Consider the following 243,793-nt stretch of genomic DNA (forward strand, 5'->3'; position numbering starts at 1 on the left):
TGGTTGCAGCTTTGGAGAGGGTGCCATGCTGGAGCCTGAAGCCACCTTGGCTGCCCAACAGGGCAAAAACCAAGGAAAACAATACTCTTCCCACTTCTTCTGCCCTCCCAGGGCTTACAAGTGCTTTCCAGTGTTATTTTATAGTGTAGGGTGTTTAGGAAAGTGGCCTTGGGACAATGCCATCTCTGAAGAGACATAGAGGAAAGTGCATAGAGGGCAGAATCCAGGCACAAAGTGGGTGGAGAAGAGAGGACAGGGGCCTTGGAGGGCAGTGCCAACCCCAGTAGAGTGGCCCCCATAACATGTCAACCCAGGGCCAGTTTCACAAATGAAGCAGACCAGCCACTTTAATGTCCATGGAGTGGCTGATAGAATAGCAACAATAGGCACAGGCCATGGAGTTGAATGCCTGCCACTTCCTCGCCTGGTAGCCTTGGACAAGTTATTTAACCTCTCTGTGCCTTAGTTTTTTATCTATGAAATAGAGATAAGGCTATCTACTCACAGGGTTGTCATGAGAATTAAATGAGTGTATCATTGAACAAAATCAAGCTCATGACACTCCAGGTGGGAAGAATCAATGTGCCCCAGGAACCACATGTTAGGGGGAGACAGACACACCTGCCCTCATAATACAAGGTGAGGTGAACAATCCACCTGCAAGGACTCAGCAGGAAGGGCTAACTCTACCCCTGGTGGGGGGATTCCATAGGGGGTTGCAGAGGAAGAGCCTTGAGCAAGTTGTTGCAGAAGAGTTGATTTTCAGAAGCTTCTTTTTCTTAATAGAGCCAGAACTCATGTCCAGTGCACATCAGTTGACAGTTTCAGACCTTTAAAGATGAAAGTCCAACTGGGGATTAGAAAAGATTAGAGGATTTGTAGATGGTCAGAGAACAAGAATCACTGGCCTTGAAATTGGAGCATGACTAAGCAGTGCAGCAAGAATCCAGTAGGTGGCATAAACAGGCCATTCATTTGGAGGAACTTCCATTCATCATTGTCTTTGAGATCTGGAGGATTCTATTCTCTCCTTACACTCTCCTTATTTAACTACGGAACCAGGAAAATCCTTATCAGAAGACCTACTGAACAATTCAAATTTGTTATTTTTTCCTTATCCCTTGTCCCTCAAAATTTTCTGGTCAAAATTCATGATTCCAAACATTTCCATATGGACATATCATCCATTTTATCATATAGTGATTAGTAGAAGTTTTATATGATCTTTATTTTAAAATGTTAGATTTTTTTTAAAAAATCAAGGCAAGCTACTTACAACTGATGAAATAACTATGCATTTGCCAGAAAGTTGAATGCAAGTATGAGCCTATTAGTGTATACAGAAAGGTTGATTTATGTTGAGGTGAACTTTCTAAACCAAATTTTCATTTTAGAGTTTTCTAGAAGAAAGATATAAATGTTCTTGAGTGATTTAATGCAATCAAGTTCTCTGTGAGTTAGCGCTAAAGTTTCCATGATTGTTTTAGACAACAATTTTATCGGAGAGCTTACTTTGTGACTGCAGAAAACATGATTTTTAGCAATCATCTACCTGAGTATTTGACCTTATGAGAGAGCTGACCCCCATTTTCGGAAGTGACCTGTGCATTTGTTATTAGCTTTGGTTTAGTTGTTATTCCTGACCATTTTCATCCCAGGGCTTCTATGCCAAAGGGCCCAGGGGAGCTAGTCAAAGGGCCCATCAGGGGAGCCAAAATTCTTTGCACTCTTAGGGTCACTCACTGAAAAATTGTGTGCAAAAGCAGGTCTGCTTGCCTTAGCAGCTGCATAACATTTATTTTAGATTTTTTGAATATGTCTTTATTATCTGACTTAAGCCCGCACTAAGAGTATATTTTGAATTTTATTATTAATACAAATTATAAATCCTCCTCTGTGCTGTTTGAGCTTGGATTTCTAATATTGGAAAATGACTTTAGAGCTTATCCCACACTACTCATTTTTATAGATAAGGAAGCAGAATGCAAAAAGATTAAAAGATTCACCCAAGGTCACTTAGCTGGTTAGTATTTAGAGGTTTTGTTTTTTTAAATAAATGCAGCATTATTTTTCTTTACTTATAAATCAGCTTTGTATTGAACAAAGGCCAGTTTCATAATGGTAGATTTCAGTGAGCCACTTAGCTGATTTTCCCTCAAACAAAGCAAAGATATCTGCTATGAGTTGAATTATATCCCTCAGGAATTCATGTGTTAACAAAAACAGAAATATATATCAATGGAACAAGATAGAGAGCCCATAAATAAACCCCCACACCTATAGTTAATTACTCTACGTCAAAGGAGACAAGAATGTACAATGGAGAAAAGACAGTCTTCTCAATAAGTGGTGCAGGGAAAACTGGACAACTACATGTAAAAGAATGAAATTAGAACATTCTCGTAACACTATACACAAAAATAAACTCAAAAAGGATTAAAGACCTAAAAGAAAAACCCGATACTATAAAATCCCTAGAGGAAAATATAGGCAGGATACTCTTGACATAAATAACAACAATTTCTTTTTGGATCCGTCTCCTTGTGTAATGGAAATTAAAAGCAAAAGTAAATAGGAGTTCCCGTCGTGACACAGCAGAAATGAATCCAACTAGGAACCATGGAGTTTTGGTTTTGATCCCTGGCCTCACTCAGTGGGTTAAGGATCCGGCGTTGCCGTGAGCTGTGGTGAAGGTCGCAGACATGGCTCGGATCTGGTGTTGCTGTGGCTATCTGTGGCTGGCAGCTACAGCTCTGATTAGACCCCTAGCCTAGGAACCCCATATGCCTCGAGTGCGGCCCTAAAAAGCCAAAAAAAATAAATAAATAAAGTAAACAAATGGGACCTAATTAAACTTAAAAGCTTTTGCACAGCCAAGGAGCCCACAAAAAAATGGAAAGATAACCTACAGAATGGGAAAAAATATTTGTAAACCATACAACTTCCAAGGAATTAATCTCCAAAATATACAAACAGAACAGACTTGTGGTTGCCAAGGGGGAGGGGAAGGGGTGGGATGGACTGGGAATCTGGGGTTAATAGATGCAAACTATTGCCTTTAGAATGGATAAGCAATGAGATCCTGCTATACAGCCCTGGGAACTATATCTAGTCACTTATGATGGAGCATGATAATGTGAGAAAAGGAAAGTATTTATGTATGTGACTGGGTCACCTTGCTGTACAGTAGAAAATTGACAGAATACTGTAAATGAGCTATAACAGAAAAAAATAAAAATCATTAAAATAAAAAAATATATATATATACAAATAGCTTGCGTAGCTCAATATCAAAAACAAACAAACAACCCAATCAAAAAATGGGCATTAGATCTAAATAGACACTTCTCCAAATAAAACACATTAATGGGCAAAAGGCACAGGAAAAGAGTCTCAGCACCACTAATTATTAAAGAAATGAAAACCAAAAAAACTGCAGAGAAGTATTACCTCATACTGGTCAGAATGGCCATTATCAAAAAGTCTGTAAATAACAAATGCTTACAAGGGTGTGGAGAAAAAGGAACCCTCCTCTGACGGTGGGAATGTATATTGATACCGTCACTATGGAGAACAAATGAAGTTTCCTTTAAAAACTAAACATAGGAGTTTCCGTCGTGGTTCAGTGGTTGACAAATCCAACTAGGAACCATGAGGTTGCAGGTTCCATCCCTGGCCTCGCTCAGTGGGTTAAGGATCCGGCATTGCTGTGAGCTGTGGCATAGGTCTCAGATGCGGCTCGGATCCCATGTTGCTGTGGCTCTGGCGTAGGCCGGCAGCTACAGCTCCGATTAGACCCCTAGCCTGGGAACCTCCATATGCCATGGGAGCGGCCCAAGAAAATGGCAAAAAGACAAAAAAAAAAAACTAAACATAGAACTACCATATGATCCTGCAATCCCTTCCTGGGCATATATCTGGAAAAGATGAAAACTCTAATTCGAAAAAATAATGCACCCCGATGTTTATAGTAGCACCATTCACAATAGCCAAGACATGGAAAAAATGTAAATGTTTATTGACGGATGAATGGATAAGGAAGATGTGGTACATATATACAATGGAATATTATTCAGTCATAAAAAAGAATGAAATAATGCCATTTGCAGTGTCATGGTTGGACCTAGAGATTATCATACTAAGTGAAGTCAGAAAGAGAAAGAGAAATATATGATATTGCTTATATGTGGAATCCAAAAAAAGAAAAAGATACATGGAGTTTCCATCGTGGCACAGTGGTTAATGAATCTGACTAGGAACCATGAGGTTGCAGGTTTGATCCCTGGCCTCACTCAGTGGGTTAAGGATCCGGCGTTGCCATGGCTGTGGTGTAGGTCGCAGACCCCGCTCGGATCCTGCATTGCTGTGGCTGTGGTGTAGGCCAGCAGCAACAGCTCCGATTAGACCCTTAGCCTGGGAACCTCCATATGCCACAGTTGCGGCCTAGAAAAAACAAAAAAAGAATTTGGGATTAACATATCAATAATATTATATATGAAATAGATAACCAACAGAGACCCACTGTATAGCACAGGGAACTATACTCAATATTTTGTAGTAAGATTACAAAAATAAGGGAAAAGATTATACATTATATATATATATTTATATATATTATATATATTCTTTATTTTGTTTTTATTTTTTGTCTTTTAGGGCCACACCTGCGGCATATGGAGGTTCCCAGGCTAGGGGTCTAATCGGAACTGTTGCTGCCAGCCTACGCCACAGCCACAGCAATTCGGAATCCGAGCCACATTTGTGACCTGCACCACAGCTCACGGCAACACCAGATCCTTAAGCCACTTGCGTCCTCTCGATACCAGTCAGAGTAGTTTCTGCTGAGCCATGACGGGAACTCCCGGCCTGTTCAGTTTTAAATCTTTCCCTCCTAGTTGCCATTTCCTTCAGTTGTCTCTAACCAGTCCCTGCATAAGTGTGTGCAGTGACGTTACAGGGGGAGACGAGAGGAGGACAGCGAGGAGGACATTCATCTCCCTCTGGTCCACTCATATCTGATGGAGGAAGACATGGCTTAAAGGAGCAGATCTAACCACTCTTCTCTTCCCAAGAGCACTGCAAGGAGGTGACCCTTAAGGGAGACTGATGCTTGGTTTATATGACAAAACCTCTCCGAGGACTCGACATGAAAGTACAAAGTCTCAGCACAAAATCAAGTACAGTATATAACCTTTCAAAGCCTTTGTCCTATTAAAGACTCTTTACCTGAGTTGGCAGGTAAAATTATGGCCTGGAGATGAAAACATGGAGGGCAGCAAAAGAAAGAATTAGAGCACAGTTAAAATTAGATTTGTCATTCAAGCAGGGAAGCCACTGCCTGTTGGGGCTGTTGAGGGCACCTTCAGAGGTCTCCAGCCAAGGACGCCGATTTGGCCAGAAAAAAGGGAATGCTTTGTGCATTTCGGCAAGGACCTCTTCTGGCACCCCCTCCACCTCCCGCTCTGGAAATAGTTCAGGAAGAGGTGGATTCACGGTGAGCACTGCCTCTAAAGTCCCATGCCTACTTCCTCGCCTTGGTTTTGGGGGTTTGGGGGTTTTGTTTTGTTTTTTCCTTGTTTGTTTGGCTCTGAAAGTGATTCTGGTTATCAGACTCCCTCAGGTTTTGGCCCTTGGAATGCATCTGCTTTTCAAAAAGCAAGGAAATTACCAAGAATTACAAAAAGGCAAGTTAGAATATTGGCATTTAGAAAACAACCATACTACTCTGCCATGAATGGCCTTTGGAGGGAGAAAAATAATTGAATCGGGGACTTTGAATACTGAGCCATTTGCATGACTCATTAAACTGCCATTTTCCACACTTTTGCCTCATGCTGTAAGAATGATAGAATCCTATAACAATATATAGATTTAAATTCTTTTATATCTGAAAAGCCTTGTGGTACAAGTGCCTTTCAGATGTGAGCACAAACATCAATTGAAATACAAGACAGTCATAATAGAGCTAAATTTGATAAGCCACTCAAGCATGACCCAGGCGGCCCAGCCTCTTAAATCAGGATGCACAATTAATTGCTACTCTTTTATTTATTATCTTTAATCCCTCATTGGATACAGTTGACTTGCTACTTCCTGGGATGAGGCCACAGCATAGGAGGGAATGAATAATTTTTAAATTATGAAGCATTGTCTTTGTTACAAACCTGAGCTCAGACAATGTATATTCTAATCATTTCTTTTTCCCAGTACAGCACCCTCTGAACTTGGAAGGGCATTCATTTTCCTTCCTTCTGCCCATGGTGGACCAGAAAGTCAGGCATATCTAGTTCTCGGAGGTCACTGGTGTTTTTCTTGCTGCTACTAAGGAGTGGCATAATCCCTTGGGACTCCTTCCTGATACCCTAAAGACTCATTAAAGACCATTATTGTATTTAAAATATTAAAACTCTCCCCAGGGTGAATTAGCCCTTTCTACAGCCTCTACACTGCCTCCAATTTAGTTCATCCATTTCTGCTCATTTGATCAAGGTCTGTACCTCTCAGGAGATTAGGATTTTTCACTTTGAACTGTGGTTTTGAGCTGAGCCAGCCTAATGAATCAACAGGATTTGATTTTAGGGGCATCAGGAAACTATTTTCCTTCCTGCTTATTCAATAGCTTCCTCCATTATCTTGAAGTTGCCTAAAATTCCACTGTTAGGGATTTCATCCCTTGTCTTTGTTCCCTGGTAAAACATGTTCTCATGGTAAGCACAACACTTTAAGCATTAATAGTCTTTTAGAGGTGAGCCTGAGTAAGTACAGAGAATCCCATCTTGAGAGGAAGCTCTGTAAGGGGGAGAGGAGGTGGGGTGAGAAGATTGAGGGCAGCAGTGGCGAGGGGAGGGCTGAACACACCAGGGAGATTAGAGAGCAAACACTTAGCCTTCCAGTTTGATTACTGTACTTTGAAATATATCTTAGTATTATATAGTTCAAACTGTATTAATATCACATGTGTATATATATGCGTGTGTGTGTATATATATCCCAAGATGCTTTTTATTACCGAAAACCTATTCCTAATCAAAAGCCATTAATATGAAAACAAAATGCTCATAATCTTACAGTCCTGACATAATCTTTGGCTGTACTTTTATGTAAATGATTAAAGAATACCTGAATATAAAGTTATTCTTCATTTTGTCTTTCTCAATTAACATTATACTGTGTGCATTTTCCCACAGTGATTTTTAAGGCTACATAGTATTCCCTTATTTATTTAACCAGTTCCCCATAAATCTTTGTTGTTACGAATGATAATAGTCAACACTTAGAAAGATTTCTAGATCTTTTTTCCTTTTATGGCTGCACTCACAGTATGCACAAGAGTTCCCAGGCCAGGGATTGAACCTGTGCCACAGCTGTAACCAGAGCCAAACAGAGACAACATGGGGTTCTTAACCCACTGAGCCATGAGGAAACTCCTCTAGTCCTTTTCTATATGGTTTATGTTGGTTAATTCACTTCCTCTTCACAAGAGCCCACTGAGGAGATATAGGTATTACCTGCATGTTAAGAATGACAGAATAGGGATTGAGAGGTAGTAACAGTAGATCCAGGATTCAAACCCCAGGGTTTTGCCCCAAGGGTCTAGGCTCTTAGTATTTCTGTATAAATCCGATCCTTTTCTTAGGCTAGGTTCCCAGGGGTAACATCTCTAGGTCAAAGTTTCAAGAGACTTTTTTTTTTCCTTTTCGGCTGCACCCATGGTACAGATAAATTCCTGGGAGTCAAGTGTGCACTGGGATGCTGGCATGGAGAGGGCCCTGAAGAGGCAGCCCAGGCTAGGAAGCCCAGACATTCATTTGGTTAATTTCTGTGGTTTTGTTTTTGATAGAAAAGGCTTTTAGGTGTTTCATAGGAGACTGGTTACCTCAAATATGGAATATCCATTCAATTATGTATTATGAATAAATGAGATCAGTATGTACTGATGTGGAAAGATGCCCAGAGCTTTCTGTTAAGCAGAAAAATAAAAGAACAAATTACAGAACTGTATCCATTATATAATCTTATTGCAGAATATGTGGAGAAAAAGGTTTCCATTTTTTATCTTTTGCATGTTTATATTATTCTTTGAAAATTTTAGTGAACATCTCTTACTCTTAAAATTAACATAAAACACTGACTTTATAGAAAAGTAAACTACTTAGAGTATAAAATTTTAAAATATACAAACAGGGAGTTCCTGATGTGGCTCACTGGTAATGAACCTTACTATTATCCATGAGGATGTGGATTAACCCCTGTCTTTGCTCAGTGGGCTAAGGATCTGGCATTGCTGTGAGCTGTGATATAGGCCAGCAGCTGCAGCTCCAATTTGACACCTAGCCAGGGAACTTCCATATGCCAAAGGTTAGGTCTTAAAAGCAAAAAAAAAAAAAAAAAAAAGTAAAATATACAAACATATAAATTCATATTTACAAGTAGGAAAAATATAGAAAACAGGATGTAAGGGAATCTAGTACAATACAATTAGTACAAAAGTGTTACTTGAACTGGTATTTGGAGAATAGAAATATATTTTCCCCTTGTGTTTTCTAAATGTTTTCTAATATAATTGTATAAGTATTGCATACTATTTATACTTTATTTTTTTATGGCATTTTATTATTTTCTTATAAATATTTACATACTTTAAAGGTAGATGTAATGAAAGACAGCATGAAATCATATTAAAAGTGAACCAAAAAGGCAACTCTGAAAGAAAGGAGAAAATGCGGAGTAGCATTAAGAGTGAAACCTAGGATCCAGGGACCTTGCTTCTCCCCTAGGCTTACTGTGTGATCTTGGGCAAGTCACTTGTGCTCTCTGGGCTTCAGATTCTTTTATACAGCCCAGAGGTTCTCAACCCTGACTGCACATCAGATTCACCTGGGGAACGTGTAGAACACTGTGTGTTCAGGCCTCTCTAGGATGGGGGCTGGCCAGGCTCCTGGGTGATTCTGGTGAGCAGACAATGTAAGAACACTGAGCCAGCCTAAGCCTAGGGAGGGTCCATTCACTCTTACTGGGAAGTCTCTCCATCCAGGCCCAGAAGTAAGTAAGTAGGTGTTTCTGTAGCTGTTGGAGAAGAAAAGTTTAAAACACACCACTTGTCTGGACCACCTCGTGGTTTGAAAAGTGGTTGCTCTTTGCTCATAATAACCACTTTCCTTCGGGATTTTTGCTCGGCATTTGAGTGTAAAGAGTATGCATTTTTAAAGCTGTCCAAATGCCTATTTATGCAGCAGACCATAACTCCTCTTTGGATAGGCTGCTATGCTTTATCAAATAAATGATACACATTTAAAAAACTGTCTGAAGGGGCATTTACCTGAGGGACTGTTATTGTGTGTGTGTGTGTGTGTGTGTGTGTGTTTGTGTGTGTGTGTTTCCTCTTAGCCCTTATGGTTCACTGGGTAAATAATATCTTTTAACCAATTTTTAAATAGATGTGTCTAGCAAGATGCCATTTTATCAATCTTATCCATTCTCATACCCTTCAAAGAAGGCTCTTTTATGTTTTTATTTTAAATTTCACATTTAGATACCATATCCCCCCAAAAATGATGAAATATTTAAAAACTGAATAGGAAGCAGACATCTGCCATCTGGCTTTTTTTTTCCTCTGATGGATAAAAAGATTTTCTTATAATATTACTTTTCTTCTCTGGGGCTATTTTAGTGCTAAATTCAAGGCATTTTTTTGCTTTTGAAGCAACAGACCCTAACCCTGCTCTTCAGTGAACATTTCTGCATTTCTGGTTTGATTTTTTTTTCTTTTTACAGCTGCACTTGAGGCTTTTTTTTTTTTTCCTCTTTACGGTGGTTTATTTTTGGAGAAGGTAGAAGATGGGGGACATAGTAGAACCAGGGGGAGTTATTAGATATGACTATGAAATGGAAGAACATCTGGTAGAACAGGGCTTGTGTCAGCATGACTCATATGACTCCCATAAGAAACAGAGCCAAGGGATCGAGAACTGACGTGGAGATCCCAACTGAGGAGAGGGGAGGATTTATAGAAAATGACAAGAATGGGAGTTCCCGTCGTGGCGCAGTGGTTAACGAATCCGACTAGGAACCATGAGGTTGCGGGTTCGGTCCCTGCCCTTGCTCAGTGGGTTAACGATCCGGCGTTGCCGTGAGCTGTGGTGTAGGTTGCAGACGCGGCTCGGATCCCGCGTTGCTGTGGCTCTGGCGTAGGCTGGTGGCTACAGCTCCGATTCAACCCCTAGCCTGGGAACCTCCATATGCCGCGGGAGCAGCCCAAGAAATAGCAACAACAACAACAACAACACAACAACAAAAAAGACAAAAAAAAAAAAAGAAAATGACAAGAATGTTTACAGCATTGGTAGGTAAGAGCAAGGACCTTATGTGGACCAGTGTTCTTCTTGCAGGCAACAGAGTCCACTCAAGCTAGATTACACACAAAGGGGTTTACAAAAGGGTGTTAATTGAGTTACAGAATCTCCTGGAAGGCCACATACACTTGGAGGTTATACTCTGGTCCAATGCAGCCAGGAGAAATGAGGAATCAGATCTTAAAGGAGTGCTTCACAATATGTGTTCCCAGACCAGTAGCCTCAGCATCACTTGGATATTTGGTAGAAATACAAATTCTCAGACCTCTTCCCAGACCCACTGAAGAAAAGACTGGGGATGAGGCCCAGCAATTGAAGTTTTAACAAGTTTTCCAGGTGATTCTGCTCTACAGTGAAGTTTGAAAATCACTGGCTTAGTACAGTTCCAAACAGAAGCACACGTTGGCTGCTTCCCATTCTTTGGCATTTGTGAAATTAGGAACCAGATTCTGAAATTGCCATAGCAGCTCCAGAAAAACCAGATGCACCTGTCAGTGTGTCTGGCAGAAGATCTCATCTCTTTACACATGGCTGCTGCCTCACATTGCTCACTTCATTCTCAAGGACTCCTGTAAGTCATACTCTAGGTAGAAACAGAACCATATTACAATCTAGCACCCTAGCTGCAAAGACACCAAGACATGTAATTTAGATTTTCAGACTACAGGTAGCACAGGAGTAAGCTAGAAGTGATCGGAATGGAGCTGGGAGAGCCAACCTTTGTATTTCCCATCAACCCATGTCCCCTTATGGATGCCCAATGACTCTACACATTAGCCAGCCTTTTACAGTAGAGGAGGTAGGCAATGAAAACTCTTGAGGCTAATCACTCAGTCCTACCCTGACACAGGATAAACAATACCTCACAGGAACCCCAGCTCTGAGAATTCCACCCCAGCCAATAACTGGAATCCAGATTTTAACTGGGTTCAGGGAGCCTTAACTTGGATGTAGCCTGGGCTCACTGTAACTGTTACAGAAGGACGGCAGAAATAACCTTTGGTTTAAAGAAAATAATTTGCTTTCTAGCTCCCAATATTTAATTATAAATTGAAGTAGAAGTTGCTCCAAAAGGAAACAATTCCATTGTCTTGATGGAGTGCATTGCCTCTGGATAATAAATAGTTGGCAAAATTATATCCAACTATTTGCACACGTTTGTTAATAATCAAAGCAAGATCTTTGCAAATAGTTATATTTCATTTACACCTGTCCTATTAAATGACACTGCTACAGTAGCACTGATTGAAAGGTGTATCAGGGCCCTGAACACCAACAGCAGAAGTTTGCTTTCTTGGCGGGATCTGTTCGACCCCAGGGCCTAGGTTTGCCAGTGGAATGGATGAATTCAGTTTCATGTTTCTCCAGCATGCCTCAGCCTGACAAAGGCTTACCTTTTCCTAATTCAGCTCAGTTCAAACACCATCTCCTTAAAGAGGCTCTCCTTGAGTTCCGCAAACCCATGGTGCCCACCCAGAAGTCACTGCCCATCACCTCACACCATGTCACTGTCTTCTCAGTACTTCTCAGTCTCTGAAGTGAGCTCATTGATCTGTTTCTGGGACACACTCCCAACTCCCAGACAGAAAGATTCGTTGTTTTCCTGGGGTGACTAGTAGCCCCACCCTACCCCCAATTCATGTTCATCCCAAACTTCAGATGTGACCTTATTTGGAAATAGGGTCTTTGTGGATGTAATTAATTAAGTTATGGTGAGGTCATACTGGGTAAGGGAAGGTCCTAATTCAATGATTGATATCCTTATAAGAAGAGGGAAATGTGGATGCAGACATACAGAGAGAATGCCTGGTGATGATACAGACACAGAAGGAAGATGGCTTGTGAAGACAGAGGCAGAGGTGGGAGTTACGTGTCTAAAAACCAAGGAGCGCAAGGGACAGGTGCCAACCACCAAAGCTAGAAGAGTGGAGGCAGGATCCTCCCCTAAAGCTTTCAGAGAGAGCATGACCTTGCCAACACCTTGACTTTGGTCTTTCAGCCTTCAGAACAGTGAAAGAATAAATTTCTTTTGTTCTAAGCCATCCAGTTAGAGGTCCTTTGTGAAGGCCACCCAAGTAAACTAATAAAGACACTTTGCAGAGACCACACTGCATTAGGTAAGACTTACTCCCTGCCTTCAGCAAAACCCTCCTGCCTCTTTGGAAATTTTAGCTTAAGTGAAATTAAGAAAACAAGACATGAGAGTTTTGAAAAACTGTCTGCAGCTGATACTTTATCAGGTTACTAGGCATGAGAGCAAATGAAGGACAATAGAAAATGCATCAATCACTCTCAAACTCCAAAATCTCTTTTGGCAGCTGCCACAGCACCAGCAGTTGCTTTTCCTGCGACTCACAGGCACCAGAGAAGCACTGTGTGGTGAGTTCGTCAACCTTGCAAAGTGCCCACCAACAGAAGCTCTATGAAAAGCCAGCACGCCCTGGTGTGGCACCGAGGGCCAGCTACATCTACCCTCCATTAGGTCCTGGGCCCAGGCCTGCAGTGTATATATGCCTTGGCCATGCTAACCCACAGATGACTTTCTTGGTATGCATGTGCCCATGAAAACAAAAGGCAAAGGAATGAATTAGTCTCTCTGTCTCTTCCAACTACAAAATGGGCAGGAAGTGCCACCTTATTGTGTCCCCAGTGTAGGAAAGAACCCAAATACTTGGTGGCCATCATTAAAGACTACGACAGTCCCCCATCTGGTAACCTGGTATTCAGCTCACCTGCCTCTGTATCTAAAACATACTTATCCCTCTCTCAAGTCCCCTAGAGCCCCGAAGTCCCATCCAGTTTCAGTATCCAGCTCAAAGTTTGGGAGCGCATGACAATTTCTACTATAATGAATGAGATGCAGGCTCACTGATCTGGAGTATGGCTCCTCTTGATGTGGAACCCAGTGAGCTAGAAAGATGAGCTATTTGTATCCCCTCTCTACCCCCATCCCCCTGCCCCCACCGAATATGAAAGGCTAAGCACTCCTGTAGGAAAAGAGAGAAATAGGAAATACATGACAGTCACTGGTCCATAGCAATTCTGAAATAGACCAGAGGTAGGCAGACACTCTAAGAGACCTTCACTCTCCACTCCTGTGGGGAGTACATATCATTTCTTGAATTGGCCCTGATTCAGCTTTCTGGAGGGAGTTAGTTCCCTGTCCGTGTTCTCCACCGCTGCTGGCTCTATCTGGCTTTTTCATCACCTTCCTTAGTTATTACCTGAATAGGACATTAGTAAATGACCTCCTTCCTTGAGGACAAACAGCTTTCTCAGCTTGCTTGCTGCCAAAGGTACCTGAGGACACCAAGGATCATTTAAAATCTCAAGAAGTCACAGACACTTTTAGGCCAGGCTAGTGGTTCCTATAAAAAACATGGTCAACTTCTTATCTATTTGAGTCTACTCAGTTTCCTGTGCTAGAAACCATATTCATTTTTTTTTTCTAGAAAAGTTCTTGATTTACATTAGTTTTTGGCTTTCTTGCCCCATGTCTCTGACCTCCTGTGACTGTGGGCACCTTGAGTTTATTAGGTTTGAGTGGGAAGACTCATCCTTAGTCTCTTTCCCTAGCTATGGAAACAAGCCGTGTTCCAGAGGTCATTGCTCCATCAGCTGAATCCAAAGGGAGAACAATATTAATACAGAGTAGAGCCCTCAGTAACCCTTGATGAAAATGTAGTGGAGTGAGAAATAAATTGTTGTGGTTTAAGCCACTTAATTTTTTTTAGTTAAAAATTTTTGAATTGTGGTACCTGGTTTTCTTTTTTGCTTTTTATTTATTTATTTATTTATTTATTTGCTTTTTTAAGGCTGCATCTGTGGTATATGGAAGTTCCCAGGCTAGGGGTTGAATCAGAGCTGAGGCTGCCAGCCTATGCCACAGCCACAGCAACACAGGATCCAAACTGCATCTGTGACCTACACCACAACTCACGGCAATGCCAGATCCTTAACCCAATGAGTGAGGCCAGGAATTGAACCTCCTTCCTCATGGATACTAGTCAGGTTCATAACCCGCTGAGCCACAATGGGAACTCCTTAGCCATTTCTAAGTGTACAGTTCACGGTAGTGTTAAGTATATTCACAGTATTATGAGATCAATCTCCAGAGCTCTTTCATCTTATAAAATGGAAACGTTATACATGTGAAATAATAACATGCCCTCCCCGCAACAACCACCACTTAATTTTATGCATATATGCATTTGACTACTCTAGAATCTCATAAAAGTGGAATCACAAAATTCGTCTTTTCGTGAATGGCTTATTTTACTTAGTATAATATCTTTTAGGCTAATCCATGTTGTAGCATGTGACAGGATTTTCTTCCTTGTTAAAGCTGAATAATATCTATATGCCATATTTTGTTTAACTATTTATCTACTGATAGACACTTGGGTTGCTTCTTTATTTAGCAATTGTGAGTAATGCTATTAGCACAGGTATACAAATACCTCTGTAAGGAGTTCTGGTTGTGGCTCAGCACATTAAAAATCCACCATAGTGTCCATGAGGATTCAGGTTCAATCTCTGGGTTAAGGATCTGGCGTTGCCTCAAGCTGTAGCATAGGTCATAGATGTGGCTCACATCTGGCTTTGCTATGGGTGTGGCATAGGCTGGGAGCTGCAGCTCTGATTTGACCCCTAGCCCCTAGCCCGGGAACTTCCATATGCCATAGATGCAGCTGTAAAAAGAATAAAAAGAAAAAAGAAGAGCAATGTCTTTCAATAGCAGTGACCTAGATATAGTTTCAAATACCTCTGTGAGAATCTGCTTTGAATTCCTTTGTGTACATACCCAGAAGACGCCTCTGACATTTTTGTGTTGTTTGTGTAATATAACTGATTCTATCCTGACAGATATTGCTATTAACAAGCTAAGTGTGTAGGATCTGGCAAAACTCACTTTACCTTGATACCCACAGATAGTTGAAGACGGACTGCACTTGTACTGCTATTTAAAAAAAAAACAAACAAAAAACAAAAAGGTGGGTTAAATATTCTCCTTGAGCTACCAATACTTTGAGGCACCAGACTCAGTCCTCAAAGAGGAGGTTTTAAGCCCTGCAAACATGTACTCTCCCGTTAATCAGACGTGCCTGTCTCAGAAAAGTTTTCTTCCTTCATCTCTAATTTATCCTTCATGCTCTCCTTCCAGCCAAATGGTTATTAACATTTATGTTTATATCTCTAGTGCCTGACAATCCGGTTGAAATATAACTATAATTTCTCCCCTAGTATCAAGGATTTTCCTGGGCACTAGGGATGTAAATCTTTTTTTTTTTTTTTTTGTCTTTTTGCCTTTTCTAGGTCCACTCCCGCAGCATTGGAGGTTCCCAGGCTAGGGGTCTAATCGGAGCTGTAGCCGCCTGATAGGCATGACCCTCCTGATAAAGAAATTCTTTGTGGGTCTGAATAAACTTTTCCTAAGGCATTAAAAAACATGGTAAAGACACACTGGGGCTAGTGTGGATGAAGCCACAGTGGTCAGATATTCGGTTGAAGATGGACCTTTCAGCAATTTACCCCCTTCTATGAAGCTGTTCTCAGAATCTTAAATGTTAATAAAGAGCATGCATGCCCAGGTCTAACCATAATACTGGTATTTCTTAGAGGTAGAGGGAACTAGAAAAGAAAAAGTAGGCTTGACCTGTTTGAAACTTTGTTTTAAAATAAATGTTTTCCATGCAAATCAAAACTACTACAAGATACCACCTTACACCAGCCAGAATGGCCATCATCAAAAAGTCTACAAACAGTAAATGCTGGAGAGGGTGTGGAGAAAAAGGGACCCCTACACTGTTGGTAGGAATGTAAATTGGTGCAACCACTATGGAAAACAGCATGGAGAGTCCACCAAAAAAACTAAAAATAAAAGTACCATATGATCCAGAAATCCCACTACTGGGTATCTATCCAGAGAAAACCATAATTTGAAAAGATACATGCACCCCAATGTTCACTGCAGCACTACTTACAATAGCCAAAACATAGAAGCAAGCTAAAGGTCCATCAACAGAAGAATGGATAAAGAAGATGTGGTACATATACACAATGGAATATTACTCAGCCATAAAAAAGAATGAAATAATGCCATTTGCAGCAACATGGATGGACCTAGAAATGATCATACTAAGTGAAGTTAGTCAGACCATGAAAGACAAACATCATATGATATCACTTATATTCTGGAATCTAAAAAAGTGATACAAATGAACTAATTTGCAGGACAGAAGCAGACTCAGAGATTTTGAAGAACTTAATGGTTACCAAAGGGGACAGGTGTGTGAGGGAGATGGACTGAGGGTTTGGAGTGATTGGCCAACGGGACCTGCTATGTAGCACAGAGAACTCTACCCAGTATTCTGTGATAATCTATGTGGGAAAAGAATCTGAAAGAGAAAAAATAAATGTTTCACCCCTTTTCCCCTTTGTATTCTCCAATAACCATTTATTGGACTTTGCTCCTTCTTTGATCATTCCTAAATCATCCAGCAGGGGTGAAGGTATGGTAGGAGAGGGAAGGGCTGCTATTTTTATTCCATATTGGACGGGAGCCATTGGAGGGTTCTGAGCAGAGGGGTGACGTGACCTGACTCAAGTTTTTTTTTTTTTTTTGTCATTTTGCCATTTCTTGGGCTGTTCCTGCTGCATATGGAGGTTCCCAGGCTAGGGGTCTAATTGGAGCTGTAGCTGCCAGCCTACGCCAGAGCCACAGCAACACAGGATCTGAGCCACATCTGCAACCTACACCACAGCTCATGGCAATGCTGGATCGTTAACCCACTGAGCAAGGGCAGGGATTGAACCCACAACCTCATGGTTCCTAGTCTGATTCATTAACCACTGTGCCACGACGGGAACTCCCCTGACTCAAGTTTTAATAGAGCTGCTCTGGCTGTGATGTGGGGGCAAGAAGGAGGCCGCTTAGGACAGGAGAAGAGCCAGAGGATATGGTAGCTTGGCCTATGGATATAGTGGTGAGAAAATGACAAGCAATTAGGCATGCCTGGGTTATATTCAGAGATGGAAACAATGGAATTTACTGCTGTCTCAGATGTGGAGTAAGGGAAAAAGAAAACAACTGGCACAGAATAACGAAATAATCCCAGACCTTTTTTTTTTTAACTGTGCATGTGCATTTCCATTTAAAAATATGTAAAACATACATCTGCAAAGTGTATTCTATATATGTACATCACATATGTGCATTTTTATTACATATAAATATATCATATATAATTCTATGGATACTGAAGGCGAGAGAGAGAGAAACACAAAGTTAACAGCAGTTTTCCCAGGGAAGCTGGGGAGGGACAAAGTAAAAACAGAGAGGAGGGACTTTCCTTTTCTGACCTATTTGCTCCTGTTTAATTATGATTTTTCAATGAAAATGTATGAGACTTTACTCAGGAAAATATACATTTGGATATATTTGGATAGTTCTGGATAATAAGAATGCATTTTTTTTCCATATTTGTACTAACAGCTGTATTAGTTATCTGTTGCTGTATAACAAGATCACCACAAACCTAGTGGCCTAAAACAACACACATCTATTATCTCACAGTTTCTGTAGGTCAGGAGTCCAGGAGCAGCTTAGCTGTGTCTGCTGCAAGGCTGCAATCAAGATGAAGACTGGGGCTATGGTCTCATCTGGGCATGAGCGGGCAAAGAAGCACCTCCTTGCTCACATATTGGGAGTATTCAGTTTCTGTAGGTTGTCAGACAGAAGACTTCATTTTCTTGGGGGTGGTGAGCCTGAGACCACCCTCAGCTCCCTGCCCTGTGGGTCTTCCTCAAAGCTAACAAGGAAGTAGGTCTCTATGCAAGACAGGCATTGCAATCTTAGGTACCATGATTACAGATGTGACATCCTGTCACCTCTGCCCAACTGCATGGATGGAGCAAGTCACAGATGCCAGCCATGTTCAAGGGAAGGGACATCACAAGGGCATGAACATCAGGAGGCTGAGAAGACAGGGTCAGCCATGGAGGCAGTCTAGAAATGATCTACACTGCACACAGAGCTTTGCGAACAATGTAGTACTGAGAAAATATTGTATTGACTTTCAAGACTTTGAAAAGCAACAGAAAAAAAAGGATTATTTATAAAGACTAAAAGGCAGTAATTTCCTTGTGAAAAGACATTCTTGAGCTAGGTTTTGTTCGGATTGTTTCCTACAGCTGAAATGTCTTCAATACAGCTAATAGGAAAGATAAATCAGAAATATTTTCAAAAAGACCCCCGAACCCTTACGTCAAATAGGGAAGGGTCAAAGAGCAGAGATATACACACTCACTCTTTCTGTGGGCCATGTCTAGAACATGATGCCTCCTGTCCAGCTGGTCAAGTCTTCCTGGGCATTGCTCTTCTTAGAAAAATCAAGTTCCTCTAGAACCTGTTCTTTGCCTGGGGCCACAGTGCTGTGGTAGGAGAAGACCTCAGCCAGAACCTAGAGAACTTGGATTCCAGCTTAGAGCAAACAGTTTCTGCAATATTAAACAATAAATCCAACCTCTCGGGTTTCAATATTTGTATATTTGAAGTGGGAATAAAAAAGATACTTGCGGAGTTCCTGTCGTGGCTCAGTGGTTAATGACTCAGACTAGGAATCATGAGGTTTCGGGTTCAAACCCTGGCCTCGCTCAGTGGGTTAAGGATCCGGTGTTGCCATGACCTGTGGTGTAGGTTGCAGATGTGGCTTGGATCCCGTGTTGCTGTGGCTCTGGTGTAGGCAGGCTGGCGGCTACAGCTCCGATTAGACCCCTAGCCTGGGAATCTCCATGTGCCATGGGTACAGCCCTAGAAAAGGCAAAAAGACAAAAACAAAAAAAACAAAAACCCAAAAACAAAAAAGATACTTGCATCATTTGATTCTTCAGAGGCAGATGGATTTGACAAATCCATCTACAATTATCTGGCTTTCTAGAAGTTCGATTGTATAGAGTCTAACCAGATGGGCTTTATTAACCCTCAGAGTGGTTCATTTCTTTTCTTTCTCTTTTTTTTTTTTTTCATTTTTAGTCACCCTGCAACATATGTAGTTCCCAACCAAGGATCAGATCTGAGCCACAGTCGCCACTTATGCCACAGTGGCAGCAACACCAGATCCTTTAACCCACTATGCTGGGCCAGGGACTAAACTTGCATCCTTGTGCTGTAGAGAGGCTGCTGATCCTGTTGTTCCACAGCGGGAACTCCGTGGCTCATTTCTAAGACTTAACTCTGGGTCTCAGAAGGAATTTCCCCATCAATATTCTGTTGCTACTGTTACTGGCCTCACACTCTCATGTGGTTTAGTAAACACTCCAGAATGTCAATCCACCTCACAAGAACCCACCCCTTCCTGGTCTCTGTTAACTAACATAGCAGATTCTTGGCCAGCTGCCTGGACCAGGGGCAGGCTCCCAACCCAGCCAGGCTAATTAGTTCCTTGTCTTTAGAAATTTGGAAGGTGCTCCTTCAAGAGCAACTGTTGGAAAGACAGCCTCACCCTTAGCCACCACCATCCTTATGCCTCATCTTCCTGGGGCTCCTCAGAAGAAGGGACTTAAGCGTTGAGAAGGAATTTGGACTGACGGCCCAAGCTTCTTCCCAAGTCTGTTCAATTAGCTACTTACTCGTTCTTTCATTTGTTCCAGAAGTATTCACTGGTCAATGATCTGTAGGCACTTATGATTTTTCATTTAATCTTTACAACATTACATCAGTTTGGTTTCCTAGAAGTTCAGTGGTCACAGGTCAGGAGGCAGGTGTTTATTATTATCTACAGTCCATAGATTTCTTAGAAGAAACTAAGTCTAGGAGTTCCCATCGTGGCTCAGGTTGCAGGTTCAATCCCTGGCCTTGCTCAGTGGGTTAGGGATCCGGCCTTGCTATGAGCTGTAGTGTAGCTTGCAGACGCAGCTTGGATCCTGCGTTGCTGTGGCCCTGGCGTAGGCTGGCAGCTACAGCTCCAATTAGACCCCTAGCCTGGGAACCTCCATATGCTGTGGGAGCGGCCCTAGAAAAGGCAACAAGACAAAAAAAAAAAAAGAAGAGACTAAGTCTAAACAAGGTGGAGTAACTTGCGCACAGTCTCAGCAGTAAGGAGAAAGCAGGAGTCTAAGTGAGGTTGGCAGGCAGAACTGCATTTTCCTCCTGGAACATGGAGCACTTATTCTTCCATCCCACAGGACGGGGTTGGTCTGGGGATGGCTGTATGGTGATGGTGGTGGCTACACGTCAGAAGTGGGTAGGACTCCTTCCTTCTCAGACAACACTGAGGATAGTGCAGTACCCAGACGTAGACACAAGGTGGCAGAGGGCCACAGGACACCCAGCTCCCCAGGGCTGGGCTGGGTGTGGCTATTGCTTCCTGTGTTCTCTTAAATTAAGAAAGGATATGTACAACCATAAATCCTGCATCCTTCCACATCAGGAAAAGGATATGTACAGCTATTAAATATATATCCAAACTATAAAGGCTTCATAACTTACTACAGAAAATAGAAGAATTGAAGGATGAAAAACAAATGTGGAGCGAGAACAGTGACATATGTCAGCACTGCAAAAGGCCAAGATTCACTTAAAGGTTTTTAAATTTTTTTTAATTTTATTGTTTTTTTTAGGGCCGCACCTGCGGATATGGAGGTTCCCAAGCTAAGGGTCAAATCAGAGCTGTAGCCACAGCTGTAGCCTGTGACCTACACCACAGCTCATGGCAATGCTTGATCCTTAACCCACTGAGAAAGGCCAGGGATTGAACAACCATTCTCATGGATGTGAGTCATTTTCATTTCCACTGAGCCACAACAGGAATTCCAAGATTTTTTTTGGTGAGCTGACCTTTTTTCAGATAATAGAGTTGTAGCGTCTTTTGCTTCTGGTGTCTGCCCCTCTTGTGGCTGAAGTTGGTATGGGGGTTTGCTGTAGGCTTCCATATGGGAGGGACTGATGTCTCCCCACTGGTAGGTGGAGATGATTCCTATCCCTCTGGTGGGTGGGGTGTTGTCTCTGGGTGAGATTAGAGGCGGCTGTGTGCCTGGGGGGGTTCTTTAAGCAGCCTGTTTGCTGTTGGGCGGGGCTGTGAACCCCCCTGGGTTGTTGTTTGCCCTGCAGCTTCTCAGCGTGCTGACGGGTGGGGCCAGATTTTCCCAAAATGGCCACCTCCGGAGAAAGGCAGGCTGATGAATATTCCTAAGAGCTTTCCTTCCAATGTTGTTCCCCCACAACAAGCCACAGTCACCCCTGTTTTCCCAGGAGGTCCTCCAAGAACTGCAGTCAGGTTTGACCCAGATTCCTATGGAGACTTTGCTTTGCCCTGGGACCCACGTGAAAGTCTGTGTGCGCCTTTTAAGAATGGGGTCTCTGGAGTTCCCGTCGTGGTGCAGTGGTTAACGAATCCGACTAGGAACCATGAGGTTGCGGGTTCGGTCCCTGCCCTTGCTCAGTGGGTTAACGATCCGGCATTGCCATGAGCTGTGGTGTCAGATCCTGCGTTGCTGTGGCTCTGGCGTAGACTGGCGGCCACAGCTCTGATTGGACCCCTAGCCTGGGAACCTCCATATGCTGCAGGAGCGGCCCAAGAAATAGCAAAAAGACAAAAAAAAAAAAAAAAAGAATGGGGTCTCCATTTCCCCCAGTCCCACGGAGCTCCTGCACACAAGCGCCACTGGCCTTCAAAGCCAGATGCTCTGGGGACTCTTCCTCCCAGTACCAGATCCTCACACGTGGGACTTTTATGTGTGGCTCAGAACTCTCACTCCTGTAGGTGAGTTTCTGTGAACCAGTTACTTTTCAGGGCTTCCCACCTGGGAGGTATGGGGTTGTTTATATAGTGAAATCGCCCCTCCTACCTCTCGATGTGGCCTCCTCTTTACCTTCTGGAGTAGGGCATCTTTTTGAAAGTTTCCAGTCCATTTGGTTAAAGATTGCTCAGTATTTGGTTGTAAATTTTGTTGTTTTTAGGAGAGAAGTTGAGTTCCAGTCCTTCTATTCTGCCATCTTCTAGAAGTGTATTCCAAGTGTATTCCATTTTTTTTAAGGGCATTGTCATTTAAATGAAATGTGCAAGAGTTTACTATTAAGCGGTATTTTAATTCCCACTTAGTCTTTTTTAAAAAAATTAGACCACTTTAAATTTTCTTTTCCTTATTTTTACTGGAGAGAAAAATATCTTTCTAATTGTGGAACAGGAGTTCCCTTGTGGTGCAGCAGGTTAAGGATCCAGCATTGTCGCTGCAGTGGCTCAGGTTGCTGCTGAGGCGTGGGTTCAATCCCTGGTCCAAGAACTTCCACAGGCACAGCCAAAAGAAAAAAACAACTAATTTTGAAGCAGGAGGGTATATGATCACATTTTATAGGAAAGAACTTTACTGTGATGATGTTTAATTCTAGTTTTATAGTATTTTAGAATGTTAGTAAAAAGACAAAATTTTGTGTTTTTACAGCTAGAGACAAAAATAGGCTCATCTCCTGGTATCATCCTCAGAGTGAGTGAGGTTAAGGTGAGAACCAGATCTAGTTTAGTTGGCCCAGGGACCCCTCTTGGGGCCCTCACCTTACTTGATATAAAGTATGGTATGTCCAGTAACCTGTAAGACAAAACAACTGTCTTTTTCCAAAGTAGTGTAGCACATGCTTTCACAGATGGGGCATCTCCCTCATTTGAACCACAGTGAAATCTGAAACCTTCTACTTTTTTTTGGGGGGGGGTTGCTTTTTAGGGCCATACCCGAGGCATATGGAGGTTCCCAGGCTGGGGTGGAACTGGAACTGTAGCTGCCTGCCTATATCACAGCCACAGCAATGCCAGATCCAAGCCGCGTCTTCGACCTACACCACAGCTCGTGGCAATGCCAGATCCTTAACCCACTGAACAAGGCCAGGGATCGAACCTGCATCCTCACAGTTCCTATTCAGATTCGTTTCCACTGAGCCATGACAGGAACTCCTGAAGCCTTCTACTTTGTGCCCTGCCAACACTGTTGGTCATTGGAAGAAACACTCAGCAAAGCAGGAGTCATGTTTCTGATCTAGTGAGAATTGAAGGAACTGAAGTTGTCAGCCGCAGGATGGAAAACAGAGGAGCTGGGGCAGTGATACACCTCTTGCCCCATGATGCAGAGCCATTAAGGGAGACCGTGTTGTCTGTGTTTAATCCCCTACTAAGCCGGATTTCGTCTCCATGCTGACTACCTACTTTCTGTCCAGAGGAGTGGATATTTTAGGAGTGTTTTGTCCAGAGGAGGACGAGGTCAGCCGTAATAACCCTCACTGGGGCCATGCTCTCTGCATCATGCAAACACATTTCCTTGGCAAAGAGACCAGCTCTGGATATTCAGAAGCAAGAGAACTCAAGGAGCCTCAACTCTTTGTTGAACATGCTGGGGAAAAGTTATGAGTAATAAAGTGGGTGGCACGAGGGCTTAAGCTTAGGAACTCCTGTGGCAGTTTGGTTTGGCTCAGTTGGACAGTGTGGGAAGAATGTGATGGGGCTGAACCCAAATTATGGAGGAACTTTCATCAAGCCAGACCAAGGAGCAAGTGAGGGAGCCATAAAGTGGCTTTAAACAGGGCTTTAAATATGACCACACAAAAGAGGGACAAGGCTTGGCCGGGGAGAACAATTCAGACACCCTCATGGCAATTCAGGAGTGGTGGTGCTCTGAACTAAGGGATGAGCAGTGGGAGAAGGGAAGGGACACCTCCGGTGAGGGAGGTGGAATGGGTGGGCTTGGTGACCACCTGGCTAATGGGATTTGATGAAGTGATGCATATGAAGCACTTAGCAAGGGTATCAGACCCACAGGAAGGAACTGACCAACACCAGCTGTTATTATGTGGTTGCCCAGGAGAGGGAGCTGTAACAGAGGAGGGGAGCAGGAAATACACAGGAATGAGCCCTGCACGTTTTACAGGGTAGCCCAGAGGAGGGATGGAATCAGTCTTGCATGGAGAAGAGCAGGGAAGTTAAGGAAGCCCTGGGGCTGCCTGCCACACAGCATGTCCTAATTCTGAGAGGACCCCCTTCCTTCTCACACCCCACAAAGACAGGCTCCAGACTCCTCAGAAAACCTTCTTACTTTCCCCCTTCAGAGCAGCCAGCCTAGGTTCAGTGCTGCAGTAGACAATCAGATCTGAACATGGACCTCTGCAGTGTGATGGGTTCCCACCTGCTCAGCTCTCGTCCATGCTCCTGGGGTAACCCAGAGGATGTTGCTTTGGTATGAGTTGCTCTGTGCTCAGGGAGTGAAATTTGGAATGATGAAAACCCCCCTGAAGAAAAAGTTCTCTTAACCCTTAGCAAAAAGGCTAAGGCTTCTAGAGTGCCCATGCAAGTTTACAGAAAGCTTTCACAAGCCTGATCTCATGTGATTTCCTCATCATTTGCTGCTCCAAGGAGAAGAGGCTTGGAGAAAGCAGCTGTGGATTCTCTTTGGCTTCTGTTCTCAGACTTTCCTCCTGTTCAACAGGCCACATGACCTAACTGTCACAAGGGTGGGGTGGGGTTGGCTGCTTATGACTCGTCGGGGTCTGCACATTACTAGCAGCGTGCTGCAGCCTGCAGGTTTCCCTGGTTTCCTGCTGCCATAGATTCTTTCTTGCCACAGCTCTGGACAGAGTCTTTGGCTTCATTAGAACTCAAGGGTGCAGAGTTCTGGGAAAGAGGTGGGTACCACAGAACTTATTCACAGAGCCAGGGCTAGAAGGTGGTTATTATTATTATTATTATTTATTTTTTGGCTTTTCACGGCCCACCCACAGCATACGGAAGTTCCCAGGCTAGGTGTCGTAGGAGCTGTAGCTGACTGCCTGCACCATAGCCATAGCAATCCCAGATCGGAGCTGTATCTGAGACCTACACCACAGCCCAGGGCAACTCTGGATCCTCAACCCACTGAGCGAGGCCAGGGATCGAAACTGCATCCTCATGGATCCTAGTCAGATTCGTTTCCGCTGAGCCACAATGGGAACTCCTGGAAGTGTTTTATCAAGATCTGGAGAGCTGGTCTGGAACTGTAGCCTTCAATGTACAAGTGGCAGGAAAAACAGCTGACTGAGTATCACCCTGATTCCTGTGGCACCTGACTTCTAATGTAGGAATTGGCTGATACTGTGGGTGGGTAGGACTGAAGAGAAAAATTTCAAAACGGCTGGACACATAAAATAGCAAGGCACTTATGGCCTTTCTTGCTGTTTCAGGCATCTGTAGCTTCCCAAAGGAAATGGCAGAAGTCAGCAACTGGTCACCCTGGAAAGGTACCTTGACAGTCTCACCAAACCTACAGCCCCATGTGCTGTGGCAGGTCAAGTTATGTGTTTGTTGACCCAGCAGCTGAAGCCCTTTGACTTCCTGGCTGAAACCACAACCCAGAGAACTCAGACAGCCACACTGCAAGGACACAAAGTCCCTCGGGGCTGGGACTTTCTAATAATACATTTTCTCAGCAGTGCCTGGAAATTAAGCGCCCATGTTTGTTTTACTGGAGACAGTGGGTCTCCCTTCAATTTTCTTCCTCTTTACGATGGGAGTGATTTCTTCATCACTTGTTGATCTAAGTATAAGAGGCTTAAAGAAAGCAGCTGTGGATTCTCTTTGGTTTTCTTTCTAGAAGTTGACACCTTCCCAGTCAACAAGTCACATGACCTGCATATACCGGGGGCAAGATTGTTGGGTGCTTGTGTGACTCTTCTGGGGTCTGCAGATTGCTGGCCTGAGCCTAACTATAGCGGCTGCTGTAGGCTGGAGCGTGAGACTCAGAGGCACGTGGAAAACTAATTGCAGTTTCAGCAGCCCGAGCACCCCCAGAATCAGACTTCTGTATCTTTAATTGAGCAGAGTCTACAATCTTTTAGGAAACTAAGTCTGGACCTGAAGGATTTTCCTTTGTGCTATGGTTCCTAGGTCATCTTGGTCAAGGAAGGAGACTCTGTCCCCAGAGACCCAAGCAGATTGGGGCCATGGATGTTTGTGTAAAAGATGATGTAATTCAACTTGCAGTCTTTTTTCTCAGATGAACTTTCTTCCTGAGTTAATCTCTGATAAAGGGCACCTTGACTGATTTCCTCTCTGGAATTGAGTCTCTAACACTGGAAATATAATCCCACTCAGATGTGTTCCTTTGGTGAAGAATTCTTTTCTCTCTACAAGGAGGTTGTGTGGTAGAGCCATTAAGTGCAGGGACTCTGAACCTGTGTTTTTGTACTGGCTTTGTCACTTAATAGCTGTGTGACATTGGGCGAGTTACTTAACCTCTCTCTGCTTGTTTCCTCATCTACAGAGAGGGAAAACTCATGGGGTACAGCTGTGTCCCAGGTAGGTCTATGGTGAGGAGAAAATGAGTTAAGATGCATAAAGCACAGAGAACAGTGTCTGGCATGTAGTTAAGTGCTATATAAGGGTTTGTCATTTTTCACTATTTGAAGCCAGAGCAGAATGTGAAGTAAAAGGGTGCCATGCTCAGTAGCCTGGAGTAGTGATAAATAGTCTTGGCCTGGGAGGCAAGAGACCTGGTCTTTCTGACAAGGCTTTCCGCTAAGAATGGGGTAACCCTGAGCCACTCAGAGCTTCAGTGCCTTCACTGAAAATGAAGCGGTAACAACCCAAATGTCCATCTACAGATGAATGGATAAATAAAATGTCACATACTCATACAACGGACTATTATTCAGCCATAAATGGGAACAAAGTTTCGACACAGGCTACAACATGGATGAAACTTGAAGAAATTAAGTGAAATGAACCAGACAGAAAAAGACAAATATTACATGATTTCACTTATGTGGGATATCTAGAAAGGCAAATTCAGAGACAGAAAGCAGAACTGAAGTGACCAGGGGCAGGGGCAAATAGGAAATGAGCAGTTATTGTTCAATAGTTACAGTTTTTGCTTCAGGTGATGACAAGTTCTAGAAATGGATGGTGGGATTGATAATTCAGCATCATGAATGTACTTAATGCCTCTGAATTGTACATTTATAGTTAAAATGGCAAAGCTTGTTATCTATCTTATCACAATAAAAAAAAGTGTAATAAGAAGTCAAAAAAGAGGAGAAATAAGCTGACCTTGAGAGACAGACAGGTGCTATAAACTTTGAAACTGTTATAGTCCAGGAGGCTATAAATATCGCTACCAGAAAAAAAATGAGGTGGTGATGACATTAGCCCCAAAAGACCCTGCCAGTTCCAGCCTGCTAAGGTGTAAACATCACTTTCCCTCTAGCACATTCATGCCCTTTGTTTCCTTCATGATACAGCTCTGGATAAATCTTCCAAGCCTTCCTACCTTCCCTTGGCTCTACCTTCGGGTGTCCTTTTTCAGGTGCCTGTTGCACTGTAACTCGCTTTAAAAAAAAAAATGTGTGTAGCTGTTTGTTACCTATATTGTTACCTTTCTGACAAGGAAGGACTGTACCCTCTCCAGCTTTTGTGCTACCCTTTCCCCACCTCCAAGTCCCTAACTCAGAATGAGTCGAAATGGGTGAATGAAGATGATTCCTCCCAGGATTCCTTGCCTTGAGGAACCACGACTATGGGGACTCATTTGCATGATGTCTGGACTTGGTTTTGCAAACGTTTAAAACTTCTACTCTATTACAAACACATATTACCTTGTGAGCCAGCACCTCCCCTACAAATATATATGTAAAATTCATGAAATTATAGGTACTATTACTATTCATGGTACAATCTGAGATTTCTGACTTTTTTTTTTTTTTTTGCATTTTAGGGCCTCACTTCCATAGGGCATATGGAAGTTTCTAATTAGGGATCAAATCAGAGCTACAGCTGCCAACCTACACCACAGTTCATGGCAACACTGGATCTTTAACCCACTGAGTAGGGCCATGGATTGAACTCACGTCCTTAAGCATACTAGCCGGGTTTGTTTCCGCTGAGCCACCAAGGGAACTCCTGATTTATCTGATTTTAAAAGTGCTTATTATTGCGCTGATTTTACAACCCCTGACTGGTCTAAAAAACATTATGAGGGGTTTTTTAGTGGCTTATGCTTGGGTGTCCACTAGAGGGCGCTGATAGGCCAGGTTGCACAGAGCAAGTAAGCTTGGTGGGCTCAGACCAAGTGGAGGGATCAGTCTTGGCCTTGCTGGGGACCTCAGGATGCCTCCACAAGCTCTCACACTCCTTAACAAGGCCCCTCATAGAGGGACTAACAGTGCTCATTCAAGTTTCATTTAATTGAACAAACATCTACTTTGTTGATTTAGCTGCATGAACTTTTCCTTGTTCCCTCTCTCTGGGGTGTGTCATTTAAACGTGCTGCATGCTGGTTGTCAGATTTCTGGCTTGGCACTCAGATCTCCTTCCTCCTGGAGCAGCACAGAGCTTCTCTCTTCCCTTTTTGCACAGCTGCCCTTCAGATATGTCACTATCTTGAGACTTGCTGTGAACACCCTGTCTCACTGTGCGGGTTCTAAACCACACCCTGTGCCAGACACCCTCCCCTCACTCAGCACATGAGACTGGTTCTGCTCACCATTTTGGTTGTAGGGAAAGTGGAGTCCCTAGAAGGAAACTAAAAGTGCTGGTGATCCTAGAACCCACACACAGAGAAAATCTCTCTGGTACCTGAGGACACCCAGCCTTGCTTGGGCTCCCTCCCTGATACAGATGTAAGAAGATGTCCATTTTGCTCCAGCACAGCTTCCGTGTCTGTCTGCAGCATCTGGTCTGAAGCCATGGGCCAGCAAGGGTTCAGCCTTCCTCTGGGAGCATCAGGAGGGTCAAGCCTCAGGCAGGTTAACAGCATCATCTCCAGTACTTCTCACAGTGTTTGATAGTTAACATGGTTCCTATTCTTGTTCTTCTTATTAGGATGTGTCTCATGCTTGACTGGTGATGGCAGCAGTCTGCTTCACCTTCTCAGTGGCACCAGGAATGAATGCCTCAGTATTTTGAGAAGACTCAGAAGACCGCTTATATCCAGAGCAAGCCAGAAGGGTTAAAATCCAGTTAAGCAATAAGGAATTCCTTTCACTTCATTAGCAACTGGTAAAGCTCTGCTCTGCCAACTGGCTCATCCCCAACCTCACTATTCACCCCCTGGGTGGCACAACCCGTGTCCATGCTCCATGTGACATGTCAGGCTATGGTCAGCTATCAAAGAGTATGGGGGATGCCTGTGAGTGCTCAGAGACTGGGCCAGATTTACTTGGTAAGGCTGCTTCAGAGCAATTTCATGGACAAGAATTCAGAAATGATTATGGCGCCTTTCCCCATTAGCCATAGGAAGAAGTCGTGGCCTGGGGTGAGAACAACGCTTGCCAGCGAAGCGCTGAAGGGAACTCCAATGTGACCGGTGCCAATCCCCTCTCAGATTCTGCCAGGAGGAAATCAAAGGCTGTGGAGATCAAATCCTCTCCTGCTTTCTGATGCTCGCTCCTCAGTAAGAACAATCTAGTTGCTCCCTTAATTGTTTCACCCTGATTCTTTTCAAAAATATTTACCCCTAGCTCCTAAGACTCTTTTCTGACAACACTCTTTCCTTCCAGCTGCTTTTGGGCTGCCCCTCCCACACCAACATGCTACAATTATCTGTCCCCTGCTCAAGTTCACAGTCGCTGGATGCTAAGTGGCAGATAACTCTAGTTACTGCTCCCCTGTGGCAACAATCTGGGTAGTGATGATGATATGCTGAACACTGACATACGGCCTCCACCATGAAAAGTTTCTGCAAATATCAGCCACAAAAAAAGACCTGATTTACTATCTCACCCCTTTACCTCAGGTATTTAAGGAGGGTAACAGAAGTATGTCTCTTAGGCAACCCCCAAATCCTGTCCACAAATATTACCGGGGGAGGATCTCGCCTTGAAAGATTTATTGCATTTTATGGCTCCAAAGCCAAACACGCGTGGCTTTTTGCTTCTTCTCACAAAAGAGGCAGGAATTGTTTTTCAATCTCCTTGAATCTGGGCTGGTGTTGTGACTTTCTTGGGCTGAAAGAATGCCATGGAAATGATGACATGTCAATTCTGACCCTAAGCTTCAAGCTTCAAGAAGGCTGGTCTACTTATTCTTGAATCTTTGTTGCAGCCTTTAGACCATGCTTGGGCAATCCACCTGGAAGTTCAGAGGCATGTAGAACAGACCTTAATTGTTTCAGTTGTCCTGCCAAAGCCAGCCTTGATCATCTGACAGCAGGGGGTCAAGGTCGGCAGAACCACCTCAGTGACTGCTTGGACATGTGAGCAGGAACTAACTGATTATCGTTTAGGCCACTGATGCTCTAAGGGCTGTGTGTTACAAAGCATTTTCACAGCCATAGATAACTAATTCATCCACTTAGAAATTACAATGATGGATTCCTTGAAGAATTAGTAGAAGCAACTTTCACCTCCAAATAAAATGGATTCCTGTAGATCGCTTCTTTATTTGCACTGATTGCCCAGAGGTGAATATCTTTTATTGGTTGTCAACTTTAGATGAATTTACTATATTGGTGGAAGCCAGAGAATGAACACAAGCAGTAAAAAAGTCATCCTTTATTAGGCATCAAATAAGCAGAGGTGGAGAAGCAAAGAGTGACACCTTTCTATATTTCCTTAGACTTCAGACAACATGGGATCTCCTTACCCAAATGGGGTGGAATGTTTATAGCAGTTAGTAATTCTCATGTTGACATCTACATGCTAAGGTCAGCGTATGTACAGATCACTGAAAAGTAATCTTTGTAAGCCATTGGTGGGTAGTGACTGTGCTTAGCTTCTAATTTCAGGGTGGATTAGAAGCACGTATAAGAATCTGACCAAACATTCATGAATCCAAGTCTGCTGTGCTCTAGCAAATTGTAGGCTTACTGGCCTCCTGAGCTGGGGTCCCAACACTCTGGCACATGAAGATAAATAGAAGTACTCTGTCCAACCTTTCTAAATATCACACAGACCAGAACATATAGCAGGGTTTTTAAGATAGACACCAAGCTTCTGGCTATTTGATCATACTTTTGGTCATATATTCTGACAATGATGGAGTGAGGCATATGGAGGAACTTCATTAATATTCTTTGGTCATTCAAGGCCTGCATCAGTCATTGTCACAAGTGTACTTTCTGAGAGTGAGTCTTGTCTCTCAAGATTAATTTATAGATGGGGAGGATATAAACAAGTTGCCCCCAGTTTCTCAATGAAACACTGATTTCTCCTCCCTCTTCTTACTCATCCTCAGTCTATGACCCCGAGCTATGAACAGGCACTGTGTGCGTTTAGGCAGGGAGATCCCTCAAGTAGGTTCCTGGTACCATGGCCCTTGTGGTCGTCCCTCACAGATGCCTCTGTCTCTCGGACCTTGGTGTGAATGTCTAGGCCACTGTCCGGGCTCTGTAAAGGGAATCCGTTGTATGTCTCTGCCCAGTGGCATAATCAGAACAGAGATGGAATTCAGAGGCAGCAGCTGACAGAGGGCAACGCAGCACACTAGCTCCTCCATGCCTGGCTGAGGTTTTGGGAGGAGACGACGGTTTTTCAATGAGCATTCATGAGGGAGTGAGCCAACACAAGAGACACTCAGTGGCATTAGCATAAATAAAGATTTCTTTCTAAGCATAATGTGTGGGTCATTTTTCTTACAAGACTGCTGGGATTCAAGTCAAGTCCTCTGACTAAATTCTAAAACCCAATTCTGGATGAATACAGGGTTTGTAAACACTTGATATTATGACACAAGCTGAAGAAACAAAAAGTTGCCATTAGACCATCACAGGTTTATAGAATTCAGTTTTTAAATTGGGGAGCAAAGGTTCCACAGGGAACAGGCTAACTTGTAAGGCTTAGTCACTGGAAATGGCAAACAAAGAAAAACCCACAAAGATTAAAGAGCACAGACACTTAGAATTCCCATCCAGGAGGTATTGTGGCTGAGACAAGGCAAAGTACACTCATAATACTCCTTCCCTGAGCAGTGTTTTCAAAGTGTGGTCTCCGACCAGCAGCATCAGCACCACTCAGGAACCTGGAAATGCCAATTTGGGGGCCACTATAAGACAACTGTATCAGAAACTCTGGGTGAGGCCCAGCAATCCGTGTGGTCACAATCCCGCCTGGGGATTCTGATGTGTGCTCAAGTTTAAGAACAAGTTTATAAAATACAATCTGTCTCACAAGATACATAAGAAAGGGCTTTCCTGCCCAAAGAGGTTGAGCCCTTAACACCTGAAGGTACTAAGCAGTGGATTACCTTCTCTCCCATGCATCTAGGGTGGTATTGGTTGGTACTTACCATCCTTGAGGAAACTAAGAATCACTCAAATAATTTTCTGTGTTCTGCGGCTGATCTCCAATGACAGTGTCCTGGCTGTCCATACATCAGCTACTAAGCCACTGGGCTAGAGCAGCTCCCACTTCCTGGAACCAATTTATCAATAAAGAAAACCTAAGTCATGCTGTGGTAACAAATCACAATCAAACTTCCCTATCTTAGTGTAATAAAGGTTTATTTCTTGCTCATAATACACCTGTAACACAGGTGGACAACAGAATCTACCCCACAGTCCCTTGGGGACCCAGGCCGACTTCCATTTCAGCATTTGATTCCACGATCAGCATGGACTAGGGGTGGGTGGGGGACATGGTGCATTGCACACTGTTTATTTTTTGCTTTCCAGGGCCACAGGTGTGGCATATGTAAGTTCCCAGGCTAGGGGTGGAATTGAGCTGCAGCTGCTGGGCTACACCACAGCCATAGCCACTCGGGATCTGAGCTGCTTCTGTGACCTACACCACAGCTCACGGCAATGCTGGATCCCTGACCCACTGAGCAAGGCCAGGGATTGAACCTGCATCCTCATGGATACTAGTCAGATTCGTTTCCACTGAGCCATGGTAGGAACTCCCTGCGCACTGGCTGTTAAAGCTCCCATCTAGAATGGATATATGTCCTGTCACTTCCACTGATGCTTCAGAGACAAAGTAAGTCACATGGTCAAGCCTAACTTTCAAAGTGGGCAGGTACGCAGAAGAAGAATCACGAGGATCTGAAAACTCCTATCCCAAGTTATGTTTTGGCCACAATACCCATTGTGTGCAAAGCTGTATATTAACACCAAAGAACTGGTAGGGCTTAAAGTTCCCAATTTTCCCTTCACTATCTCTTTGTTCCTACTGACCTTCAAATCAACAAAGTCTACACATTTTTCCAAGCTTCCCCCCCCTTTTCTTTTTTAGCTGCCCATGGCCTATGGAGTGCCCAGATGAAGGATCAGATCCAAGCCACAGTTACAACCTACACTGTAGCTGTGGCAATGCTGGGCCAGGACCAAACCTACATCTCAGTACTGCAGAGACACTGTCGATCCAGTTGTGCCACAGTGGGAACTCTCCCAAGAAGATCTTCTTTCATCAAATGTTTTCAATTTTTAATGAAAAAATACTGAAGTTAGTATACCCAGGGCAAGTGACCCAATCATGAGTATACAAAGTCTGACAAATGACCACAAAATGAACATAACAGTGCAGCTTCCTCAAGGCTAGGAGAGAGACAGGGTGTAGTGAGATGGGTCAGGGGTGAACTCTCTGAACTCTCAGGGACTCACCCTAATTAACGAATATTGCTTTTTAGTACCTGTTTATTTAAGCACACTCAGTATTTCATAACAGAGTGGATGGAATCAGAGCCAGAATCTCCTTGTTGCCTGACACAGGAGAAGTAAGTGGCTCGCCCAGCTGGCATGGGTCTGCGACGGTCAACCTTCACAATGCTGAGCTGCCTGACACCACGTGTGGCTCAGGTGTGTTTTTCCTCTTACAGCCTCACCCTGCCAAGTGGTGCTGGGGCTGGGTTAACTGGATCTTTCTGGGTTGGGGAATGGGGAACAAATGTAAAAGCTTCTCCCAGATACCACACTGGCAATTGGTCTTAAGAATACTTGTTTTTTTGTTTGTTTTTCATTTTTGGCTGCTCCACGACATATGGAACTCCTGAGCCAGGGATCAGATCCGAGCCACACTTTCAACCCAAGCTGCAACTGCAGCAACACTGGATCCTTAATCCACTGTGCCGGGCCAGAGATCAAACCTGTACCCCAGTGCTCCCAAGATGCTGCCAATCCTGCTGCGCCACAGTGGGAGCTCCAAAAATATTTCTTTTGCAGCTTCCATTATCTGAAAATCAGGGATAAGGGTCTCATTTGCTCGCCTATGAAATAATCAATGGTTTTAATGGAGAAGCAGTGGGCAACTGGTTTCCTAAAATGTCAGTGCTTCCCCAAACGACCTCAAAATTAGACATATCAAGCATGCGCCCATAAAATGTGGTATTTTGCTTTCCAGTTTCTCTGGAAAACTCTCACCAGAACTCAGTCCAGACATTTTAGGGACACCATTCAAGGGCTGGCTAACTCCATCTTTCACACTCACAGAGCTGACTGTGATGTCCCCACTCCTCCCCACAGAATACGGCCATGACTTCATGGGGAGGACAGGCACGTGTGTTCAGCTCTGGACACTATGACCAGCTGTTCAGCTGTATATCCCTGGTGGTAATCATCTTCATCAAAATGTACTTTAAACATATTTTTATGATCCACCTTCTTCTAAATTACAGTCATGCTGTATAAGAACAGAGTAAACACATGATCAGTAATTTCCTTATGGCAGAAAGTAGCACCAAATTGTTGCTGGCTAAGGCCCAGGGCTTTAGAAGAGTTGTGCTTTTAGCAAAAAAGAAAACAGAAAACGGTCTTTATTCCAAAGCCAAAGCAACAGGTCATGACCTTCTTCTTCCTGTGCAGTCATAGTCTTGCTTCATGAGGAAGTGGGGAAGGAAAAGATTAACTTAGGAAAACACTCCAAGAGCTGCCTGCTCAACCGCTGCCACTTACCTTTGGAGCCACCCCTCCTCCATCCCCTAAACACAGAAATTATCCAGGGTGGCCATGGTCCCTTGCCTTCCGGAAATGACTACTCCAGGAGATGCAGAACTGTCACCAAACATGGAAAACTGCCACACAGGGGATATATACACCAGAGATAAAAGATTCAATGCAGTGTTCTTGTATTGCTATAGCTCTCCCCACGCCACCTGACTTGTCTGGAAAAGAACAGAGGGGTTGCATCTCATTATTCATAATCCAGGAATAATAACATTCTCAGTGTGAACCAAAGGCCACATTAAGAAATATCTGGGATGCGGAGTTCCCGTCTTGGCGCAGTGGTTAACGAATCCGACTAGGAACCATGAGGTTGCGGGTTCGATCCCTGGCCTTGCTCAGTGGGTTAAGGATCTGGTGTCACCGTGATCTGTGGTGTAGGTCGCAGATGTGGCTTGGATCCCACGCTGCTGTGGCTCTGGCGTAGGTCGGCGGCTACAGCTCTGATTGGACCCCTAGCCTGGGAACCTCCATATGCCGAGGGTGCGGCCCTAGAAAAGGCCAAAAAAAAAAAAAAAAAAAAAAAGAAAATAAATCTATATATATAAAAAAAGAAATATCTGGGATGCTTGTTAACAATGCAGATTCCCACACCTAAGGAATCAGAATCCTCAGGGTGGGGCCCAGAATTTGCATTTTTCACCAGCTCCCTCAGGAAATTCTTTTGCACACTATGAAGGGGAAAGCTCACACACACAAAAAATTATCTCTATGTTCAGCAGGCTCCCCCCACCCCAAAAGGACCCATTAGGATTTAAAGAAATGTTGTGCTACTTTCTCTGAGGGAAAAATAGCAGTTGTCTTATTTGACTCTATTTGCAAGGCTGTTACATATCTGCAGTATTTCATGGTCACAAAAGTCTGGGGTAAAATTGTTCTCATTAGTGTATCGGTATCTTACAGTAAGAGGCCCAATACTTCATGTATCTGGGGACCAGTGTTAGAAACAAGGTCCCCTCCCTCATAGTAAGTACAGGATTTAGTCCACTTAGTCATAACGGTGGCAGGACAAGTCATTTTTTTTTTCTAAGCCCTTGAAATTTTATTATTATTTTTAATAGTTATTTCCCCAATAAAATTTTTTTTCCTACTGTACAGCATGGTGACCTGGTTACCCCTACAAGTACACACTCTATTTTCTCACATTATCATGCTCCATCATAAATGACTAGACATAGTTCCCAGTGCTACACAGCAGGATCTCATTGCTAATCAATTCCAAAGGCAGTAGTTTGTATCTATTAACCCCAAGCTCCCCAACCACCCCCACTCCCTCCCCGTTGGCAACCACAAGTCTCTTCCCCAAGTCCACGATTTTCTTTCTGTGGAAAGGTTCATTTGTGCCTTATATTAGATTCCAGATATAAGTGATATCATATGGTATTTGTCTTTGTCTTTCTGACTCATTTCACTCAGTGCGAGATCTCTAGTTCCATCCATGTTGCTGCAAATGGCATTCTTTCTTTCTTTTTTTATGGCTGAGTAGTATTCCTGTGTGTGTGTGTGTGTGTGTGTGTGTGTGTGTACACACACACATCTTCCTAATCCAGTCGTCTGTTAATGGACATTTGGGTTGTTTCCATGTCTTGGCTATTATGAATAGAGCTGCAATGAACATGCGGGTGCATGTATCTTTTTAAAGGAAAGTTTTGTCTGGATATATGCCCAAGAGTGGGATTGCTGGGTCATACGGTAGTTGTATATATAGTTTTCTGAGGTACCTCCATACTGATCTCCATAGTGGTTGTACTAGCTTACATTCCCTTTTCTCCACACCCCCTCCAGCATTTGTTATTTGTGGACTTATTAATGATGGCCATTCTGACTGGTGTGAGGTGGTATCTCGTGGTAGTTTTGATTTGCATTTCTCTAATAATCAGGGACGCTAAGCAATTTTTCATGTGCTTGTTGGCCATCTGCGCATCTTCCTTGGAAAAATGTCTATGCAGGTCTTTTGCCTATTTTTGCATTGGGTTGTTGGCTTTTTTGCTGTTGAGTTGTGTAAGTTGCTTGTATATTCTAGAGATTAAGCCCTTGTCAGTTGCATCATTTAAAACTATCTTCTCCCATTCTGTAAGTTGTCTTTTTGTTTTCTTTTTGGTTTCCTTTGCTGTGCAAAAGTTTTACTTTCAAAGTTAAGTCTCAAAATTCCCATTGTTCTATTCCTCTTGTCTTGGGGTAAATTCTGGCCTTTAAGTTCTAAACTTTCAGGACAAGGATGTGTGGGAAATTGGCTCTCTTTCAGGTAAAGGTTTAGGTTTCTCCTCACTTAAGCTGGAAGATAAACTTAGGAGTCTCCAGTCCCATGCTGGCCTCACTTGGGGACCTTGCCCAAGCGTCCTGCCACAAATCCCTTTATGGACTGGTGCCTCAATAAATCGCAGCTGTACCAATGGGGAGAGTCAGGCTGGTTTATATAGTGTGCCAAGATCCCAAGATAAAAAGCATTCTAAGTGCCCAGAGTTAGCAGAGCAAACAGGGCACAAGCCAGCATATGTTACCCAGGAGTTCGCTCCTTCAATATCTCATTCCACAATAAAATAAGCACTCATATATCTTTTGCAAAACTTAGTACAAGAAATCTGAAATGCAGCCCACAGATGTAGAAATTCCTTTCTTCCTGCATGGACAATATGAATGCCTTCCTTTCTCAAATGGAACAATGAAAATTCCCAGGACTGCAAGCCACCTAGGATACAGCCCTCCCTGCTCAAAAGGCATGTCATGCCATTAAGGTGCAGAAAACTCACAGCCCACTTTTCTTCAAACACAAACTCTTCTACTTGAATTTATTGTGCTATTTCTCTGAAGGAACTTGGGTTTGAATAACTACGAGAAATGAAATTTAGCTCAAATCCCAGAGCTAGCAGACTTGTCCTGGGAGGGAAAGAGACACTCATGAGACCAGGAAGGTATAACCTCACTTTGACGGTTCAAGGAAGAACACAGCCCCTCTGCCCCAGAGACCTCTCTACCCCAGAGGCCCCGACACAGTACTGGGGGAACATCTGTTACTGCCCCAGGGGGGCCTGAATTACAGCACTCTTTCCTCAGTTTCTGTGAGTTCTCTAATACGCAAAGCTCTAAGCCCATGACACAGGGGTTCCTGTGCCAACATTGTGATGACTGTTGGGAAAATCTATTCTCTGGCCTTTTTCTTGAGTTCCATAATGAATGAATAAATGAAAGAAGGAAGGAGAGGAAAAAAGAAAGAAAGGCTTACAAAAAGCATCAGTGACATTTCTCCAATGCACCCAGCTTTCACAAACAGCCTGGTTAAAATTCACCACCAGCAACCATGCCAAAACAACCAGTTTGCATTTTGACTGCCATGCTTCTTCATTTTATGAGATGGACTCAATCGAAAACAGGTGCTGTTGGTCCAACACCATGCTGAAATACAGTCTGTCCAGCTTCATCTTTCCTTTCTCATCACTGTAGGTTTCAACCAGTCATCCAGAAGCTGTCCCCGCCCCGAACCCCCATTTAAACCCAAAGACCACACCTTAGAAGAGTCAGCTCATTGGAGCTAACTTGGAGGTTACCTGTCTGATGAACTGTTTGCCTAATGAGGTCTTAAATTTCAGGCTCACGATGTGCAACCTAAGTAATGAGCAGAGCTGGAAACAGAGTAGTGCTTTCAGAAGTAAGTCTCCTCTTGCTGGAACCCAAGATTATCGGACCAGGCACCCACACTCCCTGCATGCTCCATCCATCAGCTTTTGCTGCCCCTGCTCTAAGGCAATAGGATTGGGGCAGACAGCCGTCAGAGGGGAAGCAGGGACAAGCAAAAGTGCTTAATGAAATTTTATTTTGAAAATATGGCAAGAGTCTAAGGCACTTCAAACATTTAAATACATATAAGACCAAAGCAAATGTGACGTGGGATAAAGGAGTCCATAAATATGTGGAGAACTATACTATGTTTCTCTAGAGGCAAATATGTAGCCAATTCCTCTAACACAATTCAACCTTTATCATTAGATACACAGTTGTGCAATTATTAATAAAAATATGGTAATGTTACAGGTCATTCTTCATGTATTTAATTATTATGGAATATAAAAGTTGAAAATACTGTGTCAATTTTATATAGATACCCTTTATATAAAAAGTCATATAATACACCCACCTAGATAAAACCAACTGAAAAGACTTCCTTTTGTAAGTTTTATACTGTCTGAGAGTTCCATCTTTTATTTTTAAACCAGAAACCTACCAGCCCAGGCCCAATTCACTGATGATCAAAGTCATCTCCACTTCCTTACTTGAAAATAATAAAGACAAAAGAGAAAGCAACAAAACCATCCTGGAATGGAATTTTCAAAGAGTTTTCCAATGGTTCCACATTTAGTAAATATAAATATTTGTGAGAACATTTAAAAACACCATGTCAATGAGAACCTGACACTTCTCAGCAGCGGTGGGGGTGCGGGGTGGAGAGGAGAGAAGGAATAGAAGTTGCCCACTCAGGTCAGGTTACAACTTCCTACAACTGTACATAACGGAGCAGGAGAAGAGACTTGACAGCAAGTGTGCTCTACACAGAGGGAAGATGGCCAGAAGGGAGGTGGTGTGTGCCCAGCCAGCAATCTCCTGCTGGCTCAGCTTCCACTGTGACAGCTCTAGCCTTCAGCCCTTGGCTTTATGTGTTGTTTGCTGGTAAGCTCAGGCACGATATACATTCAGTATCTGTCACCCCAACAGGAACAATTAGCAGCTAAACGGTGGTGGCATATAAATGGACGGCTATTTGCACACAATCAATCAAATGAACCTCGGTGGGTGGGACCAGGAGATGTCTTCCTTCCAAGCCTTGGGGTGCCCTAGAGACCAGGAAAGGAAAAAAATGGGGTTAATGACTGACCTCAGGCAGATATGTCCTCTGTGATGAAGGAACTCCATCTACCATAGCTGATTTCCACCCTGAGCCAGAGCAAGGGGAGCCAGAATGCAGAACCTAGGTCCACAAGTGGGAGTAGCCCTGGAGCCAGCTGGACTCTGAGGGCCACGTCCAGCTGGCCTGGGAGGCTGACTTGGGCTAAGAGTGGACTCTGGGACCACAGGCTGCTGCTCACTATCGGAGGAAAAATGCCAGGAGGCGATGTGTATTCAAAGGCTCAGGATGTGCCATTTGGATAATTCTGTCCAGAATAAATCCTTCATGTGAGGATGTGAGGCCCAGCAGGCATCCTGCCTCTGCTATGCTAACCTTAGCACTCCTGTTCTTCTGGGTGGGGCAAAAGTGAAGAACCCTTAAGTTCTAGGCCAAAACTCTGTTCAGAATGATCACAAAAACCTGCACCTCCTTCAACTCCCTGAGGAAGGGGGTTTCACTAATCTGGTGGCTTTGGGTCTGTTTACAAATGCCAGGTGCACCGCACTGACCGGAGACTGGGCTTTCGCGAAGTTGACGTGGGCGTACAGCAGAACGGCAATGTCCTTGTGTCCTGCTTCCAGGGCTATTGAGAGCGCGGTGCTGCCATCCTTAGGAGGAGATGAAAAGAACAAGCCAGATTGGGTTTCTCCAACTTCCAGGCAGACAAAAGGTAACAACACAATACCCTCCAGTAGCTGATAAGATTCTACAATCTAGCCGTTTGTTCAGTCCTTTAGGACCCTATTTTGGACCTCGAGGTGCTAAGCCTGAAGGACACAAGGATGTCAGAGGGCCAGCCCCAGCCTGCCCTGGGTCAAGAGGAGAATCACCCCATTGTCTTTGTTGCTGCCTCACTATGCTTGGTGTGAGCCTATGCACTGAGGAGCCACAAAAACAGGCTGTGCTTGAAGATGCTCATGCTACCATCCTGCCCACCAGCAGGGGGCAGCAGGCGACAGTGGGGGTAGAAACACTTTTTTTTCCTTATAATTACAAATGAGCAGTCATGTAGCCTGGTGTATGTTTTGACGACCTGCAATTTGCCAAGGATCTTGACCTTCCTCTTGGGGAGGGAACTGATACTTCCGCCTTGACCACCCTTGAAGAATGTTAGGCGTCACATCTATCCATAAAGCACTGAATGAATCCTGCTGCCTTGCAGAAAAGTATCTTATGGAAATATGAGGGGAAATGCTAAATATGGGAAAAAAACTTTTTCAGATAAATGCTTGGTTTCCAATAAAATGCAAGAATTTACATGGATATAAAGATCCATCAAGACAAAAAATAGCATGTTGTGCATCCACTATATCTCAATCAAAAGTAATAATATTTTTTAAAAGAGACAAAATCCCAAGAACAATGTATTCTGTCTAGTTTTAGAATAAGGGTTTCCTTCTAGTCACCAGCAGCAGGAAACAATCTGTGTGTGGTTTGAACCTGATGGTCTTCCCTCCCACTCTGAACTCTGGGAGTTACCTTTCTTCCGGAAGCCAGTTGGATGCCCTCCTGCTCCTTTACAGATAAGGAAGTGGACAATAGGCCAAGGGGACCAGATTTCTGGAAGTGACTGTGGCTCAATGGCCTCTTACTGCTAGATCTACAAGCTGTTCTTTGCTGAGAGCAGAAGTAAAAGCAAACAAACAAACACATGGCACAGGAAACCCAGACTGTTCTTAAGCAAAGACAGGTTGGAAGCTGGCCCTCTGCCACAGCAGAAGAGAAGGGAATATGGTACAACCACAGCTCCCAGGCTACTAAGGGTGGGGATGGAGTCACTGCAACTGCAGAAGCCAGTCAGTCCTTCATGCCAGTAAATACCTGTACTGATTTGCTCTTCCTGCTGGCGTGGGCCCACTGGGATCTGAAGTTTAGTGCAAAGGAGGATGCTTCCCCTCTAACCTTTTAGTGTTTTGGAATGATGGAAGCTGCTCTGGTCCAAACCTATGCCCTACAGAGATAAATTTTCAAAAGCAGAACCAACCCAGCCAGACCTCTGGGACCTTTGGATCTTGAACCACGTCACTACCCAAAGGTTAGTTCCTGTGCCCTGGCTTATCAAGACCCATCCCCTTTGGTTTGGAGATAGCCAGAGCAGCAGCTTTCCTTAGAGTGTTGTCTAGTCAAGGGGTTATCTGGGGCTGGGACAGCCTGGGAAGTGGAAGAGGAAGGAGATTAGAGTGATGATGGGCACAGCCCGAGAAGCAATGGGATGATGTGCCTAAAAGAAGCCAAGATAGTCCAGACGCCCTAGCTGATGAAATGTCACAGATTATTCTGATGGGCCCACATGAAGGGTTTCCAAAGGGAACAGGGGCCTCACCCTTTCTCCCTAATTATTGTACCCAGAAGTTGCTGACACTGAATTTCACTGTCTTGTAAATCTGTTTATCCCCTTCAGTACCTGTTCTCATACATGGCATCACCTTCTTCCTTTTATGATTTTAGGATGAGACCTATTTATTTCCCACCCTTCACTCTAGTTCATGGGAGTATTATTTGGCACACAGTAAATGCTGTCAAGCTGGGCTGTGAAGGGAAGTGGCCTGGATGGCAGTGCAAATTCTTGAGGAAAATAAAGAAGGATCTGCTCTCTCCCTGTCAAGCGGCACTCACAGAAACCACCCCCTCCAACCCTGGGCTCCTGCAGGCCCCGAGCACAGAGGCCCAACAGAGACAGCTTACGTTGTCCTCCAGGTGGCCATTGCAGCCCGGCTGGGCCAGCAGCAGCTTGACAATCTCCACGTGGCCATGCTCACTAGCACACATCAGGGCGGTGGAACCCTCGTCGTCCTGGATGTTGACGTCAGCCCCACAGGCCAGCAGGCCCTTCACCATATCTATCCGCCCATGACTGACTGCCAGCATGAGGGCTGTCTGTCCTGCCTGTGGGAAGAAACACCAGAGGACTTCAAAAGCACGTGCTGGGCTGGCAGGGTGACCTGCAGTGGGGGCTGGGCCAGGGGAAGGGAGGAAGGAGAGTAATGACAGAAGAAAACGTGGGCAGGGAACTACTTGGGGCTGGGTGATGGCAGGCATTGAGAAATGAGTTTCTCATGAGCAGGCCTAACCAGCAAGACAGCAAAGTAATGAGTCAATTTTTCCCTTTAGCTTGGAGGATCTGGAACATATGGAGCTGGAAAGTTCAGAAAATGGTCACAACGGTGAACACATCTGGATGAGGGGCACTGTGCCTGGTATGAAGATACAACACACAGAGGCAGACCAGGAAGACGGGGGCGGGGGTGTTCCCTGTCACTTATAGGCATGCTTCCCTATGGTATACACTCCTCCAAACAGAGGCAAGACAAGGAGAAGGAGGGAGACACTGCCAATGTGAAGTTAAGCCACTGTTCCACTGGTGTGTCTGGTCACCCAGGACCACGGGCAGCTGCTTATGATGGCAGCGTGGCGGGGGTACCTGTGTAGGTCAGAGCCAAGTTGGCCAACACATGCCCTGCAAGCACGCACACTCACCTGGCTGGCTTTGGCATTCACGTCCCCACAGCCAAAGAGTTCTTCCACAACTTGCATGTCCTTCTCTGCTTCCACGGCGGCGAGGGCTGCCAGCATAATGGGGGTGTACCCTGCCTTGTTCTGGTGATCCACGTTACACACATCTGCAAAGACACGCGTCTCTTTAGGGAGGTGCCATCTCCTCACAGCATCAGGTGTGTCCGTGAACTACAGGGATGGGGTGAGGAAAAGCCCTGTGAAATGGTCTCAGGTTGTCAAAGTCCCAGAAGGGAATGGAGGGGTGTTTTCATACCAAACCAAAGAAAATATTTTTTTCTACTTCATGAGAAATGAGAGCAAGGTTTTACAGCACCTCTTCTTTGCGACTGGTGGTTGAATCACAACAGCTTGGAGGTCCGGGGCGGGGGGGCTGTTCTAAGTAATAGTTGCTTTGAAGAATAAACAATAATGTGGGATCGAGACATTAATCTGTGTCTAGAAAATCACCGTTTTGAAATGAAGGAGGTGGTGAGAGCTACAAAGGAAAGGAGGATTTGTAAAGAGTTATGCAGGGAACACTGAAGATGGCGTTTCCCACTCATAAACCACTGCTCACTCTGAGACCCTGAGTCTGCTGCTCTGACTCGTCTGGGGCCCTTGGGAGTAGAATGCCAGTCACACGACACCCAGTTCCAGGAACTGGTCTGAGAGCAACTGCAGTTCCGTCCCTCAGAAACTGCCAGGGACTCCCAGACCCAATAAACCAGCCCTTTTCTAGTCCTAAAATTCTTCAGCAGTCTTCAGGGCCTAAATTATCCTCTAGGCATTCAAAAATTCCTCCAGAACTTTCTAATAAAATGAAAGGAATGGAGACTGCAGGAAAGAAGCTTTTTATGTGTAAGCAGATAGGATTAAAATGCTTATACCGTTTCCATCCTCAGGGGTGAGAAGAGAAGGCACTGTGGAAACTGCTCCTGAGTGCTAAAACAGCTGCACACTAGGGGTACAATGGCATTTACAACAGTGCCTATTGTTTGATGTACAAAAGGAAAAAAAAAGCTGTCTGGTGGAGAAGCAGGTGAGCAGATATGCTCTTTGAGGCTTCTAGGTTATCTTTGGCATTCAGTTCTTTGCCGAGGCTGCTAATATCCTAGATTCATAAACTTGCTTCATGCAGCTATAATCTCAGTCTATAATGGGGAGCAGTAGCAAGTGAAGTAAATCCAGAAATGTAATTAACCAAAGGCATCCAACAATCATTTGATCACTAAAATCATTCAGTTTACTAAAATAGCTTGTCCATGCCAATTTTCCAAGGATAGATGAAAACTGTTACTTTCAGGATCAGTCCTGAAATCTTGTCCTTAGCTTTCCTGGACAGTATCCACTTCTCTGTTTAAACAGTAACTCAGGCTGACGGTATCACCAGCTCTGTTTATAGTCTGTAAAGTCTGAAGGGAAGGAGGCTTGGAATTCCTTTCTTTAAGATGGAAACAGTTTTATCCTAACATGGCCTCTAACTGGGAGTAAGCAAACTTCGGGAAAAAAAAGTATGTTTGCTTTCTCTGCATTAACCCAACACTCCCAAAACAGAGCAGAGAAAAACTGGACAGTTGGGTCAAGAAGCGGTATGGAAAAACTGGACAATTTTTTGCATTTTCTAAATCAGATGTTTACATTGTGTTCTCGTTAATTAGACCAGAGTACTATGAATTCTGTACCAGTCTCATAAAGTAAAAATATGTATTTCAAAATAAATAAAAGTGATTTAGGGACTAAGTGTATCACTGGCGGTTCCATCTGAACAAAAAGCTAAAAGCTCACTATTTCTCAAGGAGGCCCTTCTATGTACCAGCCCCTCGCTCCGTGTTTAATGCATTCATTGACTATATACTGGACTGGCAAGTTTCAATTATAACCAAGGATGGGAGTTCCCGTCGTGGCGCAGTGGTTAACGAATCCGACTAGGAACCATGAGGTTGCGGGTTCGGTCCCTGCCCTTGCTCAGTGGGTTAACGATCTGGTGTTGCCGTGAGCTGTGGTGTAGGTCGCAGACGCGGCTCGGATCCCGCGTTGCTGTGGCTCTGGCGTAGGCCGGTGGCTACAGCTCCGATTCAACCCCTAGCCTGGGAACCTCCATATGCCGCGGGAGCGGCCCAAGAAATAGCAACAACAACAACAACAGACAAAAAGACAAAAGACAAAAAAAAAAAAAAAAAAAAAAAAAAAAAAAAAAACCAAGGATGTTCACTGTTCTCATAACTATGGTTCAGATGTAGGAACAACACTTTTTCTGTTTCTTTATGCTGACTCCCCAGGAACAGGGTAAATTTGGGTGGGAATAGTGGTGACTCTACCACAGTGTTACAGTGGCTTTGCCTGGTCCTCATATGGACCAACTGTGCAGCTCTGCAAGGCAGCTGGTGGAGGGGACTTGGTGCAAGGACAAACAAAGCAGACCACAAACACTAGAGCTACACCTCTGGTCCAAGAGGTAGAATTCCGCCTGAACCCACCAAGCCTGCACGATTCAGCTCCGGAGGGAATGTGCGCCACCGTTTGTTACCAGGGATACACCTCACTTGAACGCAGTTGAATCACAGCCAAGACTATCCTCAACACCTCCTTGCAAGACAGATCTGGAAACGGTGTCACTCAGTTCTGTTTAAATGTCAAGCCTCCTATGAGTGACTCAAGAACACAACTGCTGCCACATCATGGGGACAAGCAATGAGAAGGAGTTTAGAAGGGTCCCAGAACTGAGGAGTGGGCCAACCAGCTCCCTGAAGATGAGTCACAGCCTCGAGCGCCGTGAGAGTGGAGACCGGGACCACCAACGCACCAGCATCCAAGAGCAGCTTGACGATCTCAAAGTTGGAGTGGGACACGCTGTAGTGGAGGGCGGTGTTGCCATTGCCATCTGCCATGTTGATGATGTGGCGGAGAACATCTGGGGAGATGGCCTCGAAGGCGGCGATGTAGTCCCCCACCATGGCCGGGATGGCTGACTTCTGACTGGACACGCGGAACCACTCATGCTGGAGAGTGTTCAGACAGAACCTCTGCCAAAACACCAAGCAATCAGCCATGAGTTCTTCTATTTATAGACCCTTCTGAGGCCTCGTTGAAGGCCCAGGAAACCAGGCCTTTTATAGTCAAAGTGCATGCAGTTAGAATTCACTCTTAAAAAACAACTAATGAAACCCAGAGCCCTCAGAGAAGCCTCAAACTCCACACTGAAATATCCCTCCTGATTTTAAAACACTCGTGTATTCTAACTTCTATAAAAAGGACATATAGCACTGTGCAAGAGTCATACCACTGCCAGAGGTTTCAATTCTGGCTCTGCTAATGATGAGCTGTACAATGCTCTGGAAGATACTTATTCTGTACCCCAGTTTCCTCATCTGCAAAATGGGGATAATGAAAATACCCTCCCTTTACAGTGTTTGTGATGAAGACAAATTAGGCAATACATGTGCACCACGTAGGCCAGGATCCCTTTATTACTGAATTATTATTATGTAGGTATGCTAGCCTTTAAGTGATTTTCACAGTACTCAGGACATGAGAAATTACTTAACACACTTAATTGTGCTGCTTCCTTCCTATCCAGACAAACCTCAACTTCTTCAACATTTCCACAGCACTAGGTTGGGAGACATACCCATGTAGGCAACCCAATTTCTACTCCAAGTTCGGGTTAAACCTAGTGGGAAATATTAACACTGCAATGACCTTTCCCGGTTTTACTATTGTGACCAAGGCATAGACAGGCACTCAGTCTATACTGATGGAGTTCAATATGTAGTTTCATGTCCCTCCAGGCCAGGGATTTCATTTAGTATTTTCTTCTGTAAACATCACGGTCATGCTCCTTTTTCAGCACAGTATTTGAATGTCAAGACTCAGCTGACTCTGATAAATTTGTTCCTATAGCCATATAAACAAATATGAGAAGACAGCATAATTTTAAAAAAAGAAGCTATGTAATAAGGTAATATGATTTATCCAGGATAAACAAAACATGGACCAGTATTTAAGGTAAGTAAATTCTAATTCCAGCACTAACTAGTAGTTGACACTCCAGACAAGACTTATAATCTTTAGGGCCTCAGTTAAAACAGGAGGGACCAGAATAGACTGGCTTCATGGACACACGCCCCCACACTCCTCATGCTGATGACAACCACCACCAATTACTCCTCAGACTGTGTTTGCTGTATGAGGAAAACTACTTGCCTTTCCAGCATTAAATAATTCCATAAGTCCCTTCTAGTCCTAACATTTTGGTGATATAACATTGTAATCTTGTGAGACCTATGAATGAACTTTCTCACTAGCTGTGGAATTAAGTTATTCAGCATAAAACTAGAAATCAGCAGAACCTGTAAACCAACTGTAATGGAAAAAAATAAAAAAATCATTAAAAAAGAAAAAAAACTTCATAGTAAATCTATTGCTAACATGCAAAGATGTGAATGTACATTAATATCTAAAATAACATGGGATGCTACACTTTCTTAATGCACTGAAGAGAGCTGTCAATGAGAAGATCTGTCAGACCTGGGAAAGAAGCCACCTATCTAAATGTCACCAATAAATGGAATAGTGAAAGACTTGGTGATGACATCAGATTCACCATGGCCATGGAAACATTTAACGGTCCTATGTTGTGCTATTCATGTCACCTAAGGCAACTACAACTTCTTTGCTGTTTGCTCTGAATCTCTCAAACTGTGAGAAGATGACAAGTGCAGTTATTTCTAGGTTTAAAAATAGTGACTGCCTGCATTCCACATCAGAACATAATATGTAGTTTCATAACTGAAAGGAATGCTGACCTCAGCCCAGATAGGTTTCTTTTTAAAAACATAGGCTAACTTAAAAAACAAAAAATTCCCGGATTCTGCTCCCTGGATCACAAAGTTCTGCAAGCAGCAGAAGATGTAGAAAGATAATGAATGATTGAAATTAGCCCTCCTTTCCACAGGCAAGTAGGTGCCTTGCAGATGCTCAACCCCTAAGGAAGTACAGGGTGGATAAAGGGTGTCTGAAGTCGGATCCAGGGAAGCATTCATGGTGTGGTCCAGCGAGCAGGACAGAGGAGGTTCTCTCTGCCCACACACGCTAGGAATAGTTTGGGGGAAAGCATGCAGACAACAATAGCTCAAGCACAGGCTAGAGATGCCTTAACAATGGTGTCCACTCAGGCACTCTGTACAGGGACAGTGTAGGTCAGACTTACCATATCCTTGCTGGTCAAAGCTCTGGGGTCATTTATATTATTTTTCAGTAAGTTGCATGCAGACAACATCTTTTCACTTAATTCATATCTAAAAGGGGGGGAAAAAAAAAGAAAGAAAGCTCACGACTGGCCACAAAGGGAAAGGCATGTTTACCTCAAACTCTGTCATCCTTTACAAGCCAAGAGGCTCTAAGTCAGCCTCGGCAGGTGGTGGTGGTGCTAGGCAGCTGAGGATTGATGCTACCATATAGAGTCAAGGCCTCCAGCCAGAACTCAGGTCTATTCATAAGAGGAGATTTTGGCTCTACCACTTTGGCCCATGTGACCACCTCATGGAATAACATGTGGATATTTTCCACTCTTTTTGTTCTAAGTTTTTTTTTTTTTTTTGCTTTTTTTTAAAGGCTGCACCTGTGGCACATGGAGGTTCCCAGGCTATGGGTCGAATTGGAGCTGTAGCTGGTGGCCTACACCACAGCTGCAGGAACACCAGATCCAAGCTGTGTCTGTGACCTACACCACAACTCATGGCAACACTGGATCCCCCAACCCACTGAGTGAGGCCAGGGATCAAATCTGCATCCTCATAAATACTAGTCAGGTTTGTTGTCACTGAGCCACAAAGGGAACTCCCTGTTCTAAGTTCTTAAAAATATTTGTACTGTTGAGGGGTTGAGGAGGTCAGAATTACCCCATACCTGCTATGCTGACTATTAAAACCACATCTGAAATCACATTTGGTGACTCAGGAAGTGTTTGTTTAACTGACATGAAAATATAAGCTTAAAAGTCAGATGACATATAGCAGATAAATTATACTTCAATAAAGCTGTTAAAAAACCAACAGATGTCAAGATATTAAACCATTTGAAAATACTTGGAAATATAAACTAAAGACACTTACCTTGTGCTAATGCAGTTAAACATTCATTTGCCAAATTAAATAGAGATGACTTTTCTGAAATGTTTTATTTATACTTCATATGGTGAAAAACTATACTGAAATTCCATCTGTTCTACTCTCTCCTGTTTTATAAGCATTGACTCCATATTTGCTAAGTCTTTAAGACTGACTACATTTTTAGGTACGTCATTCAGCCAACCAAAGTGTTTATTTGATATTTCAGCTGCTGTTTATGATGGTCCCAAATCCACTCTTGTGGTGTTTCTAGTCACTCAATGAGCAACAAAATATGGGCACATGACTGATTACATCATTCTTACAGTTAAACGTGGTCTTCAGTTGAGGCCAAAAACAGTTCCTCTCATACACAATGATCCTATAATAACAGTACTGACACCTGTAGGAGGATAAATGGCTAATGGTAAAATCTAAAACTTTAAAATGTGAAATGTGCTATTCACAAAAACTTCTAACAGGCCTTTAAGTTCAAACAATGGCAACTTTTGTGGTGCTTAATAGTTATGCAGATGGTGACTCCACGTAAAAAATTAGATTGCAAATCGTTAAAGAAACAAACGTGAACAGATAGCAAGCCCTTCTTTTTGCTACCCATAAGAGATCTAGTTCCGCACTAGCACTTCTTAGCATCATGACAAGATATACATACCTCTGAGGAACAGGTAAAGTTTAGCTCTCCTTTGGAAATCGGAAAAGACCAAACTAAGATACAAGTGTACAATCTCCTAACCAGTCAATTCTACTGCCAAAGTACATCAAACGTGGGAAGGGGGAGGGAAGGGGGGGTGTACCACACCTCTCTCTGATTTCCACCTTCTCAGGTTCACATTCTGGAACCTGCATTTCATCTTCCACCCTGGTGGACTTGAAACCTTCCACATTAACTGCACGCTGCCCTTCCGCCATTCCCCGAGTGACTCCGTCCTCCTCTTCCTCCTCCTCTTCCTCAGGAGGACAGTCAGGGACATCACACTCGTCATCTGACTCGGAAGAAGAGCTTTCCTCTGAGCTGGAATCATCACTTGAAGTTGTTTCATACCTAGGTGGCAATTGGGAGTTCAGGAGATGCGAGGTGTGCCCATAAAGACCCAGGGACAGAAATTGTTATGAAGGGAAAGCTGTTAACTGACTATAGAAATTTCACCAGTGGTTTTAACCCTATACTTAGAAGTTTGTTGTAAGATCTATAGAGAAGTCTGGTTGTTTGAATGGGTCTCACTTAAAAAGGATAACCTAGGTTGTCAATTGGTAACCTTGTAGAAAAAAAAATATGTATGTAGGTACATAGAACCTCTGGCTTAGTATAAATCAAAGGAAACTTATATTATGGAAACCAGGTCTGCAGTTGTTCATTTTTCCTATTCCTTTTCTTCCCCCTTTTCATTCTTCCTATTTTGATCTATTAACTCTCCTAGGGTCAAGACAAACAGATTATGTAAGTAACCAACAGTTCCTCTGATACATAGCCTCCAAAATGTGGGACACATTATCCAATAAAATTTTAAAGATTTGGTAAACAGGCACCACTGAGTTAAATCATCATGGTATACTTTACTATAGATATTACCTCAACTAACTGCTCTATAGCCTTCTTGGCGAGGCCAGGTGTCAATTAATAGATTTACTGCTTTGATTCAACTGTAGGAGGATGAACAGGCTTAACCATTTACCTGGGCCAATTAAAAGAGAAGGAATACACATTCTATTTAGAAAGTAAAGAACTGATGGCATGGTGAGGTTACTCTTCAGGTAAAAGACCTTACTATTTGGTTTGTCAACATGGAGAGCTAAGCAAAAACAACCCATTGTGAAGGAATGGATGGCTACCCCTGGCCCATAGAATGATGCTCTCAGTCTCTTTGTGGCTGAGGTCTGACACAGCTTAAGGACCAGCTGTCCAACAGTGCAGGGAACCTGCCGTCTGCTGCTTTTGTTGAAGGCCATTTGTTTCAGATCAGAGGTGAGAAGATGTAAACTACTCAGCTTCATCAGGTATCCTTTCAAGAGAGAAATATCCTCAAAGACAGCAAGAAGAGAGGAGAGAAGCCCAAATGCACCTTTCTGAGGAGGCAATCTTCGGTTACCCAGATGCGGCAGCAACCCAGACTAGGCATCTTTAAATATGACTTGAGTAGGCAGGAAGCAAAGGAAACAGACCATGTATAAACACGAGTACCACCATCTGTCCTTACCCTCCATTAATGCCAACAAACTGAAGATTCTTCTTCGCTCCATTTGAATCTTTGTTGGCATCTTTCTTCTTCATGATGGACTTCAGTGTACTTTCGTTATTTGTACATACTGTGGAAAAGTGAATCACGGTGGTCAAAATTAATATAACTCATACCCATAGAAGTGAACAGATACTCTTTCTTAATGTACATTTTTTTACTCATGTAAATATAAATCCTGGAGTGTATATATGAGAAATTTTCTCAAAATCCATTGGAAAGTTGTATGTATGCAAAAAAAAAATAATTCAAAGTTCTATTAATAATGTCTGTTAAATGGAAAAAAAAAATCCATTAGTCCTTCCAGACACAACAAAAGCAGTGACAACTACCATCTATAATCAGGCTTTACTGTTTATAAAGTAATGTCATGTCTCACTTGTTCCTCAAAAACCATCTAGGCACTACAATAGCGATTATCATTAATCTTTTTTTCTTTTCCATTGAGATAACCTGGAAAAAATTTATGCTTGCCAGACTGTGAAAAAGTGAAATGCTGTTCAAAATATTTTATAATTTGCAACATCAGGTGAGTTTTCTTAAGGGGACTGCATGGCTTTCTTTGATAATCAAAGTTATTACAGGCCTACCTTCCTAACAACCGTGTAATCATTCTTCCAGGACAATTTATAAGGCACACTGGTATTAGACTGGAAGGTATTAGAATGGAAGGCTGACAACTCTGGTCCTAGAATCCTGATGCTGAGAAAGGCTGTGAGTGGAGAAAATTACCATAGAGGCCAGCGGCTATCTGGTCATCTGTCAGGTTCACTGCAGACAATGTGGTTTCCTGAGGGGGGAAGGTATCCTGGCCGCTGATGGGCTTCCCTTCCGTGGTCCCCACCTCTTGCTCATGCTGGGATGTCTGGGGGTTTAATGGTCCTCTTGACTGAAGGCTTCCACACTTACAGGTATATTCCAAATTACTGCCTATCAGGAAGGAGAAGGGTGTAGAATATATATGATGCTAGAACCAAATAAAATGGACTAAACGGTTTAAAAAAAAAAAAAAAAAGCTGCCTGCAACTCATTTTCTCAAGTGCTTTTCTGGTGTTTTCTTTTTGAATACGTGGCACTACTATCCAAAGCCATCCAAAATCAAACCCACAAGGCCTTCTTGACTCTAGTCCCTTCCCTTTATGACCCCATCTGAAGGGGTCATTCTAACTCCACAGTGCCTCTCTTCCCTCTGTTCTGGTGCCACCACCGAGCTTGGTCTGGGCCACCAGCGTAGCATCCTGTCTGCCTCTTTCCCTTCACCATTTTACCCTCTCCCACGGTGCTGCAGAACAGAACACCCACTCAGCTCAAATCCCATCCTTAACTCCAGCTAAAACAAAACCTCAAAAACCTAAAAAGTTCCCCACCACTCTGGCAACGTAGCCTATGCCGCTCAGCCAGATATGCTACACCACCTGCCATGTGGCACCAACTTATCTCCCCAAGTTTATCTGCCACTACACCTGTGGTCCTTTTTGGGGTGGGGACTGCATCCAGTATGTGGAACCCACAGTGTAGAAAGTGGGGTCTCCTCTTCTAATAGCATGTCCGCCCTGCTTACCCTCCTCACCCTCCCACCACTCCTCTTCTGAGCCTTCCCTCATCTCCCTACCTGAAATCCACTCTCCTTTCTTTGAAAGCTCACAGCCCATCTTTAAGACTCTCTTACAAGATCTATAGTACAAAGTGCTAGCTGATTTTTGTGATTCTCTTAGATTCCTTTCTTGTCCATAAACATTTTGAGGGCACCACACATTTCTAATCGACTTTGTTTCTCTCACATCTTAGATATGCTTTTGCATACATTAGGTACTTAATAGGTCCTCACTGATAAGGCAGAAAAATTCGATTAAGTATTATGTGATAATGCACATAACAGAATTTTCAATGTGGTTGATATGGAAAGACCTTTATACTCTATGGTTAAATGAGAAAAACATAAAATTCTATGTATGGTATGATTCTATATGTACATATACATATATACATACATTACATATATGCTATCTGGAAGCTATGGTAATTTAAACTATTCTCTGTATTTGCCATTTTTTTCCTATAGCGAATATTAACTCTTCAAAATCGCTTAAAAGGAATTAAAAAATTCTTTGACTTAGCAATTTGCTTTCTAGAAGTTTTACCTTAAGGATGCACAAAAAGATATAAAAGGAGGTTCACTGTTTTCATGTGTAAAAAAAGAGGCAAATACCACAGAGTGCCAACAAGAAACTGGTGAAATAAGCTCTGGTACACTTACACAAAATAATTTAATTTGGCCATTAGAAATGTTGATATAGGTTATAATTACATATATATATATAATGTGAGTATTCTATTTATTAACATTGAAAAATGAGCATAATGTGTTGTGAGTTTTTAAAATAGGAAGAAAATAAACCTATTTTTTAAAATAATTATAGTGCTAAGTTTACGTATCTGTAAGGATATAAAATAAAGCTGTTTAACAATGTTTTCCTAAAGCTAGAGAATTACAGGTTGTTACATTTTTTCTTGTGTATCTATTATTTCCTAAATTATGTATTATAAACATAATAATACAAATAAAAAATTTATATCTACCCACAATGCCATGTGATAAGAATTTGATCACAACTTTCTTTTAAAGTAAAGTTTTGAAATCCATTATATTTTGAGAAGAAAATGAATTCAAGTACTGATTGTATTTTGAGGCAATCAGAAGTAAAAGATGATAAACTCAAAAACTGTTCTCTTCTCCTGCTGAATAGCACTGAGAACTTTGTCTAGATACTCATATTGCAACAGAAGAAAGGGTGGGGGAAAAATGTAATTGTAATGTATACATGTAAGGATAACCTGACCCCCTTGCTGTACAGTGGGAAAAAAAAAAAACAAAACTGTTCTCTTCAAGTCCATTGTTTATAAGCATCGCCTGGGATGTTTGCTAAAATGCAGATTTCCAGGCACTTGCTGCCAGAAAATCATTTTGAGGGTCTGGGTTGGGGGCCCAGTGATGTGCATTTCTGACACCCTCACTGACTCCCGCATACACGACTCTGGTGCAGGTGACCCACTTTGGAAACTACCGGTTTAAAATAACGAAATAACTACTAGTTTAAAAAAGGACTTTTCTTGTGGCTCACAGCATAACTACTTGGCATTGCTTCTAGAGTGGCTGTGGCTTGACCCTAGCTTGAGAACTTCCATATACCACAGAAAAAGAATTAAAAAAAAAAAAATCACACACACACACACACCCAGACAAAAGGTGAATGGAGGCAAAAAGTTCAAAGTGAGGCATCAGACATCATTTAAATTTTAATGTATTTCCAAGCTAAGGCTTTTGAAGGCTAAGGACATGCCTGAGGTCACAAAGCTGGACTGGAACATACCTTTCCTAATTCCGTGAATGGTACTTTGTCCACTAATCAACAGCACAGCACTCCCTCCTCTGGATCTTTAGCCACCGGAACTGCTGGGTGATTCCTTCACAAAACCACTGCCCTCCTCAGCACACACAGAAAGTACTGAATGCAGCCCTCCAAATAACCTTCAATGCCCCCATGACCTGATGTGTCCCCTAATAGCAAATAGGAAGCATCTCAAGTGCCTTGGCCTTACTTTAAGTAAACAAAGCAGGGCATTTGTCTTCATTCCTTCTTCTCTAGCTCCATTCATCATTATGTTGAAATTACTGCAGTAACCTCCAAAGAGTCTCAATAGTTAATCACTCCAAGTGCCAGAACACTTCCTAGAAAACACTTTCCCTAAGCACTTTCCATTCAAGAACCAATTGTGATTTTTTAAAATGCAAATATAGTAATAGTTTTTATTGTTACTGAACAGTTAAACATCCACAAAAGTAGATGAGTATAATAAATCCCTCTGTTCCCATCACTGGCTTTTCAATAATGATCACCAATCTGGTTTCACCTATACTTTCTTCACCCACTCACACTGGATTAGTTTGAAGCAAAAGCTAGAGATACTATCATTTCATCCATAAATATTTTAGTGTATATTCTTAAAACAAAGAACTCTTAAAAATAATTACAAATTGGAGTTCCCATCGTGGTGCAGTGGTTAACAAATCTGACTAGGAACTATGAGGTTTCGGGTTCGATCCCGGCCTCACCCAGTGGGTTAAGGATCTGGCGTTACTGTGAGCTGTGGTGTAGGTTGCAGACAAGGCTCGGATCCCACGTTGCTGTGGATCTGGCTTAGGCCAGCGGCTACAGCTCTGATTAGACCCCTAGCCTGGGAACCTCCATGTGCCGCGGGAGTGGCCCTAGAAAAGGCAAGACAAAAAAAAAAAAAAAAGTTACAAATCTAACACTATCGAAGTTTAAAAAAGATAATTTAAAATTATTGCTTATCTGGTCAGTATTCAAATTTCTCCAACTATCTCTTAAGAATTTTTAAGAGTGTTTGAATCAGAACCCTAATCTTATGTTTCCATTTGTTGCTACTGTTTTAAGTTATTTATTTATTTATTTGTTTTTTAGGGCCGATCCCATGGCATATAGAGTTCCCAGGCTAGGGGCTGAAGAGGAGCTACAACTGCCGGCCTACGCCACAGCCACAGCTGTGTCTGCGATGCACACCACAGCTCATGGCAACGCTGGATCCTTAACTCACTGAGCGGGGCTAGGGATTGAACTCCCATCCTCATATATACTAGTTGGATTCATTTCCGCTGAACCATGACAGATTTACTCTAGGTTTTATGTCTTAATCCAAAGGTTCTCTTTCCTTATAAAAAGAGCTTTAAAAGATAATTTTAAATTGAAACATAATTTATAAAGAATAAAATGAATAGACTTTAAGTGCAGAATTTGATGAAATTTGGTAAATGTACACATCTGTTAGCACCTCCTAATTCAGATAAAGTATTTCTAATGACCCAGTAAATCCACACTCTCCACCTCCTGCCCTTTTCTTTCTTTCTTTAGGTTTTTATTTTTTTATTATAGTTTATTTACATTGTTCTGTCAATTTCTGTGTACCTTTTCTTTTTCTTTTTTTGGCTTTTTAGGGCCGCACCCATGGCATATGGAGGTGCCCAGCCTAGGGGTTGAATCAGAGCTGTAGCTGCAGGCCTATGCGACAGCCACAGCAACATGGGATCTGAGCCACATCTGCAATCTACACCAAAGCTCATGGCAACGTCAGATCCCTGACCCACTGAACAAGGCCAGGGATCGAACCCACATCCACATGGATGCTAGTTGGATTCATTTCCACTGCGCCACAACAGGAACTCCCCTCCTGCCCTTCTTAAGATAATCTCCCCACCAGAGGCAATCATTCTTCTTCCCCAAAACTTAGTTTTATAAATTAGGGCTTTTTAAAGCTTCTCTCACCAAGGTCTACTCTCTCAAGCAGGCATGTGAGGGTCCTTCATAGGGACAGGATTGCTTCTTCTTGCCTTGGGTAGTGCTCAAATACTTCTACTCTCTACTGACTCAGAGTGGGCTGGTGACTTAATTGCTCTCACCACTATGCCTGTCTTACGAGACTGTCCTATAGGCCTAGAATTCCAGCTTCCTTTATAACAGTAGAATTCTACCCATTCTCAAGGCGTGGCACCATTTCTATTTACTCTGTGGTATTTTTATATGATACCAATTCCCCCTCACTGTTCCGCAGCACTCACTGAACAGGCCAGAATATACTCTCCCCTCCACTGGGTCTCATGTGTGTCCCCTCTGTGAGGATATAAGCTCTTGGACCCTCTGTGCTACGTTCTTTTTTCTTTTTTTTTTTAAGGGCCACACTTGAGGCACATGGACATTCCCTTCCCAGGCTAGGGGTCAAATTAGAGCTACAGCTGCCAGCCACGGCCACAGCAACACAGGATCTGAGCCCATGCCTGCAATCTACACCACAGCTCATGGCAACGACGGATCCTGACCCACTGAGTGAGGCCAGGGATCAGGCCCCACATCCTCATGGATCCTAGTCGGGTTCGATTCCGCTGTGTCACAAAGGGAACTCCCCCATGCTACAGTTTTATCTGGAGTCATTCTCAGTGCTCTGATCAGTGTTAGACAGTGAAAAGCCTTCAGTAAGTGCCTGTGTAACTCCATAGAAAGTCACAGGGATTCTGTCAAGACTAACCAGCAAGGCAAAGAACAATTCCAAATGTTAGGCTCATTCTCATTCAATGCATCAGAGGGAATTTGTCACCTTTATTGCCAGAAAATGTCTTTTGGATGGTGGTGAAATTTTGACTGCTCTTGAGTGACCCAGAAACAACTGCCTGAACTTGATAAAGACCCACTATGGTTAGAGGGCACACATAAGATGACACATGCACCAGCCTAAGCCTCTGACAAGTGACAGCTGTGTTCAAGGAAAACACAGGCAAAGTGCAGTCAAGAAAGCCAGAAATAAAATGACCAACAAGGGAGTTCCTCTTATGGTGCAGCAGAAATGAATCTGACTAGTAACCATGAGGTTTTGGGTTCGATCCCTGGCCATGCTCAGAGGGCGAAGGATCCAACATTGCCATGAGCTGCGGTGTACGTCGCAGACACAGATCCCACATTGCTATGGCACAGACCAGCAGCTGTAGCTCCAATTAGACCCCTATCCTGGGAACCTTCATATGCCTAAAAACAAAACAAAACAAAAATGGCCAACACAATTCAAAAGTCTCAATCCTGGCTGCCCTTTACAGCGACCTGAGTTGGGGGGTGATGCTTTCAAATACAGATACAATAAACAATCCGCAGGTGGGACCAAGTATTAGTAGTTTTTAAAAGCTCTGCAAGTGATTCTAATGTGCTGGGATGAAGAACCAGTGAATTAAATTAACCCATCAAAAATTTGCTGAAAACAATGTAAAACTTGACTGCTATAAAAAAGAGTTTAGACTTCCCTCTGATTTCACTCCATCAACTGGCACCATGTGAATTAATTATTAGGAATTTACTGGTAGTTTGGTTAGCAGCCCTAGACCACTAATGGCAGAAATCCTTAACAAACAGTAAATGCTCCACAAACAATAAGCATAAAAACAAGAATAATCACCAAACACCTTCAGGATTCTGGCACTCTGGCCGCACTGCTCAAAACTCCCACCTGGGGGGGGCAATGGTTTCTGAAGGCACCACTGGGGAGAGAGTAATGGGGGAGTGGGCAACTGTGCAGTCTTCCAACATTAATTCAAACTTACAATGACCATAAATGCCAATAAAGCATGAGCTTTGTTTTACGACTTGACCAGATTAGTGATACTAAAAGACAGCAAATGATAGAAATCTCAGTGTTCTGGAAAATAAGAGCACCCTTGAAGTATTACTTCTAATTCTAAAGTACATTGAGCATTTAATATATGGATAATTATACTGCTAGCTAAGGCAAACTATAATGAAAAATAACTTAAAAGGAAAATCTCATGTGTTTGACTTTAGAAATGTTAAAGGAAAAACATGATAAAGCAAACTAGTTTATATTAAAAAAAAAAAAAATCAGGCAGATCCCATCATGGCACAGGCGAAATGAATCCGACTAGGAACCATGAGGTTGCGGGTTTGATCCCTGGCCTTGCTCAGCGGGTTAAGGATCCGGCATTGCTGTGAGCTGTGGTGTAGGTTGCAGACGTGGCTTGGATCTGGCTTTGCTGTGGCTCTGGCCTAGGCCAGCGGCTACAACTCCGATTAGACCCCTAGCCTGGGAACCTCCATATGCCATGGATGCGGCCCTAAAAAGACAAAAAAGACCAAAAAAAAAAAAAAAAAAAAAGTCAATGAAAAATAGAGCTGGAGTTTTCAAAGAGATCACCTTCTCCAGTTTCCTCCGTGATACTTATCCATCCAGAATGGGTATTAGTTGTTGGTATATAGCGATGTGTTTCTAAATTTGTCAGAAAATAGACTTTTAAAAAATTTATTAAAATGGATTTTAAAAGTTGTTCTGTTTATGTACCACAAATCTTGTGGTATGTTAACTCATATTTTTTATATATAATGCCAGTGCTTTCTGAAAACACAGTGATGAACAGTGTGGCCAGCTAATTAACTATGTTGTGACAAATTTTCAGTTAAACATTCTGACTTTTATCTTGAAAGAACATCTAGCTTACTTGTCAAAAAAAGGTAGGACTGAAATTTCTGAGTCATAATGGAGACCATTCAATCATTTAGGCATTTTCCAAAAGTATATAAAACTACTTCTAGTTTTTCCATAAGGAAAAGGGCTTGAGCATAAGTTCACCCCTTTCAGCCCACATGCTGGTTTGGGGAACAGATAGTAGAGATTTTCATAAAGGATCATCTTCTTTATTTGTATATATTACTTTTAGGGGGAAAGTATACAGCTTTGATGGAGGAGAGAGGACAATCCCTGTCTGTTTGTAGGCTCACCTCTCAGAACCCTGCCTGAATATCAGTGCATGTGGCCACCAACATCAAGTCACTAAATGGTAAGAGCCACAGTGTAGTAATTTCTAGGGCCATTTTACTATTTCCCTGGGAACATACCAGACAGCTGTCCTGAATGTATCTAAAGTGTACTTAGAAATTAAAATGCTAGTGTGGATTAAGAATCAGATTCTCCCTCACCCAAACCCCACCCACATTTAATTATACACCATCCCAGGACTTGACCCAGAAAACCCACACTGACAGGCTGCATAAACTCAACTTGGGTTAAGCAGATATGCTCTGCGTTCTTCCAGATAAAGCTAAGGTCGTCCTCTCCACGCTGAGCTCATCTCCTCCCTAAATGTAAGAAAGCTTAGACTGCAGCTGAATTCTTCAAGCACTTTTATTTTCATATTATTTAGTGGCTAATATATACCCTCATAGGTTACCATTCATACTTCTCGTATATGTGTCTTGGCTTCCCAACTGGACTGCAAATTTTTCAGGGCTTATACCATTTTATACCTCTGTTTCGCACCCACACTTTGCATATAGTTGACAATGAATGCATAGCTACTAAGGGACCTGAAGAGAGATGGGGAAAGAGCAGACTTTAAATGTCTTTACTGAGGTATGAACGACTTGCTGACTGTAGGAAAAACAGTTGTAACCATCTTTCGATACCAACAATTCCCTTTATTGTTTATGACTGGACATCCAGAAACTGAAAGCCATTTCTGTCCTCAAAAACCACCCATCTCCATGCCTTCGCCAGAAATACTTTAGAGATTCATTCAAAGTGTCAAAGTAAACTTGCATCTTTCCCCAAAGTGCAGACATTTACTTTACAATACTCATTTAAAATGATAAAGCATTGGTTTAAAAAGGAAGATTTTCAAACAAGATTTTCATTCAACTGAAGGGCTCGCAAAGGTGGTGGACAGATTTTAAATCTTTGTAAAAGATGTTCCTCAGGGCTGAAGTGTTTTCCCCCAAGGTCTGTAATCAGTCTCTGAGGATCAACTATATTTTTTGAGAATCCTATAAAAAATGTGCACTTCCTTCACAAAAATTCCAAACAGAAAATGGTCCATGAAGCTGTGGAGCCCAGGTGAATAAGACTTGTTTCGGAGTTCCCGTCGTGGCGCAGTGGTTAACGAATCCGACTAGGAACCATGAGGTTGCAGGTTCGGTCCCTGCCCTTGCTCAGTGGGTTGATGATCCGGCGTTGTCGTGAGCTGTGGTGTAGGTTGCAGACGCGGCTCGGATCCCGCGTTGCTGTGGCTCTGGCGTAGGCCAGTGGCTACAGCTCCGATTGGACCCCTAGCCTGGGAACCTCCATATGCCGCGGAAGCGGCCCAAGAAATAGCAACAACAACAACAACAACAAAAGACTTGTTTCGAGGCTGTTTATTCCAACACTATTTCCTTGAAACAGGGCCTGAGAGTGCCTGTTAAGTGGTTGGTGGTAGCAGTGGGTGGCAGCAGAAAACCCATGACTTGTGGAAAAAAGTTTCCCAGATGAATCTGATGGGCAGCCTGGTTAAGAGTTACTTTTATAGAATAATTCTGCTGAAAGGACCCTAAGCAAGACAAATCTAATCCTACCCTCTCATGACACAGGAGGACACAGCAGCTCAAACTCCCCTAAAGTGTTACAGCAAGTTCCTGGGCAGCCAGTACGGGAAGTCAGCATTTCTAACCTCCTGGTCAACAGACTTTCAATGACTTCATGCCATCATATACTCTAGGGTTCCACAAACATTTGGTTTGGATTATTCGATGCTCTTATAGCACTTATTGAAAGAAAAATTTTGAATTTAATAAAAGGTACTAGGACAAGTAAACAGTATATGATTTGAACTAAGAAAACAAACTAGAAATGGTATTTTGTAGCAAGGACTCTTTTCCCTGCTTTTGCTTTGACTCGGACCTCTGTCTACAAAATTGCTTTCACAGTCATGGGAATGACTTCAAGTTCATAAATTTTTTTAAGCAAACCCAAGACAACTAAGAGTGCAAATATGGAAGCTGATTTAAAAAGCAGTTCTTTTATTTGAGTATGAGTGATGAGTTTTATATAAATCATGTGGCAGGCAGTTAAGTTCCACTGTTACAGATAGTTTTGTTTGTTATTTGCTCAGAGACAGTTAAATATTTTTAGAGTGTTTGTAACGGCAAATCATTTGTCTAGAATTTTCTCTCTCCTCTGCCCTCTTTCCAGAGGGGAAAAGGAAAAGAAAAAAAGAAATATTGATCCACTCCTCAAACCAAAACAATCCAACTGATTTACAGAAAGAATAAACATTTCTATCCCCGAGGTTTCTGTGAGGACAGAAACTTACTTTCTCTTAATTTTTTAAGTCAATGAAGAAAATATTAAATACATGAAATTACCAGGAATTAAAAAGTACTTGACAGATCACCTTTGGTCTCCACCAAACTCCAGCTGCATCACAACTCTGACATTATCTCTTTTTTTTTTTCTTTTTGTCTTTTTTTTGCCATTTCTTGGGCCGCTCCTGCGGCATATGGAGGTTCCCAGGCTAGGGGTCGATTCGCAGCTATAGCCGCTGGCCTACGCCAGAGCCACAGCAACGCAGGATCCGAGCCACGTCTGCAACCTACACCACAGCTCACAGCAACGCTGGATCCTGAGCGAGGCCAGGGATCGAACCTGCAACCTCACGGTTCCCAGTCAGATTCGTTAACCACTGCGCTACCACGGGAACTCCGTGACATTATCTCTTACGTTCTGAAAAAATGTTGGTGATGTTTCACGGGAAAAAAACATAGGAGAATAAGTATGATTCAAAATATTGTCCAAAAAGAATGTCTCTGAAATATAGCCCCTCACACTCATACATACCAAACACACAGGAGTCACACCATGAGCACGTGAGGGGGGCTCTCAGAATTTTATGTTCTTATGAACTATTAATTTGTTATGAGAGCGTGTATTCCAGTTACAACAACAAGAAACTGAAAAGAGGTGTTAGGTATTATTATTATGCTGCTAAAAATAATGCTCTTTTGCATACTAAAAAGTGATACCCTCAAATCTTCAACCCTAGGAAGAGTGACGAGAATTCTCTGGGTTGAGTACTAACACACACCTAATTTAATTTGAGGTGTGGTTTTCAGCTTTGACACAGATTCCCAAAGAATCTGAATTGAAAATTTATTCTACTCCTTTTGTGCTTTCCCATTTTTATCTTTGTATTTCTTTACCTTGATAAAACTGTTAGCTAGGGAGGTGTAATAATTAGGGGGTGGGGGAAGCCAGAGTCATGAAGATAAAAATTTGCATTAAAAACACAAAACTGGAGTTCCCGCTGTGGCTCAGTGAGTTAAGAACTTGACTAGTAAATCCCTGAGGATGTGGGTTAGATCCCTGGCGTTGCTGTGAGCTGTGGTGTAGGTTGCAGACGTGGCTCAGATTCTGTGTGGCTGTGGTGGCAGCTGCAGCTGTAATTCAACCCCTAGCCTGGGAACTTCCATATGCCCTGGGTGTGGCACTAAAAAGCAAAAAAAAAAAAAAAAAAAAAAAAAAAGCAAACACACACAACTCTCTGTGGCATTTTTGTCTGGCAATTTGCTCTAGATCTACAGCTCCATTTCTTGCAGTATGAGAAACAGTTAACAGCAATGACAGCCAGCATTTTTTGAGCATTTATACTCTGTGCTGCAGATTACTCCAAATGCTTTACTCACATTAACTCACAAAATCTTCCTTTCAACCCTGTGAGGGAACAAAGACAACCTGTCCTAGTGCCAGAGAAGGAATTCGAACCCAGAATACCGACCTAGTCTGGTGCCCAAACTTAAATTTTTAAACTAAAATACTAGGTTCACATAAGGGATCATGTATATGCTCTTTTTGGTGACGTCGAATTCACATTTCCTACCATTTGATTTGGGGAAGAAAGTCTGAAATGAATACCTTCCCAGACTGCACTTCCTTTCGGCACACACACAAGTGTATTCTAGATTGTATGTGAGCACTCTTCCTCACTCTTACTGCACAGCGTGCGCAGTAAGCCAGAGTGCCTTCTGACACATCTTCACCCCTCACAGCCCACAGAGGTTGACAGTCTTTACTGTATGAAGCTACTTTCCTTTCCAGCCCATAGAAAAGACACCAGATCACACAAGTTCAATGCCCTGGGTTGAGTTCCTAACCTAATTCCTTCACTAGAACTTTAAAGCAAAATACAAATATGATGAGAATTACAGAGATACATTAAAGTTGTTCTTGCAAGCCCTGAGAGGGAGCTGCCACTATGATCAAATAAGTGCTACAAAAAATATTTATACTTTTGTCCATGAATACCGTAGGTCTTGTTCATTTTAGCTGATGAATTAGGTGTTCATTTGTAGGGTCAGATCTAAACAGTGATGTCTGGAATGTCAGTGTGACTGGAAATAGACCAAAAAACACTGTAACACAGCCAGGCAAAACCTCATCCCTGGTCTTGATGCTCAGGGTGTCAGGCAGAATTACTCCAAGGGCACAGCTGAATATTTTTGGCAAGAATGTGAAATAGAAACCCTGGTTTGGGGAGGAGGGAGGAAGGCTGGCAGGAAAATGCTCTTACAACGGATGATCCACAGGACCATCTGTGTCTGGAGGTATTTAAGACTTTCGTTTTGACTTCAACATCTGACATCATGATGTTTAACAAGGAAGTGGAAAGACATATTATTAGTTACTTAAGACCCTGCGTCAGTCCATACAACCTTTTAATCCTCTTTACTCCAAAATGACTCCCCTGCACATTTATTAGACTCCTTTGATTCCAAAAGGCAAAAATCTGTCACACATCAGCTGTCACTCTCATGTTCATTTTTTTCTTCCACAATAAGCCATCTGTTCCACAGCACAGTTACTAAAAACTAACACTAATTCAGGTTTGCAGGTGAAACTGTGGAATATATAAAAATAATCTATTTGTCTTTTTTTTTTTTTAAACCATTGCCCTTTTGGCTATCTGTAAAGGGAAACAAAGTAGTTGAAATTTTTGTTTGTTCACGTAAAGCCTCTATGGTATGTTTTCAGATGAAATTAAATTTAATGCATACTATACCAATCATGTGAAACATTTTAATTCATCTTAGGTGTAGCATTTGGTCAGAGTAGAGAGTTTTTATTAGCTTTCCAAACCTCATAGTTCCTTACATCAACAAAAGAAACGGCACTGGACATGCTAGAAGCACCACCTCAAGGATGACAAAAGCCACTCTGCTCACTGCAGGTTAAGGATGAACACACTGACAACCTGACAGGATGAACATCCTCTGAATGCCCATTTCACAATGAAGTATAAAGAAAGGTGACCTTCCTTCCTCAGGTGGAAAGCCAGGAATGGAATCCAATTGTAGGATAATATGCTCAATTAGAACCACATGCAACTGATAACAAGGGAACTCATTTTAGTGAGGCTCTTGGGAAACGGCACGTGTCACCAAATTTTCTACGTTAATTTTTCCATTATTCGTCTCAATTTCAAGAAAAGCAGGGGTGAACAGGAATCCCAATGAATAAGGGAAAATAGACAAAAATTTAAAATGTAAGCACCTAACAAAATGAACAGTGGGAAAGAGCTCCCTTCCCTCAGAGCTCTGGCTCAGGGACCCTAATCAGAGAGGCCTTCCTGGACCACACCATCTCCAACAGGCCCCACCTTTCCACCACCACCCACTGTTCCTCGCAGCATACATCACCTCCTGACATTTTAGGTACACTGTTTACTGTCTGTGCCCCAACTGGAATGTAAGCACCATGAGAACAGGCACCTATACTTATGCTTGAAACGGAGCAGGAATTTAATCATTAGTTGCTGAGCTAACCGATTAGAAACACTCCTACCAGTATTCTGATTGATAATATACTGGTCATTGTGGTTACAAACAGTGCAGCAATTTTTTTTGCAGGCCTTCCTGTAAAAAATGAGCAGGTAAATAACTGAAAGAATCTACTGAAGCAGCAGCCCCAGAAAACAGTTCCAACACTAGTTTCTTCTACGAGCCTTAGTCCCTAGCCAGCACCAATGAAACTATCAGACAATGAGAATCAGGCAAACTACTTATGGATTTAGAGTCTTAGTTTTCGCCTACCAATTACCATTCTAGAGCTTTCTCCAGGGCTCCAGAAAAATGGCTCCAGGGGTTTGAAAACAATCTCTACCTCCTAGATTTCCACTGGGCCCATCCTTCCTCACCCTCAGGAGTGCCACCTACCTGTGACCTTACCCAGGCTGGTTTTCAGGAAGTCAGGGGGCCTGAGCTCTTCAGCGCTTGCAGATTTCATGACAGAGTTGATGGATGACAGGGTGCTGATGAGCTGGGAGTTGAGGGAGCCAATCTGCGAGTGAGGTTCCCCAAAAGCCTCTGCCAATTCACTATAGTTCTCAGCCAGCAACGCCTGCTGTTCTGCCAGCAACTTCTGGACACGTTCGATGTAATGATCCAAGCCTGTCACCGTTCCCGGCAGAGCTTGGGGCTGGAAGCTCTCCACCAACTCTCCTACAGGTTCATCCCCAACACCTACACTCCTCCGGCTGCCTGTCAGCCGCACCGTCAACTGGGGAGGACCACAAGCTATGGTCCTCATTTTGAGACCAACTAGGTAGTTGTCGTTAATACTGATCTGCCCCACGCCAGACTCTTTGGTCTTTACAGCTGACGGTCTGTCAAACCCAGCATTGCCAGACAGCACCGTTCCAACTCCGATGGACCGTGTCTTGGCGGAGCTGACGTCCTTGACGCGGCCTTCTCCGATGGCCACCGTCCGCATCTCCACAGTCCAGGTGCTGGTCTGCTTGTCTGAGGTGCTGAGGGAAGTGTTGGTGCAGGAATCTATAAGGGTGGCCGTCTCAGTGTTGGTGAACTGGTTCACCTGTTCTAGAGCTGTACTGGTGTGCTGGCTCATAGTACGAGGCACTGCCATGACAGCAGCCTCCACCTGGCTGACAGCCTCCGTGTTCACACTCCGGGAGGCGCACTCCTTTGGAGAGGAGACAGTCACATCGACGGAACAGTCTCCACAGCCGATGGAGCGCACTTCTTTGAGATTCAGGTTGGTCTTGAGGAGTGCCAGGTCGTTCACGGACTCCTCTGTGTTGCTGCCTGTTTCACAGACACTGATGTCCACACCCACGCTCTTGTCGCACATCTCCACAGACCGCCCAGAACATCGGTCCTGCGTTTCCACCCTTTCCTTAACAATCCACCAATTCATGGGCAGCTCAGGCCCCACCACTTTATCCTCACAATCGGGCTGGCAGGAGATGCCCAAGCTATTTGTCTGTACGCAGGTCCCCACACATGTGTCAACCACGTCCACGTGACTGCCAGTCATCTGGTCTCTCGTCAGTACCACCGCCTCCACCATCTTGCTGAAAACAAGTGGCTGGGCCATCACGGCTTTGTCAACTTTTTTCCTCGATCCAGCAGCTTGCAGCTCTTGCTTGAGTTTAGTCATCTCCCGGTCATGGGTGGTTTCTTTCAGCTGCACTTCCAGGCGGTAGATCTTTTCCTTTAAGGCTTCTATGGTTTGCTGCTGTAGCTCAATTTCCTTGTCAGCTTCAGTGGTCACTCCAAGCATGGCCTCTGTCACGCTGACCCCAGAATTCCTTGTCTCAGTGACTGTCCCTACAGAGGCATCCTTACAAGACCTGGCACCCCTGTGATACACGACAATGTCGTCCATGTTCTCGTTGGCGCCCACAGCCACAGACCGGCATTCTCGAGGTCGACACTCCCCGTTCTCCCTGACCTCTGAGGAAGCCTCATAGCTGCTATCCTGGATCTTCTGCTCCAGGGCTTGCATGTCTGCTGTGAGCTGCCGGAACTCCTTTATCCTCTGTGTGCTCTGCTCCACACTCTCCATCTCTTCCTCCTCATAGTCAATGTATAACTCCCCACCACTTCTCCTGGTCCTGGAGAGCTGTTCTAGCTGGGATGCGTTCCCAGCACTGTAGGAACGCTTTCTCACACCACAGACATCATTCTGGGATGCAGCTCTTTGGTTTTTCAGCTGTGAAGCCAACTGCCTTTTCTCCTCTTGCAAGACAGAGATCTTTACCTGGAGCACAGGGATGGTTCGCACCTGCTCTTCTAGCTCCTTCAGGCGTTTCAGAGCAATGGCCATCTGCTCACGGATGTGCTGCAGGTGCATGGGGCTCACGTTGGTCACTGGAGTGGAGATCCCTGAGCTCAGAGGGCTGTGGCGGATGGAGCTCCCCATGGAGGAAGTGGTGGCAGGAGCTGGGGCATAGCCACCATAATCCCCGTTGCCTTGGTATCCGTTCTGAAGCTGGTACATGTTGTTATTGTGGTTTCCAGAACCCATAAAGGAGGAGAGGGAGCTCGTGGAGCCCATGCCTCCGAAACTGGCCAGCCTGGGCCTTCGGAACTCACTAGGTGCTATCTGCATGGTGACTCTCTCCTGTTCAAGTCTTCTCCGGGTCTCCATCAGAGTCTTGGTGACATGAAGGTTGTGCTTTGGGAGTTGTGGCGAGGGTGGTGGCAGTTGTCGACTTTCTGGGATGGTAAGAAAAGTGGGTGAGGTTTCCAGAGGGGCAAGTGGCCTTGGGACTGGAGTTGATGTAACTTGGCTTCTGGCTAGGAGGAAGCTGGGGCACTGCTTGTTGTCATCACTGTTGGACGATGAGAGGGATTCCGTGGAAGTCCATACACCTTGCTGACTAGGTGTGGCCCTGATTTCTGGGCATGGCACTGATGGCTTTCGTCTCTTCTGGATGTTCACTTTCCTGATGGTGTTTCCTTTCTGTATGTCATCTACGTATTTGAGGAAATCTAAGTCTAGTTGATAACCATAGGGAGTCTCCACAAAATAAGGATCTTTCTGTTCCCTGTCATGATCTCCATTCAGAACGTCATCTGCTTTTCCTAAGAGAGAGAGAAGAAAATATTAACATCATCTGTTTTTCCTAAGAAATAGAGTATTATAATGTCACACATAATGGTAAAAACTAATATTTGTGTATGTTGCAGTGTGATGAGCAGATTTATGACATACAAGTTTACCACCTATGTTCTAATCCTGAATCTACAACTTAGCAACTGTGTGGGAGAGTTAATACACTTCTAGGAACTTCAGTTTCCCCTGAGTAAAAATGGAAATACAAGTATTTAAATCAAAAGGTTGTTAGATGAATGCAAAGAGAAAATGATTTTTAAGAGACAGACATATAATAATTCCATACTAAATACTTCATTTTTTAAAAGAATGCATGAAAAAGACTTGAAAGCATTTTCAAATAGATAATTTCTTTTGTTGTCTACAGTCCCTTGAAGTGTAGATAACAGTCATTAGGATTCTTTTTTCATAAAGTGTACTCTGAGGCACAAAAAGCAAAAAGTTTTAAAATAACACACCAAGTCAGCGCAGGTCCAGGAAGCCTGGACAGGAGTTCTCCCACCTACTGCTCATTGGCAGACCACCCAGCCTCTTCTTTTGGCCACCTCGAGACATATGGAGTTCCTGGACCAGGGATCAGATCTGAGTCACAGTTGTGACCTATATCACGGTTGTGGCAACACCAGATCCTTAAGCCACTGTGCCAGCCTGGGATTGATCTGTGTCCCAGCACTCTGGAGACGCCACCGATCCCCTTGTGCCTCAGTGGGAACGCCCACCCAGGCTTTCTAAATGGTGGCCATTTCTAATGGGGGGGGGGGAGACACCAGCTGGAAGACAGACTTCAACTATACTTTGTGTCCCCCCTCTCCTTTTTTTTTTTTTTTTGGCTTTTTTAGGGCTGCACCCATGGGATATGGAGGTTCCTAGGCTAGGGGTTAAATTGAAGCTACGGCTGCTGGCCTATGCCACAGCCATAGCAACGGCAGATCTGAGCTGCATATGCGACCCACACCACAGCTCACGGCAACGCCAGATCCTTAACCCACTGAGCAAGGCCAGGGATGGAACCTGTAACCTCACAGTTCCTAGTCAGATTCTTTTCTGCTGCGCCACAACGGGAACTCGTGTGTCTTCCCTTTTAAAAACAAAACCAAACTATCCCACCAGAGGAAAACTGTTCCCCTCTTTGACTTCTGGACAAAACATTCACTATTCCAAGAATACCATTTTGCATCTCTGATGGATCCAAACAGATGCAAAGGAGAATGAAAATAAAGTCAAACCTATCCTCCAAATACTGGATCATGTGGCATTCAGTAAATGCTACTTTTGACTAAACCAAACATTTAGAAAAGGAAACAAGAACCTTTTAAGGCACAGATCTTGCTGCTGACCTGAGTTGTGCATTTCAATTTGAAAACCAAGGTCATTTTTGTTTGTTTAAATTGTAGGATTAAGTAATGTGTTTTCCTAGAGTCATAATAACAAGATCTGCATTTGGGAGCTATGCTAAGAACCCCTAAGTAATAAGGGAAAATGCAAGCTATCTGTACCCCTGCCACTATCCTAGGTATAAAAACCCACCTGACTGCTGTCAAGGTCCAGGTCCTTCCAACAATTTTGGCTGCTGGCTTGTGCTTCCCACCCTCAACAGTGCTAAATGCAACACGTGATAGTGTGAACACTGAGTAAATCTTTCGCCTCCATCCCCCCTCTTCCCTCCGAAATGTTGGAAAGAAAAGTACAAAAAAAAAAAAAAAAAAAAAAGCCAAGTAGAGGAATAAAAAGGTTATGTATTCATCATGTCCTCATTTAAAACATTAAATCATTCTAGCTGTTAGAATTTGGGCACTAGATTTCAATTCTAAACCACGTGGGAAAAGAATTCTATTTCAAAGAGGTGCTCAGCACCACTCATTTTCTAGTCTAAGGGCGAGCCGATGAGCGCTGCGCAAAAACTTGTGCTCATGGTAACAGAACGTGTCCTCCCTTCTTTCCTTTTAACTCCACATGGACAACACACTCACTCAAAATATGCGGCCAGACCTGTTTCCAGTGCTGTCTGAAATTCCACAAGCAAAGGAAAACTGCAGCTTTCACCCGTGCGGGTTGATTCTATGCTGGGTCGGTCAAATCCTCCCGGCCACTGCTCCAGCCGCCTGCCTGCTGGCGCACGCCTCGGGGATCAGTCCTGCCCGAGGCCCCCGCCACCCGCCCGCCACCCTCCACCCCCGGCCGAACACCTACCTTGCGCCCGCAGTATACCCTTCGGCCCTCCCCGTTGCCTGCACTCCAGCTCCCGGGCCCAGGCTCTCTACCTCCGCAGGGAAGGAGGTTGGACATTCGGGGAAACTTGGCCGGCAGCCACGCACACATGCCATAGGCTGGGTCCTCACCAATGAGGTCTCCGCCACGCTGACCCCACCCCCGCACACTCAGGCGCTAGGCATCCCCTGCTTTCTGCCTGCAAACAGGAAGCCGGGAGCTTTTGAAAATGTGCGTTCTTCTTGCCAGTTTTGCCAGGAGTCAAAATAAAGCCAGCAGTTTAAGCGTCTCCACAGAGAGGCTCTGTGTTTGCTGCACCAGTCCCTTCTTCATGAAAGAGTGTGTGTTCTCGTGTGGAAACTAAGCGGCCTCAGCCCCTAGTCACCTGAGGAAGTCGGAGGCACAATCCACCCCTCTGTTCCCCGCAGGTTCTCACAGCCCTGCCGCATGGGTTCCAGAGCAGGCAGGAAACTTTCCCAGTTCGGCTCAAAACCAGCAACGAGCTGTCCTTTAATAGGAATCTCAGCCGAGCCTCTGCCATTAATGACGATTTCTTTAAAAAAATTTTGTTGAAAAGCACCTTTTTCCAGTTACAAAAGTAGTACATGCGTGTTAAAAATCACTATGCTGCACACCTGAAACTAATATACTATAAAGCAACTACAAATTTTAAGAAAGAATGTTATGTACAGATCATTTAAAGAAAAAAAATATACTCCCATCTCACCATCTAGTGGCAATTGTTAATATTTTGGTGTAGCTCTTAGGTTTTTCTGCGTATTTTCCCGCTTAGGCATTTTCAGTGGGAAAGGTTAATTTTAGTTTATTTATCTTCAAAAACTTTTTAAAGAATGCATTAACAACAGGATTTAAAACGCAAATAAAACACATCACATTTTTCAGTGAAACTCCACTGGCCCATCTTTAGTTATTTCTAAAGTTCACAAAAGGCACAGGTCATGCTGAATTATTCTAAAGTGAACTCTGGACTTTTAAATCTGGGAATCTGGAGAGGTTAGAATTTAACTATGGTAAGCTTGATTATTTCCTAATATCACTTGAATCACACTGTCCTAAGAACTTCTAACTGAAATTTCATTCTAACTAAAAAAGCAAGATACTTTCTCAATGTGTCATTTTTACAATTATCCACAGCACAAATTATTCTACAGCTAAATTAGTGTCATAATTATTTTATCTTTGGTTTCTAGGGTACCTTTATATACACTGACACAAATAAGGCACTTATAGGGCCCTGACTTTTATACGTTTGTCTTTCCTCTTTATACTAGACTGTATCTTGAGAGCAACTAATTTAATTTTCAAAAGTCCCTTCTTTGCTCTCCCTCCCAAACACACACGAGTTAACAAGATGCTGTGAACAAAGATGTTTTAAAATGTTTACTAAAGGAATAACAATACACAGTATGTACATAAAACTTTGAAAAATATCTAGGAGTTCCTGTTGTGGCTTATAAGGTTAAGGATCCAACACTGTCTCTGTGAGGATGCGGGTTCAATCCCTGGCCTTGTCTAGTAGGTTAAGGATCCAGTGTTGCCACAAGCTGTGATGAAGACCACAGCTGCAGCTCTAATTCGACCCCACCCAGGAACTTCCATGTGCCACAGGTGTGGCCATACAAAGGAAAAAAAAAAAAGAAAAAAAAAATATATAAAGAAAAACATCTAAATATTCTGTAGACTGAAGTTGCTTATTCTATATTAGCATTTCTTACATAATGCTATTTCAGTGATTATCTTTATATTACATAATAGGTGATTTTAATGTTCTTCACATTTTTATAAATTTTACAATATGTAGACATTCATCTTTAAAAAATAGGATTACAGGAAGTCACTGTTTTGCAAGAAAAAAGAATGTACTGAAATAAACTCCAAGAAAGCTTATTTGACAGGGAGATGGATGAGGCAGCCATAACAACTATATGTTCCTCAGTATATGTTACCATGTTCCTCCACACGCATAGAACTCCCTATATTTAACTTGGCAAATATAAACACCATATCTTCCCAGCCTACTTTGCTTTTGTATAGCCATAAGCAGATATGTCATGCAGCAACCCCCTCCCTTAAAAGACAGGAATAGTTGTTTGACATCCTTTCTTGCTTGTTCCTTCCTCCATCCTGCTGCCTGGAATACAGATGTGATGACTGGAACACGAGCTGCTATCTTGGACTGTGGAATCACACTTAAGGATGGAGGAACAGATATTAGAAGGAACCTGGAACTCTAACAGCTTTGTGGATCAGAGAATTACACTATTCCTGGAAAGCCTACTTCTACATATCTGTGTAAATAAGAGAGAAACTTCTGTTTTGCTTAGCTAATGTTTATTTTGGGTCTCTGTTACTTGGAGCTCAACTGAATTCTAATAGATACACCACTCTTTTCCCAGTGTCGTCTTCTCCCCAACAAAAAATATTACGACCAGATCTTGCAAAGAAAAATGTTTAATGATAACAAGGACATGTTACATTAAAACCTTTTTATTACAAAAAAAGTTGATAAATTCGAGAATACTTAAGGAAGCATAAAAACAATAGTTAAAAAAATCTTTAAGTGTCTTATAAAGGAGACTCTTAACTGCCTAAAAGGCCTTTTTGGACTAAAGAGCTATGCCTGCTTATACAAAGCCAAAATCCACTGGTTATATCTGCAACTGGAATCTGGAAAGTAACAGCTCTCAATGAAATAGTCTGGAATCAGAGGGCTGTCCCTGGTGTTTACAAGAATTTTCTGAATGTCTGGAAATCCAGTGGTAGAGATTGTTCCTGGCACCACCTCTACCTTCATTATATAGCATTTATTGAAAGCTTAATTGGGTGCAGAAAATGGTCCTAGTCAGTGGAAAGAGTAGGAGGAAGAATTTATAAGAAATAAAATGAGGTACAGTCTAGCTATGAAATAAATGCCAAACACCCTAATCGTAACACTAATTTGGGTCAGCTACAAAAGCATATTATTGACAAGAATAATCTGATGGTATATGAATAAATGATCAAAAAAGGATGGAGTTAACCAGGAGATGAAGTTTGAAGACAAGGTAAGTGATCACAGAGTGAAATGGAAAGAGAGGTAGATGGTGGAGAAGAGTGAGGGCAGAGCCTGCTGGTGCAGCTCAAGGAAAGACAAGGTTAGGAGAAGGAGGATGACTGGGGACAGAAGAGGGCACCAGACTGGGTCCTGGAACAGAAGAATCTCGTCCACTTAGTCACTGACAGACTGCATGCAGGTCCTGTGCTTGTGGCTAAGAGGCTCAACAAGGATCATCTTGACAGCTGTGTGCAGATTAGACCGAGGTAGAGAAAGAGAGTAAATTTAAGGGGACAAGTTAAAATGTAATAAAACCCAAGTGTGACGTGAAGACCAAATTAAAAAATTATTCCTATATTTAATGTATATTTATAATCAATACTGATTTTTGAAAAACAATCTTATGGGAGTTCCCACTGTGGTTCAGCAGTAACAAACCCAAATAATATCCATGAGGTTGTGGGTTCAACCCCTGGCCCTGCTCAGTGGGTTAAGGCGCAGGCGTTGGCGTGAAGTGTGTGTGGTGATCACAGACACGGATCAGATCTGGCATTGCTGTGGCATAGGCCCGCAGGTGTAGTTTTGATTTGACCCACAGCCTGGGAACTTCCATATGCCATGGGTGTGGCCCAAAAAATAAAAATAAAAAACAATCTTACTAATACCTTCTCTTCCTCCCTGACCCCCTTTACTTACTATTTTCTAGATACCATACTAGGAGCTGGAGACGCATTGTGAACAAAGGAGACAAAGCTGCTGTTCCCACAACACTCACAGTCTATGGGGACAGGGGTGGGGAGTGAGTTGTGCATGGAACAATAAATAAAACGCAAGGCAGAAGTGAAGCAAAGAGGTAGAACTCCCAGAATTTATACCAGTGTTCAAGCTGAGGGGACAAGCTTCTAACAGTGGTCCACATGGCTTCACAGGTTGCTATCATCTCTGGGCCAACCTACTTCCTGAACATCAGGGGTCAGAGTCCCTCTTCCCTCTCCTCTTCTGCAACCAGGTTTGTACAGTTTGCAATTTGGGGTAACCAAACACCAAATGTGACAGCACTACTAGAGATAACCCAAGCCCAGACCAAATTCCCATGGGTTTGGGGAAAAGCTGAAATCAACAAAGTGACAGTGATTCTACTCTTTATTTGTATATTTGCAACATATAAAACAAGTGCTCTGTGGAGTTCCTGTGGTGGCTCAGTGGTAATTAACCCAACTAGGATCCATGAGAATGCAGGTTTGATTCCTGGCCTCTCTCCGTGGGCTAAGGATCCGGCATTGTCGTGAGCTGTGGTATAGGTCACAGACTCAGCTAGGATCCCAGGTTGCTGTGGCTATGCCTGTGGTGTAGGCCAGCAGCTACAGCTCTGGCTTGACCCTTAGCCTGGAAATTTCCATATGCTGTGGGTGCAGCCCTAAAAGGCAAAACGAAACAAAAAACAAATGCTCTGTGACAATGCTAGTGAACAATCTGAAATTTTCCTTATAATTTTGCTGCATTAACAAAGTGAAATGGAGATGTGGATATTTCAAAGACCATTTCATTTAGATTTATAAAATATTATATGGTTTTTAACTTTTCAAGGAAACAACTTGATGTCCCAATAATATTTGGTTTGGAGAAATAAAAAAAATTAATGTACTGGCCAGGAGATAGAAGATTAGATAGTAAGAAACTAGTCTGGGAATACTAACCTGCTAGTGTTGCTTCTCACCTGAGGGTGATTTTGCCCTCAGGGGATATTTGGCAAAGTCTGGGGACATTTTTGGTTATCATGACTAGAAGAAGGGGTGCTACTGGCATCTAGTGGGCAGAGGCCAGGGATGCTGCTCGGCATCCTACAATGCACACAGCACGGTCTCAGCTTCCCCAACAAAGAATTATCCAGTCTGAAATGTCAATACAGCTGGCCCTCTGTATCTGCAGACGCAGAACCCACAGATACAGAGGGTCAACTGTACTTATGTCATTTTATATAAGGGACTTGAGTATCCACGGATTTTGATATCCCTGGGGGTCCTGGAAGCAATGCCCCGTGGATACTGACGGCAGACTGTGGTATTCAGGTAGAGGCTACCTATGCTAAAGACAGTGAGCTAAGTAAAGCTACAGATATAACAACTGAGAATTTGGCCATGTAAGCTGTGGTCTTCAAGTCTTCTGATTCTCAGTAGGACCACAGCATCATGCATAAGTAACAGGTGATAAACATGCCACTTTTGAGTCAGAAAACACTAAATACCTTTCTACAACCCCTACCAGAGTGAGGCATTCTTTAATATGAGCAAAAAACACTGCAAGTTTCTGAAATAATGTGTCCTGGTGGACTTTTAAGTGGGCAAAATTTTGATATTATTACCCTATTAATTAGGATACAATGACCTCTTTGTTCTGGTTTTACTACTGCATACTCTAGGCCAATTACTGACTAATGGCGCCATGAAAAATAACTGTGCTCATGTGCCACGACTTCTACACATACTTCATGTGTTTCTCTTCACCAGATAGTCTACCTGACTATTGAAACTGAGAAACTCTGATTCCCATTACTGCACTGTCCCCTCTCATATGAAGCACGAAGATTTTGCTGGAAGAACTGAGGCAGACCCCAAGAAACACATAATTAAACACAGATTCCCATATTTAAAAGCGGCAGAGCACAAGAAGCATCCTGCTGTTAGAAGCAGTTTAAAAGAGTCAACATCAGCCATGGCTGACAGGCAGGGAAGAAAAGCAGTAGGATCAACTCAGAGATGAACTTCAGGAGAGATTAGTTCTCATGAAGTTAATTACTCAGAGTATGAAAGTGAGTTAGCAAATCAACTTTTCCCGGCATGGAGCAGGGGATGAAGAAGACAATCAAGTGGAACAGGTCCTTCTGAACAGGTTTGACAGGAAAGTTCTCCTGAAGACACTATGCATTAAGACTGAGACCCAAGGAGTGCCTATACCAAATCTACATGGGAAACCCATGTGTTAGAGAACACACCATCAAAAGGATAACTGTGTGTTTTCCAAGAATGTATAGGAGATGAGACTTTTCTCTCGCTCTTTCATTTACCAAAGAGTTATTTTTAAACCTGCTCTTTCCCCCTCCCAGCTAAGAAATCCATCCAATCATTCATTCAAAAGATGAGCAGCTCTGAGATGTTAAGGCCTGTTCTACAAGGCCTGGTTTGTGGAGTTTATACTACCCATCCAATTTCACCTAGACTTCTTTTCAGGTTGCAGCTGTTTTAAATAGCTACCCAAATACTTTGTGCAAATAAAATGACAACATGAAAGAAAGCAAAAGTCCATGCCAGAGGTTCATGGGAAATACCAGGACAACTGACACGTCATATGAAGCATAACTCAATTTTATAGGCTTGGTTTGTTTATGTGGCTAAGTTACAATACGGTGTTTCTCATATCCGAAACTCTTCGTAACACCTTTTGGCTTCTCTCCCTAAATCTTCAGATTTCCTCTCACAGCTGATTTTATCTCTGCTTTTTTAACGTCCCCAAAGACATCAGTCTACACACCACCCCTCTGCCTCCCACTGTCTCCCATCACTGATGCTTTTCATACTGGCCCCACATTCTAGGTCTTTCTGTTCCCACTCCCCAGAGAGGAAATGGTGACCTAGGGAAGGTGCAATTGTCAGACTGAAAGATGGATTTATTCTTTCATTCAGTAAGTATTTATTAGCAACATACCATGTGGCAAAAACTGCTGGGAGCAAAGCAAAATGGAAAGAGATCCTACCTGGGTAAAAACACTTGTGAACTACAGGAGACAAAGGAGGCATAAATAAATGACAACTGTGCTAAGTGCTGTGCGAATAAAATACAGGAGGTATACTAGGACAGAGCAGGGACCCCAGTTCGTAGGGCATGTCCTCGCAGGGTTCTGCATTTGAGGAGTCTAGTGGGACAGGTGTGTGTGTGTGTCTATGTGTATAGAGGAGGGTGTTTGGTGGGGAGACTGGGATGGGAGAAATTCTAGGCAGAAAAAAACAGGATAGGCAAAACCTGTCACTTTTAGGAGCTGAAAAGAACTTTAAGTGATAAAGAAAACCTAAAGTGAGGCAGAGAGGGGTCCAAGCCCCAGTCACACAAGCCCTGGGAATCAGGTTTGTGGTTCTCAAATGCATCAGCAAGCAGCTATTCAGGAGTTTAAACACGGGAGTGAAATGGTGAGATTTGCATCTCAGCAAGACTGTTCTGGCTGGATACCGGAGCATGTATTAACATTCTCTTCAGCGTCCTCCATTACGTTTTCCATGCATTGTTCTAGCCCCCCTCAAATTTTTCTTGTGGTACTGCACATTCCTTTGCATCGTGTGAGTTTTATTACCTCAGCTAGACAATAAGCACCAAAACAGTGCTAAAACCACCAGAACTTAGAGCCTGCTTGCATTTGGGGGCTGCCTGTGGCCTACATCTTCCCCTTAAACTGATCAGGAGGAAACTGAGAAGGCCACATCTCAGCTCCTCTGGGCTGAGGTAGAGACTGGGGGTTTTTGTACTCATCCTCTGGGGCTCTATCCATGACCTCATTCTGCAAAAAAAAAAAAAAAAAGAAAAGAAAAGAAAAGAAAAAAAAGGGAAAAAAAAAGGAAAATATTTTTCTTTAAACCAATGGATGACTCACTGCAGAGAAAAATGAAGGGATTTCCTTTGCAGAAGGTCATTAAAGTATGATAAATCTAATCTGGGAGGGACAGGTGTGGCATGAGTGAGGACAGGAAGAAAGAAGAGAGGAGATTTTAGAAGAGTGCCGATTCTGGTTTAGCAAGTTGAGACGCAGAGTGCAAACATGCTCCCTACTTGAAACTAGAATGGATATGGCAGGGACTGAAAATGTCTGTGAAACAAGGACAATGTTGACCCTGGCAGCTCAGCAAGTATCTGTGGACAAGAGAGGGAAAGACGGGTGGCGTGCCATTGCCAACCCTTAGTGCTCCCAGCCCCTATTTCTCTGCCCATGCTGACCAGGGCTGAGTCACCCAAGGGAAGACTAAATAAGGCAGGGATATGGTCTGGGAGAACATAAGCAACACACTCTGGAAATTCAAGACTTTGACCCATTACATGGTCTCTGACAAGCTGAATTTCAGATGGGCATGCCTCTCGTCACCTGAGTGTTTCTGTCCGTCTGCCTGACAAAAATCTTGCTCAGGTGACCCCTATTGCCTAAGGTGCATACAACATCTAGAACTCAGATACTAGGTACTACCTACAAGTTATTCACCTAAGTTGTCAGCACATATTAGATTAGCTATTTAAGAACAGGGTGAGGGGTCTATGTGGCTCAAAAACTCTCTTCTGGGTTCCACTGTCCAAACCTAGGATAACTTAGGGCATCAAAATAATATGATTAATGTTACTAGCAGATTAAAATCTACTGAATAAAATCAGGTATTTGTGAGTCTACAATGCTATAAGAAATATACAGGAGAATGGATATATGTATATGTATAACATTTACTTTTCTGTACACCTGAAACTAACACAATTTTGTAAGTAAAGTATACTCCAATAAAATTAAAAAAAAAGAAATACAGGAGAGTATCAATTTTTATTTCAATAAAGAAAGAAAGAATTATGGATCTAGAAAATCATCATTTAACAACTATCATAACAGTAGTTGATTCAGGCAGGAATCATCAATGGATGCTAAGCCTAGTGTGCAGAGACTTCCTACTAAAGAACAGGAAGAGTGTTCTTTAGTAGGTGTGTCATCAGAATACCTCCCACCAAATACTTATCAGTCACAAAGATAAAAATGGTGATGCTGCAGTGCAGAAAGCTGACCAAGAACTGTGGGGACCAGGTGGTCAAGGCTACCATCAAATGCCCCTGAGGTCATGCCCTGAGAAGAGCACGGAATTATCTATGTGGGGTTTCTGCCTAGAAGGCTTGGCCTGAATCTGAGAATGTCAATTGATCCTACCTGAAAGATATCCTACAGAATGATGGGTCCCTCTTTTTAAAACTATTAATGTAATCAAAGAAAGGAAAGGCTGAGAACTGTTCCAGATTGAAGGAGACCAAAGACACATGACAAATGCGTGTCTCCACACACACACACACGCACACACTCATGCAGAAAGAGACAGAGCAACTATGGTAAAATATTAACCCCTGGGGAATCTAAAGCAGGAATGAAAGTTCTTTTGTAAATTATTCTACATTTAAAATTACTGGGATTCCCGTCATGGCTCAGTGGTTAACGAATCCATCTAGGAACCATGACGTTGTGAGAGTTCAATCCCTGGCCTTGCTCAGTGGGTTAAGGATCCGGCATTGCCGTGAACTATGGTGTAGGTCACAGATGTGGCTCAGATCCTGCGGTGCTGTGGCTCTGGCATAGGCTAGCGGCTAGAGCTCCGATTAGACCCCTAGCCTGGGAACCTCCATATGTTGCGAGTACGGCCCTGAAAAAAAGACAAAAAGACAAAAATAAAAAAATAAAAAATAAAACAAATTAAAAAATAAGGTTATTTCAAAATACATTATATAGATATAGATGATAATAACACTCCTTTACATGAGCCACCAGTGTCTCTGGGGTATATGAGAGCAGTCAGCCAGTCACCAGGGAGCACAGCCAACACTCCACTGTTGCTCCTATGCAAATAAAGTGGCCTGCTTTTTATCAGGGGTAATGTCTCTGCTCTCCAATATGACATATTCTTTGAGGAATTTTACATTTGTTTGAAGTATCCCTGGAAACCTGTAGAACTTCTCAGTTATTAATCTTGCATGTTGGTTGCCAGGAGCCCCATTATAGAAAATAAAGTCCAGAAGTTCCTTTCTGTGGCATTAAAAGTCTTCAACAATTTTAGGCGTTCCTGTCATGGCTCAGTGGTTGACAAACCCAACTAGTATCCATGAGGATGTGGGTTTGATCCCTGGCCTTGCTCAGTGGGTTAAGGATCTGGCGTTGCTGTGACTGTGGTGTAGGCTGGCAGCTACAGCTCCGAATGGACTCCTAGCCTGGGAACCTCCATATGCCATGCCTCGGGTTTGGCCCTAAAGAATGACACAAGAAAAAAAAAATCAAACTTAAGTTTGCTAAATTCTTGAGATTTTGGCATCTGCTGGATGAGGATGATGCTGGCCAGGCTGGCAAGGGACATACAGGGGTATGTGTGTGTACCCTGGGGCTCAGGTGAGTCGAGTACAGGTGCTGGTTCTGTGTACAAGAAGCCCTAGTCCGGTATCAGTTATGCATAGGAAGGAGGTAAAATAGAACAAAAGCAAAAGCAGAGAGACATCCCCAATCTTTAAAAGTATATTACGACCAAGTTAAAATATATCCTTCTCACAATGAGAGGACAAAGGTGGGCACTGATCAGTCTGAACAATCTCATCCTTCTACCTCTACTGAAGTGCATGAGTGGAGCTTTCTTTTTTTCTTTTTATGGCTGCACCTGCAGCATATGACAGTTCCCAGGCTATGGATCGAGTCAAAGCTACAGCTGCAGGCCTATGCCACGGTCACAGCAACGTGGGATCCAAGCCATGTCTCTGACCTACACCACTGCTCACGACAACAGCGGATCCTTAACCCACAGAGCCAGGGCAGGGATCAAACCCACATCCTCATGAATATTAGTCAGGTTTGTAACCCGCTGAACAACAACAGAATTCCCAAGAGTGGAGCTTTCTTTAACATACTGTGCAGAGACGTGTGCTTTAGAGCCACTGAATGCATTTCCATGCAGCCATCCAGAATGGTTTGCCTAAACTGGGGGGACAGTGTAACTTTCTCTAAAACAAGTACAGCAACCATAAATATTTCCTACTTCACAGTCATGCAACAGGCAGCAAGGGTCTAGAATCACACACCCAGAGACAAGGTTTGTACACATAAAATGAGGGGGTTGGTGGCACTCGATGATTTCCAAAGAGTGTATCCAGACTATGACTCTTCCACTACATTTCACACAAAATTTCATAACATCACATGCTATGTGATCAGTGAAGAAACAAATTAATTGGAGGAGCTGTCAGATCAGATGAGCTCCAGCAGACAGAACCTGGGCCTTGCTTTCTCTGCCCACTCCATGTGGCAGCACGTTCCAGCTTCATCATAACAAATGGCACAAACGAACATCCCCAAATGCAGCCTCCCTCTACGATACATCAGTCCCACCCTGGGCAGGTCTTAGGTGTCCGGAAGCCAAGCTTCGGGAGAGCGGTGAGAGAGGAGGCAGTGGAAAGGGCTGCAGTTCCTGGGAGTGGAATGGGCGATGTCTTAATAAAGGCCACACTGTAGTAAGGAGACATGTGACATTACAGAGGCCCGGGGATCACACAGTGACCCTCTTCTCCAGCCCTCAGTGTCAACTGTAAGATGCAGCGACTCTACCCGAAATCTGTCTTATAACAGTCAAGACCCCACGGGCAGTTCAGCACTGGCTCTCACCAACCTCGGTGTTGCCGCTTTCTAATGTCCCGTCTAATTTTTTTTGTTTGTTTTTTTGTTTTTGTCTTTTTGCTATTTCTTTGGGCCGCTCCCGCGGCATATGGAGGTTCCCAGGCTAGGGGTCGAATCGGAGCTGTAGCCACCGGCCTACACCAGAGCCACAGCAACGCGGGATCCGAGCCTCGTCTGCAACCTACACCACAGCTCACGGCAACGCCGGATCGTTAACCCACTGAGCAAGGGCAACCTCATGGTTCCTAGTCGGATTCGTTAACCACTGCACCACGATGGGAACTCCCCCTGTCCCGTCTAATTTAAAGACTGAATGCTGAACGAGAGCCTAAATGTGTCAGGCATGCACAGAAGGGAACTAGCTCGGGGACTAAATGCTGTTTTCCAAACCTTCCTCAAAAAATAACAGTTGCTCTAAGTGTGCATAGGAAATATGCCAGTTCAAAGGGTTATTTTGTGAAAAGCAGAGAAGTAGCATAAGCTAGGACTTTGGGACAGAAAGGGCTCTTCTAACAAAACATTACAGGATTTTTTTCTTTTGGGTGAGGGTGGGGGGCTATAGTAATCGTATGAATCCCAGGCCTGATTTTGCTTTACAGTATTTACTTAAGAAAAAGAAACTGGCTTTTAGGCACACTGAGCAGCTCCCCAGTTAGAAAAACAGAGCTGCAAACAAATGACCAAAAATGGATTTACCAACAAGAAAGGAGATTCTGGGATTTAAGAGAGCCATAAACTCGAAAACTCAAACTTTAGCATATACATACAACCTCTCGCTCCCTCGACAATGACGTCTTTATGCTAGAGTCACAACTAAAGCTGAAACTGTCACTGAACCAAAAATCCAGGACTGAGTTATTCTTTCCAGCCTGTAAGAAAAGCAAATATTTTTCATAACATACAGAGCTTGAGTTTATATTTCGCCACCCCCACCCAAACGTCACACTCTCATCTATTTTTCTTTTTTTGGGCTTTCTTACTTACCCACCCAGAAACAAAATAACTGTGATTTTCAGCGAGCAGGAAGCCAAGTCTCGGCCCGCTTCCCGCAGCATTAAAGGGCCTGCACACATTCGCAGGCAAAGAGCCCAGGAGCTGCTGCAGAGCATTTATTTATACCCATTTGGAATTTCCTGACCAACTAACGGCCTGCTGGCCACAGGAGTTTAATTCCAGGACTCTTGGCGGGGTCAATGAGACAGCAAAAACTACGGAGAATGAAACTGCTAGAAAGGATCTTAACACGGAGGTGAAGACAGACCTCCCCTAGACCCAGTTTCTCAAACAATCTATGCCCAGATTTCTTAGACACATGAAATGCTAACCTAGAAATGCAGCTGTAAACCTGCTAATTCTAGGAAGAACACAGAGAGGGAGCAAATGTTTCCTTATTCTTCCTGCTGACTTCTTTGCTCCCCCAAACCCTCCACTGCTGGCTGAGAAAAGCTCCCTGTTACACTCTGAGCCATAGCACAGGGATGACCTACGAAGGAAATGATTCAGTGTTATGCTGGGCCAGAGGCGAGTGATTCCTTTTCTTGGTTTCTTCTTATTTACTGCAACATGTAATTTGAAGGCTAAAAACACTCCCATTTGTAAACCACAGACCCAAACCTTTTTTTTTTTCCTTCTTCCCAGAGTTCCTTAAACATTTTATCCCAAGTAGATCATGTGACTTTCAAAAACACAGAATTAGCTCCCAAACAAGTGCATTCTGTTTTAGAGGGATAACATCTTTGAGCAACTTTATGCTTCTATTTTAAAAATTTAGTAACAATGATATGTCCCTCTAATGGTTTTAATTTTTCACCTAAAACAAGAGGAGGAAAAAAAGGTTCTGTAAAACCTGTTCTTCTCCTGTGGGGAATATATTGGGTAGATGTGACTGACTCCAGTGGAACAAGATTTATTGAATTCTTATCTACAGGGCAAACAAGCAAAGCCAGTTTTAAACAGTAAAATGGAGATTAACAAAGATTAGGGATAACTTTAAATGGCCTGCTTTGTAAAATTTCAAACAAGGGACAGCTACATGGAAAGCAGCAGCGTTTCCTAAGAATCCCCTGGTTTTGTAGAGTCTGACTAGTTCGCCTTAGTGCTGGCATATGCCCTGCCTCGCTCCACTTACCTTTTCATTTTGTCCTCTACTCTACACCGCTGAATGCTTTAGAAGGAACTATCTTTGAAACAGACATTTTCCTATGTGAAGCTACATGATTAAATTGTCAAGACAATGTGGAATTCTTTGGGGCTTGTTTTATACCAAAGAAATAAACTGCTTTTTTTTTTTTTTTTTTTTTTTTTTTTAGGGCTGCACCCACGGCATATGGAAATTCCCAGGCTAGGGGTCTAACTGGAGCTATAGCTGCTGGCCTACACCACAGCCACAGCAATGTGGGATCTGAGCTGCATCTTTGACCTAAGCTACAGCTCACAGAAACACTGGATCCCAGGGATTGAACCTGCAACTTCATGGTTCCTAGTCAGATTCATTTCTGCTGTACCACAAAGGGAACTCCATAAATAAACTGATTCAAAGGGAAGTAACAAACTAATCTGAAGTGCCAAAAACTTCACTTTCTCAAGTGAGATACAGAGTTTGAAAAATTCCAAATAATTTACTCACTACCACCTACATTAGATAAGAGATCTGAGTTAGAATGTTTTTTCCCTTGTTTGGGGATTAAAAAAAAAACCTTTATGGAGATATTTAGGTACCATAAAATATACTCATTTTAAGTGTACAGTTTTAATGTCTACAGCTGTGCATCCACAATCCACTTTTAGAAAACATCCATCATTCTAAAAATTCCATTGAGCTTCTTTTATCATTTGCTTTCAAGGGAGAAATTCTTTTCTCTGTATATTCAAAAAAATTCTGGTTATTATTTAGCCCTATTATGATATTGCGAACCAAATATCAATATCAAAAGACTTGTTCTTAATGATTAAAGTGAGGAAAGCATATGAATGTAGTGTTCCTTAATCCTGATAAAAAGTACAACAAATATATTTTATAAAATTGTGTTCTGGTAAGACTATATAGCTTATTCTGTAAAGCAGTTGAAGGTATTTTTTTTTTTTTTTTTTTGATTTTTAGGGCCGTACCCGCAGCATATGGAGGATCCCAGGCTAGGAGTCAAATTGGAGCTACAACTGCCAGCCTATGCCACAGCCACAGCAACGCAGGATCCGAGCCATGTCTGCAACTTACAACACAGGTCACAGCAACGCCAGATCCTTAACCCACTGAGCAAGGCCAGGGATTGAACCTGCAACCTCACAGTTCCTAGTCGGATTCGTTTCTGCTGTGACACGACGGGAACTCCGGTAATTCTTTTTTACGTGTGCTTCTATGAAGGCAAGATCTTAAAGGAAAAATCATTTACTCAAATAAATTTCTAGTCCTTTATCAAGGATGACAAGGGTTGGGATGAGAGAAGAAGTAAAAACAGGAGCTCCTTCTGCCTGTAAAGTGTCAGTCACAAAGGTTCCCACTGGGAGGAGAAAGACACCTGTCTGCCTTTACTCTTCATTAATTTATATCAAAATCTACTGCCAAATGAGATCTGGGAGGATGAAGATGTACTCAAGGCTTTTCCTCTGATAGGTGGGGAGTAGATAGGAAAGGTGACTCCCCATGAGAAGAGAAATGGTCTGGAAACAAAGGCTTCTGTGACACCAGGCTGGTGGACAGTGCATCATGGTCCTTCTCTCTAGGACAGGGGCTGCAGGACTTTGAGACTGCAACCAAGCTATCTGAACCCACAATTCTCCTGATGCTTACGCAACAGGGTAACTCCATCAAGACGCTTTCCTCAGCTGGCCTAAACCCTAGTCTAGAAATTAAAGTTTTATAAAGTGGTTAAATGATGTAGTGAGTGGTAACAGTGAATTACATTATGGACTTCTTAAGGTGCATATTTCCTGACATACCCTGAATTTACCTTCCTTTCCCAGTGTGCCCCTCTTCTCCTTGTACCAATTTCTTTACACCCTTCCAGTCTCAAAGATACAGCACAGTCACATCTGAGTTATCAGTCTCACAATGGCCTCCTTGCCTCCATCTCTCCCTACTATCCACTGCACACCATTCTTTGGGACTGTCCTGTTCCGAGCGCTTCATGCATTTAATCTTCAAAACAACCCTGTGAGGTACATATGATTACTGGACTTTAGGGATGAAGCTTATGTCATCTATGCTGCTGCTGCTCTACTGCTATTGCTTTCAACAGCTATGTTAATACTACACAGCAATGGAAAACTGCTCACCAGGTATATTCTTCCAGGTAGCCCTTAAAGCTCAAAGAAAGGTGGGGAGGGGAAGGGAGCTGACATTTCTCAACGATGGGGAGGAGAAAGAGCATGCTACTTCAGTGCTTTTGCTTCCACCATTTCTTCTCCTCTGGTGCCCCCGCTCAACCTTTGCAGACAAAATTGTTCCAGTCTGCAAGGACCAGATAAAATAACAGTTCTGTCGGAAGCTGCCCCTTATCCTTCCTCTGGGCACCTCTTCCATCCAGGCTCTCAGTGCAGCGTGTCTCCCCTCTGTCTGATTTTTGCACATATCTAACATCCCTACAAACTTAGAGGAGCCCTGTCCTCTTCACCTCAACTAGCCCTGTGCCCCTAGCCCCACAGGTGCTCAGGGCCCATTCACTCATTGTGATTCCCTCCAGAGGAGCCACACTCCAAGTGTTTGTTTCCCTTTCAAGAGCTTTATGAAAATGTCAAGGACTCTGAGCCCATGCCCTCATTTTACAGCTGAGGCAGGACTGGACCAGAGGGGTGGTGGTGCTACCATCACCTTTGCCATTCAAGGGGAAGATGCCAAGGCTGGGACCTGCCAGATCAGCATCCCCATGCCACAACGTCCCCACCCTGCTGCACAATCACACCACCTAGGGCTCTTTCCGAAAATGCTGAGTCACCCCCCTCCATTCCAACCCCAGTGAGTCAGAATCTCCTGGGGTGGGGACAGGGACATCAGCATTTTTCAAAGCTTCTCAGGTGAGTTTATGCCACATCCAGGGATGAGAACCTCAGCTCCAAACCAAGCAAAATCTGCAACTCTAAGGGTGTTCTTCATTTTGGTTTAAAGGAAACTGACAGCCAAACTGGGGAAGCCCCTTAGGCAGTTCAAGAGCGGCCTCAAGGTGTTGATCTTAAGTTCAAAAACCTTTAGAGTTCAGGTTAATAATGGAAAAGAAGGGGTTCAGAGGGATTTTGGGGAGACCAGAAGGCACTTGTCCTCTCCAGCTGATCCAGATCCCCAGTGATCCAGATCTTCTGACTTTCTGAGAGAAGCTGAAGAAATTAGTATTTTCTGTATGAAATTACCTAATGTAAAAAGCTCGGCAATTAATTCAAATTAAAACAAAACCTTGGGTGGTTGGTCAGTCAAAGAAAACTGACACACTCTCAAGACTCAGTATGACACCAAGCTAGGACTTCATGGTATTTGGGATCCAGTTTCTTTCCTGTTTCTATCCTTTTCCCATTTTCCAGGTGGCTAACTCCCCCCCTCCCCATTTAAAATTGCTAGAATCCTTGTTGAAACAAATTGAAGACAAAGACAACAGCCAAAACAATAGCCTAGGATCCCTACTGCCATTTCTCTCACAGGTAATCTTAATGTGCAAAAACCCTACCAGTATGTCTTCATCTTAAAAAGAGACAGGTGGAGGAGTTCCCACGGTGTCTCAGCGATGAGGAACCTGACTGGGATCTATGAGGATGTGGGTTTGATCCCTGGCCTCATTCAGTGGGTTACACCACAGCTCACAGAGTTGCCATGAGCTGTGGTGCAGGTGGCAGACACGGCTCAGATCTTGCACTGCTATGTCTGTGGCATAGGCCCACAGCTGCAGCTCCAATTCAACCCCTAGGCTGGGAATTTCCATATGCCTGGTGTGGCCCCTTAAAAAAGAGAGAGAGAGAGAGACAGGTTGAAAGCAGGTTGGTCTGCTCATGGAGGGTATGCTCTATTCTGCTGTGTTTTGAGACTTCCCCTCAACCCCTAAAGGATTCAAATACCTCTTCATGCTAGGTTACCAATCCTTTCCTCTCAGACTTGTGATGGAAGGTGACACCAAAAGCTGGGTGTCTAAGAACTGCAGGGAGAGAGAAAAATGGGTGCAATTCCTGTGCTCACCACCAGGGCTCCTTCTCCATCCACCTCCCTCACAGTCCTAAGGGATGACAGGACTGGAAGGGGATTACAAGGACAGGACAGGTTGGGCAAGGGCTTACAGCTCTTTCTCATCATGTTAGGTGTGGACAGCATTGGGTGCTGGAAGGTGACTCCACCTTTACCTCCTTGGATTAGGAAGATCTGCACCTAAAACTTAATACTAGGGGAGACTGTCCAAGGAGAGGCCACAACATGAAATTTCAGGGCGTGCCTCAGCGGGGGTGTGAGATTCCAGTTGGGAGCATGAAATTAGGAAGAGGAGGCTAATGAAGGATGAGCCTAAGTTAAAAGGCCAGAAAGAACCCTCTTTCTTTGTTAAATCTTACTCAACAAAGTGCATTTCCCCAAACACATTTAAGGCTCCCTCCCATTAAGGAGTCACAGTGAATTTCTACACATCGGGCTTTCCTTATGGTCTGGGTTTTCTCACGATTATTACACTAGAGACTTTCTCACAATATATTTTCATCTGACATTTGAAATCAACACTTTAAAAAGCCAAATGACAGAATGAATTGCGGCAGGAAACAAAGGGAATTAAAACTTTAAATGAGATTACCACTGAGACCATAAAGGCTGTATGTGATGACACAAGAAAGAGTTTATTTTCTCCCATCTGAAAGGGGTGACAGATCTGTAGAGACATCCCCCCAAAAAAACTGTGGGAGAGAGGGAAGGTAGACCAACAACCATGCTCCTGCATTGGAGGGCATCAGCTTGGGTTCTCATCCAGTTTCCACCAGTTCACCAAACCAGATAAAAAGCATGGGACCTGATTGGAGCTCCACCTCCTCTCTCTGCTTGGGTTGTTAATAAGCAGAGAAGTGAGCAAAGAGGCCATGGGAGCTAGAAAGTACTTTCCAAAAGGCTTCTGACAATACTTCTCCCTGGCTAACCACAATGTACCTGGTCTCCTCTCTCCAGAACCTAGGACGTTTAACAGACAATACCATTTTAAGCCTACCTTAAAGACAGAGAAAAAACAGATACTACAACTTGGTTGTGAGATAAGAGGAAAAAGAAAGCAAGTGAGTGTGTGTGACAGAGTGAAAGCTACCTCTTCATGTAGGGAAAATATCCAGGTGAACAGGCTGGGAAAAAAATTGCCAAGGGTATGACAACTTAAGATTAGCCCCTGGCAGGGCTCAATTCAACCCCACAGATTCCTAAGCAGGTACTGTCCCAGTATCTTGCTCTGTATCAGATGCCCGACGTTCTGGTAGCACCAAGGAGATGTGCTATAAACATTTGTTCATTGAACAGTGAGTCTGTTGGTTATGCTGGATACTACACAAGCCACGATGGGCATACCAAGATGAAGATGACATGAATCCTGTCTCTTTACACCTCAGAGCTTAACAGATTAGTGTGACACACAGCCACAACTCTTACATGAAAGCAAGTGAGAGCAACTATTTAACAGAATACAAAGCTCTCTGGAAGAAGGGGCAAATTCCCATTGGCAGTACCTAAGAACACTGGTTGAAAGACATAAGAGAGGAAGCAGGACTTGCTGCATAAGAAGGGCTCATATAAACAGATATGGGAAAGACATCAGGTCAAGAGAACAGTACTTTGGGCAGAGCCACTAAGAGGGGATGGGGCGGGTAGAACTAGGGAGCAGGAGCTGGGGTGGTGGAGAAGCCCCCCAATTCTTTCACAACTCTTGGGACAGAGCTGATCTCTTACTACCTGGAGCCACGGAGGGCTGGCAAGGCCAACTATGATTTTAGCAAGCATCACAACTGAAAAAATAGAAATAGATTGTGATTTCTGTCAAAATAAGGCCAAAAACAAAAGCTCAGAGTAAAAAGCAGAAAATAGAGATTAAAGTTAGTGAAAGCTAAAATGTTTGGAGAGACAGAAAACATAACAAAAGTACAGAAAGCTCAATGATCTTTAATCTGGCCAGCCTTCCTCAGCAAAACAAAAATTACCAAGTAATGACAATAAGGCAAAAACAGACCAAATTCAACAGAACCTCAGGTTTAGTCCTTACATAAAGAAGGGAAACAGCTGCCCTGCTACCAAATAAATTTTTATTTTGCCCTTTAAAAGTGAGGTACTGAATGAATGAACTCACTGAATTGCATTATTCCCGAATTTTGTATGGTTCCTTCTGATAGTCTGAAAGCCACACCCTGATTTAAATTCACCACTATTTGGAAAGCCTACTTTTTTTTTTTTTTTTTTAATCATCAAAGTGTCCAGAGGAGAGAAAACCAAATGAAAATGCCCCGGAAGAAAAGCCCCCAGCTCTAAACCCCCTTTACCTTTCTGGAAGCTTTCCTGTCTTAGGGTTCTTCATTTAAAACTGGTATCTTGAGGAGGTATTAGTTTCATCAGCTGTTTTCTAGAGCCCACATAACGTCCCAGCACCCCCTTCAGAAAATCCACAGGTCCTTGGATGTGTGTGTGAGACGCATGGGCGTGTAGAAGGCAAAGCTCGGGGTCTGCTGGGATTCCTTACAGGACAGGCTGACAGGTAACCAACCACACAGCTTCTGCTATGATTTGACCATTTCCCCTCACACCGCCAAACAGCTGTCCCCGCGGCAGATCTGAAAGCCGTGTAAAGCGTGGTGCTAATGGAAAAATTGGGTGGCAAAGGGCTTCAGTGTTTTGCAATTTTTTCCTGTAAGCTGCATTGTTAGAATGGTTTAACATGCAAACCATTCCCTCCCTCCCCTTCTGGCCTCCAGACTTCCAGGTCTCCACCCTGCTGTGCTATAAAAATCAGTACATCATCGGGCTGACTCACCACCTGAAGAGGTGGAGTACTAGCTAGGGGACTTGCAGCATTAAGCCAGCAGGTACTTCTGCCTCCTCTGCCAGGACATGGGAAGAAAAATAAGTTTTTGTCCTCCCAGTTGGAGGGAACATGCCAAATGGGCTGCCTCAGAAAACATCTCCTGCTTTGAATAAAGCAAGCCAGTCCATCAATGTGAAATACTATGGAAAAGGTAATAAACCAGCCATCCCTTGATGGGTATAGTGACTTAGATGAGGGGGAATACTGGGAACAGAGGAAGAGTGAACTTTTTTCTGTTCTTTTTTTTTTTTTTTTTTTTTTTTAGTTAGAAGAAAGTAGGAAATGATGTACATGACGAATGTTTTAAAGCTATTACACAGTTGAGCTTATGAATTATTAGAAATATCATCTCTCTCTCCATCTTTTCTATTTCTTTTTTTTTTTTTTTCCTTCTTCTTAGGTCCATACTCATGGCACACGGAGGTTCCCAGGCTAGGGGTCAAATCAGAGCTACAGCTGCCGGCCTACACCACAACCACAGCAATACAGAATTCAAGCAGCATCTGCAACCTACTCTGCAGCTCACAGCAATGATGGATCCTTAACCACTGATCGAGACCAGGTATCGAACCTGCAACCTCATGGTTACTAGTTGGTTTCCACTGCACCACAACGAGAACTCCCTCCATCTTTTCTATTTCTAATCTGGAACTATTCTCCCCTCGTCTTGTAGGAGATTCTTAAATGTGCTTGCTGAACAGAAACACTTGAAATGCCTTGGCCTAACAGCTGGTTCAAGAAAAAGGCTACTCACAAAGTGGGAAGGGAAAGGAAATTAGGCAGGATAAGCTGAATCAATGTTTTCACAAAATTATTTGCAAAGCTGATGGAATTCATCAACTAAGCTAAATATTGAGACTAAATTCAGAAAATCCCATGCCTTTCACTTGAGTCTATCTAACAAAGATCATGTCCAAAATGCAAAAGATGCCTCCAAGAAAGAACTGTGCCAAATCATTAAAATCACAAAAAAGGAGCCAAGATAAACTTGGTACTTGTGACAATTAATAGCAAATTGCTTCCATAAACTATTACTCTAGTACCGGTCCTTTAAATAAAGGTTTATATGGTAGAATGTAGCCATGTCCACAACCTCTGATCCCGCTGAGAGAAATGTCATGGACGAGTCATGAAATCTGGCTTGTCACAAACGAGACAAAGTAAGAGTACAAAGATTTAACTTTCAGGCTAAAAACAAATCCCATGAATACAACAATGTGCCTCTTGGCCCAGTTCTCTCTCATGTCGATAGTTTGGCTATTCATTCTGTCACGTAGAAAGGCCTGGTGAATGTTATAGACTATTATTTAATCTGAATTTTCAGCTATGGCTTTCTCTAAGACCTACTAGAATTAGAAATCTGGTCACTGTAAAAAAATTCCTTAAAATAGCTACATGCTTATTTTTAAGTTGTGAGATCACTTGTCCATATGGAACTACCAGCTGAGATCACTAATGCTATATATACACATGGGCTGCATATTTTAAACACTTCTCTTGTTTTCAGACTTCACAATGAACTTCAGCCCAAAAGCGGAACCAGGCTTATCCTAAAACATGAACATACTTTTCCAAAAGTATATGGAAATGAGTAAATCAGTTACAGCACACTCCAGAAATATCTAACAGGGCAGCCAAGACAGGAAAGAGAGAATCATTATTTTATTATCATTATTATTTTTTGACTTAGAACTTCTACAACTGTTTGAATGAATCTTATCAAGTCTGATTTCCTGGTTGGACTTTCTTTGAGGTTTTCAGACTTTTAGAAAAATCCACTCAAGGCCATTTTTAAATATGTTGCCAGAAAAGAGCAAGGATGTATTATCTTTGTGAGTTTGAGAACTATGGTAATTATTTTCCATGCCAGATCAAATCAAACAGCCTTTTATAGAAAAGGTTCCCAAAGCAGAGACTGTGAGTTTTAGTCACTCATTTTCCTCCAAGCCCATTCAAACTTTTCTCAGAAATTACACAGAGGAGATGAACAGGAATTATCCGGGACACAGGAAGAAGGAAGCTAATGGGCTCTATTAGCCCACCCAAAGTTTTTCCAGAAAGAGGGGAAGTGCATAATCAGAAACAAATGCCAATACTCACGATGGAAGTCTGCGGCTGAGCAGGGCACAGACTGTTCAGACCCTTGCAGGAAGGGCTGTTATAGTCCTTTGCCTCACCATGCAGTCTCAGAAGGATGGCAACAGTTTAAGTCCCTAACATAGCAAATCTTCCTGTTCAGTTTTTATTTTGTGCTTTTTCTTTTTTGTTGGCACCCACAGAGTATTTGGGCAGAAATGGACAAGTGAAGGGTATTTTTGCCCAGCATCCGGGACACGCGGGAACCCGGATTCTATCCTCCCTCCACCCAAGTAGGCTGGTACTCCTTGGGAGACAAGTCATCCTTCCCGGGCTTAGCTAGAGAGCTAATCGCCTGTCTGAAATCTGATGCTTAACCCATTAGGACTTGCTCAGGGTTTGAAGCAAAAAGCTTACAAGGCGAAGCTGGCTACAGGTTAAAACCAAAGCCTTGAAAGTTTGTAAAACAGGCAAGCCCTGACAAGGGAGCCACTCTTCAGAACCTCTTGGGGGCTGGATGAATTCTGGGGTTCTGATTAACCAGACAAGCAAGACTCCAAAACCCAGGGTCTCCTGTTTGTGGGTGGTCTTGGCATTTTAACAGTTATGAAATTCAAATGTAAATATTTCTTACTTAAAAAATATCTTCTCAAACACCATCACTGCAAGAAAATAAACTATTTCATTTATAAACTTCAGTGTGAAATTAGCCTTCAATAAACCAGCTTCATTTAAAGTTGAAATGCATAATCTAATTAAATCTAGTTATTAAACACATCAAATAATAGGATAAAACTGCATGATATACTAAAAATACATTATATATTCATAAATATGTATACACACACACACACATACATGGAATTAGAATATATTTGTTAATTTGGCTCTGTGAAACAATTCACACCAAGAAAAAAAAATAACCCTGTTGAGATGGTCATGTTATTTGTAATCATTCTACTTTTGGGTCTTATGCAGTTTTCTGAAATATTTACTTTCTTCTTGATCTGTTTAATTACAACATTTCTGAATTTTAATGGCAACAGAATGCCTTGAACAAAGGAAAAAGACTCAATATTCGACCTCAGGCTTAGCCTTGATGGCAAGTTGTATTCTGCCATCCGCAAGTAAGGAAGGGAGGTTGAACAGGAGAAATTCAAAAAGACCCTTGCTAGCTCTTACCTACATTTTTATGTTAGCCAACTAACACAGCACTTATGGGAAAATGCAAAGCACAAATAGGAACACACATTTAATCCTCTTGCAGAATGCATCAGGAGACCCTGGAAGGTCACAGCGGGTACCATGAATTAAAGCAGCCCCAGTTTCTAATCAGCTCACCCTCTGCCTTTGCAGTAATGCAAATGCAGAGGTCAGGTCTAAGACTCACCATCATGAACATACCACCTCTGCCATGCTCCGTGACCCTCTTTGCAGATGGTCTCAGAAAACACCAGGCTGGCTCCAGCCAGACCAGTCAGTGCAAACTGGTCTTGTACTTGACAAACAGCACGTAATTCCTGCTGTCAGGCTAACCGCAGTGGGCTCAGAGTTCTGTTTGAGAAATGCTCCTGCCCAGAAAAAATATTTACACAACAGAGAGTGGGCTGCACTGCACTGCAGCCTTCTACCTGCTTGCCACGAGTCTTTGGCTCTGTCTGATTGACCAGGTCTTATCAGTGGCCTTTGTACCTCATTTAAGATCAGCATGGAGACAAAACCTGTAGCCAAATAACTGACAAGGGTAACAAGATTTTATGAAAGTTATTATATGAATTTAAAATGACAGCCAAATATTTAATGTAGTTCAATAAGTATATTAAATGAGTAAAGATGTATTTGTCTGGAAAAATATATGTATATTTAGGCTATGAAAAAGAATAGCCAGAGAGGGAAAAACTACAATGAACTGCAAAGGCAAGTATTAGAAATAAAATAGTGATGGCAAGCATAAAAAGTCACTCCCTAATGCTCATATATCTATTTCATTTAACTGTCAGACACGAGGCAGTAATTCAATTCTTTTCCCAACATCACAGCATCCAACAGAGCCTGGCACAAAACACCTGAGCAGGTGTTTATTAGGTCATGATAGAGACAGCAGAACAAGAAGGATGGTGATTTCCCCTGATATCTGACCAGCACTTTCAGTCTTAAAAAGCATTTTTACAGTTATTGTTTTATATTTTCTTCACAACAATCCTGTGAAGAAGGTAGGACAGGTATTATTATCTCCATCTGACATATAACCACTTGTTAATTTGGCTTCTAAAGAAACTCTAAGCTCTAATTAAAGTTTCACAACATTAATTAGTGTTTACAGAGGTATCAATCAGTGCACCCAGTTTACAACATGATGCAGAAACTTGGGAAAAAGCAAACTATCCCTATCCCTAAATTCTGCAGAAATACAGCAATTTTCCTAACCAGTGACCCCAATTTATTTCCTACATAGCTATATAAAAAAAAAGAGAACAGTGAGTTATGAGCAATTTATGATGCTTGCTACATTAACAAATGACATTAGGGCACTCTTATTTAGTAAGACCATAATAAAATGTTTTAAATTAATGAAAACAAAACTGGACGAGTTAACAGAAGCAGGATGAAGGATCTGTGAAAAAGATAAAACGGTGACAAACAATGGATAATGAGGGGATGGGCAAAAAGAAGGAAGATTCAATCTGGAAGGAGTTCAAAGGGAAGGCTGCCAGATTTAGCAAATAAAAATAGGGGACATCCAATTAAACTTGAATTTCAAATAAACAAAGAATACTTTTATGGTATAAGAATGACCTCTATTTTATCTAGATACTCTGTTCACAAGACTTTGACTTCACTAGAATGTAAGATCCTTGAAAGCAGGGATTTTTGTCTGTGTTGTTCACTGCTCTATTCCCAACGTGCTTGGCATGTTGCAGGTGCTCAGTAATATCTGCCCTGTACTAGTAAAGTTTATTTCTTAAGCTTAGATGGCATGTACATGGGTGCTTATACTATAACCTTTATATATTTTGTATGTCTGAAATGTATAGTAACAAATTTTACAAATTACAGCATTAACTAACTGTTCTTATTTTAAAATCAGTACCTTTTACCCAAGCTAGCTGAAGGACTTAATGGGGAAGTCGGAGTGTAAAAGGACTTGCGAATGCTCCTTTACCCAGTTTAAATTCTAAACAGGGATGTGAATATGTGGTGATTAGTCTTCAGATATGTTTTGCAGCCAAGAGCACAGTTTAATTAGGCGGTGCTTTTCTTGCCTATTTTCTTTGGCATCTGCTTATTCCTAAAACCATGAAAAATGTTTCTTGTGCCAGGGCCCTGACTCTACCATCAGGTATGATTGCTTTTCAGGTTCAATGGAGCCCAAAGCAGTGATTTTTCAGGGAGTGAGGGAGGGTAGGGAGACCCCTTTTGGGCATAATACATCTAGGGGAAGTATAGTTTAAAAAAGCATATTTAACATTATACTTTATTTTTGGAAAATTAAAAAAACCCATATAATTTACTCCACATTTAAAACTTTAGTTGCTAAACTATCCAAATAATGTAGCTTTTTCTCATGGGAAAGATCAGTAATTAGCCTTCGTTAGCTGCCATAAAGCCTTCTTTATCCCATCTTAAGCCGTGCCTGTAAATGCTTCCTGTTAATTACATTTCAAAAAGTATATTTATAACTTGCACACTTTTGCACTGAGATTGGCTTTTTTGTTTTAAACAATGGGCAACTATTTGTTTTATAATACAGAATGACAAAAAAATATATAAAATGAATATTTGTATAATTTCAACCACATGAAATATATAAAATTTAAAGGCTATATATGGAAAATTAGCAAAACACTTATTTTTGGGTGGTTGGAGTACCAGTAATTCTTTATTTTTTGGAAAATACTAAACTTCTATATTACAAAATTTTCTCTAATAAGTATCTTACATATGTATATATATTATATAATGTATATATTTATGTCTGTATATATACACATGTATTTATACACATATATGTATATATAAAATTAAAGTAATTCTACATGACTGAGCCTCTAATCAGATTTACTTACAGACTTACAGAGGTCACGGTGACTAGAGTAAACAAAAACCTTCCTTTTCCTGGTCCAGACACCTGTCTGCAATAACAATTCATACTCTGACACCCCAGAAGTCACAAATCAGAGGGCTTTTCTTTTGCTTTCAGACTCCGTGCTCAGACCTGTTAGGCAAGACACCAGGTGAGGAAGAAAGGTTCTAACTGTATCATCAGACTTTAGGAACAAAGAGAAAGATGATACTTGAGGAGAAGTCAAGTTGGAAAAGGAATGAGGGGCACTTGGGGTATCTAAACCCTTGCAGAGCCACGGAAGGGTTCCAAGGCACCAAGGACTTCAAGCCCCCTTCCTGTGGGTGTGGGTAGGAATTGAGGGCAGGAAAGGGAAGGGAGATCATAGCATCAGAGGAGATTGAAACCTGCCACAACACTCAAGAAATTTCTCCATGTTTCAGTCTCTCCCCTTATCAAATATTTGATATTATCAAATATTACAAGCAAGTAATAATCCTGACTTCCTCCTTCACTGAGGAAAGTTAGTGAGCCATCATATAGGGATGAAAGTGGTGGTGATAATCGTATGATACTTTCATAGGATTACTGTGATGACTAAGTATGACGATGCAGGAAGGCATCTTGGTAATAGTAAGTGTTCATTAAATGTCAGATACTGTCATTCATATTCTATTCCTGACAGCAGACCTGAGCAGAATATATAAATGTCCAGAGAAGCTGAACAGGAGAAAGGACAGGAAAAAGAAGGAAGAGAGTAAGTAAGGTCAGTTGTCCCAGAATAAACTACTGGGTTTATCTGGTTTGGTCTGAGGGAGGCTATAGCATCTTGCTAGAGATGATGTCTGCAGCTGGGATTGCTGAAAATGGAAAAAGTCATGCATGGATGGGTGAGCCCACGACAGAGGTTTGTTTTCAGCTGCTGTTGTTATACAGTTTACGCAGCACATGTATGCATGTTTCTGGTGCTCTCATTGGTTCTAATCCTGCAGGTGGGTGTATTTACTGATATTTTACACATGGAAGAATAGTCCTGACCCATAATTCATGGTTAGTGCTGGAGCTGGGACTCTAATTCAGGTCTCCTGACTTCAATCCCACATTCTCTCCATTATCCAGTGCTCAGAGCCAGCAGAGCAAGGACTTTGGAATCAAGGGCTCCATGAGAATTCCCACACACAATTACTGCTTACAAACATCCTATTCAGCAGGTAACTCAAAAGAGTAATGAACACTTGGAGTACAGTTTTGGACAGGTTGTCATTTCCTATCATATACTGTCTCAGATTTTCTCTGCATTTGTTCTACAAGTGTCTCCAAAATCTTAATAAGCAATATTAGAATAGATATGCATACTATATAGGTCTCTAACATAACCAAAGTAGGAATTAGAATACAAGTCTTGGAAGTTCCCATGTGAAATAGGGGGTTAAGAATCCAAATTGGAAAGGAAGTAGTAAAACTATCACTATTTGCAGATGACATGACACTATACCTAGAGAATCCTAAAGACTCTACCAGAAAACTGTAAGAGCTCATCAATGAATTTGGCAAAGTCGCAGGATACAAAGTTAATATACAAAAATGGACTGCATTTCTATATACTAACAATGAAAGATGAGAAAGAGAAGTTAGGGAAGCAATCTCATTTACCACTGCATCCAAAACAATGAAATACTTAGGAGTAAACCTACTAAAGAAACAAAAGACCTGTACTCAGAAAATTATAAGACACCGATGAAAGAAATCAAAGATAACACAAATAGATGGAAAGACATAACATGCTCTTGGATTAGAAGAATCAATCTTATCAAAATGACTATACTACCCAAGGCAATCTACAGATTCAATGCAATCCCTATCATTACCAAGGACATTTTTGACAGAATTCAAACAAAATATTTTAAAGTTTGTTTGGAAGCACAAAAGACCCAGAATAGCCAAAGAGACATCCTTAAAAAGAAAAATGGAGCTGGAGGAATCAGGCTCCTGGACTTCAGACTATACTACAAAGAAACAGTCATCAAAACCGTATGGTACTGGCACAAAGACAGATATATAGATCAGCGGAACAGGAGAGAAATCACAGAATTAAACCCACGCACCTATAGCCAACTAATCTATGACAAAAGAGGCAAGAATATACAATGGAGAAAAGACAGCCTGTTCAATAAGTGGTGCTGGGAAAACTGGACAGCCACATGGAAAAGAATGACATTAGAACACTCCCTAACACCATACACAAAAATAAACTCAAATGGATTAAAGACCTAGACATAAGACTCTTAGAGGAAAACATAGGCCAAACAGTCTCCAACATAAACGACAGCAACATCTTCTCAGATCCACCTCTTAGAGTAATGACAGTAACAAAAATAAACAAATGGGATTTAACTAAACTTAAAAGTTTCTGCACAGCAAAGGAAACCCTAAACAAAACGAAAAGACAACCCACAGAATGGGAGAAAATATTTGCAAATGAATCGACTGACAAGGGACTAATCACCAAAATTTATAAACACCTTCTGCAGCTCAATACCAAAAAAACAAACAACCCCATCAAAAAAATGGGCAAAAGATCTCAACAGACAATTCTCCAAAGAGGACATACAGATGGCCAAAAAACACATGAAAAGATGTTCAGCGTCACTCCTTATTAGAGAAATGCAAATCAAAACCACTCTGAGGTACCACCTTACACCAGCCAAATGGCCATCATCAAAAAGTCTACAAACAATAAGTGCTGAGAGGGTGTGGAGAAAAAGGAACCCTAGTACACTGTTGGTGCAACCACTGTGGAAAACAGTATGGCGATTCCTCAGAAAACTAAAAATAGAACTACCATTGGATCCAGCAATCCCACGTCTGGACATCTATCCAGAGAAAACCATGACTCACAAAGACACATGTACTCCGATGTTCACTGCAGCACTATTTGCAATAGCCAAGACATGGAAACAACCTAAATGCCCATTGACAGAGGAGTGGATCAAGAAGATGTGGTACATATACACAATGGAATATTACTCCACCATTAAAAGGAAAGAAATACCGGCATTTTTAGCAACATGGATGGACCTAGAAATTATCATGCTGAGTGAAATCAGTCAGACAATGAGACACCAACATCAAATGCTTTCACTGACATGTGGAATCTGAAAAAAGGACACAATGAACTTCTTTGCAGAACAGATACTAACTCACAGACTTTGAAAAACTTATTGTTCCAAAGGAGACAGTTTGGGGGGGTGGGAGGATGTGCTGGGGGTGTGGGATGGAAATCCTATAAAATTGGATTGTGATGATCATTGTACAACTATAAATGTAATAAATTGAGTAATAATAATAAAAAAAAGAATCCAGTGTTGCTGCAGCTGCAGCACAGGTTGCAACTGCAGTGTAGGTTCAACCTCTGTCCTAGGAACATCTACATGGTACAGGTGCGGCAAAAAAAAAAAAAAAAAAATACGTCTTTATGATTCACAATATGGCTTGTTGCATATTCTTTTCTCTGAGAAAGTTACTTTAGTGAATATACCTTCTCTTCCCTCTCTTTCCCACTGTTGAGCAAAGTTAAAAGCTGCTTGGGAGTGGATACCAGGAATTGATTTTAAGCATTCAAACTCATTTCCTTTCTCATGGTTCAATCCCTCATAAAGAAGTGCAAGAGGAGTATATATTACATCTGCATAAGCATTCAGGATTTTACATTTATCTTTTAACACTCCAATAAAATTGACTTAGGTAATAATTTACCTAACTGATTTTTGTACATAAAGACTATGAAGATTAAAAACAACAACAACAAAAAAGAGGACTCTAAAGATTAAAGCAAATTTTCTAAGAGATTAAAACAAAACTTCAATGGACAGAAAAATGCTTTGAAATCCTGGTTATCTAGAGGCAACTTGCTATTATTTATCCATTATTAAAAAAGAAACAAATGACTTTGAGCAAAGACAAACAGATAGACACATACACACACACATTCCAGAGCATGGAGTTACCTGAGGCACAGCCGTTAACCTTTGTGGTGTGAGCCATGTTGGCTTGAATCCAATGACAGATCCAGAAAGGAGTGAGGAGTCATGCAAATTTTATGCATCAAGTTCCCAAACGCATTCAACCTGAAACAATAAAGAGAGCCCCATCAAAATGGGTCATTTAAAAATATGTACAACATTAAATCTTAGGCCTCTGTTTACAAAAACGACTGCTAACAGAGAGAGCAAATTGGAAGTGGGGGGAGACAGCCTGTGGATTTAGGGGGTGACTACCTTGGACCTGGCCACTTGGTGTTAAGAGAGGGACATGCCCCCAGATGGTACACCTGTGGACAGGCGTTGAAAGCAGGGCTCCAGGAACAATACTCCTATGGGAACAGAACTGCTCCAGAAACGTGACTTGTTAAGGAAGGTGGCCTTCAAAGACAAATGTGTATCAGTCTGTAGCATTTCATAAAGTATTCTGAGTTTTTAAATTTATCCTTCTTTCCAGATATTGGTTCAAAAGTTTCATTTACTCAACTACAATTTCAAAGCAGTTGTTGCACCAAATGTTCATGTTTTTTATTTTTTAATTAAAAATTTTTTTTGCTTTTTAGGGCTGCAACTGCGGCATATGCAAGTTCTCAGGCTAGGGGTTGAATTGGAGCTACAGCTGCTGTCCTACACCACAGCCACAGCAATACAGGATCTGAGCTGTGTTTGGGACCTACACCACAGCTCACGGCAACACCGGATCTTTAACCCACTGAGTGAGGCCAGGGATCAAACCTGAATCCTTATGGATCCTAGTCAGGTTCATTACCCCTGAGCCAAGACAGAACTCCTGTTCATATTTTTTAAAAGACTGACTTCATGTGAATTATTTTGCAATATCTCAAGTTTTTCACTGAACAGTCTTAAAACATAAATCTGATCCAGACAGCCCCCTCTTTTATTTTATTTAATTTATGTATTTATTTATCTTTTTAGGGCTGCACATGCAGTATAAGGAAATTCTCAGGCTAGGGGCTGAATTGAAGCTGTAGCTGCTGGCCTAGGCCACAGCAGCCAGATCCGAGCTCTATCTGTGACCTCCATCACAGCTGATGGCAATGTCAGATGCTTAACTCACTGAGTGGAGCCAGGGATCAAACCAGAGTCCTCCTGGACACTAGTCAGGTTTATCACCACTGAACCACAACAGGAATTCCCAAACAGTCCCTTTCTTTAAAAAAAATCTTCACTATCTCCCATTTTTCTGTTGGACAAACTTCAAATGACATAGCATGACATATGGTTTTGAAAGATTAGGGGTTTCATTAGGTAACATATTTCTTACTTTATATTGATTCTCTAATTAAAAATTAACTGAGATTACTACAAGATGACATTCCACCATCACAAAATTTAAAGTAAAAAAACAAGAAAAAAGGCAAAAAAACCCCACTGCTCCAAACTTTGCTTCTTCAAAATGCCTTTTGAAAAATGCTGACAAGGAAAGCAAACAATAGTACAGACAGAAATATTCCATTTTTCCAATGTGTCTAAATTCTCACTCTACACCAACAAAATCCAAAGAAATAGAGCTTAACAAATTCCAAGATGAGAAATAGTGTTAATTCAGAAAACCACATGAGTTCCCACCAAGAGGAAGATGCTAACATAGTAACATATCCATTTACCCTGGATTCTAATGCTGCCATTGACATGATTTAAAAGCTTTTAATAATACAGTAAAATTCTCAAAGTACATTAATACAAAAATTGTATTCTGCCATAACCTAACCTTGTTAAAAATATGTATGTACATATTTACACATCTGGTCAAAAAATGAGAACTAAATACACCAAAATGTTCATTGTGGTTGTCCTTCAGTGATGCAGTTATGGATGTTTTTAGCTCCTTCATTACTTTCATAATAATAATTATTAGAAAAAGAAACATTATATATTTCCTGTCAACTTTGGTTTTATTTGCTTTAAAACGCACTGGAGAAAGAAAAAATATTTTAAAAATTCTCTGTAAAAGGAAACTATCAGGCCACGGTCATGGAGATTATAAGTCAGAAATATAAGCAAATAAAAAAGGAAGGAAGAGGAACCGGCTGATTGCTTTGATCACAACAGAGTAAGAATTTCTTGCTGCTTAGCGAGGGAAATTTTCTTCAGTGTTTGAACGGGTTTGCACTATGGTTCAAAGCTAACTACTGCAGCTCAGTGCAGATTCTAAAGGACCGGTTTTCCACAGGCTGCTTCTGAAAGGCGTGCTCCTTTGCATGGCTTTTCCAGCTACAGTGACTACTGCTCAGCTTACCCACAGAGACCTGATTCTCAACCTCCCTCAGAAGGCCTCCCAGCTCCCTACTGGTCCCCAGTTTCTGTTTGGCAGCATACCAGGAGGACGGGATGGCTCTAATTTCTCTGACTCCGTGGCAATCACCTGACATTTTGTTGGAAACAGACACTGTTTCAGGTCCATAGCACTGAACTTAGAAAGAGCTAGCCGAATCAAAAGGCAGGCTTTAGGGATATAGTGAGCGTTATGTCTGACAGATGTAACTTTGTTAAGAAAAAAAGCTGGGGACTGGGAAAACTGAAGAAGAAGGAGAGAGGTGACGAGGGGGCAAAAGAAAGAAGCCCAGCTTCTAGAATTATTTAACTAATTATACGTTTAAAATCCAACAACAATAAAACCTAAGCAAAAACTGTTTACTGGCCCCCATCTAGCACTATATGTTTGTATTCTTGCTTCATAATGGCTTGTAAATACCGTCATTTAAACCCCTGAGGGCAAACAGAAGACAAGAAGAAACAAGCTGCTTGTGTTATGGGTGAATGAAGTATGTGTCAAGGTATTTGGATGGAGATGTGCCCAGAATCTTCCTAGTCAAGCTTCATAAACTGCAGTCCAAGGTCCTCATCTATTGTTGAACCTCTTTTACTTGGCAGAAGATCTTTACCTGAGATCCAAATTGGTATCTCCTACCCTCCCCCAAACTGAATAATAAAATCAAAATGAGGAGGAAGCCTAAAATTAGGAAGCACAGGCATATCACTGGTAAAATACCAAGACATGCCTGTCACTGGGTGTGGATTCTGGCAGTATCTGTGCAAAAACAACAGTTTTATATTGTGTATCGATTTTTCCCAGTTATTGTTCATGCCTGACAGGTGGCCTCAAACTGTGAGGACTCAGTCTTCTTGATGATATGCAGATTCTTATGTCATTGCATTGTATAAAACAGAAAAGGTCTGGTGGTGATCCATTCTCTATTGCAAATCAATAAACTGCTTCTTTTCCCTGTCAGAGAAGATTGCAAACTAGTAAATCTTAAGTGTACAATGGTGGCTTAGTTTTGCTTGCTAAGAAAAAGCACTTCTTTGAAAGGATTTCGGAAAATACATTAATAGAGAAAATAAGAATTTATCTTCTTGTCTATTTCAAGAGACTGATCTGCATGGAAGAACATTTTAGCAGCTCCCAAATATAGTGCAGAGAATAATATAGACACTGCATGAATTAATCCCATAGATACATCAGCTTAATACAAAACAGCTATGAAAAAGAGCTCATTGGGTCTTTTCTCAGAACACATTGATGAAAACAAATAACTGAAACTAAAATCTGACGTGCACTCTAGGCCATCACTGCCAAGCAATCAAAAGCCTCTGCCTTGATTGGAACCAAGATAATAATGGTGACAATACGGATGGGATGACAATGTTGGTGATAGCCAGTGTTTATAGAGCACTCAACTGCTATTAGTTATTGAAATCTAAAATGTCACCTACTCTAAGATGCACTGTTATTTTAGGTATCACTGATTTTAAAAAAGATGTTAATTAAATAGCAATAAAGTGCTTCTTAAAATTACATTGTACGATACATTCTCACTTCAGAAGTGTTAAAATGTGCATCTTGGAATTGGCAAAATTATGTCACCTTCAAGGCACTTTTAAAACCACTTAATTCAACCTCACAAGAACTCTGTGAAGTACTAAAATTCTCTCTTCCCATTTTACAGATAGGAAACTGAGGGACTGGGAGATTGAGAATTTGCTGAGGTCATACACTGATGAGGGAAAGAGCTACATTTAAAGCTAAGAATTCAGCTCTCTAGCTTATGTTCCAGGTCCTGCAATTAGTGATTTAGAATGAGGACACTATTGTTTAATAAATAAGAACTCACAGGCATAAGTGAGCGAGGTCCCTTTCAAAGGGTCTAAGGGATGTATATGCTTATTGCAAGGGTTCTTTGCTCAAATCCATTTTAGGTAGAAAGTTATGTTTCAGAATTTCATGTAATATTGGGTTTAAAGCAATTGTTCTTCCCACTTTCTTCCTTGAGATGACATTTTTAGAGCTTGAGGAGGTGCTCATACAAGACACGGGGAGAATCTTGGCACTTATCCATCACACTCTCTTCCCAACTCCACAGGATATTAGTCAGCTTGATTATCAACCTTGCTCCTTAGACTTTGTCATGAATGTCACCTGACTCTTTCAAAAAATTTAGTACTGAAAACTTTTTCTGCCACTGAGGACAGGTGGAGACTCTGAATGGAACTGAAGCAGTCTCAAAAATGGACAGCAATAGGACAGTGTAACTGGAACAAGAACACTGCGGCTCAAAATGACAATTATGAAAAGGGAAACAAAATTCTGATGCGCAAGTTCTGGAATGTCTTTTATAACATACAGTATTTCCTCTTTGCTTAATTAAAATTTAAAAAGCAGTATAAAGAACTTGACTTAAAATGTGAAAAAGACAAAACGTGCACAAAATTATCATGTACTATCTCATAATCCTAATATTGTCACTGTTTACCACCTGAGGCTATTTCTTTTCAATACAATGCCTATATGTATATTTTAGTTACCTTAACAAGTTTTAAAAACCTACAACATCCTAGGATTGGTACCATCTACTATTTTGTTTCTCTTTTACAGACATAAGATAAAGTATTAGGCTATTCCCAGAAGCTTACACACCAGTCTGGAAGCAGACAGAGACACAGTTACAGGAGAAAGCACTAGAACAGCAGTATATGCACTGCTTCACTCCAATCCACAGTAAGGTAGTTTTACTTTGCTCCAAACGGGTGAGAGTAGCTGAAAATGCATTGACAAGAAGCCAGATGATCTGAGTCTTAAAGGATGAATGTTTTTCAGGGAAAGAAAGGTGGAAGGGCATTCTGCACGTGTAGAGGCAGGAGACAAGAAAGCACTTGGCAAGTAGCACTGAGGCTAGGGTTTATAGGAAGGCATAGTTGTAAATGAAGGGAACTGCCTGAGAGAAGAATGACACAAGGAGACCAGGAAGTAAAGAGAAATCTAAAGGAAGCAGATTCTACCAAAACCAAACTGAAAAACATACATGACACGGACACAGAAATATCTTTCCCTATAAAAAAATGTGAAGCTCATTTCTTTCTTTAAATAAGTCAGTCTTTCAGTCATCCAAAAATCTGTTTATTGTATACCATCTATGATTGCCCACATAGTTCTGTCAAGAATTTAATTAAAAGTAACTTAATTAAAAGTATGTTTGAGTGCAAACCCTGGCCACAGTCCATCATGAGATTATCTTCCAGTGATTTCTAATATTGGATCCTACCACAGGATTGTGGGGTAATGTTTACTGGGCCTTGGTTATTTTGCAACCAAATTACCCAATTATGACCTAACCTTAGCTGGCCTCCCCAAATATAGGTGATAATTTTCCTGGTATGAGTGGGTCTATAGGTGGAAGGACATCTCAATTATCAATCAAGAATTAAATTAGAATCTTACCTGAATTTATAATATAGAAAAAAGGTTGGGATTTTCCCATTAGAAAAATTTTACCTATATTTATTCAGTTATATTTGCAAACTTATTCCATGGGGTAACATATTTAAGAGGCTGTGGGAGGTACTTCTATCATGGGAACAAATTAAAATGCAGAAAATAAAGAGAAAACATGGAAAAACAAACAATAAATTCATTCATTCAACCAATGAGTATCTGTGATTTGCCAGGCACTGTTTTTGGCACTAAAGATGCAGCAATGAACACAGCAGACACTTTCCACTCCCACATGCTCCCCAAATAATCTAACTAGAGATCTGTGCTTTGGGCCTAAAAATAATTTAGGTTCATAAGGTTTCTTAATAGATTAGCTGTTCTAAATGACAATTCCTTATCTTTTGTGCCTTATTTGAAAAGAGTTCCTATGGGTACCCAAGTGGGTGTGGATACCTCCAGCCCTCTCAAAGACCCTCCCCGCCCACCCACATCCACTCTACATCATGGAAGTACATCGGTGTCTTTCCAAGAGTGTGCATCAGGCAATGCCACCATGAACAGGTTAAAACCATCTTGGAATCTGCAAACGCTTTCAGAACCCTGCATGGCTCTGCTCCATCTGGGTTGCTAGGAACCACCCAGCTTCCTCAACACTTACAAAAGAACTAATGCTGGCAAATTTTATTTCTAGGAAATTTTCTGTGATGAAAGTTAATCAGATCGTAAACTAGGCTGAAACCAGGTAATCTTCTGCAAAAAAAAGAGGTAAAAGACAGTCTGCAAAATAGCAGATTAATGAAAATTAGAATTACTAAAGTTTTTTAGGTTTACCACTTTTACATTTTATGTTGACTTTGGAAGAAAGTAATGTTATGATGCAGCATAGGCACATGAAATAGTATTTCCTGACTTGCATTGGTTTGCCTCTAATGGGTTTAGGGAAAACAGGCCACAGCAGAAACCTGAAACTTGATTTTACAACTATGTCTGTAGTAGACAAGTCTTGCTCTTACTTAGCATGCATCTCTCCTGGTCATAGTTTATGAGATAAAATATCAGTGATTTTGCCTATTCAAATATAAAGGAACCAAATCAGCCACAGATGTGAGCGAATTCGTTTGGTATAGTTTGAAAGGCTTTTTGTTCCATTTCCTGTTGAAACTACTTTAAATGTACAGTTCTCATTTATTTAGTGCTGTAGAGACATTTTCCCTTTAGTTCCTCCATGACTGGATTCTTGCGATAGTCTCTGTGATTACTCTTAAACTGATCAATACTGTTAATAACAAGTTCAAGGGTGCCTGGGCCAAGTAAAGGCGGATCTTAACACTTCTTAGGTTCTTAACCTCCAAAGAATGGGTCTCAAACTGTTGTTTGCAGACCAGCAGTATCAGCAGATCTTCAGGGAACTTCTCAGAAATGCAAAATATCAGGCCACCCTAGCCCTACTGAATCAGGAACTCTGGGGGTGGTCCCCAGCAGTTTGGTTTTTAACAAGCCTTCAAGATGACGCCAGTGCAGGCCAAAGGTTCTCAAAATCACTGCCTTAAAAGATGGGATAATGGGGGGAAAATTATGTCCCTAAGGCTGCAAAAGCCAGGAATGTCCTCTGATTTTAAGAAAAATTATTACCCAGTGATTTAGAAGACATCCCTCATAATGCCTGACCATTTTCCATTCACTTATTCAAAAAAAGACTGTGAGGGAGTTCCTGTGGTGGCTCAATGGAAATGAATCTGACTAGCATCCATGAGGACGCAGGTTTGATCCCTGGCCTCGCTCAGTGGGTTAACGATCCAGTGTTGCCATGAGCTGGGGTGTAGGTCGCAGACTTGGCTGAGATACAGCATTGCTGTGGCTGTGGTGAAGGCTGGCAGCTGTAGCTCCAGTGAGACCCCGAGTCTGGAAACCTCCATATGTCACGTGTGCCACCCTAAAAAGAAAAAAAAAAAAAAAAAAAAGATAAAGGGACTTTCATCAAAATTCGAAGTGTTTTTTTTCCTTACTTTTATTAATTAAAAGAATGTCCCAAAGGCTTTGGGGCAGGAAAATTTTTATCTGTTGAGTTTATTAAGAGAGGGAAAAAGCAAACTGGGCTGAGAGGAAGAGTGAGCAAAGGCTAGATTATGAGATTTGCTGGGCCTTGTTGGTCATGGTAAAGAAAATGAGCTTTATTCTAAGTGCAGAGTAAAGTCATGAGGATTTTAAAGCCAACGAGTAACATAAATAATCTTATTTTAAGTGGTTTGCTTAGGCTTTTAATCATCTTTAAGGAAAGGAAGGTTGGGGCTTCTTTAGTTATATTATTATGGGGAAAGGACACTGGACCTCCCAGAAATGGTTTATTCAGATAAGCCCTTTGATTTTACTTTTTGAAAAAATTTACTTTCTACTCTTTAGCACAGAAAGGCTCAGCTGTGCCAACCAAACAGAAACTTGCCAGATGTGCTCATGTTTTCCCCAGAAGACACACGTTCTTAAAGAGAAACTTAAAAGAGGTCAAGTGCCTAGCTCAGGAGGTACTTTATAATTTGCTGCCTGATAGAAATTCCCAAAACGTTAAACTCTGTTTTCAATATAGCATATGTATGTCAAATGAAAATGGTTATAGGAAAAGCTATAACCAGAATCCAAATCCAGCAATTTAAAAAAGAACGTTCCACTGTACCCCAGCCATATTCAAGTTCAAGCTGCCCTTAACATGTCATACAAGCTATTCCAGTCCTGAATGCTGCTTTCCTCAGTTAAAACAAATCTTGTTTATGCTTTTATCTTTTTAATACGGACTCAGAACATTCTCTGCTATTTTACTGTCTTGGGCTTTCCAGCTGGGACATGCACACTGCTTTCATGACAGTGCAAAAATCCAGCTAATATTCCTCTACCCACACTAGGGGCCAAACACTAGGAAAGGGGGTGGTGGCATTGGCTTCTGCCTTGGAGATTTTGTGTTAAGATGGGTAATGACTGAGAACACTCGTTTCCTGCTGGCATCCCACTCCACTGAGGGATACTTTGGATAAGAGCAATATGGTGACAACTAGGTCACGCCCAGGAGGGAAATTTGACCCCTGGTCAGCATGGGAACGGAGGACCCCTAGGGTCATTCCCACCAATTTCAAATGGGCAAAGTCCACAGAAGTGTCCTCTGAGGGCCATCAATCAGCCAACACTGCTGCCATGTTCAGCTGGGAAATCCAACAGGCCGAGGGAAGCTGCTGTTGCAGCTTGAACTGAAATCCCTCCCTCCTCACTCAAGGTGCCTATTCCTTGCCCCACTTTTTCCTTCTCCTTCTAAAAATCTCTGACAGTAATGTTTCAACTCTACTACGCTAGGAAAAGTGCCAGAGCATGGAACATGTCAGAGAGAAGGCTCTACCCCTCACCCAGGACAGAAAGGTTGAGCTCAAGCCAAAACAGAGGCTGAAGCCATGTCCCAAGAGCACTGGCTCACAGAGCACACAGTCTGGAAGCACTATGGAGCCAAATGCCATCAGCTCCTGAAGTGAAGGCCTCGGGGCATTACTGAACATCCAGGCTGGGCAGTAATGACTAGTGGACAGGGTCTGAGGCGATGAGGAAGCTACAGGGCAAGATCCCCCTTCAGAAAGACAGCAAAGACTGAGATCCAGACATAAGGGGAAAAAGGCCTGTTAGTACAAGTCCATGATACTAAGGCAAAACTAACTTACCAACATTTATTTGAAACTATAGTGGAGGTATGGAGAAGCAAAAGTAAAAATTTCTAGCCATCAAGGGAAGATAAATGTTCATTAACGGCAAAATATCTACTATTTCTGGTTTAAAATGTCTGACTGACATCTATGCTTTTATTCATTCCATAATTTAAAAAAAAATAAAATTTTCATGGCTGGGCATTTACAACTGTTGGTTAAGCCCCTTGCTCCTCCAAGTGTGGTACCCAGGTCAATAGCGGCATCTGTAAGACTTAAGAAAGTAGAATCTTGGGCCCGACTATAGACACACTGAATCACAATCTGCATCCCAAGAAGAAGCCCAGGTGATGAGTACACAGGTTGAAGTGGGAGAGGCACTGGCTTAGTCTTGTTTTCCCCATCAGGCCTTATGCTTCTCAACAGGTTATCTTCTATCCTGAGGGACCCATAGCAGTGGTTTACAACCTCGGTGGATCACTGGAATTACTGGCCAGGTCCAAGCACAGACCAATTAAATTACTCTCTGGGGTTGGGACCCAGGCAGAAGTTTGTTTTGGCCTCATCTACAGCATGTGGAAGTTCCCAAGCAGGGATCAAACCCATGCCACAACAGCGACCCAAGCTGCTGTAGTGACAATGCCAGATCTTTAACCTTCTGTGCCACAGGAGAACTCCAGAAGTATTTTTTAAGGCTCCATTAGAAGATTCCAATGGCTATGTTTGAGTCATTGGTCTATTCCAGGGGTTCTCAGAGTGTGATCCCTGGATAAACCACATTTCCACGGAACTTGACAGAAATACATTTCTTTCTTCCTTCCCCACTTCCCTCCTTTCAGCCTTCTCTCCCTGCCCCTACCCCCACCCCACCCCACACCACACACACACACCACACACACACGCACGCACACACCCAGACTGAGACTATGCTTATAAAAAGAGAAATTGGTAAAACCTCAAAAGTTCTCAGAAGGCAAACCTTCTGGTACCTCTTTAACACAATTTATTTAGCACCTAAAATAAAAATATTTATATTTTATAAATAAGGCCTAAAACTCATTTTGCAATGAAAATGAAAGCCTGGTAGAGACATGCCTAGGGACTAAGGGAGTCATAGGGTCAAAGCGTGCATGGGTGAGGAGACTGTGAGTCAGAGTGGTAGGTAAATTCTACTGTTCCATGGTGATTGCAGGGTTTACCTGATAGCAATAGCGTTTCCCCAAATCTGATAATGCAGCATCCCAAGACTCTCCCCAGAGATTCTGAGTCAGTGAGTCTGGCACGGAGTTGGAATTTATATTTTTTCACAGTTATCTCCAAGTGATTCTTGTTATCAGAAAAGTTTGGAAAACACACTGCCTTATAGGACCTCTACTCCCTAGGTCACTGGTTCTCAAAGTGTGGCCCTGGACCAGTTGTGCCAGGATCACCTGGGAACTAGAAATGCATATTCCTGGGCCCCACCCTGAACCAATGAATCAGAAACCCCTCAGGTGGGCCCAGTGGTCAGTGTGTTCATAAGTCCTCCAGCCAATTTGAAAACCAGGGCACTAGATTATTTCCAAAACTCACATACATTTTAAGTGGAAATGACCTGCTCTTATTCAAACATCTAGTTTTGGTGAGAAGTATAAAGAAATCCTGGCCTCATCCTGGGCCTCACCTGGTCTTTCTTATGGAAGGAACTGTCCTCTTGCAAAGAACAGTGTGAAAGAACACACTAAAGACAGTCTTTGGTTGTAATCATAAATTACTTGCATGGATGGAACAGAGTAGAGCACACTGCCAAGATGAAAGCAGTTGCACCAGTATGGTAGGAATTTTATTTAGAAATATCATAAACTTTTACTTTTATTGAGAAGTTAATCTAACAGCAATAGGAAACAAAGACAACATTAATGTGATGTCTAATGTGATGAGGTGTCTGGATCTTCCCAGTTCCTGTCCTTTCTCTCTCCCCATAGTACTGTTTTGTCAAGAAATCTTTACCACAATGGTATGAAAATCAGTGCATAGTTTCAGTCTGTCCAAATGCAACAGAATTACTTGAAACACAAGGAATACAAGACAAAGAACATTCACAACAGTGACAGGTTTCAGAGGGTTCCTGAACCCTCCCCCAATAAAATGCAAAGTTTTGTGGCTTCTAGCAAACCCATATTGTTAAGGAGAGATTTTTCTGCTTTATGAGGTATCCCAAAGAGGCCAGGACCCAAGCAAAGTCAGGAACCTCAGAATTTTCCCATATTTCACAGGACACAGATCCGGAAAAAGGCCTAACAATTTAATGTTTTAACTTGATAGAGAAAACCCAGTCCCTTATCTGGAGATCTCTTCTTCTCTGGTGTTTAAGGCCGCTTGTGAGAACTGTCATCCATAACAGTAGAACTCAGTGAAAAGCAAAAGAGCCGCCCAAGACTAGGAGTCTGGGAACTGCATTTTCATTGCAACTTGGCCTGGAACTACCTCCAGGGCTCTGAGAAAGTTCCTTAAACACTCTGGGCCTCTAATTCTTCATAGCTGGACTAGGACAGCCCTAATGACACCACCAGGCCTGACAGACATTCAGCAAGTCTGTTCTTCTAAATCCTGGGTTCAAGGGGCAGATGAGGCCCTGGTGCTGATGTGGCCCAATAGAGGAAGACCATAAGGGACCTTGTGTAAGGTCAGCAGGACAGAGATGGTGCCTCACAAGTCCCAAAAGCACCTCCTGGCACAGCACTGACCAGTCAGAGAGTTCCCACCACTCACATCAAAGACACACTGAAAGAGCCGGGCTCTTGCTTCTCCTCCAACTCAGCTCCCAGAGTGGCTGCTTTTTTGCTGAACCTTCCAAATTATCTTTCCCCTCTCCGTATAACAGTACTAAATTTTCAACAATAAAAGAAGTGTAAAGAGAGAAAGTGAAAAGTCAGCTATAATTCCGCTAATGCTGACACTTTTGTAGGCAGCTTCCCAAATCTTCCCCGTGCTTATATACACGTGTACCCATATAAATATCTTCCAAATGTTATTTTATTTAACATTTATTATAGTCATTGTTTTAATACCTACATCTGTTCTTTTAATGTGTGCATAGTGTTCCCTTTCATATTTGTGCTAATTTCATTTGACCTCTATTTATTATTGAATATTTAGATTCTTTCCAATGTTTTCATATTACAAACTCTTTGAGAAACATACTTTTACATAAAGCTTTGTGTACTTGTCCAATAATTTGCTGTGGATGAATTACAAAAAGTGGATTTATGAGATGAAAAGACAGAGTTTGATTGCAAATCAACTATACTTCAACTAAAAAAAAAAGATAGAGTATGCACATTCTGATGGATACTGTCAGGTTGCCCCGCAGAAAGGTGCCAATTTAAACTCTCCCCAAAACCCCATGGGAGCGCCAATGAAACTGGACTCCTGTGCCTTTCATTGTTTTTACTATAGCAAACACGCCCTCAAAACAATGTATCTCTTTGAACATAATTAATATGTTTTCACTAAATTTGAACTTAATAATAGCAATTTTAGCTGCTCAACATGGGATTCTATGTTCGTTCCTTCATCTTTGGCTCAGAGTAATTTATATTGCATAAAACTCAACTCCTGGAAGGACAAATACCATGTGGTATCATTTATATGTGGAATCTAAAACATGGCACAAATGAACCTATCTACAAAAGAGAAACAGACTCATAGACATGGGGAACAGACTTATGGTTACCAAGGGGAAGGGAGGATGGAGTGGGGTGGACTGGGAGCTTGGGGTTAGTAGATGTAAACTATGACAATTACAATGGATAAGCAATGAGGCCCTACTGTATAGCATGGTATCCAATTTCCTGAGATAGACTATGATGGAAAATAATATTTAAAAAAGAATGTGTATATATATATATATATATATATATATATATACACACACATACATATATATACATCCATACACACACAGACATATATATGACTAAGTCACTTTGCTGTACAGCAGAAATTGGCACAACATTATAAATCAACTATACTTTAATTTTAAAATATATATTTAGGAGTTCCCATCGTGGCTCAGCGGTTAACAAACCCGACTAGCATCCATGAGGACACAAGTTTGATTCCTGGCCTCGCTCAGTGGGTTAAGGATCCGGTGTTGCTGTGAGCTGTGGTGTAGGTCTCAGACACGGCTAGGATCTGGCATTGCTGTGGCTGTGGTGTAGGCCAGCAGCTACAGCTCTGATTGGACCCCTAGCCTGGGAACCTCCATATGCCGCAGGTGCAGCCCTAGAAAGACAAAAATAAATAAATAAAAATAAATAAATAAATAAAATACATATTTAAAAAACCTCAACTCCTATATAAAACATTGTTTCTGGTTAAGTTTATAGAAAAAAATCACTTCTCTTTTGCAAAAGTCTGAGGATGAGTAACCCCTGACTGACTCAGAGTACTTCTTGACCTACTACATGACAGGAGGCTTGATGTGTCAGAACAGAGACATGAATAAAATTCCAGACTTCTGTTCTAAGATGAAGGGGTGATGGGGTTGAGAGAACACTTAGTGGAGTACTCACAGCTGGATCCAAAGTACCTTCTGGAACAAGCACTCCCTCATCCTCTCAGAAGTGGTATCTAATGCAAGCCCCCCCAACCCCCGCCGCCAAAAAAAAAAAAAAAAAAAAACCCAAGCACATGCTTAAGGAGAATGCTGCAAATTACTGAAGAAAGTTCTGTGAGGCCAGAGCCCTTAAATTAGTATTAGAGAAGCAGAAATCAAAAAATTTTTTGAAGCCATGGAAAAAAGTAATTTTTTTAGAAGAAAGAGAACCAAGAACAAATTCATATATTCTAACAATACTTATTTGGGAGGCGCCCTTAGAGAAATAAAACCATACTCTTAAAGACATGTTTTAGAACTGAAAAGGGCCCTGAAAACCACCTAAGTCCAAATTCTTCTTTTATAGATGAAGGATATTTTGTAAAACAACAGAGGTTAAATAGCCAGAGAATAGTCACACAAAGTAGTTAGTAGTAGTCTCTGTCTTTATTTAGAACTATGACGAGAGGAAGGCACATCACAGCTTTTTTCCTAGGATGGAAGCAGGCAGGAATGGAACTTCTGAACTTCCTCTAACTTCCTATTTATTTTCTTAATATTTTGCTCCTGACTCCTTCCCTCATAACCCTTGGTAGATGGAAAAGGAGCCACTTACTGGAACTCCAAGTCCATGAACTGTATATTTCTTTTTCCTTCTCATTAGTAGGAACTTGGGCCTCTGTAGGGGACACCTTAAGGTTTTTAAGGGAAACAGTATTTAAGCCCTAAGTGTGCCTCATTCTCATCTCTCACTAAGATAAAGCAACTCCTGAGAGCAAAGGGTCTCTTCTGCCTGTGTCACTGTGACTTGCCTGCGGTGCAAGAGTGACATCCAGAGTCAAAACCTATCAAAGCACTCATTTGCTGACAACTTCCTAGATAGGCAGTGGCCTGAGGTCCAGCAGCAACCAGCATCCCCTGGAGCTGGTCACAAATGTAGAATCTTAGGCCCTCAGCCCAGAACCTACTGTCCCAGAATCTGCACTTCAACAAGAGCTCCACATTAAAGTGTGAGAAGCACTGTTTTAAGGGAGATCTTTACACCACTTTTGCCTTTCTATTAGGTAAAATGGGGATAGCAGTAAAATGACCCATTCCACTGATTTTTCCTTATTTTGCAATGAACTTTTTTTCAAACTGCTGTACTCTGAAAATACTGGGAGACTGCATATGCTAAGATATTAAGGTATCCTCTTGATTTTTTTTTTTTAATTGAAGTATAGCTGATTTGCAATGTTGAGTTAGTTTCAGATGTATGGCAAAGTGAGTACAGGTGATTATAAGATTACAAGATATTGAATATAGTTCCCTGTGCTATTCAGTAAGTCTATGTTGTCTACCTTCTCTTGACCTTTATAAAATATTTCATATTAATGCTGGCAGGAAAGAAAATTTTCATTCCATTATATTAGGGATTGTGAGCAGACACACAAAGCAGCACCTTCCTCCTGGCAGAATTCTCTCTCTTTTTTGGAACTTTCACTTCTGCCTTCTCATTCCAAAAGGGGGAAGAGGCTGTGGGAGAGGTGCTGCAATGCAGGCCTGTCCCTCTAAGCTGCATCTTACTCATCCCCTTTCGTCATATCATGGGAGCTACACAGGTGGGAAGGGGCGATAGATGTGTTTTACAACCCCCTTGGTTGGCTGCCATAGGTGAATGATGGCCAAAAACAGGATCAATACCATTTGTAATGCATATGCTCACACTGAATGAAAACCTGGAGGGGCCCTTAGAAGGAATGTCAGCCTTCAAGCTCCAGCAAACCATGCCCCAGTGAGAACCTTTCAAGGGCCAAAGCTATTGTTCTGAGTCAGGGTGAACAAACATACGCTCTAGTCTTAACAGCTCATTAGAACCCTGCTGTGATGTGAACTGATAATCAGACACAATACACTGACTTAAATCTCTAAATTGCATTTCCTGATATTACTGGACCAAATCCATACTCTGTAAGTCAGTTCAGTAGCTGAAGTCAGTTACCATAGATCTTTAAAATTTCTCTAATTTGTTGGCTCCTCATTTCCTTTTATGTTGACCTGGGATGGCCATACAACTCAGGGTCCGGACTGGGACATTTTTGAGAATGCTAAAATGCTAAGTAGATGGGATGTTGGGACAACAGATATAAACTAGGACTGTCCCAGGCAAACTGGGACATATAATCTCTCTACCTTTAAAGAATTAAAACAAAAAAGGAAAGAGAGGGGAATTTATTAATAATAAATAGAAACATTAGGAGATTGCTATAAAGACACTCTAGAAACTAACCATAAAACAGGCATCTTATGTATATCCCAATGCCACGAGGCTCAATTCTTTCTTATTAAGGAGATCCAGTAAAAATGTACTGTGTGCACGAACGAAGACTGAAGTAATGTGTGATGTCAAAGTAAGTTGTGCTCTTCCCAGCATCATCACCACTCAGCATAAATGCCAATAAAACAATTCCTAGAATGCGAGGCTTCTAACAATACAACACTAACATTCTCTTGGAAACTGCATTTGACACTGACATGTGTTAGTCCCCCCCTTTACCCAGAGTCTCATAACTGGGTTATCTAAATGGCTTCAGGATTAAAATTCTCCCAGCTTCTATTTTAAACCAAACATGACAACTGACATGTCCTCGGCTTTACAATTTTACAATGTTTTCACTGCATTATCTTAACAAAGTTTCCAAATAGCTTCCTGAGATAGTGTCTCCCCTTCCCCTGTGACAGATAAGGAGATTAAGGTTCAGAGAAGTGTGCTGTGTGCATGACTCTGCAACATCACTTTCTGGGCTGCTCTTCCAAACGGGGCTTTAAGCTTTGCAAGTGCAACAAGTATGTCACTCTATTCTCCTGAGTACCCAGCCTTCAGTGCCTAAGACAGCCAGTGCTCACAATTATTTTTAATTAATTAAAACTATTTTGTGAGTGATTGAAAAAATTCCACAAGAAGAGGAATTGGTACATTTCTATCCCTGTGTCTATGATTTCACTTTATGAGCTAAAGAAAGCAAATCTTGTGCATATATGGAATTTAAAAAAGAATAATGAAATGATCCTACTAAATACACAGATGAAAGAAACAAGTAATTCACCACTGTGCAGCTAAGGCAGTTTAAAGGAGAAGGAACGTGCAGAAATAGTGATCTCTAATAGGTAGTAGATTAGCTGGCTGAGGTGTGTATGAAAGCAGAAGGTTAAAATGTACTAAATCCACTATATCCTTTAGTTTCACCCTGACTTCCTTGGACTTCAGTATCAGCTCTGTGGACACTTTCCCCAAACTACCCACTGAAGGCCTTGGATTGGGGCTGGTGTTACATGTCTCCTCTATTTATAAGTATGGGCCCAAAGAAGTGAGGTGGCTCAGTGTCGCCTTTAGTATTTGTTCTTCTGAGTCAACAAGGAGAAGGTAACTTGGAACACTTCATGAGACCCTGGCAAGAACTTTTGCTCCTGATACTTCCCGTTCAGGGCTTCTCCTCACGTGACACCGCAGGTACACACAACTCTATTGAGTTTTCTCCTCAAGACCATTCCCTTAAAGCAAGCTGGAATGATTTTTTCTTTTTATTAAAGAGTGAATTAAATACACATTTAATGGGGAAAGAGTATAGACACCAAAACATTACACCTTTTTTTGGTGGTTTTCACTAGTGTGAGACCTGGTCAGTGCCAAAGATAAACAATGTTAAGAGTGATTAAGTTTCATGGAAAGGCAGAGAAAAAAAACAAAGAAGTATAAAGTGGTAGTCTTTTTAAATGTAAGCTTCTCTAATTGCTTATTTGTCATATTTCATAAACGTAACAAAAGTATAGTACAGCATACTTATTTATAATGCCAGGAATTATCATAAAATATCATTATGTGATAATGACATAGTTTTCTAGCCGCTCTGTTTGGAAAACTGAGAACGGAAAATAACCCAACAGATAAACTTAAAAAAAAAAAAAAATCTGTAAACTTAGCTCATGCAGAAATCCCAAACCCATGGCCAATTTACTCTTTTTCCTCAAATGGTTCAATTAAATTTGGTTGTTTGGGGTACCCTCCCACCATAGCCCTGGACAGACTATGGTCATGGGGATTGCTTGAGAAAGTCAAAGTAACTCAAAGGCAACTTCCTATAGTAAGGGAAGAGATTTTAAAATGATGCTTAAAAAGCAGAAGTGCTACAGTACATAGCCCTATAAGCTGTAGGTTTCCTGGCAACACTGTTGTTATTACAGGCACAGACCTAACTTTCTACAAGAACCTTAGATAGTGCTGAAAATATTATTTAAGAAAGTTTGTAAGAAATGCTATAAGTTCTATGGCTAGGTTTTTCCATTTAAAAAATTAAGGTATAATTCATATGCAATAAAATTCATTCTAAATTTTTAGTATACAGATTTGTAAATTTGGACAAACATGCAGTCAAAACCTCTACCACAATCAAGATGTAGGATAGTCCTCCCCCAACAAATTCCTCTGTACCCCTCCCTCCTTTGTTCAGAAACCTTCCTTCTACCCCTGTTCTCCAGCAACAACTGATCTGTTTTTAAGTTCCTACAGTTTTGGCTTCTCTAGAATGTCATATAAACGGAATTGTGCATTATTTTTTTAAAAAAAATCTGTAAGGATATCATCAATTTCAGAATATTTTCAAACCAAAATGGTTCAAGTGAGAAAGGGACAGAGAAGCCATAACTCGAGGGATAACTCCTGTGCACTTGGAAAGCTCAGCTATCCAGAATAGCACATTAGCTGATGGAGAAATAACAACTGATATTTTTACTACCATTTATTTTTAAATATTTTTAAAGTGTTTTTAAATGATGACTGGTGATATTTATATTTTTCCAAAGGTCTGTGTGACTGTCAAATAGGTATCCTAAACAAACTTAGGAAAAGATAAAAGTAAAACAAAGGATCAAGCAATGACTGTATTTGATGCTGCCCTGTCCTGAAGTGTGAGCTCCAGGGACCTATTACCATGCTTTGGTCTTCTTGTTACTGTTGCACATAGCCTAGTCTAGTGCTGAGCACATGGTAAACATTCAATAAATGCTTGTTGAAAAAAATTTCATTTTGTGGCTGGGCCAGATCATTAAGGCCAAAAATGCAATTCGTGGTCAAATCACAAAATAATTTAATACCTGACCTTGTTTTGTTGCATAGACCAATGTGTATATGATTAGACACTATATTATTTAGACATCAGAGATTTCATTTCTTAAAAGTGTGACATCTTCTATTTCACCGACTATTAACTTAAGGCCTAATTCTTAAACTCCTAACAATTTCAGAGTAGTCCTTTTTACCCAAGTTAATGGTAATGCTTCTTCTCAAAATAGCAGTACATACACAAAAATCATAGGTACTTGCCATCATGACTAAAGCCACATGATGATAAAAATTGGAGGCTTTAACTACTTTCCCAGAAGATAACATACAGCTTAGTCTCCAGACCTACCAAGCCAGAACCTGCCACACTTCTGTTACAGAGCCTAGTTCTTTCTGTGGCACAGTGGGTTAAGAATCTAGCTGCAGCGGCTCCAGGTTGCTGAGGAGGCATGGCCCGTTACAGTGGGTTAAAGGATCCAGTATTGCCACAGCTGAGGTGTAGGTTGAAGCTGCAGCTCCAATCCAATCTCTGGCATAGCCAGTTCAGGCATTTACAAAAAAACAAACAAACAAACAAAAAAAAACAAAAACACTTTCTGTTACAGAGGTTAAAAAGACTGACCTGGAGTTCCTGCTAAGGCACAGTGGGTTAAGAATCTGACTGAGGCAGCTCGGGTCTCTGCAAAGGTGTAGGTTTTATCCCCAGCACTCCAGGGTGGGTGAAAAGATCTGGTGTTGCTGTAGCCATGGCTCATATTCAATCCCTGGCCCAGAAACTTCTGTATGCTGTAGGTGCAGCCATAAAATTAAAAAAAAAAAAAAAAAAAAAAAAAAAAGGACTGGCCTTACCACAGACACCAAATGGAGAAGAACCAGTGCAATCATGGTGAAGAATGATGCATGCTTTATGTAATGACATACCACAGACTGACTAAAATACACAATTTCACACATGCAAAACAAATCAAAGCTAAGCCTACTTCACTTACGTTAAAATACTTTGCTTTAAAGCCAAATTCACATGGGAGAAGCCCCCTAGAATTTGAACCCAAATTCTGAGTGGCCAATAAACTAAACAAACAAAAAAAATGTATTGCAAAAAGGATCTTATGGTACAATACTGAGAAATAGAGAAGTTAAGTAATATTGAGAATTATATTAAAGAATACCAAGAATTGTTTTTAAAGAGAAAAGAGCAGATCTTAAAACAGCTGCAATAAAAGTTAGTTTTCAAATAGAAATTTGAAGGCAATGGCTTTGAAGTCTGTAAAAGTTACAGATCTTTTCACCAGAAAATGCAGGTATATACACACATATAGGCACATAAATCTAAAAAAGTTTTCAAAAAGAGATAGAAGTAGAGGACTGTCACCCCACCCTCAACAGATTCATGGTTCATAACTTTTAAAGTATCTTTCCAAATTGGGATCTAACCAGATACTTAAAAATGACCTTCAATTTGGTATTTTTATATATTTCCAAACAGACTTTCCTCTTTTTTTTGTTTATAAAAAGGTTCCTCTTTTTTGTTTTGTTTATAAAAAGGTTCATAACATATTAAGTATGGAGCTATAAAAGAGGAAGAAAATGATAAATTTATTCAGTTGTAAATGTGCATTGAAAAAATCTAGAACACCAGGGATATTAACCCTCATCATTACTCCAACACCAGCTTACGAGAGAGATAGGCTGCCAAGGAAAGGCACAAAAAATAAAACTCTCAGTATACCAAAAGGAGCACTAACTCTTCCATCTATAGCAGAAGCTCATCAGATGGAGGAGGAAAAAAAAAGGGTAGCAAGTACCTATGTACTGTGAAGGACATTAAGAGAAATTAATTTGCCTTTAGAAATTCAAATACATCTCAAAGAAGAACTACCTGCCACATAAGTTCTTATCTAGCTTAAATTTTTCTCCCCCTCAAAGACGGCAAATTCTATCAGTTGGTCATTCATGGAGATGCAAACCATCTCTCAATTCTGGTGGCTGAATGTGCCTATGAGTTAGGAATTTCAGTTAGGAAATTTATAAAAGTAAGCTCAAGCACTGCTGAGATTAGAAAAACCAAATACTTGCTCAAAACCAGAATTGCCACTAAATTCCACTCTCCTTTCCAATCCCCAGTTTGCTGAAACGTATATCAATCCAGAGAAGTGACTGTAAAAATAATGCCTATTTTTTAAGGTTAGAGGCTAAGCAATGTTACCGGCAGAGAAAGGTTGTTCTCTCCCATTATTTTTGTAAAGCACAAATGCAGTAGCTTGAGGAAGTCTCCTTCCTGTGCCCCAATGTTCACTACAGCACAATTTACAACACCCAAGACATGGAAGCAGCCTAGATGTTCATCAACAGGGGAATGGACAAAGAAGATACGGTATATGTGTACAGTAGAATATTACTGAGCCATTAAAAAAATGCCATTTGCAGCAACATGGATGGACCTAGAGATTACCATACCAAATATCATAAGAGATCACCTCTAAGTGGAATCTAATTTTAAAAATGACACAAAAAAACCTTAGTTGTGAAACAGAAACAAAGATTTCAAAACCAAACTTATGACTACCAAAGGGGAAATGTTGGGGGAAGGATAAATTAGGAGGTTGGAAATATCATATACAAACTAGTATATATAAAACAGTTAAGTTACAAGGACCTACTGTATAGCACAAGGAGGTCTACTCAATACTCTATAATAACCTTTTATGGGAAAGGAATCTGAGAAAGAATGGACATATGTATACGCACAACAGATTCACTTTGCTGGACACCTGAAATTAACACAACATTGTAAGTCAACTATACTCCAAACAGATCTTTAAAAAATATATTTTTTTAAAGGATGTCTCCTTCCAGGTTCCTTAACTGCCAGGTCATTTGCCATAAAATTATTTGGAATCCCAAATGCTTAGAACACCCTCAAAAAAGTCCCAAACAAAATCTTTCACGTCATCATTGTACAGTGATAATACACAACAAGGATATCTGGTGGTGTCTGAAGGAAAAGGAAGACCTGGGAACAGCAGGCCTGAGAAAAAAACAGGGTGGAGAAAAGGAGAGCTATTCCAGTTCACCGGTTAAGTTCTTTTCTGATGAGAGTGAAATTAAGGAGTTGCTGGAGAAGTGGGGTAAGGTAGAAATTCTCCAAAAGGGGCGCATAACTAGATGAAATAAGGTACTAGATAAAATATTCCTGAAAGATGTAAATTTTTTGGCCAGGGTACTTGAGGAGGGCTGGGGATGTCTGAAGTGACTTGGTAAAGAGAGAGAGCAGCTTTCTGGTTCTAAAGGGAGGTGGACATTCCATCAGGGCTTACAAAAGAGGAAGAGGCTGATGAGCAACACTCAGGATTTGGGCAAAACCCTCTTGATGGAAAATGACTGAGCTCCACGACATCCTCACTACCGCCCTGAATACTGTGGAGCAGACAGGAAATGAGAAAATGCTTATGATCCAGGTGGGTATGGGCAAGAGGGAAGGCAGATGCTAGACACAAAGAAATAAGCACCTACCCTGCATGTTAGACATGCAAATGATGAGAAACAAGAAAACATGGCAGCAAACTGGACAAGAACCCTGAAAAGGTTGAAATTATTCTGATAATTCTCACCAAGAACAGTTTGGCATATGGATATCTAAGAGCAGAGTCCTTACTGGCTCCTGAGCAACTTTTAGATACCATTTTATGAAAACAGATTGGGCCCTACTTCAGACCATTTGACACTAAACATGACGTTTGGATATGCATATTTTTTAAAAGCTCCTTCAATAATTGTGGTGTACTCTGAGGACTGAAAGCATTATAAAAATAATCAAACGAAGAACATCTGAAGCCTATAAGTACCATGCAAAAACTGAGTTTGATTCCTTATAAAAAGGGATTGGAGGAATGAAAGGAGAATATTAATAGATTGTGAGCTCCATTTTTACTTTTTCTTGTTCAACTAATATGGACTTAGGACGTTTCTAATCACAGAAGGGATGGGTATTCTATTTTAAGGACTTGCTCTAGTCTCAAAGGGACTTACTATAAATAAGATGTAAGAACATTTCCTTCTGTGAGTTATACTGGTGCTAACATTTTGGGGAAAGGGTTTGCACAAATAAAGTCAGATCTATGGTTCTCTGAAAAGTACACCAGGGAATAGACAGAAGCACAGACATGCCCAAGGACCTCTGAAACACACCAGAGAGATGTGACCTTCACACAAGTGCTAAATGAACAGAACAGAGGGTGAGCAAGGACAGTTCCACGGAGCAGAGGGAATCTGGGTGGGGATTTATGAGAATGGGGTACCTAGGATCTGGAGCGACACAGAGGAGTTTTGGTGACAGGCTTTGTAAGGGCCACCATGGGGGGGGGGGGGGGCAAGGATAGCTGGGGTGGGAGAGGGGAGGAGGGACATACAGTGAGAAAGAGGGAAGGCCTATAGTCCTGATGGCTGACTCTCTATCTCTGTTCTACCTAGGTTGATTACCTACCACAGTAACCTCATTCCCCCTCAGCAGTGATTGGTGTAGGAAAGGACATGTGACTCTGTTCTGGTCTGTGAGATGTAAGAAGACACTCTCTAGGTCACTTCTGGAAGAAGTTTCCTCAGTCTTAAAAGAGATACACACTGCCTAGTCTGGATGTGATGCTTGGCACTTCTGCAAGCCATTATGCCACCATGCACAGGATGCACCAGCCGATGGTGACTAGCAGAGCGAAGTGACAGTAATAACCTGGGTTTGGGGAGAGCTCTCTCTGTGGCGCAATAGAAAGGAATCCAACTAGTATCCATGAAGATGCGGGTTCAATCCTTTGCCTCACTCAGTGGGTCAGGGACTCAAGTGTTGCCGTGAGCTGTGGTGTAGGTCGCAGACTTGGCTTGGCTCCCATGTTGCTGTGGCTGTGGTACAGGCCAGCAGCTGCAGCTCCCATTAGACCCCTAGCCTGGGAACTTCCATATGCCACAGGTGAGCCCTAAAAAAAAAAAAAAAAAAGTAGTAATAACATGGGCTTTTGATACAACGGGGGCATTGAACCAAACTTAAAAGCTGCTCTCTGGATTTAAGTTATGAAAAAGATTATTATTATTTTTTTGTGTAAGGTGATCTGATTTGGGGTTTTCTTGGGTTTTTATTTGCACCTGAAACATATTCAAATATTTACAACAGAAAGATGAGTTGGAATAATTCCTGAGGGCTCTTAGACCAGGTTCAGCCAATATGGATTTTGCATTATGGGTAAAGAGAATTCATTAATTAGGAGTCTCATAAGAGTGGAATTATTGGTAGTAACCTGAATGGCAGGAAAAATAGCATTATAACTCTTATTACTTATTACTATCCATGAAATCTTTCATTCCCTAATTTTTCTTATGGGTCATGAGAAATTAATATTTTTTAACTTTCTTAGAGAAGTTAAAATTGGGCAGAAAATGGTATAGAAGCTCATAATATGTGGAGGGAAAAGCCCATTTTGCCTCAGCCTGTTTGCTTTGGCAGCTACAGAATTATTAAAAGCCCCATCCAAAATGGAAGGATTTGTGAGTTCCCTTTGTGGCTCAGCAGTTAACAAACCCAACAAGGATCCTTGAGCATGCGGGTTCAATCCCTGCCCTCGCTCAGTGGGTTGAGGATCTGGCATTGCCGTGAGTTGTGGTATAGGTCGCAGATGTGGCTTGGATCCCACATTGCTGTGGCTGTGGTGTAGGCTGACAGCTGTAGCTCTGATTCGATCCCTAGCCTGGGAACTTCCATATGCCATGGGTGTGGCCCTAAAAAGGAAAAAAAAAAAAAAAAAAAAAAAAAAGGAAGGATTTGTTTTGTGCCCTAAAGGTTGCCAAACCTGCATGTGAAAATAAAAGTTGTAAAACAACAACAAAAACCCAAGCTGCTTTATTTTACATGAAACCCCATCTGTACCAGTTATAGTACATGTAGCAAGTAATTATCTTCTCCATGATCCCAATAATTATCTTCTCTAACCAGTTTTAAAATATTTCCCATTCAACTTTCCTTTTGAGATTAACAATACAATTGCCAAACCACTGATTCCTTTAACCACTGATTCTCTTAGAACCCCCAGGGAAGGCATGGTTATCCAGACAAATAATTACATGCTGTGAGTGTATCTTCCCAGAGATCAAAGTCTTGGACTATGGAATTTCAGTAATATTTTTGGCCAAGAAAATCTAGAAAAGCTGGCTGCTATCTGATGTTAAAGGGAAACATGACTTCAACAGAAGTTCAATGCTACTTGCTAAGGCTGGACCAATGACTAACTAGTCATCCTAAATTGAGGGCCGCATGTCCCCTCCTTTTCATTTAAATCTTTATCAAGTGACTATTAAGGTACTGGTCCTAGGGAGACAGGGATCAATGACATAGCCTTTGAACACATAAAACTTTCTTTGATGGAGGAAAGTTAGTAACACACTCTAATTTAACTGTGTATTAAAGACTTATCCTATTATGTGAGCTGAGAGGCACGGAAACATAAAGGAACAGCAGATAACCCAAAATGGGATATAGGCAAGGGTTTTCAGAGGACATCACTCTTGAGGTGTTTTACAGATGAGTGAGTAAGTTGGCCCTGAAGGGGAGGTGGGGTAGTCTTCCAAGAAGACATACAGCAGATACAAGAGCAAGAAGATGCCACAGGATGGGGTGTGTTTGAGGGAGTTGCAGGAAAGCAAATATGCAAGGGCTGGATGATTAAGGGCTTTGTATGTTAAGCTAAGGAGTTTGGATTTTATTTTGAAAGCAGTGAGAGTCACTGAAGTCACCTGAGCTCCAAAGCCACAGAATAGGGTTAGTTCCTGGGAATTACTATTCTGGCTGATGGGAGGAAAATGACTTGGTGAGTGCAGGGGGAATGTGAGAGCAAGGAGACATCTTGGGAATCTTTGCATCATGTAAGTGTATTAGCAGTGAGGGACCAGAAGGGACAGATACAGAGCCTAGCATCGTGGGACGGCTGAGCTCAAAGGTACAGGTGAAGGTCCTCTGAGGGATAGCAAAGGATCTTGAATCTGGGGGTGGACCACCTTGGGAACCATGGGACTGTCACGGTAAGACTACTCAGGGGAAAGCCCCATAAATTCTGGGGTGCTAAAGAGGCCATAAAGCATCGCGTAGGCTGCATAACTTTCATAGATATTTCTGTTTGCTAAGCAGAGACTGAACTGTATATTTAACCAGTTTTAAACTCAACTTGTGAATTCAAGCCCTTTGTCTCAAGAGTAAAGTTAGAAAATATTTGCGGTGTGTAGGTGATGTTAACCCTGAACAGAAACTAGCAATAACAGTTATATATCCTCCTTGAACCGCTTATACCAAGACTTCTTTTCCACCAGCCAGTCATACTGTGACCCTGCCTTTTTGTTCAGAAATCCTCCTCTTTCACGTCACTTATTCATCTTCCACCTAAACCTCATCTATGCTTTTGATTAATTACCTTTTTTCCTATCAATATCCCCACTGTTCTTAAAATAGACACTAGTATTCCACTGAGAGATGAGCTACTATACTGTTTAGCACAGGGTCTGAGATATTGAGGGCAGGAAGTAAGTTATTATTATTGTCTGCAGTTTACTGCACTTTCCTCTCCCTCAGCATAGGCCTTGTGAATCCCTTAGCCCAGTTCCCTCCACTCTGTTACACCCATTCTCTCTATATAGGAATAGAAGGTATGGTGTATTCAACACATTTGCACTATAGATTGCAGCTCTGAAACACTGTAGCTGAGTGAGAATAGAGTAGTACTGTACCCAACCTTCACTAGGAGAAGGGAAAAGAATCGGGTAGCATTTGTTATTTATATTTCCTTCACAGACCAATGCATTTCCTCTCAGACTATGTGTTTGGATGTTTATAATTTGTTTGTGTATGATGTGCCTTATAGAAGGCACAAGGATAGTTAAGTTACTGAATCAGAAAATGTCATTGCTTTTCCTAGCAACTCATCTAAGCAAATGGTCACTGACTTTTTACAGCTTGTTTCTCTATTACATGTAGAAATATTTATTAACATTGTATTGCTGTTGCATGCGTGCAACCAAATTTGGCAGTTGTCAGGAAGGGTGGGGAAAGGGAAAGCAACTGGTGATACACTGTGGCTATTATTTTTTAATAGGTGAGCAAGCAACACCCACTCATTCCTTGGAAGTCAGAAAATAAGGCAATACCAACAGCCATCCAAAGCTACTCTCACCACATAAGGCCACATTTCATCAAATCTGAGATGTCACCATCACAGGATGGACAATATTTTACGTCACCCACTATGAAATCAAAAGTACTAAAGTGAGAAGGTGAAAAGAGGAGCCCACCATGAAGCTGAGGCACCAAAAAGCCACAGAGATGAGGCTGCCACACAGAAAGAGATGGCAATGAGATGCTGGAAGTGGGTGGAGCCAAGAAGGCCACTCCTGAGGATATGAACCACAGGCCAGAACTTGGGTGGGTTGCATCTTGAATTCCCACCACCAGTGTGGTCTAAACGCCTTCAGGCAGGGACTCATGCTTGGTCTCAGCTTGGTAGTGCCCCCGTGACTGGCAGAGGCAAACTCTCAGAAAGAAGTGACTCTCAAAGGCAACTGCATCCCAATTTAAAATATGTTAGTGCATAAAAATATGAGCACTGGGGAACAGAAATACAAGAACCCTCAGCTACTGTGAAGCCCATCCCAGGAATTACTAAGTCTGGAGCTGAGAATAAAAAAACCCAGGAAGAGGGCAGGATAGAAACCAAAGTTCAAAAAGCCATACAGGGATCCAGCAGGTAACCAACTGCAGGGAATGAAAGCACATGGAGACACAGGGAGGGCATCCAGGATTCTGAAGCCAGGAGCAGGTCTGGACCAGTGGGCTGGGCCTGGGGCTAAGTCTCTCTGCACCTGTTTTTCTGGCTTCAAGAGCCAGGACAGAACCTTTCTCAGCTTCAATTTCTTATTGACAAAATGCAGAAAATGGTTTCTCTAGAATTATTCAGGAAGTAGAACAAGAAACTGTATTTTAAAAGTGTTTCATATACTATTAAAAAACAACAACTAGGAGTTCCCGTTGTGGTTTAGAGGAAAAGAATCTGACTAGTATCCATAAGAATGCAGGTTCAATCCCTGGCCTCGCTCAGCAGGTTAAGTGGGTTACCAAGAGCAGAGGTAGCAAAGAGATGGTGTTGCTATGGCTGTGGCTGCTGTGGCTGCGGTGTAGGCCAGTGGTTGTAGCTCCAATTTGATCCCTAGCCTGGGAACCTCCATATACCACAGGTGCAGCCCTAAAAGCCAAACCCTCCCCCCAAAAAAAACCAAAAAATACCTGTGCCAGTAAAAATTATACTTATTACCTCCCCCCCCCTTTTTTTTTTTTTTGCTTTTTAGGGCTGCACCTGCAGCATATGGAAGTTTCCAGGCTAGGAGTCAAATCAGAGCTGCAACTGCCAGCTTACGCCACAGCCACAGCAACGCCAGGTCTGAGCCGTATCTGTGACCCACACCACTGCTCATGGCAATGCTAGATCCTTAACCCACTGAGCTAGGCCAGGGATTGAACCTGTGCCCTCATGGATACTAGTCAGGTTCATTACCACTGAGACACAATGGGAACTCCACACTTACTATACTTGACATAAATATTCTAAATGCTCCGTTAGTCAGATCTTGTGATTTTTATTTTTAATATAATTTTCATTTAGCAGAGAGATGTGCTTAAGTCAAGCACATGATAAATCCTTATTAAGTAAATAAAAACCTCTAACTTTGGCCCCAATCCTACTCAGCCCTAAATTCCTGAGGGCTGCCACCAAAAGCTAAAAACAGAAAGGGGAGAAAAGACAAATTCCTCCTCTAGTCCATAATGTGCTTATGCTTAAACAAGTAGACAGGTCCCATACAACCACCCTTGGTCTCCTTAAATCGCACCTACAACAAAACCAAGATACTAGCTGAAATGACATGTTTTTACAGCAACAGATTGAAGGAAGATTATAGGGGGCAACTTCACAAGGGATTCAAACAGGACAGAATAGGGGAACTTCAAAATGGGAAGGTTATTCCTAAATGTCCATTGACAGATGAATGGATTAAGATGTGGTACATATACACAATGGAAAATTAGTCATGAAAAAGAATGAAAGGCAGCAGCACAGATACAACTAGGGATTCTCATACTAAGTGAAGTACATCAGAAAGAGAAAGACAATCACTATACAATATCACTTATATAAGAACTCTAAAATATGGCACAAATGAACCTATCTTCAAAACAGAAATAGACTCACAGACATAGAGAATAGATATGTGGTTGCCAAGGGGGAGTTGGGGGAGGGGACAGGGATGGACTGGAAGCTTGGGGTTGGCAGATGCAAACTATTACATTTAGAATGGATAAACAAAACATCCTACTGAATAATACAGGGAAATATATCCCATCTCCTGGGATAGATCATAATGGAAAATAATATGAAAAAAAGAATGCTATATATTTACATAGCACATATACATATATATGACTGAGTCACTTTGCTGTATAGCAGAAATTGGCACAACATTGTAAATCTACTCTAACAAAGAAAAAAAAAGGAAGAAAAAAAATGGGAGTGTTCATTACTGGCAAAAAGAACTTGGCCATCACGAAAGAGCATCTTTGGCAGAGAGACCAATGTCTAGATCTCTTGCAATATCCTGGCATCTGCCTGTCAAGCTTATTAACAGAGATCAATAGGCAGTGCTTCCCAGGGCACACATTAGAACAGGGAGAGGAGAGAAGGTATCAGGCTAGGAGTAAGAATTTGGGGGTCAGAGATGAAGGCTTCCATTTCCAACCTGTGTGGTCCTGGGTATTCTAAAGGGACAATGTGGAGGAGGGGAAACAAGAGGGAAGGGAGACTTGAGTTTATCCAGGCTCTGTCCTCATTGATCATGTGATTCTGGACTTGCCCATAATATGAGGAGCAGGATAGGATGATTTGAGGCACAATCTGTCTCTCACATTTCATGATTTTAGATATTTAAGGATGGCAGTGGTTAATGATTCTCTATTGCCCACCCCACATTTTGGCTGGGAATAAGGAATGGACTCTAAAGAGAGAATAAATCAAATAAGTAAGAATGAATAAAGACAAAGATGGCTACATTGAACAGAAGGAATATGTTGGAAAGAGAAGGCACTGGGAAACAATACATAGAAAGCATAGGTGTACACATAGAGAACACAAGAAACCAAAGGGGTGGTCCAGAAAGTTGAATGAGATGTAGGGAAGTTTCTAAAGTAATTTAAGGATAAGCCTAAGAGGCCTGAGATGAAAATAATAATTTGGGGCAATTGAACTGAGTGATGGGAGAGAGGAGCAGTCGAGAAAGAGGGCCAAACTCTTGAGTCTCCAAATATACAGTGTCCCCCAAGCCAACCACCACAGGAGACTGATCTTTTATCTTCTTCTTTTCGGGGCTGCACCTATGGCACAGGGAAGTTCCCAGGCCAGGGGTCTATGCCACAGCCACAGCAACACCGGATCTGAGCCCATATCAATGACCTATGCCTAATGTGCCAGATTCTTCATCCACTGAGAGAGGCCAGGGATCTAATCTGCATTTTCACAGAGACAATGTCGGGTCCTAAATCCACTGAGCTGCAATGGGAACTCTGAGACTGATCATTTTAAAGTTTTGGTCCATGTTTGACAGAATAGGCCTGAAACTTACCATCCTTTTTATTCCACATACTTGTTTGAGTAACTCTATTTCACTCTATTTCAGAATATTTCTACAGGAGCTATTTTGGTTAACAAATCAGGGAAAGGTAGAGACCTGTCTAAAATATTCATTTTTTAAAAGTGATTAAACAATTTTGAGTTTTAATCTTTTGTCCACATTCTGTACAGAAGCAGGTATATAGGAATATAGAACATTTAACAATGGGTAACTAATCAGAAGACTGAACACATGTTTCCTGCGGATGAAAAGAGAAAAGATAAACAAAAACATGGAGGCCTGAGATTTTCCCCAAAATAAACATTTTTTTTTCTGGGAAACTTGGATATAAGGTTTATTTTACCTCAGTCAGGCTGTCAGCCAGCATTTTTGTTGGACTCAGGTTCTTAAAGATTTAAATGTTTCCTATTCTCAACCTTTGGCTTACAGCTAAATACTTACTGGTTCTTATCTGGGGGCCCTACTTGATAAAAACTTGGGAAAATGTACTAAAAATATGTCTTAACAAATCTTTCTCACACAGTAGTGGTCTAGTTCCTTCTTGAGGAAATCTGCCTCTAATTACTAATCTGTAGGAATTTGTTACTGAAGAAGAAACACCCCTGTAGGCTTATGGGGTCTGTCCTAGTATTAACAGTCCTAATTGCTGAATACACTTTGAAGTACCTTTTAGACCACAGATTATCTTACAAATGCCAATTTCTTTGACATTTATGGTAGGTTGCATTGCTATTTTATAATTTATAATTAAGGAACAAAATAGTTAAATAGCTGGCTAAAGGACATAAAGAAAGTCCATGTCAAGACATAAGCTTTAAACTAAAGTCTATCTGGGTCACCTTCTACATAGAGACAGGTTCTCTTTGGTGGTTTAGTGAGAAAGTTTTGTGTTGTTCTTTTAAGCTGCATTTTTACAAGAGATACTAGTTCATTGTTGAGTGCACTTTTTAGGATACTTCTATGCAGCTCTCCAAGTATGCAGCTTTCTCAATTCATTTGAAATTTAAGTAATCATTTATGCATTTATCATTTGCTCCCACTGGATTTTAAGCTTCTTCTGGGGCAGGACCCAAGCCTTACTTATCCTTGAAGCCTTTCACCATACCTACAGTGGTGCCCCATCATAGAGCTGGAGAGGGGCATGAAGTGATGAGGTACACAGCTTTTTTTTTTTTGCTCAAAGGGAACTCTTTCATAGAAACTGAAAACACAAGTCATCAATTCCAAATTAACTTCATCAGATTTCTCGAACTTGTCTATTGACCCATATCAGACTACTCCCTTATTCCCTTCTTCTTTCCATCCCTTGTAAAGTGCCAAGACACAAAAGCTCTAGAAGCAAACTGTGTCATAAAAAATATGCTCGGAGTTCCCATCGTGGCTCAGTGGTTAACGATCTGACTAGGAACCATGAGGTTGCAGATTTGATCCCTGCCCTTGCTCAGTGGGTTAAGGATCTGGCGTTGCCGTGAGGTGTGGTGTAGGTTGCAGACATGACTCGGATCCTGCATTGCTGTGGCTCTGGCGTAGGCCAGCAGCTACAGCTCCAATTTGACCCCTAGCCTGGAAACATCCACATGCTGTGAGAGTGGCCCAAGAAATGGCAAAAAGACAAAAAAAAAAAAAAAAAAAAAAAAAAGCTCAATCTGTAAGCTTAAGGAAGGGATGAAAATGATTTTAATGAAAAACACTTCATACATATTTTTAAAAAGGAAAACGAGAAAATTTCAATTTTGAATATCATGATTCAGCATTTCTCTGAACATCATGCAGGATTTGCATTCTCTCTCTCCCTTTCCTAATAAGCAGCTTATGTACAGGCCACCAAGGACGTAGAGCAGTACAGAAGCCCAAAGACGCCCGTTACACAGTCTGAGCTCTGTCAACAAGAATCTATGAATAAATAAGCATTTGTACTTGGGCAAACCACTTAGCTTTTTATAAAAATATATTTTTTTTCTTAAGTCAAAGAACTATTAAGGAAATCAGTACTTCAATCTACATGATGATTCAAAACATGAAATTTTATATAGAATTGTATAGCTGCATAATGAGGATGAGTACGAGGAGAGGTTTTTACCACTAAGATGTTACTGTCCAAAACTAACTATTCAAAAAAACTCAAACTAGGAACTTACTTCTCATACTAAGTGAAGTAAGTCAGAAAGAAAAAGACAAATAGCGTATGATATCACTTATATCTGGAAACTAATATATGGCACAAATGAACGATATATTAAAAAAAACAACAATAAAAAAAAACCTCGAGGACATGGAGAACAGACTTGTGGTTGCCAAGGGGGAGGGCGAGGGCTAGGGAGAGGGATGGGCTGGGAGTTTGGGGTGGGTAGATGCAAACAACTGCATTTGGAGTGGATAAGCAATGAGATTCTGCTGTATAGGACAAGGAACTGTATCTAGCCACTTGTGGTGGAACATGATGGAGGATAATGTGAGAAAAAGAAAGTGTGACTGGGTCACTTTGCTGTTCTGAAATTGACAGAACATTGTAAATCAACAGTAATAATTTTTTTTTTAATTGGGGGAAATGGGTTTTGGACAAATAATTTCATGACAGTAAAAAAAAAAAAAAAAAAAAAAAGGCTGATAGACTCCATGGGAACATGGATTTACACTTGGTTTGCTCAAATGTGTAAGTGACAGAGCTTAAGAAATCATGAAGAGCCCCTGGGGTCTGCTAAACTCTCAGACACAGGGCTTTGAGGCTAGGAGTCCTGAGTTTAATTCTCAGCTCCAGCACTAATTGGTGTGGGACTTTGGTCAGCTAATTTAATCTCCCCGAGGTTTCCTTATCTGCAAGAGAGACTACAAAACACACCATGCAAGTTGATGCTATAACGTGAACTCGTACACACAGCACCAAGCACACAGGGGATGTTAGTAGAGACTTGCACACAAGCAGAAGCATTTATAACACCATGTGGTAAATGGATGTCTACCCCTCTGCATTCTGGGCTATGTATAAGCTCCTGGATAGCAAGCATCTGGGGACCTAGTCTAGCTCCCCATTCAGGAGACTGTGATTCTATAGGTCTGGGGTAAGACCCAGTCAAGTGTATTTAAAAAACAAACATTAGAAGATTCTAATGATGTACAGCCAAGGTTTAGACACACTAACCTAATCCAATATGGTAATCCCTGTGCTCCTTAGAACTAAAGAGGCAAGTTGTTAACAAGTCTGTTCACGTTTCCCTTCTGGTGAGGGGGAACAATCAATAAATTAGGCTACTTTTTACTGGGTACAGCATTGTGCAAAGCCCTGTTACATGTGCTAAGATGATTCCATGGATGCTATGCATGACTGGGAAAAGATAAAACCACCTGGAAAACCTCTTCCAGAAATCTTTCTAATCTTCTCTTGCAGACTCTCCCTCCAAACAGTTAAGAAGCTCCAACACTGGCTGCAGGAGCTTTGGAATGTTCAAAAAGCAAATGAACCCAACAGTTTTTAGCTGTAATTTGCCTGTCTTATCCGAGAGAGCTTGTCATTTATTCTCATCATAGGTTTCCTAAGGCATTTTTGGGAATTTGTTCTCGTATTCTTGTTCTCTATCTCTTTCCACAAGAGGCTTAAGCAACACCAGAGGTCCCCAGACAAGTCAAAGAGATCTGCACAGCATTTGGGTTCCTTCATCCCTCCACCTGAGCTGTATCCTCTCTGCTGCCAAGGGTACAGCCTGCATGTTAGGGTCAACAGCAAGACGCCACAATAGGTCGGAGAGTGAGCAGGCAGGTCTGGAAAGCGGGATTTGAGCTATACTTGTGTTAGTCTCTGCTAACACGGAGAAGGCAACCCATGCTCGTAAAGAAAGAAATGTAAAGAGGAAATCAACACTGGCTGGAGGATGTCAGTGGGAAAGGAAGCAATAGATTATCATGGAGTTCCAGATTTTCATCCCAGGTTCCGTGAAGATTTAAGAATAGCATAGATTCACCAGCATGAACTGATTTGGGCTTAAGGCTTTGAGACTTCTCTCTCTCTCTTTTTTTTTTCCCCAATAATGGACCACATGCCTAAAAAAGCCCCTGTGTGGACTGAGATTCTTTTTTGATGTGTTGGCTTAAGAATCTCCATACTTATCAGGTCAGTATGGCACTCAACCCTGACTCAAGCACACATGAGGGCTTTTCTCAATACTGGTTTGACTACAGTCACTACTTCATAAAACTCACATATAATGATCTGATTTTGGCAGAGCTAATATAAATGGTTCAAAATTATTAATTTACCTTTGATCACACTTAATATCCATTCAGCCTGCTAACATATTACCTGGTAGCCATCAACTGTTCAATTACTCTTACCAGGTAAGGCCCCAAAGTAAAATTCTTAGCTAAATACATCAGTTTCCCCAAAGGGTAAACATGGATTTTAGATAAGGAGCCTGAAAACCAAGGAAAGGCAATTAAATAACTTTGATTTCTGGTAGTGAGCATTCTGAAAACATTTCAGTCCTTAAATGAAAATTTAGATAGGCCCAAAGGAAGAAAACAAATCAGAGAATTTGACCTAAGAATATTAACCCTGATAAATCAAACGATTACCACTTTCCAATTTGGAATAAGATCAATTCAATCAACAAACTGGTACCTTATATTCAGGTCAAGAGTAAAATTGTCAACTGAAGTCAACTTTAGGCAACTGAAGCTGTCTGAAGTCACTGAAAATGGAAATACCACTTTTTATTCCTTCAAACTTTATATTGCTGATTGTACTCTATCCCAACATTTTCAAAATTAAAATTTTTTCCCCTTTTCTTACAAAGTATTACCAATTTCTCATATTGACCTATGAAATTAGGTTTTAGGTGATGGGTTGTTAAAGCGTTAATGTCCCATTCCAAGGAAGGGTGGGAAAGAAAAGGATGTGGTTAATTACACTGAGTAACATGGAATAAGAGCATTTCAGAAGATACCAGTGGCTGAACAAAGTCTTGTGGCTTGCCTCGACCTGAACTAGACAACTGAGAATGTAACAAAAGAATTTAAACTAGTTAAATAAACTTGAAGCAACACTTCCACCTGAGGAAAATCTAGATTTTAAAGTATTTTTAAATCGCAGAAAATTACTAATATTTTAATTAACTTTAACATTTTTATATGGGAATATATTATATATAACCCCCCTGAAAATTACAGTAATGCTAACTTGAGGAAATCTGTGTTCTGTAATCTGTATGCACCTAACAATTTGAAGGCAAAATTACATGTGGATCACCAAATATCTTTATTTACTCTATCCCTAGCTGAATGCTAGAAAGATATTATGATTATAGAGCTAGAAAGCTTTTATGATTATATATCATGCAATTCTAAAAAGAATAGCATATTTAGCTCTTCTGATCTTATGTCAGGTTTTCTCTGTGTAAATATTTACACATTTTCAAAGGTTAAAGCAACTGGACCAACCCAAATCTGATGCTATGCAAAGGGTAAATTACCTATAGCATCTATCCGGAGGAAGAAGTTGCTAGGATACCAGTTCACTTTGAAGCCACAGCTTTGATTTCATTCTACCTGTTCTTTCCTGCCTCACTTTCCACTCAACTAGGTAAAGATTAAACATTGAGATATCTCTAAGTACTGTACAGCTTGAAAAGTAACACATTCTTGAGCCTACAAGATACCTACCCCAAGCCCTGCAATCTCTCTTACTCCTTTAAGACAAGTATGGTTTCTGAAGAAAGAACAGAAGATTCTGCCCTATGAGGGGGCTTTTAAATAACCTATGTGCTTCATTTTTTTTAGTTTTTTTGTCTTTTGTCTTTTTAGGGCCGCACCAGCAGCATATGGAGGTTCCCAGGCTAGGGGTCAAAATGGAGCTGTAGCTGCCGACCTATACCACAGCCACAGCAACGCAGGATCTGAGCTGAGTCTTAGACCTACACCACAGCTCACAGCAAAGCCGGATCCTTAACCCACTGAGAGAGGCCAGGGATCGAATCCGCAACCTCATAGTTCCTAGTCAGATTTGTTTCCACTGCGCCACGACAGGAACTCCTATCCTGTGCTTCTTTAAAAAGAGTGGTTTTTACTAGAGTTGGTGCAGAATTAGACAAATAGGTCAACGGTTGAGAGGAGATAGATGAAAACAGATTTATATACATATGGAAATATATAAGATGAAAAAGTAACCTTTAAAATCAGTAAGTAGGGAGTTCCCATGGTGGCTCAGTGGTTAACAAACCCAACTAGTATCCATGAGGACACAGGTTCCAACCCTGGCCTTGCTCAGTGGTGGGTTAAAGATCCAGCGTTGCTGTGAGCTATGGTGTAGATTGTAGACTTGGCTCAGGATCCCCAGTTGCTGTGGCTGTGGCATAGGCCAGCAGCTATAGCTCCAATTGGACCCCTAGCTTGGGAACCTCCACATGCCATGGGTGCAGCCCTAAAATGACAAAAAAAAAAAAAAAAATTAAAATCAGTAAGTAAAACAAAGACTTCAACAAGTTTTGCTATCATAATTGGCCATATATTTAGAAAAAAATATATCTAACAAAGAAATCCATATGGATTTAAAAAGAAAAAAACAAAACAAAACAAAACAAAAAACAGAGTGGCTTGTGCTTAGTTTCAGCATGTAGTGTTTTCTCCTAAGGGTGCTGTGGATTTTCATCAACAGATAGAATATAAGTTTAGAAAATGTTAAATCTCCATTTAAAAACATTTTCTTAATCCTCAAGGTATCCAAATAAGCAAAGTTTAGCCATTAATTCCCTACTTTTCTCTTCCAGCAAGTTAATCCTGTTTTAAGGTTGCAGGTAAGTTTGTTCAAACTACTAGAAGCAGCAGATTGCACTTGGGATAATAGGGTGGAGCCAGTTTTGCCTTGGGACAGGCAGGAGATATTAGGAGCCAGAAGAGAAAAGTTCCTCCCCACCCAGCATGCACAAGCTTTGCTATGGAATCAAAGCATCTCTTCCCAGGTGACAAATGTGAGTGTTATGGTTGGAGATTTTTTAAAAATTGAGCAAACTCTCTTACTCATTTAAAAAATTATTTCATGGATGTGAATAAGTCAATTAGGTATCTAAGAGTGAACATGTTTTTTAAAAACTGCAGTATTTGCTTTAAAATTATGTACTTTGTGAATCAATTATGATAAAAGATTTTTTAAATTATGTCCTCATAAATATTCTGACAATGAGACAATATTCCTTTCTTGCATTAAAAATGTAATTTGGAACTGCGAACACTCTATCTTTGTCAATGAATGCCAGCTTTTCACCACATGGGGTCTAGATCTAATTTATTCTTGGAAATATTGTTCTTAATCCAAAGGAAGCTAAACTCTACCGGTAGTATTAGCAGCAATAAACTTCAGGATGAAGTCTTGTCTGCAGGGTGGATAAAGGAAGCAGGTGGACCAAAGGTATTTCTTTGGTAACTGCCCACCATCCAGAGGGTGGTTCCACAAATGTGTTGACTGACAACAACCAAGGATTCATTTCTTCCTCCAGTCTGCCCACACCCTCTTTCTGTAAGATAGTTCGGTCTATAAATATGCGTTTTCTTTTTGACAAAAGTGATAAGCCTTAAGTGGAGCCTACTCTTGAGAGAAACCTGAGCAGGAAAGAGGAAAACAAAACAAGAAATTCAAAGTGGGTATAGGTGTGTGTCAGGAACTGGCCCACTGATCTGGGTTTCTGCCAAAGAAGATAGGTGCGGAGCGTCACCCTATCTGCCTAAATTGACGGTGGGAAAAATTCAGCCCGGAAAGCAATTTCTCCTACCAGCCCATTTTGCAAATGCCTCCTCCCACAGCCAGATAAAAGAAGAGTAGCTGGCTCCTTATCACCATCAAGTAGCTGTAAAGGTGATACTACTGGGCTCTTCCTGCCAGGCGGGCTTCCGGCCAAGAGCAAAAGTCAGAGATATACCCGGGTAAGGAAGAGCTGCTGTTTTTAAAAAAAAGTCAGTAAGAAAGGAAAACCAGAATATTAGACATTTGCAATCCTTCATTCCTTTTTCTTTTCCTCCAACTGATCCCATTTTCCTTTTGAAAACAAAAGACATGTCTGGTTTTGAAATATAAATGTTTAGCACAAGGCCAACAAGTGGCAGTTGTTGAATACACATTGTTAAATAAAGCCAGTGAAAATGATGTTGGGCCACAGTAAAATAACTTTAAATATAGCTCAAAGATATCATCAACTCTTTATCATACTTTATTAGTCATTATAGTATATTCTGCACAAGAATGAAAAAAAAAAAAAACAACACCCGACTGACCCACTATTCATTTATAATACTATATTTTGAAAAAGTACAAAAGAACTACTCTCCCTCAGAATATTAAGATCTTCTAAGGTAGGAACTGTATTTTTAGGCAGGTGGTAGATTATATTACTGCTTACCAAAATTTCCCTCCCTTTCCTAAGCGGGAGTTACAGACCACGTCCCATGCTGAACTCAAGTGTGGCCATAGAATTTGGTTTGGGCAATGACAACATATCACTTCCAGAAGGAAGACTGAAGAGCTAGCACAGAATTTTACCTTTCTCTCTTATCCTCTTTTGCTCTGAGAAGTAGCAATGATGCAGACAGGCTGTTGCATTAAAAGGTGAAGGTCAACACAGAGCAGAGCTACAGCTGACCTACAAGGGACATGTAGAACAACTGAGAAATCAATCCTTGTTTTGAAAGCCACTGAGATTTGGGGTCCTGTAGTATAAATGCTATCTTAAGTGATAGAGTATCTTACCTAGGGACCTAATAAAGCTTGAGTGGATGTTTGGATAGATGAATGATGATAGGAAGTATTCAGAAATTCACTGGTGAAATTTAGCAGGTATCAACTGAATATAATAAATATTTCTTTAGAGGGTATGGAGCCAAGCAACTTTTAGGTTAAATGACAGTTCAGAGAAATAGCAAGCAAAATAAAGGTTTTGTACATTAAAATAAAGACCTGAGTTACACAATCTGATAGCAACTTAATCAGGTTCTCAAATGTCTACTCTTAACAACCAGCACAAAACCTGCCATCTTCAATCCAGTTGCTCCAGACTATAACTAGCCTCTGAGGAGTCACTGAAGTGATTGCCAAAATAGCTTCTCTGTAGGCCTTATGGATACACATCTTATAACAAAGTAGTTCTAGGTATTAGACCAAAGTTAAAATCCTAGTAACCCAAATAAGTTCTCAAGATTACCTAAAAGTTAAAATTCCATCTTGTTGATTGATATCCTTTATCATTAAATAGCATTTCTTAATTGAGCTTCAGTAAGGGGTATGTTTCCAGGCTGATGCTGGACGGGTGCAGAAAAGTCCCAGCTGGTCCTTAATAGGGGAGACTTCCTTTAGGCTTTTGTGGCTTAAGAGACTTGTCTGGGTGGGCAAATGCCACTGACTCAGGTGCAGAGCATATGTCATCAGGTGGCATAACCTCTGGACTTTGGCACACAAGGACCAGAAGTAGTCCAGCATCCTTCCACCTGGATTCAGCACCTGTTGTCCCTCTTCTATCTTTCATCACCCATGAATCTTTTGTTGGATCAGATGCCACTTGGGATCCCCTCTTCTATCTTTAGACATCAAAGGGAAGACATAACATATGCTCCTAATGTCTTAGACATACTTCATGGTGACCCAACCTATATACAGAAGCTGATGTTAATTGTACTGATGCAGAGACCAACCAGGGAAAGTAAACTGGGAACACAACACTAACCAAATCTTTACCAAGAGGATACACTATGGACTGGCCCTGTGCTCCATACCAAGAGGACAAACAGGAATCCTAGAGTCTATAACTTAAGATCAAGTGGATTTCTTAGTGTAGTTGACGAAAAAAAGAAAAAGAGAAAGAAACAAAATGACTCCTTTTCTTCTCACCTAGCACAATTTAGAAATGAATTGCAGGAGTTCCAGTCGTGGCTCAGTGGTTAACGAACCAGACTAGCATCCATGAGGATGCAGGTTCGATCCCTGGCCCCACTCAGTGGGTTAAGGAGCTGTGAGCTGCAGTATAGATCGAAGACCTGGCGGCTGGGATCTGGCATTGCTGTGGCTGTGGCGCAGGCCAGCAGCTGCAGTTCTGATTTGAACCCAAGCCTGGGAAACTTCCATATGCCATGGTTGTGGTGCTAAAAAGACAGACAGACAGACAGACAGAAAAATGAATAGCATGTGGGTCCACAAATCATAACTCAGGGGCGGGTAGAATCAGTAAAGGTTAGAGAACATAGGCTCCTCCCACCCAATGAAATGGTTAAGGGAGGGAAAAAGGGAAGTCTAGCAAAAAGGAAGAAAATATGATGCCAGAAGGACTAAAATGGCAAAGCATACAATTCATCCCCAAACTACTTGTATATTAACAGTTTCACTTAAAATGCAAACAAAAGGCTCTTTATAGTTTTCAAGAAAATGACACTAAAAGTCACACATGTAAAAAAACTATTGCAACTTTAAAAGGGGGAGGGGGAAGCAGGGTGGAGGAGAATGAACTATCTGTATGATGTGTAGGTTAAACAGAAAGACAGTTAAGGAGTCCAGGAAAAAGTATAGGATGAGGCTATACAAAAAGTATACCATAAAATTACATATGTACAATTTTACACTATGTAAAACTTACGTTTATGTAGAATTAATCAGAATCACAACCCATGAATAAATGCAAATAATTAAAAGTTTAAAGTAACAGGGTTGTGATTTTTTTAAAATATGAAGTTATTAATACACATTTATTTAAAAGATTATGCCCAATACATTCCACAAGTTCCTTTACTTACACCAAAACCTCTAATCCAGCAGTTCTCAACTCAGGGTAATACCTACCTCCCCTCCTTGGCCGCCTTAAGGAGGCACATAGGAATTTGTGTCACAATGACTGAGGGTCATTTTTTGTGTTTCGTGGACAAAGGCCAGGGATGCACACAGGAAAGCTGCATGCAATGAAGAGCTGCCCTACTCACAACACCAGCAGCACTGCCGTCAATAAAATGCCAGTAGGAATAGGACAAAGATCCATTTTTTAAAGATCTCTCAAGTGCTACCCAAGACATATCATAAAAATCCTAAAATTCAACCATTAAGATTTTAAAATAAATCTAATTTTCTCACTAAAAAAACAAACAAAAAAACTCTCAAAAAGAATGTAGTCTCTCTTCAAAGATGGAAATAGGCAAAAAATTTTACATAAATAGGAAAAAATTAAATCACCTTTTTTCCCGAGAGAGATTACATTGCTTTGATGCTAGAAATGATAACTGAGCAAATACTGAAGGTCTAAAAATTATCCCCACTTATTAAACACATTTTTGTACCTTATCAGTTCACTATTACCCCTCAGCTGGTCCAGGACCACTGTTAGTCACTACTGTCCACTTGTTTCTTGTGAAAAGTGCCTGTTCAGTGCCACCCAGACATACGTGCAGCTACTAAGGACAGTGCCTTCTCTCTGGTCCCAAAGAAAAGGAGAGGAGGAAATGGAAAAGCCACTCTTTCATGTGAGATATAGAAATACAATCCTGCATGTTCAATTAAATGGTTTTCCTACTTTTCTGCATGTTCAGTACTTAAAAGACATGAGCTCACATTTAACTTTCCAAAAGGCTGCTGATACTGCCATCTAGTGAATGCAGTCCTTTTTATACCAGAATGACGAAAAATATAAGTGGTCATGGGCCTATCATTTCTAAGGTAGAGTTCAGGGAATATTTGTCCTGTTATAATCTCACTGGTAGTATCACTTATTTCACATTTTAGAAAGAGAGAAAAAGATACTAAAATAAAGTTCATGGTCTATGTATTATTCTTTGCATCATCAGCACAGCAGGGGCATACAAGCAAACTCTACTTGCCTGTCTAGCATGGAAGCCCTGCTCTGCTTCCAGCAATGACGGTTAGGGCTGTACTTGGAATCAGCATGTTGTTGACAGCACAGCCCTTTGTCCCTGTGTGGTGAGTACTTATGCTTTCCCTGAGTGACTAGCTTATTGAATCTTAAAGACCTTGTGAACTGTGGATCTGGTCACAATTCTCTCTTTGCCTTGGCTACTAGAGAGCATGAAGCTAAATCAGTGGCTTATTTCCAGTGTCTTTACAAGCCCTGACACCATACATGCTCTATCTTCACTTCTCATTTCCTCTTCTGGCTCTCTCCCCCTCTCCCAATATCCTCACCCACTGATTATTAATTTTACTCTGCATACCCATTTAAGCCATCATAAATGTTTTTCTGAAAGACTGGGTACCTACAAGCAAAACCCATTCCTATCATTTGCTGTGTGTATGATGCCACTACTGGGGCCCTGATCACATAACCATAAGCATATGGAAGGCAAGTGTCACAGGCCATGGCGATTCCTGCCTTGTATGACTCTTGGGTTCCCCTTTCCACTCATTAACTCATGCGAAGCATAGCTGATGGTCAAAAGTAGGGTTCAGAAATATTTCTCACTTATAATCACTGTCTTCTTCACATTCTAGTATGGCCTTATAAGATGTCATGAAGGTTAAATTCATCCTTAGGATATCATGTTAAAGTCCTGCAGCTTCTTCAACTGAAGATCCTGGTTTTTCATTTTCAAGCTGACAAATCCACTGGGTCTTGTTGGCCACAGGTCTTATGGCCTGTCCCATTTCTAAATAAGTGGTCCATGTAGTCCAAATTATAAAAATTTTTCATATAACAGGTTTTCTTTAAAAAAATAAAGTCTTATTCAAAGGCAGAATAGAAACTCTTACAGCAACAGGCATGAAGACAACAATACTGAAATCCCAAAGGCTTTCCCTTTTCCCTCCAGAAACACATGGGCCAATGCTGGATACCTCCTCACCACTTTAGCACACATCATGCTTATCTGATAAGTCCTGCCTACATTGAACTGAATTCAGTCAGTGCCGCTGAGACAATGACGCCAACAGAGAGTTCATCACTGGGACACCTCAGACTTCGTATCAAAATTCCCTTTCTTATCTCTAGTAATTAGCTATTTTTTTTTAAATATAGACTATAAAAATTATATTCTCTGAGTTCCCTGGTAGCCTAACAAGTTAAGGATCTGGCATTGCCTACTGCTATGGTTCGGGTTGTGGCTAGGGCGGGAATTCAATCTCTGGCCCGGGAACTTCCACATGCTGCAGACATGGCCAAAAAAAAAAAAAAAATTATATTCTCAATCCTATTCCTACGAGTCACGATATCTAGTTCTATATTTTCTCCAAAACTTCCAAAAGTACGAAATAACTAATATTTTCCAATTAGCAAAAGAGAGGGTAGAAAGTGTGGGTGGGTGGTGTGGGAGGCATTACAGAGAATATGTTTATGATTATGCAAATAAAAGCTGATTTTATTTTAAAACATTGCATTTTATATGCAATGCACAGGCATGTGCATACAAAATTTGATGGTCAAGGTGATGAAGATAACTGAAAAATAAATTATCAAAAAATGCCTGGGACAATAAACAATGGTATCATCTAATCTAAAGATCAGAGAATTAGTACTCAAGGTTCTGAATTTCAGACACACTCCTATCTAATGAGATAGACACTCTTTTATTAAAAAGTGAAGGGAAGCACAATTCCCCGGTAGCTTCTTTGGAATTCGGCTTCTTTGTAGGGAGCAAATACTAAGATGTGGCTGACAGACAGAGGAAATAGGCCTCATAATTTTTATTTAAATTTCAGTCATCACTTGAGGCCTCCACCTCTCCCCACCTATGTCTGAGGCAGAATCCTGGAGATAAATCTAGACATCCAGTTTTACAAACAGAGTCAGTGAGGAACCTGGCCCAGAAAGCAGGACTCTCCATTCAGTGAGACAACTATCTGTGACTTACTAAAAGATTACTTCATTTGCCAATTGTTTTTACAGGTAAGAAGCTTAGATTGGGCACAATACTAGCAAATGGAATGCTGGGAACTGACACCTAGCATCACCAAAGGCCAAAAACCACGTGCACATCAGGCCAAACTCTTCTATGGGAGTGAGGATGGAGACAGGACTGGGAGGCAGAGTGATATGGTAACCTAATTATACTCAGGCCAGAGAAGCAAAGTGAGCACATACAGGACACCAAAGACATCTTTCAGGGAAAAATAATTCAAATTAATTTAAGGAAACAACCAAATGGGAGAATACCACTGCATTATTCTTTTACGGGTTCATGGGAGAAATTAATAGTTCTGCAAAGACTGGTCTTATGTATTAGCTAATTTCCCTTTGCTCAGCCAAAATTCCCAGAAAAGTGGGAAAGACCACCAACCTGACTTCTGCTTAGGGTCTAGAAGATGAAATCCAATAGATACTCAGGTCACAGACATGCAGCCAAAAGCCCTTCCTTTAGCACCCCTGAACTGTCTCCACTGGCCTTCCTGGCTTTCTGAGCCTAGTCAACACTCTAGGGCCTGGAGTACACAAGTCCTCTTTTATCTACAAGGATTCCTCAATGACCCTTAAACTCAGGAAAGCTGGGGCCTGCTGGTTCCAGTCCCTTCTTGATCAGAGTCAAGGGGGCATGGATATCACTTAACATGACCTGATACAGGAGACTGCACTTTGCCACACCAGCTGCTCCAGCAAACCAACACTGAATACCTCCTCTACATCTTGTCCAAAGAAGGAAATGCTTGTATTCCAGTTTTCACATCATACAACTAAACCAGTACTTTATTTTTTTAAACTACACAGTACACCATCACCAATTCTATATCATTCCACTCATTACAATTATCCTTCCTCGTTCTATACCACCTCGGCTTAAGGGCCCATGTGGAGAGGACAGGTGCCACAGAGAATTTGTATTTAATATACTTCTATATCACCCTTATTAAGATGATCATGTATTATTTTTAAAATCTAAAAAGTCTTTGATAAATACAAACTCTTTCACCAAATCAAAACATGTTTATTATTATTGTGAATTTATTCCAATATTTTGACCTCATTATTTTTGTGAATTTATCCCAAAGAAATAACTTATTATTTCGATTATTTAGAAGATTTCACTGCAATGATGTCCAGAGTAGCAAAGAATTACACACAATCTTCATTTCTTAACTTTAGCAAGATGGTTTATAGATCATGGTACATTAATGTGATTAAATATTATTTATCATTATAATTATAAAGCCTTTGTAAATAAACGGAAACTGTAACAACTTAATCAAAAGTAGTATCTCTAATAAATTACATAACTAAAATGCCAACTAAAATATGTAGGAAAGATGAAAATGTGTTATGTTAGAGTGGTAGAATTTACATGCAGTTGTTTTTTTGTTGTTGTTGTTGTTTTTAATTTTTTTATTTTCCCACTGTACAGCAAGGGGGTCAGGTTATCCTTACAAGTATACATTACAATTACATCAGTTGTTTATTTTTTAACAAATAAATATAATATACTTACTAACGAGTGGTTGAAGGAAAATTAATTTTGCCACATTTCCAAACTAAGATTCTGACCTACCTCTCCTTTACTTAGAGTTAACTTTATTGGAATTTATAAATGTTCCTGTATTTTACTGATGTTCATTAAAGGAGACGAAAGGAGTATCAATGGGTTAAAAGGTAAAATATGGTAGCAGGATCAAGGTCTACTGGATCTGTTTTAAAAGGACTTAAGGTAGCAAGCAAAAGGTTAAGGAATTCCTCAAGAATTTACAATGACCCTTAAACCCAGGAAAGCTGCGGCCTGCTGGTTCCAGCCCCATCTTGATCAGAGTCAAGGGGGCATGGACATCACTTAACATGACCTGACACAGGAGACTGCATTTTGTCCATGTAACATATAAGCCATAAACCTATCAAAGTACTTTCTAAATTACCAAATTACTTGTGGCATCACAGTGACGTCAAATGATCAGTTTAACATGGTAAATTCTTTCTAGTTCAAGCCAATTGCTATATGTGTGGACAGTCTTAAAATTTTTTTATTGTATCAACCAACTTTTCAAAGGATTAGGGGTCAAGTTTTCTTCTCTTTGGGTTCTCAGAACATAAAGATTCCCAACGATCTTTCGAAAGCTCAAGTCCCAATGGATAGCTGGGCAAGAAAGGACAGTAGGAGGCCAGCGGTGACTCAGAAAGCTAACAAGAAGTCTGAGTGCATGCTCTTGTGTTAGTTCCCATGCTTCCATCCAAGAAAATGCTGTATCAAAACGACGTGTATGAATGCATCCATTATGCATTATCACCACTGGCTTCTCCCACTCAAGTCTCTCTACAGGCTTAGCTCACCTCCCTTGGAGACAATCTGGACCATCAATTGGGGTGGAGGCTCTTAAGTAACTTTATGAGTTGGCTTCATCTAGGTAGCTTCTCAGGTGTAGTTCAACTACCACACCCTAAAAACTGACAACCTTTTGTGAACAATTTGTCAAGTCTGTTTATCCCCTCGGCTTGAAGACAGACTGACCAAATCAGCCTGGGTGATGACCACACTATCCCTGAAGTAGAGACTGTAGATAAAGACCACCCTTGTAAACTTCAACTCTCTCTATAGTTTCCACATACAAATACCCTCAAGTTAACCATCCTCATCTCATATGCTCTCAAACAGCAACATTTTTTCCCTCCCATCCTTCTCTTCCCTTTCCTTCTGCTTCTCCCCCTTCCCTCCCTCCCTTCTTTCCTTTCTTCCTTCCACACCACAGCATATACACTTTTATTTTTCTTTCCACTTTTTAGAACTGCACCCATGGCATATGGAAGTTCTCAGGCTAGGGGTCGAATCAGCTACAGCTACCAGCCACAGCAATGAGGGATCCAAGCTGCACCTGCAACCTACACCACAGCTCACGGCAATGTCGGATCCCTGACCCACTGAGCAAGGAACCCACATCCTCAGAGATATTAGTCAGATTCATTTCTGCTGCACCACAATGGGAACTCCTCACACTGCAGCATATAGAAGATCCCAGGCCAGGGGTCAAATTCGAGCTGCACTTGTGATATACTCCACACCTGAAGCAATGCCAGATCCTTAATCCACTGCACAGGCTGGGGATCCAATCTATGCTTCAGCAGTGACCTGAGCTGCTGCAGAGATACCAACACATACTTAACCCACTATGCCACAGTGGGACCTCCACATTTTTCTAATATTGGTCAATAGATATTTTTTAAAAGCAAAAATATTTCTTTTAGGTCTTTAGGAGAATACACAAATTATTAATAAAGGAGAACTGGTCTACTGTCACACTGAGTATGATACACAACAAATGAAATCATTAACGTTACAATTCTGAAAGTTTTACACCTTTTCCTTCAAAGATCCCACAGTAATAAAAACATCTCTCCCTCCCTCCCTCTCTCTCTCTCTTTCTCTCTCTCTCTCTCTCTCACACACACACACACACACACACACACACACAGATTTTTCAAAAGGAAAAACAAATGATATACACCATAGACCAGTAGGTTAGGGTAGCAGAGACATGAAAGAGGGTTGCTATGGTGCTTCCTCTTAGGGATCAGCATAAATTCAACACCATGTCCATTCCAATGTTTTTTCTTTGCCTAAAAATCCTTGCCACCTTACCATGATTTTCACTCCCAGCACAGTAAGTTGGGAGAACAAAAAAAGGGAGAATAAGTTACAGAGGTTCTTAGAGCTCTGAAGGTAAATGTTTCTAGAACTCTACTTCTAGGTTGAGTGAAGAAAACAAGGCTGCCCTCCTGGACTGGGGTGTGGCAAGTATGTGCAGCTGATCCTAGAACTGGGTGGAATCTGGAATCTGCACAAGAACCAACAAGCTCACAGGAGAAGCACTGACTGAACCTGTGTTTAGCAGCCTTAACCATCTGTTTTCAAGTGGATTATGATTTGCAAAACTGAGCCTTAGTGCCATCCTGAATGACCCAACAGCAGCAATGGAATTGAGGAAGGTGAAAGAGGGTGTCATTTACAATGACCAGTCTAAGAGCCAGTTTTAAAGAATGACCCATGAAAACTCATAAATTGGAATTTAAGCCCAGGCCCCTAAGTTTCCCCAAAGTGTTTGGATAAAACACTTAAAAATAAAACTCTGAATAGACGACTACACTTCTCCAGTTTCTTCTTAGTTCTTTAAAAACAACCCAAATTGCCTGTATTATCTCATCCAAATCCACTAAAATATAAACACCACGAGAACAGGGACTTTGTGTTCTTTGCTGTGTACGTAGTAGTGAGAACAGTGCCTGGTACACAGCAGGGGCTCAAGATATATCTGTAGAGAGGATAAATACACTTTAAAGAGCTCACTAGCTCTGGTCCTCCTTTTCAGGTCCTCTGGGAGCAGTGGTCCTATGGGAGCAGTGCCTTATATTGCATATTATTATTATTTTTAAAGTATAGTTGATTTATGATGTTTCCTCAAGTTCTATTGTACAGCAAAGTGACCCAATTACACACATCTCCCTGTGCTGTACAGTAAGGCCCCATGGCCCATCCATTCAAAATGTAACAGTCTGTATCCAAAAAACCCAACCATCCCACTCCCTCTCCTTCCCCCCACCCCGCCCCGGGGAATCCCAAGTCTGCTCTCCTTGGGCATGATCTGTTTCTGCATGTTTTATTTTAAAATTTAAAAAATGCTATCTATATTATATATATAAATCATATATAATTTACATTGCAATCAATACTATATCAAGTCTGCTCTCCTTGGGCATGATCTGTTTCTGCATGTTTTATTTTAAAATTTAAAAAATGCTATCTATATTATATATATAAATCATATATAATTTACACTGCAATCAATACTATATGTAGTAGGAGATGGCTCCATGGGTTTTTCTCCCACTATGGTCTTTTAAAGAAGAAAACATGCTCATCTTAATTGATGAAATAGGTTGCATGGTGAAATCCAGCCCCAGAACACAGTGTGTGGCTGAGCTTGTCTAACCACCACCCACTAAGGGAAAGGAATCGGGACAAAGGGCCAGCATTCAACACAGACCTGGCGCTCCCCCACATGCCATCAAAAATATGGAAACAAGTTCATCCTGGAACCATTCTCTTTCCCATCTTGGTCACTGCCTAACCCATGCTAAAATCATTCTCAACAGGTACTCACCCACTTAGAGAAGCACACTGCACACCATTCTGGGTACAACGGCTTCCCTGCATATGCTGTTCATTTCATCATATTTCAAAAACACTAAGGAAGATTGAGTCACCAGGGAGGTCTCCTTTCCTAGCCCCTTCTTTGCCCTGTAGCTATGCTCAACATCACTAGCCTGGACCAATCTATTCACTCCTGGGTAAATGTGATAATGCAAAACAAAACAAAACAAAACAAACCAACCAGAATATTTTTATGGCATGTCATTTTTTGGTTTCCCCACCTCTTCAGCTGCAGGGAAGGTGTGTAGGGGTAGGAGTGTGTGTGTGTGTTTATTTATTCAATTTATTTATTTATGGTCTTTAACTTCTTTCTGCCTTTACCCAGACTGATCACCCTGCGTACCAGAGGAGGGCTTCTTTTGTTCTGTTCCACCTCTTTAAAACCCAGTGTAAACAAACAAACAAGCAAACAAAAAAACCAGTGTAGACATTTCCTCCTCCAGAAAGCTTTCTTCGATTCCCCCCACCAGTGATAAATGCGCCTTCCCTGTGCCTTCATAGTGCCCTATGCACAACTTCAAGGAGCACAGGGCACTATGTCGAGGTTTTATTTTTATTGTTGTCATTGTTTTGGTTCTTTCTTCAATTACTCCATTAGTTTCTTTGGAGTATGGAGTCTTCTATTTCTTTATTCCAGCATTAACCCATCTAGCACTTAATAATTACCTAAAAATCCTTGATCCATGCATGGATGAGCTAGAGTTTGCTTCTACATATGATGTTGACAAATATCCTATATTTTAGGAAAAACAGCCATACTTAAATGCCTCCCTTTCATCATTGGGAAATCAGATATTATCTCCCTCTTAAGATTGTCTAAGAGTTCCCATTGTGGCTCAGTGGGTTAAGAACTAGACACAGTGTCCATGAGGATGTGGGTTCAAATCCTGGCCTCACTCAGTGGGTTAAGGATCCAGCCAGCATTGTTGCAGCCTGCAGTGTAGGTTGCAGTGCGGCATGGATCCACTGCTGCTATGGCTCAGGCATAAGCTGGTAGCCGCACCTCTGATTAGACCCCTAGCCCAGGAACTTCCATATGTCACATGTGTGGCCCTAAAAATAAAAAAAAAAAAAAGATTGGTCTATAGAATCAGTGTTAGGGAAGATCAAAGATGACTGGCAAATAGGAGGAGTTAAGCCTCTAGCTGCATACTTCCTATATCTAGCATCTCTTTGAAAACATTTTTACCATACACTTGTAGTACATATGCTATTTTATGCATATTTAAGACACATTTCAACAACAAGATATCTTGTGGTAAAATGTATTTTAAGTTCTAGCAGATAGGCCTGATGTGCTCCAGCCACAAGATTCTGAAATTGCTTACTTCACTGCTTGGAGTTCAATGTTCCCAACTTTGCCATTCTTAACTGCTACTTATTCTTCAAGACCCCAAATCAAATGTCACTCCCCAGGCAGCTTTCCTTGATCACTCTAGACCCAAAGCATCCCTCATTCCTTCCATCTCCTTTAACACTTTCTTCCTCCTTCATCTCATTCACCACTGCATCTGATGTCACACATGGCTGTGAGTATATACGCAGATGAGCAATAACTACCACAAGAATGGCCCTTTCTAGATAGCCCTTGGTATTATAATAGAGACAAACTAGAAACAGACTGAATATCCAACATCAGGAGGACAGCTCAGCAAGAACCATGGCACATCAACACAATAGGATACTATGTTCCTAATAAAAAAGTAACCATTATATGACACCTGTCCATTCATGAAAACATTCATATGAAACAATGCTGTGTGGCCCAATTTTTTGAAAATTTCTGAATGCACATTTACAAGACAATTTTAAAGTTAATAAGCCTGATAATAATTCACTTTTTTTTTTTGGCTTACATTCATAGTATATCACATGACACCCATCTTAAATTCTCCCGCATTTAATACATAGCTAGAGTAGCCTCACTTCCTTAGAAATCATCAAAAAGCATCCCCAGTGACCAATGACTAGGAATCCTCTCTTTTTTTTTTTTTTTTTTTTTGTCTTTTTAGGGCCATACCTGTGGCATATGGAAGTTTCCAGGCCAGGGGTCAAATCAGAGCTGCAGCTGCTGGGCTATACCACAGGCACAGCAACATTGGATCCAAGCCGCATCTGCAACCAATGCTACAGCTCACGGCAATACCATATCCTTAACCCACCGAGTGAGGCTAGGGATCAAACCCGCATCCTCATGGATAACAGTTGGGTTCATAACCCACTGAGCTGCAACGGGAACTTCAGAATCCTCTTAAATGTTTTAACATTGCTTCAAGGCCAACTTTTCAACAATTTAGAAAAGCTTTATATGCCATTCCATACCTGTTGTGAAACCTATCTGAAACCATCAAATCAAATCACACAAAAAAGCTACCCCAAACCTGACCTCTGTACCTCTGGGTGTGTCAGAGCAAGGGATTCAGTGAGTAGGAGTGTTAGGCCAAACCCCAGAGAACAAACAAAACAAATGGGGAAGGATGAGAACCCAGAGGGTTGGGGGAGGGTTATCTGGAGCCCTTCCCTCCCAGGGCCAACAAGCAGCAAGGAGGGCAGGTCTCATTCTCCTTCACATAGCCCTGAACTCTTCACTGCACTGGGTCACTGAGTCCGAAGGTTCTAAAATAAGGGAATTCTAATTACCAGAGATGTCCCATGTCATAATGTATTTGACTTCAGTGAGTCAAACTCCAATGTGTTCTTGTGCCAATTCTTCCCAATTTTTAAGAAGGCTCTGCAAATGGCACATACTCAATTATCACAATCTTTTTCCTGCTATTTCATTTTCTAGTCTCTTCCTTAAGTGTCACTTATGATACAAGGTGGCAATAAGGTACTTCTTATGACCAATAAAAAACATACCAGGACTAGCTGCTTCTTACCAACATGGCAGTGTCTTCAACAGTTTGTTACTACAATGACAAGAACTTTCTCTGAAAGATTATGTGTCAGTGGGTGGTTCTGTTATCCACCTCAGGTGCAGGTACAGTAAACACAAAATGCTCTGACAATTAGTTTTCCATCTCTCAGTATACGTATCACTTACATGAAAGTCACATGATTGTTTTATACACAAACCCAACAGCTAGAGAGAGTCTTTTAGTGTGTAAGTTACTTGTGATTGCTGTGTTCACAACATCCTCCAATTCTTTTCTTAGCCTACGAAGGGACTACATAAGCTGGATAACTCCTTTACATCCCAAATCACCCACCCCAGCAAAACCCTTTTATATCTTAAGCCCAACACCTATGACCCCACTTGTCCAGAACCTATAAGGAGGGTTATTAATTATGAAAATCCATCCTCCTCCTTTGCTCAAGACTACCTTCTTCCAAAGGAAGATCTCATCAGAGCCCAGTATCAGATGCTCACATCTTAGCCATTTAGGAAAGGTAAATGTAAGCGGGGCTGGAGTTAGGGCTTTTGATTTATCCCAGATAAGTTCCCAACTGCATCACTCTGCCGGGCTTCCTGAATTCAAACTCCATACAACACTGCTGGGTGCAGGGTGAAGCCAGGGGCATTCGTACTAAAAGTCAAGACGGTCATAAATGATTCATGTTTACAGTCTACACACAGTCATGCTGAGTGCTTCATCTTCTCTGCCTTGCAGCCAACACTTTTCCAGTCTGAAGTCTGAAGTTTCCACTCATAGGAAAGCAAGAAAGCCTAAGAGAAAAGTTATATCCAGTTTCAAGAAAAGATGTGATGGTACCATCTGGGAGCAATATACCTTTCCTCATATCTAATATTTTATGTTTAGAAACCAAAGGCCTGATAATATCTAAACTAAAATAACAACAACAAAATACCACTAACATTAAAAAATCATTTAAAAACACTCTGAAGTATTTTAAATTTAAAAATACTTCCACAGAAAGGCAATCTCAAAGGCATTCTCATCTCTACCAACATGAGGATAGCCACAGTACATACTATGTGGAATGAGCAATTAACTCAAAATTCAGACAGTTCTCTGGTTATTAGCCATGCAAGCTTGAATAGGTCAATTAACCTGCCAAATACTGGGTTCTGTTTCTAAAAACTTAGGAGGTTTCTATTAGGATTAAATGATATGGAATCTGCAAACTGCCCAACACCATGTCCTGCACATAGTGCCCGTTCAGTGAATGATTACTACTAACTTCATTGTCATTATTTACTATGTCTCCAAGAAAGGGATGGAATAAAGAACTCAATCAGGAGTTCCTATTGTGGTGCAGTGGAAACAAATCCGACTAGGAACCACAAGGTTGTGGGTTCGATCCCTACCTTTGCTCAGTGGGTTAAGGATCCAGCATTGCCATGAGCTGTGGTGTAGGTCACAGACGCAGCTTGGATCTGGCATTGCTGTGGCTCTGGTGTAGGCCAGCAGCTACAGCTCGGATTGGACCCCTTAGCCTGGGAACCTCCATATGCTGCAGGTGCAGCCCTAGAAAAGACAAAAAAAAAAAAAAAAAAAAGCTACTTCAAGCTCTTCAAGATCACTTATCGCTGCAAAGATAATTTACACATTTAAATGTCAGAGTCAGCCAGGTGTATCCTCAAAACATTACAACACAAGGCTTTATTTATCAGCTAGGAATTATACCATACTATACCTAACCCCACTCCAAACTACCAGAAGTAGGAAGAATATGAAAATTTCTCACAAAATGCCCAAGTTAAGAGGAAAATATCTCTAAAAATACTCATCTTTTAAAATTCTGACATAAAGTTGCTTCTTACTGAAAAAGGAACAAGAGACCCTTTCTCCATATAAAAGAAACAGCTGGTAAACCACAAGAATGAGTTTTGAAATAAAGCAAAATACTTGGAAAGATCATTATTACTGTAGATGTTACAATTTGTAACCATTATAATTCCAGCCATCGCACACAAAACATGCCTTGAATTCATGCTTTGTTTGCACAGAAACTGTTGGGCAAAAGAGTTGAGATATATTAACAGAAACATAAAACATTTCAGAGGAAAAGGGGAGACACACTGGAATCTCATCTAGGCAAGATTTATTTTGCAGGAATTAAAAGCAGCAGTCCAAAGAAATGACACTGGATCTATACGGAAAAGAGGCCCTCAATGCTCATAGCTAATAAAAATATGTTATCAATGTCCTCTGTAAGACTTCATAAATAAAGTTATAAGGAAATAAATGATTTATCAAAAATTCTGTGCCCTGCAATAATCTAAACAAAAAATGAAATTATTTTATTATAGGATGATCAATCTAGACTTATACTGAGTAAAAATGCTCTAAAAGGAATACTTCAGGTAATAGTTATCTTCTGTAACTAACAGAGGACCAAAAGTTATTCTGATTACTATAAAACATGGAATGGGCTAAAAATGAGTCAAAAATCTGTGAAAGGTTATTAAAAGAATGTTAGGGATATCTGGATGCTAACACTAGCCTTTGAATGTGAAAGTATTTTTCCACAAAAAAGTTAACCCATTCCATTTATAATCAAAATACCTACTTGTCTATAAGTCTATGTGCACTGATTTCAACAACCCACCATTAAGTGGCCCTATCAAAATGTTTTTGCATTAAAATGGTTTACAACTCAGCAGTATCAAAAGTTGCAGGCCTGCTACACCCATACTCAGAGAGAAGAGTCCACATTAAAAAAACATACTTATATGTGGTTTTCAAGTTTTGAGTTTTTAAAATTTTTATTTTACAGTTTGGCCAAACTCATAGCATGTGCAAGTTCCTAGGCCAGGAATCAAATCTATGTCATAGCCTCGACCCAAGCTGCTGCTGTCATGATGCTAGATCCTTAACCTGCTGCACCACAAGAGAACTCCAAGCCAATTTTAAAACACCCCAGTTGCAATGTGCACACCTAATGCAGATACTGATTTCCAAACATCATTCCCCTATAAAAGGACCTAGGCTTCTTCAAGAAGTGATTGATTCCAGAGCTAGGAAAATATAAGATAAGCCTGGAATACCTGGAAATGTCACAAAGTAAAGAAGTGCTTGAAAAAGGTTAGGAACATGTGAAAAGAACATTAGAGCCAATCTGAAGGAAGACCCAATAGCCAAAGGTGGAACAATGTGAGCAGCAAAATGACAGTATTGGATTAGAACCCACAGAACAAAGTAACTGTTCATGAGTCCATACTGAGACACACATACACACACACACACACACACTTCCTTAAGTAAGAATTCCAGTCAATAAATAAGCATATAAGTAATAAATGAGACAAAAATCACTCGTAGGCAAATAGTATAATAATAATTATTGCAGGCAAGATCTACCGAGGGATGCTAAAATCAGTGAGTGAAAGTTTGTGGAGAAATAGGATATTTGCATAGTCTCAAAGTATTTCCCCCCAAGATATTTATTTATAAATCACAAAGGGAATAACAGTCACTTTATATTGACAAGAAATACTACCTGAATCAAATGATTAAGATTAGCATCATCAGTAATAGGATAAACCAGTTGTAAGAGAAATCATGTAACCACTCACTAAAAAACTGCATCACCACTCTAGTCATATTCCTCCCCAAAATGCATGTATAACCTCAAAGTAAATATCAGAAAACCACAAATTCAGTCACTGAACAAAATAACTGACCAGTATTGTTCAAAAGTAGCAAGGTCATAAAAGACAAGAAAAGACTGAAGAATTGTCACAATGTGTAGAACTCTAAACAGACAAAACAACTAAATGCAACGTGGATCCTGGAACAGGAAAAGGACAGTAGTGGAGAACTGAATAGAAACCTAATAAGATCTGTAGTTGAGCTAAAAGTATCATATAATTTATATTTCCTGATACTGATAAGAACAGTATGGTTACATAAGATGTTAAGATCAGGGGAATCTGGCTGAAGGGTATATATGAACTCTGTACTATCTTTTGCAACTTTTCTTCAAGTTTACAATTATTTCAAAATAAAAAGTTTAGAAAAATGGTTGGATAAAGAAAGCAATTGTGGATATCCTTATTCCTCACTTTCAGCTGGTGTTCTGTTCTTTGAGTATTTTATGAAAACACCTTTCTCTGCTTTATTTAGTTAACCAAGGACGAACATAGAAAGGTATGAGATGACACTCAGACACAAAGAATATCATAGTGACCACCCCCCTAAATGAATGTGGCCTGCTTTCTGGAGTTTAGGTAAACTTTCCAGTTAGTCCTGAACAAAACAAAGTCTTTAACTTTAGAACATGTTACCAAATACCCAAACCGGTCTTTCTTGGATGGTGCTAAACAAAAGAACACTGGGTGTTTACAGAATCTATCAACAAGCAAAAGATCTTTTGGCATAAAATCCAAAGCTATTTAAGAATGACTGGCAGCAGTGGGTGGGTGGGTGGGGGATAATGAAAGATCTCTTAGAGGTAGGATATACAAAGACAAGAGAGAGAAAAGTCCAAGAGGTGCCTGTGTGCTACTACTTGCTTCCTCAACCAACAACAGTAAGTGGAACCAATGAAGCATTTTGAAACACATTGTTTACATAGCTCACAAACATACCCAAAAGAATTTTATTACTTATATTCTATTTAGAGTAATACATTTGTTACTACCTTTCATAGAGATAAAAAGAGTTAGTCACACCCTTCTTTTCTCCTTTTTTCCCAAGCATTTTACTACTCATTGAGATGTTCTAAGATAATAGCGGGTATCACCTATGACCATTGTAAGCAGGAACATAAAAAGATCTCCTACTACCCACCAAAAGATAATAGGTGCACATTTTTTGCCTAAGCAATTTTACTTTCAAGATTTTAAAGACATGCTGATACAAGCATACATTGATGAAGGTACAGGATCATTAACTGTTGCAATGTTTATAACAGAAAAAAACTGAAGGTATACTAAATGCTCAATAAAAGAAAACTGTTAAAATAATACATTTGTAAAAAAGGGTACTCTGCAGAATTTAAGAGGAATAAGCTAAGATGAATAATTAAATAAAAATAAGCAATCTGTAATTATATAAATTATATAATCTATAATTAAATAAAAATAAGTTAAAATGCAGACAAAGTAAATGTTGAGTCTACCCAAAGGAAGAAAGTATATTTGTACATATATGTATAGAAAATAGATGGAAGGAAAAAAAAAAAAAAAGAAGTTCTCATGGTGGCTCAGTGGTTAACGACTCCAACTAGGTACCATGAGGTTGCAAGTTCAATCCCTGGCCTTGCTCAGTGGGTTGGGGATCCGGAGTTGCCATGAGCTGTGGTGTAGGTTGCAGATGCGGCTTGGATCCCACATTGCTATGGCTCTGGCGTAGGCCGGTGGCTGTAGCTCCAATTAGACCCCTAGCCTGGGAACCTCCAAATGACACAGGTGTGGCCCTAGGAAAAAAAAAAAAAAAAGACAAAAATATGTGGAAGGATATATGTCAGACTTAAGAGGAGCCATTCTAGGAAATATCTGGAGAGACAGTGGGGTTCTTAACTAATTTTAAAAAACCAGTAGAGATTTTTTTTAACTTTAAATTAAAAAAATAATAAAAATAATATATAAGCAGGTGTGTTTCTATACACCAAAAATGAATAATCTGAAAAAAAATCAAGAAATCAATTTGATTTATAACTGTATCCAAAGAATAAAATACCTAAGAATAAATTTAATGAAGACAAGACTTGTTGAAAACTACAAAACTTTGCTGAAAGAAATTACATAAGACCTAAATAAATGGAAAGACTACCATGTTCATGAATTAGACGACTTAACATTAAGATGCCAATACTACCCCAAATCAGCTATAGATTCAATGCAATCCCTACCAAAATTCCAACAGTTTTTATTTTGCAGAAATGGAAAAGCTGCTGCTTAAATTCATATGGAAATACAAGGGGGCACTAAACTATGAAGAAGGATACTGAAAAAACAAAGTTGGAAGACACATTTCCCAATGTCAAAACTTACTAAAAAGCTACAGCAATCAAAACAGTGTAGTACTAGCAAAGAGTAGACATAGAGATCAATAGAATAGAACTAAGGGTGCAGAAATAAATGCTCACATACATGATCAATTAACTATTAAAAAGAGTGCAAAGACCAGTGAGAGACAATCTCTTCAATAAATGGTGCTAGTACAACCAGATAGCCACATGTAAAGAATGCAATTGGACCCCAACCTTATACCATATGAAAAGTTAACTCAAGATGGATTAATGTACTAAATATAGAGACAAGAGCATAAAGTCCTTAGAAGAAAAGATAAGGGAAAATCTTCCTGTCTTTGGATTAGGAAGCAATGGATTCTTAGATGTGACACTAAAAGCATGTGCAACAAAAGCAAAAAGATCACTCAAACTTCATCAAAATCAAAATCAAAAACTTCTGTGGAAAGTACATTATCAAGAAGGTACCTAAAGAATAGGAAAAATATTTGCAAATCATAATCTGAAAAGGGTCTAATATCCAGAATATATAAAGGACTCTTACAACTCAACAACAACAAAAAAAGGTAAACAACACAATTTTAACTGGGCAAAAGACTTGACTAGATATTCCTCAAAAAAAATATGCAAATGGCCAATAAGCACATGAACAGATGGCCAACATCATTAGTTATTAGGGAAATGCAAATCAAAACCATGAAGAGGAGTTCCCGTCGTGGCGCAGTGGTTAACGAATCCGACTAGGAACCATGAGGTTGAGGGTTCGGTTCCTGCCCTTGCTCAGTGGGTTAACGATCCGGCGTTGCCATGAGCTGTGGTGTAGTTTGCAGACACGGCTCTGATCCCTTGTTGCTGTGGCTCTGGCGTAGGCCAGAGGCTACAGCTCCGATTGGACCCCTAGCCTGGGAACCTCCATATGCCGCGGGAGCAGCCCTAGAAATGGCAAAAAGACAAAAAAAAAAAAAAAAAAACCATGAAGAGATACCACTTCATACTCAGAAAAAGAAATACTCGCTTTTTTTTTTTTTAGGGAGAAAAGTGTTGGCAAAGATGTGGAAAAATCGGAAATGTTATGCATCGTTGGTGGGAATGTAAATGGTTCAGATGCTATGGAAAACAGTTTAGCAGTTTCTCAAAAAAGAATTACCATGTGATCCAGCATTCTATCTCTAGGTATATACCCAAACAATTGAAAACAGGGACTTAAGTACTTGTGCATCCATATCGACAGGAATTTTGTTCACAATAACCAAAAGGTGGGAAAAAATGTCTATCAGTGAATGAACAGACAAACAAATTGTGGCATATCCGTACAATAGTATGTTACTCAGCCATAAGATGGTATAATATGGATGAATCTCAAAAATATGCTAAGTGAAAAAAACCCAGACACACAAGATCACGTATTATTTGATTCCATTTATATGATATATCCAGAATCAGTGAATTAATAGAGACAGAAAGTATGTAAGTGGTTGCCAGGGGCAGTGAAAGGAAGGAATAGGGAGTTACCACATAATGTGTACAGAGTTTTCTGAAATGTTTTGGAACTAGAAAAGGTGGCTACTGCACAACACCACGAATGTAATAAATGCCACTGAATTGCTCATTTTTATTTTATTTTTTGCTTCTTAGGGCTGCACCTGCGGCATATGGAAGTTCCCAGGCTAGGGGTCCAATCAGAGCTGCAGCTGCCAGCCTACACCACAGCTCACAGCAATGCCAGATCCCTGATCCACTTTGTGAGGCCAGGGATCAAGCCTGTATTCTCATGGATACTAGTCAGATTCGTTTCCACCGTGCCACAGCGGGAACTCCTGAATTGCTCATTTTTAAATTATTCATTTTTTTGTTGTGGGAGTTTCATCTCATTAACAATAAAACAATTGAAAAAATAATATAGGTTAAGACTAAAACACTAATCACCATGAGTTACTTTATCATAGAATAGTAAGGACATAGAAAAGTGAAAACTGTGAGTGGATGGGCATGTTCTGCATCCAGATGCCTCTGTGTAGAAGATGGTAGATAGAAGACTGTTACCAGGGGAAAAGAAAACACACTAAAAACCAGAGACTGTAAGTAAGCACTGTCCCAGGGGCAGCAAAATGATCCTCTGCTGAGACACAGGCTGGTTCAGATTAGGATAAGGGCTCAGAGAACCAAAGGCCCCTCCTGCCTTTAGTCTCCTTTGTCTCCAATCTATCTTCTGTGATGGACATCTAAGGAAGCTTCACACCCTCCTGTACAGGTGAGGACACTTGAACCATGGCTCATACATAGGACCCTGGGTAGGAATCTGGAAAAGACTGACTGGTTTGGTATAAAAGCTGCTTGTCAGAAAAAAAAAAAAAAAAAAAGAGTTCCTATCATAGCTCAGTGGAAACGAACCTGAGTAGCATCCATGAGGATGCAGGTTTGATCCCTGGCCTCGCTTGATGGGTTAAGGATCCAGAGTTGCTGTGAGCTGTGGTGTAGGTGGCAGACTCGGCTCAGATCTGGTGTTGCTGTGGCTGGCAGCTACAGCTCCGATTTGACCCCTAGCTTGGGAATCTCCATAGCTGAGAGTGCAGCCCTAAAAAGCCAAAAACAAAAACAAAACAAAACAAAACTAAAAAAAGCTTCTTGTTACCATTTTAACAAGCTTTAAAAATTAGCATTTCTCCTATCCTCTCAGCACAATTTTTCTCCTTTAATCTATTTGGAAGCATTCCCTAAGCAGCAGTACAATCACTTAGCAGTTGATTCTTTGGTTTCTGTTCCTTTTTTTTTTTTTTTTTTTTTTTGGCCATGCCCACAGTTGGGGATTGACCCTGCGCCACAGCAGTGACAATGCCAGGTGCTTAAATGCTAGGCCACCAGGGAACTCCCTGGTTCTTATTCTTTTTTTTTAATGAGAAGTTGGGGATTAGGGATGCTCCTGAAAAGGCATGAAGGTATCTCTTTCAGAGTGCTTTCAGGGCAATAGACATTCATATCAGAAAAAGCATTATTCTTTTAGCTACTTGTTTTCTGGGTCACATAAATTAACTCTTAGTTAATCTTTCTCAATAGGCACCAACAATTGCATTTTACTTTAAGCTATTCCTTTGTCCATTTCATTGTTATGATTGGGAAACAAGAGAACCTCAAATCAAACGCAGCTTTCCAAAACTCTTAAAATTAAACTATTTCTATAACAAGAAAGAGTGATATGAAGAACTTTATATCTTTATTTGTTAATTCTCTTGATTGGAATAAACAGATCATCATCCATACAAAGTTGCTAAATCAAAAGAATTTCTTTTATATGTTAGAGGAGGCTGGAATAAGAGTGACAGGGAATCCTAATTCTCCAGATTTTTATGTTCGCTTCTTTCAAAATTTTCCTCATTTTAAATGTCAATATTAACATCGCTGATGGCATTTTTAAAGTTCTAGAAACTAAAAGTTAAAATCCCATTCAATATATTTGAATATTCAAAAATATCTACACTTGTAGATTTGACTTAATGCTCTACTTCATTTCACTGAATCTTAAGATCTTTTATAAAATATACACAATTCCAAGCTTATTAACAATTTAAGATTTTAAAGTGATTCTGCTTCTCTTGAATCCTTGGCAGGGCTAGTCCTATCATTTCATCAAGAGTTCTTGAAATGAGAACTCTATCTTAGGGTGGAGGATTTAGAGACTTACAAAGTCAAAAAGAAATCATAACTCCTACATTTTTAATCATCCATCCTCCTGGGGTATGATTTACCCCAATAATTCCCACAAGAAAATGAAGAAAGTTTTGAAGAACGAGTTATTCTCAATGTAAATCTCCAGTCAGCCTCTGTCAATCATTTTAGCCTTTCCCCCTGGTTAGCCTTTCTCCAACTCCTGCCAGAAAACTACACTACGATTTAATTGCTTTGTGACTTCACATTTTATTAAGAGGCAGAAAAACATAAAGAGCTAAAACAAGGAGATAAGCCCATTGCCATAAATTGTCCCCTTAAGCAATGAAACTTGCCTCTCTAGTGTAATAAGGTGGGCACTGCAGAAAAACCCCGATGGGTGCAATTCTGCATAAGTCCAGAGCCCCCATCACTTTCAGAAACCCTTACAGTTCTCTGGATTGCAGTGCCATAGATCAGAACCTGGGGCAGTGAATGGCATGCTCTCGAATGCCAGTGTGAAGGGCAGAACCTGGTGAGTCACTCTGCTTTGCACCTTAGTCCACCCCACATTTCAAATTTATCTTCTATTCTCATGGACCAAAAAAAAAAAAAAGGCAAAAGAGAATGACAGGAGACAGAGAGAAAGTTGCAAAAAATTCTGTAACCTGATAGTACCCCATCTACCACCCTGTTTCCCTGGAAATCAAACTAATTGTTATATATAACCCAGTGAAACACTTCACTAAAATGTTCACCCTCATGAACTTGGAAGGATTTTCTCCTTTCCTACTCTGATGCTTCCCTTATAAGTTCCCATTCTTTCTTCTGTAGTGAGATGGAAATCATTATTCCTGAATGTGCCCAAGCCCCTGCCCTCTGGAAGATTACATTAAGTGATTCCCACAAACTAAGCAGGGCTTGATGTTCAAAGTCCTGGGAAAATATCAACCAGTAACTTCTCTAAGATGCTGCCAGCCAGAAAACAAAGGCTTCAAGTGTTCTTTAAAGCCCACTGATGGGTATAAGCAAGTGAGTTTAAAACACCATTTGGAAAAAGCATTCAAATATTTGAGTGTGTTGGGAGGGTGGGGCAAAAAAGGCTAATATAATTATTAAACATAAAGAAATTTGAAAGGATATACAATAAAGTCAATGGTGGTTGTTTTAAGGTATAGGATCAGAAGAGTGGGATGCAAGAGTCAATCTTTTCTGTATACATGTTTCATGACATGAATATGTGAAAATGGATGTATTATTTTTGTAATTAATTTAAAAGCTAAAATATGGAGAAGAATGATGATTAATTTTCCCAAACCAAAAATCAGAATACATGTTATACAAAGCATTTTCAGCCCTCATTAAATGCAAGAGGGAGTTATGGAAAAGTAATTTAGTCATTGAAAAGTTGAAGTTTTCAGATTTCAATAGTTCCCCCCACCCGTAAAGGCAGACACAATATCTAAAGCATCATTGACAAAATTGCTAGCAGGTTTCCTAACATTAGCTATTGAATAAATAGAACAAGTCCCTGAATTGCCCCACATGTATGTATGTGTGTTCATGCATACACACACACACGTGTGTGTGAACAAGCCCATGTTCCAAGCAAAGAAACAAAACTCATCATGTCTTCCTTCCTCCTGGAAGCTCAGCCAGCTGTGGTAGGTGATCCCAGGAACATCTTCCCCGGTACTGCACCAGCACCATCATGAGGAATGTGGCTCAATCAGTGAACAGTTTCTGCATTTATGTTTTGCAAAAGAACTACCCAAGGAGAGAACAACAAACAAAAGAAACTGAAACAACCGCAGAGTCCCTAAGGGACTGTAATTTGGGTTGGAGCTCTCTTTAAAAGAATTACAAAAAGTGTAACTGACTACTCATTTGGGAAAAAAATTTTCATTCATATCTCAAATCATACTTGCAACTATGTCTCATACAGATGAAGTATTCTAAAATGTGAAACAAAGCTATAAAACTACCATAAGAAAATAAAGGTAGATTTCTATGCAATCTTGTTAGAGATGTTGCTATTCATTCTACAAACACTGCGCGAAGTGTTAGCGACCTAGCTATAGACCACACAGGCATAATCCCTGTCCCTACAAGGTAGAGAAGGAAACAGGGAAAAAAAAAAAAATAATTGCATATTCATACATGCTCAAAGGGGAAAAAAACCCTAGGATTATGAGATAGACACTAATAGAGGGAAAAAAACCAATGTTGGACAGGAAGGCACTCTGAGATGAAATCTAAGGTAAAGCTGAAGGGTTAGGACCATGATAACAGCTCACCACTCACATGTACTCTCTGAATAGCATAGCACTCCAAGAACTATGCATGAACAACAATCCTCTCAACAACCCGAATTAGGTATTGTTATAATGTTGGTTTCCATGTTACAGGTGAAGAAGTGAAGTAACTTGCCCAAGGACACACAACTAGTGAAGAAGGAAGCCAGGTGGACACAAGCAGCTCGCTCAGAGCTCTCTCTAGGGAACTGGCTCTCTGAATAAGGAGTCCACTTATAAGAAGGGCATATGAGCATATGTGTGCGTGTGTGTGAGCAAGCACATGTTCAAGCAAAGGAACAAGCACCTGCAGAATCCTGGGAGCAGGAAAGAAGTTGACATGTTCCATGAATTGAAAGGTAGCCAGTGAGGCTGGAACATAGTGTTCTGTGGAACAGAGGTGAGGCTGGAGAGTAGGCAAAGCCGGACTGTGCTGGGCCTTGCATGCCGTGGTAAGGAAGATGCCATGACTGGCTTAGGCAAAGGTGTGCCAACTTGTGATTATACTTCAAAGAGATCACTCTGCTATGTAAAGAAGAGACTTTGGGGAAATAATACCAAGGCATTCCTGCTTCCTAGTTAGTCCATGTGGAACAACAGAATAAAGATTCGACCACCTAAAATTAAATACTTACTTACTTTTAAAAATACTCTACAAAATTCAAAGGAAAGGGACATAAATATCTATAATATTTTTATAACACAAGATAGTTTATAGCAAAAACACTCTTGCAAATCAGTAACAAAAGCAAATGTCCCTTTGGAGAAATGGGGAAAGAATATGAACAGAATATTCACAAAGGAAGATAAACAAATGGCTTATAAACATATGATAAATGTTCATTTGTGCATAAAACTGAACAGCCTTTTTTAATTCTATGCTCTAATGTCAAGAGTGTGGGAAAAGAAAACATTTGCATACTGTCAGGGGGACTGTAAATTGGTTGTTTTTCAAGTAATACAGATTGAAAACCTCTTTCTGATTTTTATATTAAGAATAATTAAGAGTAGCCCCAAAATAATAGTTAAGAGGATATGCATGGACATACATGTCTAGAGGGAGATTTGTTAAGTACATACATTGCTAAACTAGACTCACTATCTACCTTTAATCATTATGCAGCAATGACACACAAGGAGAGGTTTACAATGTATCAACTGAAAAAAGTAGATTATATTTAAAAATCTTATTTAAGCATATAAACATAGGAAAACCTCCGGAAGAATATTAGCAGTGATGTGTAAAGGAGGTCATAGATAGGAGATCAGCGTAGACTGGATTTGAAAAAGAACAGTTTGGTAGGAGTTCCCATCATGTCTCAGTGGTTAATGAATCTGACTAGCATCCAGGAGAACACAGGTTCAATCCCTGGCCTTGCTCAGTGGGTTAAGGATCCAGTGTTGCTGGGAGCTGTGGTGTAGGAAACAGATGCAACTTGGATTCAGCGTTGCTGTGGCTGTGGCATGCACCGGCAGCTACAGCTCTGATTCGACCCATAGCCTGGGAACCTCCATATGCCGTAGGTATGATCCTAAAGCAAAAAAAAAAAAAAAAAAAAAAAGAAGAAAAAAAGAAAATGGCTTGATAGAAAGTGACTACTTGGGAGACATCTATCTCATCTAACTCCTCATTTCACACATTAAGAAACCATCGAATCTCCCTACTTCACCTACCTGATTTGATGGTGAGCACAGTCCTTAACAAAGGTTTCTAGAACCAAAAACTGAACTAGTGCTTCTTGTTTCTCCGCCGATTAACACACCTGACACCACCAACAAGTGTGTATACATGTTATCACTGTGGCCTTAACTTCTGAGCAAGGGTAACCCAGGACTAGAGCACAGCCTGGCAGCCACTGTGGTATTTGGAAACAAGATGATTATTGTAGAGTGTGATTTCTTCTCATTCCACAGGCAACATAGGGATTTCCCTTTCCTAATGTTACCCTTAACTTCCTTTCCTCCTCTCCCCTCGATGCAAAGATGGAGCACCCTCTCTCCATCTCCTCAGCCAGCCCTATGGGTTCTACAGTCCTGGACCCTTCAGTTGCCCCTCTCTTTCTGATCTCACTCCCTCTTCCCTTCTAGCCACCTCCCCACTGGGTCCCTGCCTTCCTGTCAATATGTCCAAGTTCTTATCCCAACTCTGCTGCCTTCTCCCAGACAGAACCCTCTTTGCTCCTACCTGTACCTTCCTTTCCACACCTGGGTATCTATACCTGTGCCTATCATTATGTCATGAAGCATCAAGAGCAAGGATTTGTACTCAGAAGGTCTAGACTACACAGCTCTCCACTGACCAGGTCCACGACTTTCAGGGAACAAGTCACTTCATTCCAAGTGAATTTCCTCCTCCATGAAACGAGGTTAATAATATCTGCTCCACCTCCCTCATAGCTCTACTGTTAGGATCAAGTGAGATAATGTGTGTGAGAGTGCTCTGTGAGGCTACGAAATACTTTAACATTCTAATTATTCCTGTTTCTACTCTCCCCTCAGTATCCTGACCTCACAGCACCAAATGAGGCGGGGAAGGTTGTTCATGACATTCAGGCTGTTAACATGTCAGATCACAATGTCAGCACCAGTAGTTTCTTCTGTGAGTTACTAATTTGGAATTAATCAGATTTAATTTATAAGTACAGTTGACCCTTGAACTCTGGGGAAGTGAGGGGTACCAACCTTCTATGCAGTTGAAAATCTATAGTTGGCCAGTATCCAGGGTTCTGTGTCCACAGATTGAACCAGCCACAGGTGGTGTAGAAATGTACTATTTACTATTGAAAACAATCTGTGTATAAGTGGACTGGTGCAGTTCAAACCCATGTTGTTCAAGGCTCAACTGCATATAACCTAAGGTTTTTTAATTATATGAGCATGGACTTCTGGAAGACAATAGAAGTAGCCAATAATTATTAAGCACATCATGCATTTGTTCTAAAATACGTTACATCAACTATCACCTAGCACCATCTACAGGAAAGGCTTTATTATTATTTCCATTTTAATGATGGGGAAACTGAGGCAGAGCAGCACTGCCATAATTGAACACAGGCATCTAGCTCAAGAGCCCATGCTCTTACCCACTGTCCTGCAATTCCTTTAGTGACAAAGTGATGTCTACAGTGGAGAGAGAGAAACCGGTCAGAGGCTGTGGCTCTAAGGATTAGAGGCAAGAAGATGGACGTGATAAAGGACACCTGGAATTTTTTAAAAGACCAAAAAAAGTATCCATTTGCCAACTCCTAACACTGAAGGCTTAAGGTCATCAGGCATTTCTATATATTGCTAGTGGGAATATCAACTGGCACAACCTTTTGAGAAGGCAATTAGCAGAGTGCATCAAAAACTTGAAGGAGACATTCCCCTACTGTGGCTGACTCAGCATTGCCACATGCAGCAAACCACCCTAGGGAGATAATCACAGGTGTGCACGAAAGATGTTATTACAATGTTGTTTCTAAAACTAAAATAAAAACCGATAAATGCCCAACAAAATAAAGAGACAGTGTAGAGAAACCACTGTATACCCATATAAATGAATACCACGCATTTATTATAAATGATGCTGCAGTAAAAAAGGAGTAAGTGCTTTGTCAAGGAAAAGATGTATGTTAAAAAGCCTACTGGGAGTTCCCGCGTGGCTCAACAGGTTAAGGATCTGTTGTTGTGACGGCTGTGGCTCAGGTTCACCCCTGGTCCAGGAATTTCCTCAGGCCGAGGGTGCGGCCAAAAAAAACTTATTGGTATGGGCTTTGGCATGGGACTGGTTCAAGTTTTGAGTGGGTTTACCAGCTGATGAGCCTGGGTGAGATATTTAATTTTTCTGAGCTTCAATTTTCTTATGTACAGATGGGGATAAGAAAAGCACCAACCTCACAGGACTGTGAGAATTAGTAAATTAGTGTATGTAAAGTGCTTGGTACAGAGTCTGGCGAAGAACAAGCACATCATAAATGTTTCTTGTTTGCAAAAATCTAGCAAGTTAACACAAACAACACATGCACACCCCATTACAAATATCTGTAAAACAAATATTACAATTATATAGCAAAATTTTAATACTGGTTATCTCTGAAAGTGGAATAACAGATTTTTTCTTTCAAATTTTCTTTATTTTCTAAATTTTCTTTATTTGAATAAAGCCAGCAATATATTAAAATTTAAGTATCTTCATTTTTTCAAGTAGCTTTAATAATAAATACTCCTTTCAACCTATTAAGTTTCTCTACTATAATCCAGTCTGTGCATATTGTGTTTAAGGAAATGGGGTACTTTTATTGATTTAATCTGAAGAGTAATGCATTTTCCCCTTTATTCTTCAAGAGTCAAACAGCTTGCTCATATTTCATGACCTAAGAGTCTTTCCTGCACTCATATATTTTCAGATTAAGAGCACTCTGAAGGGATTATTAGAGCATCAAAGGTAGAGGAAAAGAGTAGATTAATGTCTCTTAAAAAGCAAAGTTAAAGAAGACAGACATGATAACTTCATGATAGTTGTATGGGGGGAAAAGTATACCTTACCTCAAGTATGTAAGGTCAGAAATTACTGTAATAAATATTTCAACTCCTTGGATGATTTCCTAGTGTGGTTAAAAGATGGAAGTAATTCAATAGTTCAGCAGTCCATCCAGTATAGTGACAATCATTCTGAAAGAAAAAAAGAGTCTCATGAGGGAAATGTGATGGGGCAATACTCCTTTCCAGCAGGAGAGGGGAATCAATTATTAGAGACAGCTAAACAGTTTGAAATCAAAGTATGGTTAAGGGGTGGAAGGGGCAGGCCCGAATAAAAAAGAACCTAGGATATCATGCAAATATGAGTCTCCTCTGCTTTGGTAACAGCTAGTGGTTAACATATGGAGTATCTCACCATCAGCTGAAAGAAAAGGACTAGTTTCCTCACAGCCCTTCCTTCCCCTCCACTTCCATCACTGCTCATTATGTTTCTGTCATTATGTACACAGCTCAGCTCATGAAGACCATCAATTTTTATATTTTGATATCATTTTCATTTCAGAATCAGACCTGCCCACAAGAAATACATGGCCTTTCTCTTTAACTCCACTGAGGGTTTTCTCTGTGAATGGCACTTCTTCTGGATTAAAACTTTGGGACTGTTTGCACCTCCTCCCTCTTCATCACTAACAATATCAAGATCAGTCCACCACCATTTGCCCTGAATGTCCTACTGCTCTCAACCTTTTTTCACTCCCATGCCTCCAACTAGTACCAAATTCTTTGACACTGAACCTGTTTGTAACAGCATTCTCTACCCTGGCCTCTCTTCCTATCCACTCACTGGTCACTTCCTATCCACTCTGTCTTGCAGAGCAATTGCTTTCACCTGTTACCTGGGTAACTTGCACAGTCCCCTGTCTCCTTGGTTTCAGTTTCCTTGACTGTAAAATACAGAATTGATTTCAGTGTTCTCTCTCCATCCTCGTTGTGCTTTGAAGTCAGATGCCCCTGGGCTTGAATCCTGGTTCTGACACACTACAGAACTCATACAAATTGTATTTCCTCAGAGCTCATTTGTCATTTATAAAATGGGAATAATATTATCTGCCTCTAAGGTTGCTGTAAGAATAAGAATGATGAGATCTTGCGCCTAACATACAGCGTGTACAACTAATATTAGTCATCCCCATCCTACCATAAGGGATAACGTCAACTCTGAAGTTGCCTTCCAAATCTAGCATTCTCCTCTATCCGTAACCATGGTGGTAACACATTTCTCTTCTATCAAATACAACCTCCTTTGCCGACTCTCAGGTTCTTCCACAATCTAGCTCTACTTTATCTTATCTTCCTCTAGCTTCTAACAAACACCTCCTGTCTTAGGTAAGTCTAATCTGTCTCAAAGAACACATACTCCTCCACCCTGCTCTTGCAACTCTCATTCCCTATGCAATATACAGCTTTTCTTATCCCCTCTGTTAAGGCCCATCATGAGTCCACAGAGTGGGTGATCCTACCCCCCCCTAGTTAATTTAACCCTCACACAGTGTCTCAATGGTATTGGCTACTGTTTCAAGTTTATTAAATTTAGCTCTCCAGCTGGAGAGGGACTATTCTGATTATGTTAAGTTAGGGGTTTTTTTGTTTGTTTATGCAGAGGTTCCCACAAGGAGCTTATTCCATCATCAGCAAGTAGACCATTCATTGACAATCCAGGGGCCTTCTGGTGCACAGGAGATGACCTCTAAGTATTTCTATGTCTAGATTTTGTGGTAAAGCAAACATATTCTAATTCCAAAAAACATTTTATGATCAAACTCCCAGCAGCAACAGGGATGACACATATTAGGGAAAGGCTGGTTGCTACACTATGCCTCAAAAAAGAAGAGTTGGAGTCCCAGGACTTAAGTGAAGGTCCTAAGGTGAATGAGTAGAAAATAAAGAGAAGGTTCAAAGGAGATGGAGAAAAAAGAACCAGTGAAGGAGACACTAACAGAGTGGTTACAGAGGTGGGAAAATGACCATGAGGGTATAGAGGCATATCAGCCCAAAGAAAGATGAGTGACTTCAACTGCTGTAGCTGGGGACTAACAAGATGTCACTGGATGCAACAATTAGTAGGGAGGTCACTGGTGACCCCTAAGGACACTTCTGAATAAGGCTGGTCCAGGATGCAGACTGCAGGGGACTGACTGAAAAGAAACTGAAAGGGCAAACAGTGATGATCGGATAATTCCTATCAAGAATTGTAGTTATCGAGTTCCTGTCGTGGCGCAGTGGTTAACGAATCCGCCTAGGAACCATGAAGTTGCGGTTCGGTCCCTGCCCTTGCTCAGTGGGTTAACGATCCGGTGTTGCCGTGAGCTGTGGTGTAGGTTGCAGATGCGGCTCGGATCCCGCGTTGCTGTGGCTCTGGCGTAGGCCGGTGGGTTTGTGCTGGTCATCTTCTACCCTGAGGTTTACTTAACAGCCCAATAAAAACACCTTGCCTCATTCTTATTCCTGTTTCTTTCCTCTCTCTCTCTCCTCACACCACCCTTGTGTGCCTGGCTTTGGTTCTCTAAAAGACCTTACAAAACTATTGAACAGCTATATGCTATCAAGTCTGAACATTTAAATTATATTCTCCTGCTTTAGGTAAATGATAGTTACTCTTTAACAAAGCAAAAGAAAAAAGACACTGAAATGTATCAGATTAACAAAGCAAAAGTCCAGACTCAGGTTGGATACCATATTACTACCTCTGGGTAACCTACATGATATATGCTAAATTGTCAAAAAGATAACTTTAAAAAATAGTTTTTCTTCCTTCATAGTAGTACTGAAAGTTTAGAAAAATCAAATATAAATAAAGAACAAAATTTAAACACCATTAGCATTTTTTGAATCTCCTTCCACTTTGGTATGTATGTGGCACATATTCATAAATATAACAAATGTGTAAGCATATATGATTTTTATTAAAAGTGAATCACAGGCATTATTTGTAACCTGCTTTTGCCATTTATTTTGATGGGAGTGCTGTGTCACTTATTAGTCTTCTATGCCTTTATTTTTAATGGCTGGATAATAATTATAATAAACAGCACCGAAGCATTTATTTCCAATTTCTGATCATGTAGATAATGCTGACATGGTTAGTCTCAAACACGTAAGTATTTGCTAGGATAGAGTCAGGTGTCAAATGTATGAAAAAATATATGGATTTGATATTGTTCATAAGTTGCCCTACAAGTCTATTCTCTGTAGGGCAGGAGTGGTATCTAAGTGGTATGCTTCTCCACACTCCCTCTAAAACTGGGTAGTATTAATTTTTCCTATCTTACAGATTTTTAAAGTTCATTTTTTAGCTTATCTCTGAGGTTGAACATTTTTTGCTTTTTCTGCTGCAGTGTTCTTATTAATTTGTAGCAACTCTTTTTCTATAAAGGATATTATTTACTTGGTATCCAAATAATGCAGGAAGGTGGTATATTAACCAGGAACCTTCAGTCACAAGGAACAATATCAATTCAAGCCAATTAGAGCCAAGAAGGCTCTTCATTAAAGGATACTATGTATGAACTTTGACATGATGGCAAACAGTTTCAACTTTTAATTTTATCTCTAAATTGGAAATACCACTACTTCACTGGTCTATGTCAAGAATTAAAAAAAAAAATGCAGGTAAGGTTATGAATGGAAGTGATTATTATTAAAGCAAACAAAAACTTAAAAAGCAAAAAAAAAAAGTTCGGTGGTTCTTAGTAAGCTCTTACTAAGGCACTTACCAAAGTACCTTACAATGAGGCCATTAGGCAGGTGTTATCATTCCTCTTTTACAGATGAGACATAATAGTCACCCATAGCTAGTAAAGTTATAATTAGATTTTTATGTTACAAATGAGCTCTGCATTGATCCTAAAAAAGAGTTGGGAACTTCCCTTGTGGCTGAACGGGTTAAGGATCCAGGGTTGTCACTGCTATGGCTCAGGCCACTGCTGTAATTCGGGTTCGACCCCTGGCCTGGAAACTTCTGCATGCCATAGGCATGGCCAAAAGACAAAAAGAAAGAAAGAAAGAAAAGACATGGTAAGATAATGATTCTCAGCTGTGTTTTTAGTAACATTTCTTTCTTAAAAGTCATTCCAGGGACTACTCCAACCTCTCTACCAACAGTAAACCAGGTTACTAGCTTCTGCACCATCTATTTTTCTAAATTTCTCCTCCCTCCTCCATGATGTGCCTTGACTCTTAAGTGCCATTCTAGCAACAAGATAAACATTTCTGTTTAGGAACCAAGGCCACTTCATCAGTCACTACAAACTAAACCCCATGAGAGACACTTTTCTAACATTCCAACTATCCTTAAGGGTCCTTCACTGCTTATATGTTAGTGATGTCTGTAGTAACAGCATACACCTGGACCTACGCTTTTGTCAGGGGTGAAGCAGCACTGTGCTGTATAAATATTTCATGTACAGCCTGTTCTGAAATTCCAGAAGAAGAGGCATTCACAGACCCTATGTAATATGCTGGGTGCCTAAGAACGCATTGCCATCTTCTATAGCAAGCATTCCCCTTGATTTAATCCTAAATACATTCCTCCAAAATGTTTTTATCTTTTAATGCATGAGTTGCGCTGTGACCAAGGCAGCATCTAAAATAATGGCAAAAGGAAAGCAGCTGATCACTGAAAGTGGATGCACTCACAATCAGTCTAGTCACTGAGAATTCCAAGGGCAAACGCGCCTTGTGTGAGCCAGGTTAGATAAGTATCTCTGCAGGAATATTAATAGAACTAAATTATCCATGGCCAGAAAAGGGAAAATGGAATCTTTCCCCATACTTTTATAAATTCAACAAAGATTTACAGAAGTGCTTAGGAATTTGAAGGCTACTCTTCTGGAGTGGACAGATTTACAAACTGGCTGTGGAAACAGCCAAACAACAAGTGCTTCAAACCCCTGCCAGTCTGGAGCAGGTAGAACCTCCCACAAATCAGCTGCCATCAGGAAGAGCAGGTGATGTCTCTCAGTGGGGCTCTGACCACAGGCACCTGCCACTGGATGACTGCAGAGGACAGAGCCCACCTCACCACCTGCTGCAGCCAGCACAGGGAAAGTTATTGCTTCTGGGGCATGATGCTTCCTCAAGGGTTTTCTCTCTGAACTTCCCTCACTTACATGGGGAGAGCGCTCTGGTTTCTCTGCTTCAGGGAGGCTGTGGGTGGACTTTCTTAAAGAGAAAAGGGTTTGAGAAGAAAGAAATACCACCACCACCACCACCCTGGTCCCTGGCAGCACCCTCAGATATGCCAGAGCCTCAGGAGAATGGCCAGATGCTGAGCCTGGTCTCTTAGCTGAGACAAAGCACCCTCCCCAGCCTCAAACATGGCTCTCAGCAGGGACCAGTGTGAACAGATGAACCAGGATGCTTTCCTGACCTCATGACATGCAGTAACAGTCTGGAATCTTGGCACAACCCTGGGAGGGTAGTGAGGGAAAGAGACCAAAGCCTAACCGAGGTTACCTTTCCTGCCACCCCAGGGGAGTAGAAGCTTAGGGTCAAATCTAAAGCAATTTAGGAAAATGCAGTATTTCTTACACTCCTGAGTTTGTGGACTAAGAGTCATTCTCTCTCTTTTTTTTTTTTTTTTTTTTTTTTTTTTGTCTTTTTGCCTTTTCTAGGGCCACTCCCGTGGCATATGGAGGTTCCCAGGCTAGGGATCTAATCAGAGCTGTAGCTGCCGCCTACGCCAGAGCCACAGCAACGGGAGATCCCAGCCACGTCTGCAACCTATACCACAGCTCACGGCAACGCCGGATCCTTAACCCACTGAGCAAGGCCAGGGACCAAACCCGCAACCTCATGGTTCCTAGTCAGATTCGTTAACCACTGTGCCATGACGGGAACTCCGAGTCATTCTCAATTCAAATGAACAACTGAGTGAGCTAATGAAGGAAGAAGGGTTAATAACTAGTAACCTATATATTTTCCTGACATTATTAGTTTAACTTCATTGGCTTCCATCAGGAGATCAGAATGCTATTCAGAATAAAGAATGCTTTTAGAGCAGAGATTCACAAGGCTTTTGCATTACGCTGGCATTTCACCAAGAACATCCAGCCTCACTCATCACCACTGCTGGTTAAAGGGTCTGCACTAACAGAGATGTGGGTCTCCAGAGGCGTCTACAGCTGACAGTCATGAGGTCTCATAGGATGGAGCCACTATGGAAAATTTACCACATTGCATAACCCTAATTCAGAGTCTGGCCCAAGGTTTTTCAGGTCCAACATCCAGACTTTCTTGGAGCCAAAGATGATTACTTTCTCTGTGAAGGGTTAATGAATAAACCCACAGCAACATGTTAATGGTATGTGCGTGGGGGAATGCTTTTGTCCCTCTATGCAAACTACTCCCTTCTTTGGAATTTTCTGATCCAGACACAGGGTCAGAGGTGGGCCTCCCATGCTGCTTCCTAATGCACACACACTTCACCAGCCACAGCTCAGCGGCCCCCTTAAAGACATCAGACCCATGCTGGGCAAGACTTCTCCCCTCGGGCTTAGAAATGGGGGCTGAGGAACTGCCAGCTGGGCTCTGGATGTAGGTGGACCTGTGAACAGCACTGCAGACAGCACTGGTCTGCGGCAGAAAGGTGAGAGCAGTGGGGCCAACACACAGAGTCCCTCAAATTCCATGTGCTTTCCTGTGTCTGATTCTAGGTTTTCTCTGAGGATCCTGGATTCTTTGAAGTACTTCAGTATCCTGGTAAAATGCTTTTTTAGTTGGTTTTATTCCTTGTAGCCAAAGATCCCCAACTGAATACCATTCTTTCCCTGTTACCATGTTACCAAGCTAACAATGGGGTGCACCGGGTGAGCACTGAGACGAGAGGGAAGCAGACCAGGGTAGGGGTCTAGGGGGAAGGGGGGATAGCACAGTCCAGGCCCTCACCTGGAAACACCTCCACACTGGCTAGATCTCTCAGCCCTCCATTTCACTGTGCCTCCCCTGCCAAAATCTGCCTCACTGAAACTCATTTTTCTAGGCTTGCAGGCTGAACACTCTACTTGAATATATTCAGAATTCTCTTGTGGCACAGTGGGTTAAGATTCCAGCTCAAGTCACTGCTTTGTCATGGGTTCGACCCCTGGCCCAGAAACTTCCACATGCTGTGTGTGCATCCCAGTCCCCCAAATATATTTAAGCCTGTGTACAGTCAATTTCTCCTCCTGTTTTCAGCTGTGGACGTTTTATTAAATCAAGTTAAATAGTAAAACTGTGAGAGTTACAGTGTGCTCTGCTCTCAGTGCCCACTCCAATCTAGGCTTGATTTTTTTTTTTTTTTTACTTTTTAGGGCTGCATCCATGGCATACGAAGTTCCTAGGCTATGGGTCGAATGAGAGCTGTAGCTGCTGACCTACACCACAGCCACAGCAATGCGGGATCCAAGCCGAGCCTGCGACCTACACCATAGCTCACAGCAACGCTGGATCCTCAACCCACTGAGCAAGGCCAGGGATGGAACCTGTGTCCTCATGTATGCTAGTCAGATTCGTTTCTGCTGAGCCACAACGGGAATTCCTAAGCTTGATATCTTAAAGATAGAATTTTTTATTTGAAATGGATCTACATTTCAAATAAATGTTAAAGATTAATATTATATATAGGTGGGAGAAAAACAGTTGTCAGAATATTATCAGTTTTCTGCAGAACTGGTAGGGTCTGGAATAATGCTCCCAATAATATCTAAGTACAATTTCTTGAAATGGTAAAGAATAGTCCTAAAATAGGGGCATATTATTTTCAATTGTCATCCATGATTCTTCCCTTAAGAACTTGCATGATGTTTGACAATTTATAAATCTAGCTATTTATACATCCATGTATGTATTTTTTTGGCCACACCCTCGCATGTGGAAGTTCCTGGGCCAGGGGTCCACCCAATCCACAGCAGTGACCCAGGCCACTGTAGTGACAATGCCAGATTCTTAACCTGCTGCACCACTAGGAAACCCTTATGTTTGTATTTTTTTAAAATCAACAGTAAGATATACTCTTAACTTTGATATAGTAAACTAGATATGTATATTAAAAGTAATATAGTATAGAAGGTTCAAGGAAAAAAAGCTTTTCTCTTTTCAAATTAACCAATCAGAAATGAAATATCTGACTGCTATCCATGTAAACTGTATTGCTAATATATGTAAAATTTTATACTCCATTGCTTAACAAAAGACAAAAAAAAAAGTCACACATGAGAGACTGCCTATGGAATAAGGAGCATTCAGTCATCCACAGCAACTTCCTTACTTGCTAGATATCTAGATACATACAATAGGAAGACTATTTCTAATTAAAGCAAAGAAAGCAAAAGTCTAATGCAGTTTTCTTTCATGATCAGATGAGAAATTGATTCCTCTCTGATGGGTTATCACTTGGCTCAGTTCTGCCCTTTAAACCAAGATGGAAAGCTCTATACACTCCAACATTTCTCTTTTCTCTTTCAGTTCTCTGTGGAGGAAGTGACCATGTTTGGGTGTGACCTGGAAACAAGGTGGCAGGGAGGCCCCCACGATCGCTGAACTCTGAGCGAGGGGAAGGATGTGTGAGGAAGTAACCATCAGGAGCCCGCTGTATGTCAGGTGCTGTGAAGGATGACATACCAATCTCCAGTGTGCCTTCATCCCCAAAGTTTAAATACGAAACATCTTTCAACCGTTGTTTACCAAGCACCTTACCTTAGGTACAGGGAATATAATGCTGTATAAGAAAGATAAGGTCCCTCCTCCCCTGCCCCAACATGCCTGAAGCAAAAGGACTGCTCCAGGTTTAGCAGCACTGAGCACCAAGAAGCTTTCCAGTTCTCAAACATAAACTGCATGTCCTATGCACCAATGCACAGCCCCCAAAGTGCAACGGCTGTTAATTCTCAGCAATCATCAGTCAAAGAACCAAAGCAAAGGGCTGGGACTGAGATTACAACTGGAAGATGATGAACACATGAGGTACAAGGACATACAAAAGGCACACACATGGCTGGGTGAGGACTGAAAGCAGGAGACCTTGTGGAAAGCCACCACGCTGCCCACACAACAGGGGCAACCCAACCCAAGTATCAGTTCCTCTTCCACCTCCTTACCTATCTCTCTCAGCACTTTGCAATGTCAGGTTCCAACGGCCTGTTAAGGTTGTCTACACTGGGGCCAAGGAGGCTGCCCCCCTGCTTCTCCCCTGAGCAACCCCAAGCCTTTAATATGGAAAGACTCCATAAACCAAGGGTTCTTAAATTTTAGAGTATATCACAAGTATGAGAAGGGCCTTTTAAAAACACAAACTGCTGAACTCCTACACCTCCTGAAATTAAATTCAGTAGATTTGGGATAAACCCTAAGTATCTAATAAGCTCTCAGGACAATGTGAACGATTCTGGCTCAGGATTATATTTTGAGAATCATTTGTTAAACTTATTCCTTGCTATTAACCAGAACACTATCTTCTCTAATTAATTTATTACATAAAACAGAAGTCTCTTCTTAAGACCAACTATATAGATTTTACCATCAATCATGAGACTCACCTCAGGCAAGAACTGTACTTTATGCTTTAACTCTTCATGCGTACATTGAATATCAGCTGTTGCCTTGTCTTTTAGAATATTGACTGCTCCCCACCCCCTTTGGCTGCACCCATGGCACATGTAAGTTCCCAGGCCAGGGATCAAACCCAAGCCATAGCTGCAACTACACCAATGCAATGCAGGATCCTTAACCCACTGCATTAGGACAGGTATTGAACTGGCAACACCACAGAGATGTGCTGGGTCATTAACCCACTGCAACACAGAGGGAACTCCAACTGCTTTAACTGAAGTCATTTCTAACACTTAAGGCAAAAGTGTTTGTCATTCACCAACAGATGAGAGAAATCTTTATTCTTGAAAAAAGACAAAGCCTAGCAAATGTGAGCTTTCTCAAAACTCAGAATCATCTGAGAAGATATTTTTGATTCTTCCTCCTGCAAAAACAAAATTTCAATCAAGTTCCACTGTGTGCAGAAAGAGAGCAAATACACACAGGTTTCAATTTTTAAAATACATTTACTTAGAAAAAGAGAGTGCTTTCAATAAAGAATTACAAGATATGAAAGCTTCTTCCCACTGAGAATAGGGTGAAATAGGTATTCATTTCAATTCTAACAATCGTATAAAAGCCAGACTTCGGTCTTGAAAGAGTAGGAACTGAGGCCCATTTCCCCTGAGTGCCCCAGTCAACTGGGTCAGGCATAAGTACGCCAAGGAAATGTTCTCTCAAACCTCATTAATTATCAGAGCCCAGGCTCTGGGATTTCAGCACCGACAGCTGGCGCCCTGCCCACTCACCCTCCTGCTCCTTAGCCACTATGGAATGTTACAGGCACAGAACCTCTGTCACCTTTCCCAAGAGAAGAGTGGGTCTGAGGTGGGCCTTTCAACTATTTGCAGCCCAAGAGCCAGGGTGAGGTGCTGCTAGTGATGCATCAGTGATTCCTACTTCTGTAGGACAAGATGACTCCTTTTACTTGAAGACAAACCCAGTGATCCTGGCAAACACCCTGGAAGCCCAGAGCAGAGGTGGATGGGCTCAGATCCATTAATCTCCCTGCCTGACCCCTATAAGCAACCCCTTACATTTCTACTCTGAGCCTCTAACTAGGCTAATAAAATTACAAAAATAAGAAGTACATTGTTCCCATACAGTCAATATTAAACTATAAACATACAGCAGATATAATCTAATAAAAACATATTAGACATATTAAATATATTAAACATATTATACATATTAAACATATTATAAACATATTAGACATATTAAACATGTTAGTCTAATCGTCTGATTAAAATTTTTCAAAATGTGTACATATTGCCATTAGCTTGAAATGTAGCAAGACTGACCTCCCTGATTCACTCTGACCACAAGGAGATAATTCCGCAGTCTTTTCATTCAGAATTTTTAAAGCAAACAGCAATTAATCTCAGAGGAATGGGTAGAGAACACTGTTACCCATTTTAACATTTTCTTTAAAAATAAAAAAACAATGTCTTTGACTTCTACAATCATTGCTACCCTCGCCACCTTTCTTTTTTCATTAATAAGGACTTCTGGAGTTCCCTCGTGGCGCAGTGGCTAACCATCGTGGCGCAGTGGTTAACGAATCCGACTAGGAACCATGAGGTTGCGGGTTCGGTCCCTGCCCTTGCTCATTGGGTTAACGATCTGGCGTTGCCGTGAGCTGTGGTGTAGGTTGCAGACGCGGCTCGGATCCCGCGTTGCTGTGGCTCTGGCATAGGCCAGTGGCTCCAGCTCCAATTCGACCCCTAGCCTGGGAACCTCCATATGCCGCGGGAGCGGCCCAAAGAAATAGCAAAAAGACAAAAAACAAACAAACAAACAAACAAATAAGGACTTCTGTTACTTCTGGCTTAAAGGAAAAAAAAAATTCCAATTTTTTCTTTTGCCCCCTTTTTTTTTTTTTAGGGCAACACCTGCGTCACATGGAAGTTCCCAGGCTAGGGGTCAAATCAGAGTTATAGCTGCCGGCCTATGCCACAGCCACAGCAATGCCACACCCAAAGCACATCTTCGACCCACATCACGGCTCACACCAATGCCGGATCCTTAACCCACTGAGTGAGGCCAGGGATCAAACCTGCATCCTTATGGATACTAGGGTTCATTACCACTGAGCCATGATGGGAACTCCCCAATTTTTATTCCTTAGATAAATTTAGAGACCAGTAAGGCATAACTTTTAGATCTAGGTTCTCCACGTGTTCAAATGACCTTTTCTTTGATTGTAAAGACTGTCCTTTGTAACGGCATGAACTCATTTACAATGTAAAGGTGGTACCTGGCCAATTACAGCAGCACCTCAGCATCATGAATTTTGTAAGTCAGACTCCCTACCACCCTGCCAGTAATTAAAATTTATTAGTTCAAATATTTTTCTCAAAACTTGCTGAAAAGATAGGTTCCTGCTAAACCTAACCTCTACTATATTAGGTCATATATTATGGTAATGTTTGGTAAGATTGCAAGGTATGAGAAAGTAAGTCCTGAAGAAATCTGCCACTTGTTCTAGCCCAACAAGAAATTATATTTCAGAAATATTCTAAAGATAGAAAGATGGAAATATCATTCTGCCAAAAATAGCTAATGTTGCCTCATCAGTTAAAATGTAATGATGCAAAGAATGCACTGGCATATGAAAAATTCCTGCTTCACATATATGTCCTTATAAATAAGTTTTAATCATTGTTTATTACAAATACAAGCTAGAGACATTTAAATGGAGGGAAACACTGACTTTCCAGCTCCAACTTGTTTTCAACTGAAATACCTGAAAAAAAAGAAAATGGAAAATTCCTGTGTCCTCCCAGCTACCTCCTGGGTGGAACAGCTGACACATATGCCCAGTTACAATGGTCCCAAGTTGGTCTGTACAAAGACCCAAAGTAAACTGGGAAGAACATGTTTGGTGAATTTAGCACTTAATTTTATCAGAGAAGAAGCTGAAAGACAAAATCTGAATCTTTACCAGACACTTATTAAGCATTTTCCTATAAAATTTTCCATATTTCCTTCTTCCTGAAGAACTCAGGCATTGCATTTTAAACAAAATTAGTTGCACTGAATTAATCACACTCTATATTTCTAAGTTTCTCAGCTGAGACAATATGCTCCAATGGCATTTCAGCATTTATTCAAAAGGCAAACTTGTGTTCAGTCTATAGATATAAATTTATCTGAGGTCATAAGTGCCTGGGGACCATATCTTGGTCATTGTCTTCTTGTTAAAATGTGTTTTTGTGTATTTTTTTATTTAAAAGCAAAGCATAGCTATTTCCTTACCTACTTCAAAAAAAAAAAAAAAAAAGCAACCTACTTTGTTAAAGGACATGTAATCTCATTTGCTACATTTTAAGCAATGCATTCCTAAGGCTTTTTATTATTTTTCCAGTGTAGGTGTTCAGAATTTTCATTTAGGGCTCCAACCTTAGAAAAAAAACCATTAACACATGTTGCCAAAGGAACACTGTGTAACTTCTGCATTGCCACAACCTCTAACAATTGTCAACAATCCCTCCTGCAAAGTTTTCCTAGCTTTTCTCTGGCTCTGGGCTCTGGCCTGTACATAGCTGTATCAAGTGTCACTGTTTGCCTTGGTAACAATGCCTTTTCTTGTGGAGAAGACACATGACCCACCCTGTCACACAAAACACCCCACAGCAGAGTTGGCCTGGGATGGAGCACCATAGCTGGGTAGCACTAGAACCATCCATCCCACCTCAGGGGCTCAGTCTACAGGGAGATGGCACTCATGGCATGGAAGCAGAAAAAATCAATTAAAAAAAATTAGAATAATTTTCCTATTTGTCTCAGCATATTTTCCATTTCACTTCTCCGGAGGGAGTCACTTAATCTGTTTCTTAAGATCCATGATATAATAATCTGTGTGAATATAACTGTGTTTAAATATATGTATTTTATTCTGTAAAAAAAAATTAAAATTAAAGAAATTTGGCAAATGCATTAAAGGTATTTAGAGTGTTGCTTTTTTTTAAATTTATGCACACACACACATACACACAAGTAATTTCTAACCCATTCATCTCACTTCTAATAACATACATAAGGAAACAACATTCAAAAAAATCCCACAGATTTAGGCACAAATACATTCACTGTCCCACTACTGTAACAGCAACAAGTAAGAAACTTAAATTATTGTTAAACTATTATGCAGACATTAAACATGTTTATGAAGTCTCAGGAAGAACAGGAGTTTTAAATAATGCTCAGTTTCCACAATAAATACTGTGAAGCAGGATGTGTCCAGATTTTATCAACAGCATTAAGGAAATTATTTCTGCCTTTTATGATGATGAAAGTTCCTCTAACAGATTAACTTTCTAGTCAGAGTACCTCAGAGACTAGGTCTAGGTCACAGCTTAGGTTTCTAGGACTTGAGTCCTGATTTCTTTCCACAACACAGTCTGTATACCCAGCTGGGCCCACTGGGTAAAAATGCAGCCACATAGTAAGACTCAGTTATCTCAAAACTGTTAACCATGATAGGAAAACAAGCCAAAGCTTCATATGCAGGGCATGCTAAGGACATCATATTTTCATAGTAGTGAAAATATGGTATAAATTTTTATTAGTTTTTTATTTTTTCCATTATAGCTGGTTTACAGTATTCTGTCAATTTCTACTATATAGCAAAGTAACCGAGTCACAGACACATATATACATTCTTTTTCTCACATTATCCTCCATCATGCTCCACCATAAGTGACTAGATATAGTTTCTAGGGCTACACAGCAGGATCTCATTGCTTATCCATTCCAAAGGCATCTACTGTACAAACTTTTTAAGTTAAGTCTAAGTTAACTCTACAGAGGTACATCTTTCCCATAAGTATATATGTGTATGCATTGTGTAAATATATGATGAATTCAATACATTCTGCAGAATAAGAATAGACCATACTCTAAGCACAAAACACCACAGAAATAAATAACAGGCATTTAAACAAAACCCAGTACATAGAAAAAAGAAACTATTCTCCTAAATAATTATTGTTTTGAAGATATAAAAATCCTGAAATGAGACTGTTTTGAAAATAACAGATGACTAAGGGTGAGAAGGACGTAGGATGAATAAAAACAGAAATCCTACCTTTTGAATTTTATGGAATCTGTTCAAGGTCAGCAGAGAGGTAAGTGCAAGCCCTAAGTAATCAAAATAAGTGAATTACATTTATAAATGAGGCAAAACAACTCACTTGTCAAAAAAAATACAACAATTACTACAAGATACCTCAGCAACAATGAATGCATTAGACAACAGAAAAGGCAAAAATGATAAATCCAAGAGCATGTTTAAAAATCCCATCAAAGAGGTAAATCTCTTGTAAGTCTATGTAAAAGTGATCACAATTAGAATTAATACTATGACACACTGAGGGGATATAGGGAAGACAATGACAAATAATACAGAGGTACAAAGATGTGCTTTTCAAAATGTGGTTGACACAGTGGAGGGGCACCAGGAGAACGGGCAGAGTGTCAAGCAGTTGCAAACAATGGGTGTCAGGCAGACTGAGATCTCTGCCTTAACAGGCTCCCAGCACCCCTCAGAGTGGAGTGGATCCAGAATGGAATGCCAGAGCTGGGTAAAGGAGCACTGGAACTATCCGTCCCACCCGCAGGGGCCAGGTCTGCAGGGAGACAGGCACTCACTGCCACTGGCAGTGGACAATGGGTCCCATTTTTTAAAGAAATCAATTGGGCAAAATGTATCAAGGGCCTTTTAAAGTGGTTAGTTTTAAAAATAAATGTTTCTAACTTTTGACCCTGTAATTTTGCTTCTAATAATACACACTAAGTAAATAATGTTTAAAAATAAGACAACCCACAGATTTAGGCACAAATACATTCACTGTCCCACTATTACAACAGCAATAAGTCAGAAACTTAAATTATTATTAAATTATTATGCGGACTTTAACGTAGTCATGGTAATACTGTTAAGATGAGAAGATGCTTCATTTATAAAGTTAAGTGAAAATGGGAATGAAGCTGAAGAGATTACACAAAAATACATGTAAATGACTGGAAAGAAAATACATCAGCACTTTAATAGCGGTTGTTCTTGGTCGAAAATCAGTCTTGAGAAACTGATTTTTAAAACCTCTGAGGCGCAAATGTGGTGAGAATGAATAAGATAAGTGTATGTTAAAATGCTTACCATCATACCTGCATAGAGTTCATTAGAAATATAAGCTATCCTCACACAGGATTACCTTCTACCTCTCACCTGAGGAGACCGTAACTTAGTCAAATTACTTCTGATTTTTGTTTTCCTGTCTGTAAAGTGGGAACAATCACATACCTGATAAGGGCACAAAGATTAAATGAAACAGAGAATATAAAGTACTAAACTAAAGCATTCAATAAATCTAAATACTCTTTCTCTCTTTTTGGAACACTATAAACTTTGCTCATGCTGGACCATTTTGAAACAATTTAAAAAATGAACTCCAAATTCTATAACACTTGGCCACTGAAAGTTAGAAAACATATGCAGGAACAGACTCAAGTGAGGAGGTCTGACTCTCACAAATTCAAGCACTGCTCCAGGTGTCGAACAAGCTTTAAAATGGGGCAGCACTCAACTGATGTTCTCCAAGGCAGGGACCAAGAATGCTGCTTTTCAAAAGAAAACATTCTCATGGATGTATAAATAGGTTTCACATTCCCAAACTCAGCTTGACTTACATGGCACTTCCAAACTAGGAAATGCTGCAAAATTTTCCTCATTGGCTCCAATCTAGGCAGAAGGGACTCAGAAGAAATGAGTTGTGTTCTGCAGGGAAAAAAACGTTTAAATCCCTACCTGCATGAGGCTGAATGGCAGGAATCATGAAACCATTCTTTCTCAATCCAAGAATTACAGGTTAAGTTTTAAAAATGGAGCTGCTGTCATTTTCTCCCCAGTAGTAACTAGACAGGAAAGGTGGATGGATGGATGGATGGATAGGTGGATAAGTGGGGAGGAACTTTACAGGACTAAATAATCTCCAGCTCTCTGGTTTACTTAAGTTACACAAACTTTGTCTAATATGTTTAGTGATCTTCAAAAGAATATAGGCATGGATTTGCAAAGGAAAAACAGAGAAAGTCAGATTTTGGTGTCTCTTTTAGAACATTAGACACTGTTAAGTAAGGGTGAGGCCAGTCCCCACCATAGCCTCATCAGGTCCTATTTCAGTGACACTATCCCCTTCACATGCCTTGCTGCCTGAGCAGCCACGTCTGTGCCAAGTGACTTTGTCTCCCACTTGCTCAAGCCATCTGTGGCAAACAGAGTGACTAAGAGAAGCCAAAAACAATTCCAGCAAAGAAAGTTAACCTAACATGACTAGGTGAACTAGCTAAAGGAGAGTGTGAATCTCAGGAATCTGAATTAAGCATAGAGAATAGGCAGATAACAGTGAGGACATATGCTGAAAAGATAGCAAAAAGTGGGAAGGGAACCATGAAAAGCCAGAGCTGGGTGCAAGCCCAGATCATGAGGGGGCCAAAAGCAGGAATGAGAAGAAATAAGAATACAGTATACATATTTATTTATTTATACTTGTTTATTTTTAGGGCACACCAGTGGCATATGGAAGTTCCCAGGCTAGGGGTTAAGTCAGAGCTGTAGCTGCTGGCCTAGACCACAGCCACAGCAACAAAGGATCCCAGCAACACAGGATCCACAGCTCATGGCAACGCCAGATCCTTAACGCACTGAGCAAGGCCAGCGATTGAACCCATGTCCTCATGGATACTAGTCGGGTTTGTTATCCCTGAGCCCCAACAGAAACTCCTGAACTAGATATTAGTTAATATTAATATGAAGCCACCCTGGTTATCAACACATTTTAAAACACTGCCTTCCTTGGAGTCCCCGTCATGGCTCAGCAGAAACAAATCTGACTAGTATCCATGAGGATGCAGGTTAGATCCCTGGCCTCGCCCAGTGAGTAAAGGGTCCAAACTTGCCTTGAGGCATGGTAAAAGTCATAGATGAGGCTCGGATCTGGCATCGCTATGGCTGTGGCATAGGCTGGTGGCTACAGCTCCGATTTGACCCCTAGCTTGGGAACCTCCATGGGCTGTGGGTGTGGCCCTAAAAAGCCAAAAGAATTAAAAAATTAAAAATACAAATTAACAGAACTCTGCCTTCCACCTTTCTTATTTTAACATTGCTATTATGTGTGTTTTATACCATCAGAATAAAACAATCTGAGCATGTTTCCTCAATACAGGCATATATTAGTATATAATTGATAAATAAGAGTCTATTTGGAGGACATGTGCTTGAACTGTTTTGTATGAATAGAGAATTCTAGTCAAAAAAGTTTAAAGACTTCTCCTCTGACAGAGAATATGCATATTTTATGACACAGAGTGTCAGAGATGAGAAGTCAGGATGCCAAGGAATGAGTAAAACTTAACACTCTGCCCTCTAGGAGCTTAGTAACCATGATATGTTAAGAGAACCTGTTACTTTCACCAGGTGTCCAACCAATACCTGTTTAGCACCTATGAGTACCCTGCACTAGACCAGGTGTTTTATATTACTTGTAGTGATCAAACAAGCCATGAGGGCTTGAAGTGATTTTGTGGGGTCAGGGTCCCTCAACTTTTCCGGCCACCAACTAATTTGCGATTCCGATGGAAGAAAAAGTGAGGGGGGAGGGAGAACCTCTCCAAACAAAGCACACCTCAACAGATACTTCTGGATTCAATTTCACTGACACTTCTTACCTAAAGCCCAAGGATTGGACACTGGTGGTTCTACTGCCTGTTTGAAAATATAGAAACATATGTACAATCATGTAATCCTAAAATGAAAGATTATATGTTTCAACAATGCAAAGCACTTATGAGGTTTATTCAAAGGCCTATCATTTCAATAACATCACATTATTAGTGGCAATGAGAGCGGTCCCATCAGAAATAAAACAGCACGGTCATTCTCAAACACAATGCATGGAACTGACACAGACAGAATATCACTCCAGTTACACAATAGCTATTCAAAGCTCTCAATTAATGGACATTCACAGTTTAAGACTGAACACAATGCACAAAGAATAGAAACAGAGGTGAAGTTGCCACATTAGGGGCATGGATAACAGAAGTAGCTTCCAGGAGACTTCAGTGAGGGCTATATATAAAGCAAACAAAATTAATTTCTATTAATGGTCAGTAAATAAAAATAAATTCTGACAAAATATTTCAGCAGTTTGCTTGAAATGGTTCTATACAACAGAGCTATCCTTACAGGTTTTTTCATGTCTTCTCTTAAACAGCCAAAACAAAACAAAACAAAACAAGTGCCAGCTGAAATCCTTTTTCCATGAGATTAGAAGTCACCTGAAATAGTGGCATCTGGCTGTCAGAATGATTTGAGAATCACTGGACCTCAGTTTTCCCATTTGTAAGACATGAATAACAGCATTTGTTCCAAAAAGATGAAGAGAAAATGTTTTCAAGGAAAAAAAATGCTGCTCTATGCCAGTTCAGCCTAATTCCACAAACACTGTCTTGCGTTCATTCAATAAAAATTTAGTGAGTCACAACTCTAAGCCAAACATTAAAAAGATGCAATATAGCAAACTCAGACCCCATTTCCTCTTTTTTTTTTTTTTTTTTTTTTTTTTTTTGCTTTTTAGGGCCGCACCTGCAGCATATGGAGGTTCCCAGGCTAAGGGACGAATCTGAGCTGTATCTGCCAGCCTACACCATTGCCACAGCAATGAGGAATCCAAGCCAAGTCTGCGACCTACACCACAGCTCACAGCAATGCCGGACACCTAACCCACTGAGTGAGGCCAGGGATTGGACCTGCATCCTCATGGATACCAGTCGGGTTCGTTAATCACCGGGCCACAATGGGAACTCCTGACTTCATTTCTTCCCTGATGAAGTTACTAGCTCCATCATTCATTAGATTTAGGCTGAAAGTTCCTAATATGACAGCTAATATTTGTGTAGCTTTTCACAAATTATAAAGTACTATCCTATATATCATCTCATGTAATCTTCATACTAAAACTTTGAGAATTGATAATTAGTCATCTCATTTCTACAGGTTAAGAGACCAAGGCTTAAGACTTCAAATGGCTTACCGCAGCAGTGAAGCTTGGAATCCACTGCCCTGATGCATCAATATACATACCACCCTCATCTCACTGAAGTTGGGTTTTGACAGGCACCACTGTGGGAGCCGGCGAGAGGAAGAGGGGTGGACCGCCATAGGATTCTCCTTCGCTGCACACATGTGGACTCCTGAAGGGTGGGGCACCACTTGCTCAGGCTACAGGAGACTGAGTGCTCCTGTGAGGGCTATGGAGCACCTCTTCTGGGGGCTAAGGGCAGCTGAGGGGCTATGCGCTACACAGTGCCTCTTGCATGACTTATAGGCGGCAGGGACAAACCACAGCAGTCAACTCAGAAACCAGAGGGAGTGTAGGCTGCCACCACTAAGGGTCTGTGAGCACACTCCACCTGCAGCCCCAGTCATCACAGAGGTGGGCTTTAAAAAAGAAGGCACTGCAACTGAGCACCACCCATTGTTGTTCCCACTCCCCTGGAACACACACACCCTGCTACTGCCACTGCCAAATGCTCCATGCAGCACCCACACATGCTTGATCACTGTCACTTCCCAGGATCCTACAACTAGGAGCAGCCTGTGCAGCACCTCCTGCACATGCTGAATTATTTTGAGCTCTCTATTAAGAACATGATCTAGAGCAGCTGTTTTGCCTGTTTCCCTCCTCCCAGAAGCAAAGGTTACCTGGACCTAGTAGTGAGTAGAAGATGCAATTCACTTAGTCTGGAAAAGCCCAACTTATTAAGTTATAAAATAGTTAATTTGGAGTTCCTGTTGTAGCTCAGCAGGTTAAGAACCTGACTAGTAGCCACAAGGATGCAGGTTTGATCCCTGGCCTTGCTCCAGGGATAAAGGTTAAGGATCCAGTGTTGCCACAAGCTGAGGTGTAGGCTGCAGATGTGGCTGGGATTTGGCATTGTAAGCCACAGCCACTGCAGCTCCAATTCAACCCCTAGCCTGGGAACTTCCATATACCTCAGGTGCAACCCTAAAAAAAAGACCAAAAGAAAAGGTTAATTTGCCAACTGTTAATCAGACATGGGGTCTCAGGGCCCAGGTGCAGCTGGAGATACATCTTTCTTCATTGGCTGATTGCTAAAGTTCTTTTTGATTGCAGAAATCTACATTATTTTCCTTACATACTCTTAAAACTGAGTTTGCTACAATAGTATAACTGACACTATAAGACTCAAACATCACATCTTTATATAAAATCATCTGGTCCTTCACGGTATTTTGGAAGGGATCTTAGATCATGATCCAACATACAAGCCACTGCCAAAATCCCTTCTACAACATCTCTGACTTGGGGATAATCCAATTCTTTAATATGTCCAGTTCTACTGGTAAGACAACTTGGCAAAAAGTATCCAAAGCATTAAAAAAAAAAAAAAAAAAAAAAAAAGGAGTTTCCTGGTGGCCTAGCAGTTAAGGATTCAGTGTTGTCGCAGCTATGGCTCATTTTGATCCCAGGCCTGGGAACTTCTGCGTGCTGCAGGCAAAGCCAAAAAAAGGGTAACTTTGACCCAGCTATCCCACTCCTGAGAATTTGTCCTACGGAAATAACCTGACAAGCGCACAGTGATGAGAATATCTCAAAGATGTTCACGGTAATGTTGGTGTTCACGATATTAAAAAACTGGAGACCATCAAAATGATTATCGGTAAACAACGCTTAATAAAATAAGGGTGCATTCATACAATGGAATGCTATGCTGCCACTGGAAATATAATATAGATAGATAAATAAAACATGAAATGATATATATGCTGTATTCAGTGGAAAAAGTAATTACTAAATAGTACATATACAATACCCATTTTATATGTGTATACAAAGAAAAAATCTTGATTATCTATCCCAAACTTCTATTCTAAGAACCTAAATTGAGTCACTACAGATGCATGTTTTGTTTTGTTTTTTGTTTTTTTTTTTTTTTTATCCTTTGTCCCAATTTTCCTACATGGACTGGGGATTTTTGTAAATAGAAGAAATAAAATTTCTTAGAAGGAAAAACATAAGTTCTAATTCTCCTTCCTGAAATTGAAAATTAACTTTGCTCTCCTTTCCAAACAAAAGCCCTCCAACTGTTCCTAGTAGGGCATAGTTTCTAGTCCATTTACCCCCCCGCCCAGTTTGCCCTCTCAAAATGTGGGGCTCAGAACTAAAAACAAGCCTTCAGAGGCAGCCTGATCAAGGCAGAGAACAAGAGGATAATTATCTCCTTTGTCCGGAGAACGGTGACATTAATGCCGTTGGCGATGGCCAACCATGTCAAAGGATTGGCTAAAACCTTAAATCTCTGTAACAAGAGCTGCTATTGATGCAGGTCTCTCCCATCCACAGGCACACAACTCCCCCCCACCCCACCCCCCTCCTAGGTATCAGGAAGTTGTATTCAGAAGCTTAGCGGTGTATTTCTTCATGCTGACTGTCCTCAGTTTTCAGGAGATTTTTGCTATCATCATTTCTGCAATTCCATTGGTTAACTTCCCTCCCAACACTGGAACAGACACAAATTTGATTCACCGTTCTTTATCAAAGATAATTTTCACAAATCCAAAACACCGTATCATTTTGGAAGGGCTATTTAGACCACTGTATTTTATAATAATTTTAAATATTTTATAGTAAAACAAATATAGCTAAGTTAAAATATGAAATACAAAGTGGATTCATCTTTGTGCAAAGACAGGACACCAGAGAGGAGGAGTCCTTTCAAGGAAAAGAACTGAATTGGAAGGCTAGCCTACAAAATTAAAAAAATAACAAGTAAAACTTAAAGAGTTCTGGAAAATCATGAAACAGGGAACTAGCCAGAGAGAAAGCACCAAAGAGGCTAAGAACTTAGTTTGAGTAAGGAGAGTAAATAGATAAATGATCTAATTATCTTAATGGAACAAGGACATTAAATTTTTAAAACTCCCACTTTGGATCAATGGAGTAATGAAAAAAAAAAAAAAAAAAACAGCTATTAAGAAGGAAAATCTGGGAGCTCCCATCGTGGCTCAGCAGAAACAAAATCTGACTAGTATCCAAGATGACGCAGGTTAGATCTCTGGCCTCACTCAGCAGATTAAGGATCATGAGCTGTGGTATAGGTCACAGAAGGGCTTGGATCTGGCGTTGCCTCAGCTGTGGTGTAAGCCAGTGGCCACAGCTTCGATTCCTGGGAATCTCCATATGCCACGAGTGTGGCCCTCAAAAGAAAAAAAAAAAGAAAAAGTCTGGAGTTTTCTTGTGGAACAGGGGGTTAACAATGCAGTGGTTTGGGTCACTGCTGTGGCAAGAGTTCAATCCCTGGCCCAGAATTTCCAAATGTCGCTGGTGCGGCAAAAAACAAACAAACCAAAAACCATAGACATTGTTTCTCATTTATTTCACTTTCCAAACATCAGTTTTATAAGTACCTTTTTATACGATGGGGCACCTTAACAATTATACTACTACTTTAAGATGATCTTGGGTTTATATTTTATCTCATCAGAGACCAAAATGAAATAAGAAGCCTAAAACACTATATAAGGTAAATTACACTGATGCAACTGATTATTTCTATCTCTTGGATTCTTATCCAGATCACTCAACATATTCAGAATCCTTACCTTATTTTTCTAGCAAAAAGAAAATGACTATGGTTGTGTAATCTATGAGGATGACAGCTAATATTATAGATTACTAAACCAGGCACTTTGTAACCACATGAAGTTGGCAATATTATACCACAGATGTGGAAACTGAGACTTCATGATTAAGTGAAACTGTCAGGGTCACATTTACGAACTGACAGCACTGATAATCTAAAACAGGCCTGGCTGACCCTAGCTCAGACTCAACCCACACTCAATCAGAGAAGAGTACAATTAAGATACCAAGGTTCCCACCAGATGATTCCCTGGGAATAACTAAATGCATATTGAACTTCTCTTTGTGCAGCAGATATATACCTATAGGCACAAACAAGGGAATTTTCTATATTGGCAATATGAGTTCCTTAATTAAAAAATAAGAAAATTAAACAAGATAAGCTAAGAAATAAATTCTAGTACATCTCAGTTTTTTATAGGCACATTCTCAGAAGTGGCCCCAAATTTCCCCTCCACCTTAAAATAAGATTTCCAAAAATGCCTCTGTAATCAGTTACAACTTTTTAGTTTCCTCCCCCAAACTAAGCCAAAAAAGACTCATAGAAAGAAGAAACAAAAACGGCAATGTACCCTCCCAACACTTTAAAGTAATATTTTAATTAGAATGGTAAGATTAAAAAGGAATTATAAGTACAGCTGAAAAAATTTAATGATTACTTTAAATATGACCAGTGATGTTTGTCTACACACAAATTAATGATGTTGTTATAGCACCATGAAGGTTAAAAGTTTTGTTTTGTCTTTTTTTTTTTTTTTTTGTCTTTTTGTCTTTGTTGTTGTTGTTGTTGCTATTTTGGCGTCTGTGATATGAGTTCCAGGCTAGGTTGAATCAGAGCTGTAGCCACCCTACGCCAGAGCCACAGCAACGCAGATCCGAGCCGCGTCTGCAACCTACACCACAGCTCACAGCAACGCTCACAGCCCGATCGTTAACCCACTGAGCAAGGCAACCAACCGCAACCTCATGTTCTAGCGGATTCGTAACCACTGCGCCACAACGGGAACTCCTGTTTTTTTTTTTAAAAGGGTTGTCAGCATCTTCATCATCACTAAAAGATAATTTTAGCATTTCAAAGGAATTTTTTCCTAATTGTATTTTGAGAAAGGCATCTTTGAAAAACATTTATTCACTGGGCACCTACAGATTCTGTTAAATCAAACATTTCATATTCCAGTACAAATCTGGACGCATCAAATCTGAAAGAATTTCTTAAGGCTTTCTAAACCAGCCTATGTGATTTAATGTCCAACGAAAGAGAAATCTTAAAACTTTTGGGTTATTGCAGCTAATTCTCAGTCACTGCAAAGAAAGTTGAAATCCAGCGAAGCTTTTGGTACCAAAAAATACACCAGAGTAAGGACAATCCCCATAATATACAAATCAGAATATTTTACCTAATTGGTTTCTGAATCCTGATTTATGTTTATTCATTTGACTCATTTAATTTAGCAGCATGGCAATTATGTCACACCAAGCCCAGTGGAAGAGCTCAGTCACTACAGAGGTCACAATGTGTGCATCTGGCACATCCACTTTATGTATCATCATGACATGGTATCAGGGGAGGAGGCACAGATGACCTACTGTTTTCCCAATGATGAGGATGACTCCATGCAGTCACTGTACCATCCCTGACCCTGCTGGACATCACGACACCGTTCTGCTTTGGGTTGTGGAATAGGAAATAGCCTTCTCAGGGGCGAGCTACTGGCCCACCTAATTTTATTAGCACTATCACTATCCCCAGACAGTGATGCTCAAAGGGTGGTACCCAGACCAGCACCATCAGCAGCATCACATGGGAACTTGCCAGAAATGTAAATCCTCAGACCAGTCTCAGACCTCTTGAGTCAGAAAGTTTGAGGGTGGGGACCAGCAATCTGAGTTTTAATACAGCCCTTTGGAGATTCAGAGGAGCATTAAAGTCTGAGAACCACTGCTACAAATGATATTTTTCAAGTGATCCATCATTCATTAGGATGGCCATTATATTTGATGTTAATGTCCATTTTACCCATTAAGAGTAATGTACTGATCTTCCAATATGCCTATAAAATAAATTCAAATAGAGGAAGCTTTGACTTTACCAAAAGTTAAGGGTAAAAGTGATGAATGTGATATTTAGCAATTAGCTTCATTTTCCTTATATGGTCTTTGGAACAAAATCCTTACAATAGGTTATAAGAAAGTATTTCATTATATTGCTCAAATTTACTCAATACCCTGTTTTCCTCTGGTTCTCAGCATTTGAGATGACTCCCAACGACTGCCTAAATCAAACTTGACTCTGAAACCAGAAATGCATGGGGTTGCAGAGCAAGGACTCTGAGTGGGCCCAAGTTCATCTCAATCTTCACTTCCCATCTGGATGTTCTTGGAAAACTCAGTCACTTTAGGCCTCTTTTTCCACAAATGTAAAATCGAAATTACAACCTTCATCATAGGAAATTAGTGAGACTTAAAGATGTTTAAAGCATATTGCCTGGCACAAGAAGCTCTCAAAGCATGGTGGTAATTTCATTATTAGTTAAACAGAACTTTTCCATTTTAAATGTCTGAAATGCTTAAGTCTCTATGAAAGTAGATGACGTAAACATATAAATCATTTTCTACAGTAAAGCACCTGACAAATGATTTTTTAAAGGTAAAAAAATTACATTTTTTTTTATTTCCCAAACATTTTTTTCTACTTACTGCAACCACATTTCATTATTAACAAAGGATTCCATGATAAAAAAAAATAGCTCATTCTGCAATAAAAGAGTATACACAATATCTAACCACAAATATCCTGATCAAGAGAAAACATTTCACAATATTTTCTTTAAAGATCCCTAAGCTGTTACAGGGGTAAAAGCCAAGGCATAGTACAGACTTGAGCAGATTAGTCAAGAATGTGATTGGATGTATTAAAGAAATTACATTTTGGCAAGACTGAAGCAGAAGGTGGGCGAAATTCCAAGTTTCTGCTGGTTCATTCAAATGAGTACTCCCCTTCCTTTCTGCAACTGATAACTTAATATTAAATGCATTTTATATTAAAATTAAAAGAACAAAGAGCCATGTCAAAAGAAACGTTACCTAAGGATCTTTTAAATATGTTCTGGGATGACATGAGCATCATTACCAAGTACTATCTAACAAACAATGCCTTTATCTTTATATGAACTTGGGTTTGAGTCCTGGTTTGGCTGTTCACCAACTAACTGACCTTGGGCAAGTTCCTGAGCTTCCTATTTGATCTCTGTTCGTACTTCTGTTCTCTTTCTGTCCATTTTTCTACAGCAGTCAAAAGTCCTAATCTGTTCCTCAAGCAGACTAACTACCAACCCACCTCCCCCAACCTCACAGCCTGTGCATATGTTATTTCTACCTCAGAGCATCTACTCCCAATCTCTGCCCGGCCAGTTTCATTAGTAAGGAATGCCTTAACAGCCTAGGCCAGATTACATCCTCCCCTTAAATGCTCCCTTAACTTATTTTTTGTTAACCCTTGTCATAATTATAATTTCATTGCTCTTGTGTCATTTTCTACTTAATGTCAGCCTACCGCACTTGACTGCAAGCTCCAATCAAGTAGGGCTCATATTTGCTCACTGCTATAGTTCTAGCACCAAGCACTAGTGAGAATGTTCATTATAAATGTCTCTGGGCACTGTTGCAACAAGCCAGAGTGACCATCTAACTTGGTAAAGTTCAGGGGTAAACACACTTTTGGATCAGTTGGGGTTTCAGATATGCAATATTGCCAGATGAGAAAGTAAATTCTTTTAATATCTTCCTGGTTTCCAAAAACAGTATCAGGTAAAATATGAGAAACAACTTTGGACCTTCTGCATTTAAACAGAGCTAACTTCAAATTCAAAATGGAATTCTGGGACTGACACTTATTAAACCAAATAATCTGGAATACTTGATCTGGTACTAAATACCATCATGGGTAACGACTATATCTCCCATCTAGTCAATCTGAATAAAAGATGGACACAGGCAAATCTGTCTGTTTTCCTTTTGTCCCCACAGCCTGCCCTCATTCTTCTCCACTTATCTTTCTGCCTTTGTTGTACCAGGGCAAAGCCCTGGGGGAATACAAAGAATCCTCCTGGTCTCCTTATCACAATCTTGGTTATATGCAGCTATACATGTGGTACCAACCACTAACTACCACCCTCTTCATGCCAGGTTCATGTCTTTCCTTCAATTTTCCACTTTCCTCTCTGGCCCCTCATCCCTTCTCCAGCTTTCCTTTACTCTCTCCCATTCAACTTGCTCAAGATGTGAAACATGGTCATACAGCAAAAAAAAAAAAAAGGGGGGGGTACAACTTAAAGACTTCGTGAAGTTACATTAATTTGGAGAAACTGCTAAACATATGGCAGAAGATTATTCTGTAGTGTGGAAAAAGAAGGGTTAAATAAAGTCAAAAGACAATTCAGGGAAAGAATGGGAAAAGAAAGTGGATAAAAGGGAATGGTGAGGGAGAAAGGACTACAGGGCTTTTTATAATTAACTCCCAAAGACCTAGAGTTCACAGCCTGTATATCCTCTCAGGCTGCTAGCCACTGCCTCCCACCTCTGAGAAAATGTAATCCTATAAAGAGGTCCAGTGTACTTTCTGTCAGTGGTGGGTTTTGATTTTAATTTGTAAAATTAAAGTATAGTTGATTTACAGTGTTGTGCCAATTTCCCCTCTAGAGCATAATGACCCAGTCATTCATATATATATATATATATATACATACATATATATATCTTCCATCATGTTCTATCATGAAAGATTGGATACAGTTCCCTACACAGTATAGTAGGACCTCATTGCTTATCCATCCTAAATGTTATAATTTGCATCTACCAACCCCAGACCCAGTGCTATTTTGAAAAAAGAGGGCTTATCTGTTCTTGCTACTCAGCCCAAAGGAATACACTGTTAAAGATCTGCAGTCAGGCTATGTACAGATATGGAGAGGAATGGGTGGCTTGCCCCATATTTTTAAACAATCAGTGTGTTTTGGTATAAAGACCCAATGGCTATCAAAAAACACACTTAAAGATGGGAGCTTCTCTTTAGGATCACAGTATCTAAAAGATACTACATATTACAACCTCAGAGAGAACATACCACAGATTGTCTATTTATTTATCTCACCTGCAATGTTTTTTTTTTTTCCCCCAAATAGGAACTTGTTATTCTGAGCATCTGCATCCAATCCAGTGGTACTGCGACCACTGACATTCCAGACATGCCCACATCAGAGAGCAAGCCCTTGCTCTGAAAGGGCCCAGGGTTATTGTGGAGGGAAAAGAGCAAAGCCCACCAAGGTCGTTTTCCTGAGGGATCCTTCTGACCCCAGGACTTTTTGTGTGCAATCTCCCAACACCAATTAAGAATCACTCTGCCCTCTAGAAGTTATCAGAAGATGAAAGCAGTCCCAGGAAGAGCCCTGTTTGCTTCCTCCAGGCAGACAATAGGCAACCACCTGCTTGGGGATTTATTCACCAGCTTCCGAGTTCCTATGTCATGGAGTCACTGCCGCTTGTGCCCCAGAGGAAAGGAGAAGAAAGAAACAAAGGATCCAGGTGGCTGGAGAGAGGGAGGAGTCAAACCCCCACAAAGCAGTCTGGGGCCTGCGGAAGCCAGGTTGCTCCCTGTTTCAAGCTTTGTGCTGAGATAGCTATTTGAGGAAAAGGAAAAGGAAGGAGAAACACTCTTTTATTCTAAGGGAATGAGAAACTGCAAAACATGAAATACAGCCTGTCTTGAAATGGTGTGGAGCTTTCCTCTATCAGTTTAGTTCAATTCTTCCATGAATAACTTTCTGGCAATTTTCTTCACTAGTAAACTCAAATATTTTGAAATGAACTAAGTTGGCCATAGAATCAAACATGATTGGAGTTCCTGCTGTGGCATGTCGGAAATGAATCCGACTAGGAACCATGAGGTTGTGGGTTCGATCCCTGGCCTCGCTCAATGGGTTAAGGATCTGGCATTGCCATGACCTGTGGTATGGGTCACAGACGCAGCTCAGATCCTGTGTTGTTGTGGCTGTGGTGTGGGCCGACAGCTGTAGCTCTGATTAGACCCCTAGCCTGGGAACCTCCACATGCCGCAGGTGTGCCCTAAAAAGAAGAAAAAAAACAAACCATGATCTTTGGGTACTCAGTGAAGCACTCTTTTCCCACAGGGCTGAGTCAGGGTGTTAGGAAAGTAAATGGCCTCTAGTCACACCCACCAGAGGAAGTTAGGTGATGGATCTTGCAGGAATAATAGGCCTGGAAGAAAAACTATCAAAGTAAGAGAGAAAAGAAATAAAATCAGAAGAAAAGATCAAGTGCCAAAAAAGCCTTCTTCCCCTCTGCTTTTTTTGTGGAAGAAATATAAAATTAAAAAAAAAAAAAAAAGAGTTGAAACTTCTTTGGAATTACTGGTGGAATTTAAATGAAAAAAATTAATTTTACACAATTAATTTATATAATCTCATCTATAACTTTATTCAATAGTTCTTTAACCAGACTATAAAATTCCTGCCATTTATACTTACTTCCCTCCTATTTTATATTTATTGCATCGACATAAAACAGCCATCATAAAACTTAAAAATCCTGACCAGAAAGAAAGTTTAAATTGAAATTTCAAAAGAAATTTTACCACTCTTAACATTTTAGTATATCCATTTGATTCAGTTTTTTAATGCAAATGTATATATATAAATACATATCAATTAGTGGGAGATGTTCGTTTATAAAAATTTCCCCATACTACACTTATTGGATTTTATTCACATAGGTCATGAATATCTGTTTGTTCAAATAAATAGATTTGTTTGCATTTTCTTTTCAAACATCCTTGGCAAATACTTTGCTATTTTTTGTTAAGGTAGTCCTAGAAAGCAAACAAGGGCATCTAAACATGCTGCTAAGGGTTTAATAGCCTTGGAAGTATCAAGTTCGTCTGCAGCAATCACAAAATCAGGGATCCACTATGTATCATTGACAAAGCTTTAGAAAGCCCTCATTAGTTAATAACTGAATTAAACTGAAAAGGAGCTGGGATTCTTCCCTAGAGAATCTTCTGCTGATTGCCTGAAGTGAAAGAAAAAACTTGAATAATCATTTTCACCAAGACTTGCAATATGGTAGAAAGACTGCTAAATATTATGAAGGTGTAGGATTATCTTAATTACTTTCCCTTAATTATTTATCCATAAATAAGTCATCCATAGTCTTTCCTTTATCAAAACCCCAATGGCATTTTTCATAGAACTAGAACAAATAGCACTAAAATTTTTAAGAAAACACAAAAGACCCCAAATAGCTAAAACAATCTTAAGAAAGCACAACAAAGCTGGAAAGAAACACATGCCTTGGTTTCAAACTATACTGCAAAGCTACAGTGATCAAAACAGTATGGTGCGGCCACAGAAACAGACACATAGATCAACGGAACAGAATAGAAAGCCCAGAAATGAGCTCATTCTTATATAAGCAATTAATATATGACAAAGGAGTCAAGAACATACAGTGGAGAAAAGACAGTCTCTTCAATAAAGGCTGTTGGGAAAACTAGACAGTTTGCCAAAGAATCAAACTGGACTACTATATCATACCATATACAAAAACAAGCTCAAAACAGATTAAAGACTTAAATGTAAGACCTGAAGCCATAAAATTTGTAGAAGAAAACAAAGGCTGTATGCTCTTTGAAATGGATCTTAGCAACATTTGTTTGGATATGTCTCCTCGGGTAACGGAAACAAAAGCAAAAATAAACAAATGGAACTTCATGAAACTAAAAAGCTTTTGCACAGCAAAGGAAATTATCAATAAAACAAAAAAAGCCACCTGAATGGGAAAAGATATTGCAAAGGATATATACCTAACAAGAGGTTAATATCCAAAATACACAATGAACTTGTACAACCTGACATACCAAAAAAAAAAAAAAAAGCCAATTAAAAAATGGGCAGAGGACCTTAATATTTTCCAAAGAAAACATACAGATGGCCAAAAGGCATGTGAAAAGATGCTCAACATCACTAATCATCAGTGGAATGCAAATCAAAACCACACCTGTCAGAATGGCTGTTACCAAAAAAAAACAACAAATAATAATGTTGGTGAAGATTTGGAGAAAGAGGAACCCTTGTGCATTGTTAGTGGAAATGCAAATTGCTGCAGTGAAAACAGTATGGAGGTTCCTCAAAAATTTAAAAACAGAACTACCATATGATTCAGCAATAAATTGTGTATTTATTCAAAGAAAACAAAAACACTAATTAGAAAAGATATGTGCACCCCTATGTTCACTGCAGCATTATTAACAATAGCCAAGATATGGAAGCAACCTAAGTGCCCATCAATGGATGAATAGATAAAGAAAGGAGATGTGGTGCATATGTATATATGTGTGTGTATATATATGTATAGGAATATTGCTCAGCCATAAAAAAAGGAATGAAATCTTTCCATTTGCAACAACATGGATGGACCTAGAGGGTATTATGCTAATTGAAATTTAAATCAAGAAAGACAATTATTTATTATTTCACTTAAGTGTGGTATCTAAAAAACAAATGAACAAATATAACTAAACACAAATAGTCACAGATACAGAGAACAAACATGTGGTTGCCAGAGGGAGGTGGAATGGGAGATTAAAATGTACAAGCTTTCAGATACAAAATAAATGAGTCACAGATATAAAATGTACAGTATGGAGAATATAGTCAATAATTGTGTGATGTTGTAATATAGTAAGAGACAACTAGACTTATGGTGATCATTTTGAAAAGTATAGAATATCAAATCACTATGTTGTGTCCCAGGAACTAGCATAGTGATGTAGGTCAATTATACCTCAAAATAAAACAAATTCATAAGAAATCAGATTTGAGGAAATATTCTTTCCTCAAGGAATTATCATAATTATCATAAAGAATTTTTAGTACAGTTAATAAAAGAAATTTAGCCAAAACTAAGACACATGAGAAATAGTTTTCTCAACTATACGTAACCACATGCTATTGCAATTATAAAGACAGATTATGAATCTACATTAGGGAAAACTTTAAAAGCAAGATTAATGTTTATCAGTATTATCTATAGTCCTGACTAGGGAAAAGTTTTTTAATGTGATCTCAAACTGTCTTAACTACATGATCAAAGAGTTTACCACAGTGGAAATAAGATTTTATACCAATATTCTTTATTTTTTATTTATTTTATTTTATTTTTTATACCAATATTCTTTAGCCTAAAACTTTCTATGTCCTGCCCACTACCACCTTCCCTTTCATAGCATGGACTGGTCCACTACAGAAATTTAAAAGCTACGGTGTGTTTTACCCCAGTGTGATATTCTACACTGAGTTAAGCTATACATACAGATACATAAAAGGCATGGTTATACCATTTGTATAATGGCGCTCACCATGCAGGAAGAGAATTCTTATCATAAGCCTTATCTTTTAAAATTACATTAAAAAAATCAATGTAATAAGAAGGGGCCTAAAATACACCTCTACATACAATAATTAATTCAGAAACAACATGCCCACAACCAAGGCATATCTTACATTCAACATAACGAGCAGTCATTTTAATCCACCTCTGCTGCCACCATTTTCAAATTAAGATGCTTCCTGTTCTTAATCCATACATTCTTACTGCTTTGCATACTCTTTGCCAAAACTTAGTATTAAGCTTGTTTTCATTCTTTTGAAGCCTTTAGATTTACCCATAGCTGCAGGATAAAATATTCCTGAAGACTGAAAAAGCAACTTAACCTGTCAAACTTACCCAGGACCCTCCAAGGCTTTTCTGTGAACTAAGTGCTTTCCCACTGACAACATGTTACAGTAGATTTTCTTGTTCATTGGACCCAGGACACTGTCAGCCTCACGTTAGAAGGGTTCGCGATATTTAGCCAGCAAACTTTTGTACTGTGTAACATACAGATTATCAAATTCGCAGCCTGCATGCCTGAGGGATTCTCATGCTGCAATGTGAGAAGGCTGAAAAAGGACACCAAGAAGAGAGAGCTGCTAATTAATTCTTCCCCTCCTCATCAGCCCCAAATGTTTCAAACAAGTGATCTGGGAACATAGTTTTGACACTGTCAAGATAATGACTTGATTTGTTCCCAAAATGCTGGGAGAGCTGCTGCAACCCTATCTGGTGAGAACACTTTGTACTCTCTTCCCAAAGCCAGAGCAAGGCTTGCTTTTAAAGACAAGAAATACTTCCTGTCTTTTTTCCAAGCCTAACAGTCAAAAGGCTGACTGACTGTGCATTAAAACCTTATCAACCTGACACTGAATTATGGCCTCCATGAGATTAGCCAAAGCAACATCTGTCTCTGGGTTTTCAAAACAGAATTTCCTGACCAATGGTATTAAAATTCAGATCTTACAATGTGCCCAGAAAGAGAAATTAGGACACAAGGTTACCTTGCTCTAGAGTATTGTGGGGTGGGGTGGGTAGTGAAAATGGCTACAAAAGAACAAACAAGTGAAAAGCTACAACCTGCTGAATAAGAATTATAAGCGAGAGGCAGGGAGGCCAGATGGAAACTGCCCCAAATGAGACTGTATTAAAGTGTATATGGAATGTTCTCAGTTACCACCCTCCCACATCCTTCCCCTCCTTTTCACAGACAAAGAGCAACACCCAAGTTTTTCAACCTCTGCACAACTGACATGTGGTATGGACTGTCCTGTGCATTGCAGGGTATTGTGCAGCTACTCTGGCCTCCTCCCACTAGATGACAGTGGCATCCACCCTCCCTGGCTCAGTTGTAACAATCACAACTGTATTCAGACACTGCCAAATGTCCCCTGGGGGAGCAAAACTGCCCCCTTGCCACACACTGAACACAGCATCACTAAGGTGGCTCATGGGACGTTAAGTCTCACCCGTGGCCCAGTCACCAAATTCCACACCTTGGGCTGCCTCCACACACAGGGGCACACACACCTTTTCCTAATACTTTCAAAGGCTTCCCCCCACCCCCTGAGGCCAGCAGAATCAATACAAGCTGTCTCTACTCCTTCACTTCCCACTCATTCCTCTAGACCTTCTACTCTGCGCCCAGTGGCCTTCAAGCCTCTGAAACTGTTTCTGCTGCCAAATCCACCAGATAGGGCTGAACGCCCATGGCTCCAGAGGATCAGACACCAGCACCTATTCCCTCCCTGAAGTGCACTCTTGGAGGCTTCCTCCCACCTCTATGGCTGTCCTTCCTCGGTCTCCTTTGCAGACCACCCTTCAGGGTTGAGCCCTCAGCCCTCTTCTCCCACTCTACCACCCGACCCCGACTTGGAGTCTTATTATCTCATTGCTGCAATGACCATCCATATAGGGGAGACTCAAAATTCAACTCACTATGCTCTCTTTGCTGAACTTTATATGCAGATTTCCAGCTGACATTTCCCTTTGAACATCCTGCAGTCCCTAGAACTCAATCTATCCAAAATCGAGTTCATTATCCTCCTGCACAATCCTCCTAGGTGCCTCTGAGAAGCAGCCCCACCTCCCAGAAAGCTGGGGATGGCACTTGACTCTTCCCTTCCCACTCCATCAGCTCAGAGCTCCTACTCCTAAATCTCCACTCTGCCCACCATGGTCCAGCCCCATGACCCCTGTCCTCATCCAAACTAAGACTTCTCCCACCTGGTATCACTGCAGGTGGCTGAGGTCCCTGGCCACTCTCACATCAAGCTGGAGAGAATTTTTCAATGTGTACTTCTAATTACATCACTCACCAGTTTAAAACTCAACAATGACTTCCTACCACCCTTGAGACAAAATTGTAAGTTTCTTAACATGGTCTACCAAGCCCTTTATGACCTTACTGCCCACTCCACACACAGCCCCACAGTTAACTCCACCCTCCAATTCAAAATCATAAACTAAACTCTCTTTGGTCTTTTTTTGGTGGGGGAGGGGTTGGTTGGTTTTTTGGTGTTTTTTTGTTTTGTTTTGTTTTGGTTTTAGGGCTGCACCTGCAGCATATGGAGATTCTCAGTCTAGGGGCCGAATCAGAGCTGCCACCACCACAGCCCCAGCAGCATCAGATCCAAGTCACATCTGCGCTCGCAGCAACACCTTAACCCACTGAACAAGGCCAGGGATAGAACCCACATCCTCATGGATAGTAGTTGGGTTCATAACCTAAGCCACAATAGGAACACTCTTACTTTTTTTGAAAACTCTCTTTCGGAGTTCCTGTCATGGCACAGTGGAAATAAATCCAACTAGGAACCTTGAGCTTACAGGTTCAATCCCTGGCCTCGCTCAGTGGGTTAAGGATCTGGCATTGCTATAAGCTGTGGTGTAGGTCACAGATGTGGCTCAGATCTGGTGTTGCTGTGGCTGTGGCACAGGCTGGTGGCAACAGTTCTGATTAGACCCCTAGCCTGAGAACCTCCATATGCCACAAGTGTGGCCCTCAAGACAAAAGACAAAAAAATAAAAAAAACTCTCTTTGGTTCTGAACACAGGATGCTCTCCTCCTCTACCTGAACAGTCAACTTCTCTGATCCCCACCTCCCACTAATGTTTCCACTTTTATGTGCCCATAATAGCCCACACTTCCCCTATCAGAGCACTTACTCTGCTTACTTGCCTGACTGCGCAGCTAAACATGCTGGATCTCTTTTCACCACCCATCAGCTTCAACCTCACTTATTCCTCCACACAGTGTGGGCTGGGCTCTCTGTTAATTGCTCATCTCAAATCTGTCATGATTCATCATCAAAAGCCTCAGTAGTAAAACTACACAACGTCCCTCTCTGCAGCAGACCTATAGTGATATCAACATACATATATGAAATGGGACTAGGCTCAAGAAAAATATCAAGGTGGGAAAAAGCATAACATGAAATGTTCTATTGACTAAGTAATGGGTCTACAAATGCAATTTAGTACAGGCAGCCTGAGAAAACAAGCAGTTAGGAGATGCAAAATGGAGAAATTATCAGGGTGAAGCAGAGACAGTCTGGACCCTCCTTCTAGAGAGAAGGAAGGATTTGGACTCAGATTTTGAAGTTGGTGAGGGGCAAACTGATAGGCACAGAAATTAACTAGATAAATGTCCAATTTTCCAATGATCAACAACTTTTTAAAATCAGTTGGATTTATCATTTTCAAATGAAAACTTTGTAAACTGCCTCTTGCTAGTTTTCTGCTGGCAGTCACAGCACAACATGGAATAGTCACTCTTTGATGGAAAGAGAACCAGAGTCACGATAGAGATCTGCGCTGACTCTTGTTCCATAAAAGGACAAGGAGCAGCAAGTCTAATTTTCTCAAGTTACATACAATTGGATAAAAATACTCATAAATAGGTTGGCTGAAAATTAACTTTTTTTTTTTTTTTTTGTCTTTTTGCATTTTCTAAAGGCCACTTCTGCGGCACATGGAGGTTCCCAGGCTAGGGGTCTAATCGGAGCTGTAGCCTACACCAGAGCCACAGCAACGCGGGATCCGAGCTGCATCTGCAACCTACACCACACCTCACGGCAACGCCGGAACCTCAACCCACTGAGCAAGGCCAGGAATCGAACCCACAACCTCATGGTTCCTAGTCGGATTCGTTAACCACTGAGCCACAACAGGAACTCCTGAAAATTAACTTCTTAGTTACCTCGCACTGCAGTTTTGTATGTGACATTTAAAAGTGGAAAAATTTCAACCAATAACCTTTACGATATCATTTATGAAACAAGACATCTTCCATATATGTCTTGATGTGATTCTTATATCCATTCTGGGAGGAGTATTATGTCCATTTTACAAATGGGAGACTGACGCTCTGATCAGAAGAGACAGAATTCTCTGTTAAATCTGACTTTCCACCCTATGTTCTAGGCTGACTCTCAAAACAATTAACTGAGGAAGTTTCCCTGTGGCACAGGGGGTTAAGGATCCAGTGCTGCTGCAGCTGTGATCCAGATCACAACTGCGAGGTGGGTCAATCCTCCTGGCCTGGGAACTTCCACATGTTGTGGGTGCAGTCAAAAACAAAAACAAGCAAGCAACTGAGGAAGAAATGGATTTGTCAAATAGCACTCAGTGGCAGAAACCCACCTGTTTGAAGGGACCTTTGCAGGTATCTATAATTAAGTCAGGAATGTTCCAACTTAAAAGAGTTGCTGTCAATTTACTTTTTAAAATAGTACTGCCTAAGGCAAAACATGCCTTTTAGGTACTACTTTTTTTTTTTTTAAGGGCCACATCCACAGCATATGGAAGTTCCCAGTCTAGGGGTCAGCCAAATTGGAGCTACAGCTGCTGGCCTACACCACAGCTACAGCAACTTGGGGTCTAAGCCTTGTCTTCAACCTACACCACAGCTTACAGCAACACCGATCCTTAACCCACTGAGTGAGGCCAGGGATCGAACCCACATCCTCATGGCTCCTAGCTGGGTTCGTTAACTGCTGAGCCACAATAGGAACTCCCTCTCTTAGGTACTTCAGATTGTTTTGTCAATCATGGAGTAAATTTTACTGAAAAGCTGTAAGTTTTCCTTCCCAAGAGCTTCAGAATTTCCAACCCAGAATGCTACAGAATTTGTGCCTCTCCTTTATATGCAACTTTAAAAGAAAAAGGGCCCTAGGCTCCTTAAATTTTGAACATGGTCTCCTACTCAGTTGCCTGGGAAAAGAAGACATTTATTGAGCACATTTTACATGCCAAACATGTTGCAAAACCGTGTTTCTTAAATTCAATCATCCTAAACGAGGTGCTATTGTTACCTCCGTTTTAGAGATGGAAAAGCAGAAGCTGAGAGATGCCCAAAGCCTTGCTTTTTTCACTTTGCATACCATGCAGATTTTGCCACTATCTGCTTTGTCAATGTTGCTCCCAATACTCTGCTCTGAGACAAAAAACTGTGAGTAGAGGGGCGTTCCCTGGTTAAGGATCCAAAGTCACTGTGGTTGTTCAAGTTCAATCCTTGGCCTGGAATTTCCGGATGCCAAAAATGTGGCCGAAACAAAAAACAAAAAAGTGTGGGAGTAAGAAATCAACTTAACAGACTAATGTTTCAGCCTAGTAAAGGCGAGATGCTGTGTTGAGTGACAAATTAAAAGGACTATAAACTTCAAAGAAATTAGGTCAATGCACAGTGTTAAAGACACAGCCAAATCAGTAAAAAACTGAAAATGATCCTTATAAAGGTTTGTCAAGCCTCACCACTACTGAGAGTTTGGGCGGAATAACTGTAGTGAGGGGCTGTCCTGTACATTGCAGAGTGTGTACCAGCATCCTTGGCCTCTACCCACTAGATGCCAGTAACTCCCTTCCTCTGAATCATGAAAATCAAAAATGTTTCAGACCTTGACAAATGCCCCTGTGAAGCAAAATCACTCCCCTAAGACCCCTTGAGAACCTCTGCTCTAAATGAGGTAGGTACTGAAATCCAGAGAAATAATTGGCTACTGCAGGGCCTTACCTTCCTCAAGTGTTAAGTCTTCAGAGCTCTTTTTTTTTTTTTTTTTTTTTTTTTTTTTGTATTTTTAGGGCCACACCCTCGGCATATGGAGATTCCCAGGCTAGGGGTCTAATCGGAGTTGTAGCCACTGGCCTACGCCACAGCCACAGCAACACCAGATTCAAGCCGTGTCTGCAACCTATACTGCAGCTCATTGCAACGCCGGATCCTTAACCCACTGAGCGAGGCCAGGGATCGAACCTGCATCCTCATGGATACTAGTCAGATTCATTTCCACTGAGCCACGACAGGAACTCCCCTCAGAGCTCTTTATCAACATATTAAGATACTTATCAATCAAATGCAGAATTATAATCTTAAACTCCCTCCAAATTACTCCTTCATCAAGGACAATAGTATCACTTAAGAGACAATGTTTACATTCTCCCAGACCTGTGGTTTGTTGAAAAATTAATTTATCCCAACCATGCTTTGATCTTCTAGCAAATTATTTCCTGAAACAACTTGTGAGGGCCCTACAGGCTAAACAGCTGCCAGAGGGGAAGTGGCATCAAATTCCAGGTGGCAAGTGGAGAGGAGGCTCCCCGGCTCCCCAAGGGTACCCTGCTCAGTAACACACCAAATGCCACTGAGGGGGTCCAATTTTCCCATCAAAGAATAGAGGTTCAAACTACAATGCAGCTGAGCTTTGTCTTCAAAGAAGAAAGAGCCTTTTAGGAGGTGGGTCAATTTTATATACCAGCACTAGTATTTCCACTATCAAAGGCTTTTTGTTGTTGTTTTAGTTTCAGTTCTTAATTTCACAATAAGGAAGACAGTCAAAACCCAAGTGGGGAGTTCTCACAGTAGCAAAATGGGTAAAGAATCTGACTGCAGCAGCTCAGGTGGCTTCAGAGGCTTGGGTTTGATCCTTGGCCTTGCACAGTAGGTTAAAGGATCTGATGTTGCCACAACTATGGCACAGGGTGCAGTTGCAGCTGGAATTCAATCTCAGGCTGGAAACTTCCATATGCCATGGGTGCAGCCATAAAAAAAGACAAACAAAAAACCCCAAGTAATTTCCTTTGATCCCTCATTTTCACTCAAAGAGGAAGAGGAAGCTTCCAGTCTTCCAACAGCTTTTGCTCATCTCACACCTGTCCTGCAAGGTGCATGCTGCCAGCCAGACAAACTCATGAACCCTGAATAAAATGCTTGTATTAGAAACTACATGCTTAACCTATAGGAAAGCCAGTACAAACTAAGATCAAAGAGTTGTTATGCATTCATACCTTGCCTTCTAGGCTAGGCAGAATAATGCACTCCACCCTCAAAGACATCCAAGTCCTAATTTCCAAACCTAAGACTATGTTACATTACATGGCAAAAAGGACTTTGAAGATGTGGCTACAGTTAAAGAGATCTGAGATGAGATCTGCCCGGGTTATCCAGATGGGTCCAATGTAATCATGAGTCCCTGAAAGCAGAGTACCTTTTCTGGCTATGGTCAGAGAGAGGATGATAGAAGAAGTAGCAGCAGGAAAAATTCAAAGCATGAAAGGGACGCAACTCACTGATGGTGGCTTTGAAGATGGAGGAAGGGAGTCATGAGCCAAGAATGCAGGTGCCTCCAGAAGCTGAAAACAACTGATTCTTTCCCAGAACCAGCCCTGCCCAGCCCCCTGATTTGATTTCAGTGAGACCTGTGTCGACCTTGTGACCTACAGAACTGTAAGAGGAGATTGGTGTTGTTTTAAGCACTAAATTTGCAGATTTTGTTACAGCACGAATAAAAAACCAATGCAGATCATGGTATCTGGATGTGGGATGCCACCATAACAGATTCCAAGACATGTGGACATGGTGTTAGAAGTGGGTAGCGAGGAGTTCCCGTCGTGGCGCAGTGGTTAACGAATCCGACTAGGAACCATGAGGTTGCGGGTTCGGTCCCTGCCCTTGCTCAGTGGGTTAATGATCCGGCGTTGCCGTGAGCTGTGGTATAGGTTGCAGACGCGGCTCGGATCCCACGTTGCTGTGGCTCTAGCGTAGGCCAGTGGCTACAGCTCCGATTCAACCCCTAGCCTGGGAACCTCCATATGCCGCGGGAGCGGCCCAAGAAATAGCAACAACAACAACAACAACAACAAAACAACAACAAAAAAGACAAAAAAAAAGAAGTGGGTAGCGAGTGGGGCCTGGAAGGCTTTGGAGGAAGATGGTAGAGAAAGTCCAGATTGCCTTGAAAAAACCTATTCACAGGTATAGGGGCGTTGAGGACTGCTGGGGAGGACGTGGACAGAAATGAAGAGTGTGGGAGAGAAAACATAAATCGCCTTAGAGCATACACATAAATGATCGAAAGCAGAGGAAATCACAAACACTACTGTTCTGCCACCGTGCCTGCTGTGAGCTCAGAAAGTAAAGCCCCAAAGTGGGGGAAGGCCCCTGACAAAGCAGGGGACACTCCTACCACCCAGTAGCTTCACTGTACAGACTGTCTCACTTTGCAATGAGCAAAGCTGCCCTTCTTGGAACTCTGCTACCTCCCAACACGTGACCCAGGTAAACAACCTTTCTGACCTACATGCACAGATGATGGTAGCACCCATTTCAAAGGACTACTCTGGGGATTAGATGAGGTCATGCATAGAAAACCAAGCACATAGTAGGAACTCAAAAGTGTGGGCTACTATTTTTCTGACCCAGTCTAGAAGGAAAAATGACTGGATAGGAATATCCTCCCTTTCTCCCACAGGAAAGCATTTGCTGAATCATCCCTAGGGAATCTTGCGGGACTAAGCACAATAGAAGAAAAGAGGAGCAAACTTGGATGTTGAAGAAGCCAGCACTCTATAAATCAAAGGCAAAGTTGGGGACTCGGTGGAGCTATTTCTTTTGGACAAGGACAAGGGACAGACAGACTGAGGGCTGGGGAAGCTGCCCAAGGCAACAGAGAAAGACAAAAAAAGGAGGTTGCGTTGTTCCTCTGGATGACTCTATTACTGGAAACTTGCCAGCTGCAGTTTGAGAACACTGGGCAGAGATACTGTGCCACTGCCAGTGCCAACTTGGACAGGAAGTGATGTGGCTGGGTCCCACGGTCGAGAAGCCAGCAGGAGGGGGTGAAGGGGGCACCCTCAAAGAAAGACATCATTTTTAATTCTCCAGCCTGGCTTCCTACCTCAGCCTCCCCCTCCCCCGCCTCCACTCATCTCCATCCATGGAATTACAAAACAAAAATTAAAAGACCACAATTGTTCCTATATGCATAAGACCAAGCAAAAGTCTACAGAAACTCACAGAATTTTCTACGTAAGACAGCTTTTCTCACTGTAAAATTTTTTTTACTTTTGGAGCTTTCATAAGGTTTTTGGGACAAGACATCACTGGGAAGAAAAAAGGCACTAAAAGCATTTGAATATTCTTTCTGTATCTTTACATCAGTACCCTTGACTATAAATTACAGTTGTGCATTCCCCAAGATTAACAGCCAATAGTTAAATGTCAGCCAGCAGGCTACTGCATAACTGAGAGGAAAAAATCACCTTAGAAATTATAAAACCAAATGACAAAGAATTAAACCATTCTCCACCAGTATGTTCATAAGACAAATACATCTGCTAACACAGTCAGCATTCTCTGCTTAAGAGCAGCATTTTCCCCCTTTCTTTCTTTCAAGAAAATCTCCTAGTGCCTGCTGAGAAAACGTCACATCTTACATTACTTTGTTGGCAGTAAAATCTGTAGCCTCCCTGGCAATGTGATTAAGGCACACATTTTTATGAGCAAAAGCACATGTACCCCCTGAACACAATAATGCTTTCAAATAAAAGAACAAGTTTCAAAAGTTCTTCCAACAAGCCCACTGTTTTGGATTCACAAGCTGGGAAAACGTACATTTCTGCATTACATTTTCTGAATTTCCACAAGTTGGGTAGGTCTAAAGGCTCATTCTTCACACTCCTACTATTATTATTCATGCCCTTTCCCAGTAAACCCAGATAGGGAGTTATCAAGGCAGCTGTATTATTTGGGTGCATATGACAAGAGAACTGGATCTTATTCCTGCCTACCCCCTTTTCTGTTCCCCGTGCTGCAAACCTCCACTAACCCTTGTGGGTAAAAAAAAGTGGTAAAGGGACTGAGTGACATATTCTTTCCCTTAATTCAAATCTGCAATCTGGAAGTGTCAGCTAGTCAATCTCCAGATCCTCCTAAAAGGAAGATGTGAAGGCCTAGTGATTGTAATTGTGATTGTGTGTGTGTGTGTGTCTTTTGTCCTTTTTAGGGCTGCACCTGCGGCATATGGAGGTTCCCAGGCTAGGGGTCTAATTGGAGCTGTAGCTGCCAGCCTATGCCACAGCCACGCCAGATCGAGCCGCGTCTGCAACCTATACCACAGCTCACAACACCACCAGATCCTTAACCCACTGAGTGAGGCCAGGGATTGAACCCAAAACCTCCTGGTTCCTAGCTGGATTCATTTCTGCTGCGCCACAACAGGAACTCCTGAACGCCTAGTGATTTTGTTTTGCTTCTCATAAACATGGAACAGGGGAGGTATGGCTGTGAGACAGTTAGATAATGGACTTAGCTACTGAAAAGTTCCAGACTACATTTTGAAGAGGAAAACAACATGATGCTAGGAAATGTTCCAAGCTCACATGACCTTTGCATCTGCCTCACTCTATCAGGAACTAGAAATGCCACCCTGGTTTTGATCGACTCTGCCAAAATCCAGCCTCTGTTGTCCCTGACTTCTCACTAGACAGTGTTTGCCTTCAACCAGGGAAGTCCAGACATCCAAAAATGATTCAGGAAAAATCATCTGGGATCCAAATAAGTCAAATAATTTGAAGTGGAAGATCTTCAGAGTGTTTCAGGATGATAAAAATATATATATTCTTATACAGCTTTCCATTTATATGCCTCTTTCTGGGCAAAAGAGGTTTCATGTAACACATGTAACACTTTAAATGCATTATTATTTCATCTGTTCCTTACAAAGAACCCACTAACAAACTGTCTCCATGTTCATTCTTCAGATGAGGAAGCTGAGGCTTAGAAAGATTAAACCATTTACCTGAAGTCACAAATCAGCAGATCTAAACTCTGAACCCAAATTCATGCTTTCAAACTGGGATTTCTATCTATGATATACTGTGATTAGCAGTAGATTCTAAAAATAGCGATGATTCTTGCAAATTGCCCTGGGGGTTCAACAAATTTTACTGACAGTATTAATGATTATCTCCTTTATTCAACAATCTGTGTCCCTGCATTATGAAACCCTCACACATCTACCTTTGCCTCTGACTGGCAATAAGTCACACCATCTCCTTGGCACTGGCTTCAAAGCAATGCAAATATTCAAAAGCAACTTCCTCTTTAAAGAGGAACCATAACACAAGACAAAATCTACTTCCAAAACTGCTGTGACCAGCAATTGCATGGTGCTAAATGCACTGCCATCTTCAGAAAGTTACCTCGGGTCTCAGATCACAGCTATCTCCTTACTCCCTCCTGCAGCTGTGTACACAAGGTTTATTATACCACAATGGCCAGTTTTGTTTTCTGGACAAGAGATAAGATATGCACAGTTGATTGAGATGCTACTGTTGATAAGGATATCTCTGATCTGCTCTCGAAATCTGGAAGTGCATTTCTTCATACTAAACTTCCAAGGTGTTCCAAAACCAGTGATTAAGACTGCATTTTAATCCCAGGCTTAATCAGCTAATTGTATGCTTAAATCAAGCAGTTTGGTGAAGCCTTTCAAATAAGGAATGCTTAGCTTCTGAGTATCAGCTACAATATCTAAACATAAAAATAAAACAGAAAGTAGAATGGTTGTTGACAGGGGATTGGGGAGGGGACAGTGAGGGGTTCATATTTAATGGACACAGGGTTTCTCTTTGGGAAGAACAAAATATTCTGAGATGGATGCTGGTGATGGCTGCAGGATGTAAATGTACTTGATACCAATGAATTGTACACTTAAAAAATGGTAAAAACAACAAACAAACAAGGAAACTTAGGCTACCATTCAAGCGAATGCTTCCTTTTTTGAAACTTCCCACTCACAAAAGGAAATGAGGCCACAACACCTTTTAAAACAAACCACCAGACCCTGAGCCCATTCTAGGCATTGCAGGGAAGACCTTAAACACAAGTTTTAGGTCCAGAGCTCTCCAGTTACTTCTCAATCTATAGATGCTGTCATGTTTAAGTGGAGCCAAAGTTTCCTCAGAGTCTTCTGAGGAGAGGACAGATCACAGAGCTCTAAGCAGCCCAGCCATCATTTTACAAACTTATTATGGACTGAATGTTTGTGTCCCCTCCAAGTTCACATGTTGAAGCCCTCATCTCCATACGATTGTCTCTGAGAGGTCATTCCATTTAGATAAGGTCATGAGGGAAAGCAGCCAAGATGATATTAGTGTCCTTTTAAGAAGATACCAGAGCCCTTCCTCTCTCCACCCTGTGAGGATAGAGCAGGTAAGTAGCCTTTCACAGAGTGGGAAGCTGACTCACCAGAGGCACCTCACTTGGATTTCCCAGCTCCAGAACTGTGAGAAACTGTTAAGTCACCCAGTCTGTAGTATTTTGTTACAGCAGCCAAAGCAAAGTCTATTTCATAATATATGTGTCCTTGCACTCATAGTCAATTAATGTTTTAAACTCCTTTTTTTTTTTTTTTTTTTTTTTCTTTTTGGTGGGGGAAGGTTACATCCATGGCATGCAGAAGTACCTGGGCTAGGGATTGAACCATACTCCAGCAGCAACCCTGAGCCAATGCAGTGACAATGCTGGATCCTTAACCTGCTGAGCCACAACAGAACTCCTTTTTTTTTTTTTTTATTTTGTCCTTTTAGGGCTGCACCTGCAGCATATGGAAGTTCCCAGGCCAGGGGTCAAATCAGAACTGCAATTGCTGGCCAACATCACAGCCATATCAACGTGGGATCTGAGCTGTGTCTACATCCTACACTGCAGCTCATGGCAATGCTGGACCCTTACCCACTGAGTGAGGCCAGGGATTGAACCCATATCTCATGGATACTAGTTGGGTTCCTTACCTCTGAACCACAATAGGAACTCCAGGAACTCCTATTTTAAACTCATTAAAACAGTTTTTAAAATGCCTCACTCATGAGCGTGGCTTTGGGCCACCACCTAGACCAGTTCTCCTCTCTCTTGCCATTACAATATTAATATGGCAATAGTCTGGCTCACACAGACACATGTAGAAGTGGCAACTGTTTTTTCTACTCTATGGGCTACTTGGAAGTAACGCTGAGAAGAGATGCCAAAAGGCTGTCATGATTTAGAATAAAATGGTCTCTGGTTCACTGAGTCTCTTCTTTTCATCTCAAACAAATAAAGGCTTTTCACTGAAGGAAAATCACCATGCTGCTTGCATTCCAGTTGACTACTGATGCTGTATTTTCATCACCTGAGAATGAACTAAAAGTTCATCTCAAATGACTCAGAGTTCCCATAATCAAGTCTTTTCATCCAACTCTCAAACTTCAGAGTTTTGCTGTGCAATGGTTGACCTATCATTTTTTTTCCCCTCCCTCAAGGCTAAATGCTCTGATGTGTAAGCCAATCTTGATTGCAAAGGTGAGTGTTAAGTACTGCTTACCCTTGTTTTGGTGTCTTGTTTCCCCATCACTGGAAAAAAAAATTAAAAAGCAAACCTTGAGTTAGAAAACTCTGAGCCTTACCTAGGATGGTATACTTCCTTTGCATAACATGATTGGTTTCTTTTAAATTCTGCATAATTTATTTTTTAAATGTCACTGCAAAATTGATGATTAACATCAACAACATAAATTAAAAACCTAGTTTTCCCTAATACAAAAATACGTTGGAAAACTTTTAATAGTGTTACAATTAAAACATGCATAGTTCAGCAGATCAATAGAACAAAAATAGACACAAAAACATAAAGAAATTAGTATATGTTAAGGTGGTATTTTTCAATCAAAAATAAAAATGGATTATTAATAATAATATGCAGCCATCTGAAAAAAGGTAAATTGAGATCCCCACTTCCTAAAATAAATTTATGACAGATTAGTAATTTAAATAGAAAAGTGGAAAAGCACAAAATTATCAGACACAACCCTGGTTAATTAAAAAAAATTTTTAGAGGGAAGAAAACCCTTTTCTCTTTATGACATTCAATTCAAAGGCCTTAAAAGAAGCAGTTGGTAAATTCACATACACTGAGAAATGCAACATAATCCAAGTCAAAAGATGAATAATAAACTGGGAACAACTCCAATTCTTACCACAGATAAGGGCCTTATTTCCCTTATGTATAAAGTGACACAACTTTGAAAACAGCCCAATAGCAAAGAATACGGCAATTCACAGGAAGGTAAATACAAATGACTTTTAGAGACTCATGAAAAGATGCTCGACCTCCTAAGATACATGTAAATTAAAACCACATGAGATACCATTTTTCACTTATCAGATTGGCAAAGACTAAGAAGTTTCATAATATACTGTGTTGCAAGGATGTAGAAAATGTACTTTCATACCTTGCTGGTGACAGTTTATGTTTTAGCACAGCTTCTATGGGAGACATTTCGGGCAATATCTATTACAGGTACAAATGTGTACATTACCTTTCAATTGGTAATTCCATATTTAGAACTTTATCACATGTGAGCAAAATAATGTATGTACGAAGTTATCCCCTGAAAATTGTTGCAAATAGCAAAATCAATAGGAAAGAGATTCAACCAAATATGGAGTATCTGTAAAAAGAAATACTATGTTGACCTGAAAAGTATAAAAATTTAGGAGAAACTGTACCTACATGGAGGACTCTTGAGACATGTTTATAAGAATAAAGCACGGTACATAACAATATGTAAAGTATGCTATTTGTGATTTTAAAAGGGGGAGGATGTGAAAATACACACACATTCACTTTTTTATATATGAACAAATTATCTCTGGAAGGAAAAACAGCGATTGCCTCTGAAGAAGGTGTATGTGGCCAGCAGCAGGAATTGGGAGGCTTTGCATTTTGTCCTTTTGCATCTTTAAAACTCAAAACACATACTATCCATTTGAATTTTTTGTTTCGTTTTGTTTTGTTTTTTGTCCTTTTGCCTTTTCTAGGGCCACACCTGTGGCATATGGAGGTTCCCAGGCGGGTCTAATCAGAGCAGTAGCCACCGGTCTACACCACAGCCACAGCAATGAGGGATCTGAGCCACATCTGCGACCTACACCACAGCTCACGGCAATGCCGGATCCTTAACCCGCTGAGTGAGGCCAGGGATCAAACCTGCAACCTTATGATTCCTAGTAGGGTTCGTTAACCACTGCGCCATGACAGAAACTCCTGAAAATTATTTTTTAATTCAGTAAAATGGTTAAAGGCAGAGCTGAGGAAATTCACCAGAAAACAGAATAATAAGACAAAGACCTAGAAAATAGAAGAGAAAAGGTAAGAAAATCAGAGGATTGCTCCAGAAGGGCCAACATTTGAAAATAGGAATTTAATGACGAGCAAAGTCAGAAAGTTATCAAAGATAATTCAAAAAATTTTCCAGGAGTTCCCGTCGTGGCGCAGTGGTTAACAATCCGACTAGGAACCATGAGGTTGCGGGTTCGGTCCCTGCCCTTGCTCAGTGGGTTAACGATCCGGCGTTGCCGTGAGCTGTGGTGTAGGTCGCAGACGCGGCTTGGATCCCACGTTGCTGTGGCTCTGGCGTAGGCCAGTGGCTACAGCTCCGATTGGACCCTTAGCCTGGGAACCTCCATATGCCGTGGGAGCAGCCCAAAGAAATAGCAAAAAGACAAAAAAAAAAAAAATTTTCCAATGACTGAAAAAAAATAACTGAAATTTCTAGATCAAGAAGACCACTCTGCATCCAGAAAAATAAATGAAAATAGACCAATTAGAATACTTGGGACAGGAGTTCCCATTGTGGCTCAGTGGTAACAAACCTGACTGCTATCCATGAGGATGCACTCATACCCAGGCCTCGCTCAGTGGGTTAAGGATCCAGTGTCGCCGTGAGTAGTGGTGTAGGTCGCAGACTCGGCTTGGATCTGGCATTGCTGTGGCTGTAGCTCTGATGAGACCCCCAGCCTGGGAACCTCCACATGCCATGGGTGTGGCCCAAGAAAATACAAAAAGACAAAATATGTATACCTTAATCCCAACTTCTAATTTATCACCTCTCCCCCCACCCCTGGCAGTTTCCCCTTTGGTAACCATAAGTTTGATTTTGAAATCTGTGGATTTGTTTCTCATTTATAAATAAGTTCTTTTGTATCATTTTTTTAATTAGATTCCACACAGAAGTGATCTCATACAGTATTTCTCTTTCTGTGTCTGACTTACTTTACTTAGCATGATAATCTTTAGGTCCTTCCATGTTGCTGCATATGGCATTATTTTGTTCTTTTTATGACTGAGTAATATTCCATTTGTGTGTGTGTGTGTGTGTGTGTGTGTGTGTGTGTGTGTGTGTGTCTAACATTTCTCATACAGCCATATGATATTCAATATAGTCCACACAGGAAAAGCAATGATGGACTAAGCTTCACTGCCAACATAATAAAACCCATATTGCAAACAGCACTAAAATGCAGTCCATGTTTTTTAGGTTACTGGTGCTGGTACTGCCTACCTGTGATTTGGGTACACAAGCATTAGTTGGCTGAACCATCCTTGGGAGAAATTCTTCAGACACAAGGCCAGAGTAGACACACTCCTTAAAGAGTTTGGGATTTTTCAGGTTTTCTCATTAACTTTGTAATTTTTATAATTTTAAAGTGGCTAAAACCACAAAACAAAATAAGAATTCCCAGTACTGTTGTGTTTTCCAGTACCTCATTCTTTTGAGAGGTAAAGTCAGGGATGTGTGTGAGCTTGTATGCAGAACTTGATTAAAAGCAACTTGAATAGGAAGCTGAACTAATTTGCAAGAACTAATGGCTTTAGGTAATCAGATTTTTAAAACAAACTGAAACTACTGATCCTCTGGGTAACAAATTCAATTTGTTAAAAAACCAGCTGTGTTGTTACTAAGAGTCACTTTTAAATCCCCATTTTCAGTTCTAATGCACAAGTAGCAACCCTGAGAGCAGGGAAATTGGCACAAGCCTTTGAGGCTTTCTCTCCTAGATCACAGTGCTAACATCACTATATGCCTCTTGAATAAAAGTACAACACTTAGAGAATCATTAACTCATATTTAGCAACCTTAGAAATACGAAATTCTGCAGATTTTTTGTAAGCACCTTTGTGGCAGAATTTGCCCAAACTGAAAAAAGTTTTCTCCAAAAATTTCAAGCAAATTTTACTTCCACGAAGACATTTAAGCCTATAGTTTTGGATATTCCCTAGAATGACTCTCATCTGAAAAGCATGCATAAGGACATCACTTATGTGTCCAAAAGAATAGCCTCCCATTAATTTAGTCTTTTCTGGTTTTAGCCAACAATTCCTTTTATTGAACTGTGGCAAGAAATGCTTCAAAGGATATTCTGTCAGAAATTAAGGTCTTTGGAGTTCCCGTCATGGTGCAGTGGTTAACGAATCCGACTAGGAACCATGAGGTTGTGGGTTCGATCCCTGGCCTTGCTCAGTGGGTTAAGGACCCAGCATTGCAGTGAGCTGTGGTGTAGGTCCCACATATGGCTCGGATCCCACGTTGCTGTTGCTGTGGCTGTGGCGTAGGCTGGCAGCTACAGCTCCGATTAGACCCCTATCCTGGGAACCTCCATATGCCTCGGGAGCAGCCCTAGAAAAGGCAAAATAAAGACAAAAAAAAAAAAATTAACATCTTTGGGTTTAAAATGGAAGAATTTGGGACTAACTAGCCTAAGCAGTAGAAAGAGTAGTTTATAAGTACATTAATACTTGCATAAGTGTTATTTAACCAAATAAAAGCCTACAGACAGATAGCATATCCAATATTGCTGTTTTAGAACACTGATCAAACCAGTAAGTGGCACACTACCTGAAACAATGGTGCCACCCTGGCTGAGGCTCAAAGGAAAACCAGCTATAAGCTAAGACAAACAAATCTCTTTCATAAACTGTGACTTCTCCTTTGTAGAATGGGTATGAATTCTTATACACCATTCACTCCCAAAGGTTACTTGAAGGGTCTAACAATAAAAGGCATAGTTCTTGTCCAAAAGTAAACAAAAAGAACTCCAGAACAACTTTTCACCAAATGAAGGATGGGGGAGGGAATGACTGTATGATTTTATCCACATATTGAAACACAGAATCACTATCAAAGCTGAGCATAAAACTTAGTTCCTAGTATCCTGGAAGCCAAGGCATAAAAGGAAATAGGATTGAGTAGAAATTTCGTGACTCGGGGGATAAGTCCCTGTTTATCAGGAAAATACTCTAAATGCAACAGTGAACTGAAATATACACTTCCTCCTATGAGGGATTCTGAATAAGCAGAGCAAATCCTCATCAGTAATTTACTTACCAAAAATACCTATTAAGTGTCTTCTACATTTCCAGGCTCTGCTCTAGAAGCTTGATATATATATATCAGTTAACAAACCAGATAAGATCCCTACCCTAGGGAAGCCCATATTCTACTGGAGTCAATAGACAATAAACACAGTAGGTAAATTATCTGTTATTATGCTATGGGGGAAAAGTAAAGCAAGAGCTGGGCAAGGGAGATTAGGAGAAGGCAGATTACAATTCTGAACAGACAGTTAAGGTGCTGAGATGGTGACACCCGAGGTCCTGATACCTGGGCCCTGGCAAGGACCCAGCATGAACAAGCACGGTGATGAGAAGAGCAGCCCATGCAAAAGCCCTGAGGGGTAGCACACAGACATGTTGACGAAGAGCAAGGGGCCAGTGCCACTGAGCATGAGAGCGGGGCAAGCACAGGAAAGGAAGTTAGAGAGGAACAAGGGACCAACCAGGTCAAGAAAGCCATGGGGTTCACTGTAACAACTTCTCCTCTTAGAGAAATAGGAAGCCAAGAGAGGGTTTGAGCAGAAAAGTGTCACCATCTGACTTCTGTTTTTAAAGGACCGCTGTAGAGAATGGACTGTAAGGGCAGAAGCAGGGAGACCAGTTATGAGGCTACTGCAGTGATCTAGGTGAGAGATGATGGCGGCAGTGGAAAGGGGGAAGAGGTGACAGATTCTGGATATATTTCTAAGATAGAGTAGCAGAATTTGCTAATGGATTCTAGGTGGAGTGTGAGAGAAAGGAGAACAGAGACAGCCACATGTTGGAGGTTTTCACTATCTATAAAGACAGGGATGGAGGTCCCTGGTGGCCTAGCAATTAAGGATCTGGTGTTGTCATTGCTGGCAAATGCTGTGGCTCAGTTTGGATCCCTGGCATGGGAATTTCTGCATGCTGTAGGCGTGGCCAAAAAGAAAAAAAATAAGGAAGACTGTGGGAAGAACGAATTTGGGGAAATACCAAGAACTCTGTTTCAGCCTTGCTCTCAGGCATCCTGGTGGGGATACAAGGAGGTAGTGGGACATGTAAGCCTGGGGTTAGGAAAGGAAGCCAGAGGTGGAGAAATAAACGTGAGAATAACTGGAATATCGACAGTACCTAAGACCATGAAAATGGATGAGATGACCAAGGGAGTTAAGTGTCTACAGAGAAGAAAAGATCAAGAACTGAGCCCTAGGACCCCCCCAAAAAATCAAAGCTATGAAGAACTAGAGGAAGAAACTGAGAAGGAGTGGCTAGCAAGACAGGAGGAGAAAAAGCAGGTGTAGAAAAAATGTAATATGACCATACTTTATATTATCCATCAATAACAGCAAAAGGCATAACATCAAGTCAAAACTTATGGAAGATGCTTCCAAGGGGAAGCTACAGCACAGCAGTCCAGGCATTGAGCTTCTGGCCAATTCTGGCTTGATTACCATGATCTGTCAGCACCAAGGGAGGGCAGTGAAGGACAAACTAGGGCAGGTCAAAGGCCAGCAGTCAGGAGCGCACAGGCAGACACACGCTGCTAATCCAAGGAGAATATCAGGGTTTGGAAAATGAGCTGGGTTAGATGCCAAAGTAGCTCATTGGGAAAGACTAATTTCAACCCCCCAAATCAGTGTGTAGTCTCTTCCTGATCTGTCCCTGCAGAAGTGCCCGTTACACTGTTAATTACCTTCTTCCAGTTTAATCCCACTTCTCGGTCCAGGCCTGGAGAGCAGACCCCATGGCACACCAGGAGCAGACCCAGGAGCAGACCCCATAGCACACCAGGAGCCCCTTCTCATTAGCAAAGAGCTAGATAGAGTCTCTTGTCATGAGTCTAAGGACAAGGGCCAGAGAACCCTGTAATCTCCTGAGCACACACATCTGCTTGTGAGAACCATACAGGAGACAAAGGGAGCACAGAAAGGAATGTTCATGGAATTCCACTTCAGATCAGTGGAAACGAATCTGACTAGTATCCATGAGATGCAGGTTTGATCCCTGGCCTCACTCAGTGGGTTAAGGATCCGGCATTACCTTAAGCTCTAGGTTGCAGATGTAGCTCAGATCCTATGTTGCTGTGGCTGTGGTATAGGCTGGCAGCTACAGCTCTGATTTGACCCCTAGCCTGGGAACCTCCATATGCAGCAGGTGCGGCCCTAAAAAGACCAAAAAAAAAAAAAAAAAAAAACCCCTCGCACTCCTCCCTCTCCCTTCTTTGTGTGCTTCCTGTAAGACCCTCTTATAATTTTTAATGCACCAAGGAAGCATAATACATGTGCTATATACAGTCTTGTTCCAAAAAGGGCCTCAAGCATCTTTCAAAACTATTTTACCTTAGTTTTTAAAGCAGGAAAAATAATTAAATTCAGAACCAAGGAACACAGAATAGTGAATGAGGCCTATACTAGTTAGCAAAAAATGACTATCATGAAGTTCTACATGGCTATTTAACAGTAAGGTATAAACTTGACCACAACAATAAGGAAATCACAACCTCTCACAAGACTCAGTATTCAATCATTTTTCCAAGAAATGTTTCAGCATTGCCTGATAAGGAGGCCTAGGGCAGGTTCCACCTTGGCCTCAAAAGGAATCACAATGTGTGAGAGTTTCCTATGGGTATTTCTTACACTCTTTACTATCCCTCTATAACGTAAGCTGAGGACATAATATATGCTAATTCAATAAAAGAAATTAGAATGAAAAGAAAGTGCAGCACTCCCAGTCCCCAACATTCTGATGGATGGTCTAAGACCCCTTGGGATTTCACAAATGAGCACTGTTTCTCTGTTTCCATTAACAGCTGGGGCAGGTAAGAGCTCCGGCTGAGCCCAGACCACAGCATTTAATGTCACTAAACAAGGGTTGGTCTACCTCCTGCAAAAGTCAGACAAGCAGAAGATATAGCAGCATTCTTATAAAAATTTCAGCCACTATCCAAGACTCTTGCCTAAACAGATGGCCCTCAACTTCATACAAAGGGGGTGAGGGTGAATGTATAGGAATGACCAAACCTCTGCGGCCCCAAACAGAGTTCTGAGTCTCTCCAACATGCAGAGGGAGATACCAAATCAAGGCACTAAAGTTCTGTATCTTGCAATAAGTGTAATTATAATCTGCCATCTTTCTTTAAAGGATTCTGACTTTGCAATTTTTTCTTTAATAAGATAGAACTTTTCCAGTAAGAATATTAGCAACAGCTCAGAATTTCATTTTTGAAAGAAAAATACCAGGGTATATTTACTAGGCTCTAATAAATTTTTGTTTCACTGAAAGGCCCCATCTCTATCCTTCTCTTCATAGTACCATCTGCCTTTAACTGGCTGCCAAGACCATATTAATTCATACAATTAAACAAAAAACAGTGGCCAATAAAATAGCACTAATACATGGAAAATCAAGAAATAAAAGTCCAGAGAGTAAAGAGTCATTTCTTGATTAAAATACAGATCTAGACCCTTGAAAAACAATGAGTGGAAAGTTACCAAATTATAGGCTCAGCTCTGCAGCTCATAAAAGATTAATCATTTCTGTATAAAAACTAGACCCTGTTTTCTATACGTGGGCAGATTTCTGAAGCATAACCTTTTCAAACAAACCCTGGAATACAGATTTAATCAATTCTAAAAACCGTTTCTGAATCAGCATATAGCCATTAAACATCTCTGAATTAAATATAGTTTTCCACTGTGGTTGATTCAGTTGTTGTTTCAATTATTTGCTGCCCTCCCCATAAGAGGATTATACCTCCTATGTCATGTGACTTACAGTGTCTCCAGATGGAAGAATTAATTATATTTCTCTACCTTTTGGATAGTAGGCTTAGCCATGTGACTGGCTTCAGCAAACTGAATACGAGTAGAAGTTAACATATAAGCAAAAGCACTACTAGCCATGAATGGATCGGTCATTTCCTTTATTACCCTTGCTCACCCCTATAAGATTCCGTCCCAGACTGGAGTGGATCATTCAGCCTGGATGTAGAGCAAAGACGACACTTGGTGCAGAGCCACGGTCATCACATTTACGTGGACAAGAAATTAAAATATGTTGTTTAAACCACTGAGCATCATCTAGTCAAAACTGAGAAATGAAACCAACATTTAAAAAAGTTTTAATGCTCAATGGAACACTTAATACCTAAGGCAACATAAGATAAAATGCAGTGAATTTTCATGCTAACCATCTGCATAATGAATATAATAAACTGAAAATAACATCTGCTTTTTTCTAATTAAAGTTTTTACCTTCTAAATATGTGCTTTAGGGGGGAGGGGAAAACTTAAGTTACTTGTTTGACTGACCTTTAGAAGACTTTGTGGAGAACAATAGTAGGTTCAAAGAAGATAAGGTTCAACAGCTCACCCTTCCACAGGCATGAAATTAATCTCTAACTGATGTGAGGATAAAACAAGAATCAAGGTTATAAACTTAACTGGCATACCAGTCTCCAAGCAAAACAAGGAAATGTAACTGCTTGAGATTTTATGGGATGTAGAAATCATTCTTAAAAATCCTAGGTTTGGAGTTCCTGTCATGGCTCAGTGGTTAACGAATGTGACTAGGAACCATGAGGTTGCGGGTTCGATCCCTGGCCTCTCTCAGTACATTAAGGATCCGGCGTTGCCGTGAGCTGTAGTGTAGGTCACAGACTCGGCTCGGATCCCACATTGCTGTGGCCCTGGTGTAGGCCAGTGGCTATAGCTCTGATTAGACCCCTAGCCCAGGAACCTCCATATGCCTCGGGTGTGGCCCTGGAAAAAGACCAAAAAAAGACAAAAAAAAAAAATTTGCTAGATTAGGTTCATTTTCAGTTTTTAGTATTAGTCCCTGCCCAGAAATCTTAACTAGTCAGATGTAAGACCTGACGATGCAAATACTTTTTCAAATGATCAATTAAAGTAGAACTTGATTAAAATTACTAGACCTCTCAATTTTTTTTCTAGAAGCCAAGGAAAAACAATATCCAAAGTTCATACTCCTCTCATAGCTACTCTGATAAAAATATAATTTAAAAAATGAATTCACTTAAAAACTTAATTTCTGAAGGAAAAAATATTCAACACCACCTCTTGGAAATTTGTGATGAGGTCTTGGTAAGCTCAGAGAATCAGAACTCTTAGTAAATGTTCTGACAACTAAGCTGACACATTGTCATATCCAGAGGTGGTGGTGAGCATCTGTTAAACTGAAAAAAAAAAAAAAAAAAGCACAGGGAGAAAGTGCCTAGGAAACGTCAAAGGCAATGCTAAAAAAGCCCATTCAGGCATAAACCAAACAAGCTTTAGAGGCAATCCACAGTTTACCCAAAGGACTAGGAGAGGAAAAAATGCTATGCTCTCTGGAAAAGTCCTAAATCTGGAAGCCCACAGTTCTCACTTCCAGGGTTAGCAAACCCATAATAGATACTCAGAAAGGCTACTTGCTTTGCTAAATTCAAATCAAGTTAGGAACAGTATTTCCTAATTTGATACAAAGCATGATTTTGATAAATTATTTCCTAATCCCAAAACAGTACAACATTTCTCCTACAAATTAGTTTGTGGTAGAGGAGACACAACAAGAAATTAAGTCAAAGATGCTGAGATGTGGTTTGGAAGCAGACATGACAGTCAGATTTGGTTGCAGGGGAAGAAAGAATTTCCTGGAGACTCTTCCTTACTCCAAATAGTGGTTGGAAAAGATGGGAGAAAGCAGGCATTCAGCACAATGTGTTTGTTAGGAAGGCAACCATTTTCTTCCCACATGCATTTCCCTTTTTAGAAAAAATCCACCAAAATTTAGCCTTGGTTACTGTGTGTCTTCTATATGATCCCAGCCTCTCTGGCCACAGCTGACTAGAGCACACAATGGTTAGGTTCTAGGGCTAGGAAAAGGAGGCACAGGCTAAGCCAATCAGCAGGGAATGAGAGGGGGCCAAAAAGAATGAACCGAGTGATATAAAAAAGAGTTAGGCTTGAATTGGAAGGTTATGATAAGCAAGAGCTGTGCTACCATTTTCCACCACATGTGAGCCGAAGCAGAGAATAGTGCTCTGTAGAGAAAACCAATTAGTGCAAATGCTAGAGGCAAGATACCATGAGCGTCCAAAAGGAATCATAACTCCTAGCCCTAACTCCCCAGTTCCCAGGAGGAATGGCTGGGCTACCATGTCCTTGGGTTTCGACTGGATTCCTTCCAACAAATTCCTTATTGGGTTGTTTGGTTTTTGTTTGTTTAGGTCAAATTTCTTATTGTTGATGCCTAAGCCAGTTTAAATGAGTTTCTCTCTTTTTTGCAGTCAATAAGCCTTGTTTGTTTTAACTAGTGGTTTATTTTTAAATACTTGATCTTAAACTGTTTAAATATTAAAGAATAACACACATACAGTAAAGTACATAAATCTTATTTATTATGATGATTTTTTTTTTTTTAACAAATGAACATATCTATGTCATCACCACCTAGAGCAAAAACAAAGAACATTATCAAGGCCCCAGAAGTGGCCCTATGTACACCTTCCCAGTCAACACATCCCTCTGCCTATTCTGACTTCTGCCACCACCGAGTATTTATGCCTCTTTCTGAGCTTCATATAAATGAAGTCATACAATATGTACATTTATTTCTGAATGCTTTTACTCAATATCTTATCTCTGAGAGTCATATCATGTTGTTCTGTGTAGCAGTAAGTTGGTTTTTTTTTAATTGATGTGTAGTATTTCATTGCATAATCATACCTCAATCTATTTACCCATTCATGGATATCTGGATTGTTTCTATTATGTTTCTATTTGATAGCGATGGTGTAGGCACAGGTAGTTATAGAAGTCCCAATAAAGGGTAATATTCAAAGAGGGAAACTTAGGGGACATTGGGAGATCACTGTAAGTTAATAAATTGCTCAAGAAAGCCATATGCACAAGGCAGGCTGGCTTCACTAGTGGAGCCTTGAGCATTGCCTCAGGTCACTGGGCGGGGGATGGGATTAGGCCTACATTCATATTCAGACCAAGGGCAAGAGTTTGAGGACCACACTTCTGCGAATGATTTGAATACACACCTTACCCGGATACTAAGGGGGAGCTATTACTTCCAGAAAGGAAGAGGCGGGCCTTTCCAACCCCCAATCCCCTGGAATGATAAAACTGTAGCCCAAGGGCGGATCCTTGGGGCAGAGCTTCCTTGCCTGCCCGCTTGCGTCTCTCACAAGCATTCTATCCTAATAAATCTGTTTCTTGCCTATCGCTTTGTCTCTCACTGAATTCCTTCTGCGCAGAGGCACAAAGAACCTGAACCTCAGTAAGTCCAGACATCGGGTGAGTGAAAACGTGGGTTCAAGTCCCAGTCTGGGTTTTGGCCAGGTTCGAGTCCCAACACACTGGTTCAAGTCCCAACACACTGGATCAAGTCCCAATCTGGGATTTGGCAGGGTTTGAGTCCTGTCACGGGAGTTCAAGTCCCAATCTGTGTTCTGGCTGGATTCAGGCTGTTAATGCTATCAGTTTCATATTATTCTGTTATGAACATTCTTGCAAATGCTTCAGATGCACCTATGCACTCATTCCTGTTGGGTATACACATCTAGGAGTATAATTAGTGAGTCACAGGATGTATGTTGGCTCACTTTTATAGGTAAGTCCAAACAGCTTTCCAAAAGTAGTTAAATTTACATACTCACCAGCAGTATATAAGAGTTTGAGCTTTTCTATATCTCCATTTGGTTATCAGGATTTTTTTTTTTTAATTTTAGTCATTTGGGTGGGTATGTATTGGTATTTTATGATAGCTTTAATTTGCATTTTCCTGATGACTACTGATACTAAATGCCCTCTTGCTCATTTTTACAATTACTGTTTCTCTTTTTCTGACTGATTTGTAGCCATTCTTTACATATTCTGGTCAAGTTTCTTTTTAGGGCCATACCTGTGGCATATGGATGTTCCCGGGTTAGGGGTCAAATCAGAGCTGCAGCTTCCGCCTACACCACAGCCACAGAGGCAACACCTGGATCTGAGCCACATCTGCGACCTTCACGTCACAGCTTGAGGCAACGCCAGATCCTTAACCCACTGAGCAAGGCCAGGGATTGAACAACCATCCTCATGGAGACAGCGTGGGGTTCTTAACCCACTGAGCCACAGCAGCAACCCCTGATTTGCCTTTTACACTTAATTTATACCGATGAATCAAAGTTCTTAATTTTAATGAACATGTTGCTACGAGAAATAGATTCAATCCTCCGGGTCCATACAGACACTGATTTAAGGAATGTTAACTAGTTAACTGATCGGGACCCAGACTTTGCATAGGCCCTAACTACAAATACATCGTCACTAACCTCACATCCCCAAAGCTTTAGATACAAGCAATCACCAACTTAATCAGTAATGTGTCCACAGATTATCATGTGTATTTATGCATCATACCCAGGAAATTTGTTATAAATCGTGAATGGTTTGCACCACCAGACCTTCGAAGTCCCACAGCATGCTTCCAGCACAGCTCAGCACAACCAACAGCTCTGTAGGGTATCTCCCAGAAGAGATGTTCAAAGCACAAACTATGGTCCCAAGAACATATCTCTTCTCTCCCCATCCCAGTGCCCCCAGATAAAAATACCCAACCTCAAAAGCTTCCCAATAATGACCAGGAATCCCATTATCCTAAATAGCCAGTGAAAGTTTCCTTGGCCTGGGGTAGCAGAAGAAGCAACAGGCTTCTTCAATGATCAGATTTCAAGGAAGCCTGGGTAGGGCTTACACATCTATTTATCTCCCAGATCTTTGCAGCTCCTCTGTGCAATGTCTTTCGTTATCTTCATGTTATAAGCAGAGAAAGATTATTTTGTTCAGCCAAGACTGTATAGGAGCTTGTAGAGAAGGGAGAAGGGTGGTGTTGGGGTTTCCTACTGGACCAATGTCCCTGAGCCTGCCTCTGCCTTCTTACATGCTCCCAGGGTTCCTTTTCTTTGATCCACTGTGTACCACCTGGGATCACAACCCTTTCTCTGCTTCTCTAGCCATAGGCAAACAAGATAGCTCTTTTGATATTTTTTTTTCCCCTAGGGAGACTGACAGACAGGAAATACCATACCCTAGATGTTCCTTCCTTTATCTTAACCTCCTTTCTCCCTCTTCCCACCCTCGCCCACCTCCCACACCAAGACACACTTAAACGCCATGACATAATTGTATTACTTTCCTTTTTCAGACACACAGAGCAAACACATGCCTGGCAGGGAGCAGCTGATCTGAACCCCTAACCACTGCCCTACTCTGAATCAGGTCCCTTCAGCGTGACCCATCTAAAAATAAAGGTTAAGAAATGATGAAGAGATGGCAAAGGAAAAGCTGCCCTGGGTCATTGAGAGTCAAGTAGAGAAAAGGAAGTGTTCAGAATGATGCATAGTTCCCATGGATTCAGCACCCCCAGGCTAATATGCGACAAACAGCTTGAAGTCAGGACTCAAACCATTAATGGGTAAATGCAGTTATTTGGTCAACTGGGAAGTGGGGCCAGAGGTTCACAACACCTTTTCTTTGAAAGTTCCCAAGAAAATGATTCATAAACTATATTAACTTCAAGCCCTTGAGCAGTATTTCCTCCTTTTGCTAGCAAAGTTGACAGGGCAGGCAAATGATAGGTTTTTTTCCATTGTACTAAAGCTACTTTATTGAATCTTTCTGGGCTGGCTAAGAGTCCTCAAGATCTTCTTACTCATTTTTGACTTTAATAGGTGCACCACTGGCACACCCTTCCCAAGAACAGGCAGAACTGAGCCCAGACATAGCACTCTATTCTGAGTGAGAGATACTCTGGTTCTCTAGAAGGTGTCAAAAACCTCTAGGCACACAGGGGATTTCACTGAGGAAAAACAAAGTCTTTCCAATTGGCTTTTCCTGGTTTCCAAACAGTAGCCTTTTGTTTCCTGCGGTTGGCTAAAATAAACCTAAAAAAAAAAAAGCAAACAAAAAGAAGCAGTTCTCTTTTCTATTAGTCTAAAAACTGATTAAAACTCTTCTGAAAAAAGTAGTCCACTGAGGAAGTTCCCTTGTAAGCACAATGGGTTAAGGATCCGGCACTGCTGCAGCTGTGGTGCAGGTTTCAACTGTGGTGAGGGTTAGATCCTTGGCCCAAGAAAACTTCCACCTGCCGTGGATGTGGCCAGAAAAAGGGAAGGGGAGTCCACTGATTGTGAGGAGAATAACTTACAGTATTTTCATGGCTTTAAGTTCACACACACAAAAGGTGTGTGTGGTGAGGAGTTCTGGAGAATCAACACCTGACTCAGGTACACACCTGGCAGGTGGGGTAGAATCTTGTCAGGACAAATCTCTTTGTAACCAAAATGTTTAAACTTCAACTGATGGAAGTATGAAATTCCTGATCACCTGCAGGACAGGTTACCATTTAGTGGGCACCTAAACCACTATAATAACTGATGAATTGGTACCTTCATGCAGATCTGGCAGCCCAAGCATGCCACTGATGAAATTATACATAGTCATTCAACAAATACTGTTGAATGCCTACAAAGCATAACTTAGTCACTCCTCCCAACCTGGCCACTCCATAAAAAGCCACAGTGCTCCCACCCACCTACATGGCTACCATTCCCAACATGATCAACAATGCTTAGACATCAGTCTATAGCCACAACTGCTCCCCTTTCCAATCCCCATCCCCCGATAAAAACAAATCAGGGATTCCCCATCATGGCTCAGTGGAAACGAATCTGACTAGCATCCATGAGGATGCAGGCTCGATCCCTGGCCTCACTCAGTGGGTTAATGATCTGGCATTGATGTGAGCTGTGGTATATGTCGCAGACGCAGTTCCGATCTGGTATTGCTGTGGTGTAGGCCAGCAGCTGTAGCTCCAATTCGACCCCTAGCCTGGGAGCCTCCATATGCCGTGAGTGTGGCCCTAAAAACCAAAAAACCAAAAAAAAAAAAAAAAAAAAAAAAAAAAAAAAATCAGAACACAAGTTCACATAACTTCTTTAGAGGACTAACCTTCAATTCCCTCAACATTAAGAAAAAAATCAAAAAATATACCAAAACGTTCATAGCAGTGAACTATCTGAGTTGTTTCTCCCACCCATTTGTTATTGAAACCCTGCCAGGGCTGAGAAACTTGGAATTGTAGTAAGTAAACCTCAGTTATTTCTCTGCGGGCCTCCTCTCCTTGATAGGGATTCAGCCAACTCTCCTCCCACTCCTGAATCATAACTCTGAAAGGAGATCAAAGTGTGACGTTTCTGGAGGCAGAGAAATTTTTTTCTGCCCTCAAGGTCAGAAGGCTGGATTCCCCAAATACCCTTCAGGTTATGCCTCCCAGGATTTAACCTTCCCACCAAGAAACTGAACAGTACCCACAAATAACTTAAAAGTATGTAAGACCAATGGCATCTATCCCTTGGTCAGAAATACCCCTAGTAATATTTAAAGGAAGAAGGAACTGTACACACTAAGTACAGAGCTAGGTTGCATTTTTAAGAGGCAAGGAATCCTTAAAAAGCAATAACTGAGAAGATAAAATCGACACCTTAAAGAGAAACAGAATTAAAAGGCCAACAGCAAATAAAACAAATTCAAGTCCACCAAATCATATGTTAAGTTTCAACAAAACTACTTATTTCATTTTCTAAGAAATGGCAAAAAAACTTTCGGCACAGATACTGAAGCTTCACAATATCCAACTTGTCCCTGTGTTTTTCCTTTAAAAAAATTACATACCAAAAACTCAAATTTTCTTTTACATTTTCAGGTAATCTAATTCCTGGTCAACTATAGAGCATGACTCAGGCATAAAAATATAAAAAATCACATTTTTTGGAATGGCAAAAAATCAATAGATTGATTTAACTAAGTAGAAGAGTTGAAAGAGCAAAACCACAGGAGCAAAAATTTAGTCTTTAAGTATGGTGAATATCTTCATTCTCAGAACTAATAAGAGTTTATTTACAAACTTCCATTCTTTAAACTTTTATTAGTAATAAATCTCGAGAAGCATCTCCCATCAATTAAAAGAAAAACTCACAAGAAATGAATTTTACAACATGGAGAAACAGAAAAGCTAGACTAGTTTAAAAAAATAAACTGATACAAAATTTCAATGAATTCTTGAACTGGTCTACCTTTTCTACCTCACTAGGCTATGAAACAAAAAGAATACAAGCCCTCTTTAAGCCACTTGCCTTCGCTAGTCATCTGGAGAATTCGATTTAACACATTTTTACCTGAATAGCTAAAATAAGACAACAGACATAACAAGCACTGACAAGAATGTAGAACAACTGGAACTCACACACCACTGTTGGAAATAAAGATTAATAAAACCATTCTGGCTGTCTCTCCTACAGCTGAACTGTGTGGCCCCGCAATTCCATTCCTAGACACTTATCCAACAGAAATATATACATGTTCATGAGCAAACATGCACAAAATTGTTTATAACAGCACTATTCATATTGGCCCTAAACTGGAAACAACCAATGCACATCTCCAGGAGGATGAACAGGGGTATAATCACACAATGGAATACAATACAGCAATGAAAATAAACAACCCCTAACATGGATCAATTTTACAACTATGAATGGAGTGAGAGAAGTCAGACACAAGAAAGTACACACTCTGTGATTCTATATATATATAAGGTTCAAAAACTGACTAAAGTAATTGATAATATTAGAAGGATACCCTTTGGGCTAGAGTAGCAAATGAAAGGGAATGTAATACAGAGATGACCAGCTTGGGTCTATGGCTCTATTGGGGGAAAGAAGATGAAGAAGATTTGATAGAAAAGAAAGTCATAATGTCACATAATAAGGACAATCCCAGCCCCTAAAAAGGGCTACTCTTAAGTAGGTATTTTTATAGGAAAGAGCAGTTCTGTTAAGAAGAATACAAAAGAGAGGGAGGAGGGGGGGAAAATGGTAGAGAGTAAGAGAGAGGTGAGGAGAAGGGGGAAGGAAGGAAGGATGGATAAATCCAGACTTGGTTTCTACCTATAGTCCAATATTTTTTTCATATTTTTCCCCAAGTCAAAGGTGGGGAATTACCAAAAGAAATCTAAATAAATATAGCCCAAAATGAAATGCACACAACAAATTTAAACTTGCCTCTACTCAAGCCAAAAATTATATAAATATCAAAAGGAGTTTTAACTGCAATATTCAATAAATGTAAACCAAAAGAATGGAGCTTCTTGAGTGATTCTCAAGGGATTAGATAATTACAAAAAGGTATTAGTATGTCTCCTGAGAGTTAAACTAAGCCCCATTGCTCAATTCCATTAACTAAATGAATTAAGGGGGAAAAAAAAAAAAAAACCACCCTACAGGGTTTTTGACAGTGTCTGAAATATGTAACTGTTTCCATTAACTGATTGCTTCTGTAAGGAAAGCAGCATGAGGACACTTTTTTCTGACAGGTTCTTCTGCTGTATATACCCGTACACAAATACCCAACTCAATAGTGTATCTGCTTTAAAATTCTCCATCAGTGACAACACCATTTGCTTCCAGCATCCATAATTTAAACGCAAAGCTCAAGGAAGGACAAGGCAAACCCGTATCTGAGTTTAGAAGCTAAAGGGAGAAATAAAAACTGCTACATTATATCGCCTGCTCTGCTCAGAGTACATCTCACAGGCAATTCACACCCAGTGGCTGGAGTGTTTTAATAAGAGCCTGGTTGTCAGGCATCCCCATTCAAGACAGTTCTGTTGTCCTTCATCATTGCCCTCCCAAACACACACACTCATTTCAACAAATCTGAGCTTTTCACTTTTCCACAGCCTTATCAATTGTGGAACGCTTTATTTAAAATTATAAAGGTGGGAGTTCCCATCGTGGCGCAGTGGTTAACGAATCCGACTAGGAACCATGAGGTTGCGGGTTCGATCCCTGCCCTTGCTCAGTGGGTTAACGATCCGGCGTTGCCATGAGCTGTGGTGTAGGTTGCAGACGCGGCTCGGATCCCGCGTTGCTGTGGCTCTGGCGTAGGCCGGTGGCTACAGCTCCGATTCGACCCCTAGCCTGGGAACCTCCATATGCCGAGGGAGCAGCCCAAGAAATAGCAACAATAACAACAACAACAACAACAACAAAAAAAGACAAAAGACAAAAAAAAAAAAAAAAATTATAAAGGTAACAACAACAAAAAAAGAGACAGAAAACTAAAACTAATATGATTAAAAATAACAAGATAGGAGAAGTTCCCATTGTGTCTCAGTGGTTAACAAACCCGACTAGCAACCATGAGGATGCAAGATCGATCCCTGGCCTCGCTAAGTGGGTTAAGGATCCAGCGTTGCCATGAGCTGTGGTGTAGGTAACGGACAGCTCAGATCCTGCATTACTGTGGCTATGGCACAGGCCGGTGACTACAGCTCAGATTAGACCCCTAGCCTGGGAACCTCCATATGCCATGGGTGCAGCCCTTAAAAAAAAAAAAAAAAAAAAACCCACAAAAGACACACACACACACACAAAAAATGAATAGGATAGGAGTTCCTGCTGTGGTGCAGTGGGTTAAGGATCCAGCATTGCCATAGCTGCGACGGGTGCCCAGAAACTTTCATGTGCTGTGGGTGTCGTCAAGAAAAAAAAAAAAAAAAGGGTATTTAACAAGTATTGAGAGGCAGAGGAGAGAGGAAGAGAAGTGGGAGGTAATACAAAATCTCCTTAGCAGGGAGTTAATAGCTATTGTCACATTTGTGAAATCAAGTGTCAACTGTGGCAGTTTAAAAAGAAGGCTGCAAATCTTTTGATACTCTTCCCATCAAATGATGGGTCTATGTCCCCTCCTCTTGAGTCTGAGCAGGCTTTGGGACTGATCCAACCAACAGAGTTGATGAAAGCGAAGTTATGTAACTTCTGAGGCTGGGTCATAAAAGGCCATGAAGGTTCTGACTGGTTCACTTGAGGCATTCAGAGCACAGGTTAATTGCTTGTGTCCACCTGGAGGGCGTTTTGGGGTGAGATTAACATTTTATTTGGTGAACCTGCGGTAAAGCAGATTGATCTCCTTAATGTGGGTGGGCCTCATCTAATCAGCTGAAGTCCTGAATAGGACAAAAGGTTGGTCTCCCTGAACAAGAGGAAATTCTCCAGAAGACTGCCTTTGGTCTTCATCTGCAACACCAGCTCTCCTGGGTGTCCAGTATCCTGGCCCACATTGCAGATTTTAGACTCACCAACCTCCACAATCATGAGAGTCAATTCCTTACAATCTTTCTATAAACCTATCACATCCTATTAGTTTGTTGCTCTTCAGAACCCTGGGGAAGCTGGTGGCCATTTAGGTGGTGCAACTACCTGGGGCCACTATGCTAAAATTGCCATGTGTGGGCACTCTAGTCAACAGTGAGTGCTGAGACTAGTCTCCCAGACATCCCTGCCAAGGCACAAGGCATGAGAACAGCATTCTGGGACTCTCCAGATCACCTACTCACCAGCTGAGTGCTACACAGAGAACTCAGTCAACACTACAAGAAGCAGAAGCAGCCAAGCACTGCCTGAATCCTTAATCTATGGAACCCATAATACCATGAAACAATTGTATAAGCCACTACATTTTAAGGTAATTTGTTCAATGATAGCCACCAAAACAACAAAAACCAGAAATAGTGCATGGTTATCACACCTGAGAAGAGACTATAGCTGAGCTGCGATCAGAGAATAATAATGGGTTTAAACTTTCATTTTAAACCCTTCTTTGTTGTTTGCATTATTCTTACTGTGTATAAAAATTAATACGGAAATTTAAACAATTAAAAATTAAAGAAACAACTACACACATGCTTAGCACTTACTATATACACATGTTCTCTCTACGTTTTAACTCATTTGATCTTCACAATAACCCCATGGGGGGAGTGCTTTTATTAACCCCCTTTTATAGGTGGGAAATTGAGGCAAAGAGAGGTTCAATAACTATACAAAAGGTCACACAGCAACAGTACCTAAATTCAAACTAGCCAGTCTGGGTCCAGAGCTACAACACTTCCAGAAAGATCACTAGGCAGCCTCAGCAGCCCTGAGCCACTGGACAAAGGGCATAGTCCCAAACTGCCATTCACCTGGGTCTCCAAACATGTGACTGACTGCAATGCTATCATATGTCAAGCACTGCTGGAATGTCTTGCTTCTTCAAAAGCTATGGCCTAAACTGCAATACCTTTTACTCTAATCCCCACCTGTACACATTCTTTAAGGCCCAAATATTATCCAAATCTCTCTACCCAGTGTTAATTTCCCCTACATATCCAATGAGCCATTTATATCAGATATTTCCATCCTTCTGCCTCCAACTCAATTCTGTATCTTTATATCCCCCCACCTCTATGAGCCCTGTGAAGGTCTTAGTGCCTAAATTTCCCCACCAAAGTCTTGCACAAAACAGAAATGTAATTACTATTTATTAAAGTTCATTGTTAACAGGTTTATTCTAAATGGAAATTGGTGGAGCAAGCTTCACCTTAGAGAAAATTTCACTGAATTTTATTTGAGAGAGAGGAGAGGAGTGAAGAGCAAGCCTACTTCTGAGCACATACCCTATACGAATGTATAATGTGGATCATGACATGTACTAGATTGTTCACAGTCACACTATTTACAATAAAATTTAGGAACAACTCAAATGCCCATCAACCGCAGAATACACAAACTATGGTAAAGTCACACCATGAAATACTGGACAGAAATGATAATGACTGAACTACAGCCACATACAGCAACATGGTTAAACCTCACAAACAATTTTGAGTAAAGGAAACCAGATACCAAAAAACTAACTAAATAAAAATAAACCTACCACATGATCCCATGTATATAGAGCGTGATGACAGGCAAAACTAGTACAATGGAAATTAACACAACCATTGTAAATCAACAATATTTCAATTAAAAAAAATTTTTTAAAAAGTCAAAACTAATCTATAAACCTTGAGAAGAGAAAGTAACTGGAAAAAAGCATGGCAATGCTCTGTTTCTTGATCTCAGTGCTGGTTATAAGTGTATATTCACTTGGTCAAAATTCATTAAACTGCACACTTAAGATTTCTATGTATGTTATAATTCAACTTTTAAAAATAACTTAAAAAAAAAAAAAAAAGACCCTTAAGCCGAGCCATCCATGGAACAGGCATAAAACATCCTGTAACATTTGAAACCAACTTGGCTTCATTTGACTGGAGGGCAGAAGTGTGGGGGTTGTTGCGTAATTTGGATAACTTCAACTCTGCTCCCTAAAACATGCACAAATAGTCCAACAAATGCCTAAGTGAAGTGTCTGTAATTTCTCACTAGATCCCCTTTCTGCTTCTGAATCTGCTCACCTTTCTCCACTTTAACAGACCTCAGCTCGCACAAGCACTCCCTGTTCAGCCTTCTTCAACTCCTTTCCCTAACACATGGAATTTTCCCCAACTAGACCCTTTCCCATCCTCCTTCTACTCCTCCTCCCTGGTCAAGGGGTTAACGCATTAGCTCACAGGACTATCCAAAAGCAGAAGCTGATACTCCTGAAATGAACCTAAGTTTTGAATATATCCATTCTAGTGGCCATGTGCCTGTGGTTTCTTTGGGGACAATTTGGATAATTTAAAGCAAAACTATTTTTAAACCTGCAGTCTTTTTCCCTCTAATGCCTTCCCCAAAACACACACACATACAGAAAACAGAACCCAGACTTGCTGAGGTAAACCTAGAATGGTACGTGGACTTGGCAAATCTAAAGTGCAAAAAGTGCCCCAAAGCACCTATGTGCCCTACCTAGGGGGATACAATGCATTCCTAATTTGCATATTTTTAGAGGCAGTTACTAAAAAACTTCTCTTCCATCCTTAGACATTGTAATCTCACCAGAGGACAGCCCATTCTTTTTCCTTGCCTTTTCTTTTTTTGTCTTTTTTTTGTCTTTTTAGGGCTGCACCCTCAGTATGGAGGTTCCCAGGCTAGAGGTCTAATCAGAGCTGTAGTTGCTGGCCTACACCACAACCATAGCTCACCAGATCCAAGCCGCGTGTGTGACCTATACTCACACATCATAGCAACTCTGGATCCTTAACCCACTGAGCGAGGTCAGGGATGGAACCCGCAACCTCATAGTTCCCAGTCGGATTCGTTCCCGCTGAGCCACAAGGGGAACTCCCCATTCTTTTTCTTTTTTCCATCATAAATTTTATTCCCAATGTGGGACAGACTTCTTCCATCCCCAAAATGAAACATGTGCTACTCTGGAGAGATCTGGGAAATTCTCCCACCATCTCCAGGGAAGAAGTGAGAAAGACAGGGAAGGTTTCACAGTTCCCCAGCCTACTTTTCCTCCCCTTCTCAACAGTAATAGTTTCTCCCCACTCTTATTCCTTTCATTCATTCATCCTTTATTTAAAAAAAAAAAGCCTTTGCTGGGAAAAATACAAGCCACACCTAAAGTATGAGAGGGGACAGAGAACAGCCCATTCTTAATTTTTCTTCCACTGCTAATCTCTCAGTCTTCTTATGCAATTTGTTGGGAAAGCTTCACCTTAGAGGGAGAGGAGCGGGAGGCTGGGGGAAGGGGAAAGCTGCTTAATGGGTAGAAGGTTACTTTTGTCTGTGATGAAAATGTTCTGGAATTAGATAATAGAAATGACTGGATAACTCTGAATATAATTTTTAAAACAACCGAGTTGTACACTTTAAGTGGGTAAATTTATGGCATGTTTATATCTTAACTTTTAAAATAGTATGGGAGTGCCTAATTTTTTGGAGAGAAAGTTGGATGAAAGGAGCAACTAGCAGATGGACAGCTAAGTACCACCTAAATACCAAGTTGAATGAACTCATGAATTAAAAATGAGGAAACTGTCCCCTCATTTCTGTCCAGCTCAGAAGTGTATGTGAGGAAAGTCAGGGCAAGAAAGTGCACAATTATAGATCTAGATGATGAACATTTTTAGTCTCAGGGCTCCCGTCATGATATTTTATTTCATTAGTTAATTCAACAAGATGAACCTCCGTCGAGTGCAGAGAGTGAGCGCTGGGGGACGCCATAGATTGTTTTCAACGCTAACTCGCCTAAAGCCTTCATCAAGTCACCCCTGTGCAGCACAGTTCTTGCTGACTTGCAGGACCTACCCGAAAAGTTGCCTCCAAAAGCTCCGCTCGGATCCAGGTGGAAAAGAACGGTTAAAGGGAGGTGGCTGACTTCAGCGCAGGATTCCAGCGTGTTTGCCCAAGGGGCTTGGAAGGACCGGCGGGGGGTGGGGGCGTTGAAGGACAAGTCGGCTTAAGGGCGCTCGCACCCTCCCTCGACACGACCTCCAGAACTCCACGGATCCTCCAAAGCCCACGCCGTCCCGGTCAGATACGACAGGCCCCGGAGGCCCAACGCTCCCACACCCCTCCCCCACCTCCTGGCCCCTCCAACCCTGGCCGGAGCCATCCCCGAGTCCGCTGAGGGCTACCCGAGGCCACCTGCTGCCCAGCGACAGAGGAAGAAAGGGGTCGACTGCCACTCCCTTCTGCAGAGCGGAGCCGAAAACTTCCCGCGGAGACGCCTCGGAGAGCTCTCTCACCCCATCTCGGACTAATAAAGGGCCCGGGAGCACCCAAGGGCCACGCGTTCGGGCCAGGGAGGCGCCGCACCCTCCCGCCGCCCGGCCCGGACTTCTCCGCTGCCCCCATACAGGGGCGCCTCACTCCCCTTCCAGACCAGCCGAGCCCCGTCGCCGAAGGGCGCCAAGCCCTGCCTGCCTCGGGGTCGCAGGAACCTCTCGGACCCAGTTCCTAGACCGCCCTGAGGCCGCCGGGGTTACCCGGGTGAGCAGAAGCCCGTGGGGGCTGCCCTCTACTGCCACTGCCGCCGTGCGCCCTGGCGCGCGCCAAGCTGGCCTCGCTACGAGCAGAGGCCGGCCCCCGGCAATGGTTGGAGCCCAGCGACCCCGCGCCCACCCGCGGGGGAAAGGGGCGCAACGCAGCCCGAGTCCCACTCACCTCCAGTGGATCCTCCCGACCTGCGGCACCCGACCGGCCGCTCGCTGCTTCGCTGGCGGCTCCAGGACCTCAGAGGAGGGGGCGGGGCGGGGAGGTGGAGCCAGCCCAGACTGGCAAGCGCCAGAATTAAACCTTGAAATCTACTGGACCCACCTGGGCCCCGCTGCCACAGCTGCGGGCAAGGAAGTCAGAGGAGGCTAGGAAGTCTCTGACTCCGGGTGGGATACGGCTGTGGCTGCGTCCAGAGTGCAGGAGGGACAGCTCGAGCCTGGGAAACCCTAGGAGGTTTCCGAGACCTCAAGGAACCCCGACTCTCGGCGGCGCTCTCTTTGTACCCTTGAGCGGGTCGGCGGGCAGACCCCAGTGCGCCTGCGCGTCTCGCCAAATCCCCTGGCCCACGAGGCACCTTCGTGCACCTCTGCCGCCTCACCCCAGCCCGCTGACTTCTGCCAGGCAAGAAGTAGGCAGAGCAGCTCCCTCCCTTCGGGCACGCTTCTGCTGGCAGCGTGTGTTTACTTTTTTCCCCGCGAGGGGTGAAAAATCCATTCCCAGGAAGATCTGCGTCAGTTTGATTCTGTCATTTTAATCGGGAGGAATACCTGGAGGCGCGGGAGGCTGGCACGGTAAATACCCCCGCCTAGTCGCTTTAACTGCCCCCTTCCTCCATTCCGCTAAGAAACTGCTGAGTGATTGTTGGTTTGCTTCCGGACCCCTTTTGATTTTTTGCCATTTCTAGGGCCGCTTCTGCGGCATATGGAGGTTCCCAGGCTAGGAGTCTAATCGGAGCTGTAGCTGCTGGCCTACACGAGGGCCACAGCAACGCAGGATCCGAGCCGCGTCTGCAACCTACACCACAGCTCATGGCAAGGCCAGATTCTTAACTCACTGAACAAGGCCAGGGATCGAACCTGCAACCTCATGGTTCCTAGTCGGATTCGTTAACCACTGAGCCACGACGGGAACTCCCCCGGAGCTCTTTTATGAAGGATACTCTAGAACTTGCAGGGATCTGCTTTCCTGCAGGTGCCAGAGCGGGACAGTCACTGGTCTGGCCCGAGTCATCCGTGCGTTCATGACGGCTCGGCTGCGGGACGGAGTCCTTGCCGGAAAGGAAAGGATACGCGTCCAGAAGGGCACAGGTGTTCGAGGGACTCCAGAGAAGACGCAGTGCCTGCCTCCGAAGCTCAGACCTAACTAGAAAGTCAGATACTCGATTCAGAGCAACCTCAGTGGGTGCAAGTGAGGCAGTGACTGTCTCAAATTGAAAATGGTTTGAATAAACATGA

At 41.3% G+C, this 243,793-nt stretch overlaps 1 protein-coding gene and 1 non-coding gene across 26 annotated transcripts; both read right to left on the reverse strand.

The window, feature by feature from the left end:
• Nucleotides 39,024-242,857, reverse strand: KANK1 (KN motif and ankyrin repeat domains 1). 25 transcript variants are annotated; one of them, XM_021064463.1, is made up of 14 exons: nucleotides 242,508-242,856; nucleotides 185,996-186,048; nucleotides 171,346-171,471; nucleotides 102,108-102,227; nucleotides 66,556-69,228; nucleotides 52,700-52,897; nucleotides 51,929-52,037; nucleotides 50,533-50,775; nucleotides 48,815-48,902; nucleotides 46,409-46,628; nucleotides 43,588-43,730; nucleotides 42,796-42,996; nucleotides 40,620-40,718; nucleotides 39,024-40,057 (listed from the first exon to the last, which is right to left on the reverse strand). In XM_021064463.1, the coding sequence occupies exons 4-14, from the start codon at nucleotides 102,142-102,144 to the stop codon at nucleotides 39,995-39,997; spliced, it is 4,074 nt and encodes a 1,357-aa protein (XP_020920122.1). In that variant the 5' UTR covers nucleotides 102,145-102,227; nucleotides 171,346-171,471; nucleotides 185,996-186,048; nucleotides 242,508-242,856; the 3' UTR covers nucleotides 39,024-39,994. The 25 variants fall into 25 exon arrangements, with proteins under 25 accessions (XP_020920122.1, XP_020920074.1, XP_020920085.1 ...); XM_021064415.1 differs by having other exon boundaries at nucleotides 46,343-46,628; XM_021064426.1 differs by lacking the exon at nucleotides 242,508-242,856 and adding an exon at nucleotides 204,432-206,625 and having other exon boundaries at nucleotides 46,343-46,628.
• Nucleotides 90,312-90,383, reverse strand: MIR9823 (microRNA 9823). Its single transcript, NR_128508.1, has one exon. It is a non-coding gene; the product is annotated as a microRNA 9823 (primary transcript).

The sequence above is a fragment of the Sus scrofa genome, chromosome 1 (assembly GCF_000003025.6).
Source record: "Sus scrofa isolate TJ Tabasco breed Duroc chromosome 1, Sscrofa11.1, whole genome shotgun sequence".
Lineage (NCBI taxonomy): Eukaryota > Metazoa > Chordata > Mammalia > Artiodactyla > Suidae > Sus > Sus scrofa.

Excerpts from the sequence above, each read along its gene's own strand:
- KANK1 (XM_021064415.1), bottom strand. The coding sequence starts at position 102,144 with ATGGCTCACACCACAAAGGTTAACGGCTGTGCCTCAG. Across the intron at positions 69,229-102,107 it reads GGTTAACGGCTGTGCCTCAG|GAAAAGCAGATGACGTTCTG; the intron begins GTAACTCCATGC and ends TCTCTCTCTTAG. Across the intron at positions 40,719-42,795 it reads ATGGCCACCTGGAGGACAAC|GATGGCAGCACCGCGCTCTC; the intron begins GTAAGCTGTCTC and ends TCTCCTCCTAAG.